Source organism: Balaenoptera acutorostrata, chromosome 11 (assembly GCF_949987535.1).
Source record: "Balaenoptera acutorostrata chromosome 11, mBalAcu1.1, whole genome shotgun sequence".
In the NCBI taxonomy this organism is placed as follows: Eukaryota; Metazoa; Chordata; class Mammalia; order Artiodactyla; family Balaenopteridae; genus Balaenoptera; species Balaenoptera acutorostrata.
In genome coordinates this window covers 7345002-7625855 of record NC_080074.1, presented here as the reverse complement: position 1 = coordinate 7625855, position 280854 = coordinate 7345002, and the positions used below count along the sequence as shown (strand labels likewise).

General features: G+C 48.5%; 13 protein-coding genes, 1 long non-coding RNA gene and 1 pseudogene across 21 annotated transcripts in view; 9 read left to right on the top strand and 6 right to left on the bottom strand.

Annotated features, from left to right (window-relative positions):
- Positions 1-19039, bottom strand: part of DESI1 (desumoylating isopeptidase 1) — a 23476-nt gene extending 4437 nt beyond the window's left edge. Inside the window, exons 1-5 of the mRNA XM_057557375.1 lie at positions 18720-19039; positions 5008-5029; positions 3809-3878; positions 701-810; positions 1-31 (exon numbers count right to left, since the gene is read on the bottom strand). The exon at positions 1-31 is cut by the window's left edge and continues 92 nt beyond it. Coding sequence (XP_057413358.1) covers positions 1-31; positions 701-810; positions 3809-3878; positions 5008-5029; positions 18720-18807 — 321 coding nt within the window. The 5' untranslated portion in view covers positions 18808-19039. The remainder of the gene's footprint in view (positions 32-700; positions 811-3808; positions 3879-5007; positions 5030-18719) is intronic.
- Positions 19040-19246: 207 nt separating this feature from the next.
- Positions 19247-48356, top strand: XRCC6 (X-ray repair cross complementing 6). Its single transcript, XM_057557376.1, has 13 exons — positions 19247-19334; positions 20494-20580; positions 22796-22908; positions 27236-27374; positions 27629-27883; positions 28754-28937; positions 33013-33199; positions 34808-34976; positions 35709-35870; positions 38245-38374; positions 39552-39652; positions 43970-44083; positions 47939-48356. Exons 2-13 carry the CDS (start codon positions 20502-20504, stop codon positions 48133-48135), a joined length of 1830 nt encoding a protein of 609 aa, XP_057413359.1. The 5' UTR covers positions 19247-19334; positions 20494-20501; the 3' UTR covers positions 48136-48356.
- Positions 19348-20463, top strand: LOC103002786 (40S ribosomal protein S23-like; annotated as a pseudogene).
- Positions 48357-55294: 6938 nt separating the features above from the next.
- Positions 55295-62499, bottom strand: SNU13 (small nuclear ribonucleoprotein 13). Of its 2 annotated transcripts, none has more exons than XM_007189122.2 (3): positions 62382-62499; positions 57190-57310; positions 55295-56508 (listed from the first exon to the last, which is right to left on the bottom strand). In XM_007189122.2, the coding sequence occupies exons 1-3, from the start codon at positions 62382-62384 to the stop codon at positions 56246-56248; spliced, it is 387 nt and encodes a 128-aa protein (XP_007189184.1). In that variant the 5' UTR covers positions 62385-62499; the 3' UTR covers positions 55295-56245. The 2 variants fall into 2 exon arrangements, with proteins under 2 accessions (XP_007189184.1, XP_007189185.1); XM_007189123.2 differs by lacking the exon at positions 62382-62499 and adding an exon at positions 58995-59084.
- A 4189-nt stretch (positions 62500-66688) lies between these two features.
- LOC103000876 (uncharacterized protein C22orf46) lies at positions 66689-70491 on the top strand. Its single transcript, XM_007189297.1, is given in 3 exon segments — positions 66689-66904; positions 69870-70415; positions 70471-70491. Coding segments are annotated over 3 exon segments (783 nt in total).
- A 116-nt stretch (positions 70492-70607) lies between these two features.
- Positions 70608-72931, top strand: LOC103001154 (uncharacterized). Its single transcript, XM_007189298.2, has 2 exons — positions 70608-72849; positions 72900-72931. The coding sequence occupies exons 1-2, from the start codon at positions 70608-70610 to the stop codon at positions 72929-72931; spliced, it is 2274 nt and encodes a 757-aa protein (XP_007189360.2).
- Position 72932: 1 nt separating this feature from the next.
- LOC103001441 (uncharacterized) lies at positions 72933-77895 on the top strand. The gene is made up of 2 exons (XM_007189299.2): positions 72933-73788; positions 77792-77895. The coding sequence occupies exons 1-2, from the start codon at positions 72933-72935 to the stop codon at positions 77893-77895; spliced, it is 960 nt and encodes a 319-aa protein (XP_007189361.2).
- A 12-nt stretch (positions 77896-77907) lies between these two features.
- On the top strand, positions 77908-146194 carry MEI1 (meiotic double-stranded break formation protein 1). Its single transcript, XM_007189124.3, has 31 exons — positions 77908-78111; positions 81238-81361; positions 82200-82250; positions 84308-84381; positions 85664-85769; positions 86294-86497; positions 87704-87834; positions 88675-88789; positions 89611-89727; positions 90715-90814; positions 90942-91076; positions 95192-95306; positions 96504-96595; positions 97397-97538; positions 99129-99240; positions 102780-102840; positions 104159-104256; positions 106824-106992; positions 112846-112993; positions 118936-119211; positions 123482-123647; positions 124768-124872; positions 133606-133716; positions 133987-134147; positions 136787-136868; positions 137056-137231; positions 143032-143113; positions 143714-143820; positions 144765-144896; positions 145087-145199; positions 145987-146194. The coding sequence occupies exons 1-31, from the start codon at positions 77941-77943 to the stop codon at positions 146030-146032; spliced, it is 3822 nt and encodes a 1273-aa protein (XP_007189186.2). The 5' UTR covers positions 77908-77940; the 3' UTR covers positions 146033-146194.
- Positions 143812-147315, bottom strand: LOC103003810 (uncharacterized). 2 transcript variants are annotated; one of them, XR_009009705.1, is made up of 3 exons: positions 146962-147315; positions 146189-146348; positions 143812-144890 (listed from the first exon to the last, which is right to left on the bottom strand). It is a non-coding gene; the product is annotated as an uncharacterized LOC103003810 (long non-coding RNA). The 2 variants fall into 2 exon arrangements; XR_451654.3 differs by having other exon boundaries at positions 147048-147315.
- A 40-nt stretch (positions 147316-147355) lies between these two features.
- On the top strand, positions 147356-164229 carry CCDC134 (coiled-coil domain containing 134). Of its 5 annotated transcripts, none has more exons than XM_057556457.1 (8): positions 147366-147551; positions 147993-148030; positions 149190-149308; positions 150010-150131; positions 150716-150800; positions 152619-152800; positions 153080-153151; positions 161729-164229. In XM_057556457.1, exons 3-8 carry the CDS (start codon positions 149206-149208, stop codon positions 161852-161854), a joined length of 690 nt encoding a protein of 229 aa, XP_057412440.1. In that variant the 5' UTR covers positions 147366-147551; positions 147993-148030; positions 149190-149205; the 3' UTR covers positions 161855-164229. The 5 variants fall into 5 exon arrangements, with proteins under 5 accessions (XP_057412442.1, XP_057412441.1, XP_057412440.1 ...); XM_007189126.2 differs by having other exon boundaries at positions 147943-148030; XM_007189125.2 differs by lacking the exon at positions 147993-148030 and having other exon boundaries at positions 147369-147551.
- A 1233-nt stretch (positions 164230-165462) lies between these two features.
- SREBF2 (sterol regulatory element binding transcription factor 2) lies at positions 165463-226244 on the top strand. The gene is made up of 19 exons (XM_057556342.1): positions 165463-165707; positions 188810-189241; positions 190258-190439; positions 191478-191624; positions 193035-193256; positions 194263-194377; positions 194586-194767; positions 201246-201438; positions 202046-202227; positions 204432-204708; positions 207284-207453; positions 213312-213480; positions 214994-215111; positions 215948-216057; positions 217215-217347; positions 219812-219980; positions 222151-222336; positions 223825-223936; positions 224446-226244. The coding sequence occupies exons 1-19, from the start codon at positions 165620-165622 to the stop codon at positions 224664-224666; spliced, it is 3408 nt and encodes a 1135-aa protein (XP_057412325.1). The 5' UTR covers positions 165463-165619; the 3' UTR covers positions 224667-226244.
- Positions 226245-229010: 2766 nt separating this feature from the next.
- Positions 229011-234733, bottom strand: SHISA8 (shisa family member 8). 2 transcript variants are annotated; one of them, XM_057555910.1, is made up of 5 exons: positions 233776-234733; positions 231610-231657; positions 231005-231138; positions 230083-230229; positions 229011-229712 (listed from the first exon to the last, which is right to left on the bottom strand). In XM_057555910.1, exons 1-5 carry the CDS (start codon positions 234297-234299, stop codon positions 229318-229320), a joined length of 1248 nt encoding a protein of 415 aa, XP_057411893.1. In that variant the 5' UTR covers positions 234300-234733; the 3' UTR covers positions 229011-229317. The 2 variants fall into 2 exon arrangements, with proteins under 2 accessions (XP_057411893.1, XP_057411894.1); XM_057555911.1 differs by lacking the exon at positions 231610-231657.
- Positions 234734-243816: 9083 nt separating this feature from the next.
- TNFRSF13C (TNF receptor superfamily member 13C) lies at positions 243817-245697 on the bottom strand. Its single transcript, XM_057557598.1, has 3 exons — positions 245558-245697; positions 244963-245205; positions 243817-244422 (listed from the first exon to the last, which is right to left on the bottom strand). Exons 1-3 carry the CDS (start codon positions 245691-245693, stop codon positions 244235-244237), a joined length of 567 nt encoding a protein of 188 aa, XP_057413581.1. The 5' UTR covers positions 245694-245697; the 3' UTR covers positions 243817-244234.
- An 8552-nt stretch (positions 245698-254249) lies between these two features.
- CENPM (centromere protein M) lies at positions 254250-266480 on the bottom strand. The gene is made up of 6 exons (XM_007189127.2): positions 266349-266480; positions 265754-265833; positions 262817-262909; positions 260964-261043; positions 259747-259838; positions 254250-255014 (listed from the first exon to the last, which is right to left on the bottom strand). Exons 1-6 carry the CDS (start codon positions 266403-266405, stop codon positions 254874-254876), a joined length of 543 nt encoding a protein of 180 aa, XP_007189189.1. The 5' UTR covers positions 266406-266480; the 3' UTR covers positions 254250-254873.
- Positions 266481-272098: 5618 nt separating this feature from the next.
- On the top strand, positions 272099-276155 carry SMIM45 (small integral membrane protein 45). Its single transcript, XM_057556972.1, has 2 exons — positions 272099-272363; positions 274933-276155. Exon 2 carries the CDS (start codon positions 274947-274949, stop codon positions 275151-275153), a length of 207 nt encoding a protein of 68 aa, XP_057412955.1. The 5' UTR covers positions 272099-272363; positions 274933-274946; the 3' UTR covers positions 275154-276155.
- The last annotated feature ends 4699 nt before the right edge of the window (positions 276156-280854 follow it).

Genomic DNA, 280854 nt, shown 5'->3' with positions numbered 1-280854 from the left:
GTTGTGTTCAAAGAGGTTGTAGGCTTCACCTCTGTACATCGTGAGAAAGGTTTGGGAAACAGATATGAAAGTCAGCAGCCATGTACGGGAAACCATTCAAACCAGGTAACAGAATGGTGAGCACAGCTGAATTTGGGGACGGTGATTTCCCCTCTCTTACACTCCAAAAGGAGTGCTTGATTTGCCACTCTGGGCATTTTAAGGGAAGGATGAAATAAAGACATTTGGCTCCTCCACAGTTTCAGGAGAATCTTTATATTCACAAAAGCAGAGCTACAGGGTTAGAGTTTAACACTTCAAATTGACTAACGCTTCTTTAAGAGAAAATATGCTCAAGTTTGTATTTTATCCCAACCTCTCTACAAACCCCGTTTTTGCTTTTCAGGATAAAATACTGCTGTGGAGAGCAGCATGTGCTGAAATAGCAGCAGCTGACTTTAATCAGAAGGAATAAACAGCCCTTCCTTTCCTCAAAAGTTTCAGCAGTACATATGCTGGGATGGAACAGTGGCCTTGGAGGCAATGCTGAGCTCTTTTTGTGTCATGATTAACTGCTTTCCCTTCATATTTATTCAGCAAATACCGGGTCAGACCTTGCGCTGAGTGTTCTGGGGGAAATGACCTGATGGCTGCCCTCTGGCGGTCAATCATCTAGTGGGGGAGACAGACACAACTAACCACTACCCCTGTCTCCACTCACCGGAACAGAGACTCCCCCAGGGAGGACAGGTACTCCAGGAAGATTTCTTCTGTGACTTCTGTGCTCCCCACATCAACCACAGAATCTGGGGGCCCAAGCAACGTCCCTCCCTAAAAAAGCCAACCCAAAGAAAGTCAGTAAATCACTCTCTCCACTGAATTTTTTCATGTGGCTTCCCATGGAAGACCACAAATGCTCTGTTCCAACAACTTTTAACTCTCAGAGCACCCAGGGCAGATGAAGAGTTATTATTATTTTTTAAATTTATTTACTTTTTAAATTTATTTTTGGCTGCATTGGGTCTTCGTTGCTGCGCTCCGGCTTTTCTCTAGTTGCGGTGAGCCGGGGCTACTCTTCATTGCGATGGGCGGGCTTCTCATTGCGGTGGCTTCTCTTGTTGCGGACCACAGGCTCTAGGTGCGCGGGCTTCAGTAGTCGTGGCACGCAGGCTCAGTAGTTGTGGCTCGCGGGCTCTAGAGCGCAAGCGCAGTAGTTATGGTGCATGGGCTTAGTAGCTCCGTGGCATGTGGGATCTTCCTAGACCAGGGCTCGAACCCGTGTCCCCTGCATTGGCAGGCGGATTCTTAACCACTGAGCCACAGGGAAGCCCAAGAGTTAGTTCCTATTTGTGTCAAGGTTATAATGGCTTAGAGCTCCCTGGAGACTTTCCATCGCCATGTGCTAGCAACATGGCTAAGAAGTCAGGTGTCCTGTTTCTGGCGGGGCCCTGGGAAGCTTAGTCTCCTGCAGGTCAGACTCCTGACACTGTCCATTCATTCAGTTGATAAAAGGATAGAAACCCGAAATCTGAAGTCTCCCTTTGGCCCCAACATGCCTACTCACGAGGGCAGAACAGGACGACTAGAAATGGCTCACACTTGACAGGCCATCTTTCCAGGCCTATATTCATAATGTATGCAGCCAGTTTTTTTTTGTGACACACTTGATATCCCTTGTAACACTGGGAAAATGTGAAGAACTGTGAGGAAGCTGGCAGGCTGGCAAATATTTCCACAATTCAGTTCCTTTTTTATCTGTGAGGCTAATTTAATGAGGTGATAGGGTTCCCCTGGCAAGGGAGTTAATGGTCCCCGAAAGGCCTACAGAAAAGTCTCAGCCATGGGTTAACAGACTGCCATAGCAGACTCAAGGAGAGACCGAGGTCCTGGGGGAAACCAGCCAAGGGGAAAGCAACAGGGTCACTGAAGAGGAGAGAGCTGGGAATGGGCTGAGGAGTAAGGGAGAGTACTCCAGAGCAGAGCTCCCTGAAAAGATCATAAATTCACACAATAGCAGCTATTGAGCACCTACTATGTGCCTGACATTGTTCTAGGCACTGGGGAAAACATGGTGAGCAGGATAATTATTGTAGTCAGAGTTGCAAGAAACTAAAAGGTCATTATTCAACCCCCTATTATTCACTCATATGACAAATATGTATTGAGAACTTACTATGTGCCAGGCCTTAATGCTAGGCATTGGACAAAACAAATGAGATTCTTGCCCTCATGGAGCTTACAGTCTACCAGGGAAGGCAAACAAAAAAATCCCATAAACCATGTATAATTACGAGCTGCGATAGGGTCTTGTTGGAAAAAGTACTGCCGTCAGTACTTAAGACAGGGGACCTTCCTAGTCCGAAGGGTCAGAGAAGACTTGGCTGAGAAAGTGACGTTGAGTTCATCTGGAGAATGGAGAGGCATAACCACATGAAGGATGAGGGAGGTAGACTGAAGTCAGAGGACAGGTTTAAATGTCCAAGGTGTGTTCAAGGAATGAGAAGAGGGGGGTGGGGAAGGGCACAACCTGCAAAGAGGCCACCCAGAGAGAGAGACCGAGACCAGATCAGATGGGGCCTTGTAGGCTACGCTGAGCTTTTTTGTTTTTATTCCAAGAGCAACGGGCAGAGTACTGACTTAAGCAGGGGAATGCCATGATCAGATTTTCATTCTGAAACAATCACTTTGCCACCTGTATGGAGAACTGACTGAGAAGGAAGAGTAGATGAATTGCTGTGGTCCAGGCTAGAAATGAGGGTGGCCTGGATTAAGGTGAAAGCTCTGGAAAAATGAGACGAGATGAAGAGAATTAGACTGGTTTAAGATACACTTACATGGTAGAACAGACTTGGGCTTAATGAAGGACTTGTTATAGGAGGTGGTGGGGGCAGTGGGAGGAAGAGATAAAAAAAATGACTTCTCATTTATAAGTATCAAAATGCATGGTTTGGACTTCCCTGGTGGCACAGTGGTTAAGAATCCGCCTGCCAATGCAGGGGACACGGGTTCGAGCCCCAGTCCAGGAAGATCCCACATGCTGCAGAGCAACTAAGCCCGTGCACCACAACTACGGAGCCTGCGCTCTAGAGCCCACATGCCACAACTACTGAAGCCCGCGTGCCTAGAGTCCGTGCTCCGCAACAAGAGAAGCCACCGCAATGAGAAGTTCACGCACCTCAACAAAGAGTAGCCCCTACTTGCTGCAACTAGAGAAAGCCTGCACGCAGCAACGAAGACCCAACGCAGCCAAATAAATAAATTTAAAAAAAAAAAGAATGGTTTTTGGTCTTTGCTTGAGTACCTCCTGTGATGACCCTTAGACAGCTCCGACAGAAATTTTCTGGAAAAGGGCATGGGCTTTGGAGTCAGAGAGACCTGAGTGTTAGTACTGGTGCAGTAATTGGCCATGTAACTTTGGGCAATTCACTTTACCTCTCAGAGCCCTCATAGTTCACAATGACTGAGCTTCACATTGACTGAGTTCATACCATGCACAAGGCACTGAGCTGGTGATGGTGATCGAAGAATGAGACAGTCTCAGCTTACAAGGAGCTTACACAGGGCTCCCCCTGGAGACTCAGGAACAGCCCATTTCACCACAACATGCTCAGTGTGACACAGAGGGACCACAAGTACCATGGGAGCAGAGAGGAGGGTAGCTAGCTGGAAGATCTGGGAAGGGTATTCTTGAGCTGAGTCTTAAGGTCACCATGAGGAACTATGCCACAGGCCTGTATACACTGGGCTAGAAGCCAGAACTATAGAGGAGAACAAAGTTCCTGGTCTGTGGGAACCCGAGACTGCAGACAGGGTGGGGGAAGACACTCACCGGTGGACAGCTGGAGATACCGCCACTGCCGAAGAAGAACTCATCCTTGTGTACAACTATGGAGGTGTGCCTGCAACGCAGAGAAGAGGCAGAATAAGCCAGAAAGCTTAAAACTGGTCCGAGAAAAAGCAAACACCACACTGCAATGAGAGTGATTTCTGCCTAAGGATATGACTTATAAGGTCAACATCTTTATAAAACTAACCAAACAAAGGTAAGATAAATACCACAGGCCAGAGTTTCTCAACTTTGGCACTACTGACATTTGGGGCTGGCTAATCCTTTGTTGTGGGGACTGTCCTGTGCATTCTAGAATGTTCAGCAGATCCTGGCCTTCACCCACTAGATGGCACTAGCATTACCTGCCTCCGCTGTGACGACAAACATGTCTCCAGACATCGCCAAAGGTCTCCTGGGGGCAGAACTGTCCCTTGTTGAGAACCACCGCTGTAGATCGTGTAAGCAGAGAGGAGTCCTTACAGATTCACCCCAGTATTAACAAATCAATTACTGAAATAAATCTCTGCAGACCAAGGTGTGTTCCCAGACTTTTTAAACTAACAGGAGCAGTTAACCTGGACCATGTTGAGAGAAAGACCAGATGATAAGTGTGAAACTATTTCAGGTGAAGGTGCTCATATTACTTCTTGGTTTGAGTCAAACAAAGCAAAGGGTCATTCTGGTCAACCAACATGTCAGCAGGCTCTAGGATCCAGACAGAACGCTGACCTAAGGTTTTCTCAGAAATAGAACTGAGCCCAGCCACCACCTTGTGTCTGACAGGGATGGGTCTGAGAGACCAAAGTAGAATGTGTTCTAAGACAGACATGTGGGATACTCGTGACTTCCATAGTTAGAAAGCTTGGTCAGGGGTGTGCATGACATCATTCCGCCTTTCCTTAGGACAGGCTTTCTCAACCTCTGCACCACTGACATTTCTGGTTGGAAAATTCTTCATTGTGGAGGGGTGTCCTGTACATTGTAGGATGTTTATAGCAGTATCCCTAGCCTTCACCCATCCACCCCAAAAGTCTCGAGACACTGATAACTCCTGGCTGGGAACCACTGCTTTAGAACTTGAAGATTTGTGACTTGAGAGAGCTAGGTTTCAAACTGGAAGCCACAGATTGGAACCTGAAATGCATGGGTGCTATTTGGTTTCATAAGCCAGCCAATGTAAGGAGTCCCACCCAACTTACCAGATGCCTTCCAGTTGTTTCCCTGTGGAGAAAAAAAGAAGAGATTTAACCACTTGGGATTAGACTAACTGGCCCCCCAGCCGGAGTAAATTCAGAACATCAGTCAAACCCAGAGTAACCCATTATAAACCTCCTGGGGGACTTTCTTGGAATGCAATTCTCCTCCAGTAAGGTCCTTAGGTCGTGACATGGTATGTTGTGTTAAATAAGCTGAAAAAATAATCAGAATCCTTAAGCAGAATGCAAGATGGAACACTGGTATAGAGGTACCCAATTTTATGTCTGCTTTTCTTTCCCCTTTAGGGTCAACTCAACTCTGCCTTTTTAATTTCTTTGTCTCATCTACAGAGATAAAGCAAAACGATAGTATAGAGGACTTCCCTGGTGGTCCAGTGGTTAAGACTTCGCCTTCCAATGCAGGGGATGTGGGTTCAATCCCTAGTTGGGGAGCTAAGATCCCACATGCCTCATGGCCAAAAAACCAAAACATAAAAAAACAGAAGCAATATTGTAACAAATTCAATAAAGACTTTAAAAATGGTCCACAGCAAAAAAAAAGAAAAAAGAAAAAAAAATCTTAAAAATAGTATAGAAAAACTATTGTCCACTTCTTCATGGAGCATATGTGAGGTGAAATCCTTTAGAAAATGAAAGAGCAAAATGCAGATGCCATCCATTTGAAGAGTCAATGCACATGTATTCTACACCTCTACATGCCAGAAATGATGTGAGGTATGGAAATGCAAATATGAACAGATTACTGTCCTGCCTTCAAGGAGCCCAAAGTCAAATGGAAAGAGAGAGACACACATAACTAAGACACAATGTTGATAGGCTCCATAATAGTGGTAAACATAATAAAGAATTACCTTCTCGAGCTGCAATTCAACCGTGAACAAACGGGGGAGGGATGGACATTTGTGCCAGCGGGAATAGTATGTGCAAATGCACAGTTGTGAAAAAGACTAAGGTCTTGCAGGGTAGAGCAGAGGGTGCAGTGATGGTGGTAACAGGACGAGTGGCAGGCAAGGGTGTGAGCAAAGTAGAGCAAACCTGGACTGAAGGCTACCCTACACTGTGGGGCATTGAAGGTTTTTAGGCAGTAGAGTGCCCTGATCAGATCCATGTTTTTAAATAACTGTATCTTCTAAGAGATAACTATAGGAATAGAAGATGAATTGGAGGGCAGAGAGTAGAGAGAGCAGACGAGAGTTAGGAGGCCTTTGCAGTAGTCCACGGGAGACTCAACAGTGCTAAGGATGAAGAGGAAGGGCAGTGAAAGACATGAGAACATTATCAAACGTCACTCATTCACCCTTGGTAATAATTTCATGGTAACTGTTTATTGATTGCTGAATTGAATACTTTCAATGCTTCAGTGTTTGCCCTGTGACTTTCTAAAGGATGAAACTCTAGGCACTGTGTGGAAGGAGAGGTGATATGATTACACTTCTCCCTTTGCATAAGTTGCACTATTTTGCCACTGTAAGAAAGCTTTTAAAATAAGATAACAGTAGCCTAATTTTCTTTTTTTTGGAAGAGACAGAAGAAACCATGGGTCCTGCATGACAACCTATTGATGGCTCAGCATAGTGTCATCAGAGGCAGTTAAGAATATGGCATAGGGGGCTTCCCTGGTGGCGCAGTGGTTGAGAATCTGCCTGCTAATGCAGGGGACACGGGTTCGAGCCCTGGTCTGGGAAGATCCCACGTGCCGCGGAGCAGCTGGGCCCGTGGGCCACAATTGCTGAGCCTGCGCGTCTGGAGCCTGTGCCCCGCGACGGGAGGGGCCGCGATAGAGAGAGGCCCGCGCACCGCGATGAAGAGCGGTCCCTGCACCGCGATGAAGAGTGGCCCCCGCTTGCCGCAACTGGAGAAAGCCCTCGCACGAACCGAAGACCCAACACAGCCAAAAATAAATAAATAAATAAATAAGAAAATCCTTAAAAAAAAAAAAAAAAAAAAAAAAGAATATGGCATAGGTTCAGAGCTGAGCTTTTTCCCTTTGCTAGCGGTGGATCTTGGGCAAGTTTACTCAACTTGATCCACAGTTCCTTCAATACAAAGTTGTTGTAACCAGTAATGATAATCTGTATAAAGCATCACAGTGTGTGGTACACAGAAGTTTGATAAATGGAGATATTACATATGATAGCCTCCTTAGGGAAAAAGGTAAAGATTTTCAAAAGATAAAGGAAGGGGCTTCCCTGGTGGTGCAGTGGTTAAGAATCTGCCTGCCAGTGCAGGGGACATGGGTTCGAGCCCTGGTCCGGGAATATCCCACATGCTGCGGAGCAACTAAGTCCGTGCACCACAACTACTGAGCCTGCGCTCTAGAGCCCGTGAGCCACAACTACTGAAGCCCACACGCCTAGAGCCTGTGCTCTGCGACAAGAGGAGCCACCGCAATGAGAAGCCTGCGCACCGCAACGAAGAGTAACCCCCGCTCGCCGCAACAAGAGAAAGCCTGCGTGCAGCAACGAAGACCCAACGCAGCCAAAAATAAATAAATAAAATGCAACGTTAGGGACTTCCCTGGCAGGCGGGTTCTTAACCACTGCGCCACCAGGGAAGCCCTAACATTGCATTTTAAATAGAGCTGATGTGCTCTTCTGGACTGCCACTTATAAAACAGCTTGCTGTCTAAATGGCAGCAATTTGTTGTTCATTTCCTTGGAGACATGCAATGATGCATGAAACTAGACATATAAGCGATATTGCTTTCTCTTGACTGTTCCTGCTCTCATTTACTTTGGGAAAAACACTATACTTGTATGAGAAGAAGTACAGTGTAGTGAACAAGAACACAGGTTCTAGTGTGGAACTGAATCCAGTCTGAGGCCAGGTCTGAATCCAATCAGTTCAGTCAGTGAACTAATGCTTATGAAGTGACTATTATACTTCAGGCAATATTCTTGTTTACATCAGTAAACACAGGAGATGAAAAAAAACTCCTTCATTGTATTTACAGGGTGGGGAGATAGGACAGTCAATACATACTAATAATAAACATAATAAATCATAGTAGGTTAACAATAATGAGTGATAAAAATAAGAGCAGGGTAAAAGACACTGGGAGTTTCAGGGATGCCCAGGGTGGGCCTCTTTGAGAAAGTGTCATTTGAGCAAAGGCCTGAGGGAGGCAAGGGAGGGAGCCATGCAGAGGCAGGACATGCTAGGTGTAGCTGAGGGACCTTAAGGAGGCCAGTGTGGCTAGACTGGGTGAGTGGCTAGACTGGGTGAGAAAAGTAGGAGATGAGCAGAGGTAATCGAGGCCCAGATCATATAGATGAACTTGTAGAAGTTGCGAAATTTTCTAAGCCTGAGCTGTCCAGTATGGTAGTCACTGACCACGTGTGGCTATTAAAATTAAAAGAACAAATTCAGTTCTTCAGTTGACTACTGCATTTCAAGCACTCAGTAGCCACATGTGGCTAGCAGTTAAAGATGGGACAGTGCAGATCTAGAACATTTCCATCATTGCAGGAAGTTTTTCTGGATGGCATTGTTTAAACCTTAGTTTCCTATTCTGTCAGAAAAAAAAAAAAAAAAGCATAGTAATAGTGTCTACCTCATAACATTTCCAAGGTTAAAAGAGATGACACACAAAATAGGCCCAGCACAGTGCCCGGCACATAATATATGCCCCCCACAAACTAATTCTTCTGGGGCTTCCCTGGTGGTCCAGTGGTTAAGAATCCGCCTTCCAATGCAGGGGACTTGGGTTCGATCCCTGTTCGGGGAACTAAAATCCCACATGCCGCAGGGCAACTAAGCCTGCGGGCTCTAGAGCCCCCGTGCCACAGCTACTGAGCCTGCGCGCCATAACTAGAAGGAAGCCCACGTGCTGCAACAGAAGATCCCACGTGCTGCAACGAAGATCCTGCAACTAAGACCCGATGCAGCCAAATAAAAACAAACAAACAAAAACTAACTCTTCTTTTAGGCTTCATGATTTGAAAGTGTTAAGGCTGCTTTCATAGTACCTTGGTATAGAAACTACCTATTTACATGTCTTTTTCCCTCATTAGACTATAATTGTCTCAAGGACAAGGGCAGTTTCTTACGCATCTTTGCAATTCTAGCGCCTAGCAAAGAACCTGGAACAGAGATGCTACATGCACAGTTGTTGTGGTTGACACACAGTGCTAATGAGGCCAAAGTTCTTAACCCCAATCTTGGCTGCCCTGGCTTGTTACTCAAATGACTTTGCAACCCTGGCATATTGCACCCTGAGTCTGCTACTGCCTTCTCAGATGCCCATGTTCAATGACCCAGGTGTACAGGTGGCAGGTACAGATGCACCGGTTCAAACCCAGCCCTACTAAAATAATGGGTGTTTGGAGAGAGCCCTCAGAGACCATCCTGCCACTTATTTTACACCTGAAAAACAATTCAAAAGTTGTGGGATACAAACCCTACTTTATTCTGCTTGATATTCTCTGTATTGATCACTAAATTTTTCTGTAAGCTGGACATTATACTTCCTCCTTATTCAACTACATCAAGGTATGCTTAAGATCTCATCCATCCATAGAATGGTGATAGAAACTATAGAAAAAAGATCCTCTTATTTATTCATTCTTTCATTTATTAATCCATCTACCAAACACTTGGAGCCAACAACATTTAAAATGGATTGAGTGGATTTACATCCTTTCTTAATTTAAAATGCTTCATAGTTATCCTTATTCTCACAACATCTTTACATGATAGAGTGGAACAAATATTTATTAACATCATTTCAAACAGGTAAATAAAGATGCATGGTTTGTCCAGTGTAAAGACCAGAAAAAAAAAGGATATAACCATGTACTTGTTGGAGCAGCTCAGGTAGAAACTTAAGGTTGGCTGCCCCGTGGCCTGTTCTCATGAGGACAGAGCGAGGGTCATGGCCTCCTCTGGGGGTGACAGGCATTGTAAAGTGGGACTGAATTGATTTAAAAAATTTTTTCAGCCAGACTGAGGTACAGTAGGTGAGTAGATGGTGGGGGTTTGAGATTGAATTGGGGCACAAGGCCATTTTGGGATGTGAATTAGGCTCAGTGGATATTAGCACACTATAGAAGCAGATTGTTTTCCCACTAGGATTTCCTCAGCAAGCTGAAGAGCGGGTGGGTCAGATGGCTGCATGTCTCTAAGCTTGCTGGCACGTCCGTTGCGTTGATTTTGAAGCCTATGAGGTATGCACATGAAAATAAATGGAAGGGCTTCCCTGGTGGCACAGTGGTTAAGAATCTGCCTGCCAATGCAGGGGACACGGGTTTGAGCCCTGGTCCGGGAAGATCCCACATGCTGCGAAGCAACTAAGCCCGTGTGCCACAACTACTGAGCCTGTGCTCTAGAGCCTGCAAGCCACAACTACTGAGCCTGCATGCTGCAACTACTGAAGCCCACGTGCCTAGAGCCCGTGCTCTGCAACAAGAGAAACCACTGCAATGTGAAGCCCGCGCACTGCAACGAAGAGTAGCCCCTGCTCGCCGCAACCAGAGAAAGCCCGCGTGCAGCAACAAAGACCCAACGCAGCCAAAAAGAAAAAAGAAAACAAAAAAGAAAACAAATGGAAGACATGGATATTAGCCCTGTTTTTCATCATGAACAACAACGAATGTAGAGTGAGGTCCACACTAGTCAGCCGTCCACTGATTGTAAGAGTAAAGTCAGTACATAAAAGCCAAGGAGAAAATACTCCATCTACCTCCCCATCAATTAAGGTAATGGAGCTTGTGCATATAGACATTCCTGCTGGTTATGGGTTGTGCTCAAGATCAGCACCTGCTATACTGGTGCTGGTGCTAAATAAATGTCTATTAATAAGCATAAAGTGGGTGATGTTGCTGGGACTCCAGGGGCAGGCAGTATTAGCTCATTAGTATAAATCAAAAGTAGCCCTAGCTCACCTCCTAGATTTTACCCCACGGTGACAAAGTGTTCTTTTTATTTATTTATTTATCTGGCTGTGTTGGGTCTCTGTTGCTGTGCGCAGGCTTTCTCTAGTTGCAGAGAGCGGGGGCTACTCGTCGTTGCGGCACGAGGGCTTCTCACTGCGGTGGCTTCTCTTGTTGCGGAGCACAGGCTCTAGGCATGCAGGCTTCAGTAGTTGTGGCATGTGGGCTTCAGCAGTTGTGGCTCGCAGGCTCTAGAGTGCAGGCTCAGTAGTTGTGGCGCATGGGCCACAACTCTGCGGCATGTGGGATCTTCCCGGACCAGGGCTCGAACCTCTGTCCCCTGCACTGGCAGGTGAATTCTTAACCACTGCGCCACCAGGGAAGTCCCTGACAAAGTGTTCTTAATTGGTAGTGTTTTAATCTGACTTGCCAGATTACCAGCAATGTGAAGGGGTTAACTCAAAAAGTCAGCTTATTCTTCTCTGGAACTACTAGGTAAATGTCGAATCTATGTGGGAAAAGGTAAAAGGATACATTTCTATAACATAAGTGGACCTCTGTGCATATAGGCTAAAAAAAATGCCTATTGGCAGTTGCCCCTCCTTTAGGTAGAGAGGTTATCACAAAATCAAATACAAAACATTGCTAAAAACTAAGAGGGTATTTTAATCCTCAAAAAAGGGTAGATTTAAAACTACTTAATACTCTAGCACTAGGATTTCTTGGAGCCAGTACAGGATTCTTTCTCAGAACAAAAATAACTAATTTGTGAAAATTGATTTGTATATTCTTTGCCTCTGAGTCCTTGTGGGATTTTTTTTTTTGAATTCAAACAAAGTCACAAAAATTATAATCATCCTCATCAGTTCACTCAGTCCCATGTAATTAATTTTTTTTTTCATCTATACAAATCAATTTTCACTGCAAAGTAAAGGAGCTGTTACAGTGGAGGATTACTGGACTGAATGTCAATATTATGACATAGTATGAGTGTGTTTCATGTTTGGTAATTGCAATCATTGTTGCTTTTGTTGTGGTCATCCATTTACAATGCTTGGTATCAGTCTATTTATCTCTTGTAAAAATAAAATACAGTGTGTGTGTGTGAAAAAAAAAGAATAAAAAAAAAGACTTAAAGAGAGAAACAAATACAGTATGCTAACACATATATATGGTATCTAAGGAAAAAAAAAAAAGGTCATGAAGAACCTAGTGGCAAGACGGGAATAAAGACACAGACCTACTAGAGAATGGACTTGAGGATATGGGGAGGGGGAGGGGTGAGATATGACAGGGTAAGAGAGTGTCATGGACATATATACACTACCAAATGTAAAATAGATAGCTAGTGGGAAGCAGCCGCATAGCATAGGGAGATCAGCTCGGTGCTTTGTGACCACCTAGAAGGGGGGTGGGATAGGGAGGGTAGGAGGGAGACGCAAGAGGGCGGAGATATGGGGATATATGTATATGTGTAGCTGATTCACTTTGTTATAAAGCAGAAACTAACACACCATTGTAAAGCAATTATACTCCAATAAAGATGTTTAAAAAAAAAAAAGACGAAAAAAAATAACTAATTTGTGAGTTCTTTATTTCAGTACTCAGAAGGTTCCCTCTTAATCACTGCTTGTTGTTATTAGTCAGGCCTTGTAGCAATGCTTTGAGGTAGGTCTGCAACATCTTGTCACTTACTCAGTTTGCATTTACTGAATGCCAGTAACTGTGCTAAACTCGGGATACACTCAAGAGTTCTTGCCCCCATTGGAGCTTAGAGTCTAGTTGGGGCTGGGGGAGTGAACACAGATGAGAAGACATGCAATTTAAAAATAGAATGATAAATGCTATTAAAGGAGATTACAGGATGTTATCAGCACATTATAGAGACACATGACCAAGATTTGGGAGGTGGGGGACAGGGAAAGTTTCCTGTAGGAAGTAACATTTCAGTTGAAACCTCAAGGATAAGCAGAAGTTATTCAGGCTAAGAGATGGGGAGAGAAAGTATTCCCGGCAGAGGGCACAGCCTTTGAAAAGTCTAGAGGTAAAAAAGAACTGAACGGGTTCAGTCCTGTTACCATGTGAAACAGTCCTTCTCCACTGTGGTTCTGCAAGAGAATTAAGCCATTATGCCCTGAGGAATCTATTGGGAGAATGAGAAAATAGCCACTCAGATCATTTTTCCTAGTGCTTAATTCTCTTGTGGAACCCAGCTGAGAAAGGCTCATGTAGAGTGTGTTCAGTATGTGGAGACAGGTGAGGGTGGAGAGAAAAGCAGGAGAAGGATCACGAAGGGCTTGGTGTTTTTTCATTTTGCCAGAAAGAAACTGCATGATTACTAAACTAATTCACTGGACGGATGTAAAACAGTGCACACAATGAACAAAAAAAATCTAAAACAAAGCACAATAGATGGCATTAAAACGTTAAAAAAAATCCTCAGATTCAAATAAATTCTACTTAATCTTTAAGCTTGAGTTCAAGTCTCAGTCATTCCTATATTCAATATTTACTGACCACTAGCTCTGAAAGGCCACCGGGGACACACAGGGGAGTCAGAGTTCCTGCCCTCCAGGAGCTCAAGGTTCTTGCTTAAGTCTTTCTGACACATCCAGCCCACCATGGCCTGTCCCATCTTTCAAGGCCTAAAATAATTGTTTCACCACTCACCCCTTTTTGGCATCTAATCATAATTTCTCTCTTTTTTTTAATTCACTTTTTATTTTTTTAAAATTTACTTTATTTATTTATTTATTTGGCCGCGTTGGGTCTTTGCTGCTGCATGTGGGGTTTCTCTAGCTGCGGCGAGCAGGGGCTACTCTTTGTTGCAGTGCACGGGCTTCGCATTGCGGTGGCTTCTGTTGTTGCAGAGCATGGGCTCTAGAGCACAGGCTCAGTAGTTGTGGCACAGGGGCTCAGTTACTCTGTGGCGTGTGGGATCTTCCCGGACCAGGGCTTGAACCCATGTCCCCTGCATTGGCAGGTGGATTCTTAACCACTGCATCACTAGGGAAGTACTAATCATAATCTCTTTTGTGCTGTTATCTAATGTTGCATACGCACAACATTACTTTTAACTAATTAAACTCCTCGAGGACAGAGTCCATGTCTTTTATTTCATTACTATTTGTACTACAGAATTAAGCAAGGAAGTGAGCAGTGTAAAATCTCAAATATTCATTTGATTGCATTCTGCCAAGAAATGCATACACACACACACACACACACACACACACACACACACACACACACACATTCCATATGCCTAAGTCTTTAAACCTGACAACAATTTTGAGATAGGCTTGTAAAGAAAAATAAATGTGATCTTGGAACACGTACATGCACACAAACTTCAGATCGGAAAACAATCAACAAATAGAAAGTATCCCTTACCACGATTAAACAAATAAACAAACCTCCACCATAATCTTTATGTACTTTAGCACAGAAAGAGGTCAAGAAATTTAAAGAGCAGCCAAAATTATTAAAAGGACAACCTGAAGGACAATTATAATAGCTAATTATCTTAGGCAAATAGTAACTATGAAAAAAAAAGCACAATCAGGCTGTCTGCTCGATTAGAGCGATAAGGGTAATTCCAGGACTGTCTTCATTATGAGCGAAAGACTGTGGAGCAGGAATACCTTCATGGGAAGCAATTCTAGAAGACTGAAAACTGGACAGGGTAAAACTGTGGAGTCTACATTGTTTCAGGGGAGAAAGGAATTACATTGGGCTTTATCTAGTCTAATCAGGACTGTAATGATGACATGCATCATGGTCTTACAGTGAGGAGGTCTTACAATGAGGAGCTGTCATAATAAGAGGTTACTATAACTAGCTAAAGAGCCAGGCCACTCCACCCATGAAGTTCCCCCTTTAAAAAAAAAAAAAAGAATAAGATGGCACTGCTGATGAGGTCACACTAGTTCAGGACAATGAAGGCTAGGAGGGATGATCATAAAACTATGATTATGAATGGCACATACACATTGAATCCAGCTATTTTCCTCATCCAAATTTGAAACACTTGGCCAGAGATGCCTTTATAAACTTGAACTAGGTACCTACTTTACATCAATTATAAAGGAACACATTACACAGGAAAGGTGGTATAGCAAAATACCTGAGAACATGAGCTCTGGAAGTCAGACTGCCTGTATTCATAACCCAGCTCTGCCACTTACCAGCTGTATGACCTGGGGGGCAAATTTCTTAATGTCCTATATCTTGGGTTCCTCAAATGAAAAATGGAGATAATAACAGGACCTATCTCACAAATTTGTGGTGAAGAATATAACACATGAACATACTCAGGAAAAAAAGGGTCTGGCACATGGTAAGCACTCAGTAAATCTAGCTATTAATATGCTTCTAGAATTCATTGCAAAAATCAGGAAGCAAATTGATTTTTTAAAGGTTCAAATATATTTAGGAATGGGAAATTAATAGATGGCTCCTAACAGAACTGGGACATACCCAACTTTAAGGTTAGTGATGTCTGGATAGGATGAACCTGTAAGGCAATGCCCATTTTCCATAAGTTTTTAACTCTAGAAAGTAATGATTACCAGCTTTGATAACCCTTCATTCATTAGTTTTGAAAAAGGCATAAAAGCAATATGAGAAAATGGGATAGAGAAGAGAGAATCAGATTTGCAGGCAAGGTGATGTTCTCTGAAATACCACTGGAATCAGATGTGGCAAACTGATGACGTTGGCTGAGGTCTTCTAGGATTTCACATCTATTAAAAAAGGTTTGGGGGGCGGGAGGGAGTCCCAGTACTCCACCTTCAGTTATGGCACCTTCCTCTTCAGCCACTAACCTCCACAAAGGCCAGGCCACTTCTAGACCAGGCCAGGCTCTGTTTTGCCTGAGGGCCTTGGCAGGTTAATCCCCCTTCTGCTTGGAACATTATAACTCCCTCACCACCCACCTTGTGACTACTTCTTCCTCATCCTTTAATTCCCAACTTAAAAGTCACTACTTCTGATCCCCTTATTTAAAGTAGGTCTCTCTTCTTTTTTTTTTTTTTTTTAAATTTTTATTTTATTTTATTTTTATTTTGGGCTGCGTTGGGTCTTCGTTTCTGTGCGAGGGCTTTCTCTAGTTGCGGCAAGCGGGGGCCACTCTTCATCGCGGTGCGCGGGCCTCTCACTATCGTGGCCTCTCTTGTTGCGGAGCACAGGCTCCAGACACGCAGGCTCAGTAGTTGTGGCTCCCGGGCCTAGTTGCTCCGCGGCACGTGGGATCTTCCCAGACCAGGGCTCGAACCCGTGTCCCCTGCATCGGCAGGCAGATTCTCAACCACTGCGCCACCAGGGAAGCCCCAGGTTTCTCTTCTTATTTTCTGTCTCAGCACCTAGTTGGCTTCCTGCACAACCTAGTACTTATCACGATTTGTAATTACTTCATTTGCTTATTTATTTTTAATGTCTTCCCCACTAAACAGCTCCATGATGACAGAGAACATCTTTATTTATCACATCATTTTCAGTTAAGCTTAACACTGGGACTAGCACGTAGTAGACAATGTTTGCTGAATGAATCATGAACCAATGACCCTAAGGCCCCCTTTAGCTAAAATCAATAACTAGTATATAATAGAACAAAAAAATATCCAGTGTAAAGGTGGAGGCTTTTATTTATGGGTCTAGGAAATACCTAAGTAACTCCTCACTATGACCAAGCTAACTAAATGGCTCCATTCCAAGAAGTTTAGTCAGAACTTGACTGATGTAATGTACTAGTGACTAGCACCTTCCTCAAACAGTGACTCTGTTAGTTTGCTTTCAGATTTGCCTTATTCATTTTAACAATTGGAGATCTAGGCCCAAGCTTCTAATAATGGATTGGCTACATAAGAATTACCCGAGGAGCTTATTAACAATACAGATTTCTGGATCAAAACTCCAAAAGATTCTTATTAAGTACTTGTGTAATAAGACTCTAGAATCTATATGTATAAAACTTTGCAGGAATTCCCTGGAGGTCCAGTGGTTAGGACTCCACACTTTCACTGCCAAGGGTGAGGGTTCAATCCCTAGTTGGGGAACTAAGATCCCGCAAGCTGCGCGGCGTGGCCAAAAAAACTTTGCTTATTTTGAATAGAATATATATGTATGTCCCCAGTGTCAAGTTCTTCTTTTCTTTTCTTTTTCTTTCACTGTGCAGCATGTAGTTTCCCCGACCAGGGATCGAACCTGTGCCCCCTGCAGTGGAAGCATGGAGTCCTAACCACTGGACCGCCAGGGAATTCCCTAAGTTCCTCTTTTCATAAGCTACCACTGTCAGCAATTTTCTTATGTATCTTCCAGATAATTATTTGCCTAAACAACCATGTATCCTTTGCTTTAAACACACAACTGCATATTTAAAGAACTGTTCCAACTTCATTTTTTCTATTCCCATTTAACAATATATGTTGGGGGCTTCCCTGGTGGCACACTGGCTAAGAATCTGCCTGCCAATGCAGGGGACACGGGTTCGAGCCCTGGTCCGGGATTCGAGCTCTGGTCCGGGAAGATCCCACATGCCGTGCTCCACAACAAGAGAAGCCACCACAATGAGAAGCCCGCGCACCGCAACGAAGAGTAGCCCCTGCTCACCGCAACTGGAGAAAAGTCCGTGCACAGCAACAAAGACCCAACACAGCCAAAAATAAAATAAATAAATTTTAAAAAAATAAACAAAAAACGATATATGTTGGAAATGAAGGTATCTGTATTTTTAACAAGCACCCTAGGTGATTCTGAAGCCAAATATAGGAATCACTCATTGCCCCAGGGTGAAGAGATTAAGTTCAACCCTCTAAGACACATTAGAAACTCAAGGACACTGAAACTCAAAAGCAGCCTTGCTTACTTGATCTCTGCCCTCCTGTCTCACAGACATGACATGAACTAAAACATTCTCTAATGTCTCCATAGAAGCCAGGAAATACTAGCCATTCAAATGGATGTTGCCAAAGCTGTTCAATTTTCAATTCCCAGAATCCTTTCCTGCCCAACATCATCTGAAATCACAAACCTGACAATTCCTGTTACACAAGACATTTTGGTATTTGGGTTATAAAGAGGTTTGATCTATGCTGAGCTAGGGCTGATTTTCTCTCCTGGCAGTTAAGTAGTTTAATGGAGCACAACCGAAATACTTCCCTTACTAATCCTTACTGACACAACAGCATCCAATCCTCCCCCAGAATTGCTTTCTTACCACCTGGGCAAAAGCAATTAACTTAGAAGCTGTTGAGAAGAGCGCACTGTCAGGCGGAACTTGGTGAATTCTTGAGTTCGGGCTCCAGTAGACCTGACTTTACTTCTACCTGGGGGCAACGGCTGGGCCCCTGTGCAGCTCTAGCTTTCTCTCCCCACCTACCCCAGAGACTGCACAAAGAGTTTCATTTTGGCACGGAGGGAAGGCTCTCCTCCGCAGTGTCCCTTTCACCACGAGGGGCACCGCGCGGCAGGCATCTTCACCTCCCCTCCACAGCGCCGAGGTAGGAGTGTAGGGGGCTCCCCAAGCGAGTCAGGAAACCCACGGGGACCCAGCGCCGGCTTCCTCCACCTCCCAGCTGAAGTGGCTCTGAAAGTCTAGGGGAGAGCGTGACTCCTTTATCCCCTCTCCCTGGATTCAAACGTGATGAGGGCCAAGAGGGGCTTCGGGGGCCCAAACCTCAGACCCACACCTTCTCTACTGGGGCTCTTCTCCATCCTCTGGGCCTTCCCCTGAGCCATGGCCCAGGCCTCCCCACCTCGGCCGGCCGTCTCGGCACCCTCCGGCCCGGCTCCCGCCCTCCTTCCCGCCCGCCCCCAGCCCCTCACCCAGCATGATGGGGCTGAGCCGCCGGGCCAGGCCCTTGGACAGGTCGTACACGTAGAGCTTCACGGGATAGAGATTCGGCGGCTCCATCGGGACCCGTGGCGGCTGCAGCCCCTAAGTCCCTCAGGCACCCGGCAGCTGCTTGGCCCTTCCCGTACCCAACGAGGGAGGGGAGCGGAGGGAGCGGGGAGACCGAGCCCAGGCCCGGCCTGAGGGGCGGGGGAGAGGCCGTCCTGCGCTGCTCGCGCCCCCTCACCCGCCACCGGCAACGACTACTGTGAAGTGACAGAGCGGGGACCGGCCGGGTTCGCGCGGAAGACTGGGCGGGGGCGGGGGCGGGGACGCGGGCGGGGACGCATTCTCGCGCATGTACGTACCGTCCTGACGGGCGGCGAGGGGCGGGGTTTCCCAGGAGGGGGCGGGGCTTCGAGGACGGGGTGGTGTTAGTTCGGGACGGGTGTGGGAAGCGCCTTGCGGGAGTGGGCGTGTCAGCTGGACGCGAAAGGTGCGCGCTATGCGTGATGACGTAAGGGGAGTTGATTGGGAGCGGGAACCGGAGCTAGCGCGTGTGCGGCGCCCCGCCTTCTGCCCAAATTGATCTCTTCATTTCGCTCAAGGTAGGTAGGAAGGGGGCTGAGTTTTGTGTTTGTTGCTCTCTGCCAGGGCTGGCTTCATTTTACTTTGCCCACTCAGTCTTGCGCGTCCCCGTAGCCTCATCGTGGGGCAGCGTCAGGCAGAAGAGTGCGGACCCGAGGGGTGGAGACAGCCTCTGATCCCCGTTCCTTCCTCCGAGGGGAGGCGCACCCGGCCTTGGAGGCCCGCCTGCGTTTGAGACCCCACTGGGCATAGCTGGCTGAGGAGTTGGGGGAGATTTGGGGGCGGGATGAGGACAAGTGGGTCTGCTAAAGGACGCAGTACACTGGGCCGGGAATCTCTCAAGTCCAGATGATGCCGGAGCTCTTTCGCTCAGTCAGGCCCGTGACGCAGGCAGGATGGGCAAGTGTCGCGGTCTTCGTACTGCCAGGAAGCTCCGTAGCCGCCGACGAGACCAGAAGTGACATGATAAACAGTACAAAAAAGCCCATTTGGGCACAGCCCTGAAGGCCAACCCTTTTGGAGGTGCTTCTCATGCCAAGGGAATTGTGCTTGAAAAAGTAGGGGCCAAACAGCCAAATTCTGCCATCAGGAAGTGTGTCAGGGTTCAGCTAATCAAGAATGGCAAAAAAATCACAGCCTTTGTACCCAATGATGGTTGTTTGAATTTTATTGAGGAAAATGATGAAGTTCTGGTTTCTGGATTTGGTCGCAAAGGTCATGCTGTTGGTGACGTTCCTGGAGTCTGCTTTAAGGTTGTCAGAGTAGCCAGTGTCTCTCTTTTGGCCTTATACAGAGGCAAGAAGGAAAGACCAAGATCATGAGTTTTGGTGATGAAAGCACGATAGTAATAAATTTTCATATGCCAGATGATGCCGGAGGCGGGACTGGACCTCCAGGTCAGGCTGCCCCAGCACACCCGTCAGAGAGGTCATTCCGGGCCACCGGCCCTGAATTGTCCTTAAGGAATAGCTAAGGTGAGGCTATTTCAGGAATGATCCCCATGCCCCTTTACCTTGCATCTCAATTACCAAGCTCTCCAGGCAGCAGGATCCAGCATCCACGTTCCTCAGGAGTAACATGTAGCTTTTAGGACAGAACTCAAAGAAGCCTAGGGGTCGATAACTTTTAGATTTAAATTTGGTTGTTACTGATCTCCACTTTCTTTCATCTTGTGAGCAGTAACCAACATGTCAGGGTGGGAGTCTTATTACAAAAATCAGGGTGATGAGGAAGAAGAAGATCAAGAGGAGGGCCTTGAAGCAGGTGGTAAGTGACTTTCATTAACATGTACCCTTGTGTGTGTGGAAGAAAGACTTTCCCTACCTATCTCTGCTGGATGATCTTTGCTGTCTTGTGGCCCACGCTTCTCTCCCCAGAGAATCTCCAATACTTTTCTCCCTTTGAACTTTGCAGAGCTACCCTAGGCTCTTTTATTCAGGTCCTACTCTAGTCTATGGAACATTCCTAGCCTTAAACTTTTGCTGGGCACTGGTAGATTGATCTCCAATAAATGACCCTGAACATTGGTATCCTTTGTCACCTTAGGTGGCTCAGGTAAGACCCTTCCTCACCCAGGAAAGTAGTTTTCCTCATTCTCGGGCCTCAGTGTAAAAATGCTTTCACCCTTCAATAACTGCAGCAACCAAAGAGTATACATTAGCAACACAGTTACAAGAGTCATTCCCTCACCTAGCCTGCAGGTTTGGGAGTATATGTTCAGACAACACAGTAACACATAGGACAAAGGAAGAGAAATAAGGGGTGCCTGTACTCTACATACTGGTTAATTTAAGTTCTGGGTAGAAATTTTTAAAGTGTTTTTATTTATTAGAAGTGAGAAATACAGGAAATATAAAAAATAAAGCAGAATTCTGTAATCTATGTAATCTACCACCCTAACACAACCACTACTAGCATTTTGGCATTTTGCATATTTCCTTCATATATCTTTCATTCTTTATATTTCGTAACTATATATAGTTTGTTTTTGTTTGTATCTGATTTTTTATATGGTTGTAATCATAGTGCATATATTTTTTCCATTTTAATTTACATTTTCAAAATTTACATCTTCTTCAAAAAGAATTTTAAACATATATACATAGTTTTGTGTTCTGCCTTTTTTCCTTATTGTATTATAGATATATCTTTCCATGTAACTGCAAATATAGCCTCTATAAATCATTTTAAATATGCTATAATTTGTTCAGTCTACCTTCTGTTGGACATTTTAGTTTTCAGTTTCTTACTTTAATAAACAACATTGTGGAAATTTTTGCATAGGGTTTTTCCATATTTTATTTTCTTAAGATAGATTCCTAAGAAGTAGAATTCACTGGCTCAAGGTAGAATTTTTGTTTAAGGCTCTTGACACGTACTGCTGTATTGCTTCAGAAAAGATGGGTAATTAAATTTATTGCATTAGGAAGCAGCATCGTCAAAAAGGGAGACAACCAGACATTATATGCCTTTTTATGAAAAACTCAACATCACCTATAATGTAATCATGCCAGGAAAAAAAAAACAAACCGAAATCCAATGAAGCCTCTCTAGGTCCTTAGTAGAAAAGACAGAGGACTATGTTAATCTACACCAAAAGAATGCAGTCAGCAAAATCCAGAAGGTGGAAAATTTATGAGACAAAAGACAGAGGGTGTATCTACAGATTATAAGAGGCTTTAAAACTTTTTTTTTTTTAAAGTCAAAGCCAGTGTTTAGGAATGTTGGCTTGGATGATTATAAAGAAAAAAATGAAGTGATTACCAAAAGTCAGGATGGTGGTTACTCTTGGGAGGAAGGTGGGTGTTAAAATTGGGAGGCGACCTGGAGAGGGCTTCTGGGGTGACTGGCAAGATTCAATTGCCTGATGTGCATGGTGGTTTTAAGGGTGTTCACTTTTTTTCTTTTTTTTTTTTGGCTGCACTGCGCAGCTTGTGGCTTGCGGGATCTTAGTTCCCTGACCAGTGATTGAACCCGTGCCCTTGGCAGTGAAAGCGTGGAGTCCTAACCACTGGCCCACCAAGGATTTCCCTAAGGGTGTTCACCTTAGGGAATTCCTCAGATTATAATTTTGCTTAATGGGCTTTTCTCTATTTGTTTTATTTTATTTGTTTTATTTTATTTTATTTTAATTCTATTTCTTAGAAGTTTTGGGGGTTTTTTTGATATGTTTATGACAGAAGATTTATTAAATTTAATTAATTAATTAATTAATTTTGGTTGTCCCGGGTCTTAGTTGCAGCAGGCAGACTCCTTAGTTGCGGTTCACCAGCTCCTTAGTTGTGGCATGTGAACTCTTGGTTGCGGCATGCATGTGGGATCTGGTTCCCTGACCAGAGGTCAAACCCTAGCCCCCTGCATTGGGAGTGCGAGTCTTAACCACTGCACCACCAGGGAAGTCCCTCTGTTTGTTTTATATGAATAATAAACATGATAAATATGAAACAAGGGCAAACATTTCCTTCTGTTTTTTTCCCCATAGGAGATTATAAATATTCAGGAAGAGATAGTTTGATTTTTTTGATTGATGCTTCTGAGGCCATGTTTGAAACTCAGGATGAAGATGAGTTGACTCCTTTTGACATGAGCATCCAGGTAAGACTACCTTTCATTTAATTAAACAAACAAACAAACAACAAAAAGCATCAACACCACTTTAAAAAATATGGGGATTTCCTTGGTGGCGCAGTGGTTAAGAATCCACCTGCCAATGCAGGGGACACGGGTTCAATCCCTGGTCCAGGAAGATCCCACATGCCACGGAGCAACTAGGCCCGTGCGCCACAGCTACTGAGCCTGTGCTTCAGAGCCCACGAGCCGCAGCTGCTGAGCCCACGTGCCACAACTACTGAAGCCTGTGTGCCTAGAGCCCGTGCTCTGCAACAAGAGAAGCCACTGCAATGAGAAGCCCGTGCACCGCAAAGAAGAGTAGCCCCCGCTTGCTGCAATTAGAGAAAGCTCACACGCAGCAACAAAGACCCAACATAGCCATAAATAAACAAACAAACAAACAAACAAACAAACTTTAAAAAAAAAAAAAGAGTAGCAGTGTTGGAGAACAGGCCCATTTTATTTTGGGTTTGAACTTCCGACCCTGGGACTACGTTGCTCCCACCTTCTGTGTTAGCCTTGGTAGCAGAAGTGGGCTCCTCTTTCTATAGGGTTGTCAGTATAAAGGAAGGAAAGAAGTTCCAGCTATTATGGTGTGGAGATGAGTCCTTTTGTAAGTGATTATTTGGAAGTTGAGTATTACCTGTGGTTGAAAAAGATTATTACAACAAAAAGACAACCCAATTTAAAAATGGGCACAAGACTTGAATATACATTTCTCTAAAGATGTACAAATGGCCAAAAGCACATGAAAAGCTGCTCAATATCTTTAGGTATTAGAGAAATGCAAATCAGAACCACAATGAGGTATCATACCCACCCACTAGGACTGCTGTAATTTAAAAAAAAAAAAAAAGGGGACAATAAGAAGGGTTGGTAAGGATGTAGAGAAATTGGAACCCTCATACATTGTCGGTGGGAATGTGAAATGGATCAGCTGCTGTGGAAAACAGTTTGGCAGTTCCTCAAACAGTTAAACATAGACTTATTATATGAGCCAGCAGTTCCCCTCCTAGGTGTTTACCCAATTAAATAAAAAACAGCTACTCAAATCTTGATTCTGCCACTTACAAACTGTATGATATTGGAAAAGTTGCTGAAGCTCTTGATATGTTTTCTCATCTGTAAAATGGAGATAATAATAGTACCACTTTGGGCTTCCCTTGTGGCACAGTGGTTAAGAATCCACCTGCCAATGCAGGGGACACAGTTTCGAGCCCTGGTCCGGGAAGATCCCACATGCCGCGGAGCAACTAAGCCCGTGTGCCACAACTACTGAGCCTGCATTCTAGAGCCCACGAGCCACAACTACTGAAGCCTGTATGCCACAACTACTGACGCTCGCGCACCTAGAGCCCGTGCTGCGCAACAGGAGAAGCCACCGCAGTGAGAAGCCTGTACACCGCAACGAAGAGTAGCCCCGGCTTGCTGCAACTAGAGAAAGCCCGCATGCAGCAATGAAGACCCAGTGCAGCCAAAAATAAATAAATGAATAAATAAATTTATTAAAAATAAAAAATAAAATAATAGTACCTACTTTGTCAAATTGTTATGAGGATTAAATATTTTTATTTTTTAAATTGGGGTGTAATTCACATAACATAAAATTAACTATTTTAAAGTATACAGTTTTAAGATATTTAGTCATTCACGTCATGCAATAATCACCACCCCATCTCATTCTAAAACTTTTTGAGTAGGTATACAAAATGTTTATATATACAGTAGAATATTAGTCATAAAAAGGAATGAAGTAGTGATACGTGCTACAAGGTGAACCTTGAAAACATTACATTAAGTGAAAGAAGCCAGGCAAAAGGTCACATGCTGTATGATTACATTTATATGAAGTATAGAATAGATAATCCATAGAGAATGCAGATTGGTGGTTACCAGGGGCTGCAGGGGAGGGAGCACCTGCTTAGTTGGTATGAGGTTTGCTTTTGGGATGATAAAAATGTTTGGGAACTAGATAGAAGAGGTGGTTGCACAACATTGTGAGTGTACTAAATTCAACACTGAATTGTTCACTTTAAATGGTTAATTTTGTTAATTGAATTTCACCTCAATTAAAAAGATTACTATTTCTTCATAGAGAAGAATTTTTGTTTTTGTTTTTTAAAATTATTTATTTATGATTTTTATTTTTAGCTGTGTTGGGTCTTAGTTTCTGTGCGAGGGCTTTCTCCAGTTGCGGCAAGTGGGGGCCACTCTTCATCGCGGCACGCGGGCCTCTCACTATCGCGGCCTCTCTTGTTGCGGAGCAGAGGCTTCAGACGCTCAGGCTCAGTAGTTGTGGCTCATGGGCCCAGTTGCTCCGCGGCATGTGGGATCTTCCCAGACCAGGGCTCGAACCCATGTCCCCTGCGTTGGCAGGCAGATTCTCAACCACTGCGCCACCAGGGAAGCCTAGAGAAGAATTTTTAAGGATTTATTGTACATCTCATTTCTCATATTTTTGGAGTTTGGAACCAAACAGAAGCTTCTCATGTCCTAATTTGTACACAAACAGTTCTTGCAATTGACAAGTCAGAATATCTTGCATCTAAAAAAAGAATTAATAAAACAATTCTTAACTTTAAAGCAGTGGTTTGCAAACTTTAACCTACATCAGAATCACCTGCAGGGCTGTTGACACAGATTGCAGGGCCTTACCCTGCAGTCAGAATTTCTGATTCTATAGGTCTAGAGGAGGGACCAAGAATTTGCATTTCCAATAGAGCTCCCAGGTGACGCTGATGTTGTTTGGAGATCACTCTTTGAGGAGCACTGCTTTAACCTTTTTTGGATCATGGACCTCTTTGAAGATGTGATGAAGGCTACGTACCCTCTCCCCAAAAAAGATACAGTTCTGCATGTAATTTGAAAGGGTTCATGAAATGCTAACGCCTAGAGAACCCAGAAGCAACTGTAGTATTTATTATGTAGTGAATAAGTGAAACATTCACTGATGAACATAATGTATTTGATAAGGAGCAATGAAAAAACATTTTCTAAAATTCTATTTTACTTTGTGTGTGTGTGGGGGGGGTGGGGGGCGGTTAATAGTAGAACCTAAAGAAGCCCTCACTGGGACTTCCCTGGCAGTCCAGTGGTTAAGACTTCCACTGCAGGGGGCACGGGTTTGATCCCTGGTCAGGGAACTAGATCCTCCATGCTACAACTAAGATCTCACATGCCGCAACTAAAGATCCCGCCAGGCGTAGCCAAATGAATAAATAAATATGAAAAATAAATACATAAATAAAAAGAAATGATTACTTGCCATGAAGATGACTGTCAATGACTAGACATACCACAAGTTCTGCATTTAAGGAGAGAATTGCTATGGAGGAAGGCCAGGTGGAGTCTCAAGCAGGATATGGAGGGGGGGTCACCATGGTTGGTTTATTCCTCAGCTTTGCAGAATCAGAAACTTAATTTTGTCAGTACCCCCAGAATTATAGGCCACCAGGACTGACCACTTATGAGACACTGATTTACTGGATATGGCTTTAGTTTATATTTCCTGGAATACTGATGTCTTTAATTGTGTAATTAGGCAAATTTTATTTCAAAAGTTGCTTTTAGTAGGTATAGATTTATTTTCCATTATTTATTAATGTCACATATACTAACATTCACTTAAACCTTTTATATATGTAATTATTTTATATATGTAAATTTTGTTTCTTGGGATCAGACTACTTGAGGAAAAGAGACTTCCCTGGCGGTCCAGTGGTTAAGACTTTGCCTTCCAATGCAGGGGGAGCGGGTTTGATCCCTGGTCAGAGAGCTAAGATCTCACATGCTTTGGGGCCAAAAAACCAAAACATAAACAGAAGTAATGTTGTAAAAAATTCAACAAAGACTTTAAAAATGGTCCACATTAAAAAAAAAAAAAAAAGCTACTTGAGGAATGATCAAATGGCCTGTTCAAACTCAGCCAATTAAGTAAGTGACATCATTGGGACTCAAATCCAAGTTTTCCGATTCTAGTGCTGGGCTTTTATTTATTTTTATTTCCCTATAGCAGAGTTTCCTTCCTGAGTATATACATGTTTTGAATTCTCTGATTTCTTATGGTAGGGACTGCTTATATGTCTGTTGTATACTTAACCACACTTTGCTTTGTGTTATACATAATATAAATGACCATCACCCTCACTGGATTATGAGTTTCCTGAAGGTAGGGGTCACACCTTACTCTAATGCCATGTACAAATTCAGGAAATATATATTGAGTGCCCTACTATGTGTCAGGCACCTGTGGAGCTTAAGTTTAGTGGTACGTAGTTAAATATTAATTGAAATTTTATGTTTATTTTTTCAGTGTATCCGGAGTGTATACACCAGTAAGATCATAAGCAGTGATCGAGATCTCTTGGCAGTGGTGTTCTATGGTACCAAGAAGGACAAAAATTCAGTGAATTTCAAAAATATTTACGTCTTGCAGGAATTGGATAATCCAGGTCAGTAGTATTCTAAGATCAGCTTTTCCCTTACATGAGGAGGTCACTAACGTGCACAAAGAGGGATGTGGAGAAGGAAGCAGATAACATCTTGACTAGGAGTATGCTTTCCTGCACAAGGGGGTTCTTACTGGGGTGTAGACTTTTGTTATGTGGGTTAAACAGATCTGGGTGAGAAAGAGCTTCTGTTAGTCTTGTAAAACAGTGACGCTGTTCCGACTTTTCTGCCCATTTGACTCCCTGTCTCTGATCAGGTGCTAAACGAGTGCTAGAGCTTGACCACTTTAAGGGACAGGAGGGGAAGAAACATTTCCAAGACCTAATTGGCCATGGATCTGACTACTCCCTAAGTGAAGTACTGTGGGTCTGTGCCAACCTCTTTAGCGATGTCCAGTTCAAGATGAGCCATAAGAGGATCATGCTTTTCACCAATGAAGATGACCCCCACGGCAATGACAGTGCCAAAGCCAGCAGGGCCAGGACCAAAGCTGGGGATCTCCGTGACACAGGTCGGCATTCCCCTGTTCTTTTATTTTATTTCTTTGCCCGCATTGTGCGGCTTGTGGGATCTTAGTTCCCCGACCAGGGGTTGGACCCGTGCCCCCTGCAATGGAATCGAGGAGTCTTAACCACTGGACCTCCAGGGAAGTACCCCCCTGTTCTTTTTTATAAATTTATTTATTTATTTATTTATTTTATGGCTGTGTTGGGTCTTTGTTGCTGTGCACGGGCTTCTCATTGTCGTGGCTTCTCTTGTTGCAGAGCATGGGCTTCAGGCGCGCAGGCTTCAGTAGTTGTGGCACGTGGGCTCAGTAGTTGTAGCTTGTGGGCTGTAGAGCGCAGGCTCAGTAGTTGTGGCACACGGGCTTAGTTGCTCCGTGGCATGTGGGTTCTTCCCGGGCCAGGGCTTGAACCCGTGTCCCCTGCATTGGCAGGCGGATTCTTAACCACTGCACCACCAGGGAAGCCAGCCCCGCCCTTGTTCTTTTAACTTGGCACTTAATTTTTTTTGCTTCTTTATAGCTGATGTCAAATAGTTGCTTTTCACCCTTCAGAGTAAAATGAAACAATAAAGTGAAGCTGGGGGAGACCCCTATGTAATATTCCCAGTGAAAATGACCAGGCCATTAGTTGTCTGAAGGGCTCTACCAGAGGGAGCTTTTCTTGACTTTAACACCACCACAAATGGTGGTTATTTGACTAAGTTGTCTGAAGTCATTAGAGCAGCCGATCCCCTTAACCACTTTCTCTAAGTCCTGAAAATATTTATAATCAATCTAGTTCTTTGGGAGCTTTTAACAGCATATTTAAACTTAACTGAAAAAAATTCTCCCTTGCTGGAAATTGTTTCCCCTCACTTTTGTCTATCCTCGCTCCAGGTATCTTCCTTGACTTGTTGCACCTAAAGAAACGTGGGGGCTTTGACATATCCTTGTTCTACAGAGATATTATCAGCATAGCAGAGGATGAGGACATAGGGGTTCACTTTGAGGAGTCGAGCAAGCTCAAAGACCTGTTGAGGAAGGTTCGCGCCAAGGAGACCAGGAAGCGCGTGCTCCACAGGTAGGCACTAAGCCTGGGTCAGCTGCCCACAAGGCCCCTAACTGATCATAAGCCGTGCATGGCTTTGACCTCCCTGGCTCCTTAACTCTGGGCTGTACCACTGCCTCACTGTTCATCTAAAAAACTTGCTTTATTTCAGGATAGCACAAGCTATTTGCTTCTCTTTCTCTAGAAAGAGCTGGTATGCTGTTTCTCCAAAATAAAACAGCTCTCCACTCCTTTGGGGTAAACAGTTGTGGCCTAACGGTATCCTCAGTTGCACTCACTAGGACATTGTTTTCTTCTCCTCTGTAAATTGGGGATAATGACAGTACCTGGTATAGAGCAAAAACTCAATAAATATTAGTTATTATCATTGTTGTTAAAATTGTGTTATTCTAATTTCTTATAAACTTGAGACCAATAAGAACCAGGTGGTTGGATTATCTTCCTTTAGAGACCTTTGACATTAGAATCCTAAGGCCGCCTCAGTGTTTCTTCCTAAAGAGCATCAGACTTTCATTTTAGGCTAGTTTCCTCAGTATAGAGGAATAAGACCATTGGTAGTTTTTGAGCTGTTTTCAAGAGATTACTGACAATTCTACTGGAAAACCCATGAAATTAAATATTTTAAGGAAACCATGAAGCAGCTCATTGCTACAGTTATAGTTTTGTCATTGTTCTCCTTTTCCTCCCAGGAACTATTTCTCTTTCCTCAAACAATCACCCTGTCACCTTTTGTCCTTCCTGAAATAGTGGAATATTGTTACTACTACAACTTGGAAATCTACACATATTGGTGGGAGTGGCAGGGGGGATAAAATGGTGGTTAAAAGTAGGTTCTAGAGTCAGATTGGCTTGGATTCTAGTCCTCTGCTGTGTGACCTGGGGTAAATCATGTAACTTCTCTGAGCCTCAGTAAAATGGGAGCAAAAATGGTCCCTCATTATAGGGCTGCTGTGATGATTAAATGGAATAACATAGTAATTGTAAGCGTTAGCTATTCTTACTATTTTGTGAAAGAGTCATTATAGGATACTTGGTAGTAATAATAATAAATTGGAGCTGTTTGAGAATTAATTGCCTAAGGCTTAGAAAATTATTACACTTATTCTTGCTATAATAAAATAATAGAATTATTTTACTGCATAATTATTGTGTGCCAGGCACTGTCCTAAGTTCTTTTTTTCTTTTTCTTTTGAATTTTAGAATTTTATTTATTTTTTATACTGCAGGTTCTTATTAGTTATCCATTTTATACATATTAGTGTATATATGTCAATCCCAATCTCCCAATTCATCACACCACCACTCCCACCCCTGCCACTTTCCCCCCTTGGTGTCCATACGTTTGTTCTCTACACCTGTGTCTCTCTTTCTTTCTTTCTTTTTTTTTTTTTATAAATTTATTTATTTATTTTTGGCTGCGTTGGATCTTTCTTGCTGCGCGCGGGGCGTTGCGGTGCGTGGGCTTCTCGTTGAGGTGGCTTCTCTTGTTGCAGAGCACGGGCTCTAGGGTGGGCAGGCTTCAGTAGTTGCAGCACGTGGGCCCAGTAGTTGTGGCTCGCAGGTTCTAGAGCGCAGGCCCAGTAGCTGTGGCGCACGGGCTTAGTTGCTCCGCGGCATGTGGGATCTTCCCGGACCAGGGCTTGAACCCGTGTCCCCTGCACTGGCAGGCGGATTCTTAACCACTGTGCCACCAGGGAAGCCCTGTGTCTCTATTTCTGCCCTGCAAACTGGTTCATCTGTATGTCCTAAGTTCTTTGTTAACATAATTACCTCATTTAATCTGTAAAAACAGTGCTTTGAGTTGGGTTGAAACCTACCCATTAGTAACATTTATTAACCTTAAATCATTTCAGATGAAGTTAAACATAAGCAGCTTGTTTTGTGCTGTGGGCTTTCACATTTTCCTTTCCTTGGTATGACATAAACCACATGATGTTATACTATAACTCTGTTTTAACTTAGAGTTATGACATTTTCAAGGTCGAAAGGTACCTTAGTTTATAAATGTGAACATTTAATATGGGATGGGGGGACTAACTGATTTGCTCTTTTGGTTCAGAAATAGAACCAAGGTCTCTTGAAGCCTGAGGCCAGAGTAGACCACATTGACCAGTGCTTTTTCCCAGGATACTAAAATTTAGAGGGCACAACAATTTTTAAAAATTACTTTTGCAGATTGTGCAGTTTTTAAATTGGTTACATTTATTGTCAGCTCTCTTTCAGCAGCCTTTAGACAACTTTGTTTAACACCTAGTAAGCCAGAATAATTTAAAGTAGGAAGCCATCAAATGGGTGGTGTTATTACTAATGCCCATCTGTTACTAATACTCATCTCTGGGGCACATCATACATTACCAGATTGTACCATACCTACCAGGTGCTTGCTCCAGGAACCTAAAATTTCTAGTCAGGGCTCTGTCCCAAACCAATGTTCTTTCTACTGTGTGAACCAATATACCTTTGAACTAGCTATAACTTGTTTAAACATGTTCTCTTCTTTAAAGTAAATACTGCTAAACATTCCACAACAGTGAAGATTGGGTTATTAATTTAAGACTTTTCTTCTTTTGGGATAAAGGTGTTTAAAGCTATAAATTTCCCTCTGAGCACTGATTTAGCTGCATCCTATACCTTTTGATATGTTCTGTTTTCACTTTCATTCAGTTCAAAATCATTTTAAATTTCCCTTGTGATTTCTCCTTTGACCTCCTGGGTTATTTAGAATTGTATTGTTTACTTTCCAAATATTTGAGGTTTTCCCAGATTTCTCTCTGTTGTGGATCTCTAACTTAGTTCCATTTTGGGTAAAGAACATATTTTGTATGATAGAAAAACTTTTTTTCTTTTTTTCTTTTTGGCTGTGCTGCACAGCATGTGAGATCTTAGTTCCCTGACCAGGGATTGACCTGTGTCCCCTGCAGTGGAAGCGCAGAGTCCTAACCACTGGACCACCAGGGAATTTCCAATTTCAGTTTTTTTAGATGCATTTAGACTTGTCTTGTGTCTCAGTATATGGTCTGTCCTAGAGAATGTTCCGTGTGTGCTTGAAGAGAATGTGTAGCACAGGTTATTTTTCTGTTCTGCCTTTTTTCCCCACAGTATTGTATTGTAAATATTTTTGCATGTTGTCTTTATTATAGAACACATTTTCAAGAGGTCCTATTGCTGCTTAAGATGTTGATATAAATATTCTGGAACAATATGTTATAATGGAAAAGTACCTGAGCTTTGAATCAGACATACGTGAATTTGAATACCAGTTTTCATTAGTTGTATGTCTTTGGGCAAGTTAGATAACATCCCTGAGCCTCAGTGTTTACATCTGTAAAAATGACAACAACAAGGTTATTGGGTAGCAAGTAACAGAAACTGACCCTTGACTAATTTCAGCATATTAAAACAAAATCCTGAACAGGGTGGGTAGTATAGGAACCAGGGTGGCACCAGGAATCTAGAAAATAAGAATTATTGACAGTGTCTTTGGGGTACCACTGTCAGCAAGCATCCCCTCCAACCGTGTCCTTTCTTGGTCACTGTTTAAGACCCAGACTCTCAGGAGAATAAGTCTGATGGCTTGAGCTTGGGCCAGATGTGCCCATCTCTTGGTCAGGGTAAAGCACAGCACCTGGATGAACATTTTCCCAAAACTGCAGTGGGGGAAGGGTGGTTCCCTAAGAAAAATTGGGGTTTCATTGTTAAAATAAGAGGGAAGGTATGCTAGACAAGCAGAAGCAGCAGATAATATAGTACTTATAGGATTATTATAATGATTAAATGAGAGAATAACTGTAAAGTGATTTGATAAATTGCTAGGCTCAATTTAAAAAATCATTATTTTTTTACGGTACATCCTTAATCATTATTTTAAGGAGTTAACAATACATTCTGAGACTAATTTTTTGCAATGTAGACCCTGAGATGTATTACAGCAAACTTCATTGTATTATTAAAAAGCTTTATATTTGTATTCGAAAAGCTTAGGTTATTGGAGAGAATAAAACAAATCAGGGCTTGGGTGCCATGAATGAATTTTAGATAGGAAAATATACTCTTTCTGTCCAAATTAAAAAATTTTTCTCTCCTTCAGGTTGAAGCTTAAGCTCGACAAAGATGTAGCGCTCACTGTTGGCATTTATAATATGGTCCAGAAGGCTCTCAAACCTTCTCCAGTGAGGCTTTATCGGGAAACAAATGAACCAGTGAAAACCAAGACCCGGACATTTAATGTAAATACAGGCAGTTTGCTTTTGCCTAGCGACACCAAGAGGTCCCAGGTAGGTCTCTGCCTTCTTACTGAATTTTGTCCTGTTGAAGAGTTAACAGGGAGGGGGAGACATGATCAGCCTAACTAGTTAAATAACTTTCATGTACGCATCTTTCTAGCCAAGCTGTTGTCATTACCCTTTGGAATATGGCATCTGGATCAGTAATACCTTGGGAGCTAGAAAGTTAGAGCCAGTATTTGGAAGAGGTGTCAGTGAAAACTTCAGCCCTCGATCAGCCAGCACATGCTACTCTGAGTCTTAACAGTCTAATTCCAGTACAATGGCAGAAATTGTTTTATAGTTAACTAGGGAGATGAGCCAGGGAAAGAAAGTGCGTTAGGTGTGAAGTGCCCTCGTTTTAGGGAGAGAGTTTTTTTTTTTTCTTGCCAAACTAACCAGTTTTTCCTGTGCCTTGAAATGATACCCTCATGCCTTTCTTAATCTGAAAGACTGACTAAGGATGCAGAACATTATCTCTCCTCATCCTCTCACCTTTGTTCAATCTATAGAAGGATTTTTTTTAATTGAAGTACAGTTGATTTACAAAGTTCTGTTAATTTCTGCTGTACAGCAAAGTGATTCTGTTATACATATATATACATTTTAAAATATTCTTTTCCATATGGTTTATCTCAGGATATTGAATCTAGTTCCCTATAGAAGGATTTGATATCTGAAATTAAAATCAAGTGAGTCATCCTTCCTTTTTAGTTATGCAAAACGTGGGAGAGCGATTTTGCCTAAGTTCAGGACCTAGAAGGATCAACTAAGTGACTAAAATTAAATATTATTTTGATTCAACCCTTGAGATGTCTTTTGGAGCACAAATTTCAGGCCAGAGTGTCTTGCCCTACTTTTCAGGAGGAGAAGACGACAAGAAATTTCTCCTTCCATTTTGGAAGTAGCTAGTTTTCCATGTTGGTTTATTCATAGGCAGTAGCTCTTCCGGTTACTAAGTTTCTTTCTTGATTAACTGTGCCTACAAAAAGTCTTAAGGGCTCTGTTTTTGTTTATAAAACCCAAATTTGACCTTTACTAAGTTCTGTTACTAATCACATATTTAGGATCAAAATGCAAATGTTAAAGTTTAGAAGTAGTATGTGTGTATGTGTGTGTGTGTGTGTGTGAGCCTCCTACACTGAGACCTAGCACAATACCTGACGTAGGTCCTCTCAATAAGTAGGTAAGGTTTGAGCATCCTTTGTGTGTCAGGGATGATGCTGAGGGTTTAGTACACATTAAATGAGGGAAGGAACAAACGCCTGAAGAGCATGGCCTTTAGCACCAGATAGATGTGGTACAGTTCAAAGCCCAATTCGGTTGTATACTCTGGAGCAAGTTACTAACTATAGAGCCTCAGTTCACTCATCTGTAAAACAGAGTTTTTAACATTTACCACCTAGGATCGTTACAGATGATAAACTGGGTGGCAAAAGTAAAGTGCCTGGCTGGCACTCAATAAATGTCAATTGCTGTTGATAGGAGGAAGATGCCTCTGATGAGCCCTCTTCCTGCTCCTTAGAAGAAAGCTGATTTTAACTTGCTAGTGTCATATGGCAACTGTTTCGCATCTCTGTGTAGCCTCGCTATGTGGCCCTCGTTGTTCCCCTTCTATAGACCTATGGGAGTCGTCAGATTGTATTAGAGAAAGAGGAAACAGAAGAGCTTAAACGGTTTGATGAACCAGGTTTGATTCTCATCGGTTTCAAGCCCTTGATAATGCTGAAGAAGCACCATTACCTGAGGCCCTCCCTGTTCGTGTACCCCGACGAGTCCCTGATAAATGGTAAGGGGCCTAAACCAAGGATAAACAAATAAGTAACGCAGAAGGCAATTTACTGAGCAGCATTCCTAAATGGCTGCTGCTGGAAACTATATAGGATGTGTTAATAATGGGTATTTTGAAAGTGTCTCATGCTCAAATAAATTTTGGAAACGTGGGACTAAACAAAGTTAAAGAGATTTCTTTAGGAACTATAATATACTGATAGCATTGTGAATATCCAGGAGGGGATATGGAATTAGCATATTTAAAACTTAGTTGCTATGAAATTCTTTCTTTGAGGCATTAGATAGAGAGTTCGGGAAAAACAAAAAACAAACCTGGCTTCTTCCCTAGTGTTGCAATTAAAGATGATATGAACTTGGCCACTGGGTTTATTTGTGCTGTCCAGACCTATATTCCTCTGTGCTATAGCTAATGAACCTCCCGGATCTGACATGACTGGTTTTCATTAGCAACTAGGGCTTATGTCATTAGCCTAATGATAGTAAAAGTGAACTGACAGTAATAATTCACACCCCTAAATGGAGTATTTGAGGTGCCCTTTCCTTTCTCTTCCTTTCTATGCCTCTGCTACCCTCACTTTACCCTCACCTCTGGGTCCATCACCCCTGACCTATCGAAGTATCATAAACACTTTTAAGAAAATGGAAGAGAAACTGTAGGTTTATAACATGGGCTAAGAAAGGAGGAGACATCTTTAGGATATAGACCCCTGGGATGTTTGTTTTCCAGGGAGCTCAACCCTATTCAGCGCTCTACTCACCAAGTGTCTGGAGAAGGAGGTCATGGCAGTGTGCAGATACACACCCCGCCAGAATATCCCCCCTTGTTTTGTGGCCTTGATGCCACAGGAAGAGGAGCTGGATGACCAGAAAATTCAGGTGACTCCCCCAGGTATGTGAAAGAGATAATTTCAGTGCTTCTGAACATTGCTTAGGCTTTGGAGTCATTCCTGGGATACCAACTCAGACCTGCTGAACCAGAGTCTCCAGGAGTGGGACCTGGGAAATGTGTATTTATAAGATTGCACAGGTGAATTTGATGAACAGCCAGGTAAGGCTGTCAAATATGGTTGTGCAGTGCACAGCATGTACAACTGTACAAGGGAGCTCTGCAGCCAGGGTTGAGAATTGACTTCATAGGGACTGTTTGCAGGTTACTGGCATAAGTTCATGGGGTCTCACTGCTGACACATTCTTTACTAAAAACCATTGTTTGGTACCCTTGTAATATTTAATGGTTGGTTTATCTCTTGTGTACACCAAAGCAGTGAGGTATCATGGAATGACTGTGGGGTTTTTTGTTTTTGTTTTTTTTAATATTTATTTATTTATTTGGTTGCACCAAGTCTTAGTTGCGGCAGGTGGGCTCCTTTGTTGTGGCTCTAGGGCTCCTTAGTTGCGGCTCCAGGGCTCCTTAGTTGCGGCTTCAGGGCACCTTAGTTGCGCCTCACCTGCTCCTTAGTTGCGGCATGTGAACTCTTAGTTGCGGCATGCATGTGGGATCTAGTTCCCTGGCCAGAGATGGAACCGAGGCCCCCTGCATTGGGAGCACGGAGTCCTATCCACTGCGATTGACGCCAGGGAAGTCCCATGACCATGGGTTTTGAAGTCACACTTGACTTTGTCTTATACTTATGTGTCTGACAGCTCATTTTCTTTTGTTTTAGACCCTTCTCTTCCACCTGTTAGCTGGCCAACTTGGGCAAATAATTTAACCTTTCTGTTTATGTTCCTTATCTGCAAAGATGAGAATTCTGGAACACCTTTCTCTCAAGGTCACTTCACATTTGAAATAAGTTAATAAACATATAAGTGCCTAGCACAAAGCAGCCAATAGATGACTACCATCAGCCAACAGATGACTACTAGTCATCCTTCTTTTTAAAAAATATTTACTTATTTATGCCTGTGTTGGGTGTTTGTTGCTGCACATGGGCTTTCTCTAGTTGCGGTGAGCGGGGGCTACTCTTCGTTGCGGTACATGGGCTTTTCACTGCGGTGGCTTCTCTTGTTGCAGAGCACGGGTCTAGGCACGCGGGCTTCAGTAGTTGTGGCGCGTGGGCTCTAGAGCGCAGGCTCAGTAGTTGTGGTGCACGGGCTTAGTTGCTCCGCGGCATGTGGGATCTTCCCGGACCAGGGCTCGAACCCGTGTCCCCTGCATTGGCGGGCTGATTCTTAACCACTGTGCCACCAGGGAGTCCCATCCTTACTCTTTAGCCATGCTAATAAAAATTATAAAGTAAGTCTTTGAATGTGTTATATTTCCAACCCTGGTCATCTGAATGCTCAGGAACACCTTTTATGTCAGTTCTTAGGCTTTGTCTCTCAGTTCTGTGCTGATGAAGCAGAGGCTCTCCAAGCCCCATTTCTCCTTTGCCAGTGGGCTCTCGGTGAGGCTCTGTCAGTAGTGGGCGCTAGAGGGAGACATTAGGGCCGTGGAGAGCTACGAGACTTCCTCTTGCTCAGTGCTGTTGGCATTGCCAGCCAGGGCTTTTCACCTGGCAGCAGCAGTGGGTTCCAGTCTCTAGATTTTTCAGTCTTTCTAGAACCCGTCAGCAACTGGACAGGGTCAGGCTGGTAACCCTTACCTCTTCCCTTCTAGCACATGGTGGGGGCTGGGGAGCAAAGGGGAGAGGTTGAAGCTCGGAGGAGGGGCCGGCAGAGTTGGATGTAGCCCTCCAGGGAGGGGCACTGTCCACCTGGTTCTGGGTGTATGGAAAAAGCTGGCGGCTGGAAGCTGGCTGGGGCGCCACTGGCAGGAACAGGAATTACCTGAGGAGGAGCACTCCTTTCAGGTCCCCCTCTGGAGACTCCAAAGGGAGTCTGCTAGGCAGATGCTAACGGGAATCAGCTGGTAAAGGAGAAATGGGATTTGCAGGGTCCCAGTTCCAGCAGCACAGCACGCAGAAGGGTGCATTGGAGCTGAGAAAAAAACGACAGCTCAGGAGACTTCCCTGGTGACGCAGTGGTTAAGAATCCGCCTGCCAATGCAGGGGACACCGGTTCGAGCCCTGGTCCGGGAAGATCCCACATCCCGCAGAGCAACTAAGCCTGTGTGCCACAACTACTGAGCCCATGCGCCGCAATGAGAGAGAAGCCCACCACGCTGCAACAAAGATCCCACTTGCCTCAACTAAGACCCAACGCAGCCAAAAGTAAAATTAATTAATTAAAAAAAAAAAAGGAAGAAAAACGATAGCTCAGTGACTGAAACCTTTTGTTGAGTCAAATCTCCGAAAACGTATCTTTCTTTCTTTCTTATTCAGGCTTCCAGCTCATCTTCTTGCCCTATGCTGATGACAAACGGAAGGTGCCCTTTACTGAAAAAGTCATGGCAAACCCAGAGCAGGTAGACAAGATGAAGGCTATTGTTCAGAAGCTCCGCTTCAAGTACAGGTGAGTGATGGGTCATTCACAGGCTTTCTTCTGGAACTGCCTCCTGTGTTGAAGGTCGTACTGGAGATTTGAGTTAAGCATAAACCAAGAGAATGTGATTTTATTCTTTTCCATTAACTGATAGATAATGAGTCTTTAGAAGCTATAGGGAGAGTGGAAGTTCTTTTATTGAAGACTCTGGAATTGTGCTGTTTACAGCTGGTTGACCTGCTGTGTTGTGCTTAGAAAGACAGGTTAGTTAGTTGAACAAGCTCCGCAAAGCAGCAGTAAGGAGAAGATTCTTGGTTGGCCTTCTCCTTGATTGTTTGTTGTCACACGGTGAGTAAAAGCAAGTAAATCCAGTGTAAATTGTCATGGGGTTGAAAAAATGATTATATAATGCACATAGACCATCTCCCAGAACCTGCATAAGGTGACACCAAACATAATTTTTTTCACATTTCATCTTTTGTCTCTGGGCTACTTCCCTAACTCTGCCTACCTGTGGGCAAAATGATCTTCCTTCTCCAAAGGAAACCTCCTGGTGTAGTCCTTTGTTGGGCAAATGGAAGCATTGTTAAGGTTCTACCATGTGCCATGCACTGTTCTAGATACAATTCCAACAGTATCTCATTTATTCTTCATGAGAACCCTGAAAGTTTTGGTGCCCATTTTACAGGTAAAGAAACTGAGGCTTAGAGGAGTGAGGCAGCTTGCCCAGACTCACCCAGCTAGAAGGAACTGGAGCCAGGATTCAAGTCTAGGACTGTATGCCTCTAGATTCTTTCTGTCTTTACTTTCATGTTGCTATCGAGTATGGGAAGAAAGAATACTCAGGTTCGTTATCTCCCCACCTCCCACCATCCCTCTGTTGTGTTTTCTCTGTACTTACCTCCTCTGGCCCTGCCTCCTCTGTTTCTGTCTCTGTCCACAGCTTCCAGTGACAGACAGGTGGGCAGGTATTGTTTTGCTTTAAAATTTGCTTTTGGATCCCTAGCATCGGACAATAAAGTGAAAATTGGAAAGAGAGAAGTTGATTCAAGAGATAAGATTCCCAACTGTTTTACCTGGGGTGTATTTCTCAGCTGACCTTGGGCCTGCACTGCCTCAGTTGGGTTTTTAACTTTATTATTTTATTTTTAAAATGTTGAAATTTTTATTTTTTAATTTATTCATGTCACTGTTAATGTTTTAACAGAAGTGACAGCTTTGAGAACCCAGTGCTGCAGCAGCACTTCAGGAACATGGAGGCCCTGGCTTTGGATTTGATGGAGCCTGAACAAGCCGTGGACCTGACACGTAAGGAGGCCGTGACTGAGTTGAGAACTTCTTTTCATGGGAGGCTTTCGTGTCGATTTTACTCTGGACCAGTAATATGGATGCATTTCCTAGCACCCTCTAAGTACACAAGCTTGTGGTCCAGATCATCTCTGCCTGAGAGATTTCTTAGACCAGCTTAGATTGCCTGGGAACGGGTTTGGCCGATTCTGCAGTAAGAGGAGGAGAAAGTGCCAGGCTTCTGAGACCTGCCTCTGAAGTAGACCATCCATGACTACATGTTGGTAAAAGTTAAAAACAACAATCTGCAACATTTACGGAGTGCTTACTGTGTGCCAGGCCTTGTTGTCCTGTGTGTTGACTCATTTATTCTGCATGACTATGAGGTAGGTTCTGTTACTGTCCCTGGTTTGCAGAGAAGGGAGTGATTTGCCCAAGGCACTAAGTAGTAAGTGGTGGCTGTCAGCGCAGAATCCAGTGAGTCTGGCGCAGAGCCCTTGCTCTGAACCACTATGCTTACCTTACTGCTGCTCCGTCAGACGGCGTGCTCTGCCCTGGGAAAATGGACCTCGTTACCCAGCATGGAGGACATTTGCCTGGCCTCCCAGGCTGAGGTGCTCTGAGCTCCCTTCTGGTCCCTTTCTGGATTGTGGTTCTCTCATGTACTTCATAAGAGGATGCGTGAAGTTTAGCGATGTAAGTGAATACCCCCTGGAAAACAGATTGGATTTAATGAAGACTCTTGACAGAGGTTGAAAAGATCAGAACAGTTAGTTCGGCCTGCTTAGCTTCCCAGTTATTATTGATCTCTTTCATGTAGCGCCAGCATTAAAAGCATAAGAGTTATTGGACGTGTCATGGTGGTGACTGTCAGCTGGGCCTGGCAGAAGAAGAACCCTTGAGTGAGGCAGCCCATCTCTTCCTTTATGGCCTTTAGGCAGATCAGGAAGTAAATTGCCTAGTCTCTAGCAAGATGGCTAGGGACACAGACTTTGGAAACACCCGATGTAGGTAGATTTGAATCCCAACTCTCTGGCACTTATTAAATTGTGTGGCCTTGGAACAATACTTAATCTCACTGAAGCCCAGTTTCCTTATTGGTAAAATGGGGATAATGATCTGTCCTTACAAGGTGTTAACAAAATATAGGCCCTGACACTCGGGAAGGTGCTCAGAACACAGTTGTTCTCCTTTATTCCACAGCCGTGTGCTCTACTTCCTCGCTAGTGCCTCAGCCTCTTGCATTCTCTCTTCTGGGCCTATACTTTTTGGGAGAAAGTCTTGTTTTCTGTTTCTACTTCTATTTTTCAAAAACAATTTTGGCTGCTGTAGTGCTTCCTATAAGCTAAATGTCTCAGGTTCCTGTCTTTAGCCCTTTCTTCTCTCCTTTCTGTTGGTTATGTTATCCACTCCCATAGCCTCAAGTATGACCTCATGTCCACAACCCCCAAACCTGTATCTCCAGCCCTGTCCTTTCCTCTAAGCTCTGGCCAAAGCTTCCAGCTGCCCAGGTGACATCTACTGAAGGCCCTGGGTATCCTAATGCTCAAACATGTGACCCCTTTGACTCTTTGTTCTTTCACATCCCTCGCTCACTTCTTTTTTTTTTAATAAATTTAGTTGTTTATTTATTTATTTTTGGCTGCGTTGGGTCTTTGTTGCTGCATGAGGGCTTCCTCTAGTTGTGGGGAGCATGGGCTACTCTTCGTTGTGGTGCGGTGGCTTCTCTCGTTGTGGAGCACGGGCTCTAGGGCGCACAGGCTTCAGTAGTTGTGGCACACGGGATCAGTAGTTGTGGCTCGCGGGCTCTAGAGTGCAGGCTCAGTAGTTGTGGCGCACGGGTTTAGTTGCTCCACGGCATGTGGGATCTTCCCGGACCAGGTCTCGAACCTGTGTCCCTTGCATTGGCAGGCGGATTCTTAACCACCGCGCTACCAGGGAAGTCCCCCTCGCTCACTTTTGATCAAACGTGTCTGCTTCTCTGTGACACAATGATAAGGCTTTCTTTTAATAAATAACTTATCAAAGACTCAAAATTGTTTTCTTACTTTCTTCTTTTGGCTTTGTCACACCATACTGTTTTTTTCTCCTATGCCTGTGGAGACCCTAAGACTTCTTTGCTGGACCTGCTTCCCTTTTTTCTCCTCTAACATGGAAGTGTGCTGGGTGATCCTGGGTGCCATCTTTCTCTGTCCTCTCACTTCTCCCTGCGTGGCCTCATCAGGCTACATCAGTGGCTCTAAGTGTGGTCCCTGGTCCAGCAGCACTGGCATCTCCTGGGAACTTGTCAGAAATGCACATTTTGAGCCCTACCCCAGGCTGACTGAATCTGAAACTCAGGTCGAGGCCCAGCAATGTGTGTTTTATTTTATTGTATTTGGCCATGCCGCGTGGCATGTGAGATCTTAATTCCCCGACCAGGGGTCGAACCCGTGCCCCCTGTATTGGAAGCTCAGAGTCTTAACCACTGGACCGCCAGAGAAGTCCCCAGCAACATGTGTTTTAACAAGCCTTCCCGGTGATTCTGAGACATGCCACTGCCTCTAGCATATTGGTTCTCAACTTTGGCTATACAGCAGAATCATCTGGGGGACTTAAAAAAAAAAATCTGGCTCTTTAGGCCTCACCCCAGACCAATTAAATCAGAATCTCCTGGGCATCAGTACTCTTTAAAAGTCCCCAGGTTGAGGGGCTTCCCTGGTGGTGCAGTGGTTGAGAGTCTGCCTGCCAGTGCGGGGGACACGGGTTCGGGCCCTGGTCTGGGAGGATCCCGCATGCCGTGGAGCGGCTGGGCTCGTGAGCCACAACTGCTGAGCCTGCACGTCTGGAGCCTGTGCTCCGCAACGGGGGAGGCCGCGATGGTGAGAGGCCCGCGCACCGCAATGAAGAGTGGCCCCCACTTGCCACAGCTGGAGAGAGCCCTCGCACAGAAGCGAAGACCCAACACAGCCAAATAAATAAATAAATAAATAAATAAATACATAAAATTAAAAAAAAAAAAAAAAAGTCCCCAGGTTGAGAACCAAAGCTCTAGTAGAGATTCCTGTAACCTGGAACATGGGGCTTCTGACACGGCGGGAGCGCAGTTTGACGGTGACGTTCTGCCGTCTTGTAGGTGCATACACCACAGGGCAGGAGCTCCCCTGTGTACTTTGCAAACGTGGTCACATGAGATGAGACATTCATCTCATCACCCTTGCCCTTGATATGACCCAGCTCTCAGCAAAAGCTCTACAAGCTATATAGTTGTAAGAAAGGAAATAAAAATATTATCTTTCCCCCAGAGCTTCCTTTGCCTATTGCATTTGCCTTGGGGAATGCTCCTGCCATCCCAACCACTCACCTCCTCCCCCGCCCACCCCCACACCTCTTATTCCATCAGTAAGACCTGCCAGTGCTGTCACTTCTCAAGATACAGTCCCATTGCCACCCCCCAGCCCCCCGCCGCCCCACTCACACACACTGCTTCAGCCTTCTGTCTCACCTTCCGTCAATTCATACTCTACACAGCTGGCAGGCAGGGTGATCTAAGACGTCCATCTGATCACGTCGCTCCCCTGCTCATAGACCTTCAACGTTTCCCTGCTGCTTTTAGGATAAGGCCTAATTCCTGGGCAGGTATTCGAGGCTTCCATGACCTCGCCATGCTTGTCTTTCTAGCCTCCTTGCTGGTCCTGCCCATCTCACGCCCTGCCTGCAAGCTGTGTGTCACTGGCTGTCTCTCACCCCTGTGCCTTCTGCTTAGACTAGTATCTGCCTGAGGAGGGACACTCGGCTTGCGAGACTGCGCTGCGCAGAGTCCTTCCTGACCCCTCCTGGGTTCCAGCGTGCCCTGTACGGTCCCTTTCTTCATGGCACTGTGCAGCTCTATTGCATTGGTGTTTTTACCACCTCCTTATGCCGCGTGGACTGTAAGCCCTGAGGGTACAGACTCTTGTTTGAATCCACAGGGTCTAGCCCGGTTCTCAACTCTACCGCTTCCCAGCTGTTTGACTTCAGGAAAGTCATATAACGTCTCTGATTTCCACCTCTGTAAAACGGGAAGGCAGGTTTACCTACCCCAGAGATTGTTAGGAGGATTAAATAAAAATAATAAGTTTAAAGCATTTAGGAGAGTGCCTGGTTGTCAAAAGTGCTCATTAAGTACAATTGTTAAAAACGACTTGGTAAATGTTAGACTTTTAGCAAATGTATTCATGGCCAGCTCAGCTGCCTTGTGGACCCTCCCCCATCTCAGCAATTAAGTATTTTCTCCTCCGGTCCCAGTAGAGTTGGACTGGATAGGAAGGCAGGGCTTGTGACTTGACAGGCCACTCTTCTTGTGTTTTTATTTTCTAGTGCCCAAGATCGAAGTAATGGACAAAAGACTGGGTTCCCTGGTGGATGAGTTTAAGGAGCTTGTCTACCCACCAGATTACAATCCTGAGGAAAAAGTTCCCAAGCGAAAACAAGGTAAGGAGCTCGGTGTGGACGTTCAGTGGGTTTTGGGGGGGTTTTTTTGGTTTTGTTTTGCTTTGTTGTTTTTTTTGGCCACGCATGCGGCTTGCAGGATCTTAGTTCACTGACCAGGGATTGAACCCGGGCCCTCAGCAGTGAACTCGTGGAGTCCTAACCACTGGACCGCCAGGGAATTCCCAGTGGGTTATTTTTTGGACCACCAGGGAATTCCCAGTGGGTTATTTTTTAAAGTTGCCTTTATAGTCCTATCACAGAGGATAATGTCCTTTCAGAAATTGCTATACAAACCTACATATTTACAAATACAACATATTTCAGCACAAATGAAACAATATTCACATTATTTTCTAGTTTATTTTGTTACTCAGCTATATATGTTGGACAGGTATTTATATCTACACTCACATATCTACCTAATTAAAAAAACATAAGGCTACAGAGTACTTCATTGGATAGATATACACAATTTATCCAACCAGACCTTTACTGATGGATAGATATACTGCAGTGAACAGGAACCACCATTGCATACTGGTGTGAGCAGTTACACAGCTTAAATTCTTAGCAGTGGAATTGCTGGGTCAAGGTGTAGACATTTAAATTCTGATAAGAATTGCCAGTTTGCCTCAGAAAAAGTGATGCAATTTATACCCTATCCAAGAAGGGATGGGTTTGTTTCCCTACACTCTCACCAATTGTAGACTTTATATACTTTAAAAATTATATATTCACAAAAAAATAATAGAGGGAAAATGTATCCTGTTTTGATTTGCAGTTCTTCAGTTATGAGTAAGATGTAGTTTTACTGGACTGTTTTTTTTTCCTGTGAACTCCCCAGTTTGGGGCTTTAACCATTTTTCCTACTAGACTGTCCTTTTTCTTACTGCTGGACCCAAAATATCTTTACCGCGACTCTCACATTTTTCAGGACAGCACGTTGTGAATTCGTCAGCATTCAGGAATAATTCTGTCTTAGGTTGTAATCCTTTTGGCTATCTTTGCTCAAGTAAAGCCAAATTTGGGCCTTGCTTGCCCCCGAGACCCATGAGGAAGTGGAGCTATGAGAGGTTAGGTTTCTCGTCATCGCGCTTTCTCCCTTTTGCATCAGAAGTGATTCCTCCAGTGCCCTGTGTGCTGTCATAACTTTTCACACCTGCGTGAGTGTGATTTATGTATTTGTTTATCTCACTCAGCCTGCATGTTCTTATCACCTAGCATGGTGCCTTGGTACTGACAAGGTGCCCTGTAAATGCTTTTTGTTTTGTTTTGTTTCCAGTTTTATTGATATATAGTTGACATACACCATTGTATAAGTTTAAGGTGTACAACATAATGGTTTTCTTAAAAATAAATTTATTTATTTATTTTTTAAATTTTTGGCTGCATTGGGTCTTCGTTGCTGTGCAGGCTTTCTCTAGTTGCGGCAAGCAGGGGCTAGTCTTCATTGCTGTGCACGGGCTTCTCATTGCGGTGGCTTCTCTTGTTGCGGAGCATGGACTCTAGGCGCGTGGGCTTCAGTAGTTGTGGCATGTGGGCTCAATAGTTGTGGCGCATGGGCTTAGTTGCTCCGCGGCATGTGGGATCTTCCTGGACCAGGGATCGAACCCATGTCCCCTGCATTGGCAGGCGGATTCTTAACCACTGCACCACCAGGGAAGTCCCTACAACATAATGATTTGACTCACATATATCATGAAAAGATGACCACAGTAGGTTTAGTGAACATCCAGCATCTCATGTAGATATAACATTAAAGAAATAGAAAAAAAATTTTTTTTTCCTTGTGATGAGAACTCTTAGGATTTACTCTCCTAACAATTTTCATATGTAACATACAGCAGTTTTCATTATCTTTATCACGTTGTACATTCCATCCCTAGTACTTCTTTATTCTATAAGTGGAAGTTTGTACCTTTTGACTGCCTTCATCCAGTTCCCCTTGCCCCTACTCCCCACTTCTGGTAACCACAAATCTGATCTCTTTTTCTATGAGTTTGTTTGTTTGTTTGTGAAGTATTATTGACCTCCAACACAATGTTAGTTTCTGGTACATAGCATAGTGATTCAATATTGCTATACATTTCAAAATGATCACTACAATAAGTCTAGCTGTCATGTGTCACCATACAAAGATGTTACATAATTATTAACTATATTCCCCACAGTTTACATTTCATTCCTGTGACTCATTTATTTTGTAACCGAAAAAAGCTTATACTTCTTAATCTCCCTCACCTATTTCTCTCCTCCCCCCAGCCCGCCCTGGCACCCACCTGTTTGTTCTCTGTATCTATGACTCTGTTTCTGTTTGGTTATGTTTTTTCATTTGTTTTGTTTTGTGGATTCCACATATAAGTGAAATCATATAGTTTTTGCCATTCTCTGTCTGACTTATTTCACTTAGTATAATGCACTCTAGGTCCATCCGTGTTGTCACAAATAGCGAGATTTCATTCTTTCTTATGGTTAATATTCCATTGCATATATGTGTACCACATTTTCTTTATCCATTCATCTATTTATGGGCACTTAGGTTGCATCCATATCTTGGCTGTTGTAAATAATGCTTCAGTGAACATAGGGGTGCATGTATCATTTTAATTAGTGTTTTGTATTTCTTCAAATAAATATCCAGAAGTGGAATTGCTGGCTTGTATGATAGTTTTGTTTTTAATTTTTGAGGAATCTCCATACTATTTTCCATTAACCAATTTACATTACCACCAATGGTACATGAGGGTTCCCTTTTCTCCACTCTTGTTATTTGTTGTCTTTTTGATAATAGCCATCCTGACAGGTGTAAGGATATCTCACTGTGGTTTTGATTTGCATTTCCCTGATGATTAGGGATGTTGAGCATCTTTTCATGTGCCTGTTGGCCATCTGTATTGTCTTCTTTGGAAAAATAGCCTTTCAGGTCCTCTGCCTATTTTCAATTGGGTTGTTTGTTTTTTTGATGTTGAGTTGTATGAGTTCTTTGCATGTTTCAGATATTAACGTCTTGTCTGGTATATCATTTGCAAATATCTTCTTCCATTCAGTAGGCAACCTTTTTGTTTTGTTGATAGTTTCCTTTGCTGTGTGAAAGCATTTTAGTTTGATATAGTCCCATTTGTTTATTTTTGCTTTTGTTTCCCTTGCCTGAGGAGACATATCCAAAAAAATATTGCTAAGACTAGTGTCAAAGTGCATACTGCCTGTGTTTTCGTCTAGAAGTTTTATGGTTTCAGGTCTCACATTTAATCTTTAATCTATTTTTTAATCTTTAAAAAAATCTTTAATCTATTTTGAGTTTTTTTAAAAATATGGTCTGATAAAGTTTGATTCTTTTGCACGTAGCCGTCCAGTTTTCCCAACACCATTTATTGAAGAGGCTGTCTTTTCCCCATTGTATATTCTTGCTTCCTTTGTCATAGATCTATTACCCATATAAGTGTGGGTTCATTTCTGGGCTCTCCATCTGTTTCATTGACCTATGTGTCTTGTTTTGGGGCCAATATCATACTATTTTGATCACTGTAGCTTTGTAGTATAGTTTGAAAGTATAAATGCTTTTCCAATGAAGAAAGGAAGGAAGAAATGACTTGCTCACCCAGAGTGATCAGCAGTTTTGGGTAAACTGATAGGACTCACTACTTTTAACTCCCTCCTAGACGTGATACATTTTTTTGTGTTTAACTGAAGCTGCCTTATCAAGACACCTGTCTTCCCCATGGTGTTCTAGGTCGGCATCACAGCTTTATGGAAGATGGTTAACTGCGGCCCAGATCATATGAGGGCCCCCGTGCAGTATAGCTGGGATCCCACTGGTAGCATTTCCAATCACTCCCACCTGACCTGTTTCCCCAGGTGATGAAAATTCTGGAAGCAAAAGACCCAAGGTGGAGTTATCTGAAGAGGAGCTGAAGGCCCACGTCAGCAGGGGCACACTGGGTAAGCTCACTGTGCCCACACTGAAGGAAGCCTGCAGGGTGTACGGGCTGAAGAGTGGGACGAAGAAGCAGGAGCTGCTGGATGCGCTTACCAAGCGCTTCCAGAAGGCCTGACCAGAGACCATACAGCCAGTTACCCTTCCACATTGCAGCCAGGCTGCCTGGTTTTGTTTTTATCAAGTTAAAACATGTTTCTCCTGAGCCAGGAAGAGTCTGCCTGACAGAAGCCAAGGACTTTGTTTATGAGACTTTCTCTTGTCATGGAGATAGCGTTGCCATCTCACTTTGCTGTGCCTTACTCTACTGTCTGAATAAAGAGCCCTAACTTTGTACTATATATTGTTCTGTAGTATAAAAGAGAAAGATGTGTCTGCCTTGCATCAAAAGATGCCATTGACTGTTAGCTTAATTTTCTCTCTCGCTGGGAACGCATTTCATCACAATGGAAACAAAATAAATATCAATGAGGGTAGGGAAGAGTGTGACAATTAAGGACAGGTGAACATAGTTTAGGAATGACAAGCCCTAGTAAGGTTATATTCTCCTGATGCTCTGTCCTCCCACCTGTTTTCCTTTAAATGTGTCATATGAAGATCTAAAGATCAGATTTCAGAATAACGAGGCAACATTTCTAATTCTGGTACCACTTGCTTCATGAGTAAATAGCAACCCCCCCTCATGTTGTATTTTCTTAATGTGACATTCAAGTATATGAAGAAGAGATACACATTTTCTGTTGCTCTGAGAGTTTGGGTTGCAGTGTAAGTGAAATGAGTTATTCCTGTTATTTTCAGGGGTGCTGTAGGAAGTTCAAGAAGATACGGAGAGGTTCGATGGGAGAAGGGAAAAAGGAAGGGTCCTAATGTCAGGAAAGGGGGAAGAGGAGGGCAGTGTCTCTCTTTGTTTTCTTCCCCTTCCCATCCCTCTATCCTCCCTGCCCCTTTCCTGCTCTTTCTGCAGCTATTGCTTTTGAAGAATAAGCCTGAGAGAAGGAAGGAGATGGAAGGGTTTTTATCCTCTGAGGATGGCTTGTAGGTCCTGTGTCTTTCAAAACTAGAATGAGCATCTCATGAGGTGAGTGTTGGAGGGGTCAGATTACTCTTGGAAGAGATTTTTCAGTTTTGGATTCTTCGCTCTGATTTTTTTCTTTTTACTTCTTTTTGCTTGTTTTTGTTTGGAAAGGAGATGTTATATTCTTGTTTGGATTTCTTTCCTTATCTGGGGGAGAGGGAAAATAATTCTCCAATTAGAAGAGATGCCTTTGAGGATACAGCAAAATAATGCAAAACCATTTAATATAGTACGTATTCATTCTTGTTGAGAAATAAGACCATCCCCGTTAAGTGAAGCATGCTTGGAAACTCTGGGTTCTAGAGAGGGTTACTAATACCACAAAGGTAGATTAGAATCAGGCTAGTCACCATAAGTAGGAGGGTAAGAATGAGTAACCACTGCTGGGCCTTTGTTTCAAGCCTGGATTTCTTGGCTAGTGAGGAGGAAACCTAGTGAGTCCCAGGCTTTTCTGTGCACTCCTGCAGGACCTTACCCAAGTCTAGGCTCCTTCTCCTCTGTTCTCCTATTTACAAAATGGAGAGAAGAAAAGAGTTCAAGGGTCCAACAAAACACCAGTAATGTGAATGATGTTAGAAAAATAACCACCGAGGTCTGTGATAAAGAGCAACTGTGTGATCTCAGTTTCTCTGTAAATTAATGATGCTTGCCTTCTCTGCTCTTGAGCTCCCCAGGAGAGAAACATCATGTCCAGACATAATCTGGTTGGGCTTTTGTAAGCTCACAAGTCAGATTTAGTAAATTTGCATCTTGGCTCCATCACATACGTACAAGTGACCACCGGCAATTTACCTGGCATTTTCAAGCCTCAGTTTCATCATATTTATAATAAGAATAATAACGTGGAATGGGGAAAATAAATGAGAAAACATGTAAATGGGCACGGTGCTCAATACGCACTAACTCTTTTTTTTTTATTTTTTATTTTTTATTTTTTATTTTTATTTTTTTATTTTTTTAAACATCTTTATTGAAGTATAATTGCCTTACAATAGTGTGTTAGCTTCTGCTTTATAACAAAGTGAATCAGTTATACATATACAATATGTTCCCATTTCTCTTCCCTCTTGCATCTCCCTCCCTCCCACCCTCCCCATCCCACCCCTCTAGGTGGTCACAAAGCACCGAGCTGATCTCCCTGTGCTGTGCGGCTGCTTCCCACTAGTTATCTATTTTACATTTGGTAGTGTATATATGTCCATGACACTCTCTTACCCTGTCACATCTCACCCCACCCCCTCCCCATATCCTCAAGTCCATTCTCTAGTAGGTCTGTGTCTTTATTCCCGTCTTGCCACTAGGTTCTTCATGGCCTTTTTTTTTTTTCCCTTAGATTCCGTATATATGTGTTAGCATACTGTATTTGTTTTTCTCTTTCTGACTTACTTCACTCTGTATGACAGACTCTAACTCCATCCACCTCATTACAAATACCTCCATTTCATTTCTTTTTATGGCTGAGTAATATTCCATTGTATATATGTGCCACATCTTCTTCATCCATTCATCTGTCGATGGACATTTAGGTTGCTTCCATGTCCTGGCTATTGTAAATAGAGCTGCAATGAACATTTTGGTACATGACTCTTTTTGACCTATGGTTTTCTCAGGGTATATGCCCAGTAGTGGGATTGCTGGGTCATATGGTAGTTCTATTTGTACAGCCACTATGGAGTACGCACTAAGTCTTAACTTCTCCGGCTGCGAACACGCTTCGCTCCTGCAGGTGCTGGTGACGCGCGGCCAATGATTGGACGAAACGGCCTGCGCATGCGCGCCGCAGACCTGGCGGCTAGGAGCGGCGCGGGTAGGGAAGGACAGGGAGGTGCATCCGCCTCCGAGCGGCCGGGCCGGGGGGGAGCGGGGTTGGGGGGGAGCGGGGGGGTGGGGGCCGGGGTGGGGGGGCAAGAGCTGGAGAGCACGGACGGATGTTTGGCCAAAACTGCACCAAACAAGCATATGTGCATAGGTGCATATGCCTCCGGTCTGAATGCAGAGGGAACATCTCCTGTAATTTTTTTTTTTAATATTTATTTGGTTGCGCTGGGTCTTAGTTGCAGCTTGGGGGCTCCTTAGTTGCAGCTCACCGGCTCCTTAGTTGTGGCATGCGAACTCTTAGTTGCGGCATGCATGTGGGATCTAGTTCCCTGACCAGGGATCGAACCCCAGTCCCCTGCACTGGGAGCACGGAGTCTTAACCACTGTGCCACCAGGGGTGTCCCTGTAATGTTTAGTTGTTTTTTTAATTTTTATTTTTTGGCTGCATTGGGTCTTCCTTACTGCACGCAGGCTTTCTCTAGTTGCAGCAAGCAGGGTCTACTCTTCACTGTGGTGTGCAGGCTTCTCATTGCAGTGGCTTCTCGTTGTGGAGGACGGGCTCTGGGCACGCGGGCTTCAATAGTTGCGGCACGCAGGCTCAGTAGTTGTGGCACTCAGTAGTTGTGGCTCGTGGGCTCAGTAGTTGTGGTTTGCGGGCTCTAGAGCACAGGCTCAGTAGTTGTGGCGCACGGGCTTCGTTGCTCTGCAGCATGTGGGATCTTCCCGGACCAGGGCTTGAACCCATGTCCCCTGCATTGGCAGGCGGATTCTTAACCACTGTGCCACCAGGGAAGTCCTGTAATGTTTAGATTTAATGTCTTATTAAAAAATTAGAAGAAAAGTAAAGCAGGACCATGAAATCTGGGAGAGATTAGTCATCCACTTCCTGTCCCTCCCCCTCAAACAGAAATTCCAACCTCAAATGCGTTTTGGAGGGAAAGCACACACCTGTTATTCTCGACCAGGAGCTATGATGACTACCAGCCTTTCTGGTTTGAGCCCAAACTATCCCTGAATGTGTAATCTTCATTGTAACTAACTGCCTCATATATGAAAGCCAGTCCTCCCCAGAGTTTACTTCTGGGCACTCAAGCAGCTGGGACCCTCTCACCTGTGGGCCCTGCTAGCACTTCCGGCATTCTCTGTCACCAGAGCAATTTTGACATGGTCATATTTATTGCTGCTGTTTTGACAAGACCTCCTCACCTTTTCATCATCTGCCTCCCAACCTTAGTTGTCTATTGCTGTGTAACAAATTACCCCCAAAACTGTTGGCTTGAAAACAACAGTGACCACATATTATCTCTCACCATTTTTGTAGATAAGGAATTTGGGAAAGAAGAGGCTGGGTGGTTCTGACTTGAAGTCAATCATGAGGCTACATTGAAGATGTTGCCCAGGGCTGCTGTCATCTGAAAGCTTGACTGAGGCTGGAGGATCCACTTGCAGGGAGGCTGTATTAAACACGTTTTTAATTTTCTGTATCTTATGTTTTGACATAAGCTGGGGGGCCTTACAAACGGATGGAGAGACTGCTCCTCCCAGGGCTAGCTAGTTACTAAAGACAGTTAACAACTTACTTGGGAGCATACCTCTCACGCAAGCCAAGCACCTCCTTTATCTACGTCACACACCAAGCCAGTATTGCCCTTGCCTTAAATTATCAGGGCAGGGTACCAGGCAACTAGAGACCACCCTTATAGCCCGAAGCCCACCAGAATTGTTCAAACTAGCCAATCCTAAGCTGTTTACTCTGCCCTGCCTTGCCTTTGCCAAAGAAACCCCAGTACAGGCTGTGGCCTAGGCTTTCCCCTTGCTCCTGCTTCTGCTGCCTGACCAAAAGCTGGTGTTTCCCCTGTGGTCCTGCGTGGCACGCCAGCACCCTTCTCTTGGGAAAAGTAAGAAATTCTTCTTTCAGTAGTACCAGCTTCTCCATGTCATCACTCAGTCACCTCTACAAATTAAAATCCCTCAAGTACAAATGAGATAGACTCACTTCCTACAGCTGGCAGTTGGTGCTGACTTTTGGCTAGAGGCCTCAAGGCACTTTCCACAGGCTGCTTAGGAGTCTTTATAACATGGCATGATTTCTGTCATAGTCAGTGATCCAAAGACATGAAGGCAGAAGCTGCAATGTCTTTTATAGAAACTTGAAAGTCACATGTCGTTCCATAATACTTGGTCCTGCAGCTAGACCAGCTCTGAGTTGGTGTAGGCTGGTCTCAGAGCATTCACACAGAAGGGCATGAATTCTGCAGGGTGGCTGTGTGTGTCACTGGGGACCATTTTGGAGGCTGGCTGCCACAGGGTATCATGGAAAATACTGACTTGCTACTTAAAAATTTTTTTCCTTCAGGAAACAAGCAATTATACCCCCCCCTCCCTCAACAGATATATCTGCTAAAGCACATTCTTGACTTTTCAAAATGTAACTTAGCTGATACTGAGAAGAGGGACCCAGGGATACTAAGTGCCTAGAACAAGCTCCTCTCCCTCCCTTCCTCATCACATCAGTTTGGGATTAAAGATAATGGAAATGCATTGTTTAGTACTTAAGAATACCACGAATGAATAATCTCTTTAACACGACCATTACTGTTAATGTAAAAATATTCCTTAATCATAGGTCCTCTTGAGAAAACGGTTTCAGGAAACTTATTCTAAAACAGAAATTCCTAACCAGTGTTTGAGGTCAGAGGACCCTTTGAGGCCTAATGGATTCTCTCTCCAAAATAAAATGTTTACACACAAAAATTTGCAACCTACTTCATAGGTGGCTGAATGGAAATTACTAGATTTCCTTCTTGCTTGCATGTCTAGGCTTTAGGAATTATTCATTCTACACTTTTGGAACATCAGTGTTAGGGCACTGCTGCAGGTGCTAGGGGATCACAGTCACACAAGTTCCTAACGAGGGCAATAATCAGAAAACAACCTCAGATATTAGCTAAGGACAAGTTAAAAAACAATGTTACAGTGCTAGGGGTAAAGGAAACATGAGACGAGGTAGCTAGGAAAGGCCCTTAAAAAGTGGTACTTGAATTACGACTAGCATGAGGAGAAAGCCACTAGTGCAGTAAAGGAATACCAAGTACAAAGAATCTGAGAAACAGATTTGAAGTGTTCAAGAAACCAAATATGAAACACTGAGCAAAGATAGAACATGGCAGAGAGGCAGACACAAGACACGTAGCAGAGCCGTTAGGAACAGGGAAAAGAGCCATAGTTTTTTCGGGTGATCACAAATCGATGCCCTGTCCTTTGAAGGCTTACGATGAAGCTGTGGCAACTAAGTTAACACTCCAGATGGACCCTAGAGATGAAGAGCCCAAGAGCCCTGCCCCACCCCATTTCTCAGGGTTCTGGTGGGTATGCCCTAGTTTCCATCTAAGTGGAGGTTGGATTACCTTCTTTATTTTCTTCTGGCCATGCCCCATGGCTTGTGGGATCCTAGTTCCCTGACCAGGGATCGAACCTGGGCCCTTGGCAGTGAAAGCTCAGAGTCCTAACCACTGGACCACGAGGGAATTCCTGAGGTTGGATTACTTGATCTCTCTCCACCCCCAAATTACTTCAGTCTTTTAGAGTATGATTGTAAAGATACATATACAACAAAAGAAAGTAAGTACTACCTCAGACTCCACCATCCACAGATAGAAAACTGCTTGGGGTGGGAGTTGGGGGGGTATATAAACACTGGAGTGAGCTGGGGGAAATGACCAGCTCAGTAGGCACAGAACAGGCCTTAGCATGACAGGGTGATTTTAGGTTCCCTAGGAACCCACTGCTGGAGTGGTCACACTGGCCCAAGCTGGCCAACAGTAAACTAAATGTAATCCATTCTCATTAATATGACCATTATGGTATCCAGCTGTTTGTACTTTGGAAGAAAATTTCTCAAGGTGGAGGAGGTATCAGGCTCTCGTGGTACTTTAAGATAGAAAGTAATGAGGCAGGTGAGGTGGCAGCAGCTTCAGTCAGCAATACCAATCTCCCCCACCCTCTAGCATGTGTGGAGGACTACTAGGAGCCCTAGTCCTGCAACAATGATTCTCAACCAGGGGTGACTTTGCCACCAGGGAACATTTGGCAATGTCTGGGTAGAGGGGGAAGGTTGCTAGTGACATCTAGTGGGTAAAGGCCAGGGAGGCTGTTAAACACTACAACATACAGGGCAGCTGAGGTTGAGAAATACTGCTCTAGAGTGACAGCAACACCGCAATGACTGAACAAGACATTTTGAACTACCAGAAACCATCTGGTGGAGGTAATGGCTTTTCCACACCTTCTTGGTGAAAAGTTCAAGAAACTAGTAACCATTCTAATGCTTCATTCAAGTATTAGCTGGACTCCTAACAAGAATCACACTTTCTTTAAACTGGAGTACGAATATATGTGTTCTTTATTAGGATGCTCACAAGGATGACACATTAGCACTGTCCTTCTGCTGTGACAGAGAATACATACATCTGACCCACATCATGGCAGGAAACAGGCAGGGGTAAGGGCTCTCAGAGCTGGTACCAAGTGTCTACTGAAGAAATCTCCATTCACCAAAGCAAGGATGTTCCCTTGAATTCCATCATCTCTGCTGTAGCTCCCAGTTCTCCATGACTGGCCCAGAATCCTCCATTCCAGAACCTCTTGCCACACCTTCAAGACCTAGGTCAACTGTCCCATGTCTCACTCACCAAGGCGCCTCTGGAATTTTGCAGCATATCTCTTTGGTATGTTGCTGCCCTGCCACCCTCAGAGGCATAGGTGGGAGTTGGGGGGAAATATATTACCAAAAGCAAACAGCAGGGGTACATCAGAAACTGACTCTTGGGACATACACCCAACAACCTCACAGAATACATGCTTCCTCCCCAAATGATACATAATGCCCTAGAGAGCAAAGGAAACCCCTTGATTATTCAAACACAATCCTGTATGCTGGGCACAAGGGATACAAAGTGGACAGTGTTTACTTCCATCATGCCCCGCACAGTAGGAAGTTGGCACCTGAAAGCTGGAACCAAATCTCTACCTTGGCTCTTCCCTGCCTTTGAATGGTGTCAACCACCCTGCTTCCACCTGTTCTGGACATGCATTTTCCAAAAGGGAGGATAAGATGGCAGAGAGAGAGTGGAAGTGGAGATTACAGGAGAGGCTGGGGAGGAGATGACAACCTAAAAACAAGACAAAAACAATACAAAAATACAAAAACCAAATTAAGCACTACAATATTTTATAACAATAGAAGGTAGCTGGAAATACTATATGCTAACAGACAAACGATACATAACCCCTGGGGTAGGAGTTAGCAGCAGAGAGTGTGGCAGAGGCCACCTGTTTAGACTAAGAGCCTTTCAATGGACTGTTGGATGGATTGGATCTGCTGCTTCAGTTGTGAGCCTTCTTTGATGGTGACAGAACAGGCGATGACAGGCCTGGAGACCCCACAGGCTCGCCCCAGGGCCTGCTTGGAGCGCACAAACACGTAGGGCACATTCTTGTCCTCACACAGCAGTGGGAGGTGCAGGATGATCTCCAGGGGCTCGGCGTCTGCAGCCATCACAATGAACTCAGAGATGCCTCTGTTGAGGGTTTTGGTGGCTGTAGAGGGAAGAACATGAGGCCAATAGGTGATGTGGGGTTGGGGCAGGGAAGCAACAACAAAGCAATTTCCAAGGAAAAGAAACAGGTGCAAGAAAACTGGGCAAAACTTCCAGGACTAAGCAATTCTGTGCCCCACAGTGGCCTTGGGAAGTGATAGGGAGCCAAGCACCAATTACTTATCCCCAATGCCTTTCTCAAACCCTACATCAAACCCATCAATTCTGTCCAAACACATCCTAAATCAGAGCCCTTCTTTCCTGTCCTCTGCTACCACACTCATCCAAGTCACCACCCCCTTGCCTGGTTGACTTGAAAAGCTTTCACACAACCTCCACCAGCACGAAGCAGTGCAATGCAGCACTTCTCAAACTCTGTGATCAAGGATCAGGGTCTTACCATCCCAATCTGCCACGATCTATACTTCTGGAAAGCTCATACCACATGCAACTCACCGAGCAAGTTCAATGCACCACAGCATTGTTCAAATGCTTATTCCTGATTGCTTATCTCTGTGACCCAGTGCTAGCCCACGGACCACACTCTGCTGCTCTTAGGTCCTCATGTTGGGCCTAATCAAGAGCACCCAGCCCTCTTTCCATACTGGAAATCTAGTCCAGAGACCCCACACAGGGACAGTGCCTTTAGCACTCTTCCTGGAGCACTCTCTGGTTGCCTTACCCTCATTGGCTCCTTTTCGAAGCTGCTTGTAGTTACATGACTGCTGAACGAGGTCCAATAGTTTCTTGGTGAGGTGGGCATCTGCAAGAGGGTAGGCCTTCGGATTTACATCAGCCTCAGTCTATGGGGGGGGAATCAAAGCATGAGTCAAACTGAACTAGAAGTTGTTCCAGACAAGTCACAAAATACTTCAATCAACAATTGAGAGAGACAATGGTCAGCTTCCCTGCTCCGCTCTCCCCCAAACACACACATTTAATAATCGACCCTGGCCTGCCCACTCTCAACTTAGAAAAATGAAAATATTAGGCTCAAGAAAAAAAAAATAGTAATTACATAATCCAATAATATATACTAAAGCTTATGTATTTTTGCCTCTTTAGCCTAATGCTTGCTAATATTATTGCAAATGGATTATTGCAGGCTTCCATGGCTCAGTACCCATTTCAGTCACATGGGGTACTCTCTAAATTTGGATTTCAATATTCCACCCTGAATTTACTCAATCTAAACTAAGGTATAATTTATAGAAACCTAGCACAAAGTTCCCTCTATTCCCTTCAATATTTGAATCTTCTTCTGTTTTCAGTAAGAATCCCGGTTTCTAAAACATCAGAATATTTTTTCATTTATTCTACCCTACAATACATATAAAATTGTTTCAGAATTGCTATACCAATACTACCTCCACCAACTATAAACCCACCAAGGTCAACATTTCTTTTTATTCTTAGAATATATCTGACTAAAGCCGTCCAGAGTATTATATTCAAAAGTTACTCAAATTATTTTTTTCCTGTGGTTATCAATTTGATATACAATTAGGGTTCCTTCGTATTTAGTTTGCTTTTTAAAAAAATTCTTCAAAATATATAAAACATCTACATGGTTCCACAGTCAGTTTTGAAAACTGGTAAAGGTAAACTGTGGAGCATTTATCCTGCCTTTCCTATACAGACTGTGTTACTAGGTAACCAAATAGCAGAGGATAAGTTTCTCCTGTATTCCACCTAATAAAGAATGATACAATTAAATAGCACCAACTTGCAACCCATACTAATTTAATCCAAATTAATGGATACAGACATTGATTTTAATAGCTACCAACATCACAAAAAATACCATGTGACCACTGCCCCTCTTAACAAAACATCTGTGATCAAGCCGTCCTGGGGTGGGGGGGCATGGGTGGAGAGCTAAGAAAAAATCTGATCCGGCCTTTGATTCTTTTTTTTGGCCGCACCGCAGGGCATTTGGGATCTTAGTTCCCCGACCAGGGATCGAACCCACGCCCCCTGCAGTGGAAGCTGTGGAGTCTTAACCACTGGATCACCAGGGAAGTCCCAGCCTTTGATTCTAATACTAGATATTTGATATTAAAGAATTATTAAATTTTGGGGTATTGTAGTGGCATTGCAGTTGTTGAAAATCCTTATTTTATAGTCACATACTGAAATACCTATGGATAAAATGCTACCTCAATGGATCCGTTTCAAAATAACACACGTAGGGAACAAATTGGGTGGTGCCTGCCCTATTCCATTCCTTCTACCCCATCTTCACCTCTCGACTTTAACCATTTTTATTAATTTCTCATTTGTTTTCCCTGTGATTCTTTTTACAAGCATATATTTTATTATAGACACAACCCGGGTGCAGCCCACGTTACCATTCCTGAGCACCGAGCAGTTCGCCCGCAGCGGTGCCGTCTAACCCTGGGTTTGGAGGCTGGACCGCGGCACGTAGCCGCGGCACCGCGGTTCTAGGTGGTGACCCATGGGTGATGGCCCAGTGGGAACACTCACCATTGAGTCCGCCTCGGCGGTCTCCTGCCTGATGCCGCAAGGACAAAGAAATGACCCACCCCCAGAAGAGCAGGAAGTGACGTCAGGGGAAGTGGCGTCAATAACCTGATTGCACGAAGATGCCTGTCCCCTGATACCAACACATCGCACTGGGTGAATCTGTCATGGTCCCAGGGTGGTGAGGAATTAGGCAAGGGCTGGAGGAGACCTCTAATTATTTGCTCTCTTCATACATTCTAGAATCAGCTTTTTCAAGGTGTACAAAAAAAGCCTGCTGGGACTGATTTGTAGATTTGAAGTAATCCCGATTAGGGTAAGACACCTTTAGGATACAGAATCTGTCAACCCATTTAAACATATATATCTACCTTTAGTGCTTTTAAATAAAGCTTTGTAATTTCTCCAAAAGTTTTAATATCTTTTAGACTTACTCTTAAGATATTTCAGCTTAAGAAAATTCACTCTATTCCGTAGTATACTAAGAATTTCTTCTGTTATAAATAAGTTGATGTTGAATTCTGTCATGTTTTTTGTACTGAGTTGGATGAATTAGACTTTTCTCCTTTATTTTTAAAGTTTTTCTAATGGTAAACCACTTTTACACTCCTGAGATAAAACCAATTTTAAGATTTTCTTATGATGGTTGCACAATTCTGTAAATATAAGAAAACCCACTGAGTTATACACTTTTTTTCTACTACCACCTTGTTTTGGTTTTGTTTTTTAAAATTAATGTATAATTGACCACAATATTGTGTTAGTTCCAGGTGCAAAACACAACACCATTGTTTGATATTTCTATACATTATAAAAATGATCACCATTGAGTTATACACTTTTAGAGTGGAACTTTATGGTATGCAAATTATCTCAATAAAGCTATTTTTAAAAGTAGGTGTAAAGTTTTTCATGTCAAACTTTAGTTTTTCTTGAGTTATAATTAACATACAGTATATTAACTTAGTTTCTTTACTATTATTCAGCCGTCCTATTTCTACTTGAATTGGTTTTGATTCTATTTTTTCAGGTATTTGTTCATTTCATCTAAATTTCTATATAGATATCACATTGTTCATAATATCCTTTCTTTTCAATGTTTGCAAATTATGTCTCCTGCAAGTTTGTTACTCCTTATTTATAACTTTTTGCTATTTTCTTGATTAATCTCACCAGAAGGGACTTTTCATGTTATTTCTCCCTCACCCAGCATTTTAGGTTCCAGTACTTCATTTGTACCCTACATACTCTCATATTTGGTATTTTCATTATTGTTCAGTTGTTTTCAAATTTCCCTTATATATTTTCAATTTGACCCACGAGTTCTTTGTATCTTCTTTCCAAACACTTTGTTTCTAAGTCATTTGTATTTTGGTTGGGAGACCATAGTCTATATTATTATCAGTCTTTTAAGATTTGTTTAACTTGCTTTATGACCCAGTAGGTGGCCAATTTTCATAAATGTTCTCTGCTTGAGAAGTGTCTTCTATAATTGATGGGTAAAGTATTCACTGGTTTCACTACGACCACTAGATCAAGTTTATTCATAGTGCTGTTCAAATCTTCTATTTCTGCACTGATGTTTTGGCTTCACGATCAATTAAATGCTATATAATTGCATATTTGTCTATTTCTTCTTGTAATTATGTCATTTTCACTTTACTTGTACCGTATTTTTTAGACACTATCTTACTGATTTTTTTTCCCATTCTTTTTACTTCAACCTGTCTTTTAACTGAAGCATTTAGTCCCTTCCTATATTTATTTATGTATTGATATATTAGGTCCAAATCTCCCTTCTTTTGTGCCTTCTATTTGTCCCACCTGTTCGGTTTCCTTTTCCCTCTTTCCTTCCTTTTAGTTTTTTCTCCCCACTATTTTCCCCTCTAGTGATTTGGAGTTATTTATCTGTATTCTTTTGGTGGCTATCTGAGAAATCACAACCTATGTCTGTCAAAATCTAATGCTCATCAATAATTTCACCCTCCTCTTAAACAATAAATGTTCCAGCAACACTTTTATTCCTATCACGCCTCATAAATATACTTTTTAAAATGCCAGATATTTTTATTGCAGTTTCCAATAGCCCATCTCTGGAAATTAGGATTCTCAACTCTTAATAAACATAAAATGCACAAAAGGGGAGACTTCAGGAGATCCAACACGATCAAAGAAGAGTCACTTTATTGGTTTAATAAAAGTCAACAACAAAAATTCCACTCAACTTTAAAACCAAACCACCTTATAAATAGCAACTGAAATTTGCTTAGTGTGTATTTATTCACCTTTTATTTTTTCCAAGGGCTAATTGAATGAATGAATGAATGAAATCTTACTGCTAGGCAACTGTAACCCGTAGCTTGATGCGTTTGATTTCCCCATACACCAGACAGCCAAAACCTGCAAGGTTTTGATTTAACAACAAATAATGCATGCTCACTCTCTCCATACCAAGCGTTAGGTCTATTAAATGCATTTAAACTGATACCAACCGATTCCAAAACTTTCCACGGCACTGCAAAAGATGAGCACTGGTTTAGAAGATTGAAATTCTAGGCTCAGCCACGTACTAGCTTCAAAATGGGGGCGGGGCGGGCAGTCGGGGAGATAACCCGCTGGGATCCAAAATCCGTTAAAAGGATTAAACCTCATTACGGAAATCAGTGTTTTGTAAACTCTTCCCTCCTTACTAAGTGCCAACCAAAACTAGCTACCAGGCCACAAGATCTGACTAAAAAGTTGGAGACCACCAAGAAGAGTTTTAGAGGAGCCGCACGTGCTGCTACCAGCACTTCTGATTTCAGAGGCTACCGCCTCGCAGGAAGAGTCTTTCCTGCATTCCAGGCTGGGGTTCACGCCACGTTCCGCACAGCCCCCAAACGCCAAAGGCCACTTTAATCCCTGGCACGTGTAACTCGCGGCAGGCACTAGGCGCGCAGACCCATGGAGAGCTCCCTCTCCTGAACATCAGCAATGGGGAAAGCGGGGTAGGGGAGGGCTGATCCAAATCCAGGGCTCCACCCCATACTCTAGCGATCCCCCCAAAAGAAAAAGAAAACCGATGGAGCCAAGTTTCCCCATCCATCCAGCTTTCGACTCTCTCCTACGTGGGTTTGTCTCTTTCTCCCAGGTTGGGCCATGCCCCCTCTGCTCACGGGAGGCTTTCGGCCAGGAGCACAAAATGCGGAAAGAAGCCCCAGCACAGCACCTGAGACCCTGAGGCCTCTAGACTTCTAACCTCGGGCCGGGAGAGAAGACAGTGCTTGGCGCTACGCGGCCGCCCGAGCCGGGCGGACGAGACGGCGCACGTTCTAAGCCCCCGACAAGCTAGTGAGAGAACGGAACCCCGTCTCCCACTTCCCAGCCCTTCAGCCAGGAGCACGCACTCACCATGGCTCCGGTTCCGTGGTATCGTCACTCTTCAAGGAGCACAGGCGACGTCAGAGCTGCAGCCCGCACCGATGAGGCAAGTCGCAGGGTAGAAGTGGAAATGGCAGCGTGAGGCAGGAAGCGGAAGTGGCGTCACCAGAGGGGCCACGCCCCTTAAAGGCACCAGCGGGGAATGACGCCAGTTTTGGGCGAGGGACCGTATTTTGCTGTTTTTGCTGTTATACTACCATAAATTATTGGCCGAAACAGTGAGTTAAACATTCAAAAACTAACACACCAAAACAAAGATTTTCAAGGGTGTCTTCATTCCATTGCTAGTTTATCTTTTAGCACATTTTTGTGCTTTTAAAATCATCTTTTTGACTCTACACTGGTAAAGGAATGGTATGGAGATAATGATAGGTAATCCTAAATGTTTTCCTTCATATTCAGATGTCTTTGTTAAATTTTCTGGTGCGGGTGGAGTCCACCAGAAATGGAATCCATTGAGTAGGGAATTCACGAAGAACAGCAGGTTTGAGGATGGAGGTTGAGTTTGTCAGGTTGAGTTTGGAGATGTCTAGGACACCCAATTTCTTCTGGCTTAGCATGGTGCTTTTTTCCCTATGCTGCTCCAAATCTCCATTTTTTAAGGCTAGGCTCATGCCTCACCACTTCCAAGAGGTCCTCCTGGATTCTTATGGCCCTTACTCATCTCTCTTCGCATGATGCCAGGCATATCTTGGGACCATTTTGTTGTTGTTGCTGTTGTTGTTTTGGCCACGCCGCTCGGCTTACAGGATCTTAGTTCCCCAACCAGGGATTGCCTCGGCAGTGAAACTGCAGAGTCCTAAGCACTGTACTGCCTGGGAATTCCCTCTTGGGACCATTTGGATCTAGCTAAAACTAGACCATAGTGGGCCAGTTCCAGTTATTTCCTTTGGAAACCTAGAAGTAGAGACCTAGCAGGACCCTTAGGAATCACGCAGTGCAACCCCTTCATTTTACAGATACTGAGGCCCAGAGAGGGGAAGCTGCTTGTCCACAGTCACAGAATGAGGCAGTGGCAGAGCCAGAACTGGACCCTGGGATTTTTGGCTATCAGCTTGGGTTACTTCCACCACATCTGGTTGCTCTGCTTGAAAACCCAGCCAGATAGGTTTGAAGTGGCTCCAGGACTGAACATTTATTACATGAAAAATTCCCCCATCAAACTTCATCCATGCATATCTATAACTTGTCAAAAAATAAATTTTGTCTCCAAATTAAGAAATTCCCACTGATGGCTCCTGTTTAAGAGTAGAACCTGTGGGGACTTCCCTGGTGGTCCAGTGGCTAAGACTCCACACTCCCAATGCAGGGGGCCCAGGTTCGATCCCTAGTCAGGGAACTAGATCCCACCTGCTGCAATTAAGAGTTGGCATGCCACAACTGAAAAAAGATCCCACATCCCGCCTGCAGCAACTAAGCTGCAACTACAGTCCTGCATGCCACAACGAAGATCCTGCATGCCGCAACTAAGACCTGGCACAGCCAAATACATAAATAAATAGATATTTTAGAAAAAGAGTAGAACCCTGCTCCTCATCTTTCTCAGATCCTGTTTCATATTTCCATATTAATTGGACCTATCAGCTACCACTGTGGGAGAATGAAACCTTATTATTCCAGTTTACAGTCATAGATGTGTCATTATCATTTGCTTTTTTGATATCCTTTATAATAATGTCTGGTTGTTATTTGGCCTACCTGGCATCTTGGACCATTATATCCCAGATCTCCTAGTAATGACTGATAGGGGCTTGATGTTTTTATGACCATGAGTAATGAGACTGTACACTCTACCTAATTAATTGTTTCCCAACTATATAATAACTCAGTTTCCATGTTCTCACAGAACTAGCCCACCCTCTTGTATCTTGCTATTTCCCTTGCTAGTTAGTTGATAAATGTTAACATATGCTCAGAATCAATTTGTCTTAGAAATTTGTCTTTTACCACAGTTCTGTGCTTAAAACGCTAAATCCTTGCCATGACTTACTAGGCCTCTCCCCACCAGTACCCCCCCATCCGCATGTTACAGCCCCACCCACCTTCTTTTTCTACCCTGAGCTCACCCCAATCTCCCCAAGCCCATCCATCACCCTCTTTTGGGAGTGATGTGATGTGCTCCACTGTTCTGCTTAGTGTTCATCACCTCTTCAGTGAAGCCTCCCTGATCATCCAGACCAGGTAATTACCCCTGCTGGATGCACCCACAAGCCCCCTGTACTTGCCCTTTGTAGCCCTCGTCAACTCTGTCTTTATTCAATGTTTGCCTTTCCAACCATACTGAGAGCTTTATGAGAGCAGGGCTGGTAGATGCCTTGGACACTTTGGATATCTATCTTTTGGCACTGTGCCTGATCCAAAGGAAGTTCTTCTTTCACTTAGGGATCTTTGGTGGCAAGCAAGCAAAAAGGAATCTGGGAAAAGACTCTGCAGTGGAGCCTGGAGGTTCAAGGGGAGCTGGTTGTGAGAGCAGGACCAGACATAAAATCTTACGCCACTGTCCTAAATTTAGCTAAAGACCACCAGGAACACACTTCTACAGTGTTATTACTCATTGCAACAAGGGAGAACACATACCATGGGGAACTGTGGCACTTCTCAGTAAGAGGGTGTTTGGATTTACTATAGGATTTGGGCTTGTGTCAAATGATTTCAGGAGGGTTCAAGGAAATGGGGTTTGCTCTGGATTAGACGCTATCAGAAAGTGTGAGTAATTCTATGATTGGGCATCCTAATAAATCTTATCTACAAGGTGGAAGGAATGAAGTGAGGCTAAAGCTATAATTGGTAACAAAATAGATATTAGCCAAGATAGTGAGATGTTTGGTTATTTTTGTGGTTTTGACAATGTTCATGCTTTTGTCTGTGTTCATACATGACTAAAGAGTGGTCTTGTTTTTGTCTTGATTATCACAGTTAGAGTGGTTTTGTCTGATGCTGACACTCTATGAAGTATTTTATGTTCAACAGGAGAACACCAAGGCTCAGCTATGAGTGTCAGGCCAGCTCCTAGCAACATCAGGCCTAACTGATAGAGCTGGGCCAGTTTCTAGCTGCCATGGGCTGCTTTCCTTTTTTTTTTACCAGCTTCCTATCCCTACCTTGATAGAGCCCTGGAAGAGAGAGCCCAATTAGCCAAACTTAGGTCACACCTCCACTCCTTGGCTGTCCTGGGCCTGTGAAAGAGTATCAGGTATAAGCTGGGGTAACATTTAACCAAGATACATTGTGTGGTATATTGGGTTCTTTTTTAAAAAAATTTATTTATTTTATTTATTTATTTTTGGCTGCACTGGGTCTTTGTTGCTGCGCATGGGCTTTCTCTAGTTGCGGTGAGCGGGGGCTACTGTTCGTTGCAGTGGATGTGCTGCTCCCTGTGGTGGTTTCTCTTGTTGCGGAGCACGGGCTCTAGGCACGCGGGCTTCAGTAGTTGTGGCATGCGGGCTCAGTAGTTGTGGCACGCAGGCTTATTTGCTCTGCGGCATGTGGATCTTCCCGGACCAGGGCTCGAACCTGTGTGCCCTGCACTGGCAGTCAGATTCTTAACCACTACGCCACCAGGGAAGTCCCTGGGTTCTTAAAATAGAGAAATACTTCCCAACTGGTTGGTAAATAGGTGATGCCCTTCTACCGGGACCCCAGGGGCCACTTACAACCCAGGTATTAAAGGGTTAAGGTGTGGCCTATTCTGATTGGCTGATGACACTGCCTGCTCTGTAATTCAGTATTTTGAATATAACCTTTGGGTGAAAGTCTCCAGGGTAGCATTTATACTCCTACAAACAGTGATCCTGGGATGGGAAAGTAATCCCCCAACAAAAAATCAGGATATGCTGGGTGGTTAAACAAGAACACACATTCAATACAGTGTTCATTAAATGTTTGATATTGGATAGGCTGATGGACAAATGGATGAAAGTATCGAACAGGAAGAAAGAAATCAAGCAGACTGCAGTTTCCATCCCTCCATCATACACGGGGGAACTTAATCTCTCCATTCCAGAGGTCAGGGTGTTTAAAACAAATTCTTCTTCCTCTTAGTTCCTTTTGGGCAGTTCCCTGATGTTGTCCTCACCTGTACTGAGGGCCTGTTATCCAGCTCTGGTGCCAGGTGCAGCAGCTGGAGCTGAGGCTGCAGCATCGGGAGCCTTTGTGAGGTGGCCTTAGTGACGAGGGTGCTATGAGGCAGGGGCTACCCCGCCCTGAAGTGGCTGGGTCAGCCACACCAGTCCTGCCCTACAACTCCTGAACACCACCTGCCTGACCTAAGCTGTGTCATGTTGCTGGCCCTCCTGGGCGCCTGTGCCGTGGTGGGGCCGTTCCAGGGCCCTGAGTGGGAGCCAGTGCGGGGCCTGCTCTCCGAGGATCGCAGCTGCAGGGACCCTTGGTACTGCGGCAACCTGCTTGTCCTCTGCCTCTTTCTGATCCGGCAGGTCCAGCACTAGTGGCACCAGGTCACCAGGACCCACTCCAGCATGAGGAAGGTCATCAAGGTGAGGGGATCCCACACACCTCCTTCCCTCAACACCATGATTGTCTCAGTTATTTGTTATAAGGACCCTGTTCTATGCCCTGTGTATCAGAGATGAACTCAGACTGGTCAGGAAGAGCATTATCTTGCCCCAAACCCAGCGGTCACCCTGGACTTCTCTCTCCCTCACTCCTCATGATCAATCCACCTGCAAGTCCTATGGGCTCTACTTGCAACCCATATCTCGAATCTGATCACTTCTTAAAACTTCACCTCAGGGCTTCCCTGGTGGCGCAGTGGTTAAGAATCCGCCTGCTAATGCAGGGGACACGGGTTCAAGCCCTGCTCTGGGAAGATCCCACATGCCGCGGAGCAACGAAGCCCGTGCGCCACAACTACTGAGCCTGTGCTGTAGAGCCCGTGAGCCACAACTACTGAGCCCACGTGCCACAACTACTGAAGCCCACGCGCCTAGAGCCCATGCTCCACAAAAAGAGAAGCCACCGCAATGAGAAGCCCGCGCAACACAACAAAGAGTAGCCCCCGCTCGCCGCAACTAGAGAAAGCCAGCGCGCAGCAACAAAAGACCCAACTCAGCCAAAAATAAATAAGTAAATAGATAAATAAATAAAATTAAAAAAAAAAAAAAAAAAACTTCACCTCACCCTCCTGGGCAAAGCCACCCTCAGGGCTCACCTGGACTGTAGGTACTGCCTTCTGCCTGGTTCCTGCCTTCTCTCTCACCCAACCATCATCAGTGCTCCACGCAGCCAACAGAATGAACTTCTTCCTTCTCTTTTTAAAAATGTTAATCCAGACTTCCCTGGTGGCACAGTCGTTAAGAATCTGCCTGCCAATGCAGGGGACACGGGTTCGAGCCCTGGTCCGGGAAGCTCCCACATGCCGTGGAGCAACTAAGCCTATGCACCACAACTACTGAGCCTGTACTCTAGAGCCCGCGAGCCACAACTACTGAGCCCGCGTGCTGCAACCACTGAAGCCTGTGCGCCTAGAACCCATGCTCCGCAACAAGAGAAGCCACGACAATGAGAAGCCCACGCACTGCAACAAAGAGTAGCCCCCACTCGATGCAACTAGAGAAAGCCTGCATGAAGCAACGAAGACCCAACACAGCCAAAAATAAATAAATAAATAAATTTATATTTAAAAAAATGTTAATCCAAGGGAATATACATACACAGATTATAAGTGTATAGATCAATGAATTTTTGCAAACTGAACACATCCAGGTGCAGCACTTGATTAAGAAACAGACCACTGGACTTCCCTGGTGGCGCAGTGGTTAAGAATCTGCCTGCCAGGGCTTCCCTGGTGGCGCAGTGGTTGAGAATCTGCCTGCTAATGCAGGGGACACGGGTTCGAGCCCTGGTCTGGGAAGATCCCACATGCCGTGGAGCAACTAAGCCCGTGAGCCACAACTACTGAGCCTGCGCGTCTGGAGCCTGTGCTCCGCAATGCGAGAGGCCGCGACAGTGAGAGGCCCGTGCACCGCGATGAAGAGTGGCCCCCGCTCGCCGCAACTGGAGAAAACCCTCGCACAGAAACGAAGACCCAACACAGACAAAAATAAATAAATAAATAAATAAATTTATAAAAAAAAAAAAAAAGAATCTTTCTGCCAAGGCAGGGGACACGGGTTCAAGCCCTGGTCCGGGAAGATCCCACATGCCACGGAGCAATGAAGCCTGTGCGCCACAACTACTGAGCCTGCGCTCTAGAGCCTGCGAGCCACAACTACTGAGCCCACATGCCACAACTACTGAAGCCCGCACGCCTAGATCCTGTGCTCCACGACGAGAAGCCACTGCAATGAAGAGTAGCCCCCGCTCGCCGCAACTAGAGAAAGACTGCATGCAGCAACAAAGACCCAACACAGCCAAAAATAAATAAATAACAATAAAAATTTTTAAAAAATAAGAAAATCTTTAAAAAAAAAAGAAACAGACCACTACCAGCAGCCCAGAAGCTTGCAGGCACAACTGTGCTGATTTCTAATAGCATAGACTAGTTTTGTCTGTATGGAATCATACAGTAAGTTTTTTTTTGCACCTGGCTTAAGCCTAACATTATGCTCATGAGGAAGAACAAACTTTTAAAAAAAAACAGATCACAGGACTTTGCCACTCAAGACTCTGCAATGGCTCTGATGGATACACTTCCAGTCAAACTCAGAATAAAATCCAACTCCTAACCACAACTCCGAGGCTCAGAATAATCTGCCCTGCATTCCTCTCTGACCTCATCTCCTAGCTCTCTCTTCATCACTCACTCATTCCATTCTGGCCACACAGGCCTCCTAGCTGTTCTTATACAAATGACCCAGTTCCATCCTCAGGGCCTTTGCACTTATGTCTCCTCTGCCTACAATGCTCTTTCCTCAGATGTCGCTTGGTTTGTCCCTTGCTTCATTCAGGTCTCCATTCAAATGTCACCTCCTCTGAGAGGCCTCCTCTGACCAATATGTCTAAAGGAGCTAACCCCATTCCCACTCTGCTTTTATTTCCATTAGAACACTTTTCAAGGGCACTTCCCTGACAGTCCAGTGATTAAGACTCCACACTTCCACTGCAGGGGGCATGGGTCTGATCCCTGGTCGGGGAACTAAGATCCCTCATGTCATGCAGCATGGCCAAAAACAAAAAACAAAAAAACCCCAGAAAAACACTTTTCAACACCTAACATTATGTTGTATACTTAGTTATTGTGTCTTCCATGTCTAAAAGACAGCTCCCAACAAAGACTTTGTCTGTTTTGTTCATACTGTTCCAGCACCTAGAACAGTGCCTGGCCTGGAGTAAACTCTTTATCTTTCTTTCTTGAATGAATACTGTTTTCCCTAAGAGAACTGACTCCCCATTCCTGAGCCCCAGCATCCTCATCTGGATAATGGGGATTACAATCCTGATCTGAGGATTAGATGAGATAATGTGAATGCAAAGATTTTGCTTCTCTGTTCTCACCTACAGGTGCCACCGCAGGAGTGGGCAGTGCCCTCCATGAGACATGACACTTGTTTCAGGCTGACCCCTGAATTCTTCTTCAGTCCTGGCAAGTTCAGGGGCCTGGATGCCCAACAACGGGCCCAAAATAAGAGAGGGGAACACTGGAGGAGCCTCCAGGATTCATGGACCCAGTCTCTGCTTTCTTGTCAGCACCCAGGTCAAGGTTTACCTTGGGATACCTCCACACCTTTGGAACACCTCTTTTGCACCACCTCCTTTTCAAGCACCTGTATGCTACCTCAGGACAGTTCTTGGGAAGCGTGGCAGGTACCCTGGTGTCGTAGTGATGACCATACTCACCTGATTTGCAAGCCACTGCCCCCTGCCCTGGACATGTGCCAAAGGATGGAGCAGCTGTTGGTCCACTCCCCGGAAGAACTGGTACCACTGGAGCATATTGTCGGCATGAGATGCCACCCCACCTCCATGGCCCCTCTCCCAAACCTCCCATCAGCCCAGAGGTTGCAGTTCTGTTCCAGAGAGTTCCTACCTGTTCCTTCCAACCAACAAGTGGGAATGCCCATCTGGAAGTCCTGGCGCTGCCCAAGAGAGGCCTGGGCACCAGGGAGGGAAAACCGGACACTAGGCAGAGAGGATAGTAGAGAGACCCAGGCTCCAGGGTGGGTGAACCAGAGAGAGAGCAGAGGAGAGGATGCTTGGGAAATTCAGGCATCTGGAAGGCAACTCCCAATAAACTTTGGGATGGAGGACAAGGCAGAGCCTAAGGTCCTGGAGTGGGGAAGACAGAGACTAGTAATAAGTAAAGCTGTTGGAGAGATCTTGACACCATGGTGGGAGAATCAAGACCAGGTGGGAGTTGAGAATAGAGCTGAAAGTCAGAAACTACAGAAGAGAAATCAGAGGGATGCTGGAGGTGAGAATCTTCCTGAAACCCAGGCACGAAGAGGAGAGAAACAGGAACAGTTAAGATGTAAAATTGATGCAGAGACCCAAACGCCAATGTGGGAGACCCAGGATAGGAGTAGGAATAAGGATGCTATAGAGACCCAGTCTTTTGAGAAGAATAAGAAAGAAGCCAGAGGAGAGGATGAAGGAGAGACCCAGGCCCAAGGGTTGAGGAAGCAGGGCCAGACTGGAACTGAGAATGGTGGGGACACCCAGCTGCCAGGGTGGGGAAAACAAGACCAGATTAAAGGTGATACTAGCATAGAAATTCAGGCAGAAGAGAGGAGAAGAAAGGGCCAGGTTGGAGGTGAGAATGCTGTGCAAATCCAGATATCTGGGAGGGAGAACTTGGGGGAAGTGAAAAAAGAGGATGGCCTAGAGACCCAAGCCCTGGGGTGGGGAAAACAGGAATGCGTTCAAAGTGAGAATGTTACAGAGATCCAGACACCAGGGTGGGAGATGCAGGATCAAAACGGAAGTGAGAAAGCTGGGAAGGTCCAAGTATTTAGGGTAGAGATCCAGAAACAACTAAGACATGAACTTCAAGTGGGGTGGGGAAATCAAGGCCTGAAAACAGGTGAGGATGCTGGGGAAAGCCAGATATCTAGAAGGAAGAACCTCAGGGAGATAAGAGAGGAGGATTGGGTGGTGATCCAGGCACGATTTTGGGGAGACCAGAAACCAGTAGTAAGTACAATTGGCAGAGAATTCAAGATACCATGTTGGGGGAATCAGGACCAGATTGGAGGTGAACACAGAGCAGAAATTCAGGCACTGGAGAAGAGAGACCAGAGAAAGAACGGAGATGAAGACGGTACAAATATCCTGGCACCCAAGGCAGAGAACCAGAGACACTTAAGAGGTGTAACTCATGTAGAGACCCATCTACCAGGAAGGAGGAACCAGGAGCAGTTTGTTGGTGAGAATAGTACAGACATCCAGGCAACAGGGAAGAGAAACCTGAGAGGCGTTAAAGGTGAACATGGTAAAGAGACTCAGGAACTTGTGGAAGAAAACCAGCATCAGTTAAATAGTGAAATTAATGGAAGGATTCACATACCAAAGTGGAAAAATCAGGAACACATTAGAGGCAAGGATGGTGCAAATACCCAGGCATCTGAGGCAGAGAATTGGGGAGAATTAGCTATTAAAATTGATGTAGAAACTCATTCAGCAGAATGGAAGAAAGAGGAGCAGATGGGAGGTGAGAATGGTGCAGAAATTCCAGCTCCAGAGAAGAGAAACCAGAGAGAAGCTGGAGCTGAGAATGGTACAGAGACCTGGGCACCTGGGGAAGAAAACCAGAGTCAGTTAAGAGGTGACACTGATGAAAAGACTCATTTGTCAGATGGGAAGAACCAGAAGCAGATGGGAGGTGAGAATGAAACAGAAATTCAGGCACCAGAGAAGAGACTCCAGAGAGAAGTTGGAGGTGAGGATGGTACAGAGACCCAGAGACCTGAGAGACAGAATGAGGGACAGTTAGATGGTGAAACTGGAGAGAGCCACTCACCAGGGAGAAGGAACTGGGAGCAGACTAGAGGAATGAATGATGCAGAAAATCCAACACTGGAGAAGAAAAGCCAGAGAGAGTTTGGAAGCGAGGATGGTAGAAAGATCCAGAGACTTAGGGGTGGGAAGCAAAGACTGTTAAAAAGTAAGATTAATGGAAATGTCTGTACATCAGAGTGGAAGAACCAGGAACAGATTGGAGGTGAGAATGGCACAGAATTTCAAATCCAAGAGAAGAGAAACCTGAGAGGGACCACAGGTGATGATGATAAAGAGACCCAGGCTCCTGGGGGAGATTTTCAGGGAGAGTTAAGGAGTGAAATCGATGGAGAGATCCAGATACAAGGGCAAGGAAGCCAGAATAAGGGTGAAGATGAGGATGCTGCAGAAATCCAGGATGTAGGGAGCCAGAGAAAGTGCAGAGCTGAGGATGCTGGAAGTCTTCGAGTACTAAGGGGAAGAAACAAGGACCAAGTCAGAGGAAAGGATGCTGCTAAAGGCAATCTCCGAGTTGACTGTTCTGGGGGTGAGGGGCCCCCAGCCCTCACTGGCTCTGGATATGGGGCCATGGACCAGGAACAGGCTGTGGCCTCTGCTCCCTGTCCTGAGATGAAGCCTCTCCCCCACCAGAATGAACTCTTCCTGCTTGCCAGTGGGGAGGGAGAGGATTTGGCCAGCCAGAGCACGGCCACTGCCAGGAAGCACAGTGTCATTCCAGCCTCCTGGCAGGCCCAACCTAAACTCCAGAGAAGCCGACAAAGGGACAAAGGAGTGGTTCCAGGGAAGACCTCTGGCCTGACTCGACAGCTCAGGAACCCACAGTCTTTGGCTGCTCCCCTGGGCCTGCCCTATGCCTGCCCCTCTGTCTCATGTGGCCAAGCCCCGCAAGCTGCCACAGCTCTGGTGGATTTTCCCACTGCCCTCACCATCCTGCCGAAGTGGCCAGTCCTCGAGAAGAGCCAGCTGCTGCTCCTGGAGTCCCTTATGCAGCGGAAGATTGCACACCTGAAGTGGGGCCTCCCCCAGCAGATCCTAGAGTCCTACTTGCGCTTCAACTTCTTAGCACCATGCCCACTGCCCCTTGCGGGGGTGAGGCTCCCTGGGTTACACAAGGCCTGTGAGCTGCAGGGGCAGCAGGAAAGGCATTGTGGGGCCCAGGACCCCAGTCCAGGCCTTAAGTCCCCAGAGAGGTCCCAGAGCATTCGGCCCCTAGAAAGGAAAAGCTCAAAACCTCCTACGCAGGCCAGAGCTCTGGAGAAGCGTAGACCACACCAGACAGAGCCAATGGGCATTTCTATCCATCCTGAAAAGCCTAAGAGTGTCAGACCACCAGGGGGCCTCAGAGAACGACAGGATGTCCAGAAAGAGTCTCCTCCTAGGGCCAAGCTCACTGCTCCCAGGAACTCCAGGCCTGCAGCAGAATCTAGTAACTGGTGTGGCCAAGAAAGGGTCCAAGAACTCTCCAGTGAGAACAGCGGGGGCAGGCAAATGGTCAGGCCAGGGGTCTCCCAGATGGCAGAGAGGGCTCCTGGCATAGTGAGGATCTCATACTCTGGGGCAGACCACTGGAGGAAGGAGCACGCATCTCAGGAGCCCCCCAGATTCAAATGTCAGCCGCCCACACACAGGAGAAGAGGAAGCCTGGAGCCGGAGGAAGGCAGAGGGGCCGGGCAGCAGCCTTCCTCCTGTTCCACAGACACCTTCAGCTCCAATAGGAGTCTGCACTCTGCTGCAGCAAGGCTGAGCATGAGCTTTTTGAACAGGATTTCCTGGTGCCCACACTCGGCCAAGCCCCAGCACTTAGCCCCCAACCTGAGTGTGAGGGATCCTGAGCCTATCCTGCTTCCCAGAGTGGGTGACCCACATGCAAGGGAGGACAGCATCAGAGTCCACGCTTCTTTGAAGAGGGACCTTCAGCCACCAGGTCACTGCGGTGCTGGGGTTGCTCTTCCCAAAACAGAAGAACTTGAGGAAATTGAGAACCCACATGGGGCCCCAAGGAATCCACCAGCCCCCAAAAAGTTCGGTCTTACGAAGCATTTGAGCGGTTTCCTGCTCCAGCATGGCTCTAGGAAGTAGGCGGTGGGTCCAGAATCCTCAAAACACGTCAGAGAAGGCAGGAGAGTGGTCTGCTCACTCCCAAAGGGGATGATAAAATAACCTCTAATAAAATTGGTTATTTGGGCCCTGTGGGGTTCTGATTTCTTTGGTACATGTTTTATGAGTGCCCCACTTTTGGGGTTTGGGATACTTTGTGGGTGGGATAGAAGCTACTTCTACTCTATGGTTTTGAAGGTTCAGGGAATGTGGGTCAGCCCAATGCCATCTCCTAACACCTCCCCTCTCCAGTTCCTCAGAGGAGGGTTTACTGAAGTTTCTATCATAGTTCAGTCCTGTCCTATTCCAAGCTAATTCTGATTGAGGTAGGATGCTCAAATAGCCTCAGCTGCTTGTGGGAGGGGTGGTGCTCTGCACCGGACACTATTATTCAGGTGCTTTTGGTCACAAGGAAGGGAGCTGATCACTGAGTATCTGCCCTGCTGGGATTCTGCTGCCCGTGAACAGATTTCACGGAAAAACCATTTCTACCTCTTCAATTCTCAAGCACTGGCAACCCTAAATCCTTGTTGTTTTCCCTCACCTCACCCTCCAGGACATCCTGGAGCTAATTGTTTTTTTCAATAAAGTCTGAAACTTCTTAGCTAAAAGGCATTATGTCTTGTGATACTTCTGTAGACAGCTTCAGCAGGTTGAAGCAGATTCACAGAACTCAAATTTAATTCAGAAAATTCAGTTCAGGTTTTCTCCTCCTCTCTCCTTTATCCTCCCTCACTTCTTTCCTTTCTTCCCTTTCATTTAGCTTTCCTATTTTTAAATTCATTGTCAAACCCATACATGCTCATTAAAGAAAGTTTAGAAAATTCAAAAAAGGGAAAAAAATCCATAATCCTATCACCCAGTTAATGTTTTGATGTTTTTCTTCCTATGTGTTGCCTACCACTACTACGGCACTTATACTGGGGTTGGCAGGCTCTAAGAAGGCTCCCAATGCTCCCTACCTTCTGGTATTCATGCCCTGTGTATTCTCCTCTCCTCGAGTGTGGATTGGATCCAGTGACTCACTTCCAACGAATAGGATACAGCAGAAATGATGGAATGTCACTTCTGAGAACAGGTTACAAAGGCTGTAGCTTCCATCTTGGGCACCTTCTCTCAATTCTCTTGCTTGTTCCCTGAGGGAAGCTGTCCTCCATTTTGTGCACTGCCTTATGGAAAGGCACATGTGGCAAGGAACTGAGGCGGCCAATGGATAACAGCCCTCAAGAAAGTGAGGCCCTCAGTCCGGCAGCCTTTGAGGAAATGAATCCTGCCACCAATCATTTGAGTGAACTTGGAAGCAGATCCTTTGGCCTTAGTGAGCCTTGAGATGAGTACAACCTCATGAGAGACTTTGAGCCAGGGTCACCTTGCTAAGCCGTGCCTGGATTCCTGATCCACAGAAACTATGAGATAATAAATGTTTGTTGTTTTAAGCTGCTAAATATTGGGGTGTGTTAGTTTTCTATGGCTACTGTAACAAATTACCACAAACTTGGTGGCTTAAAACAACTGAAATTTATTCTCTCTGTTCTGGAGGCCAGAAGTCTGAATGAAATCAAGATGTCAGCAGGTCTACACTGCTACCAAAGGCTCTAGAGGGCAATCCGTTCCTTGTCTCTTCCAGCTTCTGGTGGCTGCAGGCATTTGTTGGCTTGCGGCACCATCACTCCAAACTCTGCCTCCGTGGTTACAGTGCCTCCTCCTTTACTCTGTGTGTCTCTTCTCAAGACAGTTATCATTGGATTTAGGGCCCACTGGATACTCTGGATGATATCTTCATTTCAAGATCCTTAATTACAGCTGCAAAGATCCTTTGGAAAAAAGGTAATTTACAGGTTGTGGGGATTTTGGACGTTACATTAGTTTGCTCCAGCTGCTATAACAAAATAATACAGCATGGGTGGCTTAAACAACAGAAATTTACTTTCTCACAGTTCTATAGGCTAGAAGTTCAAGATCAAGGTTTTGGCTAATTTGGTTTCTGGTGAGAGCTCTCTTCCTGGCTTAGAGATGGTCACCTTTTCACTATGTCCTCACATGGCCTTTCCTCAATGCCTGTACATAAAGAGAGAGATAGATCTTTCTCTCTTCCTCTTTTTATAAGGCCTCCAATCCTATTGGATTAGGGCGTCACCCTTATGACTTCATTTAAACTTAATTACCCCCTTAAAGGCCCTATCTCCAAATACAGTCACATTAGGGGTTAGGATTCAACATCTGAATCTGGGGGACGCAATTCAGTCCACAGCAGACATGGAGATGTCTTTTTGAGGGTCACCATTCAATCCATTACATGGATTGTTATGCAGCAACAGATAACTAATACAAATGTACCCTATTGTAATAATTTGCTTCTCTTTCTCCTTGACTAGTTCTAGTTCCTTGAGGACAGGGACTGTCTCTTGCTCACTTTTGAATCCTCTAGATCCTAGCAGAGTTCCTGGCTCCAAATTTTGTCGAAAAGAATACATAACTTGTTGACATTAAAAAAATAAACATAGAATAATGTTTAATTATATGGAAGATGTACATGATATATTTTTTCTGAGAAAAGTTTACACACCTTTGTATGTTGCTGTTGTAAAAAGGTGTAGAAAAAGACTAGAAGAAAATATATCAAAATATTTTTTCTTCTATTTTCTTCACTGAACATATATTACTGCTATAATATAATAATGGTGTTGAATAAATGTTTGCTTATTTTACATACTTATGTATATAATTCTGCATCTTTTGTACACAGCATTTTAAGGAGGATTTTTCCGTGTTAATATCTACTTTTCTCAAGAATCAGTTCATAATACTCCATTAAAAATAAACCAGTTTTCCAAATTATTTTGCCATGGAAAGCACTTTTTCTACTCCGTCACACTGCTTCTGAATGTAGAAAACATCTCTTGAATTTATCTCCTTTAATACTAACCGGTTGCTGGGCACTTTGGCGCTAATTAAATCCTTGTAGATTGACGGGTTTTGTTAATATACTTAACAACAAACTATTTTTTTTCTTCAGTATTCCTTCTGCGCTCACAAAATCGCAAGTACTGTGCAGCCCTCTGTGAGACGATATTTTAAGGGGACCATCTTAGAATCTCTGAAAGAAAGGTGTCACCTTAGATTGTTTGAGAGAAAGGTGCCACGTAAATTTAAAATAATAGTGCTGATAGTTTTTCGATAAGAATCCCTGAGATCGTTTACTTTTTTAATACCACAAATAGATTGTTTCCTTTTTCAAGGCTAATAACAGCGTCTTTATAAATGCTTTTCAACCTTCGGCGTGGTAAAGACGAATTCCTGCAGGCTCCAAGAGCAGCTTGGGGCTTAGAGGCACGCTCTTCCGCCTCCTGCGGCGCGTCACCCGCCCGCAGGGGCCGCTGCTCTCCTGAGACTGGCTGGTATTCGGTTCGCGCAGGCGCATTACCCGTCTCCCCACGCGCCCGCGTCGAGCTCTGCCAAGTGCGCTTGCGCATAAACTACGCGGGAAAAGGTGCTGCCGTGGTAGAACGCAAGCGGAGAGATGGCTGTGAGGGAGTCGGCGGCAGGCCTTCCCGGGCCCGGGAGGGACGAAGAGGCGGCACTGCTCTTCGAGAGGGCCCATTACCGGCACGACCCGCGGTGGCTGCTGCCCATGTCCCCACGCCTCTGCCTGGCCTGCGCGCTGGAGCTGCTGCCGGAGCCTAGCGTATCGGTGCGAGCTGGCATTTCCCTCACCAACCGGGCGGGAGCAACTCCCTTCAACCGGACGCACCTTCCCCGAAACTAAGCCGGGCCCACCCGCCTCGTTAAATCTAGCCCCTAAGCAGGCCCACCCCCTTACCGGCCACGGCGGCCTACCCCGCAGACCGCTCAGAATCCCCTTTACAAAGGAGGCCCAGACCCTGGCTCTGCGCCTCAAGTGGGCCTACCCTGTCCGCACTAAACCCGGGGCTCCCAGGGCCCCCAGCCTAGACTCACTGGCACGCGTTCCCACCTTCCCGTAAACCCTTCTCTCAGCTGCCCTGCCCTTTGCTGACCCTCTCTCCACTTCTCCAGGGTTTAGCCTTCGCTCAGGCTCCCTCCCATTTGAGTCCCCGCTTAGCCTGAGGGCAAGGCGCGCGCACCCTGGGGGCTTATTCCTTCGCTTTCTGATTGTGCGAATGGGAGGAGGGGGCTCCTTGGGCTCCGTGGCGGCAGGACGAGTGGAAGTTACAGCCGAGCAGGAGTGGGGTGAGGGGAAGAGCTTTCTGAGAGGCATAGCTGGCTGAAGCGTGGGCTGCGTGTTCCTTCAATGCCTACCCACCTTCGCAGTGAGTTTTTTGTCCGTGGAGACCTCCAAACAGAGTTTGGGAGATGACTGTTCTCTCAGAGTCACAGGGCTGGAATTGTTGCCGTGGGTGGGTGGGGGATGAGCTAGATCAGCGGTTCTCAAATTTTTGCTCTAGGGATGGCTTTACACTTTTTTTAAAAAAAATTATTTATTTTTGGCTGTGTTGGGTCTTCGTTGCTACCGGGCTTTCTGTAGTTCTGGCCAGTGGGGGCTACTCTTCGTTGCAGTGTGCGGGCTTCTCATTGCGGTGGTTTCTCTTGTTGGGAGCACGGGCTCTAGGCGAGCGGGCTTCAGTAGTTGTGGCACTCGGGCTCAGTAGTTGTGGCTTGCGGGCTCTAGAGTGCAGGCTCAGTAGTTGTGGCACGCGGGCTCAGTTGTTGTGGCACACGGGCTTAGTTGCTCCACGGCATGTGGGATCTTCCCCGACCAGGGATCAAACCCGTGTCCCCTGCATTGGCAGGCAGACTCTCAACCATTGTGCCACCAGGGAAGTCTGGCTTTACATTTTTTAAAAGAGTTGAGGACCCCCAAAGAGCTTTTGTTTATTTACTGTATTAAAAATAACAAAAATTTAAAGTATTCATTTAAAAATAATAGTAGGGCTTCCCTGGTGGTGCAGTGGTTGAGAATCCACCTGCCAATGCAGGGAATACGGGTTCGATCCCTGGTCCGGGAAGGTCCCACATGCCGTGAAGTAACTAAGCCCGTGCGCCACAACTAGTGAGCCCGCGTGTCACAACTACTGAAGCCCGCGTGCCTAGAGCCTGTGCTCCACAACAAGAGAAGCCACCGCAATGAGAAGCCCGTGCACCGCAACGAAGACCCAACACAGCCATAAATAAATAAATAAATTTATAAAAATAATAGTCCATTACATATTAATATAATTCTTTTTATTTTGGCAAAATATAGGTATTGATAACATACAATTTACTATTTTTAGTGTACAGTTCTGTGGCATAAATGATTTAAAAAATAAAAATAACTATTTTCAGAACAAAAAAGAGTGCAAGGAATGTCTTTGTTTTACATTTTTGCAAATCTTTTTAATGTCTGGCTTAATAGAGGACAGCCGGGTTCTCATATATTTCTGCATTTTATCTGTTGTGACATGCCCCCTTTGAAAAATACTGTACCCTTGTAAGAGAATAAGTGGAAAAGGCAAATAGCATCTTAGTATTATACGGAAATAATTTTGATCTTGTGGATCCCCTGAAAGTGTTTTGGGCACCCTCAGGGATCCGAAGACTATACTCTGAGAACCGCTGGGCTAGCTGGTAACGTCTGCAATATCACTGAGGCTAGAGTTCTGAGGCTGCCATTGTTGGACAGTGAGAGATAGAGATGAATAAGACAATGAGGTAGGGAAGAAAATAAGACAACACATTCCTGGGAATTTAGAAGGTGGACATATTTGTGGTCACGTGCTGTGTGGGATAAGGAGTGAAATTAGGAAAGGTTTTTTAGAGGAGAAAGCATTTGAATTACGCTTGAGAAGATGGGTAAGATTTGGGCTAGAGGAAATGGGGGAGCTTTTTCTAGGAGGCAAGGATTAGCAAGGATGAGTTTGGGGAGGTAATCAGAATGTGTTTGAAGGGCAGTTGAGGGAGGTGAGATTGGAGAGCCAGGGTTGAGATCAGTTCCTTTAAGAGTTTGAATCCAAGCTAAGGAGCTTGGATTTAATCTGCCAGGTGAAGGAACGTCATGGAAATTTTTTGAGTAACTCATTTAGATCACTAGCTTAATGCATTATGTGGGAGGAATTGGTGAAGGAGAACAGGAGACTTACACAGTTTAGAGGCAATAAGAGATGCAACTTCTCCACCTTTTTTTGAACACACTTTTCTTAGCTTCAGTTTTCACCAGTTGAAGGGGTGATGTAGTCAGTTGTACCCATGCTCCAGTTCTATCCTCAGTGCACACCCCTGTTTTGACCTAAGTTTTGCTATTGTCTTGAGTACTTTGCACAGCTGCTACCCAGTTCCCTGTATAGGGAGGTGAATTGAGTGTGAAGATTTATATCTACATTGAATGGAAGAATGAATTTTTCTGTACCTACCTCAGTGAGGCTCATGAATGGTCCCCAGTATCACTCTCACAGACTGTGGAAAGAGCGCTGACCTTGGACAACACCTGGTTGGACACTTAGATTTGAGTCCTTGGGAAGGTGTCTGAGCCTCAGTTTTCTCATCTCCAAAATGGCGATAATAATATCTGTTTTTGCTTGCTTTACCAACTCATTAGGCTTAAATGAGCTATTCGACAAAAGAGTGATTTGTGAACAGTAAAGTGCTATGTAAATATACTTTATTAGGAACCTTCGCTCTTGTATAATCCTTTGTTTAAACACGTGGATTCCTGTGTGTAAATGATGCCCTTTTTCATACTCCATAGTTTAGATGATCCTACCAGTATTATCTTGTAATTATATTTGGAAATTACACTTGTTTGGGTTCAGAATGGCTGAGACTTGGTTGCTATTGAATATTTTTCTTCCTCTGCTCCAAGTTGGTGCGCAAGAAGCACGTGCTGTCCGGCTTCCGAGATGCTCTCATGAGGCATGCCTCCCTGGTCATGCAGCTGGTGGCTCAGGATCAGAGAGTCTGTATCCACTTCATAAGCACACTTTTCGGTGAGATTGAAAGGAAAACTTGGCATGAATTTTGCATGTATACCTTGTACATTTTGCTTTTGGGGTCTTGGAGTAATGGTCTTGGAACCACAGTTTAGACTTTTTGCGATGTAACAGTTTAACTTACTAGTAAATTGTTTTGTCATAATAATGAAGAAATTGTCCCCTTTCTAAGATACACGATGCATTGTATGGTAACTGGCTTTACCACAGCTCAGAGGTTAGTAAAAGTGTGAAGATGAATGTAGGAAATGTGTGATCTTTCAAAAAGTCCAGTCTCTGTGGTCTTTGAACAGGATTAGAAGTCAGATCTGGAGTCTGCTGATCTGAGTGTGACCCTGATTGAGTTACTTCTTCTCTTCTGTACCTTAGTTTCTTCATGTGTAAAATGAGATGGATTAAAAAGTCCCTTCTTTTAATACAATTACAATGTCCTATGGAATGAGCCCTTTTAGGGAGGAAGGGAGCTAACTCAAATTGGGTGCTTTTCTCTGCTGGAGGCTTTTCAGGCTTTTAACTGCCAGGACAGTCTTTTAAGGGAGAGAGGATGATCCCCAAGGCTCAGGGAGGTCTTAGCTAACAGCTGGCAGAACTGGAATTTTACCCCAGGTCTGTTAGAGACTCCAGAACACACAGTTTTTGTGCTGTGCCACACTGACTATTTTTATCCTTTTAAAGCCAGAGTGGGTTACTGAAAATCTGAGGTTTGGTGCTGAGGATAGACTTTAGCTGGGACATTGCTTAAAGCTGCTGTTAGTCTTAGAATTCAGTGTGCCTTTCTGGATTTGTTTCTCTTTTATCTGTTAACCATCTCCCTCTTACCTCCTTCTGCTCCAAGGACTGTTATGCAATGTAGAGGATGGGAGTATAACAGACCTCTGTATTGAAGGTAAGATTAAACTGTGTGTACCTAGCATTTGAAGCTGGGGATATTAGCCTGAATTGCAGCTTTGGTTATTTGAGACCTTGATGAAATGTTCCATTTTAGAGACAGATAAAGAAAATTCAATTGTCAATCATTAATTCTGCATTTCTTTCTTGGGCACCTGCTCTGTGCCAAGTACTGTATCAGACACTAGGGTTGTATCTGACATGGTCCCTATCCTCTAAGAGTTTACAATCTGGAAGAGAGATTGTCTGGTAAATAACAAGGGCTGATGAGTGCTGTTAGAGAGACATGTATAAAACTCTGTTTTTATTACATTCATATTGGTTGGTTGGACGTTGTCTGCACATAGGTGGTGGTTAAAGCTGTGGAAGTGCCTGGGTTTACCTATAAAGGACTCAAGAAGAAGGAAGACAAGAGCATTGGAATGAGAGGATTCTTTTCTTTTCTTTTTCCTTTTTTTAATAAACTTATCCATTTCATTTTATGTTATTTTTGGCTGCGTTGGGTCTTCGCCACTGCACGCGGGCTTCTCATTGTGGTGGCCTCTCCCGTTGCAGAGCACAGGCTCCAGGCACGCGGGCCTCAGCAGTTGAGGCATGCGGGATCAGCAGTTGTGGCACGCAGGCTCTAGAACGCAGGCTCAGTAACCGTGGCTTACGGGCTTAGTTGCTCCACAGCATGCGGGATCTTCCTGGACCAGGGCTCAAACCCATGTCGCCTGCATTGGCAGGCGGACTCCCAACCACTGCGCCACTAGGGAGGTCCCTGGGATGAGAGGATTCTTGCCAAAAGAGCAAGAACGGTATCAGGATATAGTCAAGAAACATAAACCACACAAGTTATTTAAACAGAAAAAATCTTTAAAGAATTATTGACTAGGTAACTGAAGGCAAAAGCGAACCGAGTTTCACCGAGGTGGCAATTTTTGAAAACAGCTTCCACCCCTAGGGATAGGGAAACAAAGGGAGAGGTTGGCATTATTAAGACTTACACGTTTGGAGGAAGGACCCCATACGTGAAACACAGACCTCTGAGGAGAGGATGCGGCTTGGCTGCTGCTGGGTCCGTGACTATCCAGACACGCAGTTAGCAGCTGTGACCACTAGCAGCTGTGACAGATAAGTCAATATGACCTGTATGTACTTTTGCCCGTCTCTCAGTCTAGAGAATGTGGACAGAGTACCCCTTGAAGGTCTGACAACTGGCAGGGGTGGGGAGATTTCCCTTCACCATTTTCCTCAAGGCCACTCTTGAGTGGGGCTATAGTTCTAAAGCCATCTGCTCCTGGTTGGTACCAGCATAGCTTGCAGAACCCTCATCAGATCCCAGGAACTTCACTGAGGTGGTGGATACTAGATGGAGATTGCAAAGCTAGAGGGAGAAGGACTTGCTCCTTCCTCACTGTTTCCTGTTTGCTTCCTGCCTTTCTGTTTCTGTGAGTGTTCTAGAATGCTTCTTTACCCTGGAGGTGGCAGAGCCTCTCCTCAGCAGCAGCCAAATCTAGTCTGCAGCTTTCCCCACACTTGTAGAGCCAGCCTCTTCTCTACTCCTCCTCAAAGACACCAGCAGAAGCATCGCAAACAGTTGTATAGAAGGTCAGGTTTGGGGTTGAGCGATAATATTATCGCCGATTATTGGCACAGGAACTAACTCATAATTCTGTTTTTTTCATATATGAAGTAGCAAATTCTGAGGAAGGAAAAAGGTAGAAATAATATAGTAGTTTTCAACCTTGGCTTCACAGTAGACTTACCTGGGAAACTAAAAAAGTATCCAGATGCTTAGACTCTTTATCTAGAGATTCTGATTTAATTGGTCTGGGGTGGGACTTGGGTGCTAGTTGTTTTTTTTTTTTTTTTTCTTTTTTTAAGCTTCCTAGGTGATTCTAATGTATAGCCTAGTTGTCATCCATTGATGAAAAACAGTGAAGAATGGGGGAGATAGAAAAGACTAATGCCGATTAACACAAGCAAATGACTTTGATTAGAAGGGCTATGAAGAGTGAACTCTGGGCCATGGGTTGCCTTCTGATTAGTAATGTTATTGTGTCTGCTCAGTCCTTATCCAGCTTACAACTCAGCTGAAGTTAGAGCAGACCATTCATTGCCTGCTGGATGAGTGTCACAAAGAGGTCAGTAAAGTAGCTGTTGGTTCTTGAGTACCCCTCAGAATCCTCAGATGTCAGAGCTGGGTCAACCCTTCTTTGGATAGATGGGGAGATTGAAATCCGGAGAGGAAAAGGGACTTGCCTGAGGTCACTGAGTCAGTGGCAGAGCCAGAGCTAGGGCCTGGGTCTTCTGCTCCAGTACTCTTTGTAGCTTCTTTCCTTCCCTTTTCAATCTCCCAAATGCTGCCTCCGTGTGCTGAAGTCCATTTTCTGGCATAATCATCCATGGCCATTCTCTATATCCTCCTAAATATAATACAGATTTCCTTGATGAATTTATTAAGGAAATATGTTCACTATGTCTTGGCTTAGTATTTTTGTTTGGTTTATTTTGTACTGAAGGCATTTGGTTTTATCAGCATCTAAGGTAAACACTGAAAAGGTATATTTAACCTGCTTTCTTCAGTGTAGTCACAGATATCAGTTGAACAAGCAGCTTCTGCATTGTGTTTAAGATTTAGGGATAATATCAGAGTCACTTTTTTTTTTTTTTGCAAAAGGAAGACAAATGCTCATTTAACACCATCAAGAGCAACATTTAATTAGAAATAATGTTAAATAATCATGTCATTATAATTACTTGCATGTGGTTAATATATGATTGAATTTATAATTATATATATCAACATTTATCATTATGATTATGCCACTTAACATTTTGAGCACTTTCTGTATGCTAGGCACTATGTTGGTACTTTACATGCACCATCTCATTTAGTCCTCCCAACAACCCTATGAAGTTGGTCCTATTATTAATTCCCACCAGAAGAGTTAAGAATCTTACTTAAGGTACTACAGCTAGTCAGTAGAAAAGGTGAAATATGTACTATTGACTCTGCCTGTAAAGCATCAAGCATAGTACCTGACAAATAGAATGTTCAGTAATAGTAGCTATAATAATGATGATGATAATCAATTTTTTTTGCAATGAACTAGAATTCCATCTTTATGACGTTCCCAAATTTCACCTCCCAGTTTCTGGCTCCATAAGAGGCAAAATATGCTAATTCTAATTTAGTTTAACAAACAGGTACTGAGGACACTGAGAGGAATCTGACTCAGTCCCTTTCCTTTGGGGCTTCCCAGTCCAATAGGGGATATAGACACTTAGCTAAAGAGGCTGATTACTGACTGTGGTGAGAGACACATGCAGTACAGGGTTTGGTGTGGATAGGGCAAGATGAATTTTGGTGGGAGATCTGTCCTGATCCTAATTTATAGAGCAGAGTATGTTCACTCTCTGTAGCTGTGTAACATGCCCTCCATGCGAGGCAGCCTGGCCACCCTGACCCTTCTCGGCAAGTTGGTGGATGCGATCCCTGCTCTGGCAGACAAGCTTGTGATGGAGCACAGTGAGTGACCTCTGGGGAAGAGCTGCCACTACCCTTTCACCTGTTTTGATCACACTTCCATCTGGGTGGTCCATCCACTGTGTACATCTGGGAAGTCATTACTTTCCTTCTCTAGGCTTTAGTTTCCCCGTCTGCAAAATCTGCTCTATGTTGGCCAATTGGAAAAAAAGTGTTTCTCAACTCTGGTCTTGGGCTCCTTCAATTCTTTTTTTTAACACAAAAGAATTAAGTACCTACTATGAGCCTTCCTTTCAGGTGGGAGGAAGAATTAATTCTAGAATAAAGAAGCACTTTTTTTCTATCAGTAAAAGCAAATAAATATCTCACAAAGTATTTATCCAAGGGTAAATCACTTAACTTCTCTAAGCCTTGGTTTTCCCTTTTGATTAAGTTCCCAGAAATCATGTATTGTGGGGGATTGTAGGGGATTACCATCACTATTCCATTCAGGGCAATAGTTTGGAGTGTCATCTAGCAGTTGACATTGTGAGGTTCCCCTGGCCCCTTGGTTGTTTTCTGAATAGGTGACCTGATGGAACATCTGTTGAGAGGTTTAGTATACCCCAGTGAGGGGGTGCAAGCTTCTGTCTGCTACCTTTATGGGAAGCTGTACTCCTCACCAGTTGCAGCCGAGATGCTTTTGGGCCATTTCCGGGAGAAACTGTGTCCTCTCTTCCTTTCCACCATGGATGGTGCCCAGACAAAGGAGCTAAAGATCAACTGCTTGGGTAAGACATGGGACTGGAGAGAAAAGAGAACGCTTTTGAGGTTTTGCTTGAGGATTTGAGATATTGGCTCACTAGTGGTGGGGAGGTTTGCTGCTTTGCAAAGCATGGAAGCTGTGGGTTTGGTAGATAAGAGGCACAGACTGTGAAAGATGCCTAATGTTGGTGTGGTATCCTAAGAATGTCATCTTTGGAAGGAGAAGAGGAAGAAAAGTGGGACAGCAATTTTTTTGCCTCTGGTCTTTATTGCATGCCCTGGTGCATCCTGTACTTGCTGCCAAATTAATCTTCACACTGCATAGCTTGCATCCTGTCAGTCTCCTATTTGGAAAATCATCTATGGCTCCCTCTGGCCTCCAGAGTGAAGTCCAAGTTTCTCTGCTTGTTATTTGAGACTCAGTGTACCCTTTCAGCCTCTCCTGTTACTTCCTTACATAAATAAACGAGATCTATCAAATGCTTTTGAGCAGGGAGCTTTCGTATTTTGGACAGAGCAAATGGGCTCTGTGATTGGTGACTGGGTGAGGACCTGTTTCAGAGCAGGAGCTACAGGGAAAAGCATAGTCTGTGGGTAACAATGATCTCTTTTCACAGTTTGGGCCAAGAGCTCTATGACTAGTTCAGCCACACATAAGAGAGTGTTCATTCTGAGCCAGGCCCTGTTCTGGGCTCTGGGGTCATAAAGATGATCAAACCCAGGCTCTGATCTGTGGGAGTTCATAGCCCAATGTGGAGGACAGATGTGGACAGAGTCCATTGTGGTACGTGCTTTCATGGAGATTGCAAAGAAAAAGGTGGGATTCTATTCAGCATAGTACTTGAAGTCCTAGCCAGAACAATTAGGCAAGAAAAAGAAATAAGAGGCAGAAGTAAAGGAAGGAAGAAGTAAAATTGCCTCTGTTTTCAGATGACATTACCTTATATATAGAAACCCCTAAAAACTACACTAAAAACTGTTTAAACTAATAAATGAATTCAGTAAAATTGTAGGATACAAAATCACTTGTGTTTCTATACACTAGCAACAAACAATATGAAAAAGAAACTAAGAAAACAGTCCCATTTACAATAGCATTAAAAAGAATAAAATACTTAGGAATATCTATGGAGACATGAAGAAGTTTCTAGGGGATGTCGGAGGAGCTGCCTTGGGTGTATTCTGGTGCCTATGCTCCTCTTGCCTCACTTCCCAACCCCTTTGTTTTCTAGGTTTGCTGAGGCAGCTGCTGAAGTATGACCTCTTTGTGTCCATGATCATGAACAAATCTGTGCTGGTGGAAAGTACTGAGAGTGTTGAGGGGCCACCAGGAGAGACCTCACTGCCTTTGGTGCTCAAAAAGGTAGTTGTCTTGTGATTCGTGGTCTCTGGGTTCAATAACAAGAGAACCTGAATGCTTCCTGGGCCTTTTTCCTTATCCACCACTCCTTCTATCCAGGATTTCCTAAGTATTTTCTTACTGGCCAAAACAATATGCTATTAGAAGGCTCAAAGTTGGTTTTCTTTCAGTCATGAAAGGATAAGTTAAAACCTGTGCCCAAGGTTTTAATTGGGAGCTGGCTGGTTATAGAGGCACCCTCTGCCTAGCACATACCAAAATTCTAGATTCCCAGAAAGAAAGTAGGAGTGGGTTCAACATAAACTGCATTGCTTGTGCAAATAGTTTAGTCACAGTGAGCCACTTTTACCAGTTCTTGGAGGGTTGGGAACCCTCCTGAAATTCAACTTCCTAAACCGAGTGAGTGGCCAACCTTGCAGGCAGGACTTTCTAAGGATCACAGTCTCAGGCCTGCAATGTTAACTCTTTTCTGTACATTCTTTGAAGCAAGGCTCATAGTAGAACCTTCCCTTGTTATGTCCCAGGCTTGTTGAAACATCAAAACCAGATGAGGGCTGTGAAAGTACTTTTGTCAGTGAAGGCCTGAGCCCTTCTTGGGGACGATGTTAGTGTTCTTTGAGTGCCATTGTGTTCTTTTGTTCTGTTTCTCTCCTGCTGCTGTTGACAGAGACTCCTTTCCATAATCTATAATTGCTCTCCCTGAGCACCATCCTTATGCCTGGCACCTGTAGTGTGTGAGGGATTCAGAGACAAATCAGGCTCCTGCCCTGAGGCATTCAGGCTGCTTCCCTCTGGTCCTGTTAGTGGTGTGACTGTGACACATTTTGCTGCCTGTTTCTGCAGCTTCTTCTTTCCAGGGATGAGACTCTGCAGGTGGCCAGTGCCCACTGTATAACTGCAGTACTGCTGCACTCACCAGCGAAGCATGCCCCAGCCTTCATCCATGCTGACATCCCAGGTAGGAGGCCCCTTCTAACTTTCTCTTCTGAGGACCCCAGAGTTGTGACTGGAGACCCTTGAGTAGCAGCAGCAGCAGTCTTGTTGGGGATTCTTTGATACGCATACTGGAGGGATGGTTGGTGGCATGTTCATTGTGTATGACAGACTCTAGGAAATAGGCCTCATGAAGTCTGAATCCTCTTGCTACAGATTTCTAATATGACCTTGAGCAGTTTGTTACTGAACTTTGTCACTAATTTGACCATCTAGGAATAAACACCTAGTGTGGGGTGGTGGAAAGATCTGTGGACCCGAGAGGCAAAAGGAACTAATGTGTCTTGAAGGTTTGTTATGAGCCAGGAAATATGCCCTGAGGTGCATTGCAAATGTTGCCACATTTAGGTCCTCATCTTTGCTATTTTATGAATAAGGAAATTGAACAAAGGAAGGGAAATAACTGGTTTAAATCAACAAGACTTGGCATTGGCAGAGAAGGGATACAAAATCAAGGCTGTCTGGCTCTAAAACCTCTTTTCTCTGTATCATGCTGCTGCCCATCCTGAGAATTAGGGGACCTGAGCTCCAGTCCCGCCTCTACCACCAACTGTTTCTCTCTAGGTCTCAGTTTCCCCATCTATTAAAAAGATAAGGTTAGACCATAAGTCTGAGGGCATTTTCCAGGTTTATCTGTGAATGAATGATCATGTCTCATCAAGAGGGTGTGTGAACAGATGAAGTGACAGGTGTGAGATGCTGAATAAATCCAAGGCCCTAGCATTAGTTAAGGGATCATGATTACACAGTTGTCATTGATTGTTTTCTCCCTCTCTCCCTGGCCAGAGTTCCTCTTTGAGCATCTTTCCTCTTCCAGTGAAGTGCTTGTCTGGTCCAGCTACAACTGCTTGATACTTCTGGCAGAAGAGCCACTCTTCTTTTCCAAGTGCCACACGGTGTACGGTTGGTATTGTGGGTCCTGTACTAGCTCTGGCTCAGGTGGACAGCACTTTTAAGTTAGGTGGCAACAGCAGTGACGGGGGGCCGGCCTACACCTTGGAGGGGGGTGCTGGTCTGGTCATTTCCATCAGCCCAAACTCATTACCAGATTCCACATGCAAGCAGTGATATCCAAACAGTTCTGCTCTTCATTGATTGGCAGTATATACGTTTAGCAAGAGAAGGGCCACTGAATGAATTCCTGTTGCACCTTCAGAGCAACTTTACTCAGCCTTGGATTCAGTCTTTTCCTGCGCCCCAGATATCTGTCCATCTAGTTAGTCCCGAAGTTTTGCTGATTTATCCTTTCAAAGTTTTTTGAAACTGTCCCTTCTTCTTTCCTGGTGATACCTTCCTTGTCTGGGACTTTTTATATCACATCTAGATTTTTAGACTGGGCACATTTAGTTATTCATTTTATATTCTGTGTTCTTATTCTATGCCAGGCACCAGGCTGGAACCTAGAGATTTAGAGATACATATAATGTGGTCCCTGTCCTCTGGAAGGGGAGGGAGATAAAAACAAGCTTATTAGGACTGTGCTAGAGGGGAAGTACAAGACGTGTAGGAGCTCAGGGGAGGCCCATAGCTCTGCCTGAGTGGACCAGGGAAGGCTTCCTGGAGGACTGGATGTCCTACCTGATTCTTTGAGGAGAAATAGGAGTGTGTGTAGTAGAGAAGGTGAAGCTCAGCCGGTAGGTATTGACTAAATACCTTGAATGCCAGGGTCGTGCTATGGGTTGTGCTGGGTTTGGGGAGATAGAGATGAATCAGATAAGGGCCTGCCTTCAAAGATCTCACAGTCCTGTCCCATCAGTTCAACTTGTCAGGACTGCTCCATGAGGGCTGCTAGCAAATATGTGCTGTCCAGAGCCTCTCATCTCTCCTGGAAGGCAGTAAAGAAACCAGCAAGCCCTGATCCCTGGCCTCTGCCATGTCATTTTGTGGTAGGGATCGAGTCAGTGGTGAGGAGCCTACAGGGAATCCTGAGGATGAACAACACCGAGCTGCACAAGCAGGGCCTGCTGCTCTTTGCTCAGATCCTGACTCGGTGAGCAAAGTAGTGGAGCGTCAGGCCTGTAGGGGCCAGACTGGAGAAGGAAAGAAGTGAGGTATTTATTCCTGGTGGGGTCAGTGATAGGAGTTCACACACTCATTTCTCATTTACAATTTCTCAGGCAGCCAGAGGAGATCAGGCTGTTCACAAGCTCAGCCATGTGCAGAGATGCTGGCCGTGCCCTCCAAGAGGCAGTGAACAGCCCTGTGCTGGAGGTGGCTGCCGAGGCAGTGAAGGCCATTTCTGCCTTTCTGAGGTGAGAGACCCAGACAGGCTGAACTTTCCACCCCTGCATGTACCCGAGGGCCTGTCAAGGCCAGAGCAGCTTCCAGGGGATACTTGTCCTTTAGGTCAGGGAAATTTCATTGAATTATTTCTTCTGCTGCTCTATTTACTCTGTTCTGTCTTCCTGGGACTGCCATTTGGATGTTGGGCATCCTGGATTGGTCACCTGATTTTCTTTGTTTTGTTTCTTTCTTTTCTTTGTCTGACAGTTTTTTATCTTTTTGTCATTATGTACTAGTTTCCAGGAGATTTTCTTGACTTTATCTTCAGCCCTACTATTGAGTGTTTTATTTCTGCTTTCATATTTTTAATTTGGAAGAGTTCTTTCCAATTCTCTGCATGTTTTTTTAAATAGGATTTTATTCTGTATTTATTTTGTGGATGGAACTTTTTAAAACTCAGTCATTTGTTTTAGTCCAGACCTTGCCCCCACTTCCTTTCTACTAATTTTTCCTTCTGCCTAAAATACTCTTCCCTTAAATCTTTGCATGACTGGCCTCTTCCCATCGTTGAGGTCTCATTCAGAGTGTCCTTCCCTAACTGACCCATTTGGCTATTACAGCACCTACCAGACACTTGACAGTTCTTATTTATTCATTTGTTCTGTGTCTCCTCCACTATATAAGATAATCTCCAAGAGATAAGGGACCATGTCATTTTTTTCACTGCTGTATGCCTCACTCCTAATAGATACTCAGTATATGAATGATGTTAAAATGGATGGTGAGACTAAGCGATCCTAGGGTCATGATGGGAAATCATTCCTTAGTAAGATGCTTGATATCTTGAAAAAACTAATGGAGGAAACACATATTTATTTATATAGAAAATTTTACTTTGTTTCCACATCCTCCCTTTTAAAAATCTAACAAAATAATATATTTAAGCGATAAAAAATAAAATACGCACAAGGTTTATAATGAAAAGGAACAGCCCCCTGTCCCCACTTCCTAAAGGAGACTAATTTTAACTCATTTTGGTTTTAGTTCTGGTGATTTATCTCCCTAAATCTAAACAATATGCTTGTAATGCTATTTCTTTATTGTCAATTTAGAACATTATTCACTGACTTGCCAATAAGAAAAACAAGACTTAGGTCACATTATTTTGTCTTCTCTACACTTCCTTGGCATTTTTGCTAGTTACTACTTTATGTTAATTTATGTTATGTTTTCAAACTTTTAAATAATATACTTAAAACTTGTGTTTCTTGTTCCCTCAACTTGAAGCAGTATCTCTTGACGCCCTACTTGGTTAGCTGAGTATATTAGCACCCCAGCTCTTTCTTTGCCTTCTCCTCCTTACCGTCTACTTCTCAATGTCAGCTGTACCTTTAATTTTATTTATTTATTTATTTTAAAAGGAAGATCTGGGGAGTGAAATGTCCACTGGGGACTTTATTTTATTTTATAAGTTTTTTTAATTTTATAAATTTATTTATTTATTTTTGGCTGCGTTGGGTCTTCGTTGCTGCGCACGGGCTTTCTCTAGTTGCAGTGCGCAGGCTTCTCGTGGCGGTGGTTTCTCTTGTTGCAGAGCATGGGCTTTAGGTGCGTGGGCTTCAGTGGTTGTGGCATGTGGGCTCAGTAGTTGTGGCACATGGACTCAGTAGTTGTGGCTTGCAGGCTCTAGAGCGCAGGCTCAGTAGTTGTGGTGCACGGGCTTAGTTGCTCTGCGGCACGTGGGATCTTCCCGGACCAGGGCTCGAACCCCGTGTCCCCTGCATTGGCAGGTGGATTCTTAACCACTGCGCCACCAGGGAAGTCCCTATACCTTTAACTTTATATTGTAAAGTTTGTTAACATTTATAGTCTCTTCTGTAACTATATTTAAGTCTTTGTCACTTGACTCTAGGTTGCTTCTAAAAATTGAAGAAAAGAATAGCATTTACATTATAATGGCTTCAGTTTGTCTCTTTTCCCCTTTTGTCCTTTCCTGGATTTGAATCTCTAAATCTGGGGCATGAATCCCAACAAGGGTGAGATGAGTAAACCAACAGGGTAACAAAGGCATAGAGTAAGAGCCAGAGTCAGTCAGAAGTTCCCATGCAGAGCTGGAAATCTCCCAGGAGGTCAGTGTTATGGGGGACTGGTAGCCCCTTTAGCACCTTTCAGGCAGGAGGTAGTATTTGAGCTGTGCTCTGAGGGATGAGAGAGATCTAGATTTGTGGAAGGACCAGGGTTGGCCAAAACATGTAGGTAGGACAATTTAGGGATTACTGAGGGTATGGTAGCCAGTCTGGCCAGCAGGTTGTGTGAAGGGGAGTAGTACATGAAGAAGCCAGAAAGCTGGTTGGGTCAGAATTGTGGAGAGCTGTGGGGAGGGGGCTGGTTATTAATCCTTAGATAATTTTACTTTTGACTTTAATTTTTCAGAATTTTTACTGAGGTGGTCCCTCTGAGGTGGAGTGGTTCAGAGGATCTCTGGGAAGCACAACCAGAAGGAGGAATGAAGAGTGAGAACTGTTGAAAGAATTTAAAGATGGCAGAACCAGGGCTTGACAATCAATGTAGGATAGAAAGTTAGAGCTTCCAGAAATGAAGAGGGAAAGGGGAAATCAAGCCTTCACTATATACAATTAACGGAGTGCCTGTTAGAAGGCCCAGCAGATTGCTCTCAGTGTTCACATGTCAATCCCAAATTCCCAATCTATCCCTCCCCCCACCCTTCCCCCTGGTAACCATAAGATTGTTCTCTGTGAGTCTGTTTTTCTGTTTTGTAAATAAGTTCATTTGTATCATTTTTTTTTTAGATTCCACATATAAGCGATATCATATGATATTTGTTTTTCTCTGTCTGACTTACTTCACTTAGTATGATAATCTCAAGGTCTACCCATGCTGCTACAAATGGCATTATTTCATTCTTCTTCTTTTTTTTTTTTTTAATTTTATTATTTATTTATTTATTTATTTATGGCTGTGTTGGGTCTTCGTTTCTGTGCGAGGGCTTTCTCTAGTTGTGGCAAGTGGGGGCCACTCTTCATCGCGGTGCGTTATCGCGGCTTCTCTTGTTGCGGAGCACAGGCTCCAGACGCGCAGGCTCAGTAGTTGTGGCTCACGGGCCCAGTTGCTCCGCGGCATGTGGGATCTTCCCAGACCAGGGCTCGAACCCGTGTCCCCTGCATTGGCAGGCGGATTCTCAACCACTGTGCCACCAGGGAAGCCCCATTCTTCTTTTTTAAAAATTTATTTTATTTATTTTTGGCTTCGTTGGGTCTTTGTTGCTGTGCGTGGGCTTTCTCTAGTTGCGACAAGTGGGGGTTACTCTTAGTTGCAGTGCGCGGGCTTCTCATTGCGGTGGCTTCTCTTGTTGTGGAGCACAGGCTCTAGGAGTGCGGGCTTCAGTAGTTGTGGCTCGCAGGCTCTAGAGCGCAGGCTCACTAGTTGTGGCGCACAGGCTTAGTTGCTCTGCGGCATGTGGGATCTTCCTGGACCAGGGCTCGAACCCGTGTCCCCTGCATTGGCAGGCGAATTCTTAACCACTGTGCCACCAGGGAAGCCCCCTTTATAGAGTTTTGACTCTTAGAAAGTTCTTCCTTATATTCCTTAAATAAGATCTGGGTCCTTGATAACATTTACCTATTGATCCTGATTTTCCTCATCAAGGAAACAGAAAGCAAATTTGATCTCTCGTCCCCAAGATAGCTTATCACTTATTTGAGAACAGTGACCACCTTCTGTTCTAGATAGTACTTTTTTAACTGGGAGGCCCTTCTCAGTGAGAAAACCTTTTGTATCTTTAATAACAATAATAATAGCCTTAGTTGTCATTTATAAGATCTTACTATCTAGCAAACATCGTGCTGAGTGCTTAGCATACATTATCCAATTTGATCCTTAGAATAATTCTATGAGGAGAGTACTATTAACTTTCATTGACTAGATGAGGAAACTGAGGGCTAGAGAGGATGAAGAATGTGCACGAAGTCATGCAGCAGATAAGTGTTGGAGCAAGGGTTTTTATCATATCAGATCCTGGACCCGTGTTCTGATCTACCACCTGTCCCCCATTGCCTGAGAACCTAAGGGTACCTTGGAGTACCCTTACCTCACCATAGGCCTACCTTTGTCTCTCTGGGTGCAGGAAGGACCATCAGAGTGCTCTACCTGTGCTGTACAAGGAGCTACAGGCCTTGCTCAAAGCCATGCTGAGCCGGTGTGCAGATTTTTCCCAGACCCCGCTGAACTGGAGGCCCCTGGTCAGTGCACTGCAGCCTGCTTCTTCTGGAGATCATGCTGTAATGTGTTTTCGGAAGCTAATTAGTACATTGCATTACCTTTATATGCCACTTTATAGGTTTTTCTCATGCACACACACCTACAGTGAGATGTTATTTTTTTTCCTAACTGCGGAACTGTGGGGCTTAATAATTTTTATCCTCATTATGACACTGAAGTCGTAGGGGTTAAATAGTTTTTCTCTTAGGTCCAAAACTAGCAAGGACCTGAGTTTGGATAGTAAATCCCAGGGTGTTTGTACCCAAGCCTCCTACACACTTTGTCTTTTATATCATCCAAGCAGGTATGGTAAACATGCTCACAAAATTATTTAAGGCTGGATTCGCTATAATCTTAGAATCTGACCAATGTGCAGTGTGTCATAATTGTTGGCTTTTAATGGTCCATGGACTTAAAATATCAGAAGAAATACTATTAATGTGAGTGCTGATTATGTCTTTCAGGATTAACTTTGGAAACTAAGCTCTTCATGCCTGATGCGGTGGGGATTTTTGTGTGTTTTGGAGCAATAATATGGGCATTATAGCCAGTTAGGCTATTGTCCACTAGCCTGTGACAGTTTTCTGCAAATAATAGAACAAGAACCAGTCCTGTGCTTCACAGGGAGACAAGTGGTTAAGGTTTCCTCTTCTACCATTTTTTTTTTAATAATTTTTTTAAATTAATTAATTTTATTTTATTATTTTTTTATTTATTTATGGCTGTGTTGGGTCTTCGTCTCTGTGCGAGGGCTTTCTCTAGTTGCGGCAAGTGGGGGCCACTCTTCACCGCGGTGCGCGGGCCTCTCACCATCACGGCCTCTCCCGCTGCAGAGCACAGGCTCCAGACGCGCAGGCTCAGCAATTGCGGCTCACGGACCCAGTTGCTCCGCGGCATGTGGGATCCTCCCAGACCAGGGCACGAACCCGTGTCCCCTGCATTGGCAGGCAGACTCTCAACCACTGCGCCACCGGGGAAGCCCTCTTCTACCATTTTTTAAAGGAGCTATTAGATGGCTGGATTTGTGAGGATGTACCTAACATCCCCTGGAAAGTGTTAGGTGTATGGGAATGCCAGACTCCAGTGTGAGAGGAAGAAGTCTGTAGTCCTCTAAGCAAAGACCAGAACACGGAGTAGGTACTTGACCAATAGGTTACCCTCTTTCCTTCTCACCTCAGGGCCATGCCTCCAGTAGAGATTCAGAGAAGGCCATTCTTCGAAGAGGAAGGTTCCTCCTGAGCACTCTGGAGGGATTTAGAAATGCCTGCAGGTGAGGGGCCCTCTGTGGTCTGATGAAGTAGTAGTATGGAGGGTGGGTGTAGAAAGGAATCGGACAAAGGATGAAGCTCTAGAAGCAACACTTGATTTCTGATGCTTTGCTGTGTAGTGAGAGGACTTTGGCTGGGATGGAGGCTGGGGATGCGTGTGGGGTGTGGAATGGGTATGTGGAGGAGGTTTCTAAAGATTCCCTCCTGGCGAAGTTTTTGTTACTGTGCAATGAGGTTGTATCTCACTCAGCTTTGTTCCTCTTCCCAAGTAACCTAGTGCTATAGGTGTTCACTGAATGCTTGTTGGATTAATTCAGCTCACATTAACAAATATTTGTTGTATCTACTGTGTGCCAGGCCTGGTGCTAGATAGTGGGAGTAGAAAGGTAAGTCAGATTAGCTTCTACCCACAAGGAGCTCAGTCTCTTGGGGAAGAGACAGTTTTGTTTATATGTGTGGCATTCATTACATTGTCACAAATCTGGGGAAGGCATTCCAAGTAGAGAGAGCAGCATATGTAAAGGCAAAGAGATGTGAAACAGCAAACAGCATAGTATGTTCAGGGAAATACATGTAGTAGGGTGGATGAGTCATATGTTATGGGAGAGAGGGTAGGGAGCACGAAGCTGAAGAGGTGACCAAAGACCAGGTTCTCCCTCACTGAGGCCTCTGGAATTTTCTCCAGATCTGCTGGTAGGGATACTTTCCCTGAGCCCTGAGCTCAGGTATCCCTCTAGGAGGATGCTTCTAACCTTTATGTTGCATAGGTAGTTGTAGATATTACCCACACCTTGATTTCTCAGGTTGGCTGTGGAATTCCAGAACGAGCCTTCGGCCCAGGAGAATCCATTCACAGCTCCCAGTGCTGAGAAAGAAGACACCTTGGAGGCCTTCTCAGAATTTCTTCTCAGTGCCTGTGACTCCTTGTGTATCCCCATGGTGATGGTGGGTTTTCTGAGCCTTGGACAGCGTGAAGCTTGGGGAGGAGAAGAATGTGAGAGCAAGCCAGGCTGAGAGGCACAAGACAGTGACTCGACTACTCAACTGGACCTTCTGAGAGTCGTAGCAGTGTTGTTCTTGCAGCCACTTTTCCTTTGGTTTTAAAATCACAGTACAGTGCTTTGTTGTAAATAATAGATTAATAGATGCCTCTTAAAAAGTAGAAAGCAGTAATAATAAAATAATAAATAGGTAATGTTTATGAAGTGATAAATGCCTTATATTCATAATTTAACCCTCCCAGTGACCCTGTGAAATAGGTCCTATCATTTCCCCCAATTTAAAGATGAGGTTGTCATTTTTCTATGGTTGTAAAGCAAGTATATGACAGTGCTGAGGTTTGAACCTATGTGTTTTTCTGCTTAGCAAAGAGTAGCAGTCAGTGTCTGATCTAGGCTTCACTAAGGAGCACATATGTGAGTTCTGTAAAATGACAGGTGAGAGACCTGAAGAGAGCCCTGGGTTTGAGCTGACCTGAGATGGAGATAGTAGGAAGAGCGGGGTGCAGAGCTATTGACTGCGCAGATGATCTTGGGTGAGTCTCGTCCTCTTTGAGGTTTGGACATCCTGTGAGCCTGTGAGGAGCCACTGTTAGTTGGGAAAGGACACCTCCAAAATACCCACTGGGAACAGTAGGTGGCAGCAGGGGAGCATCCCCTGGTTCTGACAGGAGAGAGCCTCTTTTCCTTGAAAAATCCTCTGAAGCAGCATGCCAGGGTCTTCAGGTGGGTAACTCTCAGGAGCCAGGGGTTGCAGCCCTGATTGGCACACACTAACAGTAACCCTTCCTCATCTGCTCTGCCTTCCTCCGAGATTTATGAAGCGTTAGAGCTAGATCTAGAACTAGATCATAGAATTATTGTATTATTCTTGCTTTCTACTTTTCTGTATTTTACACATTTTCTTTAATGCGCTTGTATTACTTTTCTAGTGGAAAAAAACTTGGTTTGAAAACCAAATGAAAAGTATCTGTAAGAACCATGCCCCTGAGGCCCTGCCTATTTACACACAGGGAACTGAAACAGCGAGAGGGGAGGGGGTGACTGACCCAAGGGCACACAGCGACTTCGTACAGAGCTTGAAATAGAACTCAAGTTTCTCTACTCTTAATCCAGAGCTCTGTCTACCATATCAGGCTGCCTCATGATTCTGTTCAATGATCACATGAAAAATAAACGTGAAGGAAGTTTGTAAATTATTATATGTTAGAAGCATGAGCGTCACTCTGCATTACAGTTTAGAAGGTGCCTTTTACACATGAGATATCAGTTGTTTCTGGGAAGTAAGACTTGTTATTTCTGTTTTACTCTTTGGTAGAGGCCCGGAGAGGTAATGAATCTTGAACAATTTATTAAGTGGCAGAAGATGTAAGCCTTGGATGCAGGCTTGTGACTTCAGGTCCCCTAGCGTTTTTTGTGCCCTTGAAATGAAAGAATTTAGTCTCCCATTGCTAGATGATGCAATTTTTGCTGACATTCTTTCTTCTTCAGAGGCTCAGTCCTGGAGGACTGTGCTCTCCCTCTTGGTTCTTTGCAGAGGTACTCGGAACAGGCCACTCATCCAGCCTTGATGGAGGTTTTCCTCTCAGTTCTGCACAGCCTTTTTGTCATCGTCCCCCACATGAAGGAGAAATTCTCCAAGAAGCTTGGTAGGCAGCAGGCAAGTGTGGAAGTTGGGAGGGAGGCAGGCACCTTAGGCAGCTGCTCAGGGTACTTAAAGAGTGCATAACCTGTGGATGGGAGGCTTATGTATTCATTCAGAATCAACATCCACACTCTGCCTAGTGTTGAGTGGAAGGGTATATCATCCATCAATCAAAAGTCCTTAAAGGCAGTTCTCAAATTAATTGATACTTCTCTGAGAATGTGAAGAAGGTTCCAGTTCAGAGCCCACAACAGACCTCCTTCCGCTAATTACTCTCATACTCCACATTCCCTCAGATTCCCGCAGGATTTGAATTCCCCCAGGATTCAAACTCAGGGAGTCTAATCTGGCTCTAGAGCCTGCTTTCTTCATCTTTAGGCTATGCCTGCCCCTTACCATTATCATTTACTGTCTTCTCTTTTATTCCTGTCACGTAGCACGCAGCGGGGAGTCTACCATGGAGAGGTAGCCGGGGTTCAGCCGTGAAGGGCCTTGTTGACCGTGTTGGGAATTTGGACTTTATCTTGGGAGCACTGAGTCTTAAAGAAGGAAAGTGACAGGCTCAGATTGCTGTTTCAGAAAGATCCTTCTTGGAACAGTGTGGACCATGAGTTAGAGGGAGGCAAGATTGGAGGCAAGAAGTTCAGCCTCTTGCATTAAATCAGGTTGGTGTTAGGAAGTAAGGTAGTATGTGTGTGTGTGGGGGGGTGGGCTGTGGTGGAATGATTGGATGTAGGGCATGAGGGAGAGGGAATAGTTTAGGGTAATGCCTTGGCTTCTGGCTGCCGTCTAGGTGGGTGGTGGTGTTTTTTATTGAGTGGAGGCTCCCTAGAGGAGGATCTGGTTTGGGAAGGCAGTAGAGGGTGTGATCAGTTTGGATCAGGGTACCTCTGAGATGCCTGTGAGATGTCCCAGTGGAGCTTTTTGGTAGGTAATTGACTATGTCTGAGGTCATGGGAAACATCTGGTCTTAAATATAGTGTCACTTGAAAGAAAAACGCACAATGTAAGAGTTGTAAGTTAAGTTTTATTTGGGGACCTTGCTGAGGACTATAGCCCGGGAGACAGCCTCTCAGATAGCTCTGAGGAACTGCTCCAAAGAGGTAAGCGAGAAGCCACAATATATATGAACTTTTTTGCTTGGAAAACATGTAGTCAATCATAAAAAGATTACTGCTAGTCACAAAAAACGGACATCTCAAGTTAATGATTTTAGTGCCTTTTTTTGTGTATGGGAAGATGCAAGAATCTGGGGTCATTTGAAACTTTTCCTTAGATAGCCATCTTAACTATCTAGGGGCCAGTATATCCAAAGCACAGAATGTTTCCTGTTTTTCCCCATCCTGACTTCCTCTCAGGGCACACTGTTGGTGGGCTGAGCAACTGCATTGGCTAATGGCTTGATCCTTGTAGAATTGGAATAGCAGGCAGCATTTTTTCTTTACAATAAATATAGAAGTTTTCAGCATCCAGCCTTTCAATCATTCAACAAACATTTATTGGGTACCTACTACATGAAAGGCACTGTCCTAGGGCAGAGGATGTAGCAGTGAGCAAAACAGACCCCTGTCCTTGTGGGGCTGAGTCTCTAGTGGGGAGCAGGTGAGATTCCTCATGGTGAGTGTGTAAAATGAGATGATCAAAGGACCAAGACAAAATAAAGTATAATATTTAGTGGTCAGGAGCAACAGATTACTCCAAAGTCCACTGGTAAGGAATGGTTGGAGAGGTAGGAAGAAACCCAGAAGGGGATGACATTAGGGAAGCCAAGTGAAGAGAGTTTTGTAGATGAGGGAGTGGTCATGAGTGTCAGATGCATCCCAGAGGTCAAGTAAGACAAGGACTGAAAAATGTACATTGGACTTGGCATCATGTAGGCTGTTGGTGACCTTGGCCAGAGCAGTTGCCGTGAGTGGTTGGGGTGTAAGCCAGACTGTAATGAGTTGAAGAGTGAGTGCAAGGTGAGGCAGTAAAGACAAAATAGGCATATCTTTCCGTAAGTTTGGTGTAAGGGGGGAGGTGAGAACTGGGGCTGTAATTGGAAGGGGACATGGAGTTAGGAAGGATTTTACTACCCCCTAAGACTGGAAACACTTATTCTGTTAGCAGCGTATACGAAGGAGCAGTAGAGAGATCCAGGGGTACTCAGCAGAGCAAGGTCCTTGGAAAGGAGAGGGGCCAGGATCCAGGGCTGGGGAGTTGAGGGGCATACCTTTTGCAGTTGTCTGTATATTTGATGTGGGATTTTGAGGGAGTTTCTGATTGATGGTCTGGGTCATCCTGGAGAGGTCCCTTGTCGCTTTTCAGAGGTATCTTTGTTCTCTCTAGGAAAAGAACAGAGTACAGGAAACCCTTAGGAAGCTATTCCATGTAGGAAGTGGGAGGAACTTCTAGGAGAGGGTAGGAGGCTGTGTGGAAGAGGGGAAAAAGTAGGACCTTTGTGATTAGCACATATGGGTTGTGCAATAACCATCCCTTGTTTATTGACATTGGGCAAATTAATTTTCTTATCTGCAATGTCCTCAACTAGAACATGGTGATAATAATGGGAGTGAAATGAGACAACATATGTAGATTTCCTGAATGAGTGTACCTCTTAGTCATTGTGACAACTGACATATACTCCTTTCCTTCCCTTCATCTGCTCTTTCTGCTTGCCATACTTGAAGAGCCAAGAGAATCCAGTCTTGGGGCGCTGAATGGGTGCAGCTTCAGAAGTGTAGATCTCCAGCGGGGCAGTGGTACAGAGCAAGGCATGTAGAGAAAGTGTGATTACAGGGAGATCTATGTAGCCTGAAGCCAGGTAGAACAGGGTCAGGGCCCAAACAGCAAGAGAAAAGAGGGAAGCAGGCACTGCCAGCCAAGAGGGGGCAGAGACCTGAAGTCGGGGGTGGAGAAACTCTGGATCCCTGAGAGTCTGCACCACGAGGAACCCTTCCAGCAGGCAAACTGGGCGTTCCCCTGCTGAGGGAGCCATGGGTTAAACTGCTGTCCTGGAAAGTTGCTATGAAACTCTGAGGGATTAATTCCCTACCAGAAGCCCTGCGATAGAATAAGATTATCCCCAGCCCTGGAGCTGGTGTAGTGGGAGCTCTTGTCAAGAATCCTGCTTTTACAGGGACCAAGGATGGACAGGACAGAGGTCAGTTTTGACAGAGAGCTGCATGGCAGGGCGGGGTGGGAACGGGGAGACTAGGAGAGTCAGGCAGTGCAGGGACCTGGGCCAGGGTCACCGGCTAATGCAGACTGTTCATCAGAAAGGAAGATGGACTTTTATTCAGTACCTACTCTGAGCTAAGTATTTGTTAGATCTTCTATATTCATTTATTTTACTTAGTTTCACAACAACCTTCGAGGTATAGATATCAAAACTGAGTCTCAGAGAAGTTAAATAAGTGTTCCAGAGTCACATTTCTAGATAGAGATGGAGCACATTTCATACCCGGGTCTGTGTGACTCCAGAACTAGTACCACCCAGACTTGGGAGTTTCTGTAACAAGTCTAGTTTAAATTGCTCTCTGCTTTCTTCTCAATTCTCCCAAGCTGCCTCATCCTTCATACAGCTGACCCTGGAACTGAAGGCCAGGTTCTGCAGCGGCCTGAGGTATGTATGGTCCCAAGGGGACAAGTGTCCTTCTTGACTGGACAAGTGGAAATTTCTGATTGGTGTGGTTTAGTCATAGGACCTTGGGGGGGATTGACACAGTGTGGGAATTGCTCAGAAGCTGATGGTACGAGCTGGATGGGCTTCTGTAGCTTTTACTTGTCTGGTTCTGATGAGACTTTCATTCCATGTGATTCTTGGATGGGCACCTGTAACATCAAAACTGGAAGGGCTCTTAGAGATCATTTGTCTAACCCCTCATTTTACAAACAAGGAAACCAAGGCCCTCACAGGGTAATCGATGCTGTGTCCATCAAGAGAGAGTCACGTTCTAGTTGCTGCCAGCCCAGCAATTCCAGAGGAGAGACTCTCTTGTTCAAAGTAGAGAGGTTGCTGCCTCAGTCTGTCTCTTTAGGTTTCTAGGACAGCCTTCCGTGCCTTCCCATTTTTGATTTGCCACCTGTCTCTGCATTTACTCAGCAGATTCCACTTGTTACTGCCTGCAGTCCTCAAGGTGACCTCAGTGCAGTGTCTAGCTCTCCTTCCATATCTCCGAATAGAACACCAACATTCAGGAGGGAATACAGGGATCCACCTGGATTCAAAGTCACAATTTTAGATGTTTGTAGTTCTCCTCAGCTACCCATTTTGGATTCAACAGCTTCCTCTTTTTCTAGTACTCCTCAGCCCTTTCCTGACCCAGGAGGACTTTTTTGTTTATATGTTTTATTTTATTTTATTTTTAAAATAAATTTATTTATTTTATGTTTGGCTGCATTGGGTCTTCGTTGCTGCGCACGGGCTTTCTCTAGTTGCAGCGAGTGGGGGCTACTCTTGTTACGGTGCGCGGGCTTCTCATGCGGTGGCTTCTCTTGTTGCGGAGCATGGGCTCTAGGTGCGTGGGCTTCACTAGTTGTGGCGCGCAGGCTTAGTTGCTCCATGGCATGTGCGATCTTCCTGGACCAGGACTCAAACCTGTGTCCCCTGCATTGGCAGGCGGATTCTTAACCACTGCGCCACCAGGGAAGCCCTATATGTTTTATTAAATTGGAGCTTAGTAGCCCTCCTTGATTTATTTTTTTCAGGAAAGTTTTAGTGAATGCCTATATGGGCCAAGTGCCTAAGTTACATCTGTGGGCAGCAGGTTCCATATTTACTGTTCACAGCTACCTCCAGACCTTCTCTACCAGGGCCATGGTTAGAATTTCATTGCGCTCTGGCACAAAGCAGTGGTGCCCCAGTACACGGCAGGGATAATGCTGTCCCAGCCAAAGTAGCAATGTCCTCTCTTGTTCTATCTTCCTCTTCTCCCACTAAGTCACTCAGCCCTAAACCAGGTGTGTTCCAGTTTCCTCTACTACATGTGCATCAACCTCCTCTCAGCTCCAGAGAAGACAGGACCACCTTCCCAAGAAGGTAAGATGCTGTAGTTTGACCACTCATGAGGTCTGTGGTGGTCTTTTAGAGTCTGGATGCCTTGCTGATTGACTGGGTAGTGAGTCAGTACAGTAATAAGAAACCTTTGCTTGAAGCTACCCAGAGGAACCATGGAATCATGGAATGATGGAACTGTAGGCTGCTTCCTAGGGAGGTGAGATAATAAATCAGAAAACAGTGGAATCCAAGCCTCTGGGACCTTTAGACCTTAAGGGTTGAGAAGGACCCTAAAGCTCAACAAGTCCAGTTCCTCCCCGTGACCAACTTCTCTGCATCGTCCCTCACACCAGGCCTCTTGCTCTCTGCCTGTTATCTCCAGAGACCTTTGCTCAAAATATCTTGAACAGCCTGTTTCATTTCTTCGTTCCTTCATTCAAGAAATATTTCTTGAGCATCTACTATGCCAGACTCTATTCAAGGAGCTGGCAATAGGGATACAAAGTCCTGTTCTAATGGAGTGGGAGAGGCAGACAATAAACACGTAGATATAATGTCAGGGGTGGATGGGTGCTATGAAAAAAAATAAAGCTAGGTGAAGGGATGGGGGTGATGGAAGGAGGAGGTACACGTTAGATAGGGTTTTCATGAGGAGGTGAGGAGGTGGCATGTTGGTGGAGGTCTGAGTGAGGTCAAGGAGTCCCATGCACCATCTAGGCAGGGGGAGCGGCAGATGCAGGGCTGAGAGCTGGAGGTTTTCCCTTTTGCTGAGTATTAGTTGAGCTTCTGCAGCATGTCAGGGGAGGCCTAAGTGCAGCTGCGGATACAGTGATAATTACGGTATGTTCTCTGCCCTAAGGAGTTCCTCTATCCTAGACCTCTCCCTCTTGCTATAACATAAAACAATTTAATCATGGTTTTATTCATTCATTCAACAAATATCGTGCCTTCTTTGTGGGTGACATTTGCTGCTGTCTGTGTTTCCTCTTTTTACATTTATGAAGATATTGTCTTCTCCCTACCGACTTCCCAAACCGCTCTTTTTCCTTTGTCTTTCTCAGAGACTATGCTGAGAGAGACAAAAGCACAGGTGAGCGTTTTCATTCCTTCCAACACGGCTTGGCTCCTAGTTCTCTCACTGTACCAGCCACTCCTGTCTGCTCGGTGTCCAGCTCTCTGCCTCCTTTTCAGGTGTGGTCTGGCCTGCACAGAGAATGACATGATGACTCCTGCCATGGTGGCAGCCGCATCACAACAGCCTCTAGTGTTCACCAGCACCAGCCCCTGCTGCAGGCAGCTCCCTCTCTTGTTGGAATAGGAGGGGCCCCACATGTCTGCCCCCTCAGACCCTGAGATCTTGTCATATCTCAGATCACCAGGAAGAGCAGCCGACCTTACTTACATGCAGACTGCTTCTTTCTTTTATGTATGGATGTGCGAGGCTCAAGGATATTAGTTTTGTTATCATCGCAATGGTCATAGTGTGCTTTGGTGGAAAAAGCCCTAAGCTTAGAATTAGGAAACCTGACCTGACTCTGCTAGCACATCGCAGTGGGACATTCTCCATCTCACCTTCCACTTGGCCGTAGGCCCACTGCACTGGCAGGATGGACCCTTTCATTTGACCTCTAACTTGGCCCCCTGCTTTCAGTCTCTCATCCTCCAACCAGTCTTCACCAACTGCTAGAGGATCTATCTGAAAATCAAGCCTTAACATCTAAACTACCGTGGCCTTCAACCATTGTCTCCAAACATCAGGCTGTGGGGCATAGTCCGACAGTGATGGAGTTTTCTCTGGTCTATGGTGAAATTTGGAAAATAAGGGTAATGTAGTGAATTTTCCATAAAGGTGACTTTATTCAAAATTTAAGCTCTGAGGTCCTTTTCTTTCATATTCTTTTGGTATTCAAATGTTCTTTCTTTTAAGAAACAGAAGTTTCACAAGAAATTTAGGAATCTGCTCTCAGGATAAAATCCAGATTCTCTACTCATCATTCAAGGTCTTTCACAATCTAGCTACAAATTACATCACACAGTTCCACACCCCTAGCACACCACATCTATTCACTGATGGGCCAGTCACACTGAACTCCTTGCTGCCCCTTATACACAACTTCCTCTTATGCCTCCAGGCTGCTGAACTCCTTGCTTCCTGGCTCAAGGAGTCTCTTCCCTCCTTTCTCTGCCTGTTTTCTCTTCACCCTCCACAGTTCCCTCCTCTTTGAGCTTGCCCTCCCCGTTGCAGGTGGCGTGAGTCACTCTCTCTTCCACGCTTGAACATGGCACTGATCACATGTCCTGTAATTATCTGTCTCATTATCTGTTTTTTCCCACCAGCTGCCAGCTACTGGAGGTAGGGCCCATGTCTCACAGCCTGGCCTAGAGTAGCCAATCAGTGGACATTGTCAAGTGAACCAATGTATCCATGTCCTTCCACATGCTACCTTTAGTCTCTCCTGGTAGAGAGGAAGAAGAGACTGATTTCCTTTTATCCGGCGTGTATCCTTGCTACCCTGTGCAGTACTCTGTATGTAGTGGACACTCATGTGCTCATTACCTGCTCTCCTGTGTCCTTTGTGTGATTTTTCTCCTGCTTGTTGCCTCCCCAGAACTATCTGCAGTGTCTGAGCTTCTGCAGCGTGGGCTGCCCCAGATAAGCAGCAGGAGCCCTGAAAGCCTTGCTTTCCTGTCGGATCGCCAGTATGTGGAGGGAGCCACTCGCCAGAGACAGTACTGCATCCTGCTCCTCTTCTACCTGGCCTACGTTCACGAGGACAGGTCAGTGCTCAGAGCTGGTGGCTGACAGTTGGTTCTGGAACCTACATCTTTAGCCAAGTTCAGTTCAATAAATGTTTACAGAGGCATCCTTCTCCAAGCCTGGTGCTGGGCCCTGGGGACACAGAGATAAGTGAGAAATGGCTTATATTCCTCAGGGGCTCACATTTTGGAGAGGGGGTTAAGACAGGTGGGTAGTCTGTCTAGAGACAGAGGCCTAAAATGCTAATGAGAATTCCTTGATATCCCTGAGGGTGTTGTTCGTGCACCAAAAAAAAAATGTCAGTGGCTTACTTTGGTTTTAAGAATTACTATACAATTTATTAAAATTTAAAATCAAAGGACTATTTTCTGTTAAGCTTTTAAAAAAATAATTTATTGAGGTAAAATTTACATAATTAAATTAACCATTTTAAAGTGAACAATTCAGTGGCATTTAATATATTCACAGTGTTGTGCAACCACCATCTCTATCTAGTTCCAAAATATTTCCATCACTCCAAAGTAAAACCTCTTATCCATTAAGCAGTCACTACCCATTCCTTTTTCTCCTCAGCTCCTGGCAACCAACACTCTGTGTTCTGTCTCTATGGATTTATCTATTCTGAACATTTCCTATAGATGTGATCATACAGTATGTGACCTTTTGCACCTGGCTTCTTCCACTTAGCATAGTGTTTTCAAGATTCGTCCAGTGAGCATAATGTTTGTAGCATGCATTGGTACTTTATTCTTTTTTTATGGCTGAATAATATACCGTTGTATATATACATCACAATTTGTTTATTCCTTCATCCATGGCTGGACATTTGGGCTGTTTCCACCTTTGGGCTATTGTGAATAGTAATGCTGTGAATATGTGTATACATGTATTTGTTTGAGTACTTGCTTTTCTCTTCCTTTTCTGTATATACCAGGTGTAGAATTGAGGAGTCATATGGCAGTACAATGTTTAACGTTTTGAGGAACTTCCAAATTGTTTTCCAGAGTAGCTGTAATCCTACCAGCAATATTTGAGGGTTCCAGTTTCTCCATATCCTTGTTAACACTGTTGTCCATCTTTTTGATTATAGCCATCCTAGCGGTTATGAAGTGGTTTTGGCACTGTGGTTTTGATTAGCATTTCCCTAATGACTAATGATTTTGAACATCTTTTCATGTGCTTCTTGGGCATTTTTATGCCTCTTTGGAGAAATTCAGATCTTTGGCCCATTTTTATAACTGAGTTGTAAGAGCTCTTTATATGTTCTAGATACAGGTCCCTTATAAGATACATGATTTGCAATTTTTTTCTCCCATTCTCTTAGTTGTCTTTTAACTTTCTTGATGGTATCCTTTGAAGCACAGAGTTTTAAATTTATATTAAATCTAATTTTAAAAATCTGGGGGGGATGAAATATGTCTGTTTTTTCTGTTGTCATTTATGCTTTTGGTGTTGATTCTAAGAAACCATTTTCTAACCCAAAGTCATGAAGATTTACTCCTTTATTTTCTTCTATAGTTATTTTCTTTCACAATTTTAGCTCTTACATATAGGTTTATGATCCATTTTGAGTTAACTTTTTTTTTTTTTTTTTGAGTTAACTTTTATGATGGTGTGAGGTAGGTGTCCAATTTCTTTTTTTTTGCATGTGGCTTATACAGATGTTCCAGCGCCACTTGTTGAAAACATTATTTTTCCCCCTTTGAATTGTTTTGACACCCTCATTGAACATCACTTGACCCATGTGATAGTTTAAAAGTTTTTCTCTGGACTTCCCTGGTAGCACAGTGGTTAAGAATCTGCCTACCAATGCAGGGGACATGGGTTTGAGCCCTGGTCCGGGAAGATCCCATATGCCGCGGAGCAACTAAACCCATGCGCCACAACTACTGAGTCTGCGCAGCACAACTACTGAAACCCACACACCTAGAGCCCCTGCTCCGCAACAAGAGAAGCCACCACAATGAGAAGCCCACTCACCGCGACGAAGAGTAGTCCCCACTCTCCACGACTAGAGAAAGCCTGCGCACAGTAACGAAGACCCAACACAGCCAAAAATAAATAAATAAATAAATTTATATATATAAAAAAGTTTTTTTCTTATTTTAAAACTCGTGGGCTTCACTGGTGGTGCAGTGGTTGAGAATCTGCCTGCCAATGCAGGGGACACAGGTTTGAGCCCTGGTCTGGGAAGATCCCACATGCCGCGGAGCAACTAGGCCCGTTAGCCACAATTACTGAGCCTGCGTGTCTGGAGCCTGTGCTCTGCAACAAGAGAGGCCACGATAGTGAGAGGCCCGCGCACCGCAATGAAGAGTGGTCCCCGCTTGCCGCAACTAGAGAAAACCCTCGCACAGAAACGAAGACCCAACACAGCCAAAAATAAATAAATAAATAAATAAATAATAAAAATAAAGGAATTCCTTTAAAAAAAAAAAAAAACTTGTGCTTGGGGCTTCCCTGGTGGCGCAGTGGTTGAGAGTCTGCCTGCCAATGCAGGGGACACGGGTTCGAGCCCTGGTCTGGGAGGATCCCACATGCCGCGGAGCGACTGGGCTCGTGAGCCACAACCGCTGAGCCTGCTCGTCTGGAGCCTGTGCTCCGCAGCAGGAGAGGCCGCGATAGTGAGAGGCCTGCACACCGCGGTGAGGGGTGGCCCCCGCTTGCCGCAGCTGGGGAAAGCCCTTGCACAGAGACGAAGACCCAACACAGCCAAAAATAAATAAATAAATAAATAAATTAAAAAACAAAAAAAAACCCTTGTGCTTATTGTAAAAACTCAATAAAAATGATTGGCTATAACGTTAAAATACTTCCCCATACACCTGCCAGAGTTAACTACTATTAGGTACCCTCCATGAACTCTTTTGTGTGTTAACACAAATATAGGGGCTTCCCTGGTGACGCAGTGGTTAAGAATCCACCTGCCAGGGTGGGGGATGCAGGTTCAAGCCCCGGTCCGGGAAGATCCCACGTGCCGCGGAGCAACCAAGCCCGTGTGCCACAGCTACCGAGCCTGCGCTCTAGAGCCCGCGAGCCACAACTACTGAGCCTGCGTGCCACAACTACTGAAGCCCACACGCCTAGAGCCCGTGCTCCGCAACAAGAGAAGCCACTGCAATGAAAAGCCCGCACACGGCAACGAAGCATAGCCCCCGCTCGCCACAGCTAGAGAAAGCAACGAAGACCCAACGCAGCCAAAAATAAAAACAAAACAAAACAAAAAACCACACAAATATACTTTTTTTTTTTAAAAGAAATTCACGTTCTTTTCTTTTTATTTATTTATTTATTTATTTATGACTGTGTTGAGTCTTCGTTTCTGTGCGAGGGCTTTCTCTAGTTGCGGCAAGTGGGGACCACTCTTCATCGCGGTGCGCGGGCCTCTCACCATCGCGGCCTCTCTTGTTGCGGAGCACAGGCTCCAGACACGCAGGCTCAGTAATTGTGGCTCACGAGCCCAGTCGCTCCGCGGCATGTGGGATCTTCCCAGACCAGGGCTCGAACCCGTGTCCCCCTGCATTGGCAGGCAGATTCTCAACCACTGCGCCACCAGGGAAGCCCTTTTTTTTTTTTTTAATATACAGAATGGGATATAATACAAGGTCTTCAACTTGCTTTTTAACTTAACAATGTATCTTGGACATCTTTCCATGCTGCTACATGTATTAATAGGTCTACCTTATTCTTTTGGTAGCATAATATTTATATTGTGGCTATTATCCATTTTCTTTTTAGTTTTTAAATAAACATTTTATTTTGGAGTAATTTTAGATTTACAGAAAAGTTACAGGGAATACAGAGTTCCCTTATACTCTTCACCCATTTTCTCCTAATACATAACTGTGGTACATTTATCAAACTAAGACAGTAACATTGGCACATTACTATTTTTTCCAATTTTTTAAATTGTAAAATACACACACATAAAATTTACCATCTTAACTATTTTTACTGTACAGTTCAGTAGTATTAAATACATTCATAATGTTGTGCTACCATTACCACCATCCATCTCCAGCACTCTTTTCATCTTGCAAAACTGAGACTCTATACCCATTAAACAGTAAGTCCATTCCCCCCTGCCCCCAACCCCTGCAACCACCATTTTACTCTCTGTTCCTATGATTTTGACTATGCTAAGTACTAATTATAGTGGAATCATACGGTATTTGTCTTTTTGTGACTGGCTTATTTCACTTAGCATAATGTAAGGTTCATCCAAGCTGTAGCATATGTCATAATTTCCCTCCTTTTTTGCACCGAGTAATATTCCATTGTGTATGTATATACCACATTTTGCTTATCTATTCATCTGTCGATAGACACTTGGGTTGCTTCCTTTTTTTATCTATTGTCAATAATGCTGCTGTGAACATAGGTATACAAATATCTCCCTGAGTCCCTGCTTTCGATTATTTTGAGTATATACCCAGAAATGGAATTGCTAGATCATCTGGTCGTTCTATTTTTAATCTTTTGAGGAGATGTCATACTGTTTTCCACAGTGGCTATACCATTTTACAGTCCCACCAACAGTGCACAAGGGTTCCAATTTCTCCACATCCTCTCCAATACTTATTTTTGTTTTTGTTTTTGTTTTGATAGTAGCCATCCTAATGGATGTGAGGTTGTTATCTCATAGTTTTGATTCGTGTTTCCCTAATGATAAGTGATGTTGAGCATCTTTTCATGTGCTTATTGGCCATTTGTATATCTTCTTTGGAGAAATGTCTATTCAAATCTTTTGCCCATTTTTTAATCAGATTGTTTGAACTTTTTTGTTATTGAGTTTTAGGAGTTCTCTATGTATTCTGGATATTAATTCCTTATTAGATATATGATTTGCAAATAATTTCTCCCATTCTGTGGGTTGCCTTTTAACTCTGTTGATAGTGTCTTTTGATGCACAAAATTTTAAAACTTTCATAAAGTCCAGTTTGTTTATTTTTTCTTTTATTGCCTATGCCGTTGGTGTCATAGCCAAGAATTCATTGCCAGAGTCAATGTCAAGAAAGTTTTGCCTTATGTTTTTTTTCTAAAAATTTTATAGTTTTAGGTCTTAAGTGTGGATCCATTTGGGGTTAATTTTTTTTAATATCGGTTCGGTAAGAGTCTAACTTCATTCTGTTGCATGTGGAAATCTGGTTTTCCCAGCACCATTTGTTGAAAAGACTGTCCTTTCCCCATTGAATGGTCTTGGCACCCTTGTTGAAAAACATTTGATGATATATGTGAAGGTACAATACTATTAACTAAGCTTTATTCAGATTTTACCCATTTTTCCTCTATTGTCCCTTTTCTGTTCTAGGACACAATCCAGGGTACTGCATTGCATTTAGTATTACCTATTTAAAAATGTTTAATTTGGGGGGGTTTTAATCTGATAGGTGAGACATAGGGTAGAAAATTTAAAAGATATAAAAGGGTATATAGTGAAGTCAGTTTCCTCCTCATCGCCATCTCCCTTGCATGTACAAATATAGACGTCTCCCTCCCCCAGAAAGTAACCCATTGAACACACAAATGTTTAATGATAAATACGAGAAGGGTGGACTGGCTCCCAAAGCAGGGCCTCCTGAACCCCAGAAACAGCATCCTTCTCTTTAACACTGCCGGTCCAGCTGCCTGATGCTTTACCTTCTAGGTGTGAGTGAGGAGTCTCTGGCCTCTAATAGAGCCTTGCACAAAGCATAGAACTATGTGCTATGCATGTGTGACGATGCTTTGTTAAGTATATACAACACACTCTTTGTGCAAGGTGTCATTAGATTGTGGACATGCTGGGACAGAAGGACAGTGGCTGAGGGAGGATGTGGCAGGGCAGGACAGCCATCTCTCCCTTTTTCACTCAGACTCTCCTTGGTTGACAGGTTTGTCTCAGAGGCGGAGTTATTCATGGCTGTGCGAAGCTTCCTCCTGTCTCTGCAGGACCAGGGTGAACGCCCTCCACTGGTGGTCTTCAGAGCTTCCATCTATCTACTTGCAATCTGCCAGGACAAAGACGGTGCGCTAGATGAGGTATGGACCAAAGTGCCTGGGGCTTTTCTTCCTCCTCCTGCACCTCTTTACATCACGTTTCCTTGGGAGACTATGATGATGTATATATAGAGAAGGTGGGTGGCAGAGAGAGAGAGTGTGTGTTGGGGGAGTGGGGGAAGATAGAGTGCTGATATATACATAGTCCTTGTAACTTAGCCAATTCTCTCAACAGTACTGGGAGGCAGAGATTATTATTTCCATTTCATAGATAAGAAAATCAAGACTTAGGTTAAAGTATTGATAACTTTTGCTAGGTCACACAGTTAATTGATGGCGTAAACAGGACTCCAGCTCAGACTTGACCAACTCCCAAGGCTCTTTTCTTAGTACCACCTCTGGTTTATGCAGGAGGAAAGAGGTGTGAGGTGTCTCCAGGTAACAGTTTATCGAGCAAAGTGTGTTGCCGGCACCCAGATCATTGTTAACCAGGCTGGTCTTGGATTGCTTTGAAGGTGGTTATATGGTACAAGTTTTCTCTCTCTAGCTTCTTTATAAACTCTCAGGGGTGGAGGACTATGTCTGATTCATCGCTGGATCTCTCACCTTTTCCACTGAAAATTGCTTTTATTCCTTAGATGTGGACTCTTCAACCTCAAATTAAGGATTCTCTTCCTTCAGTGACTATTAATTTTGCCTTTTTTAAAATTACTATTGGGGCAAATGTGACATGAGCAGACCTGGTTTAATTTGAATGGAATCAGGAAGGTATAGTAGAAGTGCAAGTGTTCTCAAGTAAGACAGATGTAGGTATATAATGTCCCATTGTCTCTCTTTTTGTGGTATTAGCAGACGTTGGTGATCATTCCCTAGATCCTTTAATTCATTAGGGATTGCAAAATATAATATCCTAATTCTGTCATTCTCTCTTTGTTTATTAACTGGACTATTTGTATAAAAAGAAACTTCTCTCACCAACTATTCAGTTACTCTGAATGGTAGATTGTATAGGAAGCATAGGGTGAATGTTTGATTCTTTCCCTTTAATTACCAGTTTTCAAAAAAAATGAGTTGGTTGCCTAGCACTCTCTAAAAGTGACCAAAGAGATTTTTTTAGTATCATGATGAACTCATCGATTTAAAAATATTTGATGGTTTCAATCCACTATATTATCCTTTTGAGGATCAAATCGTCCTATCTTTGGCCAGTGGGAGCCTATTCAAGGTTGCTCCTAAGTCCTTTTGACACAACCTTAGTAATCTTTGACAGAGTTTGAGTTTTCTTTTCTTTTTTTTAAAAATAAATTTATTTATTTATTATTTTTATTGTTGGCTGCTGCACGCGGACCTTCTCTAGTTGCGGCGAGCGGGGGCTACTCTTCCTTGCGGTGCGCGGGCTTCTTGTTGTGGTGTGCGGGCTTCTCGTTGCGGTGCTTCTCTTGTTGCCGAGCATGGCCTCTAGGTGCGCTGGCTTCAGTAGTTGTGGCACGTGGGCTCTGGAGTGCAGGCTCAGTAGTTGTGGTGCACAGGCTTAGTTGCTCCACGGCATGTGGGATCTTCCCAGACCAGGGCTTGAACCCATGTCCCCTGCATTGGCAGGCAGATTCTTAACCACTGCACCACCAGGGAAGCCTGAGTTTGAGTTTTCTAGTATCACAAGATGCTTCAGGCGTTCCTGCTCTCCCATCCTGTCTTGATCCTACCCAGTTAGGCTTTCATTCTTACCATATCCGTGAAAATGCACTTGTCAAAGTCACCAATAACAGATACATGGCTAAAGCCAATAGTCAGTATTTTAGTCATCATCTTACTTGACCTATCAACAACATCTCTTTTCTTTGAAACACTGCTTTTACTTGGCATCTAGAATACTGGGTATTCCTAGTTTTCCTCCTACTTCTCTGGCAGTTATGTCTCAGTGTCTTTTGCTGATTCTCTTTTATCGCCTTGACCTCTAAATGTTGTAGTACCCCAGGGCTCAGCCTGTGACTGCTTTTCTTTTTTCTCTAAACTTACTGCTTTGATGATCTCATACAGTCTCATGGTTTAATTCATGGCTGGATTAAACAAGATCACTCTGGCCACTAGGACAATATAACAGAGGAGTACAAGGGTGAGGGTGCCGAAACCAGTTAGGAGGCTACAGCAATAATGTAGGCAAGCGATAGTGGAGGAGGTGGTGAAGATCGTCAGCTTCTGGATATATTTTGAAGTTGGTGCCATAGGATCTCTTGATGTGCCAGTGTGAAGTATGAGAATAAGAGAAAATATAAGGATGTTTTCAAAGATTTTGGTTCTCATGAGGGTCAAAGAATTGTTGGATTGAAATACTAGAGGGAGTGAGCTGGAAAGATAGGAGGGATGGTCGTAAAATGGGATGCTTGAAATTGGGATTATTTGGGAGGGTGCAGTTCTTCGTAATCACAAGGTCCAGATACATGACCGTGGGAATGAATGGCTGAGGCAGGTAGAGGAGATTAGAAGAAGGAAGTAAGAGAATTTAGAGGCCAAGGTTTTCGAACTAAGGAAGTGGGAGTGAAAATAGCCTCCCTTGAGAGACTGTAGGCAAAACAGGTTTTTGGCAGAGAATCAAAGCAGCAAGGTGAAGGGAATATTCAAAGAGGTACAGGACATAGGGAATTTGCTGATAACTGTGAGTGAGTTCTAGAGGGCACGTGGAAGGGTTGTGGAGCTGTGTAAGAGTGGGAGATGGGATCTGAAGAGGGCATGTCCTGAGCCATATGGGGGTGACCTGAAATTTCTGGGCTTTCTGAGGTGACTGATGTAAACGGGGGAAAAGGACACAATAGGAATAGTCCTGATGGCTTCAAGACTAATAATCGTGGCAAGACTGGTTCTTGGGGGCCATCTCTTCCCATCTACCAGTGGGTGTGGAGACTTAGAAGGTAGTTTATGGAGGAGCTCCAGATTTCCCCTCTTATGTGTGAATCCATAAATGATATATAACATTGTTTTGCATTTTAAAAATTCTTATATAAATATATAAATGGCAATATACAGTCACAACTTGTTTTTTTTAACTTCATTTTTGTTTTTCTATTTTTATTTATTTATCCAGGTTTTTAAAAATTGTGGTAAAATACGCAAACATAAAATTTACTATCTTAACCATTTTTAGTGTACAGTAATGGTATTATGTACATTAATATTGTTGTGCAACTGTCTCACCACCATCTATCTCCAGAAATCTTTTCATCTTGCAAAACTGAAACTATACCCATTAAACAATAACTCCCCTATGTGCATTGACCACTTATCATGTGCCAGGTGCCAGGTGCCATGTGGGTCCCTGTCAGGGTTGAGGTGAATCAAACAAACTCCCTGCCCTCAGGGAGCACCAGCTTGACAAGAGAGACAAAAAGATCTCCTACAAGGCAGGGAACAGCTGCAGTGCTTCCTGGAGCTGGAGGACCATTGAGAGCTATGAAAGCACAAGGAGCAAGAGGTTGTGTCCGATTGTGGCATCAGAGAGGCTTTGTGGAGGAGATGGTGGTAGTGAAGGGAGAACTTTCAGGCTGAGAGTAGAGCAAGATTTAAGATACAGAAGTGGGGAGTTACCCAGTCTATCCATTCAAGGAAGGAAGCCTAGTTTAGTGTGGCTTGGCTAGGTCATGTGGGAGACAGAGTGGAAAGAAGCTGGGAGGTAGACCTAAGTCTTTAACAACATGCTCGAAAAGGAAATTAAGAAAACAATTCCATTTACAATAGCATTAAGAAATTAAATATATAGGAATATATTTAACAAAAGAAGTGCAAGGACTTGATCACTGAAAATCACAAAACATTGAAAGAATTTAAAGAATACATAACTAAATAGAAAGACATCCTGTGTTCATGAATCAGAAGACTTAATAGCCAGTTATAAGATAAATAAGTGCTGGGGATGTAATGTACAGCATGATGACTACAGCTAATAATGTTGTTTTGTATATTTGAAAGTTGCTAAGAAAGTAGATCTTAAAAATTTTCATCACAAGGAAAAAACTTTTGTAATTATGTGAGGTGATGGATGTTGACTAAACTTATTGTGGTAATCATTTCACAATATATACATTTATCAGATCATTATGTTGTACTCCTTAAACTTATACAATGTTATACATCAATTATTTCTCAATAAAATTAGGAAAAAAGAAGACAATAGTGTTCAAATGGCAGTACTCCCCAAATTGATCTATAGATTCAACATAATCTTGATCAAAATCCCTGTTGCCTTCTCTTTTTTTTTTTTTTTAAGATTTAATTTTATTAATTTTTGGCTGCATTGGGTCTTCATTGTTGCGCACAGGATTTCTCTATTTGCAGCAGGCATACTCTTTGTTACGGTGCGCGGGGGCTCTTCTCATTGCAGTGGCTTCTCTTGTTGCGGAGCACGGCCTCTCGGCATGTGGGCTTCAGTAGTTCTGGCACGCAGGCTCAGTAGTTGTGGTGCACAGGCTTAGTTGCTCTGTGGCATGTGGGATCTTCCCGGACCAGGGATTGAACCTGTGTCCCTTGCATTGGCAGGCGGATTCTTATCCACTGCGCCACCAGGGGAGTCCCTGACTTCTCTTTTTTTGTCCAGAAGTGGACAAGTTGATCCTAAAATTTATATGGAAATGCAAGGGACCCAAAATAGCCAAAACAATCTTGAAAAAGAAGCACAAGGGCTTTCCTGGTGGCACAGTGGTTAAGAATCCGCCTGCCAATGCAGGGGACCACGGGTTCGATCCCTGGTCCGGGAAGATCCCACATGCCTCAGAGCAACTAAGCCCTTGCACCACAACTACTGAGCCTGCGCTCTAGAGCCCGTGTACCACAACTGCTGAGCCAGCGTGCCACAACTACTGAAGCCCGCGCACCTAGAGCCCTTGCTCTGGAACAAGAGAAGCCACTGCAGTGAGAAGCCCGCACACCGCAATGAGGAGTAGCTCCTACTCGCCGCAACTAGAGAAAGCCCGCGTGTAGCAACGAAGACCCAACACAGCCAAAAAAATTAATAAATTAAAAAAAAAAGCACAAGGTTGGAGGACTCACACTTCTTAATTTAAACTTACTACAAAAATAGAGTAATCAAGACAGTGTGGTTCTGGTATATGTCTAGGTTAGACAACCAGATCAATGGAATAGAACTAAGAGTCCAAAAATAAACCCATATATTTTTAAAAGGATGCCAAGACAATTCAGTGGGGAAAGAATAGCCTTTTTAATAAATGGTGTTGGGACAGCTGGATAGCCACAAGCAACAGAATGAAGTTAGACCCTTACCTCATACCGTACACAAAAAATAAATCAAAATAGATCAAAGACCCAAATAAAGAGTGAAAACTATAAACTATAAAATTCTTAGAATAACATGTTAAGGAATTTGAGCTTTGTAATATGTGCAATGGGAAGAGATATGTTTTTGAGGGTTAATAAATGATTCCAAACACCTGCCATTTGCTTTCTCTGTGCCAGGCCGTATGCCAAGTGCACAGATTAATCTGCCGCAGTCCCTGCCCTCAAGCGTCTCAAGTCTAGTGTGGGAGGTAGACAAGTACACGCTGACAATTATGATACACTGTGGTATCATTATAGAGCTGGGTTTCTCAGCCATGGCACTATTAACATTGTGCACAGTATAACTCTTTCCTGTGGGAGGCTGTCCTGTGCATTGTAGGATATTTAGTGGGATCCTGCTCTCTCCTACTAGATGCCAGTAGCACTCTCCCAATCAAGACAATCAAAAATGTCTGTAAACATTTTAAAATGTCCTCTGAGGAGCAAAATCACCCCCAGTTGAGGACCACTGTTATAAGGTAAGCGCTGCGAGGTTTTCTTTTCACTAGAGGGTGCTGGTATGAGCCAGTGTAGATATCCAGGAGCACCGAGAAGCCAGTACATTTTTCCCAGTTATGTCTTGGCTGTCTATGTTTGTTGGGGATTGGGGTCTCTTGAGTCTTCTGCAGGGTGTATTTAGCCCCTTTCTTCTTTGCCTCCAGGCTGTGGTTGACGCCATCAGAAAATTACTAGAGGGCATCCTGGACCTGCACCTAGTCTACACCCACCACCCCCTCGTGCTCAGGTTATTCCTGTTGTATCCAGAGCTGATGAGTAGGTTTGGGCACCGTGTCCTGGAACTTTGGTTCTCCTGGGAAGAGAGCATCTGTGAGGAGCTGGATAATGTCGCCTCTGCTGGGCAGCCCACCCTTCCCGCCAGCTTAGCAGCCCTGTTTCATGTGCTCAGAAGCAGCCCCAGCACCCTGCTCATTTTGCTAGTAGGTGACCACTTGCTCATTTCTACATTCAGAGATGGTGGGCCCTCTCTCTCTGGGAGCTGGTTTATTGAGGTCAGGAGGCACCCGCAGCTGCTTCTGCCTGCCTCTGGACTTATCACTGTTTCCATGTGAGTAGGAGGTCCTTTCGGCTGGCAGGTGCCTGGTTTCTGTAAGTCTGTACCCTTTCTTAAGTCTGATGGAGGTCTGCTCACAGAGATATGTGCCTCTCTAATCCCCAGGGGATATACCTATGAAATGCTGACCTCAGTCACCATTCTCTCTCTCCTCCCTGTCTTCTCTTAAGCATATTCTGTTAACAAGGGTTTGATGTCATAGGGGACCCCTGGGGCATGTAGATGAAGATGTCTGATAGCAGAGGGACTCAGCCTCTTTTCTACCATAACTCTCAGGATAATGTTACATGTGCAACACCCTCCCTTAGCCATACCCAGAATTTTTTTGTCATGAGTTTATTGCATATTCCAATGCTTTTTTGATGAAGTAAGACATTCCTATAATTTCTATCAGGTACATCAGTTAGATAAGTAGGCTGCCTGCTGTCTGCAGTTTCTAACACACTAACTTTAATTCCATCTTTTTTTCCTCATTATTATAGAGATGACTGCTATAATTTATATATATTTTTTAAAAAGGAAATTATTTACACATTTGACAGTTTGTATTTAGTGACCAGTTACTAGTTTTAAGTCCCAAACTGAGCACACTAGCATATGAGACACTCTTTTTAGAACCCCTGCCTTCAATGCCAGTTCACTTACTTGGCCCCCCGCCCCTTAGTCCTGGAAGAATGACGTAGCCCTTTTGAGAAGAGGGCGTGTTCCTTTGATATTCTTATCATCAACAAACATGATTCCCTGACTTTATTGGAGTGACTGTGGTGGAAATAACACCTGCATATTATATATCTCACATCCTTAGGTACCTACATCTGTCTGTATTCACGTTCTCATGTACACACTCCCCACTCAGACTTAAATCTTCACCTTCTTCCCTGAGATCTGTCGTCTTGTGAAATCACACACGTGTTGGCTTGATAGGGGCCACATTCATGCTTTGGCTCAAATTCTTCCTTGGAGGAGGAAGAAAAGAGAAGAAGGAACGGGTTAAAAATAAACCATTAGTGCATAGGGAAAGAAGAAAAGATGGGATGCCAGGCAGAGTAGCAATGGACAGAGCTAAGATACTGGATTTTCTTTGCCAGGTAATGTATTCAGAGTCAATTCCTCACACATAACAGGTACTTATAAATCTTTGCTGACCTGTTGAGTTAGGGGTCTGAACAGATCTAAGTCTCCCAAAAAAGAAAAATTCAGATCTTCTGAGAAAGATACTAATCATGGTATCTTATTTTTTTCTTTTTAAACAGATGAAGAAATAGGTTTAGAGAGATTTGTCCAAGGTCACAAGAGCTGAGATTAAAACCCAGATTTTGACTCCCTAATGTTCTTTCCAGTAAACTCAGCTAAATTCAGTGTTTCATCTAATGGGAGAGCTGTTTGTTTGAGCACTAGGGATATAGGGATGAATTTCACCTAGTCCCTGCCCCATGGGCCAGTGAGGGACTCAGACACAACAAACCACTAGCAACTGGAAGATGAAGGCTTCTCTGAGCTTCGATTTCCTCACATGCATAAGGGAGATAACATGGGGATAAATGAAAGAATATATAGGAACACTTGTGATATGCTGTACACGGTAGACTATCATTCACTGATTATTGACTGACTCTGAACCAGATAAAGAATGTTAATCTCACAGAGGCTTATTGAATTGCCAGGGTCATATAGCTAATAAAGATCATGACCATGACTGGAGCCTAAATTAATGAGTTTTTCACTAAATTAGATCCTAGAAACATCAGTGGTAAGAAAAAATAGCAAGGAACAGCTTTGTTGTTTGTTCATGTATATATAATTCCTACCATTTCTCCCCAGCTTCTAGCCGCACAAAATATGTGTTGGTACCAATTTCTGTTTTTGATATGTGTAATTAACAGCTGAAAACAAAGCTGTTAATTGCCACTCTTATCAACGGGTGGTCTTTCATGTAGGTTGTTTATATGTAAAAAACAGAAGCTCTGTTTGTTCCCTGCTTGGCCACATCCCTCTGGTTGGTCCAATCCCAGAGAGTTCTGGACAGCGCTAGACAGGAGAGACTTCGGAGTGGGCCATGCTCTACCCAGAGCCTTCCCACTGACCCATATGGTGGGGTGCACTCCTTCCCCTGGCATTCACCATGGCTGCCAAATGCTAAGTAGCCCCCTTCCTTTTGCACTGTTAGCATTTACTAACTCAGGTTTCTAAGGAACCTGCTCTGGCAGTCAGGCAGCCGTGTGCCAGTGAAGGAGCAGGACTGGGAAACTGGTTTCGCCTTGGGCCCTGTGACCTTGGGCAAATCACACCTCATCTGGGCTTTAGCCTCATACTCTGTAAAGTAAAAAAGGTTGGTGGAAATGAACCTCTAGCCCTCTCATTCTGAGATCCTCTTCTTCCAGAGATGTTTTCTGAGTCCCTACAAGGTAACAAAAATGAAGCCAGTCTCATCTCTGCCCTTCATTAAATCTTTAGTGTGGTAGAATTTACAATGCCACTGCTTTCTTGATAGGCAAACTACTTAATCTGTTCCAGTTTGCTCATTTGAAAAATCGGGGTGCACCTAACTGGAAGAGTTATCATGAAGATACAGATAATGTATAAACAAACATATAACTACAATTTAAACACAGCACAGTACCTGACATTATCAGGCCCTAATTGAGTGATTGCTATTGATAATGTCAACAAAAATTAATCAATAGTCAATCTAAGAAAGAAATGGAAAGTTTTATTTGAGCCAACCTGAGGACTATAACCCAGGAGACAGTCTTTCAGAAAGCTCTGAAGGAAATTCCCTGGCGGTCCAGTGGTTAGGAGTCTGTGCTTCCACTGCAGGGGGAAAGGGTTCGATCCCTAGTTGGGGAACTAAGGTCCTGCAAGCCACGTGCTGTGGCAAAAAAAAAAAAAGGAAAGCTCTGAGGACTGTTCTGCCTGTAAGAGGTCAAAGCACAGTGATATAAGTTTTTGAGACAAATGGTTAAATGATGTGTTATTGACAGTTTACACAATCCAGATCTACATGTACAAAGCAAGTAGTGGGTCACAGGTCACTTGGCTCCTTACAAGATTAAGAAGGAAATTATCCCCTAAGGAGTTGTGTGTTGTGACCCTTGACGAGATTAAGAAAGAATGTTGTCTCCTAAGGAGGTCTGGTTAATGCAGATGCACAGTATACGCCAAAGGGGAGGGAGGAGGCCCAAACGAGTAGAAAAAAATTTTTGTTAATTTTTCTTATCTTGCCATAAAATATGAATTATTTCATCAATATTATAGTTGTTTCTCTGGCAGCTGTGGAGGTTTTTAGAGAGCCAAGCCCAGACACCCCTGTGCTACCCAGTGATCAGCCCATCTGGATTTGTCTGGCCAGTTGCCCTGTAATCATGTCTCTCTGTGTGTCAGAAGCTGTCTTCCCTGGAAAGGGAGTCTGTGTGTAACCTTGGTTTCATGACGCCCAGCCCTAACTGGCCTGTCCAACGGAATTGGCTTGTTTGAGCTGGAAGGTGCCAGGAGCTATCAGTAGGATAGCCTCTGGTGTGGCTTCTGCTGGCTTTGCCTTTAACATATACTCATTAAAATAACTCTGAAAGCAAATAAAAAGCAATGTTCTTTGCCACCGTCTGAAACCAAGGCCTTTACACCTTGGGGCAGAAATAGCCAGATGCCATGGCGGAGGCAGGGCCTGATCTGGTCCTTGCTTCCCTTCCTGTGCCCTGAATCTGTCCTAACCCATCCTCTGCCTGCCCTGTGACATCTCCATCCCCCGCCCCCTTCTCCCTTAAGGCACACTCAGGTCCCCTGTTCTGAAATAACCTCTTCTTGACCCTGTAATTCCATTTACAAGAGAGAGGCATCCCGGAAAGTAGAAAGAGCTTTGGGCTTGGAGTTAGGAGACCCGTATTCAAACCCTAATCGTGCCACTTACTAGTTTACACGAACTTTGGCACATCACATGATCTCTCTGAGCCTCCATTTTCTCCTACTTAGGATAGACTTATTGGCAGGGTGATGCATGGTAGGTGCTGAGTGAGTGCTTCTTTCCCCAGGCTCTGTGACACCATCATTTGGGGCCCTTCCCCAGCTCCTCTCTTTTTCACTGTCCACCTGTCTCTAACCATGATGCCCTCTGAGCTCTGGCTTCCTTCTCTCCTGCTCAGGACCTCATCTATTCCAGTCCAGTGGACACAGCCCGCAAGGTACTGATCGTCCTGAGGACCTTTTTGAGGAGGAATGAGGATGTCCAAGTGGGCGGTCTCATCCGAGGCCACTTCCTGCTGATCCTACAGCATCTGCTGGTGGAACATGGGTCCTCCCCATCAGGAGGTCAGTCTGCAGCTGCTGGGGGCATGTATTGACCTGAAGGTCAGACAGAAGTGGCATCTCTGCCCTGATGAGGTCTGCTCTAGGAGAGAGAATCAGAGTTTTCCATGCAAAAGAAAAGTCAGACTAGTGGGGCATCAAACTAAACTTTATCTCCTTCCTCTCATTGGAGAGTGGGTGCTCAACATATTTGGTTTGTGTGTGTGGTTTGAGTGTGCTTATATTTAATGTCTGCATGGGTGAGAGTATTTGATGTATGCATGCATGTCCCCACCCTGCCCAGCATGTGCTCAGAGCTGTTTGTCACAGAAATGGCAGCCTCCAGTTGGGAAGAAAAAAGGGGTAAATATTGGGGAGGTCAGGGAGGCAGCAGCAGCCAGCAGGGGCTGGGGAGGGGGTGGATCTGTGATGTATTGGAAGCTCCTGGTGAGATCCAAAAGGATGGTTTCTAAATCTGGAATGGGACTCCCTGGAGTCAAGAAAGCTTGATATTTGGTACAGTATGAAGACACTGAAAGACTGGGATTGGTCTGTTTACTCTTAGAAAGTTGAATTTTTAAATTAAATTTCAAAGCAGTTAAGAGGAAGTAGGTAGAGAGCTGTGGCTCACTTGGTCCAGTTCTGATTGAGGATGGCAGTTTGGAGGTATGTTTAAGGGTATCTAGAAGAGCTGAGTCCTTCTTTTTCAGGGAAGGACAAGCCACAACTAACTGATAATACTGTTTGAGAGCCATGAGATTTCTTGGAAACACATAGTGGAATGACTGTGAGCACTGGATTGAGATTTGGGTTCAAGTCCTGGCCCTGGCCCTGAGGCTGTGGGGTCTTGGAGATGTCACTCAGCCTCTCTGGGCCTCAGTTTTCTTAACTGCAAAATAGGAATAACAATCCCTACTTCACATGATTTTTAAGATGATTAAGTGAAATAATGAATTCCTGGTACCCAACCCAGAGCTGGCACTCAGTACATCAGTTGCCCCTCTTCTAAATGAAGAAGGAAAAAGACAGGAAATAGGGGTAAATCCCAACAAACTATTTACTGCTGGTGGGTCGTGGGTGCCTGTCCGACCTTAGGGTGATATGATGGTCAATCCCCCTGACCAGCTCTCCTCATTTCTCACAGCCTCGGGGAACCTGCCTTTGCTGCTGAGCCTCCTCTCCTTAGTGCAGCTGAGGAACGAGTCAGAGCAAGAACTGGACAGCATGGCCATGAAGCTCCTTCACCAAGGTGCTCTGGCTGCTTGGGACAGTGCCTGAGGGCCTGGGGCTGGGCGTGCTGTGGGTGTGCTCTCAGTAGTGCTGGCCTTGTTACTTTCTTCCACCCTTTCATCTTTTTGGAATAAGCTAGTGAGTCAGTCTACTCCTGTGGGCTTCTTTTTTTTTTTTTTTTTGGAGGAGAGAGAGGTTTATTGCAGGGCTGTGCAAGGAGAATGGGGACTCATGCCCCCAAACCCCGAACTCCCCGAAGGGTTTCAGCAAAGCATTTTTAAAGGCAAGGTGAGGGAGGAGGGTTGCAGGGTATGCAGTCAGCTCGTGCACAGTTCCCTGATTGGTTGATCTCCAGTGGGCTTCTTGATAAAGGACCTTCCAGATCTTTCTCTGCTCATTCCCTGGGAATGTTTGGAAAATCAAAAAAAAAAAAAATCATTGTGACAAGCTCCAGAATCAGGAATGCCTGGGTTTGTTCTCAGCTTAGTCACTAATTATGCAACCTTGGGCAGTAACCTAGCCTCTATGAGCCTTTGGTTCCTCATAGGTAAAATAATAGTGCGTACCTGATTTAGGGTTGATACAAAAATAACCGTAGATGTAGAATGCCACAGGATGCTTGGCACAGAGTAGGCCTTCATTGGGTACAATCCATGTATCTTCATTTTTCCTGGCACAAGCTCAGTTTTCCACCTCACCCCACAGCTGACTCAGGATCTGATGATCCAGTCACAGTTCTCTAGGCCTCTTTTCTACCCATACTCCAAACCTCTCAGGACCTTTTATTGCTCATTAATGCGGTCACTAGTTCATAGGCAGTACCCTCAGGAAGATTTGTTGAGGCAAGGTTGAAATTAATAAGAGAAATGGTGTGTCTTCAGTACCTGTGGACTGTCAGGTCCTCTGGCCACAGGTGAGGATGGTTTTTTTTTCCTGCCTGGAGCCCAAGGCTCCTCATGAGAAGATCAGTGTCCAGCTCAAAAAGAGCCTCCAGGCCTGACCTGGAGCTGGTCATCGCCCGCCTATCTTATCAGGTTAAGGGTGATGCTCAGCTGGGAGGGAGGTCTGTGTGTGACAAAAACAGCCATCAAAAGGGCCTCTAGGGAATGGACTTGAGGACATGGGGAGGGGGAAGGGTAAGCTGGGACGAAGTGAGAGAGTGGCATGGACATATATACACTACCAAATGTAAAATAGATAGCTAGTGGGAAGCAGCCACATAGCACAGGGAGATCAGCTTGGTGCTTTGTGACCACCTAGAGGGGAGGGGTAGGGAGGGTGGGAGGAAGACGCAAGAGGGAGGAGATATGGGGATATATGTATATGTATAGCTGATTCACTTTGTTATAAAGCAGAAACTAACACACCATTGTAAAGAATTATACTCCAGTAAAGATGTTAAAAAAAAAAAAGCAGTAATCTTAAAAAAAAAAAAAAGGGCCTTTAGGGAATTCCCTGGTTGTCCAGTGATTACGGCTCCACACTTCCACTGCAGGGGGCATGGGTTTGATCCCTGGTCGGGGAACTAAGATCCCACAAGCCATACGGTGTGGCCAAATAAATAAATAAATAAATAGAAAGGGCCTCTAACAGGGAGAAATAACAGGATGAAACATACACGTGAAATGAATATACATTTACGTATAACCCTTGAGTACTTTTTTTTTAAAATTTATTTATTTATTTTTGGCTGTGTTGGGTCTTCGTTTCTGTGCAAGGGCTTTCTCTAGTTGCGGCGAGCGGTGGCCATTCTTCATCGCGGTGCATGGGCCTTTCACTGTCGCGGCCTCTCTTGTTGCGGAGCACAGGCTCCAGACGCGCAGGCTCAGTAGTTGTGGCTCACGGGACCAGTTGCTCCGCGGCGTGTGGGATCCCCCCAGACCAGGGCTTGAACCTGTGTCCCTTGCATTGGCAGGCAGACTCTCAACCACTGCACCACCAGGGAAGCCCCCTTGAGTACTTTTATTTGAGAGCATTGAGGGTAGAGGACTGTAGTTCACGGGTGAGGGTACGGCTGGGGGGCCTGCTTCTCTGGCTGACCACAAGCCAAGTAAAGTCAAGTGTGCTGTGGCTGCCAAAAAAGTGAATGGTGGGGCAGACAGCAGAAGCAAGAAGAACTACAGTCCTGCAGCCTGTGACTCAAAACCCACATTCACAGAAAGATAGACAAGATGAAAAGGCAAAGGGCTATGTACCAGATGAAGGAACAAGATAAAACACCAGAAAAACAACTAAATGAAGTGGAGATAGGCAACCTTCCAGAAAAAGAATTCAGAATAATGATAGTGAAGATGATCCAGAACCTTGGAAAAAGAATGGAAGCAAAGATCGAGAAGATGCAAGAAATGTTTAACAAAGACCTAGAAGAATTAAAGAACAAACAAACAGAGATGAACAATACAATAACTGAAATGAAAACTACACTAGAAGGAATCAGTAGCAGAATAACTGAGGCAGAAGAACGGATAAGTGACCTGGAAGACAGAATGGTGGAGTTCACTGCCATGGAACAGAATAAAGAAAAAAGAATGAAAAGAAATGAAGACAGCCTAAGAGACCTCTGGGACAACATTAAACGCAACAACATTCACATTATAGGGGTCCCAGAAGGAGAAGAGAGAGAGAAAGGACCCGAGAAAATATTTGAAGAGATTATAGTCGAAAACTTCCCTAACATGGGAAAGGAAATAGCCACCCAAGTCCAGGAAGCACAGAGAGTCCCATACAGGATAAACCCAAGGAGAAACATGCTGAGACACATAGTAATCAAATTGGCAAAAATTAAAGACAAAGAAAAATTATTGAAAGCAGCAAGGGAAAAATGACAAATAGCATACAAGGGAACTCCCATAAGGTTAACAGCTGATTTCTCAGCAGAAACTCTACAAGCCAGAAGGGAGTGGCATGATATACTTAATAAAGTGATGAAAAGGAAGAACCTAAAACCAAGATTACTCTACCCAGCAAGGATCTCATTCAGATTTGATGGAGAAATCAAAAGCTTTACAGACAAGCAAAAGCTAAGAGAATTCAGCACCACCAAACCAGCTCTACAACAAATGCTAAAGGAACTTCTCTAACTGGGAACCACAAGAGAAGAAAAGGACCTACAAAAACAAACCCAAAACAATTAAGAAAATGGTCATAGGAACATACATATCGATAATTACCTTAAACGTGAATGGATTAAATACTCCAACCAAAAGACACAAGCTTGCTGAATGGATACAAAAACAAGACCCATATATATGCTGTCTACAAGAGACCCACTTCAGACCTAGGGACACATACAGACTGAAAGTGAGGGGATGGAAAAAGATATTCCATGCAAATGGAAATCAAAAGAAAGCTGGAGTAGCAATACTCATATCCGATAAAATACACTTTAAAATAAAGAATGTTACAAGAGACAAGGAAGGACACTACATAATGATCCAGGGATCAATCCACGAAGAAGATATAATGATTATATATGCACCCAACATAGGAGCACTTCGATACATAAGGCAACTACTAACAGCTATAAAAGAGGAAATCGACAGTAACACAGTAATAGTGGGGGACTTTAACACCTCACTTACACCAATGGACAGATCATCCAAAATGAAAATAAATAAGGAAACAGAAGCTTTAAATGACACAATAGACCAGATAGATTTAATTGATATTTATAGGACATTCCATCCAAAACCAGCAGATTACACTTTCTTCTCAAGTGCGCACGGAACATTCTCCAGGATAGTTCACATCTTGGGTCACAAATCAAGCCTCAGTAAATTTAAGAAAAGTGAAATCACATCAAGCATCTTTTCTGGCCACAGCGCTATGAGATTAGAAATCAATTACAGGGGAAAAAAAGTAAAAAACACAAACACATGGAGGCTAGACAATACATTACTAAATAACCAAGAGATCACTGAAGAAATCAAAGAGGAAATCAAAAAATACCTAGAGACAAATGACAATGAAAACACAACGATCCAAAACCTATGGGATGCAGCAAAAGCAGTTCTAAGAGGGAAGTTTATAGCTATACAAACCTACCTCAAGAAACAAGAAAAATCTCAAATAAACAATCTAACCTTACACCTAAAGGAACTAGAGAAAGAAGAACAAACAAAACCCAAAGTTAGCAGAAGGAAAGAAATCATAAAGATCAGAGCAGAAATAAATGAAATAGAAACAAAGAAAACAATAGCAAAGATAAACAAAACTAAAAGCTGGTTCTTTGAGAAGATAAACAAAATTGATAAGCCATTAGCCAGACTCATCAAGAAAAAGAGGGAGAGGACTCAAATCAATAAAATCAGAAATGAAAAAGGAGAAGTTACAACAGACACCGCAGAAATACAAGGCATCCTAAGAGACTACTACAAGCAACTTTATGCTAATAAAATGGACAACCTGGAAGAAATGGACAAATTCTTAGAAAGGTATAACCTTCCAAGACTGAACCAGGAAGAAACAGAAAATATGAACAGACCAATCACAAGTAATGAAATTGAAACTGTGATTAAAAATCTTCCAACAAACAAAAGTCCAGGACCAGATGGCTTCACAGGTGAATTCTATCAAACATTTAGAGAAGAGCTAACACCTATCCTTCTCAAACTCTTCCAAAAAATTGCAGAGGAAGGAACACTCCCAAACTCATTCTATGAGGCCACCATCACCCTGATACCTAAACCAGACAAAGACACTACAAGAAAAGAAAATTACAGACCAGTATCACTGATGAATATAGATGCAAAAATCCTCAACAAAATACTAGCAAACAGAATCCAACAACACATTAAAAGGATCATACACCACGATCAAGTGGGATTTATCCCAGGGATGCAAGGATTCTTCAATATATGCAAATCAATCAATGTGATACACCCTATTCACAAATTGAAGAATAAAAACCATATGATCATCTCAATAGATGCAGAAAAAGCTTTTGACAAAATTCAACATCCATTTATGTTAAAAACTCTCCAGAAAGTGGGCATAGAGGGAACCTACCTCAACATAATAAAGGCCATATATGACAAACCCACAGCAAACATCATTCTCAATGGTGAAAAACTGAAAGCATTTCCTCTAAGATCAGGAACGAGACAAGGATGTCCACTCTCACCACTATTATTCAACATAGTTCTGGAAGTCCTAGCCATGGCAATCAGAGAAGAAAAAGAAATAAAAGGAATACAAATTGGAAAAGAAGAAGTAAAACTGTCACTGTTTGCAGATGACATGATACTATACATAGAGAATCCTAAAACTGCCACCAGAAAACTGCTAGAGCTAATTAATGAATATGGTAAAGTTGCAGGATACAAAATTAATGCACAGAAATCTCTTGCATTCCTATACACTAATGATGAAAAATCTGAAAGAGAAATTATGGAAACACTCCCATTTACCATTGGAACAAAAAGAATAAAGTACCTAGGAATAAACCTACCTAGGGAGACAAAAGACCTGTATGCAGAAAACTATAAGACACTGATGAAAGAAATTAAAGATGATACCAACAGATGGAGAGATATACCATGTTCTTGGATTGGAAGAATCAACATTGTGAAAATGACTATACTACCCAAAGCAATCTACAGATTCAATGCAATCCCTATCAAATTACCAATGGCATTTTTTACGGAGCTAGAACAAATCATCTTAAAATTTGTATGGAGACACAAAAGACCCCGAATAGCCAAAGCAGTCTTGAGGGGAAAAAACGGAGCTGGAGGAATCAGACTCCCTGACTTCAGACTATACTACAAAGCTACAGTAATCAAGACAATATGGTACTGGCACAAAAACAGAAACATAGATCAATGGAACAAGATAGAAAGCCCAGAGATAAACCCACACACCTATGGTCAACTAATCTATGACAAAGGAGGCAAAGATATACAATGGAGAAAAGACAGTCTCTTCAATAAGTGGTGCTGGGAAAACTGGACAGCTACATGTAAAAGAATGAAATTAGAATACTCCCTAACACTGTACACAAAAATAAACTCAAAATGGATTAAAGACCTAAATGTAAGACTGGACACTATAAAATTCTTAGAGGAAAACATAGGAAGAACACTCTTTGACATAAATCACAGCAAGATCTTTTTTGATCCACCTCCTAGAGTAATGGAAATAAAAACAAAAATAAACAAATGGGACCTAATGAAACTTCAAAGCTTTTGCACAGCAAAGGAAACCATAAAGAAGACGAAAAGACAACCCTCAGAATGGGAGAAAATATTTGCAAACGAATCAACGGACAAAGGATTAATCTCCAAAATATATAAACAGCTCATGCAGCTCAATATTAAAGAAACAAACACCCCAATCCAAAAATGGGCAGAAGACCTAAATAGACATTTCTCTAAAGAAGACATACATACGGCCACGAAGCACATGAAAAGATGCTCAACATCACTAATTATTAGAGAAATGCAAATCAAAACTACAATGAGGTATCACCTCACACCAGTTAGAATGGGCATCATCAGAAAATCTACAAACAACAAATGCTGGAGAGGGTGTGGAGGAAAGGGAACCCTCTTGCACTGTTGGTGAGAATGTAAATTGATACAGCCACTATGGAGAACAATATGGAGGTTCCTTAAAAAACTAAAAATAGAATTACCATATGACCCAGCAATCCCACTACTGGGCATTTACCCAGAGAAAACCATAATTCAAAAAGACACATGCACCCGAATGTTCATTGCAGCACTATTTACAATAGCCAGGTCATGGAAGCAACCTAAATGCCCATCAACAGACGAATGGATAAAGAAGAGGTGGTACATATATACAATGGAATATTACTCAGCCTTAAAAAGGAACGAAATTGAGTCATTTGTTGAGACGTGGATGGATCTAGAGACTGTCATACAGAGTGAAGTAAGTCAGAAAGAGAAAAACAAATATCGTATATTAACGCATGTATGTGGAACCTAGAAAAATGGTACAGATGAGCCGGTTTGCAGGGCAGAAGTTGAGACACAGATGTAGAGAACGGACATATGGACACCAAGTGGGGAAAACTGCGGTGAGCTGGGGATGGTGGTGTGCTGAATTGGGCGATTGGGATTGACATGTATACACTGATGTGTATAAAATTGATGCCTAATAAGAACATGCAGTATAAAACAAACAAACAAACAAAACAACTAATACTAAACTTTCATTGGGTTATTTGTATGGAAATATGTTAATATAAATGTTTCAGACATTACATGAAATTTCTAAAAATCTTATATGTTCTGGTATAATGTTATAAGTCATAATCCTAGTTATTACTTTAAAATGTATATCTCAGAAATAACTAATTTTCTTGTCAACTGCATTATTATGAACTTTCATCAAATCTTTAACTGTGGTCATTTTTAAGTCTTTTGTCATTTACAGACAGTTCTGGGTGTACTCTGATGCTTTTGCAAATATGTTTCTATAAAAGGGTTTCATCTTCAAGAAATTCATGGAAAAGACTCTGACAAGTACAGGTTTCTGGTAACTGACTGTACTGCTGAACTGAATGAATAAGCATTTTTAGAACTCTAATGAAAAACTGATGAACTCATAAAAGTGCTAACAAAAGATCAAGATGAAAAAAAAAATTAATTACATGGGACTGAGTGAACTGATGATGATGAGTATAATTTTTGTGACTTTCTGTCTGAATTTTAAAAAAAAATCCCACAAGGACTCAGAGGCAAAGAACATACAAATCAATTTTCACTGCAAAGTAAAGGAGCTGTTACAGTGGAGGATTACTGGACTGAATGTCAATATTATGACATAGTATGAGTGTGTTTCATGTTTGGTAATTGCAATCATTGTTGCTTTTGTTGTGGTCATCCATGTACAATGCTTGGTGTCAGTCTATTTATCTCTTGTAAAAATAAAATACAGTGTGTGTGTGTGTAAAAAAAAATGGGACTTTAATTACATGGGACTGAGTGAACTGATGAGGATTTTTATAATTTTTGTGAGTTTCTGTTTGAATTAAAAAAAAAAAGGGAATGGAGACTTAGGTAGGTTTCATATCTAGGATGGTGGGGGGCGGGGGAGCAAGGAGTGGTAATTCCCAAGAGGAAAGGGATGTGCTCTGTAGATGTCTACTCTACAGTGTAGTAACTGCTCTGCTGAGGGCTGGCAGAGCATGAAGAGGCGTTTAATCTTGCCTTGAAAGATTAAGGCTTCATGAGGAAGGTGAACTTTGAGCTGAATCTTGATTGCTGAATAGGAGGAAAGGAGTTAGCCAGATGGAGATGGTGTGAGAGAGAGAATACGGCAAGTTTAGGGAACAGCACGTTGACGGTTACAGAGCTCCCCTGTGAAGGTGGTGAGTGCCCTGTTGCTGGAAGAATTCAGAGACTGGATCTTCTTTCTGCTGGTGGTGGCAGGTTGGCCTATATGACCTCTGCAGACTCTCCAACCTGGAGTCTGTGCTGGCATGAGCGCTGTCATAGGATGCCTTTTGACCACCTACACTTGTGAAGTCTGTTCTGATGTGCAGCTGTGGGCTGCTTGCCTGATGTTTGTTCAGATGGAGGGTGTGAACATATCTTCGGGTTTGTCACTGTTTCTTTCCATTGGCCGTAATATCAGGGGTGCTTAGTTTGTGCTTGGTCCCCAGGACTGACATCTGAAATTAGCCAATTGAGGGCCACTAGCTGTAAGAAGTGTAAGTGCTGGTGTGTGCTAAAGCCATGGAGTTCTGAGCATTGGGGCTCCAGGGCACTCTCATCTCTTGCAGTGAGCAAGCTGTGTGGGAAATGCAGTCCCACTGACACAGACATCCTGCAGCCCTCCTTCAACTTCCTGTATTGGAGCCTTCATCAGACCACGCTGGGCAGTCAGAAAAGAGGTGCTGGGGCCCGGGCTGGCATAGTGAAGAGGAAGGGTGCTGGGCAGTGTCTATGGCCCTTGCTGCCCTGAGTTTTTCCATCTTAAAAAAAATAAAAAAGGGGGTGTGTGGCTGGATCGGATGGGCCTAAGGTCCTTTCTGGTTCCAGTAACATGTGGTTCCGAAATGAAACTTAGAGCCTTAAGCTGATCCTTTTGTTCATTCACCATGTGTGTGAAGCACCCATCGGGTGCTAACTAAACACCACCTGCCCTGCCCAACCCTCTACAGCTGCTGCAGTGCTCCTGAGCAGCACGGCCCTGATAGAGCTTCTAGAGAAGACGCTGGCCCTCACCTGGGCTGAGGAGGGCTCTCCCAGGACCGAGCTCCTCTGCTCCGCCTGGCTGCTCACTGCCTCCTTCTCTGCCCAGCAGCACGATGGCAATCTGCAGGTTAGTTTCTAACCCCTGTAGCTTTGGCGCATGGGTGGCACTCCAAGGACTGACAAGATCTTGAGTTCTGATCCCAGATCTGTGGCTTATTAGTTGTGTAACCTTGGCAAGGTATTTAACTCTCTGAGCTTCAGTTTCCTTGCCTACAAAACAGGGAAAAAACATTCAAGGCTGTTGTCAGGTTGGTTTACATTAATCCATTTAGCACACATGGATCACCTGCATGCCAGGCTGTATTCGAGGCACAGAGGAATAAAAAATGAATACAGTATATACCCCACACTTGGGGAACTTGTGTTGTAATCTTTAAGCAAAGCCCTGAAAGGTAAGCAAGACTGTACCACACAAAAATAGTGGGGGAAGGGCGCTCCAGGCAAAGAGAATGATATGAGCACAGGCCTGAAGCTGCACAAATTTAAGACTTGGTATATATATTTGAAGAGTGGTGAGGTACTGCGTGGCTGGAGTGTAGGGAATGGACTGTCAGACTGGACAAGAAGGCAGAATCCAGCGGGTGACCTTGAAGTTGTGGGTGGCAAGCTGTGAGTGCCATACATGTGTAAGCTGTCATGTGACTGTTTGAGAAGGTGATGCAGGGAACAGGAGAGCCATGGACATATCCACAGAGCACCCCGTTTCCTCTCAGCCCCTCCCTCTTGTACGACCTTGTCATCCTAGTGCCCTGCATGAGCTCCTCTGTGGGCTGCTTCACATTCAGGTGTTTCCTCCCTAAGGCTGGCTGCCCCTAGTGGACAGAAACCATCTCCTAGCCTTTGAGGTGTCCTCGCACTGTGCCCAGCCCTGTGCCAATCTAATGCCAGGCACACACATTTGTGTAGAAGTGAAGTGAGTTTTCAGGTTTGGCCTCTAGGGTTTCAGTAAGCTGTGGCACATCTACGCTATAGCAGATCCTCAGGTAGTTGCCAGTGGGGTTGATTTGGGGCAGGAACCTCTCCTACTTTTCTAGGTGCGGCTATTGGGCCCACCCCTACCCCTGCAGTCACCTGCCTGGATGGAAGCCTGCACCTTGTCGTTGGTTCTGCCCTGGCCCTCAGCTCATAACTAGCCAATACGTAACTACCTCTACTCTTAAGTCCTCCCCTCTGCCCTAGTTCAGGCCTGATCATTCATCCTCACCACTAATATGGCCTGTTCACAATCTTCTGGCCTCCAGCCTCTCCCTTGCTCCACCTCTCCTATCCCTGTGGCCACGGTCTGTCCACACTTCCCCTCTGCTCACTCTCCTTCAGTAGCCTTTTTGTTCTCCTCATGGCTGCTGAGACCCTTCCTACCAGGCCCCTCTGCAGCCTTACTTTCTGCCATTCTACCCTCCTTTCCTGTCTTCTGACCAAGTGTTTGCTCTTCTCCCAGTCAACTGTGCTCTTTCACATCTCAGTACTTCTTTTGTTTGTTTTTGGTTGATTTTTAATAGCTGTTATTTTTAGGACAGTTTTAGATTTACAAAAAAATTGAGCAGATAGCACAGAGTTCCCATATAACCTCCACACACAGCTTCCTCTGTTTACATCTTAGATTAGTATGGCATCTCCATACCTTTATACAAGTTGGTTCTTCTGCCTGGAACCTGCCAATTCCACCAGCTAACAAGCATTTTTTTTTTTTTTTTTTTTTTGGCTGCATTGGGTCTTCGTTGCTGCGCGTGGGCTTTCTCTAGTTGCAGCTAGTGGGGGCTACTCTTCATTGTGGTGTGCAGGCTTCTCATTGAGGTGGCTTCTCTTGTTGCGGAGCACGGGCTCTAGGGCACGCAGGCTTCAGTAGTTGTGGCACGTGGGCTCAGTAGTTGTGGCTCGCGGGCTCTAGGGTGCAGGCTCAGTAGTTGTGGTGCACGGGCTTAGTTGCTCTGTGGCATGTGGGATCTTCCCAGACTAGGGCTCGAACCCGTGTCCCCTGCATTGGTAGGCGGATTCTTAACCACTGCACCACAGGGAAGCCCTAACAAGCATTTTTGAGGAATTGCTTTGTGTCAAGCACTTGTAGATCCAAGTAGAGGAAAAGCTGCCTTCAGGCAGCTTATGTTCTGGGTAAGGAGAGCAGAGCAGACTCACAGCTTTGAACCTGTCAACCAAACTAACCCCTCAGTATGGTCATTGCTTTGACATTAAGGAGCACATTCACGATGCTGATCCTCAGCTGTTCTTCACGATTGCTCTGGAGGGAGTGAAAGCTGGTGGCACTGTTCCCATTTCGTAGGTGAAGGAAGTAAGGCAGGCTGAGAGAGGTGCAGTGCGGTGACTTGCCCACGGCCATACAGCTGGCAAGTGGCAGAGCCAGGATTTGGATTCCGGGCCATCGGACTCCAGATCTGACTTAGGTGGTTGGTGGGCTGAAGAGGAGACTGACCCACAGCTAAGGCTGGGAAAGACTCCCTGGTGCAGGAGCTCTCTGAGGATGGGGGAAATTTGGGAGAAGCAGGGTTCTCCAGGTCTGGGCTTGATTTTCCTCCTCAAGCTCCTGAATCCAGGATCGGTGAGGCTCACAAGACTCTGTGTGGCCTCCTCTGTCCTTCTGGATGTAGCGGGTATGTGTGTGGGGGGGGGTAAAAGAGATATTGTAGCAGGTGGTTTTCTGCCCAAGCTCCCAGAATGTGGGGGTTATCCCTTTACCCTCTGCCCTGCCAGGTTCATCAGACACTGTCTGTGGAACTGGACCAAGTATTGAAGGCCCTCAGCTTTCCGAAGAAAAAGGCTGCACTGCTCTCAGGTGTGGGACCAAGGGCCTCTAGCAGGAGAAGAAAAACCTTTCCCCTAGATTCTGAGATGAGACCACCCCACCCAGACCAGCCCGTGGTCACCCCATTATTATCCCCATTGTCCTCCCCCTGTGACAGAGCTGGTGGGGAGTTGGGGAATGAGGCAAGAACTGGGTGTAAGGAGTTTTCTACTTTCAGCTGCCATCTTACGCTTCCTGCGGACAGCCCTGCAACAAAGCTTTTCCTCTGCCCTGGTTACTCTGCTGCCCTCAGGGGCCCAGCCACCGCCAGCCCCTGAGGACACTGTCCTAGCTCCACTGGGAACATTACAAGTGCTGTCCCTGGTCATCGGACTGCAGAACCTCCTGGTTCAGGTAAGGCCTTTGTGGAGTGGGACCCTGGCAGTGGAGCCTGCTTCTCCCAGGATGACAGCAGGAAGGGGTGGCTGCCTGCCAAGATCCTGGTATTCCCACCAAGGCCTAGAGAGAGGATTGACTGGTTTTAAAGTTACAGTGATAGAAATGAAACTCAAATTGTCTCATAACTGAGAAGTCCAGGGGTCAAAACTGGCTTCAGGCACAGCTGGGATCCCAGAGGCTCAGACAGTATCATCAGAACTGTCTCCATCTCTTGGCTCTGCATTTCTCTGTCAGCTTTATTCTCATGGGATGGTAGGATGACCAGCAGCAGCTCCTGGCATATGTCCTTCCAGCAGAAAGAAAGTTTCTCTTTCCTAGTAGTCCCCAGAATTGAGTCTCATTAGCCTGGCTTGGTAATGTGGCAGTCACTATGCCCAAAACATGGGATGCTCTGATTGACCTGGCTTGGGTGAGTGTCCTCTCCTGGAGGCTGGGGCATATGGTCAGCTCTCCCTAACTCACATGGACTAAACATAAGAGAGGAATGGTTCTGCAAGAGAAAACTGTTCTTAGAAGAAGGAGGAATGGATCCTGGACAAGCAAAAACAGTAGATGTCCACCTCAGAGGGGTTTGTGTTTTACAGCTTAGAGGATTCTTGGAGATCATTGTTTATCCAGCGATCACATACTGTGAAGGGTGGTGGGGGCAAGGAGATCGATCAGATTCGCGCCTTTGAGAAGTTAACAGTTTCAGGGGGCGGTGGACGGTGCCATGTGGATAAGAGCTGCTAACACAGAGTGGGCAGTGCTGGGTTGAAGGGAGGCACTGCACAGTGGGGGCACAGGACGTACATTACAGGCTGGTGTAGGGTGACTGTGAGGGTGGCTGTCAGAGAAGGCTTTCTGGGGGAGGTGCTTGAGCTGGGCTGGAAATAGCAAGTGACTTGTCCTAGGTCCCCGAGGGTAGGGGGCATCAGAGATCGGATTGATCTTGATGGCAGCACAGTTTTGTTCTCTGATATGGACTCATTCCCTGTCCCTGGCCCTCTGGCCCGTTCCCACCCATGATTCCTTGAGACTTTCTTCTCTTTCAAGGAGCTTATTGTCTGTTATTTTCAAATATGAGCTGGTCACTGTAGGGTGACCAAGGCCCCAGGTGTTTATGCTGTTTTAGTTAGACTTGGACTCTCTTTTCCTGCTCCTTAAAGCTTGCCGACGACCGACGGTCACAGATCCACGTGGTCTGGTCTGATGGCAAGGCATCGTGGGCAAGAAGAGGGAGGTGGGGGCAACCAGCAAATGAGTGAGAGGAGTTGCAGAGACTTCCTCGGGGGAGGGGTGGGGCCTTGATTTGAATGGTCTCCACTGGCCGCCCAGATAATGACAGACATATTTGATACGGCTGTTGACTGTGGGAGATTATGTTCAAGGATTGATCCCCACTGGGCCTGTGCACAGGTTGGGGTAAGTGGGGAAATGTGAGGATGTAGAGAATGCTCCAGAAGTGGGCCCTGTGCGGGCTGTGTGGATGCCGAGTCTTGTCCTGCCAGCACATCTATTCAAAGGCTCTGTGCTCTTCATGGATCAAACCTCTATCGCGTATAGCACTTACCTCTCTCTGTTGTGAGTTCCCATTTTCATATCGGTCTTCCCCAGGCTGTGAGCTCCTCAAAGGTAGGGACTGTGTCTGGTTAATCTTTGTGTCTCCTTCCCCTTGTGGGTTCAAATCCAGTTGGGAAATCAGGAATCAAATGAGAACCAAAGCATCAACTTTATTGCTGGTAAACACCATAGTAGAATGTAGCTGGGACTTAAGGTCAGAACAGGCTTTTTTTTAGTCTGAGATTTTTCAAACATACAGCAAAGATGAAAGAATTTTACAATGAACACTCATATACCCACCATGTACATTCTACCATTAACATTTTACTATGCTTGCTTTATCATATCTTATCCAAAAGGATTTTTTAACTACTCTCCTTCCCCTGGGCCAGACCAGGAGCCCATAGGCAGGTAAATTGTGTTTGCATTTCCATAATGTCCATGTTGGACACTTAGCCAGCTGGCCAAGATCTTAAGAGTTTGAGTTCATGGGAGCATGACCTTTAATACCTTAGTCCTGCCCTGATGGCTCAGTAGGTGTTAAGCTAGCATCTCACTTGTTAGATAAATCTCTCGTTGGGTGAGGAGGAGCCAGTTAGAGGTGGGAGGAAGGGCAAATGCTTTCTCTTTAATGTTTCTGAAAGGGCTGAAGTTCCTGATTTAATATTCAGAACATAGAGAGGGGGAAAATGATTCCCTTACACTCACTACCCAGCATAAAGCCTCCCACAGAATTGGCATTCAGTAATGTTTGTTGAATGAGTGAATGAGGACGCAGAAATGAATATGATGCCGTTTCAGCCATTTAAGCACTCACAGATTGTAGGAAACACAAGAAATTATGATTAATGGCAAAATGACCTATTATTTGAATCAAGGAAGGCTCCACAGGAGAGGCTGCATTTGAACTGGCTAATCTTGGGTACCTGGGAAAAGGGTGGAAGTGCCCACTGGTTAAGAGTTAATTTTAGATTGGAGAAGGAGAAAGGGCACAAGGCCTAGGATTTGTTTCTAGACCTGCCACCTACCACCCAGGTGTCCTCAGGTCAAGTATTTTCTCTCTGGGCCTCAGTTTTCTCAGCTTTAAAATGAGGTTAGTGAGTTAGCTCAACCACTTCAAACTGTAGGTCTTAAAGACCTTAGGGATCCTGTGAAGGAGACTTAGGGGTTGTTAAAGAGCGAGAGTGTTTCCCCTATTATACATTTCACTAAAATATTCACCATTTTTAAAAAAAAATATAACAGAATTATTTTATTATAGGATCTTAGTAGAATCTTAAACAGTGGGAAGAATATTTATCCTATGATTTACCTGTATAGTATAAATACATAAATAAACAAGTCATTGCCTGGGATTAATTTCCAACTGATTTTTTTTTTCCTTCAGTATAGTCACCATTTTTTTTAAAATTTTATTTATTTATTATTATCATTATTTTTTTTTTGGCTGTGTTGGGTCTTCGTTTCTGTGCGAGGGCTTTCTCTAGTTGCAGCGAGCAGGGGCCACTCTTCATCGCAGTGCGCGGGCCTCTCACTGTCGCAGCCTCTCTTGTTGCGGAGCACAGGCTCCAGACGCGCAGGCTCAGTAATTGTGGCTCACGGGCCCAGTTGCTCCGCGGCATGTGGGATCTTCCCAGACCAGGGCTCGAACCCGTGTCCCCTGCACTGGCAGGCGGATTCTCAACCACTGCGCCACCAGGGAAGCCCCTAGTCACCATTTTTTGAGTGTTAACTCTGTGCCAACCACTGGTTAAACCCTCTGTATGCATTGCTCATCTTACCCTCTTGGCAGCCCAAGTAATCTTTTTATCCCCACTTAGCAAAATCAAGTAACCTTGGCCAGGATCACACAGATGGTAAGTGACCAAGCAAGGCTTCAAACCCAAGTCTGTCCCATACCTTAACCTCCAGGTCACTGCCTTCCAAAGAATAGCATGAGGAGAGCATAGGATTTTTGTGGTTGTTAGTTTGTTTTTACATTTAAAAAAATCAGTTTTATTGAGATATAACTTACATGCAATAAAATTCACTGATTTTAAGGGTACAACTAGATGAGTTTTGACAAACATATACAGTTTTGTAAACACCACCACAATCCCAGTATAGATTTCCATCACCACAAAAAGTTCCCTTGGACCCCTGTTTAGTCAGTCCCCTCTCCCCATCCCTGACCCTTGGCAAACACTGATCTGCTTTCTGGCACTACAGTTTTACCATTTCTAGAATTCCATATAAATGAAATCATACAGTATGTGGTCTTATGTGTCTGTCTTCTTTCACTTAGCTTAATGCTTTTGAGATTCATTTATATTGTTGTGTGTTATCAGTACTTCATTTCTTTTTATTGGTGAGTAGTAGCCCATTATGTGGCTATTCCACAATTTGTTGATCCACTCACCTACCGATAGATATTTGGGACTTCCAGATTTTTGGCTATCATGAATAAAGACTGAAGTACAAGTCTTTGTGAATATCCATTTTTATTTCTCTTGGATAAATACCTAGGAGTGGGATTGCTGGGTCAAATGACATATTAGTTTTCTATTGCTGTGTAACTACATATCACAAATGTAATGGCTTAACACAACACCCATTTATTATCTGACAATTCTCTACGTCGGAAGTCTGGGTGGGCTCGACCAGGTTCTTTGCTTAGGGTCTCACAAAGCTGAAATCAAGGTATTGGTCAGGCTGGGTGCTTATTTGGGAGAGCTGGGAAAGAATCCACTTCTTCCTCCTGTTGCGGGTGGGTGGCTCTTTCAGCTCTTTAAGGTTGCACACATTTTTTCTCACACAGCCCCTCCATCTTCAAACCAGCAATGCATGTTGAGTCCTTCTCACACTTCCGGACTCTCTGGTTCTTCTTCTGCTACCAGCCAGAGAAAATTCTGCTTTTAAAGGACTGGTGTAATTAGATTGGACCCACCCAAACAATCTCCCTTTTGCCATGTAATGTAACCTAATCACAGGAGTCACATCTGGGAGCAAAGGTCATGGGACCATCTTAAATGCCTACCATATATGGTAAGTGCATGTTTAACTTTATAAGAAACCATCAGACTGGGACTTCCCTGGTGGCACAGTGGTTGGGAATCCTCCTGCCAATGCAGGGGACACGGGTTCGATCCTTGGTCCGGGAAGAACAACATGCCATGGAGAACAGAGCCTGTGCACCACAGCTGCTGAGGCTGAGCTCTAGAGCCTGTGAGCCACAGCTGCTGAGGCTGAGCTCTAGAGCCTGTGAGCCACAACTACTGAGCCCGCGTGCCACAACTACTGAAGCCTGCGTGCCTAGAGCCCGTGCTCTGTAACAAGAGAAGCCTTGGGGCTTCCCTGGTGGTGCAGTGGTTGAGAGTCTGCCTGCCAATTCAGGGGACACGGGTTCGAGCCCTGGTCTGGGAAGATACCACATGCCGCGGAGCAACTAGGCCCATGAGCCACAGCTACTGAGCCTGCGCGTCTGGAGCTTGTGCTCCGCCACAAGAGAGGCTGCGACAGTGAGAGGCCCGCGCACTGCGATGAAGAGTGGCCCCTGCTCGTTGCAACTGGAGAAAGCCCGTGTGCAGCAACAATGACCAAATGTAGCCCAAAAAGTAAATAAATAAATAATTAAAAAAAAACAAAACAAAACAACATCAGACTGTTTTCCAAAGTGGCTGCACCACGTTTCCTTCCCATCAGGAGTGCACGAGAGTTCCAGTTGCTTCACATTCTTGCCAACACTTGGTACTGTCAGTCAGTTTTAGCTGTTGATGAGTGTGTAGTGGTATCTCAAGGTGGTTTTAATTTGCATCTCCCTAACCCTAAGTTCTTTTCTTATGCTTATTAGAGCATAAAATTTTGTTTGATGAAAGGTTCTGCTGCTTTAAAAAAAGATTTACATGCACTGGCTTAGATAAACTGTGTGGCTCTTACAGAATCTGTAATCTGTGACTCTCTTAATGGGGCCCAGGGCCCATCCTTTTCTGAAGAAAACAGTCTCTCAAATGTAGGTAAATCATCAGTATAAGCACTGTGCTTTGTGTGTGGGTGAGAGATGAAACCAACAAACATTTCTTGATTATCTACAGAGCCACAATCCCAAATCTGAAATTCTGAAATCTAAATTGTTTTGAAAACCAAATGTTTTTTTCTTGGTTGGCACCAAAATCCACTGGTAGCAAAACCTGACGTGAACTTCTGTGGGTTTTTTGTTTTTGTTGTTTTCTTGCAGAAGGACCCTCTGTTGTCCCATGCCTGTGTCGGCTGCCTGGAGGCTTTGCTTGACTACCTGCATGCCCGGAGTCCAGACATCGGTAGAAACCCTCCCCATTCTCTGATGTTCCCATGGGGGAGACTGGAGGGGGCCAGCACCTGCCACCCTCCCACCCCAGACTCCCATCCTCTGTTCTGTGATTCACACTCATTTTTTTTGGCGGAGCCACGTGGCTTGCAGGATCTCAGTTCCCCAACCAGGAACTGAACCCAGGCCATGGCAGTGAAAGCCCAGAATCCTAACCATTAGGCCACCAGGGAGCTCCCTGATTCACACTCATTTTGTCTAATTCTTTTAACAATACTGCAGGGTACTGCCATTCCCATCATACAGATGAGGACACTGAGGTTCAGGGAGGTTAAGCAACTTGCCCCAACCAAGGTCACATAGCTCTTAAGTGGCAGAGCTCTTCCTGTTGCCTGCCTCCCACAATAGTGGGATATGTGGTCTCCCTGTGCCAGGCAGCATGGGTGGATAGAAGCCGAGGAGAAAGAAACCCCCTGGGGTCAGCTTGTCCAATGCCCTGCCTTTGCTGAGAAACCCTTTTTTGAGCCAATAGGAGAAAGTTTTCTTTAGCAATGTTCCAAGGCCTTTGGAAAAGCAGCATTAACAACGCACGGTTGACTGGTGTTTCCCATAGCACTCCATGTGGCCTCCCAGCCCTGGAATCGGTTTTTGCTATTTACCCTCCTGGATGCTGGAGAGAATTCCTTCCTCAGAGCTGAGCTCTTGAGGCTCATGACCCTGGTAAGTGCAGAAAGGATGGTCCTGTGGTCTGAAGAATGTCATCCTCCAAGAAGGTAGAGGAGCTGGATGAGCCTTCACCCTACAAGAAGCCTGCCTAGAGAATTCCTCTGAATGCCCACATCTCCTCTGCCCAGACTACCCAGACATTCTTTCTCATTCACTCATGAAACATTGACCAGGCCCTGCCCACCACCTGCCAGATCCTGTGCTAGGTACCAAAGACGTCAGTGAGCCAAATGTTCTGCCTTAAAGGTCCCTCAGTCTAGAGAAGGAGGTAGACAAGGAAATTAATAGTTAAAATATGATGTTATTAATGGAAGAGTAGAAGATAATGCTAAGTGCCTAGAACATGGTAAGTGCCCACTGAATAAAGGCAGCGAGCCTGTGAATGATAGTGAAGTGGATCAATGAATAAATCAATGGTTGGTGTAGGAACCCAGAGAAAAGAGTAATTGCTTCTGCCAGAGCTGGGAGGGAGAAGTGAGTAAGAATATAGTAAGCACCCAGTTAATGCCTGTATTTCTTTAATAAAATGAAAACATTCAGCAGTGAAGGTAACATTTTAGCTGAGGCTTGAAGGATTAATAGGCAAAGAGAAGGAAAAGTATTGCAGGTACAGTATTGAAGTGAGAACAGCAAGTATATGAGCATGTGGTGGTGTGTCTGGGTAACCACACATAGTCTAGTGTGAGGGGCAGGGTGGGAGTGGGGGACTGAAGGGGTCAGCAGACCAAACTCTCAGGGTCTTGCAATCCTCATTACCTCACTCTCCTGTGACACAACCCCACCCCTGCCTACCAACACTGAGCTCTTGAAGGCAGAGTTCTGTGGGCTTCAGATCCATGCCCCCAGCCCAGTGCTGAGCCCGGCAGGGCACAGCAAATATCTGTGAATGAAGGAGATGCCAAATCACTACATGTCTGGGGCTTCTCTCCCTGGGCCAGTTTGTGCGGTTCCGGAGCAGCAGCATCCTCTCTCATGAAGAGGTGGGCCACGTTCTGCAAGGCGCAGCTTTGGCTGACCTCTCTACCCTCTCCAGCACCACACTCCAGGCTCTGCGTGGCTTCTTCCTGCAGGTGGGTGGGAAGGGGATGCTATTTAGCCACTGTGAGGCCAGACCCTCCATACCATCTTCCCTGTGGAGGCGGGGAGCTCTAGCCACAGCAGCCAATGGGAGGTCAGGAGTGCAGGGGGTGGAGGGTAGAGAGGGCTTCTATGGAGTGGGCACTAAGAAAGCCTGTTTTCCCCACCCTCTTCTCCCCCCAGGTCCAGAGCATGGGCCTCCTGGCTGATCATCGCATGGCCCAGACCCTGCAGGCCTCCTTGGAGGGTCTTTCCCCCAGGGCCTCCACTGCCCAGCCGCCCCTACAGGACATGATGTATCCTTTCTTGCATCTGGGAGCTTTGGCCTGGGCAAGGTCACCCAGGCAATGGGAAGCTATAGCGTCATGCTTCAGGATAGAGAGTTGCACTGTCTACAGCCCCGTCTTCTAAGGCAAGCAGGGGTCAGTGAGAATAACAGTGGTAGCAATGACAATGACTTGCTCTGTTTATTAAGTTCCTACCCAGGGCCAGTCATGTTACATGCACTGTATCTAATCCTCACAGTAGCTAGGAGTGTTAACACAGTTGTACGGTAGCTCAGAGAGGTTAAATGACAGGCCCAGAATCACACAGTGATAGCATCAGGATTTGACCCCAGACATGACCATCTCCAAGTCATATCACCAAACTCAGAAGGGAGCTAGTCCTTCCCCAGAGCTTTGGAGAAAGTTGTCCAAGCCCGGTTGGCACAGACGCTGCCCTAAGCACAACATGGTGGGGGAGGGTGCTGGGTGACTGGCACGTCCCTGAGAAAGCCTGGGGCTGTGGGCAGTGCTCACCGGCCTTCTGAGGGGTCGTTGTGGTGCTCCAGAGACACTGTGGTCTGGAGGTGTGTGTGTGGCCTCCCTGGCTCTCCTCCTAACCCTTTCCATGGAACCGTTCCCTGATGTATAGCAACTACGTAGCCCAGGCATTCAGGTCTCAATTTTAGAATCCATCCCACTCTTCTCAGGTGCACCTCTGCTCTTGTCTGACTGTTTTTGCCTTTTTGGGCCCTGGAAGTGTGGTTCTCCCAGGGCTGGCCCCACCTCTCTGCTGTTCTCCTCTCATGTTTGCTGCCAGCTGCCTGGGAGGAGTGGCTGTATCCCTGTCCCACATCAGAGACTGACCCTCAGGACCTGAAGGCCCAGAAACAGAACTGAGACCTGGAGAAGACAAAGTCAGGGCGCGGTGGTTTGGGGGAAATGGATGACAACTGCAGCCGTTCATCTGGAGCCATTTACTCCATTGTTGAAATAGAATCAGGAAATAGTGATATACTCACATGCCTGTGTGGGCTCTCCAAAAACATTTCACTTTGGACTTATCTTGGCTCCCTCCAGCTGGTTCCTCAGGATGGATGGCCTCCTCAGGGAGAGACGGGGAGGGATTTGTTCTGCTAACGCCAGCTGGTTACCTCAGTTGAAAACGTCAGTCAGGCCATCCTTGGGGCAGAAGGGGCAGAGAAAGGCCATGTGTTTGGTGCTGCTGTGGTCCAAGTGCTCTGGGAAGTACTTTGCCTGCTGCTTCACCTCAGGTGAAAGTGGAGAGAGGTACAATTTCCAGGCAAGGAAGGTGAGCAGGTCAAAACCTTCTCAGCCTTCCTAGCTGAGGGAAACTGCCGTAGCTCAGCTCCTCCCTGGCTAGAGTAGGTCCCCTGTGTTCCTTTCTCTCCCGGCCCTCCTCAGAGCGTGTATTTGTGCACACACGTATGCAGTTCTTTCAATGTCTGCCCTCCACAACTGCCCGCGCGTGTTCTGAGCTCAGCTCACCAGGGCCTTTAACTCCCTTCCCGCCTGTCTGCCAGGGCCCCGTGCCTGTAACTGGCTAGCCCTTGGGTCTGGCTGGACTGACCCTACGCAAAACTGGGCTGCACTCCGTCCTAATGATAGGACAGGGAAGGACCCCACCAACTTGGGTTAGAACTTGGTGGATCCGAGGGGCGAGCAGGGTATGCCCCAACTCTGCACTGCACGTTACTTAAAAACAAAAAAGTGTTAGCCACGACCCACTAAACTGATCTTGACAACTGCAGTTTAAAAAACACTCAGCTGGTACCTCCCTAGTGGTCCAGTGTCTAAGACTCCCCACTCCCAATGCAGGGCGCCGGGGTTTGATCCCTGGTCAGGGAAGTAGATTCTCACATGCCGCAACTAAAGATCCCGCATGCAGCAAGGAAGATCCCGTGCGCCGCAGCTAAAACCCGGTGCAGCCAAATAAATATTAAAAAAAAAAAAACACTCAGCTAACGAAACAGTTTCGGGGAGGGCGCTGGGGAGGCCGCCCGGCCGGCAGGGGTTAGGGCCTCATTATTGCTGACGCGTCTTTCACTTTAGACACACACCGCAGGCTGACTATTTCCTCCAACCCGACCTTAACGCGGCAAGTCCGCAAGCCGCCACGCAGGGTGGGCGGGACCGAACTCCCACGGACCTCGGGCAGGGCTAGCGCCGGAGCCTACTGGGCGGGGCCGGAAGTTAGGTCAAAGAGCTGCCGTCGCGGCCCACGATTTTTGGGCGGGCCGGCGCTCGGCAGTTCCTGCGTGGCTGCTCTGGGGCACTGAGGTTCCGCGCCTCTGCCGGTCGTCTGCGGACCCTCGAGGCGAGGTGCACGGTGACTCCTGTCCGCCCGTCCGCCCGCCCGGCCTGGTAGGTGGGGGCGGGGGTGCCGGGCAGGCAGGCTCCCGTTGGGGGGCGGGGGTGGGACCGAGGGCCCAGAACTGGCTGCACAGGGTGGGGGTTGGGATTCGCGGACCCGGACGGCTCTCCTCGTTAGACTTTCTCTTCCCGGAGCTCTAAAGGCTAGGGGCAGCGACCCTGGTCTCCGAGCCCGGTTTGCCGGCTCAGGATTCACCACCAAGCCACCTCTGCAGAATGGCCTCGGAGTCAGTCGCACGCCCAGCCGGGAAGAGCTCTGGGGACTCATGGGGCAGGGAGCGGGATTGAGAGGCGGATAAGTGGGAGTAACAGTAGAGACAGCAGGATCTGCCCCACGCAGTCCGCTTTTTCGGCTTTCTTTTCCCACTTCTTCCTGCTTCAGTCATTACCGGCTGTCTGATTTCCCCTGACCCCAAGTTCTGCCTTAACCAGTGTTTGGTTCCCTTGAGTCTGGAGCGTGACGGTGGAAGGTAAGGGTTCTGGGTGAGCTTGAACTATTTCTTCCTATTCTCTAGGCTTCAGTTGTCTCATCAGCATGGGGTGGGGGCGGTTCTCTGGTTGATCTGTGTGGGGTCTCACTGTCAATAACTGAGCATCTCTAGGACATACCTAGGTGCCCTAGTAGAACAGTGGCCAGCTCTGAGATAGCCTGTGCTCATTAAGACTCTTGGTTTAGCCTGAGAATCCATGAGTGACTTTGGGCAGTCACCTCATTTTTCTGTGCTTTGGTCTCCACGTGGGTACAATTGGGCAGCTATCATCTGAGTAGAGGCTGCCTCTGACTACTGTATTTAATATTGCACTTTGCTGACTCCTCATTTTTCTGTGCTTGTTTTACAACTTTATTGGTTGTCTCTTAATCCTACTAGAGATGAAAGTACCAGTGTGCAGGGAATTTTGTTTGTCACTGCCGTATTCCCGGCTCTAGAACAGTGCTTAGAACATGACAGGTACTCAGTAGGCAATTGGAGAATGTTGCCTAGATAGGAACAGGTGTTGCTTGTGGTGCCTGTGGTTCCTAAGAGAATAACAGCCGTCTTATCCCAAGACTGTCTTGTCTCCCTTCCCACCCTGCACCCCTTCTTCCTTTCTGATGACAGAAGTCAGGAAAGGTGGGAAACCCCAGAAGTTTCACATCTCTGACTGCCTGGGCCTCCTGAGAGGCCAGGATGGGGGAATTGAGAGGCAATGATATTGACCAGGCCCTCCTTCCTCAGGCACAGTGCCTCACCCAGCCTTCTGTCTCTGCAACAGGGAGATGACTTCCTTATCCGCATTTTGCAGTGAGGAAGATGAAGCTCAGAGAGGCTGAGCAATTTGCCCGAGGTGCCGAAGTCAGGCAGAGCCAGAGCTCCAGTGCAGGGTTCCAGGCGTTGATCCCTGTTCTCTAAGCATCCCTGCCTTGCTGACTTTATCTTTCTCCCTCCCTCCTATCATCCCATGTCTTTATTTTGTGTCTGTTGGTCACTGGCCCTGGGCTGGGAACTGGGGCTCCAGGGCTTCCCAAAGCTGGGTTCTTGGTATTTGGAGGCTGTGTCATGTCAGGGGAAGTTGCTGTTCAACTCACTTTCTGTTTCATATAACACCAAGCTCTGGGTCTCACCTTCTTTCTCTGGGTTACTCCCCTAGCTCCAGAGTCTTGGATATGGACCTTCTTCAGTTCCTGGCCTTCCTCTCTGTCCTACTACTGTCTGGGACAGGAGTCACAGACACCCTGAGGACCTCCCTGGACCCGAGCCTGGAGATCTGTATCCTTTGGGGTTGGAGGTGTTTTTGAGGGGTCTATAAATGAGATTTCTCTATACCCACACCCCCTTGGGAGATTCCAGGGATGGAGCAGACCCCCCTAATAGGAACAGGAGAGAAAAAGTAAGGTGCTCTAACCAGACCTTGGTCAAGTCAGTTCTGTTCTGAATCTCAGTTTCCCCATATGTTAAATTGAGAAGGCAAGGCATATATCTCAGAGCCACGAGGACTCTGAGGATTGTACATGTGCCTCGTTCTTTTTGGGTGAGACCCTGGCCGGAGACCAAGCCCTGGCATACTGGGCTGCCTACCCAAGGGCTGGGTCTTGAAAGAATAGAAACTCATAGAGAAGGGTGGGGGGCACCCCAGGCAGAGTGTACAGTGTGAGCAGAGGGGCAGAGGTTCTGGGAGCAGTGCGTGGCTGTGGGAGATTGGGGAAAGACCATGGGGAGGGGAGGGCAGGAGCGAGGTCCTGAGGGTTGTATTCAGATTGTCGGGTGTGGAATCCTCTGAAGTGGATGAGTGATACGTTGCAGGATTCATATGCTTCTCAGAGAGTTTATTCGTTCCCTGGGGAGTCCCAGGCATGCACATCTATGCCCCTGGCAGAGCCTTGCTGGCCAGGGTGGACCCTCTCGATCGGGACCACTGGATTATCCAGGCAGGAGAACTGGTGCCAGTTCCTTAACTTAATGCTGCTCAGACAAGAAGATGTTTGAGGTGAAGCGGCGGGAGCAGCTGTTGGCGCTGAAAAACCTAGCACAGCTGAACGATGTCCACCAGCAGTACAAGATCCTTGATGTCATGCTCAAGGGGCTCTTTAAGGTGCATGCAGGCAGCGGGCAGCTCATGGCAGGCCTGGTCTTTGATCTGGGCACCGATGGATGCGTAGGAGTTCCCCAAGGGGATGGTGTTCAATGAGGCGGAAGCGCATGCACAGAAACATTTTTTTTTTGTAATTAATTTATTTTTATTTTTTATTTATTTATTTTTGGGTATGTTGGGTCTCCGTTGCTATGCGCGGGCTTTCTCTAGTTGCAGTGAGCGGGGGCTACTCTTCATTGCGGTGCGCGGGCTTCTCATCGCGGTGGCTTCTCTTGTTGCGGAGCACGGGCTCTAGGCGCGCGGGCTTCAGTAGTTGTGGCACGAGGGCTCAGTAGCTGTGGCTCGTGGGCTCTAGAGCACAGGCTCAGTAGTTATGGCTCACAGGCTTAGTTGCTCCCTGGCATGTGGGATCTTCCCGGACCAGAGCTCGAACCCGTGTCCCCTGCATTGGCAGGCGGATTCTTAACCACTGCGCCACCAGGGAAGCCCCTCCGAAGATTTGAAGTAGGGTTGAAGTAAATGGGGCTGGGGCCGGTCTGGGAAGACCTTTTCAAAGCCACTCAGCCCAGGTGGGGTTCCCTCAGGTGCTGGAGGACTCCCGGACAGTGCTCACTGCTGCAGATGTGCTCCCAGATGGGCCCTTCCCCCAGGACGAGAAACTGAAGGATGGTATGGTCTTCCCAATCTCGCCCTCTCCTCTTCCCCCCTCCATCCTTGATCTTCTCTAGCTGCTCCTTCCCTCTTGTTCTTGTCACTCTTTTTTCTCTTTCTGGAAGTACCCTCTTGTGGCACCTTCCAAGGAGTCTCTTTGGGTGGTTGGGCACTTAGTATATGATTCTCCGAGTGTTTCTCGGCTCGTTTCAGAGCCAGTTTCTGTGTCCCTGACACAGATATATTCTGTCGTGTGGTTAGGTGTTTGAGACGGGGGAATTAGGGAGGAGCCTTTGCCCACTTCCACTCCAGAAATCCTTGCCTTCACCACCCTGACCCTCCTGGTAGAGATGGCAAGGGTTGTTCCCATTTATAGGAGAAAAAACTGAGGCCTGTTGAAGTGACTGGCCCATGGGAGCAGTTACCATCACTCTTTACTACTGTTCTAAAAGTCTCAACCCCCTTAAATCCTTTTTGAGACAAGGTGAGACCAACATAGATAAATAAAAGAACATTTTGAATTCTTTCATCTCCTCTTCCAAGAATTTCTCTCCAGTGGTAATTTCTCCCCATTAACTGGTTACATTCTAACAGTAGAGTTTGTTAGGTCACACTGTCTGAGACAGGAAGAAGGAGCTTTTACATATTGAATGTTGGGCATGTTACAAATGTCATCTCTGATCTCCACTATAACTGAGGAAGGCACTATTACCTCCAGTTTCCACATGAAAGAGGACAGGTGGTTTGCCTGGCTCTTACCTGTAAACCAAGCGAACTCCTGAGTTCTTTGCGGTTCAAGAGTGTTCTGAAGCCCAGGGGTCCCTGCCCCACTTGTCTCAGACCCAACCTGGCATATCTTTGTAGGAGTCCGCTTATCTCTGTGTGGCCTGGCCAGTGCTGGTGAGGGCTGCCTGGGCCGTATTTATAGGGGTCACTCAAACAGGGGCTACCACCAGGGCTGGGTGTATAGTTACTATTCTTCATGCTAGCCTGGGTCAGGGGACCTGCCACCATAATGGATGCTAAACTCAGTCTAAACTGATTTGTTGACTAGAGGAAAGATATTGGTGGGAAAACTGACCAAATTCAAATTAGGTCTATGGATTGATTAATAGTATTGTATCAATGTTAATTTCCTGGTTTAGATAGTTGTACAATGGTTATATAAGATAACATTAGAGGAAGCCCAGTGAAGGAATTTTGTGGTGTATTATGTAAGTCTAAAATTATTTCAAAATAAGAACTTAAGCATTTAAAATAAAAGAAAATTGGGCATATACTAAAAAGAAAACAAACCCTGATGTGTTCCCTGGCCATCCTAACAGAACTGACCCCTCACAGACACTGTAGTTGTGTTAACACCAGGGCCCAGCTCTGGACATTAGGATACCAAGTTGGGGTGGTTAGGCCCAGCGAAGCCTCATGGGATGCATATGCCTCCTTTTGCAAAATGACACCCACCTCTCTGGTCCCCATGGCAAACGAGTCTTCTGAGCTGTGAGATACAGGGGAAAGAGCATGTCCTTTGGAGTCAGACAGCCCTGGGTTTGCAGCCCAGGTTTGCTACTCACGAGCCGTCAGCTTCAGTTTCCCATGTGAGAAATGGGAATAGCAGACACATCTCCCTCTAAAGGTGGTTTTGATGATTCAGTGACCTGGTAGACATAAAGCCCTTAGCATGCACTGTACATGTGGTCAGCAGCCTGTGGGCCTCAGGCACCATTCCCCTTCTCTGATTAGTGGGCTTGCCTCTGTTCTCTGGAGGGTGCGTAGGGCTGGCCAGGAGGGCTGTAGAAGGGCATCTCCCCTGGCCGCTCATCAGGGTCCTTTCACCAGCTTTCTCCCAAGTGGTGGAGAACACGGCCTTCTTCGGTGATGTGGTGCTGCGCTTCCCAAGAATCGTGCACCACTGCTTTGACCACAACTCCAACTGGAACCTCCTCATCCGCTGGGGCATCAGCTTCTGCAACCAGTCGGGCGTCTTTGACCAGGGCCCCCACTCGCCCATCCTCAGCCTGGTAAGGACTGGGGCGGAGGAGGTCCGGGAGCCCTCTCTCTGGTGGTACACTGTGAGCCACACATCTGCCTTTAGTGAGGCCTGAATGTCAGCCCTTGGTTGTGTTTTCTGTGATAAGCCTTGGACCACCTTGAGGTGCCCTTTCATGGGGTTCTATGCTGACCTGGGTCCCTAGGGGTCACCACCTGGCCCACATCTGTTCAGGCCTCGGAGGGAGTGGCCCTCGGGTGAGCAGGAGGCAGGAGAAGGCAGAGGATGACTAGCTTTTCCTCATCCACAGATGGCCCAGGAGCTGGGAATCAGCGAGAAAGACTCTGACTTCCAGAACCCATTTAAAGTAGACCACACAGAGGTGAGCTGCTGGGACCTGTGGCCATGTCTGCTTGGCCTCTGCTGAGCCCTGGGAGGCCAGGGCCTGCAGGGGCTGGGGCACCTAGAGTGGAGTGTGAAGGCTTTGGACTTGGAGCCAGAAGTGCCTGGGTCTGGGCCTGAGTATCACTCGCTCACTGGTACCTTCGGGCAAGCTGCTGGCCCTGTCTTAGCCTCAGCGCCCTGTCTCTCCGTGTGGTGTGGACCTCAGCTGTGAGGGCCAGTCAGAGGCTATGAACACATCCATCCCAGTGCATGGTAGGCCCTGTACCCATCAGGCGAATGTCAGGGAAGCCATGGGAGGTCAGGCCATGCTTCTCTGCCCTTGAGCCCCTGAGCACCCAGCCAGGCTTCTGTCCCACATTCCTGCACATGTTCTCCTCCTAGGGGTTGAGGTGGGCTCTGAGAGCTGGAGGCTGCAGGGGAAGCACGACAGATAACTGACACACGGTAGAGGGGAGGAAGAGATCAGAGGTGGCAGGGCAGGGCCAGAGCGGCAGGGAGGAGGGGCCGGAGCACTGTACTCTTCAAATCACAAGCTCCCCTCAGGTGTAGGGAGGGACCTCTGAAGGTTTAGGATTTTGCTGCTGTTTCATGGATGCTGACAGGTTAGAGACATCAGAGTTTATTGCAGCAAAAGCAGTTGCTGTTGGCCTGGTCATGTGGGTTTCCCTTATTCCCCAAGTCCCAGGAGGGTGACACAGAGGGGCCCAGGCAAATGCCACGCATGCAGTGGGTTTACATCAAGTCTAGGAGCACCAAGCTTGGGAAATTCACCACCTTTATAATGAACAGAAGCAAACCAAGTCTTTGTTTGCAGGCAGGTATCACCTCATCCTTCATGGTTGCTTTCTGCAAACACAACCTGAGAAATGGCCCAGGTACAGAGTGGTCCGGTGTACCAGCAAGAATGTGCAGGGCGATGGAGATTGCCTCCCCACAGTCCATCCATCAGCCCTGCATGTCTTGGCTTAACTCACATTTCTGCGTGAATGTCCTATTCCATGATTGATCTGATCAGTGGAGACTAGGACCACATTTGTTCAGCTTGTCTCAGACTGCTGTCAGTAGGACTCAGCAGCAGGATGTGGCCACGCGCAGTGTTGATCTCAGCCATGTGCTCCAGGGTCCTGGGCTTAGCCAGCTCTGGTAAGTCCTGGGGGGGCGGGGGCAGTAGGTCTTACATTAGAAACTCAGCGTGCGGTCTAAGACCAATCTATCATCTGTTACCACCCATACAAGGGTTTAGACTGAGCTGCTCATCTTTGATGTCATTGCCAGTGATTACAGGGGCCAATAGATAGACCCGAAGCAACGCTCATCCCCAGTGGAGAGGCATTCTGTGGCCCACTGTCTCCTACATGTGACCACTTGATTTGGGTCACCATTGCATTGTTTGGCTGAGCCCTGGAGGCAGTGTTGCTGCTGAGTTGCAGCCTCAGTTGCCTTACATGGCACAACCGGGCTCGCTCAGGGGTCAGGAGAAGCAGGTGGATGTGTGTGTCAGGTTGAAGCAAGGTTGTACTGGTCTGTGTGTCTGCACGGGGTTACTTTGGGAGCTGCCTTTGATGGTATCAGGCACAGCAGAATAGTTCAGGACTGACTGCGTCGATGGGAATATTCCTGTCACGTGGTTGAGAATGACACACTGGACAGCTGGTCTGACTCTCAACTGCAGCTGCCGCTTGGCTGGGGTGGACCCTAGGATTGTTTTGCCAGGCGGCAGTGCTGGATCTAAAGGACAAAGAGGGTTAATTGTTCCACACACCTCCTGGGATCTAAGGCACTCTCTCCCCAGATTATTGGTATAAAATCAACATGTCACATCCCAGGACCTATAATTTCACTTTTCTCCAATTATTCCCTACTTTCACCTAGACTTTTTGTTCAGAAGGGTCAGATGTGAGTGGGACGAGGGCATTTTTGCAAGATTTCCACAGACACGTATCTCCCATCTTGGCCCACAGGGGGACTTGGCAAGGAGCATACTCAACCAAGTGGTCATTATTCTTTCTTTTTTTTTTTTTTGGCTGTGCCACGCAGCATGCAGGATCTTAGTTCCCCAACCAGGGATCGAACCCGTGCCCCCTGCAGTGGAAGCGTGGAGTCTTAACCACTGGACCGCCAGGGAAAGTCCCCCAAGTGGTCATTATTCTAATGATCTTGGGCCATACTGTTCCAACCAGGGACTCTAAGTAGCTGAACCAGAAATACAGAGTCCTCTGCTTTTTGTCAGTCCATGGTGGTGAGTGTGTTGCCACATTTAGTACATGCATGTAGGTGGCAGTGCCAGTCAACTGGGCTGTGTAGGCTTGATCAGCCTTTTGATTCTGGTTGGTCTCATCAGAGAATTGGCTATGAGCATCTAAGCGAGTGACCCAGACTGTCCCGTTGTCAACCACAGTTTGTTTCCACAGTTCATGGCCCCCAAGAGGGATGGCCACCTTTGATCTGCCAGTATGTAGCCTGCTCATCTGGCAGACCAGATGGCTCAGACACTGACAACAGTCAGTAAGAATACAACATGCCTGGTCATTAGGAATATTGTCTAGGCAAGAGTGACGGCTTTTAATTCAGGTTGGTGTCTTACTAGCCTTTATGGCAGTTGGTCTTCCAGTGTCATCCCTGGGGCTAGATGGCTGCTGCTGCCCATGGTCACCTGTGCCGAGGGTTCCCAAAGCTGCCCCAAGGTTGATGATTCGCTAGGAGGACTCACAGGACTCAGTGTGTAGTTGTACTCGAGGCTATGATTTATTACAGTGAAAGGATCCACAGTAAAATCAGCAAAGGGAAAAATGCTCCTTGGGTGAAGTCTAAGGGAAACCAGACACAAGCTTCCAAGAGTCTCTCCCAGTGAAGTCACACAGGACACAATTTATTCCCCCAGCAACAGGTTATAAAAATATGTGTGAAAAGTTGTCTATCAGGAGAGCCTGTTAAAGACTCAGCGCCCAGAGTTTTTACTGGGAACTGGTCACGTAGGCACCCTCTGCCGAGCACATACCAAAATTCCAGACTCCAGAAGGAAAGTGGGTGTTTAGCATAAACCACATTTTTGCACAGTTTAGGTGCAGTGAGCCACTCTTATCAGTTAGGGTGATGGGAATCTCTCCCAGAAACCAAGTTCCCAGACACCAGCCAAGGACCAGCCTTGGAAGCAGGCCTTCTAAAAGATAGCAGTGAGGCCAGCCATGTTAACTCTTCTGCACAGCACCATTCGCTCTTAATTTAGGTGAACAATCAGAGGACAGGCCTGAGTATTCAGAAGAACCTCTGACTCGAGGGCCCTGTTGAACTAGTGGCTTTGCTTCAGGTGACAGAGTGGGGGATATGGTTTTCCACACTAGCGTAGCTGCCTCCCCTTCATGTAAAACCAAGATGACACATCCTTCAAGGTTGCTTGCTGCAGTCACAACCCTGATAAATGGCCTGGGTAAGAACAGTCAGGGCTGGGTTCTTGGTGTACGCGGCAAGAACATGCAGGATGCTCAAGGCCATGGCAGATTGCCTTTCCCAATGAGGGGGCTCCCATGGAGATGCTTTTTTTGCTGTGTCACTGGCTCTCCTTGCCCTGCAGATCGTGAATGCCTCTCATACATGAGGAGGGTGAGAGCATGGGGCACAGAGAGAATGGGCTCCAGGATAGATGTAATTTAGCTTCATCATAATGTGCTCTGCTTGGGCATACCGCAGAAGCAACATACTTTCCTTTTATTGGCTGGGGACGGTCCCAAGGTTTTACTCACTTTTTGGTATCCCGTGTGGACCTGTCCACCAGCAACAGCCCAGGTTTGCTCCGCTCACCTTGGGCACTCTCTCCATACCAGTGGGTGTTCTGGGAGTCCCCTCCTACAACATACCCATCACTAGAGCCAACTTGTATCAGGCTTCGTGCTGGCCACTGTCTCAGTCCAGAGGGAGCTGGCCCTCTCCTTGCTCTGAAGATGCTCACCGTCTGTTGGGGAAGGTAGCAGAGAAACACAGTCCCAATCTAGCATGATCTCTGTACCAGTGCAAGAGGGAAGGACCCATGCGAGGGAGCCTATGGAAGTAGGGGGCGGAGGCGCTGGGATAAGTAAGAAGTGCCGGGTTGACCAGCTCAGGGAAGACCTTCCCAGGCAGAGGGACCAGCTTGCACAAAGGCTCAGAGGCATAGCACATGCATTTGTTCAACGTTTAGTGAGCATCTACTGAATCCCAGCCACTAGAGAAGTATTCTAGCTCTGCCCTCCTGGGAATGGCATTCTAGTTGGAGAAGATAGACAGTCAATAAAAAATATATGATAGGTGGTGATAAGGGCTACGGAGAAAAAAAGCAGAGGAACGTGGTTAAGGAATTCCAGGGATAACGTGGGAATACAGTTGCTATTTCACGTGACTTGGACACAGAAGATTCTTACTGCAAAGACGTGAAACAGCAAGGGAGCCAGCTGTGTCTCTGGGGGAAGAACATTCCAGGCTGAAGGAGCAGCAAGTGCAAAGGCCCTGAATTGGAAGCATATTTGGAAGGGTGGGGAGTGTGAGAGGGGGTGAGGTCAGAGTTGTAGGCCAGAGCACAGGACCCTTGCATGTCTTCTCAAGGGCTTTGGCTCCAAGACACACAGGAGCAGGGTGAGGGTCTCTGACTTAACCTTTTAAAGGATCAGCCTGGCTGCTGTGTGGAGAATAGTGAGGGGGACCAGGGAGGAGATGGATACTGGTGAGGAGGGTGCTGCGCTTGTCTATTTGGGAGTTAACGGTGGCTTGACCCAGGGTGACAACAGTGGCGCTGGCGAGGAATGGTGAGATTTTGGTTCTGTTCTGAAGGCAGAGCCAATAAAATTCACTAAGGAAGCAGATCTGGAGTGAAAGAGCTGCATTAAGGATGACTCGACGATTTTTTACCTGAGTGTGTGGAAGAATGGGGCTGCCGTTTCTAAAATGGGCAAACTGGTGGAACAAGGCCAAGGGCTGGATCGGGGATCAAGACCTTGTTTCTGGACCTGATGGGCATCTGAATGAAGATGTCAAGGAGGCGACTGGGTGTATGACTGGGTTTCAGGGGAGAGCTTAAAGCTAGAGCTACAAATGTGAGAGTAGCAGAAGGGCAGGGCAGATAGAGCAGTGGGCTGAAGCCTGAGGCCTGAGGTGTGCCTGCACTTAGAGATGGGAGAATGAGGAGGAACTAGCAAAGCGCCCCAAGACGGGTCAGTCAGTGCTAATGTAGCAAACCCAAGAGGGAATCACTTCCCAGAGGCCATGTGAGGAAAGTGACAGGAAGGAGGAAGTGATCTTCCTGTCAGATGCCGCTGGAGGGCCAAGGAAGATGCGGCTGAGAATCAGCCACTGGATTTAGCAGCCTGGAGACGTGCCATCAGAGATCTCAGTAAAAGCTGTTTTGGTTGAGTGGTGGGGACACAAGACTGAGTTTGGAGAAAATGAGAGGAAAGGAAGTGGACGCATCCTATCAAGTACAGGTGACGCTTTTGAAGAGTTTTTCTTTTTTTTTAATGTTTCAGGTGTACAGCATAGTGATGCACTTTTTAAAAAAATTTATTTTATTTATTTTTATTTTTGGCTGTGTTGGGTCTTTGTTGCTGTATGCGGGCTTTCTGTAGTTGCGGCGAGCAGGGGCTACGCTTGGTTGCGGTGCGCAGGCTTCTCACGACGGTAGCTTCTCTTGTTGCAGAGCATGGGCTCTAGGCATGCGGGCTTCAGTAGTTGTGGCACATGGGCTCAGTAGTTGTGGCACGCGGGCTCTAGAGCGCAGGCTCAGTAGTTGGGGCGCACGGGCCTAGTTGTTCCACGGCATGTGGGATCTTCCCGGACCAGGGTTTGAACCTGCGTCCCCTGCATTGTCAGGTGGATTCTTAACCACTGTGCCACCAGGGAAGCCTGTGATTCAGTATTTTTACAGACTATACTCCATTAAAAGTTACTACAAGATGATAGCTATAATTCCCGATGTTGTACAGTATATCCTTGTAGCTTATCATAAAGGTTTTGTTTTCAAGGGGAGCAGATCAACGGGAGACTAGCTGGAAGAGGGTGTGGTTTCCAGGGGAAATTTTAGTGGGATGGGAGAGACTACACGTTTGCATGTTGATGGGACACCCCCCCCCCCAACCCATTAGGGAGGAAGAACCGATGGTGCAGGGGTAGGAGAGTTGCTGGAGCCTCATCCCTGAGGAAGGGAGGGGGGAGAGGAGAGCTGGTGCCCGGGGGGAGGCGTGGCCTAGCCTGGAAGAGCAGTGTGGGCACAGCAACAAGTGGGTTGGTGGGTATGGTGGTGGGAGCTTGCGGAAGTTGTCTTCTGAGTGTTTCCATCCTCTTTGGAACAGGAAGCAAGGTCATGGGCTGCGAGTGAGGAGGGGACGAGTGATGGAGGTTCGAGGACAAGGTGTGTCTAGGAGAGCAGGAGAGTGAGTAGAGCAGGGAAACATTCTGGGTTGTCAGGCAGCACGAAGGGTCCACTCGAGGTTAGCATCAGAATTTAAAGTAGGCATTAGCCAGGCCTAGCGGGGAGGAGATCCAGGAAAGGGATAGGCATTGTTTCTCTTCTGACCCACCTAGCTGGTGGGGCCAGGATCTCTTGACTTGTCCTTCCCCAAGCCAGAGCCAAGAGTGTGGAGTCCTCTGTGGCTTGAGGAGTCTCCCAGCTCCTCCTTCCTCCCAAGAGGATCAGAATTAACTTGTAGGGATAGGAGGCAGAGTGTGATAGGGAAAGCACTGGTCAGGGAAGTGGGAGGCCTGGGGACTAGCCCCAGTTGGGACTAGCTGTGTGACTTGAGCAGATCACTTACCCTCTCTGGGCTGCACTTCTCTGACTTCACCCCATCTTCCAGACTTGTGGTTCAGTCTACCATGGTAGGTGGATTACTCCACAAGGTGGAGCCCCTAATTTGTTTTTAACATCTACCTTGATCAAACATTTATCAGATTTATCGTATGAACAAATAAAATGGGTATATTTCACAACAAAGTTACCTGAATCTTGGGTACTATTGTATCTCATATTCTAACGTGATTCATTCATTCATTTAAAAAATACATGCTAAGTACCATCTATAAGCCCGGCAGGCCCTGCACTGGGGGCTTGTGGCTCAGTGAGCAGCATCCGACACGATCCGCCTGTCCTCGTGGAGAGTGTGGTCCAGTGGGGGCAACAGGCACGAAGCAGGTAGTCACAGAGGCAGGTGGTGGCAGGGGAGAAGCACTGAGAAGGAAGCGGAGGAGGCAGCCCCAGCCGGGAGCCAGGGCAGGTCCCCAAGGACGGTGACAGCTGAGCTGGAGCTAATGTGGCAGAGGGGGTGGGGGCTGGGAAGAGCCACAGCACGTGCAGAGGCCTGGAAGTGGGAGCCAAGGAACCCAGGGACCAGAAGTGAGGGAGGAGGAGAGGGGGGCAGGGTGGACCTGCAGATGCAGCTGTGTGGAACCTTGTCCTGAGAGTAATGGAGAGTTGTGGAAGGGTTTAAGCAGGAGTCAGACTTACATTTTGAAAATAGCTAACTGCAGTGAGGAGAATGGCTTAAGAGGGACCAAATTGGGTGTGGAGAGACCCTGGGAGATGCCCAGATTTATCAGGAGGGTGGTGGGGGAGGTGATGGGGGTAGCAGTAGGATAGGCGAGACAGAGAGAAGTAGACGGGTTTGAGACTTAGGGGGTAAAATGGGCCAGGCCTTGACAATGGACTGTGAGGGGTAGGGGTGGGGGTGGGGGGAATGCTTGGTCTCTGCCCTACTTGCCTCGACTGGGTTGTGGGGCACTGCTGTTCATGAGGACAGAGACTCTGGAAGGGGACTGGGTTTTGGGGAGATGGAGCCATGCTGGGCTTGGGACACGTTTGCACATTAGTGGAGGTGTCAGACAGGCATTTAGATAGGGAGATGCACATTTGAGTGGTAGCTGACCATAGAGGTGGAACGTAAGCCCTGGGTTCAGATGAGCCGGTCTGGAGAGTGGGGGAAGATGAGCAGAGGGCCTGGGGATGACCCCGGCTGAAGTCCTCATCCTCCTCCTACCCAGCTCGCCCTGTGTTTCCATCTCCTCCCTGGATACCACCGTATATCCACTGTGGAAGCCACGAGCCTGGGCACCACTGTCATCTTCTTTCCACCTCTTTCAGGGTCTGCCAGTTTAACCTGGCCCACCTGCTTCCCGTACACTCCCTTGCCTAGATGTTGCAACTCGTTCGCAAGCGGCAGGACCCCTGTTGTCTTACTCTTGCTGGCTGCCATCTCCTCCTCAGGGTTCTGGGGGTCTGCGGTGGTCTTCGGCACTCAGCCCCTTCACCCTGAGTGGAGTCTTTCTGTTGTTTCTCAGATGCACCATGCAGGTTCAGCACCCGTCCCTCTGCCTGGAATGTCCTCTTCCCTCGTCCTGTTTGCTTGGCAAGCTCCTGCTTATCTTCCAAGACCCGCTCAGCAGTTTCCCCAAGCCCATTTAACTATCTCCATGTCTGCAGGCTTCCCGAGGGCAGGGCCTGTGTCTAAGTGACCTTCCTGTCCCCACAGCGGCCTAGCTCAGAGGCAACTCTTTGCTGCCAGCAGACTTAATCAGACCACTCTGCTCTTCCCCTCAGTTCATCACCAGCACTGACCCTTTCCAGAAGGCCCTGAGAGGAGAGGAGAAACGCCGGAAGAAAGAGGAGAAGCGGAAAGAGATCCGAAAAGGCCCTCGGATCTCAAGATCCCAGTCCGAGTTATAGCCCTGGAGCAGCCCAGGGCTCAAGGGGCCAGGAGGAGGCCAGTCGGGAGGAAGAGGAGAATGCACCGGTATGACTGGTGGTGAGAGCTGGCCCCTGTGAGAGGGGAGGCCGAGTTTGCTCAGCCCCCTGGAGCCGGCTCTGAGCCCCAGCTGCAGGGACTGGGCCGCAGAGGGCTGCATTTCTTCCCAGGGACCTCCCTGGAGGGGTGCCAAGGGAGCCTTCAGAGGGCGCTATGCTGCAGACCTAACCCTGTAGAGACGCTGTGGGGAGCAGGAGGGATCCTGGGCTGGACTCTCCCGCTGGGTTAGGACCGCTGGCCAGCTGGCTGCTGCCCTTCCTGGGGAGGCAGCAGAACTGGGCTCTGAGCCGTGTGTGGAGGTGTCATGCCTGCTGCTGCTGGCCCCACTGTGTCACTGTGTTGCCTGGCACAGTTATCCCCTGCAGAGACAATAAAAGCCAGCAAATGCTCTGGGCTAACAGGTTGGTTTGGGCCCCAGGGAGCTGTGAGCCTCTCCATGGGGCAGGTGAGAGGGGCCTGGGTCGGGAGATAGGGGGCCCTCAGATGTAGAGACCACCTTAGAGGATATTCCTCCTCCTCAGAGGAGCCTCAAGTCCTGGCGGGGCAGCAAAGCAGGGGCTTGGCTTTGACCTCCAGTTCCCGTCTCAGCACTGTCATGGACAAGGGATCCGTGTTGAGAAGGGACCAGAAGTATCCTGGGAGGGTGTTTAGCCCAAGACAGCCTTGGAGCAGCATGATCTCTGTCCTCAGATATCCAGGGACAGTCATCGAGCAGGCTCGGGGAAGAATCAACTTGTCCTCCCTGGCAGCTCAGGGAGACCGTAGCCTGCGGGTGGGGGCCCTTGGGGGACAGGCTGCAGCTCTGCAGGAGGCTGTGCTTTGTAATGGTAGGGCTGCTCCGAGCTGGACTGATCAGACAGCAAGCTCCCTGTGTCAGGAGGTGTGTAAGAAAAGCCCAGGGCCATGGAGCAGGGAAGCTGCAGAGGGAGTTAGGCCCTGAGTGGGCAGCCGCCCTTGTCGTATCCCTTCCAGGCAGAGAAGGGAGGGGCTCTGGGGGGAATTCTAGCTCTGTCTCTTTGACTTTGCCAAGCCAGGGGAGAGACACACAACTATCCCCAACCCTCTACCACTAACAGTGCCCAAGGGAGACCCAGAGTCTTAGCCCATCAGACTTGCTGAGTGACCCTGTGCTGTGGCTTCATTGGTGTAATGAATTTGATAATGTCTGAACCCTCTGCCCAGCCCTAAACTGCTTCTCTGAGGTTTGGGCCTGGCTTCTCAGTGACAAGAGCCCTTCTCTGATGGTTCTTCGGTCGTCCCGTGGATTTGCTGAGCACCCACTGTGTGCACAGCCAAAGAGAGGAGCCCAGTCTTAACTTGTGTTCACCTCTGTCCCATTTAGCATCTTTATCCTCCTGGGTTCTTCCTTCTACACCTTCACTTCTCACCATCTTGGTTGATCCCTTCCTCTCCACCCTCCAGTGGGCCCAAGTTTTCCCATCTGACACCTTCAAAGGTACAAACAGAACCACTCTGCTCTCCTCCCTGGGCAGCTCCAGCTGGGAGCTATGGGAACAGCTGCAGGGTGGGAGGCACTGTGCCCATTTACCTGACCTCCTGGTACTCAGGTAGCCCTCTGCAGAGGGTTACTGAGGCTCTGGGACGGGAAGGCATTGGACCAAAGTGAAAGTGAGTCATATGATATGCCAGCAGACAGTCACCCCCCACTGTGGGGAGCCCTGTGAGAGCCACTGAATGGTGGAGTTGCAGGTGGCACTGTCCAGCTCAGTGCCTCGTCCAGAGCAAGGCAGCAGGGTTTGGTTTTCTGTTTCAGGGTGAGACTGGTATAATCTATACCAACACTCCTGCATGTAAACAAAAGAACTTTCTTGTCTTTTTTCCCCCCAAATAAGGTACTTTATTTATTATGTTATACATGTTAATTATAAAAAGTAATTTAAGTAATACTGAAATACCAAGAAGAAAGTAAAATTCACCCTAAATCCCACCATTCCCATAACCATCACTGACACTCAGCTCTCGGGCCTTCCATCCTTTCTGTCCTTCATGTGACACACAGATCACATGTAACTTTTCAGTTACAGTAGCTACCTTGTATGGGCACTGTGTGTCAGGACTTATTCCAAGTGCTGGCTTGCATCAGCTCCTTCTGCCTCGGGGCCTTTGTCCATGTTGTGTGTTCCCCTAGCTATGCCAGATGCAGTTCTCTCCTCATAATTTTAGGTTTTGTCTTAAATATCAATGTCTGTTTTCTTCACCAGACTGGAAGCTCTCAGAGGGCAGGAACTGTCTCTTTGCCTGCCACAGAAATGTTCAATAAATATTGTCAAATGAGTGTGCAGATGATCTCACTTAATCTTCACCACTACAAGGGTGCACTGTTCCCCCCGTTTTAGAGATGAAAAAACTGAGGAAAAAAAACAGTTATTTAACCAGCCCAAAGTCACACGGTTTGTAAGTGAATCCACATGGCTGCTTCCACCCAGTCTTTGAACTCTTTAAGTCTTGACCACAAAGCAACTGCTACCTCTCACAGACTAGCAGGAAACATAGTGTTCCCTTTTAACAATATATCGTGGAAGTCTTTTTCAACAGGTATATTCATCAGGTCCTTATTGGACTTCCCAATTTTTCCCTGTTACAGCGGACTCTGATGAGCTCCTTTGAGGGCGCACTTCTCTGAGCACTCATACGTTTATTCCTTAGTATAAATTCCTAGAAACCTGCACAGTTGTTTACATCGTGACCAGCTGCAACACTGGAAGTCCGGTGGCTGAAGGAGTGGGAATCCGTGGGTGGGTTGCGCCTCAGAATCCCTGCGGAACTTGGTCAAGATGTCGTGCTCGGAACCCACCTCAGAATACTTGTGGTGGTTCCGGGCACTGGCATTATTTTAAAGGACTGCAGGAGATTGAGGTACCCGGGGTGAAACAGCTGGAGTAAGCGCGTGGTCGCGGCAGGTGCAAGGGCGCAGAGTTTGTAAAATACGCTCCGCACTTGGGCAGTTCGCGAGCCTCGGTAGCCGCCTTTTTAAGGGGCTTGGGAGGACCGTTAAGTGAACGATCTCCATACTCCTCCTGGCCCCAGTACTGGGGTCCAGTTTTGATTCTACCCGCCTCCCAAGCGAGCTGGGGGGCGGGGGGGGGCGGGGGCTAGGGTAGGGGAGAGACAGCTGGGACGATGACGTAATGTGCTCAAGACTTACTCTGGGGGCGCCCAGCGGGCGGGGGGTGGGGGTGGGAGGTGTTAACCCTTCATTCCCCAGCGGGTGGATGGAGTAGCTTGTGGAGCCGAACCAACAGAAAAGGGAGCGGTTCCTTTAAACTACGGGAAGGAGGTTGGGCTGAGGACCTGGAGGCTTCTCTCCGCATTCGCTAAGAGGCCGCCAGGGGAGGGGCCTCCATATGCAAATCTGAGCTGCTGATCGTTGACGCGCCATCACCCCACGCGCCGCTTCGCGCGCCGATTGGCCAGGACAAGCCTGGTCCTATTGACAACAAACAAGGGAGCGCGCGCGGCCTGGGGGCGGGGCCACAGAGGGCGCGGGTTGGGGCGGGGCAATCCCGCCCCGCCCCGCCCGCGCGGCGCAAACATGGCGGCGGCTGGCACCGGCCGGTGAGGCGGTACCCGGCGGGGGCTGTTGGGTGTCATGGGCGGTGACGGCGGCACCGCCCCCGCGTCTCCCTGAGCGGGACGGCAGGGGTTCCTCTGCACCGAGCCGGGCGATGGACGGGAACGGAGAGCTGGGCGGTCTGGAGACCATGGAGACGCTCACGGAGCTGGGCGACGAGCTGACCCTGGGGGACATCGACGGTGAGTGGTGGGTGGGTGGGTGGGAGTGCGGGGGCGCGCGGGGAGGAAGGGGTTACGGCGGCGCGCGCGGGTGCGCGTGCGCCCACCCCCCGGCAGCCCCGTCTCGCGCGGGAAGACCCAGCAGGCGCGGTCGACCCGGCTGTCCCCAACCCTTCCGGGCGCTGCGGGTTTGAGCCCCGCCCGGCCGTTCCGCTCGGGCAGGCCGCGGGATCTGCTCCGGGGCGCCTCGTGTCCGGAAGCGCAGCGAGGGTCGTGGGGCCGGGAACGCGGAGCCGGGGGCGTCGCGGGGGCCTGGCGGGAGCAGCCAGAGGAGAGCGCGCGGCCGCTGCCTCCTTCGCGCTCCTACACGCGCGGTGCGAGGTCACGTTTGCCCGCCCAGTGGCTCCGCGTCGCACCTGTCACTCCACTCCCGGCAGCGTGGGCGGCTTTGGGATTCCCCGGGCCGGGACCCCAGGCTCTGCGCCCTCACCCCTGGTCTTCCCGGGGTTGAAACACGGCCGAGTCTCCTGGCGCTTGGGAAAACTTTGGGCGGCGAGCGGCTGCAGAAGCAAGTTGCTGATGAAGCGAGCGGTGGCGGCGGAGTGCGGACGCATCTCTCCGGGATAGAGACCCGGGCGCTTCTGCTGTCGCGCTGCAAAGGGAGTTGAGCAGCAGGAATTTTGAGTTGTGGCCCCTCAGGGACAGGCTGGGGAGCGGGTGGCCTTTGTTCCGGCGACCTTAACAGCGGAGAGGAAGAGCTGGTAGGAGCACAGGGATCATTTTGTGATCACGGAACCCAAAGTTTGGAGAGGGTTAGCGACTTGCCCAAGGTCACCCAGCTGGTTACGGAGCATAGTTCCTGGGCCAGTGTTGGTGTCGCTGCTCCATCAGGCTTTCACCTGCTCCTTGGGGGCGAGGAGTCCAGTGAATAGGTTAGTCATCATCATCATAACTCTGAATAGGTGGGCTCTTCTGATATTCTAGGCCCCAAACGCTTAAATTGTTTCACTTATTCCTTACTACAGTCCCTTGAGATAGATACTCTTTTTGCTCCCATTCTACAGGAGACTGAGGCCAGAAGATGTTAACTTGTTTAAGGTCACTCAGTTTAGATTGTCCAGAACCCATACTCTTAATCAGTAACTCAGGTGCATTGTGCTCTTGAGTTTACAAAGTGCTTTCATGTCCAAGATCTCACTACAGCCTTGCAGGCAGGTATGATGACTACAACCTCATTATACAGATGAGGAAACCGAGGCAGCAGAAGATTCTCTTCCAGGGGAAGAGATAGTGGCAACAGCTAATTGAAAAGAATCCGTTTTCCATTTTGCTTCTGTAACATTTCCCCCCTTGGCCTGACTTTACTTTCTGATTTTGGTCATCCAGGCAGTGTGGTAAGACCCTTAAATGACGCCCCAAGTCTAACTACAGACTTTTCCACTGAGTGCTCAGAAATACAGAAATGTGTTGACAAATGGGGGAGGGAGGTTCTTGGAACTTAAGGGCAGCTAACATGTTTTGAGTACTTATGTGCCAGACACCGTGTTAAGCAGTCATTGCACATTAATGTTCTCAATCCTTAACAATTTCCATCAGGTAGAGACTGCTTGTTATACTACGTTCATCCTTTCTTCATAGATCCTGAAACTGAGGCTCAAGGCAGTTCATTAACTTACCCAAGGTTACACAGCCAGTAAGGAGCATGTCCAAAGCTGCGTACTAGCAACCTCACACAAAGAAATTCATGTGCATTTTGCATTCCCATTCCAAAACTGATTCTTATTTGTCTTAACTTGTAACTTCTTATTTGTCTTAACTTGTTAAAGTACCTGGTGGTTAAGTATTAAACTTATCCCTATAGATTTCTGAGTAATATGTATGTTGTGGAAACTACCACAGTGGTTCCGTGACTTCACAGGGCTCCATATTAGATTTGGGGGAAAATGGCTCCTTGTCTTCACTGGTCAACAAGTATTCAAGTGCCAGCTGTAGTTTCTGAGCTGTAGGGAACATGAAAAGATAGGAAAGATAGAATTTTATGGCTTTGTGGAGCTTGAGATGAATAATAATAAAACTGTAGTGCTGAGTATAGAACAGCTCACTGTTATGCAGAGCAGTTAGTGAAAGTAAGCGTGGAGGGAGCTTGGTAAAGGCTGACTTACGGGGAAGACCACACCAAGGAGATGGCTCTGGACCTGGGTCTTAGAGGAAAGAAGGGTTGGGTGGGCTGAAGGCCAGTGGTCTGCAGGCACAAATATCCCTGAAAACTTACCCATCCATCTCCCTCCAGAACATCAGCCCCATGAGGGCCAGGGCCTTCATTTTGTTTCTTTGACCTAGAATTAAATATTTGTGGAATGCCTGAATGAATCCAGGGACCTTGAGCTAGGCAGGATTCTAAGTTATACTAGACTCAGCCCTTGGTGTTGGGTTAGGTCAGAACTGGCCAGCCCAGATGCTTCTAGGTGCTGGTTGGGTGAGGAAGAAGAGACGCTGTGGGTAGTGGGGGAGAGCGGGTATGTGCCACCTCAAGAGCGCATGCCAGCCTCTAGGAGGCAGCCATGTGGGTGTGAGGTGGTGATCCTAAGAGGGTGATGGGATGGGGATAAGAAGTGGCCATTGTGCAAGGTGCTGGATGTGACAGGACATGGCCTCAGTGAAACTTGGCCCTGAAGGCAGAGCAGAGGTGGAATTCTAAGATCCCATTAAGGCTTTGATCCTGGGCATTGGGAGGGCTCAGGAGCCAGCAGGAAGAGCTGGTTTGGGGAGGTGATGAAAATTTGTCTTAAATGGACTGAAATTAAGGTGCTAGTAGGAAATGGGAGGCAGATAGGAGAAGGTTAAAACTGGGGATGGAGATTGAGGACTAGTCACCCACCCATATTGATGAGTTGAGGATAGAGGTGAGAGGAGAAGATGGAACCGGACGTCAAATCAGGTGAGGGAAGCATAATAACCTAAGCGGAAGTGAACTTTTTGAGGAGCAGTTAGTGGATGATGGAGATGGTGCTGCAGAAGACAGCAAGGATGACAAGGCCATGAAAGGACTCATGGGATTTGGCAGTTAGGAGGTCCACCTTTGACACAGCAGTCAGATGAAGTGGTCCGAGGCTAGGTAGACCAGAACGAAGCCAGGAGTGAGCGGGTGGTGGACCAGTAGAGACAGCTGTTCTCCATGGAGAAGGTTGAAGAAACTTTGCAGTGAGCTAATTTACTTTATGTCCTCATGGATTTGCCTGTTCTGGACATTTCATATAAATGCAGTCATACAATATGTGGCCTTCTTCACTTAGCATAACGTTGAGGTTCATCCGTGTTGCAGCACGGTGTTCCCTTATATGGATACACCATGTTTTGTTTATCCATTCATCAGTTGTTGGACATGTAGGTTGTTTCCGCTTTTTGGCTGTTATAAATGAAGCTGCTGTGAGCATTCGGGTACAGGTTTTTCTGTAGACATATGTTTTCTTTTCTCTTGGGTAGATCCTCTACGGTTTTTGTTGCTGTTTGTTTTTTCCTAGCGCTCATAGTAGCCCCATTTATTCACTTGCTTACTTTCCATGTTCCCGTAACTAATGCAGCCTTAAATCTTGTGACAGAAACTCAATTTGGTGGTCAGTTCCTTTTATCGCCCTTGTTGATGTCTCTCCTGGAGCCTTCCCTCTTTTTGCCCCATCTGATGGTTGTCTAGGTCTGCTGTTTCGCACTTATCCTGGGTCTACCCTTAACCATCACCCAGGGTCAGGGGCGATGTTGAAGCCCTTGTTCCCTAGTTCTTGTTTTTTTTTTACTCCCTTGTTTTGATGGAGCACATTCTCCAGTAGCTTCCTAAGGAAGTGTACTTTAGAGGTAAATTTGGGGGGCTTTACCTCTCTAAAAATATCTTTATTCTGACGTCTCCAATTTGATAGTTTGGGTGGGTTTAGAATTTTAGGTTGAAGGCATTGCCTCATTGTTTTCTAGCTTCCAGTAGTTGAGAAATCTGATACCATTTTGATTCCTGACCCTCTGTGTGTGACATGTTTTCCCTGAAAACTTGTGGGCTCTTGTCTTTGTCCTTGGTGCTCTGAACTCCACGATGGTGTCCACTGATAGGCTGAGCTGTCTGTCACTGCCCCTGCTTGGTGGGCTCTGAAGGGCTCACAAAGTCAGATACCTGCATTCATGCAGCCCTCCTGCTGGTAGCCCATCCTGTACCCTAGGCTGCAGAGTAACTTGCTGTTCCTGAGCCTTTGCGTGGCACTGGCTTGGGCCTCTGCTGGCTTCTCCCAGCAGTCAGTTCCGTCTGGCACTGAAGAGGCGCTCTGTAAAGGTGTGTCTAACGAGGAAAGGAAGGCACTTCAGGTTGAGGTGTTGGGTGGGCCCCTAGTCGAGGTGTGCACATCACTGGGAAGATCGGAGTGGCCAGCCTGGTGTCGGGGAGGGTGTGGCCAGCACACCGCTGGCTGGCGGGGAGGTGAGGAGACGGGTAGAAACTGGCTGCATGTTTCTCCAGTGAGTCGTACTTCGGAAAAACTGCTCAGTGAGGTGAAGCATAGATCTACTTTTTACCCCTTTTTGAAGATGTAAGCTTTCTCTTGACACTAGAATATATATCCCTATCGCTAGTGTTAGGCTGGAAAGAGCTGCTGCTGCTCTTAGCTTATTTATTTTCTGCCAGTTTTTAGCGCCTGGCCTCATCCGGTTCCATGTCGTGGGATACATCTTCTAGGGTTGCTCAGACCGCTGAACCAGGCTCCCAGGGTTTCCCCTTCTTCCTGGCTCTGTTTGGTTTCGCCCTTGACAAACGTTGTTGCATTCACACCCGGGCCTTTGGCCCAATGTTCTTGAGCGCTGCCTGCCTCTCATGTCAGTCTTTTCTGTCATTCTCATAGTCAGCTCAGGTCTTGGCATTTTTTCTTGGCATTTTTTAAAAAGTGTATTTTTGCCCCTATATCGAATAGATCTTTTCTTTCCTCAATTTCATAATTTAAAAAAGAAGTTCTTAAGCAACTTTATTCAAATAGCGCTCCCTGAATATCAACTTGTCTATCCTGCTGGATTCTTGTCTGAACTTCATTAGCGTGCACATGAAATGTTACAGCATTTTCACTTACAGGTTGCTGTATGTTGAAACAGTTGAGGTATAGTTGCCTGTGATCCAGTGTAATTCATCTGAGGGGGCGAATACCTATCCATGTCCCTGTGGAACATTTGTATCATTTGCAGTTTTTCATTAACATAAGTACTGTTGCCCTGAACACAGATGAGCAGATCACTTTGGAGTTAGTTCGTTGGTGCGTGTTTCTCATCAAGGACTCTTCAAGTCAAGAGCTGGGTGACAGCTCTTACACACTGCCAGCTGTAGCCCTTTCATTTTTTAAAAACTTTTCCAGTGTTATAAATTACTGTGGTGATTGGAACTTACCACTTGGAAAATACTTTAATTTTTTCAAAAAGGTGATACATTCATATGGCAAAATAAAAAGTATGAAAGGTACTGTGAAAAGTCTTGCCCCCAGCCCTGTCATCATCTGCTTAGGGCCCACAACCCCAAGTTATTAATTTTTTAGTTTCTTTTACATCCTTCAAAACTTAATGCAAATAGAAGCAAATAACAAGTATGGATTTTCATTTTTGCCCCCCTTTTTATTTTTCGCAAATAATATGCTATAAGCTGTGTTCTTCTGCAGCTTACCCTTTTTTTTTTTCACTTAACAATGTATCTTAGAGATCTTTCCAGTCTTTTTCACTGCTGCATGGTTTTCCATTGTATGGATGCACTGTAATTCATTCATCCAGTCCCTTTTTGATGGACATTTGAGGGTGTTTCCAGTCTCACTATGAAAAACATGCTGTGGCGAATAGCTGTGTAAATTCATCATTTCACACATATGCAGGTGTTGGAGCAGGATAAATGATGAGAAGTGGGTTTGCTGTGTCAGGGTGGGGTGGTGATATCTACACCATAGGTGCTGTAAGAGTCAAATGAGATAAAACATATGAAAGGAAGGGGCAGGAACTAACATTCTCTTCTGGCTCATTTGTGGTTTTGATAGATCCTGTCAAACTGCTCTCCGCACTGGAGGTACCAGTTTACTCCCCCACCAGTGTGGAGGAGAGGGCCTGTCCTTCTCAGCTTCCGGCTAGAGTCTGGAACTCTAGTCCCTTATTCTGCCTGTCTCTTTGCCGCATGTATGCTGGTTTAGGGCTGATGCTTCCCCAGCCCCCCAACAATGCACATGTGTAGACCCCTCTGTCCTGGCCTCCTGGTTCCTCATATTTCTTTTCTATACTTGAGACCACTGGACAATCAGTGGGCAGCCACCAGCTTTCTGAGCAGTCCCTTCCTGTGCCTCTGATGTTGCCTTTGCTTGCCCAGGACCCTAGTGGTTGCGACTGTTTTACTCCTCTGCTGCCTTTGGTTTCTTGGAGTGATCTTTGTCTGGTTTGCTTGCTCTCTATACTTTAAAAATTGCTCCTGAAGGTACAGCAGTTCCTTATGTTCAGCCCTCTGCCTTGGGGGACTTGAAAAATGACTTCTTGCTTTACATTGTTTCAGTGGGACTCTTCTGTCTGGGTTCCTTTTCTTGGTGTCTTGGTGGCAGCCCTTGCTGCCCCAGAATTTCAGTGCATCCTTCATCCTCACATAAAAATTCTTTGAGGCTCTCCATTCCTATAAATAGTGTTCTGGAAGTTGATTCTTTTCATTCTAATTCTCTTCAGACCACCTTTCACCAACATCTGCAGACATTTTAGGAAATGCCCTTTTGTTATGAATAGCCTCACTTCTCACAATACTTTCCTTTGAACTTCTAAAAGTCAATCGTGGTAGTTTTTCTGAGCTAGTTGGGTGGGCTTTCTGTGATTATTTGTTGGGCAGGACTGAAATTGACTTGCGATTGCTGTTTTCCATTGTGTGATTCTTCTTACAGACATACACTGTATTTGATAACGAAAATGGGACCGTTTCATCTTGATCCTACAGGTGTACTATCATTTATCCTGAGGTGCATCATTTCTCTAGGTGAAGGTGACTGTCTTGTTCTTTATTAATTACTGACTGTCTCTGCAGTCACTGCTACTTTTCCATCCTTCATCAGGTTTTGAAATCACACCTGTAGGCAGCACCCGCTATGTGCCCAGCACCGTGTCTGGTTAGACCTGCAGTTAAGACCCTTACAGAGGGCCTGTTTTGTGCTGGGCTCTGGGTACAGCACTAGCAGGGTAAGCAAGGTCCCTCTCCTCACACAGTGTGTATGGCCCTTTACCTACATTGTCTTTTGCTCTTAATTTTTTCTCCAATTACACGGTGTGTTACAGATGAAGAAACTGAGACCCAGATCACAACTAGTAAGTCGTAAAATGGTGACCTCGGTCCACATGAGTCCAACTCCAAAACCCATGTACTTTTCCTCTACTCCATGCCAAATCCCCATCTGGTGTAGCGGGCTTCAGAGTTGTGAACACAAGGTGGAGTGGTGGGCTGAGGCTGGAGAGTCCCAGGATCCTCTGCTCAGGTACACATTCAGACCACATGTGTTTATCAGGAAGGGTCTGCCCTGAGCTGGGCACTTCAAGTGACTTCCCCTGGGTCCTGCAGCACTTCTCTAAGCCTTAGTTTCTGCTGTGGGGTGGGGAGTGGGGATGTCTGCATCACAGGTGTTGTAAGACTTGAGTGAGCTACAGCACATAAAAGGAAGAGGGCAGAAAATAACATTCTCTTTGACTCTATCTGAGAATGAATGAGGAACTACAATTTGCAAGTTGACTCTTAGGACCAAGGGCCGTTTTTTAGAATACAGTTTTGGAATGTTTGTTCCTTTCCTTTTGAAAGGGCTTTCGTGGGGTGGTGGATGGGACACAAAGGAGCAGTCACAGAACAGGGTAAAGTGTTCCACTTCCGGACCACAAGCCTCAAGGGTTAAACTTTGTTGACATGATGGAATATTTTAAAGAGTAGCAGATCCCAGAGCCTGGGCCTCAAAGTAAGGCTCTCTGGGGAACCTCTGTTTAGAAACTAATCCTAAACCATTGAAGGGCTTGGAAACTGGAAAACAGAACTCTTTCTGCATCTCTCAGGCCTTTGGAATTGCTAATGAATACATGTCTAAATGTCCCTTATAATCTGGCTTCTGCATCTGGTCTGTTGGGTTCAGGGTCTAGTTTGGAACAGTGATGAAATTCCTCCGGCTGCTGAACCAGATGTGGAACTGCCTTGTTAAACTGGTGTCGTCTTGGCTCAGGCCCTCACCATCCCATAGCAACAAGTGGAAATAATGCTTCTTCCTAAGTGTGAACATTCCTACGAGGCCTTACACTTTATAGAAGGCCTTCTGATACATTTGTCTTCCTAACAGTGCTATGAGGCGCTTGATTTTTATATCCATTTATATCCATTTTGCAGATGAAGACATAGAGACAGATAAAATGAATTGCCCAAGGTTTACTGGGCTCATGAAGTGGAGTCAGGAGTTGAACTTGGGCCTTCTGACATGGGCTCCTGTACTCTTCCCTGCCCTGTGGGAATGAGGTGGGAGATGCCCTGACTCAGGAAGCCTGTCTAGGAGCCCCTGTTCTGGTCAGAAGTTTGCTTTAAAATTTTTTAACTTAATTAAAAAAATTTTGTTCATTCCAGTTCAGCGGGAATATCCACTACATTCGCAGTACATCACTAGACTCTGGGGTGTTAGAGATGAATGAAACAGTCCCAACTTTCACGGAGCTGACATCTAAGCAGCCAGTCAGAATACAAAGCAAAATGCAGAAGAGGCCAGAACAGAGAAATAAACTCCAAGTTTTTGGAGCACTAAGGAAGGGAAGTAGGAAAATCTTCACAGAGACTTTGGCATTTGAGCTGAGTTGTGAAGGGTGAGTGAACAGCATTTTAGAAAGGAGAATTTGGAAAGGCAAGATGTTCATTTTGACAGAGCTGGACCAAAGTTGGGAATAATTTGGCATGTTCTGGGCATATGTGATTCAGTGTGGCCATAGTACAGTGTAGAACAGAGGGTCTCAAACTTTAATGTGCCTAAGAGCCCCACCAGGGTACAGCCACTTTGAAAGGCTTGGCCACGGTGCTCGGGTGATTTGCAGGCTATACTCTTTTTTTTTTTTTTTTTTTTTTTTTAACAGTGATTTGTTTTGCTATGGATTTTTTTTTTTTTTTTAATGAGGATCTTGAATCAGATGCGTATGTTTTGATTGATTGATTGATTGATTGATTTTGGCTGTGTTGGGTCTTCGTTTCTGTGCGAGGGCTTTCTCCAGTTGTGGCAAGCGGGGGCCACTCTTCATCGCGATGCGCGGGCCTCTCACCGCCGCGGCCTCTCTCGCCGCGGAGCACAGGCTCCAGACGCGCAGGCTCAGCAGTTGTGGCTCACGGGCCCAGCCGCTCCGCGGCATGTGGGATCTTCCCAGGCCAGGGCTCGAACCCGTGTCCCCTGCATTAGCAGGCAGACTCTCAACCACTGCGCCACCAGGGAAGCCCCCAGGCTATACTCTTGATGACTGTTGTTTGTTGTCTTCCTCAAACACAGCTTTGATCAGGTCCCTCTCCTGCTTCATTGTGTCCTGTGTCAGTCAGGAGGCTTAGTGATAAGCAGCAGAAGCTGCCTCTGGCTAGCTCAAACAGAAAAGGAGTTTATTGGAAGGATCAGAATCACGGACTGATCAGAAAACCTGGAGAGTCAGACTTGGAAAATGGGCTGGAGCCAAGGGCGGCTCAGCAGCAGAGTCCAGCTGAGGATAGCCTGGAGCAACCTGTTTAGGGCCGTGCTGCCTCAGTGATCTCTGCCTTGTCTCTGCTTCCTGGGGTCATTCCTGCAAGAGTCTTTTTCCTGGTGGGATCATGCATTCATCAGAGCCGACTGGCAGGAAGCCTTACCACCAAGACCACCCAGTGGGCGTTCTCCAAAAGGAAGATCAGGGTGCTGATGGGAGGGTCGGGCTGAAGGATGACAGACAAAAGAAAAGTTGCAGATGTCCACTATGTTTTCTGTGCTATGCCGTATGGCGCTGCTAAGGCCTTTCACAACTTAAGTGTAAGCAGCTCCACCTCTCCACTCTGTTCCATGTGCTGTCCGCTGCATCTCCTTCCAGGACATTTCCTGGTGCTGTGGTTTTGCTCAGACTGTTTCCTTTGCCTGCAATACACCTCCCTCTCTAACTCATGAAAGTCTCTTCACTCTTCTAGGCTCCGCTTTCACTGCCTGCCAGGATGGGTCGGTCCTCTCTCTGCCCTCTGACAGCCCTTTCTTTGTGAGGCACCTGTCTGTTCTCGCCCTTGTCATAGTGTGTGGAGTTGGTTGGATTTCTCCGTCTTCCCTGTGAGGTTGAGGGGTGGGAAGGGAAACAACACTTCGGAGTCCTTCCTCTATGCTGGGTCCCACTCCCGGCACTGCAGTGCACGGTGTATGCGCGTGCTGGGTGGCTGTTTGTAGCATGATTTAATAACCTGCTTTGCAAGTATTATTTTTGTCCTTAGTCTGAGGGAGATTTGGGGGTGTGGTAATGAATGGAAGGGTACGTTGGTGAGTCGTTGGGGGTCTTTCACTTTTGCCTGAATGCTTTAAGGACTGAAAAAGGTTGAGGTCCCCAGCTCTGGAGACTCTACCCGCAGGAGGACAGTTCAGGTGAAGAAGTGGCTTTTGCCAGACTTTGTGGACACTCGGTCACCTGGCATTGTGCAACGCCAGGCCCTCGAACAGGATTGTGCGGGAGCGTTCCTTGGAGTCTTACTCTCTGTCTGTTGCTCAACTTTTAGTCTCTTGTTCCAGGAGAGTGAAAGGGAGAACAGTGCGATGCGGGTGGGAGCAGACGAAGAGTTGGGAGCTACAGGACACCTGGGAAGACACTCCTTCCCTTCCCCAGCTGGGGGTATTCGTTCTCATTCGAGAACGAGGCTCCTACTGAGCATCTGTCTGATGCCAGGCTCTGTCTGGTGACATCTACGCAATAATAGAAACGAAGCATCTGTCCAGTGTGGTGGCTAAGAGCTTGACCCCGAATCCCAGCTCTGCCACCTGCTGACTGTGTGACATTAGACAAGTTACTTAAGCTCTCTGTGCCTCATCTTCCTTGTGTGTCAAGTGGAGGTGATAATGGCATCCATCTCAAAGTGTTGTGGAGATTAAGTGATGAAATCTGTGTGAAGTGCTTAATGTAATTGCTGACACATGGTAAGAGCTCAGGAAACATGAACAATTACTGTACTATTTTTATTATTACTGCTAGTAATTGGCTTGAGTTTTTTCTTAATTGTTGTTCTCAAAGTCTGTTCTTAATCTCTTTCTAAAAGCAAGCATTTCAAAGTAATAAATGGAATAAGATGGACAGCCTTTCAAACAGGGAGTGTCAACAAATCTGATGCCTTTAATTTGGTGTTGGGTAAGGGCTGGAGGCCTGGGTTCCCGGCCAGGACACAGGGTGGGGCTGTCGCATGGGTGGGGACATTCTAGAGCCCAGTAGCTGTGAGGTGGGGCAGCCCCAGGGGTGGAGGGACTCCTGAGAGGAAGCCCCCCAGTGTGCTTGTTGGGACGACTTCTGGAGCAGGGTGCCTGCGGAAAGAGCACCGGGCCTGGGCGAGGGTGGAGGAGGCTCCTGCCCCAGCCTGCCGCTCGCTGACTCACCTGCCTCGCACCCCCTCTTTGGACTTGGACTTGGACTTGTTTCTTCCTGTGTAACAAGCCCCACCACCATCACCACTTCCAGGCGCTTCTGTGCCAGGCACTGTTCTAAGTGCTGTGCATAGAGTAACTCATTTAAAAGAGTGCTCGAAGCTACCTCACGGGGTGATTTGAATTGTATACCGGGATGTGTGGAACTGCTAGCAAGGTGTTAAAAGCAGAAACAACTGGGGACTTCCCCGGCGGTCCAGTGGTTAAGACTCTGTCCTTCTAGTACATGGGGCTCAGGTTCAATCCCTAGTCAGGGAACTAAGATCCCGCAAGCCACGTGGCACGACTTACAACTGAGTGACACTGCTAATGAAGTTCTTTTCTAGTAAAGAAAAAGAAATCACATTTAAACTTTGTCTATGAATACACCCATACTCACACACAAACATGAGATAAATCTCAGTAAAAATCAACAACAGAAGCTTTTTAAGCAACATACTCCCAACAGGTTCCTCTTGCATCATGCGCCGTTTTTCATCCCATCACTCAGCAGCTGGCCCTGGCAAATGTTTACACAGGGTTTCTTTGCCAGAACATGTGCCTCTTGAAGGTGTTCAGTTTTGTGTCTGGCACGTGGTCGGCTAAGTTAATGTTTGTTGAATGCACGTCTTAAGGGATGTGTCTTTATTGATTTGTTATTTATTTGAAGAAAGAGAGGTGTTCTAGAAAGGAGCATCTTGTCAAGGCAGAAGGTCTCATTTGGAGAATAATTTAATAATTTGGGAGGAAGGTATACTTGCAAAATGCAGTCAGGCAAAAATCTCTCTCCTCTACTCCCCCATGAATCAGTTACATGGGTGTTGCCCTGAGATGAATCTTCTTCCATTAACATTGAACTTAATATTGAGAGCAACGAGATGGATTACATTAAGTGCCCCCCTCCACACACACCCAGATTCCCCGTGCTTTACTGTCACTCCAGGTCTGTCTTGCATCTTTCTCCCAAGTTGTAAAATCCAAGAAATGTTTGTTTTGTAGGGGAAGATAGAGTGCATAGAGGGGAGACTCAGACAAACCTAAATACAGATATAAATTCAGGTCTCAGCTCAGCCACTTTGTAGCTTACATGAGAGGCTTGGGAAAGTAGTTTAACTTCTCTGAACCTTATTTTCCTCACTTGTAAAGTAGAATAATAATACTAGCATCTGGGTCTGTGTAAAGTACTAAGTAGGTATCAGTGATAGCTATTATCATGTTGTTCACATAGAATCAATATGAAATTAATTTTAGTCATAACCACCTTCTGTGCATTTAAATAAAATATGAACTATAAATTTGATTTCTAATTAGAAAATAAGTTTTATTAGCTTTGTCACTGAGTTGTTTTTGCTTTTAAACATCAGTAATGTGACCATTGGCTTTTATTCAGAGGTTAAATTGGAATCTAACCTGGAGATGTCCCTTTTTCAAATGTTACGATAAAAAAGAAACTATGAAAAAGTCAAATACATTTTATTACGTGCTGGACATATTTCTGTATATTAATATGCACCCATTGGAGTTTGGATTATTCCCATATTTATAAGTAAACAAGCAGTCTCAGGGAGAGTAATGAATTTTCCAAAGGCAGCACAACAATTACATTACTAGATTCACAACCCAGTCCTGCTGATTCCACAGCCAGTTCTCTTTGAATTTAAACTTGGGAATCCCCATGTTGTTTGGCCTTCCAGTTAAGTCTTGGTTTACCTTTTTGACCTCCTGCTTTTCTTCTTTAATATGATTCTTTGCCACACTTCCTTCACACAGTCCCTAAGAGATAGGTGGCCTGTTTCCCAGTTTTCATACATAACCAGAACTTTTAATTGATTTTCAGAAGAGTCTCTCCCTCAGTTGATGAAGTTATCCTAGTTTTTGTTTTAGCTACTTTGATATTCTCCTCTCAAGTCAGAATTTAGCCCTAAGTTTTGGCTCAGAATGAGTCTTACTGAGCTCATGATGTCTGGGGACTTTGGGCAGGTCAGCAGCCCCTGTACAAACCAGAGTGAGCAGCTGCTGAGCTGCAGGGCTTCCCTTCCTAGAGCATTGTTGGACAACTCGCTGTGGCCTTTCCTTCTTTAATAAGGAGAAAGACCAAGTTCATTACCATGAGCTGCAGATCCCTTCATGATCTGGTCCTGACTACCTGCCCAGCCTGGTGCACTCCAGCTGCCCGTCATGCAGCTCAGGCCTGCAAGCCTTGGCTTATGGGAGTCCCCGGGCCTGGAATTCACCTTGCATCCTGATCCGCCTTCAGTCCCGCTTCTTCAGGAAGCTGCTCGACCTGCTGGAGTCAGTGATTTTCTCGTATCCCCTCTGTCCTCCTTGTCTGCTGTGACAGTCACCACAGACCAGATTTGTCACTTTCACAAACTCCTTGTGGCCAAGGGGTGTTTTATCATCTCTGTGGGCCAGCACACAGTAGGTGTTCAACACATTTAAAACCTCTTGCATTTACATACCTACTTCACCAAAAGTGGAAGCTTTGCAGAAATTGCATAAATTTGTCCAGATTTTCCAGGGTAATCCAAATTTCAAAAATTTCTTGTCCCATTGTGAGGTGGTGTCCCTTCCAGTTTTGGTTCAGAAAGCATGTTTGCCATTTTTATAGATTGCATGAAGGTTGCATTTGAGGGCATCTCAGTGAATCGATGCCAGTTTTTTTAACTACCAGAGTGCTTAGTGCCTGGAGAGGTACAGGGGAGTGGAAGATTTTGTCTAGGTGCTTGTAGAACACAAGATATAAGAAAAGCATTAAAAGGCTTCCCTGGTGGTGCACTGGTTGAGAATCTGCCTGCCAAGGCAGGGGACATGGGTTCGAGCCCTGCTCCGGGAAGATCCCACATGCCACGGAGCAGCTAAGCCCATGCGCCACAACTACTGAGCCTGCACTCTAGAGCCCACGAGCCATAACTACTGAGCCCGCGTGCCACAATTACTGAAACCTGCTTGCCTAGAGCCCGTGCTCTGCAACAAGAGAAGCCACCGCAATTAGAAGCCCGCGCACCGCAATGAAGAGTAGCCCCCGCTCTTGCAGCTAGAGGAAGCCTGCGTGCAGCAATGAAGACCCAATGCAGCCCAAAATTAATTAATTAATTAATTTTAAAAAAAGAAAAGCATTAAAAAAATACATCTTACTGTATGTAATATGGCAAAATAAAATTTTTTAAGGTTAAAAACATACTCTTATACTAATATATCATCAGCACATACCAAAGATTTATTAGCATTATTGAGAAAACCAGCAGGATGACCAGGCTGGATTCAAGGTGAATGCAAGAAACTGATATTTACATAGTTGGAAAGAAATAAGATTGCAAATTTAGATGCATAACTGGTTAATGTCCTACAGGGCAATAAAAACAAAGCTTTCAAGGTTATCTTTTTTACCAGAGAGAAATCATTTGCAACTTGTTTATGTTCTACATGAGAACATCTAATTTTACAGAATGTGCGCCTAATCAGTAGTAAATAGGAAGTCAGGCAACTTTATGTTTCTGTAGAGCATCAGATGACCTTTAGAGCATTGTCTAAACCAGAGTTTAGACAATGCTCTGGTATGACTTTAAAGAGAACTGTACTTTCTTTGTTTTGGCTGTGTTGGGTCTTAATTGCTGTCCTGGGGCTTCCTCTAGTTGTGGCGAGCGGGGGCTACTCTTGGTTGCGGTGCGCGGGCTTCTCATTGCGGTGGCTTCTCTTGTTGCGGAGCACGGGCTCTAGGCGCGTGGGCTTCAGTAGTTGTGGTGCACGGGCTTAGTTGCTCCGCAGCATGTGGGATCTTCCCGGACCAGGGCTCGAACCCGTGTCCCCTCCATTGGCAGGCGGTTTCTTAACCACTGCGCCAGCAGGGAAGCCCGGAACTGTACTTTTTAAAATTTCCCGTATTTTCAAGTTTTAGACTTTTTTTTTTAACAAATAAATCACAGTTGGGTTCAAGAGCTAAAAGATGGCTGGATCTGAGGTAGAAAAGAGTCCTTGGTGAAAGAAATTGTAAGTCATTTTGAAATGGAATTGTGCAGTTAAAGGAAGAGGGCTGTAACAAGCAGAAAGGGTAAGGCACCCCTCCCCCACCCCCCAAAGACATGTGCCAAAAAGGAAGGGAGTGGGTATTTTTCCAGGCTGGATGATGAGCTAAGGTGAGTGGGAAGTGAAATCCCCTGGAGTAGGAGGGAGCAATTGGTAGGAAGCTATGAAGCTCATGTTCAAGAAGTTTGATTTGCTTTGAAAGACTGTTGGACCAACAAGATACTCAAAGAAGACGATTGTCACTGGGTTGAAGGCTGCGGTTGAAATCAAGGCAGGGTATGGAAGTGGAGCAAAGAGATAACTCTGTGATACTACGGAAGGAGACCTGCCAGGAATTCATAGCGAACTCATGGCAGAGGAAAGAAGAAGAAAGAGCAATTGAAGGTAGTGCCGAAGATCACTCTCTTTTGATTGAAACTCAAGAGCTGGCTCGGGTCTCCTGCTGTGTTGGACCAGAGAAGCCAGGACCAGCCAGCTGAGCTGGGGCCCTCTGGGGCTGCCCCTGATACCCAGGCTGGGCAGGCGGCGAGAGAGCCAGACAGAGCAGACCAGAGGCCGTTTGAGAATGACTTGGCTTCTCTTCGTGTTTTCTTTTTCTCTTAATTTTCAAATGTTTTATTTTATTATGTAATACTTGATATGTGCAAAGGAATATATGACACCTTTGTGTGTGTTGTGGAACACAAGCATTTAAGAACCCCACCTCCTCACCCAGTTTCCCTTTGTGGTTTCTCTGCCAGTAAAAAGAGTTCACTCATCCCTTGCTTAAAATATAGGATGCCCGAGTCACTAGTTTGTCATCCTGTGTCATTCGGCGCCTCCTCCAGACTCTCTTTCCCCAGGATGGTGACCCAGAATTCCCTTGAAGTACACAATTCTGTCCCTGTGCTCTGAGCTTCTTACCAAATGGATGTGCCTCCTGGTGTTTGAGTGGAGCAATTTTTTTTTTTTTAATTTTTATTTATTTATTTATTTATTTATTTTTGGCTGTGCTGGGTCTTTGGTTCGTGCGAGGGCTTTCTCCAGTTGCGGCAAGCGGGGGCCACTCTTCATCGCGGTGCGGGGACCGCCCTTCATCGCGGTGCGCGGGCCTTTCTCTATCGCGGCCCCTCCCGTCGCGGGGCACAGGCTCCAGAAGCGCAGGCTCAGCAGCCGTGGCTCACGGGCCCAGCCGCTCCGCGGCATGTGGGATCCTCCCAGACCAGGGCTCGAACCCGTGTCTCCTGCATTAGCAGGCAGATTCTCAACCACTGCGCCACCAGGGAAGCCCTGAGTGGAGCAATTTTAAGGCAGCAGTTTGCCTGCTGTAACTGTCCCTCTGTTCCTTCTGTTATTGCTTGCATTTCAGGGCTTCTGGGTTGAAGGGTGTGGTTGACAGCCCAGCTCCGTAACTGCCCCTCTGGGTGACTTGAATGGGGATAACTGATGTTTTAGGTCCTGAGAAAGCAGTGGTGATCACAAACAGCAAAATGGTGGAAAAATGAAGAGTTATCTTACCATTGACCCTCAGGCTTGATATGGGTCTACATTTTATTTTATTTTTTTTAATTTTAAGATTCTTTAATTATTAGAAAAAAAACATCCTAGGAGGGGAGACAGGATCGTCAGCTTGAAAGCAGGATACTTGCTGCTCAAGAAGGGTTCTTGCTGGGGATTAGATTTTGTGTTTACCTCCCTCTCCCCCACTGGTTGTGGTCTATCTCACTCCCAACAGCCTTACACACATCACACACCATGCTTCTGTGTTCTTAGGTTTGTTGGGCAGACCTAATGTGAAAGATGAAATGAACAAAAGTAACTGAAGAAAGTTTAGGTCAATATCCTTATGATCTTTGGGAGGAGGAACAGAAACCATGTAATTTTACTACACAGGATTGAAATTGTTCTGCTGTAATGCAACATACACATTCCTAAAAATTACTGCACTATGCAAAATTACACAGTAAAAACCACAGGGCTTATGGGGAAAGTGGGGTTAGGGTCATAACACTCAAAAACTTCATAGGTGACCAGAAAAGATAGAGAAAAAATAAGTAGGCATTCTAAAAAAAAGATAGGGAGGTACAAACTACCATGTATAAAATAAATAAACTACAAGGATATATTTATTGTACAGCACAGGGACTATGGCCAATATTTTATAATAACTTTAAATAGAGTATAACCTATAAAGATTTTGAATCACTGTGTTGTACATCTGAAACTAACATTGTAAATCAACTATAGCCCAATAAAAAAATTAAAATTAAATGGTAAAAATAAATAAAAAATAAGATAGGACCCCCTAAACAGCACGGTTTTACAGATGTTAAGCGGCTAAGAAATGTATAACTACCACAATAAATGTAGCACTCTACCTTGAAAAAGACCTGAGGTTTGCTTGTGGAAGTGGGCGTTGGAAGGTTATAGCTCGCAAGTTATTGTGAAGTGATGGAAGGAAGGCTTTCTGAAGTCTGATGGAAATTTCTGACCCCAGATGTGGAGGGTTCTAGCTCGTAACGCATGCAGGTGATCTGACAGCTGGTGGATGTTTGAGGTGTGTGCATTTTTTGTTTTCCTGTGTGGCTCATTTCAGCTGGGTATGGTTTTTTGCATGTTTTAGTGTTTCTTTCATGCATAAGTAAACACAAAATTTATGTTATGCCCAAATTATTCCCTAATATATCCAATGCATTGGAATAAATCTGAATTTTCCAAAAAAAAAGTCAAAGCAAAACTAACTGTCAGAAACCACTGTGTATAACATGTACTAGCCAATACTAAGTGCCAGGCACTGCGTTGTAGATTCTATGTGAATTATCTCTCAACAACATGACGAATTAGATATAATTGTTAGCCACATTTTATAGGTGAGAAAACTGTGGCTCAGAGAGGTAAAACTTGCCCCAGGTTACAGCGCTAGGACAGGGTAGCTCTCAGTGACTATGCCATTCTCTTTCCTGAGCGAAAAAACAGAACAACAACAACAACAAAAACCCAACAAAGTGGGGCAAATATTTGCAAATATATAAGAACGAGCAAATATCCATAATATATGAAAGTTTTTTAAATCACTTTAAAGAGACAAATAGCCCAGTAGAAAAATGAACAGAGGTCAAGAGCAGGCAATTTACAAAGAAGGAATACAAATGGCCAATAAAATGGGGGGGGGGTGACGTTTGACCTCATTTAATACGCATTCATGTAAATTAGAACAATTAGATGTCGTTTTTTCCCACTATCAAATGGACAGAAATATTGGGCTGGCCAAGAAGTTCGTTCGAGTTTTTCCATAAGACATTACAGAAAAACTCGAAATTTTTGGCCAACCCATTAAATGCGGGGAAACACTGGCAAACGTATAGATTGTTGTAACCTTTCCAAAGTATATATACCTGTCATTTGACCCAGCCATCTAATTTCTAGAAATTTATCCTAAGAAAATAATCAGATAAATGGGAAAAGATGCTTGTTCAAAGATTTTTGTCAGAGTTGTTAATAATGCTGAGAAGATGAAAGCACTCATCCATCATCACTAAGTGGTTAAAGTCTGGTGCATTAATATAATACAATACAATGTATTGCTCCCAAAGGGAGCAGGGACAAAATAGCATCTTCAGCGTGATCCCATTTTTGTAAAACCATCCCACACATGTGCACACTTGTGTTTGCAGGCAAGCCTTGTATAGGAAGAAGTCTGGAAGGATACACATCAAAACATTGGCGGTAGATGTCTCAGGGTGGTGGAATTGCTGGATGATTTTTTTTTTTGGCTGCGTTGGGTTTTCGTTGCTGTGCACGGGCTTTCTCTAGTTGCAGTGAGCAGGAGCTACTCTTCGTTGCAGTGCGCGGGCTTCTCACTGCGGTGGCTTCTCTTGTTGTGGAGCACGGACTCTAGGTGCACGGGCTTCAGTAGTTGTGGCTCACGGGCTCTAGAGCGCAGGCTCAGTAGTTGTGGCGCATGGGCTCAGTTGCTCTGCGGCAGGTGGGATCTTCCCAGACCAGGGCTCGAACCCATGTCCCCTGCGTTGGCAGGCAGATTCTCAACCACTGCACCACCAGGGAAGCCCTGCTGGATGATTTTTATTTTTTATTTTTTCATTTAACTTTTTTCTAAATTTTTTGGTAGCGAATGTTACTTTTATGATTTAAAAAAGAAAATTATTTTAAAACATTGTCTAACACAAGATCCATAATAAATTCAAAATATAAGAATAAATGACTTCTGTAAAAGTAGTTCTTCTAGCACCTAACAGGGCTAGGTAACACGTACCCATTGAAAGAATTTTTGACTGACTGCAGTTTGGAGACAACGTTACCCCATTTGGGGCTTCCGATTCTTTATTCTTGACCAGAATTAATCTGACCAGATTTTGAGTTACCTCATTCTGAGGTAGATGCCGCTAGACTGAGCCAGACACAGTGGCTTATGTTACCTCTAGGTCACGAGCTCTGTAAAGTACAAGTGAACTTGGGGTCTCCTTGGATGAAGCCTGAGACTGTCAAGCACAGGTGACAGACGGAGCCTCTAATTTTGGTTACGTGATCAAAACCCAGATATAGTTTCTTGGGGCCCAGCCTACTTTATCAAGCAACTTAAATCTTAGTTTATGAAGCAGCTAAACACAGGAATGTGGCTTGGTGGGGGAGGGTGACTGACAGGAGCCCCCCCTCGAGGTGGGCTGGGGTTTGCAGACCCCGGGCGGCCGACCCAGCTCCAAGGAGGGCCGTGTCTGGCCTTCCATGTCTAGCCAAACTTCATTTTCAAACCTCCATAAAAACTGCCTTTCCCAGGCCTCCCTTCTCTAGGTTTCATGGCTCTCTGTGGACACGAGAGCCTGTGTGTCTGCAGCACACGAATGATTGAATGATGGGAGCAGGGAAGAGCCAGGAGACGTGGGGAGCTCCCGAGGTGTATCCACCAGGTACAGAGCAGATCTGCGCCTGGGTGGGCCTCGTTCCACTTACCGGGGCCTCCCCTTCTCTGTCACTGCAGACCAGATGGGTCCCCGGGAGGCCCAGCGTGCCTGCTGCAGCAGTGGCTCAAAGAACCTCTTCGTTACTTCTTCCTTCAAATGCTCAGTCTTAACGGCTCCCCTGTGCCCCTCAGCCCTGTGCCCATCTGCCTGACTGGAGATAGCTCCCTGGAGCTCCTCATGTGTGGGTCGAAAAGGATTTTTTTTTAAATTTAAGCAGTCGCATTCCATCTGCCTACACACACTTAACCTGCTTTGTGAACTAAGCTTTGTGACCTCTGTACATTACTTCACCAGCCAGCCCATGTCTCCCCGACAAAAGGTTCTAGAGAGCACTCGACAGGATAAGTGGAGCCAAGTGCCTGTTTAGTGGGGCTTCAGAAGCACCACTGATAGGGACCTTTGTAAGGGTCTGCCCCCACCAAGCACTTTGCATCAATTTTCTTACTAATCCTCACCACAAAGAAGCCAAGTGAGTCTTCTTGTGGCAGCCTCCTGTAAGGAAACGGGGGTGTAGAAAGAAGTGACTTGCCCACGTTCACACAGCTGATTAGATGGGCCCTTTGAGACCCACCTGGTGCCAAAGCCTGTGCCCATCTACTCTCTGGCCTCTTTTGCCTCCTTAGCTTAACATGGATTAGAACAATCAGCCAGGGAGTGATGTTCTCTTGGCTCACGAAGTAGTCCTCTGTGTTGATTCCCCAGAGGCAGGATTTTGTGAGAGTTCTGGAAAGCTCGACGAATTATTAGGTTTCTCTTAATTTCTTAAAGCATTTTATAATATTGTGTTGTGCTTGGAACGTGTCAGCACCAAGTTGTGTTTTGTTTAAATTTTGTGCTGAGTTTGAGGGTATTTCTTAGTTTAATCATGTACAAGGAATTGGAATTTGTTGGTACAGGTTACAATATCTGTGGCATTCTGCCCATTTCTCCCTCCCACAGATGACAGGCTGAGTGGGGACAGAGCAGAGTGTCGAGATGTTGGTAAATAACACCACTGTGTAGTCACTTAATCTTGTGAGATGCTGTTTTGCCAGCAGGTTGAACTGACTGAACACTGAACATGCTGAACTGCTAAGCTCCAGTTATCCTGTGTGGAGGTCACGCTAGAAACCCCTGGTAGCTTTGTGCTTGCCTAACATAAGACTCTTTATAGCCCAGATTCCTCCCCCTCACACACACAGACACACACACACACAGACACACACACACACAGACACACACTGCTAGAAACCTGGGAGGGACTTGCTGGTGGAGGTTTGACGAATGAATGGAGACAGTGTTTGGGGGCTTTTGTTTGTTTGTTTTTCGTTTTTCTTTGTTTTTTCTTTTTGGTGACCAAATCAGAGCATCCTGCAGCCTTGAGGGTTTTGAGGGGAGGGTGCCAGAGTTTAGGAACAAGCAGTAGCTTTTTGGGAATGTGTTGGAGAGGAAAGGGGAGAGAATGTGGACAGGGTAGAGAATTGTAGATCTGAACATACCTGGGTCAAAGTTGAGGCCCCAGACTCCTAATGGGGAGCAGCCCTATGGGGAGGAAGGAGTCATGAGAGACGAGTTGTTAGTCGTGGATTAAGTTCGATTTGGGTAAACCATTGGGAGGATGAAGCAGGGGAAGAGGCCCTCTGGGCTGGGAATTTAGGGGTCCCGGGTACTTGGAGCATGATCTGTCAATAGAAGGCGGCATGGTGTCCAGCAGACACATCCCCTTGGCTCCACAGGCTCCTTGCCCAGAGGAAAGGGGCACAGCCAGAGGGGTCCAGGGCCCGGGCTGTTCTGCCCTGACCTTCTGACAGTGAAGGCACTGGGGTGCAGTCAAAGAAGGCGAGGCTGGGAGGCAGAGAACTGGTTCTAATCCTTGCTGTGCCCTGATGAGCTGTGTGACCTTGGCCGAGTTATTTCCCTGTCCTGGACTTCGTGTATGATCTTCCCATCCATTCCACCTCTAAAGTTCCATGACTTGGGGCCCATCAACTTCATCATCCCTGAGTGTTCCTGAGGGTACCAACAGTGCCCAGGGATATGCCCATCTTGGAGAGAAGGCCCAGAGCCTGCCTGTGGTGAGGAGAGTTGGGGTCTGGGGACTCCCCTGCCATGGGGAGCAGTGCTGAGACTGGAGGTGGCCTCAGAGTGCAAGGCTACTGAGCTCCAAAGACTCAGGACAGCGACTGCCCCAACCGTAAAACGCGACCAGCCATACCCTCCAGGAGGAACATTCACCCAGCACAGAGGTAGCTTCTATTAGGCCTGGTACAGACAATGAGGAAAGTGGGTAGAACAAGCCTGGAGGTGGTGAGGAGGGAGAACATCAACCAAGTGAAGTCCTGTCCCACTCTCCCTTGGTGGGCCATCTTGGCCCAGTTGATTCCCCATATGAGAGAGAGGCAACCCATCTCTGCAGTGTCTTGGGAAAGCTATTGGATTTTCATGCCTCGGTTTTTTAAGCAAATTTGAAAGTTAATAGATATTTTGGTTGGCAGTAAAATTACTCTTTTCCATTTGCTCACAGAGATGCTGCAGTTTGTCAGCAATCAAGTGGGAGAGTTCCCTGACTTGTTCTCAGAGCAGCTGTGCAGCTCCTTCCCTGGCGGCGGTGGAAGTGGCAACAGCGGCAGCAGCAATGGCGGCAGCAGCAGTGGCGGAGCCGGAGCCGGGGACCCCTCGGTGCAGCGGTCCTTCAGCCAGGTCCCGTTACCTTCCTTCTCGCCCTCGGCTACCTCCCCCCAGGCTCCAGCCCTACAAGTCAAGGCTCCCCCCACCGCGGTTCCCCCTCCGCCAAGGGCAACTCCCATTCTTCAGCCCCGCCCCCAGCCCCAGCCCCAGCCTCCAGCTCAGCTGCAGCAGCAGACAGTAATGATCACCCCGACATTCAGCACCGCTCCCCAGACGAGGATCATCCAGCAGCCTTTGATATACCAGAATGCAGCTACCAGCTTTCAAGGTGACTCAGAACTCAGATGTGATAGCGATTGGTTGGTTCAAAAGTTTTTGTGCCAGTTTGCAGACACTTCCGAGGTAGACTGTAAATAGTTCTGTCCTCTCTGGGGATGACACAGCCGATCAACTTGGCCCCGTCTCAATGAGGTTTCGGTAGCTGGCCGTAAGCATAGTGGTGCAGGAACACGTTCGGTCTCTTCAAATACCTTAATGTCTCTTGTGCCTGTTTCAAGGATGCGTGGTCAAAGACTCCAACGGGCACAGTAGCCACAGGGCTGTCCTGGTAACTAGAGGTGGGGGCTTGAATAAAATTAGTCTTAAAACTCACCCAGGCACCAGGAAGATCTCAGCACCTGTAGGTTGAGAACCATTCATCCAGGAGACATCTCCTGAGCATCCACTGCAGAGAAGAGTACGCCTTTTAACATAGGTGCCGTGTCTCCGAGTGGCAGGCCTCACAGTAGGCCCTCGGTGTGTGCTGAGTGACTTTCTGTGTTGTGCTGTGTCCCGGCACCTTTTCATCAGATTGCTCTCTGACCCTGTGGGGACCCCTGGGTGGGATTAGTATTGCTCTACTAATTTCAAAGGATCTGACAGTTCTTCAGTGGGCTTCAAGGGTTTAGGGGCTGGGGGGAGGCCACAAAGCGAAAAGCTGAGACCGTCATCCCAAAGTGCACTTTCCATTCATTTCACGGGAGGAAATGAAGCCCCAGGGAGTTGGTTCTCAACACCTGTTAACTCCCTTGCTGGGTGCAGTCACTTGCTGATTAGCTTCCCTCACCTCCACCCCAGCATCCGGAGTAATGAAATAATTTGTACTCGTTCCCTCAGAAATTGATGCAGCCCTTATGGGATATTCTTGTCATCTAGACCAGCTTGTAAATGGCTGTGCACATCTTCTTCAGCAACAGGTGGGGCGTTGGGATCATTAAGAGGCACTCCAGCCTGGGTTATTGCCACAGCTACGGTGACAGAATGCATTCCTCGTCCACGTGACTTTTTTTCTCCTCTTTTCCCAAGTCCTTCAGCCTCAAGTCCAAAGCCTAGTGACATCCTCCCAGGTGCAGCCGGTCACCATCCAGCAGCAGGTGCAGACGGTGCAGGCCCAGCGGGTGCTGACGCAGACAGCCAATGGCACGCTGCAGACCCTCGCCCCGGCCACGGTGCAGACAGTTGCTGCGCCCCAGGTGCAGCAGGTCCCGGTAGGTGGCTGACAGGAATTCAGGGAGGCCCTGGTTGGGGCTCTTGGCCGGCCTGTGGTTGAAGGTGTGGTCTACATGCTAGGCAGGACCAGCGGAGTGTGAGGGCGTGGCTTGCAGGGCAGGTAGGGGCACCTGGACCTTACGAGGCCCCCGTGAGACCTGGCAGAGAAGACATCTGTAGATGCACACTGGCACCCACCTAAACTCAGTAAATGCTGGTGTATTAACTCATTTACATATGTAATGGGTATAAAACTGAAAAGAAATGTGCCAGAATGTTCTTAAGCCGTGTATCGTAGTGGACTGTATTTCTTTTTTTTTTTTTAAAGAGCACCACCTTCTTTTTATTTATTTATTTATTTATTTATTTATTTATTTATTTATTTATTTATTTATTTATGGCTGTGTTGGGTCTTCGTTTCTGTGCGAGGGCTTTCTCTAGTTGCAGCGAGCGGGGGCCACTCTTCATCACGGTGCGCGGCCTCTCACTGTCGCGGCCTCTCTTGTTGTGGAGCACAGGCTCCAGACGCGCAGGCTCAGTAGTTGTGGCTCACGGGCCTAGTTGCTCCGCAGCATGTGGGATCTTCCCAGACCAGGGCTCGAACCCATGTCCCCTGCATTAGCAGGCAGATTCTCAACCACTGCACCACCAGGGAAGCCCTGTATTTCTAACTAATGAAGTAAGTTAGCTTTAAAAAACAATCCAGGTTTACCATTTTTGCTTCCCAGCCTTTTTCCTCACATTCCGAAGTTTGTCCACAATCAGGTCTCTCTCCCTTCCACGGTCCCCCCGAGCCATGCTTGCTCTGCCCCCGCTAGGCCGCTGGCACTGCTCTCCTCAAAGCCTTTCAGCCTTCCAACCCAGAACCCTCTGTAGATGTACGCCTTCTCTCCAGCAACCCAGTAATCAAGCTACATTCTCAGTTTTATGAAAATTTTATTTTATCATTCTTTTCTGGAGGGTCTATGCAGGAAGAAGTAATGCAAAATAGAAAAATAATGCTACCTTCCTTTTCCTTTTCTTCCTTTTCCATCCAGGTCCTGGTACAGCCTCAGATCATCAAGACAGATTCCCTTGTTTTGACCACACTGAAGACAGATGGCAGCCCTGTGATGGCGGCAGTCCAGAACCCAGCCCTCACTGCCCTCACCACCCCCATCCAGACAGCTGCCCTTCAAGTTCCGGTAAGAGCTGCCCCCCCACCCCCACTTTTGGGGGTTTTAGGCCTCAGAGATGATAACAAAGCCTCCAGATACTGAATAGATGCGGCAGCTCTGTGCAGTGTGTCAGTCAGATTGCAAAATTACCCCATTTTAGTTTTTTTTCCCCTTAAGTACCAGCACCGAGTGTTATGTGGGAGTACTAGGGTTTATGAGGGACAAGAGAGGAACAGCAGAGGAGCCCCAGTTTCTGGGCAACAGCTCCACACAGGACCATCCGCCTCTTAGGTCCTACTGATGGAGGTTTAGCTTCTGAAGGACCCTAGGCCGCCCAGGCAGGGAGGGGCTCCAAGGTGGGGGACATGAAAGGCACCCATACTTCAGTTGTAGGGTCTTGGCCACTGTCTCATCTTGTGGCAAGAGAGTCTGAGAGAAAAAAGTGATCAAAATTCAAAAGCAAGCCTTATTCATAAAAGCCAAGAACTGAAAACAACCCAACTATCCATCCAAAAAGAACGATTGATACATACAACTACGTGGCTAAACCTCAAAAACAGTACACTGAGCAAAAGATGCTTGTCACAGAAGAGTTCACGCTGATGATTCCATTTATACAGAGTTCAAGAAGACGGTGCTAGAAGTCAGAGCAGTGATTACTGCTCTGGGGGAAGGGGCATGAGGGAACTTTCTAAGGGGATAGAAATGGTCTGTATCTTGATCAGGGTTACCTTGGTTACACACATTGTATACATACATCACAATTCCATTAAGCTGTACACTTAAAATGTGTGTCTTTTACTATGTGTGAATTATTTCTTGATGACTAATGAAGTTAAGAAGCTTTTTGTGTGTTCATTGGCCATTTGGATATTGAGGCCATTTGTTGAAGAAAATAAAACTAAAATTAGTGAAAACAGAAACAAAGAGCAGGAAAAGCAGACTTGAGGGGAAAACGAGGAGAAGCCTCTCTAGTTGGTCTGTTTAATAAAATGGCTCTGATTGTCACTTCTGCCCTTGAGCTTTTTGATGGTCAAATCGTATAAGGAAATGCAGTAGGTTAACTTCACCGTCATGTGAGAGGAAAGTACATGTCATGCACCAGGAAAAAGTTTTGTGGTTGGTGCATTGTATGCGAGCTCAGAGGTGGCTAATGGGTTGACAGCAAAGCAGAAATTACATGACATGTTTCTGGCATCCCTACATCAAAGGTTGGTGTTTATCCACATTAATGCTGTTGTGGCACATGACTAATCAACAGTGATTCTGAGGTACCATGGCTCCTAAGGCTTCTAGACTTAATTAACCCAGGAAGGGTGTCAGACTACACAAAGCATTTTCAGGTGATGCCATGTGGCCAGGGCCAGTGGGTTTGTGTTGTGAGGTTGCTTTATTCAGACTAACCAAGTGGTCATTCTGCCCTTGTGTCTGTTCTAGACCCTGGTGGGCAGCAATGGGACCATTCTGACCACAATGCCTGTGATGATGGGACAAGAGAAAGTGCCCATTAAGCAGGTACCTGGGGGAGTCAAGCAGCTCGAGCCCCCCAAGGAAGGAGAAAGGCGGACGACACACAACATCATTGAGAAGCGGTATCGCTCCTCCATCAATGACAAAATCATTGAGTTGAAGGACCTGGTCATGGGGACAGATGCCAAGGTAGGTGCCAAGCAAAATGGTGTTTCATGCCCCATCATCTCCCCTCTATCTGTCTTTGGTGCAGGAATTTAGGGAAGACCCAGGCCCAGGCTGAGTGAATGCAAGAATGGTTAAAGGTGCTTTCTTACTAAAGCATCTTGGTGTTTTGAAATTCCAGGATTATAAGATATTAACTGTTGGGTGTTGGTAAGGCAGTGGCCTGCCTGGACCTTTGAGTCTGCTCTGCAGTGGTGGTGGCCAGCCCGCCCCTCACAACCACCACCGTGTCTCAGACACCTGCTGCTCTCTGATGGCTAGGTACACAACCGTGTGTACGTCTGAGGCCGCTGGTGGCATTTTTGGCATATGTTTAATTGTATTCAGGGATGGCTAACAATATTTTAACCTTTTAGGGAGGAGGAAAAATGGAGATTGGGTCTTTGACAAAGAACAAATAGGGGAAATTGGTTTTTCATAAATTTCTGGTGTTTCAATGAATGTATCTTTTGGCTTTGGCACATAGGAGATTTTTTTTACCTGTTATCTGTTTATCTTTACCTCTATTTTGAAAGAAAATATAATTTTCCTTGTAGCCTACAAATCTGAAAGGTACTAATATACCTTTACTTAAGATAACCAGCCAACAGTGCTCTGGTTTTTTGTTTGTCATTTGTTTTCCTTAAAGCTTGTTTTGATGCTAGGATTATCATAGGAAGTAGGAGTAACAGCTAATATATAGTGTTACTGTGTGCCAGGCCAGAGGCTAAACTCTTTACACATATTAGCTCATTTAACCCTCATGGCAAGCCTATGACTCATATACGATCATTATCCCTATTTCACGGAGGAGGAAAGTGAGGTTCAGAGATGTTGAGTAACTTGTCCTGGGTTGCACAGCTAAGTAGTGGGAGAGTCAGCATCTGAGCCCAGCACCTCCCACTCCAGAGCCTGAGCTCTGGGCCTCTGCTTTCTTCACTGTGCAAGCTGGTCTGATGCCACCGTGTTTTTCACCCGTCTTCCTTCCCAGATGCACAAGTCTGGTGTTCTGAGGAAGGCCATTGACTACATCAAATACTTGCAGCAGGTCAATCATAAACTGCGCCAGGAGAACATGGTGCTGAAACTGGCAAATCAGAAGAACAGTAAGTGTGCTCGTTGAGAAAAGGGTTTCAGACTTTCCAGTTATAGTAGAAGTCCTGTGCTGGGCACTGGGGAGGGTCCACTGATGTGTACAAGGTGCCTTCAGGGGTGAAGCAGGAGCAGGGGCTGTGCATCCCTCACCTAGCCCAGCTCCAGCCGAGGTGGGGTGCTATAAAACGGACCGTTTGCCAGGTAGGGTTTTCTTTACAGAGCTCTTGAAGGGCATTGACCTAGGCAGCCTGGTGGACAATGATGTGGACCTGAAGATCGATGACTTTAATCAGAATGTCCTTCTGATGTCGCCTCCGGCCTCCGACTCAGGGTCCCAGGCAGGCTTCTCCCCCTACTCCATCGACTCTGAGCCAGGAAGCCCTCTATTGGATGATGCAAAGGTAATGAGCTTTTGAAATCCCCTGACCCCTGGAATCTCTCCCATCTCCCCGAAGTTAATAGTGGGGAGGCTGCAGACAGTGGTCCAGGTCAGGTGTTCAGAGGCCCTGGGCTGGAGAGGAACGAGAATTCTGTGAAATTAGCCACGTACTGGAGAATAAAGAAAAAGAAAGCTGACTCTGTATGGGGATACAACCTCCGGTTTTACTGGTCCTTGCTGAAAGGGCCCATCAGAGGGGAATAATGGCCAAATCCAGCATGGGAACACACAGCGGCTGTCGTGCGGAGCTAGGAGTTGCTGGAGGCGCCTCATTGCTTCCCTTGCCCATGATGAGCCTGGCAAGACCACTTTGTGAGGTTGATCAGTTGGGTTAGGATGAGGCTGCCTCTGGGTCCTCTTTGGGAAATGATTACAGTTTGCAGTCTAACAGATAACATTCCTACCAAGGGCCTTTAATTGTGGAAGAAAGCCCCTGGCAATTCTTGTTTAATGGAATTCGTTAAAAGAGGCTGAAGCCTAATGATCTTCCCAGGAACCTGTGGAGACCACTGGGGTTTGTGCTGTATTTTGACATTGGCAGTTTCTGGCTTCAAAAGCACAGAGTTTCCTTCTAGCGTAAGTTGTTTTTTTAAAATTTATTTATTTTATTTGTTTATTTTTGGCTGCGTTGGGTCTTCATTGCTACGCGAGGGCCTTCTCTAGCTGCGGCAAGCGGGGGCCACTCCTCGTCGCGGTGCACGGGCCCCCACCGCGGTGGCTTCTCTTGTTGCGGAGCACAGGCTCTAGAGTGCAGGCTCAGTAGTTGTGGCGCACGGGCCCAGTTGCTCCTCGGCATGTGGGATCTTCCCGGACCAGGGCTCGAACCTGGGTCCCCTGCACTGGCAGGCGGATTCCCAACCACTGTGCCACCAGGGAAGCCCCTAGCATAAGTTTTTGTTCAGGCCGTTTATTGTTTTTTTTTTTTTTTTTTCGTTTATTGTTATCATGTACTTAATTTTATTAAGGAAGCTCTATTTTTGAAATATTTTATAAATGTGATTCTGCTTGGTAACAAAAGGCCACATGACATATACGTTAAATTAGATAGGCGTCTGAATCGTCAGAAGAAATTTTCAAATGGTTTAAAAATACTGAAAAGGAGTTGTGTGGGATGTACACCCTGGGAGTCAGCGGAGATCTGGTTCCAGTCTCCCTCCCTCCTTAGGCTCCCTGGGCAGGCAGGGCCTCTGCCTCCAGTTCTCCCTCTGTAAAACTGGGGAGAAAACAAAACAATGTTGTGGTTTTAGAATAGGCAGGCGTCTGGGAATTCCCTGGCAGGCCAGTGGTTAGGACTCCGCACTTTCACTGCCGAGGGCCCGGGTTCAGTCCCTGGTTGGGGAACTAAGATCCTGTTAGCTGTGTGGTGCGGCTGAAAAAAAAAAAGAATAAGCAAGCTTCTGTAAATAGGTTCATACTAAAGTATGGTCTTTAATCAACTTTGAGGTGTAATTTATATGTGATACAATACACCTATTTTACTGTATGGTGCAGTATAATGAGTTTTAACAAACATACACGCTTATGTAACTCACAGTAATCAAGATATAGAGTAAAAAGCTGAAAGCGTTTCTTCCAAGATCAGGAACAAGGCAAGGATACCCACTCTCACCACTTTTATTCTACATAGAATTGGAAGTCCTAGCCACAGTGATCAGACAAGAAAAAGAAATAAAAGGAATCCAAATTGGAAAGAAAGAAGTAAAACTGTCACCGTTGGGCTTCTCTGCTGGCGTACTGGTTGGGAGTCCGCCTGCCAATGCAGGGGACATGGGTTTGATCCCTGGTCCGGGAAGATCCCACGTGCCGTGGAGCAACTAAGCCCGTGTGCCACAACTACTGAGCCTGCCCTCTAGAGCCTGCAAGCCACAACTGCTGAGCCCGTGTGCCACAACTACTGAAGCCCGCGCACCTAGAGCCCATGCTCCGCAGCAAGAGAAGCCACCGCGATGAGAAGCCCGCGCACCGCAACAAAGAGTAGCCCCCACTTGCTGCAACTAAAGAAAGCCCGCACACAGCAACAAGGACCCAATGCAGCCAAAAATAAATAAATAAACAAACAAACAAAAAACTGTCACTGTTTGCAGATGACATGATACTATATATAGGAAATTCTAAAGACACCTTCAAAAAAACTATTAGAACTAATAAATAAATTCAGTAAGTTTGCAGGATACAAAATTAATATACAGAAATCTGTTACATTTCTGTACACTAACAACAAAGTATCAGAAAGAGAAATGAAGAAAACAATCCCATTTACAATTGCATCGAAAAGAATAAAATACCTAGGAATAAATCTAACCAAGTAGGTAAAAGACCTGTACTGGAGAAACTATAAGACATTGATGAAAGAAATTGATGACAACACAAACAGATGGAAAGGTATATCATGCTCATGGGTTGGAAGAATTAATACTGTTAAAATGACCATATTCCTCCAGGCAACCTACAGATTCAGTGCAATCCCTATCAAAATACCAAAGACATTTTCACAGATCTAGAACAAATAATTCTAAAATTTATGTGGAAACACAGAGGACCCCAAATAGTGAAAACAATCTTGAGAAAGAACAACAGAGCTGGAGGTAGCACATTCCCTGATTTCAAACTACAGTAATCAAAACAATGTGGTACTGGCACAAAAACACACACATAGATCAATGGAACAGAATAGAGAGCCTAGAAACAAACCCATACTTATATGGTCAGTTAATCTATGACAAAGGAGGCAAGAATATACAAAGGGGAAATGACAGCTTCTTCAATAAATGGTGCTGGGAAAACGGGACAGCTACGTGCAGAAGAATCAACTGGACTACTTTCTCACACCATCTACAAAAATAAACTCAAAATGGATCAAAGACTTAAATGTAAGACCTGAAGCCGTAAGACTCCCAGAAGAAAACATAGGCAGTATGCTCTTTGTTATCAGTCTTAGCAATTTTTTTAAATTAATTAATTTCTTTATTTTTATTTATTTATTTTTGGCTGCATTGGGTCATCGTTGTTGCGTGCGCGGGCTTTCTCTAGTTGTGGCGAGCGGGGGCTACTCTTCGTTGCGGTGCGTGGGCTTCTCATCACAGTCGGAATGAGCAATCAGAAGAACAAAGTCCTTTTTTTTTTTTAATTTAATTTAATTAATTTATTTTTGGCTTCATTGCTGCGCGTGGACTTTCTGTAGTTGCGGCGAGGGGGGTTACTCTTCATTGCAGCGCGCAGGCTTCTCATCGTGGTGGCTTCTCTTGTTGCGGAGCACGGGCTCTAGGCGCGTGGGCTTCAATAGTTGCGGCACATGGGCTCAGCAGTTGTGGCTTGCAGGCTCTAGAGTACAGGCTCGGTAGTTGCGGCGCACGGGCTTCATTGCTGTGCAGCATGTGGGATCTTCCCGGACTGGGGCTCGAACCCGTGTCCCCTGCATTGGCAGGCGGATTCTTAACCACTGTGCCACCAGGGAAATCTGGTCTTAGCAAATTTGGGGGGGCTGTGTCTCCTCAGGCAAGGGGAACAAAAGCAAAAATAAACAAATGGGACTACGTCAAATTAAAAAGCTTTTGCATAGGGACTTCCCTGGTGGTCCAGTGGTAAAGAATTGCCTTCCAATGCAGGAGACACGGGTTCGATCCCTGGTCGGACAACTAAGATCCCACATGCCGCTGGGCAACTAAGACTGTGTGCCACAACCACTGAGCCCACGCATCTTAGCTAGAGAGCCTGCATGCCACAAACTACAAAACCCATGCGCTCTGGAGCCCACACGCCACAACTACAGAGCCCAAGCGCTCTGGAAGCTGCACCCCACAACTAGAGAGAGAAAAACCCGCACGCCACAACTAGAGGGGAGCCCACAGGCCACAACTAGAGAGGAGCCCACAGGCTACAACTAGAGAGAAGCCCACACGCCACAGCGGAGAGCCCACGCACCACAACAAAAAGATTCTGCGTGCCACAACTAAGACCCGACGCAGCTAAAAATAAAAATAAATTAAGAAAAAAAAAAGGAGTAGACGGATGTAACCCTAAAAAAAAAAACGAAAGTAAAACCTTTTGCACAGCAAAGGAGACTACTAACAAAACTAAAAGGCTACCTACTGAATGGAAGAAGGTATTTGCAAACAATATATCTAATAAGGGGTTAGTATCCAAAATTTTCAAAGAACTCGTACAACTCAACATCAGAAAAATCCCCAAACAAACAACAATTTTAAAATGGGCAGAAAACATGAATAGACATTTTTGCAGGACATACAAATGGTCAACAGGCACATGAAAAGATGCTCAACATCAGGAATTCCCTGGTGGTCCAGTGGTCAGGACTCCGAGCTTCCATTGTAGGGAGCATGGGTTCGATCCCTTGTCAGGGGACTAGATCCTGCATGCCACAACTAAGATTTCGCATGCCGCAACTAAAAAGATCCCACACGCAGCAATGAAGATCCCGCATGCCACAACTAAGACCCGGCACAGCCAAAGAAATAAATATTTAAAAAAAAAAAAAAAAAAAGATATATGTACCCCTATGTTTGTTGCAGCATTATTTACAATAGCCAAGATAAGGAAGCAACCTGAGTGCCCAGAAATAGATGAATGGATAAAGAAGATGTGGTATATATGCAATGAAATACTAGCCATAAAAAAAGAGTGAAATCTTGCCATTTGTGACAACATGGATCGACCTAGAGGGTATTATGCTAAGTGAAATAAAAGAGACAGAATGATAGGTGTTGGTGAGGATGTGGAGAAAAGGGGACCCTCATGCACTATTGGTGGAAATGAAAATTGATGCAGCCACTATGGAAAACAGTAGGGAGGTTCCTCAAAAAATTTGAAATAGAACTACCATCCAATCCAGCAGTTCCACTTCTGGGTATTTTTCTGAAGAAAACAAAAACACTAATTCAAAAAGTAATGTTCACCCTTATGTTTATTGCAGCATTATTTGCAATAGCCCAAGATATGGAAGCAACCTAAGTGCCCACGGATAGATGAGTAGATAAAGAAGATGTGGTATAGATACACAGTGTAATGTTACTTAGCTGTAAAAAAGAATGAGATCTTGTCACACCATGTATGATCCTAGAGGATATTATGCTAAGTGAAATGAGTCAGACAAAGACAAATACATAGGATTTCACTTATATATGGAATCTAAAAAACAAAACAAATGGACGAACACAACAAAACGAAACAGACTGGTAGATACAGAGAACAAATGGGTGATTGCCAGAGGGGAGGGAGTTGGGAGGGTGAGTGAAATAGGTGAGGGGAGGTTAAGAGATACTACAAACTAAAAAAAAAATTTAAAAAAAGATACTACAAACTTCCAGTTACAAAATAAATGTCACAGGGGTGAAATATACAACATGGGGAATATAGTCAGTAATATCGTAGTGCTTTTGTATGGTGACAGATGGTAACTAGACTTATCATGGAGCTGATGTACTGTATGAAAATATCGAGTCACTCTGTTGTGTACCTGGAACCAACATAGTGTTGTAGGTCAATTATACTTCAATTAAAAAAAAACAATAGGGAATTCCCTGGAGGTCCAGTGGTTGGGACTCCGCTCTTTCACTGCTGAGGACCCGGGTTCGATCCCTGGTCAGGGAACTAAGATCTTATCAGCTGCGTGGTACAGCCAAAAACAAAACAAAAAACAATAAATGGGGCTTCCCTGGTGGCACAGTGGTTAAGAGTCCAGCTGCCAGTGCAGTGGACACAGGTTCGAGCCCTGGTCCGGGATGATCCCACATGCCACGGAGCAACTAAGCCCGTGCATCACAACTACTGAGCCTGTGCTCTAGAGCCCGAGAACCACAGCCACTGAGCCCGCGTGCCGCAACTACTGAAGCTTGCATGCCTAGAGCCCGTGCTCCGCAACAAGAGAAGCCACTGCAATGAGAAGCCCGTGCCCTGCAACAAAGAGTAGCCACCGCTCGCCACAACTAGGGAAAGCCCACGCACAGCAACAAAGACCCAAGGCAGCCAAAAATAAATAAAATAAAAATAAATAAATTTATTAAAAAAAAACAATAAATGAATAAATCTCTTCTAGTTTAAAACAAAATGATATAGAACATTTTTATCTCCCATGAACTTACACCTTTGCAGGAAGTGCACACATGCCTCTCCAGCCTCAGACAACTTATGATCTGCCTTCTGTCACTTTAGATTAGCTTGCCTGTTGTGGAATTACACAGAAACAGAATCCTGCAGAGTGTTCTCTTTTGTGATGGAGCTCTGTTGTAAAAGCAGAGCTCATGTCCCTCTGGTCTTTAGAACATGTTCTTCTCCCAGGTGGCAAGAGGGCAAGTGCTTTCTTCCCATCTGACTTAATGGCCTTGAATTTAAATCTCACAATCTGATTCCGATATATATAAAAGTAAAATGCTATAAAAACCCACGCAGTATTCATTCTAACCTTGCGGCCCCCTGTTTTGAAGGTCAAAGATGAGCCAGACTCTCCTCCTGTAGCCCTTGGCATGGTGGACCGCTCGCGAATCCTGCTGTGTGTCCTCACCTTCCTGTGCCTCTCCTTTAACCCCCTGACCGCCCTGCTGCAATGGGGAGGGGCCCACGACTCGGACCAGCATCCACACTCAGGCTCTGGCCGCAGCATGCTGTCACTCGAGTCAGGTAGGTGGAAGACCCCTCGTGCCACCCGGGCCTGGGTGGGCTGCTGTGGCAGCAGAAGGCCCTGCATGCAGCCACTCGGCTTGTCCGCCAGGTCCCGAAGGGCTTTCTTAGGGGACCCCCCACCTGCTTGCTTCTGATAGGGACAGGCATAAGTTGCATTTCGGAAGTAACAGGCAAACCCAAGTTCAGTCAGAAAAAGCAAAACAAATCAGGACCCTGCGCTGCCGTAACTGGGGGTTTGAGGGTGTGGCTGTTTGAAGGAGGATGTGGTCTTCTTACTGCCTGAGTCATTAAACCAGTGGCCTAACCCTGCCTCGGCTAACAAAGATTTTTGTGGCATCCTGCCCCATAGTGACAAGGGCTACAGGGTTCCTAGTTAGGCTGTAGAATTGTCCCAGATTTGCTACAGTGTGGATTAAGGTGCATGTATTATTCCTCCCCTCTGCACTTCGACATGGTTACTAAATGAAGCAATCGCATTTGTTCCAAAAATGAGGTAGGAGGCTCTTTCCTGTCACAGTGAGGGGTCAGTCAAGTGCCCTGCAGTGTCCCAGGGCTGCTTCGGGAGGCGCTTCCCCACGGGCTCAGCTGCGCCGCTCCTCCTTAGGCTCTGGGGGCTGGCTGGGCTGGATGATGCCGACGCTCCTCCTGTGGCTGGTGAACGGTGTGATTGTCCTGAGCGTCTTCGTGAAGCTGCTGGTCCACGGGGAGCCAGTGGTCCGGCCTCATTCGCGCTCCTCGGTCACCTTCTGGAGGCACCGGAAGCAGGCAGACCTGGACCTGGCCCGGGTGAGTCCTGCCGCCTGCCTTTCCCCTTCCTCCCCCAGGCTCGGCCCATAACCCGGCAACTTATTCCAGCACCCCAGGGTATAAAAATACCCCGGGGGCAAGAGGAGGAGGGGACCCTACCCTCAACAGTTCCAGGGCAGCGGAGGAGAGGGCACCTAGGCAGAAGTGATTCCACAGACACGAGCTGATCTCTAGTCTGTAATATGACGGGAGAGTAAAGTGCTCTGGGAGCCTGGGGTGTGAGCAGAGCAGTCAAGACCAGGAAGGCCCTTCCAAGGGGAGAGGACGGCAGGAATAGGTGGGCTTCTGGGGGACTGGCAAGTAGATGGTATGTCTGGAGTGTAGGATATGTCGGGGGAGACGAGGACTACGGCTGGTAGTGTAGCTAGGGCCCAAGTTGGAGACGTATTTGACTAGTGACTGATTTGAGATTTTTGTCCCAGTTCTCTGGAGAACCAGGAAGGTTTTTGAGCAGGAAAATTCACTGGAAGTCCTCTTTTGAAATCAACAAAGGAGTTTATGGGAAGGATTCTGGGGCAAACTCACGGCACGGAAGGAAGAGTTAAACACCCGTGTCTCGGGAGGAACAAGGACCAGGACAGGCCTCGGCAGCAGGTAGCCGTGGGCCTGCTCTCCCCGCCTGCAAGCTGCAGAACCCACGAGAGAGGATTTGGCCAGCCAGTCCGTCAGTGGACCTGTCAGCCATGTCCAGGGCTGCGGCTACTGGAATGTAGGTGTGGTTGTTGGCACTACCCCTAACGCAGGATGACACGCACCCCTAGATGTTTATCCTAGAGACGGGTTCAGGGCTGTGTTTTACAAACGTCATTCTGGTGGCAGTATGAAGGGTGGGTTGGAGGAGGGAGACACAAGATGCATGGAAGCAAGTGAGGGTGCTCTTAGAAGAGGCTGGGTGAGAGGTGACAAGGACCTGGAAACTGAAAGGAAAGTCATGAATTCAAGAAATACTTGAGATGTGTAATGGAAGGAAAGTGGCAGTGACAGTGACTCAGAGATGGGGGAGGCTGGAAGCTGTGGTGGGCTCCGTCTAACCGTGTTGCTTGGAAGTGCTGTGAGAGGGCCCTGAGGGTGAGAAACTTCCAGACCAGGAGGCATGCCATGGGGCCAAGACGTGGGGGCCAAGACGGGTCGGGACCAGGCTGTGTTGGAAGCTGTGCGTCTGCCAGGGGAGGGCGCTCAAGGGCGAGTTGCATTGGTGAGTTGGAAGAGACAAGAGCCAAAGCCTGAGCCTTGGAAACGGCCAACCTTCCTGGGAAAGACGGGGAAGAGGAGCCAGGAGACACAGAGAAAGGCCCACCTCCTTTGGAATCTGTAAACACAGGTGCTTCTCCTGGCTGGAAGGATGGCAGCACCACCTCAGAGATTGTCATCCTCAGAGCACTGGCATCCACTTTCCCCTTGTAAGGATCCTCTTTTCTGTAATGGTGCAGGAAGGGAAGTACAGGTATCATACCCACTGCATGATGGGAAGGGAGAAGAGCGTTTACTCCAGTTTCTCAAGGCTGTGTCGCCTCCAGTCATGAGAAAAAGGCCTTCAGTACAGGGCAGGAGACTCCCCGCTAGACCCTCTCAGGTTGGCAGAGAGTTGTTCAGATCCTTGGTTAGAGTAGTTCAGCTGTGTATTTGCCTAGAACTGTGGTTCTCAAACGTCAGACATTAGGATCACCCGGAGGCCCCAACCCCAGAGGCTCTGATTCAGTAGGTCGGGGGGAGGGTTAGAGTGAGGCACCAAGAATTCACATTTCTCACAAGATTCCCAGAAACCAGTAGCATCTAACCAGATACTGTTGGTCTCTGGGAACCACACTTTGAGAACCTAAAAGCCTAAAAGATCACATCGTTCATCATCTAAATCCATGTCATCACCTTATGTATGAAAGCTACAGTGGGAAATTCTGAATAGTATTTGCTTGAAGATATAACACAATACCATCCCAATTTAGTAAAACGGCTGGGAGGAAATATATCAAAATGTCAGCAGTCATTCTTTCTGGGGGATAAGATTACAGGTGATTTCTTTTTACTTTTTTTGTAGCTTTCTAAATTTTCCCAGATTTTCTTCAATGAGCATGTATTACTCTGATAATCTGGAGGGGTGAAGAGAAAGTAAGAGTTTTTGTTAAAGCAAAACAAAAAGGCCACATCAAGGCCAGCGAACATTACACCTTCTTGCTTCTTGCTAGGGGGATTTTGCAGCTGCCGCTGCCAACCTGCAAACCTGCCTGTCGGTGTTGGGCCGGGCACTGCCCACCTCCCGCCTGGACCTGGCCTGCAGCCTCTCCTGGAACGTGATCCGCTACAGCCTGCAGAAGCTGCGCCTGGTGCGCTGGCTGCTCAAGAAGGTCTTCCAGCACCGGCGGGCCACCCTGGCCACCGCCGCAGGCTTTGAGGAGGAAGCTAAGACCAGCGCCCGGGATGCAGCCCTGGCCTATCACAGGCTGCACCAGCTGCACATCACAGGTGAGGGCTGCCACCACGGCCCGTCTTGCCTCGAAGTGCCCCCATGCCATTGCTCCACCCTGGCGCAGTTTGCCAGTTTTCTGCCCCAGCTGAATGACGTCCCCTTCACACTACCCATTTAGGATGGTTAGACAAACAGCCATGGCGGTAAAGATTGCAGTTCATCAATTTAAGACACACATTTTTCACATTAATATCGCTACACTTGGCTTTGTCCTCTACACAATGAGTGTCATGGTTGAGTTGGCAGTGTTTTTTCCTTGGTGGTACTTAACAGTGAAACTTAAAATTGATGGCATCTTAGTTTCAGTGGAATATGATCATTTATTTCATTCAAGGCACTCCTGCTCTAATAGAGAAGCAGACAGGTCAGCAAATGAATTACTGTTCTGTGTGGTAGAGGTAGCAGAAGAATTGGATTTCAGTTCAGGGGAAGGGGTACTTGTTGGGGAGGGTTTCAGGAAAGGCTTTCTGGAAAGTCTCGGCTTTGCATGAAAGGATGCGTGGAGTTCACCAGCTCTGCAGAAGGGGAAGTGCCTTCCAGGCAGAGGGATGCATGTTCCCAGGGAGGAACCCCACGTGGGTGGCTCTGGAGGAGAATATTTCAGTGGTCCCCAAGGTGGCTGTGCAAGGGGCAAGGGATGGGAGTCAGCGCAGTAGAGGAAATGACATCATCAGGTCTGTGCTTCTGAGGTCGAGAAGATTCGCTCTGAAGAGAGGATTGAGGCTGCCTTCAGGAAGGACCAGTGGAAGCTAATGCAGGTGCCAAGAGGACAAGACAGAGAGAAAGGAGAAAGTGGGGTTGACAGGCCTTGGGGACTCATTGGACGGGAAGGGTAAGGAAAGGAGCTGGCTAAGATGATTCCCTAGTTTCTTGCTTGAGAGTTTGGGTGAACGCTGTTGCCACCAGCAAAGGTGAGGAAAACAAGAGGAAAAGCAGTTTTCTAGGGAGGAGGTGAGAAGTTCCGCTCGGGGCACTTGCCTGTGAGACACCGAGGGGAAATGATGCAGTGGTGGGGGCCACGCTGGATCTGTAGCCCAAGGAAAGGAGCTGGGTCTTTGGCCTGCAGGTGAGAATGAAAACCATGGGCGCTGATGAGAGGGCTTGTGGTGAAGGGGGGCCCCTCGAGGGCATGTGGAAGGAGACCCGCACGGAAGGGGCAGGCCCGGGACAAGGAGTCGGGCGGAGGTCAGGCAGGAGAGGCCAAGATGCTTGGTGTAGGGGGAGCAAAGTCAGAGGGTTCAAGAAGGGAAGTTGCTGCTGGGCCACCGATAAGATGAGGGCAGAGAGCAGCAGTGGGATGTGGTAACAGGAAGGCAGTAGAAGGCAATAGAAGGCTCCTAGAGGGAGCTTCAGCCCGGGCCCCAGGGGGAATGGAGGTGAGACACTGGGGCCAGCTGTGGGGTGTGAACACCTGGGGCCTTCGTAGAGTTCTAGCAGAGAGCCATTTGCAGACCTACCCTGCTTCTCTGTCCCATCAGTGTGCCTGGGCCCGGGGGGAAGGAACCAGCTCCATCCCAGGTCTCTGATCTGGAGGCTGCATCTGTTCAGGAGAATTCCAGCTGGGATGGTTCACATCACTCATTCTGCCCACATTCACTGAGCACTCTGTGGGCCTGGTCCTGCGCAAGGCACCAAGAGGACAGAGGTGACTAAGAGGTGACATGGTCCCCACACTGCCCTCCGCCTTCCTTCCCTGCAAAGGAGAAAACCCAGTCGGTGGTGCCTCCCGGGGGAGACCAACACCTAACGCCTGTGCAGAATGAAGTCTGGGGGCTGATAAAAGACCAGAGAGGCTGGGTGGGGTCGGGAGGCCTGGCTGGGCCACCCCTGAGGCTCAGCACAGCGAGGCGCCTGCTTGCCTTGGGCACCTCCCTGCGCTATGGTGAGGGCCGAAGCAGGCGGCAGCGTGAAAGCCTCAGAGCCTCGACGGGCCCCGGGGCCTGAGCAAGGGCACTCTGGTCCCTGAGTTCAGGGCCACCGCAGACAAGCTGTACAGCCCTCACGGGACGGTTAGTAAGCCTCTCCTGGCCTTCCACCTCCGCCCCATCATGTGTCCGCTGTCACGGCTCAGTTGTGTGTCACGTCCCCCCCCTCAGAAGCGTGTGCGCTTATATACTGTGGGGTCTTGTTGAATGAAAATAAATTCACATCAGTTTGTTCTTGGGTCTTTGTCTTTAATTTTTATAACCTTTCTCGCAACATTTGGAGACACAGGATTGTGTTAGCAGGACGTGGCCATGCTGTTGATGCCGTTTTGGAAAGCATTGCAGTTCGCGCCTCTGAGTCCCGTTCACCGGCCTGCAGTCACAGCCACTCCCATGACACAGGGCTGGGGCCGTGGGCCAGGCCCGTGACCTGTGTTTTCTCTTGTCCCCAGCAACCTGTGAGGCAGAAAGGAGCACACCACTACTAAGTCACAGAGCCTGGCACCCCATCCAGGACTGTCTGATCACCAAGCTCACAGACTTTCTCCTCTGGTTCTGCTGTTGCTGCGATTGTGCTTGAGAAAGCAGGAAAAAGCTTGGGTTGAGGGAATCTGTCAACAATCGTTGTCCGTTTCTGCCGCCATAGGCAAGCTTCCTGTGGGATCCGCCTGTTCAGATGTACACATGGCTTTGTGCGCTGTGAACCTGGCTGAATGTGCAGAGGAGAAAATCCCCCCGAGCACGCTGGTTGAGATCCATCTCACGGCCGCCATGGGGCTCAAGACCCGGTGTGGAGGCAAGCTGGGCTTCCTGGCGGTGAGTGTCCTTCAGTTCCCTTCTGTGGACCTTCGCTGAGTGCCCTTCCCAGCCAGGAGCCAAGATGTGAACATAGGTGTGGGCCCCCACCCTTGGGGGCCGACCACTTAGAGGGGTAGACATTCATTCAGTGGGTCATTCCACAAATACTTAGGGCAGTGAACACAACAGATGAAATTCCTCCCTTACAAGCATAACAAGGCAGGCATTTTAGTGCCCTGAGGTGAGAAGATTGATTCAGTGATAAGAGCGACCTGTATTCAGGGGTTAATATATGACTCTTCTGCTTGGAATCTTCTGGTTGTGTCTCCTGGTTCTTTTATTCACTCAGAAGTATTCTATTTGGTACCTTGTGTTGATCACAGCACTGTGGGTCCAGAAGTGGAAAACAATGTATGTCTTGTGAGGAGCTCAGGTCAGATTCTGGGTGGGAACTGGGGTTTCAGGCGCCTCCAGTGAGCCTGACACAGGGCCAGCCTCGGGAATTCACAACTGGGTAATTCACAGTCCTTGTTACCAGCTAGTTCCCAGCCTCTGCTGACCTCAGGCTTCCTCTTACTGCAGCAGACATAGGCACGTTTCATTCAATGTCTACTTTGGGTAGGCTGACCAACACATCAGCTGTGTTCAGAAAAGAATGATCACATCCCCCCCATCCATTTCCATATCTCATTAATAGCGCTGATGAGCTGAGAATGAGCAGGAACGTGCCCTGTGGTGACAGTGATACGTTTCTTGAAGTGTGTCACCGTAATCTGGGTGATGAAGGGCATGGGAGAGCCCAGTGTACTTTCTGTGTCTCAACCCTGTTTCCAAGACCCAAATAAGACGTTCATTCAGCAAACGTGACTGAGTCCCTGCTCTAGGCCAGGCACGTCCCAGGGAGGACGTGCAGTGGCCAGCAGGACATTCGCCCTACCTGGGGGAGCACATAGTCTGTCAGGGAAACCAGACCAGGACCAGGCCTTCGGGGCAGTAGAGGAGTGTGAGGGTGGGGCTAACCTGGCTGCCCAGAGAGCACACTGGGCTCCCGACCCCATCTTAGAGGAAGTCAAGGTGGGCGTTCTGGGCAAAGTGAATCTAGGCTGGGCGCAGTCCTAGTGCTCTGGGCCAATGTTGTTACATTTTAACTTCTCTGCCTCCCAGAAGTATTTTGAAGGCATTAATTTTATGGAAATACAACATACATACAGAAAAATGAGCACATTTTAACTTAACAGCTATTTTCACGAAGTGAACTTAACGCATGTAAACAGCCACCCAGATCAAGAAGTGGTACGTTCCCATCACCCGCAAAAGCCTCCTGCAGGCCTTCACTCACGCTGCCCCCCGCAGAGGTGACCATCATTCTGATTTCTGTCACCGTAATTTAACCCACCCGTTGTTTGTTGTTCCTGTAAATCTTTTATTGAAGTACAATATACATGTAGAAAAGTACGCAAATTGTAAATACGCAGGTCAGGGACTTCCCTGGTGGTCCAGTGGCTAGGACTCTGCGCTCCCAATGCAGGGGGGCCCGGGTTTGATTCCTGGTCAGGGAACTAGATCCCACATGCTGCAACTAAAAAGGATCCCACATGCTGCAACTAAAGATCCAGCATGCCACAACTAAAGATCCCGTGTGCCGCAATGAAGATCCCGTGTGCCGCAACTAAGTACTTATTTGGCACAGCCAAATAACTAATAAATAAATAAGAAAATTTTTATTTAAAAATAATATTAATAAATAAGTAAATAAATAAATACACAGGTCAGTGACTTCACAAAATGAACACACTCTTATAACCAGCAGACAGATCAAGAAACAGAACACGACCAAGATCCCGGAAGCCTACCTTGGGCCCCTTGCAGTCAGCAAACTGCCCCTCCCCCCAAGCCCTCTAGCCAAGTGACCACTATCCCCATGAAAGGAGAGTCACACATATGTCCTGTATATGTCTGGCTGTCTTGGCTCAGCATCATGTGTAAGGTTCATTTATGTTGCGTGTACTTACGGATTGCCCATTCTCATTACGTTATAGTAGTCCATTGTATGACTAGACGCTTATAAGTGGACTTCTGGGTTGTTTCCTGTTTTTGGTTATTGTGAATAGTGCTGCTGTGAACATCCCTGTTCATCTTTCAGTGAACATGTGGCTGCGTTTCTGGGATGGCACTGCTAGGTCAGAGGTTATGCATATGTTCAGCTTCAGTAGACACTGCCTGACAGTTTTCCAAAGTGGATGTACCAATTTTCACCTCACCAACAGTGGAAAGAGTTCCAGTTCTGCACCCTCACCAATCACATGACAGTGTTGTTTTTTTAGCCCTGCTGGTGGTATCTCATAGTTTTCATTTGTAATTCCCAGGTGATGAAAGATGTTGAGCACCTTTTCATTGGCCATTTGGATAGTTTGATGGCCATTTGGATAGTCTCTTTTGTGAAAACCCTGTTCAAGTCTTTTACCTGTTTTTTATTTGTGACGTCTTTCTTTTTGTTGGTTTGAAGAGTTCTTTATTCTGGCTACGATCCTTTGTTGGATATGTGCTTTGCATATATCGTTTCCCTCTGTGACTTGCCTGTTCTCTCTCTGAGTGGTGTTGATTGTTGAGCACAAGTTCTTTTTTTTTAATTTTGGCTGTGTTGGGTCTTTGTTGCTGTGCGCGGGCTTTCTCTAGTTGCGGCGAGCAGGGGCTACTCTCTTCGTTGCGGTGAGCAGGCTTCTCATCGCGGTGGCTTCTCGTTGCGGAGCATGGGCTCTAGGTGTGTGGGCTTCAGTAGTTGTGGCATGAGGGCTCAGTAGCTGTGGCTCGTGGGCTCTAGCGCTCAGGCTTAGTAGTTGTGGTGCACAGGCTTAGTTGCTCCGCGGCATGTGGGATCTTCCCAGACGAGGGCTCGAACGCCTGGCCCCTGCATTAGCAGGCAGATTCTTAACCACTGCACCACCAGGGAAGTCCGAGCACAAGTTCTTAATGTTCATGAAATCCAGATTATTCGTCTTTTCCTTAGCAATTAGACATTTTATGTCCTGTTTAATATATCTTCATCCTACCCCAGTGTCATGAAGATACTCTCCTATGGTATCTGCTAGTCTAGTCACTTTATTTTCAAATGTTCACACATAGGTCTGTAATCCACTTGGAACTGATTTTTATATGAGTTGGAGGTAGGGTTGCAAGATCGACTTTTTTTTCATATGTATTATCTCCCAACCCCAGAATCTGTTGTTAAAATGACTGCCCTTTCCACACTGCACCAAGTGGCACCTTTTGCGTAAATTAAATGTCCATGTGTGATGAGTCTCCTTCTGGACGCTCTAGTCAGTTCCATTGCACCAACACCGCACACCCCTAATGGCCAAGCCCTCGAATACGTCTTGATATCTGGAAGTGTCAGTCCTCCGGCTCTAGTGACTAGTGTTTGCTCTTTACCTTGCCATATAAATTTTAGGATCATCCCATCATCCCAGAAATCCCACTGGGGTTTTGATTGTCTTTGTTGCTAAGACGCAGCTGTTCTTTAATGGGCTACTCAGCCCATTTGAGGAAGGCATGTGTGTAACAGCTGAGGATCAGGAAAATGGTTCCCTAATAAGTGTCCCCCCACCCCAAAAATATTGGGTATGCCTAACAATCAGTGAGCAGTTTAATGTGCATGTGCTCAGTTTTCTTCCTGCACGTCAGAACATATATGCATTATAATTTATTTAATGTGATCATACCAGAAACCGTGTTTTGCCACTTGCTTTTTTCAACCAAATTATAAGTCTTGGGCCTCTTTCTCTGTTGCCTCCTATTCCACAGAGGTACTTGCTGCTCCAGCGTGTGTAAACACCGTCCTTGATGGAGCCAGTGTGCCGCTGCTAGATGTTTGGGTTTCCAGCATTTGCAGTTAGAAACAGTGCTGCAGGGAGCACCCTCACCCGCTTGTACAAATACCTCTTCAGGTTAAGTCTAGAGGTAGTGATGCTGGGTCAAAGAGTATCAATATTTGGAAAATCAGTGGTATTGCCAAGTGTGCATTTTCAGTAAGGTGGGAAAAGGAGAGGAACCAGTCTCTAGGAAAGTAGCTGCCCCTCTCATCTGTTGGCTTCTCTTGGAAGGGGAATGAGAGACCCAGATAGTACTTTCTTAAATAGGAAGAAGCTTTGAATTTGGTGGAATGTATTTAGCCAGCAAATGAGTCAGGCATTGGGGGTCACGCAGAGGGCTGGCCTCCGTGAAAATGGTGTAGACCAGAGGTTGCCAAGCTTTCTTGGTTCACGGCACCCTTTGTGCCTCAGTAATTTTTTCATGGTTTCCTTGGGCTAAAGGAAATACCTAACAGTTCTGTTTGTTAATTAGGTGCAAAGATCTTAATAGATATATTTGTCTTAACAACTTAGTGGCCACTTGGAAAAATAATACACAAAACTGAAGGAAGAAATAACGTTTGATTTCTATTCTTAATAACCATAGCTACTTACTAATGGGATGTGTGTGCCTGCTGCATGTGCCTTCTCAGACTTTGAAATCAGGCTGGACGCCACCACCTTCACTTCCTGTCCCACACCAGCTTTCACGCCGCACTTGCTTTTTGTTACAACAGCCTCCAAAAACTCAGCTTCCCAAAGATGACACCACCCAGAGGACGGTCATGCAGTCTCACATTGAGACCAAACTGCCTCCATCTAGCAGTTTACATGGTGTCTGATTCATGTTGAGCATTGCTGTGTTCCCCCCCAAAGTGTGAAATATCCAGCGGCACCCCTGTGAGTTTGCTGTGGTGCTTTGGGGTGCCTTGGCACACAGTTTGAGAACCACCAAGTCGGACTGGCGTGGGAGGACGTAACCTGGAGTTGGAACTGGCCCAGGGGTACAGGGTGGCCCTCAGGATCCAAACAGTTCTGAGTCTCCTGCCACAGCCGCTCAATTCAGCAATTAGCAGATGAGTTATGGTGGTGGGGTTGCTCCTCAGCCCCAGCTTGAGTGAATTCTGGTGGTATCGAGTGGTTTTTATGGGTTGGAAAACATGGGTTTTAGAATAAAGATATCCTTACTCAAAAAATGACACAATCTCTGAAAACATGGATAGACAACATTGTCCGTACAATTCTTATTCCTGGGGCCCTGGCGTGATGTTATCCTGTGGGCAGAAGAGGGGCCTGGGAAACTGGGGCACCGGCTCTTTGAATTGTCCAGCAAAGAGGCTTTCAGATCTTTTCTTCACTAGACCAGTGTTCACATCAAGGGCTCATCCGGGGATGGCAGGGGGTTCTCTTTAGGGGGCTGGACGAGCCTCCGGGCTGCCCTTTCACTCCAGTGCTTTCTAGAGTGACGGTGATGGTAAGTAACAGTCACTGACCGCTTGCCGGGTGCCTCTTCTAACTCTTCACACTCAGGGGTAAAAGAGATGAAAATTAGTCAAAGCAGAATACAGTTTTGCCTAAAAATACTCTGAAAGATATGTAATTAAAATGACAGATGAGAAAAAGTCCCAGGATCCAGGGGGCCACCTGGCTAGGGTGCAGCACCATTGACGGCGCTGAGGGCTGAAGTGCCGCGAGGGGCCTGGGAGAGCCCTCCTCAGCTCTGCTGTTGAATGCCAGCACAGCCCAGAACAAGATTCGAGTCGGGTTAGGCAGACCCAGTAGGACAGGGTGCAGCCAGGCCCCCGTGGGTGCCTTGAGGCCCCACCCCCATCCAGCTGGGGCTTGTACGCGGTCATCAAGCCCGGCAGGCTCCACCGGGGCCATGGCCCTGGTTTCAGTGAGGGCATTTCCTTCCAGGTATGTGAGTGTCCCAGCCCTCCTGCCTCCCTTCCCCAGCCTGCCTCCACCATGGTGGCGCAGCCAGCGTTCTGCCACCCTGCTGTCACCGTGGTCCTTGTCCTTCCACAGAGCTACTTCCTCAGTCGCGCCCAGAGCCTGTGTGGCCCCGAGCGCAGCGCTGTTCCCGACTCGCTGCGCTGGCTCTGCCACCCGCTGGGCCAGAAGTTTTTCATGGAGCGGAGCTGGTCCGTGAAGTCGGCTGCCAAGGAGAGTCTGTACTGCGCCCAGAGGAGCCCAGGTGAGAGCACCTGTGCAGCTATGAGAGCCACCGGTACTGCAGGGTGGCTACACTCCAGACACGTGGGGACACAGGATGCCTCAGCCGTGTTTCTCTTAAACTCAGGGAGGTCATGAGCCTGGTCAGCAGCTAAGCTGAGTTTGCAGCTCGCCTCTCTCTGACATGCAGAGCCTGTGGTCCTGACATCAGTCACACTGCCACACGTTACTAATGGTGATTGAGCACCAGCTGGAATCTTGCCCTTGTTCTGGGCGCTTTGGAGACTCAGAGGATGTGTGGAGTTGCTGTTTGCTGGCCCCAATCTCCCGCTCCCCCTGGAAAGCAGACAGACATAGACGGAGCAGTTAGGGAACAACAGGCGACAGACGGTCATCAAATGCTCAGAGTGGTGGCAGGGACAGGGCTCCAGGCGTCGGGAGGAGATGCTGGCTTGCTGTCCCCAGTGTTTGACAGTGATTGGAGTTGACTCGCCCGGCCTCAGAGCAGGAGAGGCTGGTCGGGTTGGCTCAGACTTGAGCAGCCGTGGCTTTCTGCTTTCTGCGCTTTTCCTCTCTCTGAACTGGGAGTCTGGGGCGAGTCAGACATGTCCTGCAGGTACAGGGGTGTGTGTCAAACATTTTGTGGGGGAGGGAGGTTCCACCGTCATTTCTTTTTAATAACTTTATTGCTCAAAGGAAGAGTGATGTGCAACACCAGAAAGTAAGGATGAAAGCAAAAGCCGTCGTAAATCTCAGCTGCGTCGCCAGGCTGCTTTGTCTGCGCCATGGACTGCCCCTGGCTCTTTCACCTCTGGTGGCTCTGGCTCTAGGCCTTCTCACCCAGAATATGTTCATAAGTGTCCTGCCTCCCCCTTCTTGTCAAATTGAAACCCACACGGCTGTGGCGTGTGAGTGAGGGGAAGGCTGGTGACGCCCTGCTTTGGGCCTGCCAGCTGGCGGGGGGGCCTGTCGGTGACAGTCAGCTGTCACAAGCATTGCAAGGCTTCTTGTTTAATAGGCTCAGCCAGACAATTGCTGGCCACAGGCCCCACGCAAAGGCTGGTGAGCGGGAGCGGGGTTTCTCTAATCCCGCCAGGCAGCAGCCGGCGCCACGTTCCCCTCTGCTGGCTGTCCTCCTGAGCCACAGGAGAAGAGGCAGTCCCTGAGACGTGCACAGGGGTACTGTCCACCTTCCCGTCTCCTGTCTTCTGACGAGGCTTGTGGCTGCCACACGGCTCCCAACCTTGACCGGAAGCGCTGGCCGTCGTGCCAGGAGGCACAGCACTCCTCACACGCCCCCCGGAGCCAGTCCAGGACCCGCGTAGTCTTGGGCTTGCCAACCCTCCCCGCCCCCATCCCCACCTTCTGACTGTTTAACAAGCAGTCTGGGGTCTGTTGAGGACTTTTGCCCCCATTCGGAGGGGATAGCTGCTCCTTGGGTCCCTCTCCCCACCCTCTATTTTCTCTGTAAGGCAAAATAAGCCCATAAGTGAGACCCACTTACCCCTTCTCCTGGCCTTCCTCCTCTTCTTCAGCTGACCCCATCGCCCAGGTGCACCAGGCCTTCTGCAGGAACCTGCTGGAGCGAGCTGTGGAGTCCTTGGTGAAACCTCAGGCCAAGAAGAAAGCTGCAGACCAGGAAGAGGAGAGCAGGTACTGACCCCAGGAGGGGCCCCCTGCCTCGGGCCGTCTGCCCAGGAAGCGCAGAGGTGGCTGTGAGGCCTAGAAGGAAACAAGCCCTAGTGTAGGGTCAAGAGGGAAATCCAGTGATTCCTTCATGTTTATTTCTTGAACCTGGCAGCCCCACGAGAGCCCTCTGTGGGCTCTGACCTGGCCTCTTTGCCTTTTACTGCCAGACCAAGTGTATCACTTTCCCCCCTTTTCTCCTTTTTACCCATCCCTTCACCAAGTGGAGTCAGTTCTTGGAGCAGTCAGGGATTTGATTCTTTTGCTTTGCTCTTTGCCAGGGGAAAGGTGGCCTGTGGAGGGTGTGGAATGGAATGTGGGGAGCTTGGCAGAAGGCAGGTGCTCTGGCCCAGACATCTTGTGGGACCCCGACCTGTATTGAGTGTGTCAGGCAGTGTCTTATTCTTACAGAGTTATTGAGCGCAGTCTTTCCTTCACAGAGTCAGACCTGAGAGGCAGACGGGCCAGGGTCATCTGGTTCACGGCCCAGTCCTGACTGGAGTGCACCTGAGCGGAGAGGGGAGGGCGGTCCTGCCTGGGAGGTCAGAAAACTTCTGGGCGGAGACGACAGTTGAATTGGGTCTTGAAGGGCGAGGGATGCAAGAGAAAGCTGGCTCTCCCGGCAGAGGAGAGAGTGTCAGGACCGGTGTCAGGGTGGCCTGGGGAGAGTGTGAGTGGTGTGAGAGGCAGAGCTCGGGGCGCCTGGCATTGTGGGTCTCAGAGCTGGGGCCTGGCCAGCCAGGCCATGAGCGTGGTCCTTGTGTACATTCTGATGTGTGTGGGACCCTTTCTTTTCCTTCTAGTGAATTCTCCAGTGCTCTGGAGTACCTGAAATTACTTAATTCTTTTGTGGACTCTGTGGGGATTGTGACCGCCCCCTTCTCCAGCAGCTGTGTGCTCAAGTCAGCCCTTGGTAAGCATCTTGTGGGGCAGCTCCGCAGGCCTCAGGTTGCTTGATTCAGCCCTTCACAGCCCTTGTGTCCCAGGGTCCAGGGTTAGTTATGAGTCTGCACTCGAGAATCTTCTCTGGATCTGAGGTGTGTATCTGCGGCCCCATGTAGCCCCCATGCACAGTTCGCCCATGCTGGACAATGTTTTGGGGGCAGGAGATCATGATCCTCCTAGAAGTGTGACCATGAGGGAGTTAGTGCCCTCCCTGGGCCCTGGATGGGAGGGGCAGGTCAGGAGTTCTCCCAAACGCTCAGAACGGGCAGCAAGTGGTCCCGTAACCGGGAGCTGGTGAGGGGCTCACCTTTCCATACACAGTGGTCCCCGGGGCTGCTCTTGGGTCTGACACTCCGCCAAAGAGGCCTTTCATCTGGGCATCTATATTGCTATGGTACCCGTTGCCTTGGGTGGCACAGCACAACCACCGACTGAATTGGCACCAGGACATTCTTTGCTTCTGTCTCTAAACTGCCATCTGGGTGATGGCACACGAGCTGTCACCTCTTGTGCTTCTGAGGCTGCTGGGGGGCAGCGATGTGGAGCTCCCTTCTGGCCGCTCTCCCTAGAGAGAGAAGGATCCCAGAGAAGCAGCCGCCCCGTTGTGACCACTGACCTCGTGGCCTGTCTTTATTTCAGAGTTTAGAAAAGAACACGTTCTTAGGCCTTTCATCGTACAGGTCCACTGAGAAAACTTAGCCTCAGAGAGGAAAACACTAAAGAGATTCTAACCTGAGCCTGTTACTACAAATACTTTGGAAACACCAGTTTTCACAACTGTTGGAAGTCTAGGTTGTTTCCAGCTTTATACTTAAAAATAACACCACAGTGAACATCTTCGTTGAGCTTTTTTTCTCTGTTTAGGCCAATTTCTTTGTGATGGATTGCCAAAAAAATGGGATTACTAGGTTAATAGGAGTGGACATTTTTAAGGCTGTTAATACAGATTGCCAAATGTGTTCTGAGATGGTGCTGGTTGGTCCTCCTACCAGAATCGTGTGAGAGGGCAGCCCACAGGCCCCAGCCCGTCGCCAGGAGGGAGGGGGGCACGAACGAGGGGAACCAGGTGCAGCCAGCAGGCTCTGGTTGCTGTGGGTGCTGGAGCAGCGTTCTGTTCACCTCTAGGCCCAGACGTTGTCTGTCGGTGGTGGACGTCCGCGATCACCATGGCCATCAGCTGGCTCCAGGGAGACGACGCAGCTGTGCGCGCTCACTGTACCGAAGTGGAGCGTGTTCCCAAGGCCCTGGAAGTGACAGAGTGCGTAGCCCCCCTTGACCGCTTGCTTGCTTCTCTCCAGGGGAATCCCCAGCGCCAGCTGTGCCAGTCTCACTGGGTTAGTGGGAGGGAGCAGGTCTGGGTGGCCATCTGGGTGAAGGGTCAGGCAGCCTGGGGACTGCATGACAGATGGAGAGATGAAGTGAGGGGGTGAGGGCACCATGGAGAGACCAAACGTGGCGAGCACGTCTGTCTGTGTGTGTCACCCCAGCAGCGGTCAGCGCTGCTTCTGGGCCTCCTTGCACAGGCTGACGGGCAGGGAGAGCCGGCAGCCCCCAGCATCTTCAGAAGCTCCCGGTGGAGCCGGGCAGGGTGCGGATGGCTCACAGCCAGCACCGGCTTGTGAGGGCCCGAGGGTCCTCTCATGTGCCAGCACTGCATCCAGTATCCTCTCCGCCGCCCTCCACACCCCCACCGGCACTATCACTAAAAAGGCCTTTAGCACAAGGCATCACTGGAGAGCTTTTGACAGTCCTCTTGGGGGACTCATGCCTGCTTCTTGGGGGCATTTGGCCCATAGTGACGAGCAGCCTGCTGATATCCTGGCTGCTTCTGACTGGATCTGAGTGTCCCTGACGTCTTCTGCCATTCGAGAGGAATTGTAAAATGCTCCAAGACAGAAAGGCCTCACTGGGTCTTTCCTCAGAGCCAAGGCTGAGCAGATGCTTCACCAGGAGAGCGGGAGGGAGCTGAGAAAAGCAGGCTGAGGCAGGTTCCCTGAAGTCGGTCTGACACTCCGATTTCATTTAAGTAACCCATTTTTAAGCATCCTGACCAGTGAGCACCCACCCTGTGTGTGTTTTCTCCCAGTCAATGCACCTGAGGAAACTGAGGCTCAACGGGTAAATCATCTAAAGTCACCTCACTTCTAAGAACAGAGCCCCGGCGTGCAGCTAAGACCCCTGGCAGGCGTTCCTTCCCCCGAACTCAGTCACTCCGGGGTCCCTTTGCTCTTTAGGGATAATGATGCTGTGGGACCCCTCCCCCAATCCCAGCCTCCCCACTGTCTCCCTGACCTGCTCTATGAAACGAGGCTAAGTTTCTCCAAAGAGTTGAACACCCGGCTTCTGGGGCAATGGCCGTTAGAGAACAGGTGCAGATAATGGGACCAGTACTGTACGTCACCACAGGTAGCAGCGAGTGGTATTGTGGTTACTTTACAGGTGAGGAAACTGAGGCACAGATTGTTTGAATGACCATCTTAGGCGGCTTCTTAGTGGCAGTCCTGGTGGTTGAGCCTGCGTCTCTGATCCCTTCCTGTCGGCCACGAGCCGCATTCTGGGGTCTCCTATACCCCTTCCATGATTCCGTCATTCCTTCCGCGAATACTTAGCTGAGAGCGTACTTGGTGTCGGCTGTGTTCTAGGCTCTGGGAGGCGGCAGTAAACAGCACAGCAAGTTATAGCCGTAAGCGAATAGACAGTGGCCGTCCTGCTCAGCGCCTTCTCCTGTGGGAGCTGTCGCCTTGGCCTGTGCCAGGCCAGTCTCGGCTCCCGTGAAGCAGCCGGCGCATCGCTGGGAGGGGTTCCGGGCCAGAGGCCGGTCAGCCTCCGGGAGTTCGCACAGCGCCTGGTGAGGGAAGGAGGCGCATAATTGGGGGAGCCAGGGGGCCTGACCCAGGGGGCAGCCAGAGGAGGCTTGTAGGGGGCAGGACAGGAGAAGGCACACGAGAGGGCCGGGCAGGTGGAACAAGTCTCAGGAGACAAGTGGGAAATGGTGAGAAAGGGTATTCCAGGCAAAGGCACCCACGTCAGCAGAGGCAAGGCGTGAGGAAGGGAGAGGAGATGAGCTTCGGGAGCCTGGAGCCTGGAGCAGGGTCAGAGGCAGACGGGAGGCAGGGCCGCGGCCAGGCTGAGAAGGGCCTTGTTTAGAGCTTGCTCTCCCTCTGCTCCCCTCACTTCCTCCTCCAGCCATGCTCGTTCCTGGATATTCTCACATGTGTCAGACACTCAGGGCCTTTGCATATGCTGCTCCTCTGCCTGGAACCCTCCTTCCTAGAAATCCACACTCCTGCTTCCCCGGTTCCTTCAGGAGTTCCCTCAGGTTCCTTCTGCGTGAGTGTCACCTTTCCAGAGAGGACGTCCTTGACTATCCTCTATAAAATGCCACCCCCTTCCTCTGCGTGACTTTCCTTCATGGCACGTGCACCACCTGGCATTACGCAGTCAGCATCTAATGCATTTATTGTCCGGCTCCTTCACTAGGAAATGAACGCCGTCAGCCTTCCTTGAATGAGGAAGGTGCTTAGGGGTGGGAAGCCTCCCTCAGGGCTGTCATTTCCGATCTAGAGCTGGGGATCTGGAACCATTATGGCAGCATTTGGTTTAACAGACAGACCCACGTGTCACAGCAGCGAGGGGGCAGTCGTCTCCGGCTTGGGCTCCCCCTTCATTCTCCGCAGGCGACGTGCACTGACTTCTTGCCTCTCGCCTCTCTCACCGCCCAGGAGCCCCCTGGTGAAGGCCGTCTTCCACACCTGCAGAGCTATGCACGCCTCACTCTCCGGGAAGGCGGACGGGCAGCAGAGTTCCTTCTGCCACTGTGAGAGGGCCAGTGGCCACCTGTGGAGCAGCCTCAACGTCAGTGGGGCCGCCTGCGACCCAGCCCTCAGCAATGTGAGTGGGGGCTGCTCTGGCCCCTCGGGGAGGTGCTCAGCTCTGCTGGGTAAGAGCTCTCTTACCTGCCTTGAGCCCACCCAGCCCATGGGGCTGTGCGAAAGACAGACCAGGCAAGCAGCCCCCTTCCCCAGAGCGTAGCCTGTGGGTCCAGGTGGCTTTCCTTTCAGTACTTGGACGAGCATGTTCCCACCTGAGTCCTGGGTCCTGCGGGCCCTCAGCTTGGTCAGCCCCAGGCGAACCTCAGCTGGCCAGGGCTCTGCATTTGCTCCAGGCAGCTTGCCCGACTCCCCAGGCCCCCGCGGGCCCCCGCCCCCTCGCATGCACATCCTGAGCCAGCTGAGCGTCCTGGGCACCCCCGTGGCTGGCTGCACACCCTCGAGCGGGCAGCTGTGGTGCATTGTAGTTGCATTGCATGTTCTGGCGGTACCCGTGCAATGTTTCCACAGTGCATCACAGAGGCCTGCCCAGCCCTCGAGAGACTTCCAGCCAGGCCTTGTCAGAGGGCTCTGCTCTCACTGCTGGGTCACAAGGCAGGACCATCCGGGAGAGGGGAGGGGAGGCGTGCACGCAGCTGGAGGTGAAGCATCATCTGTTCACAGGGAGGAGCGTGGTTTCACTCCAGAAAGGGAGACAGGAGGTATGTCCTGGAGGGTCAGGCTCTGAGCCCCTCACTAGGGTTTGGGCTGGCACTTCTGGCTAGAGGTCATCAGTGGCCCCGGACCCTGGGGTGAACCCAGGACAGCAGGCAGCGTGCTGACGGGACAGGCAGCGTGCCGACGGGACAGGCAGCGTGCCGACGGGACAGGCAGCATGCCGACAGGGCCCAGGACCAAAGGCTCGAGGGGCAGCCACAGCTCGCTTTGTGCGATTCCTCTGCTGGCGTCCAGTGCTGTCTGTCTTCATGAGAGAACTAGACTGTCTCAGCTTAGTTTGGGGATGAAGAGAGAGGCTGCGGGCACCCTTGGGATTGGGGTTCCTGTGTCGGAGAATGAGCCTAGAAGAAGGGAACTCCACAGAGGTTGGCCTCCCTCAGGGGGCAGAATTCAGCCCCAGGCTGCTACCCCACCTCTTAGAAGTGCCACGTTTGTTTGAGGAGAGAGACCTCATCCGTGTCCCCCCGAAAGCTGTCAGCAGCCAAAAAACACGGTGGCCAAGAGTCAGGCAACGTGCAGGTTCAAGGCAGGGTGCAGGGTCTGGGGCAGCACTGCGACCTCCCCAGGTCCAGCACCCTGGAGAAGGGGAAAGCCAGGGTGGACAAGACGAGGGATGGCCTGGGGGAGCCCGTCAGAGCCTGAGGGCTGCATGTGACCCATCTCGAGAAGCGCTGCTCCCTGGTGCTGAGGGCCCTCTGGAGCGAGGCGGGTGGCCTGGCCTTGTTGGTGCCTGGCGGCATCTGTGCTTAATGGTGCCAGTGTGGGCTGAGGCCAGTGCTTCTGAGGCCGGGCATGGTGCCCACACGCAGTGCTCTCATGTGACGCTCACTGCAGCCCTGAGGTGCCGTTTTGTGGGTGAGGAAACTGAGGCTCAGAGAGGTTTGGTCATATGTCAGGGTAGATCTGGTCAGTGGATCCAAACCCAAGCATTCAGCTGCTCTGCGGCTCTGCCTTCTTGGGCTCCTGTCTCCCCAACCCCAGAGGCCACTTGGGCCGGGCCTTGGTTGCCCTCTGTTGAAGCGAGCCTCTTCTCCCTGGTCCTCCATCTCCAGGCTCTGCTGCCACTTCAGGCTTTTGGATTCCACTGGAAGGAATGGGGCCGAGGCAGCTTTTGAGTATCTCAGCCTGCCGGCCAGCCATGGGAGGGCTCCTGTGAGGTGGGAGGGACCTGTGATTTCCTGTCAGACCCGTGACGGTTTTATTCCTGTCCTCGCCACTTGTGTCCCCTACACGAGCCTGCAGCCTCTCTCTGAGCTTGGCTTCCTCACCCACAAGATGGGAGAACAGATCTACCACCTGGGGCCATGGAAAGGACTAGATGCCGTGAGCTTAAGTTCACTCTCCAGCTGTTCTCTTGCTCCCTGTGGGGTGTCTTCCAGGCTCCCCCGTCTGGGGTTCCGCCCTTCGTCCCGGAGCTGCCGGCTGTCAGGCTGGGGAGGGCCTGGTGGGTGCTGGGATCCTTGCCCCGGGAATCGGCCAGTCACCTGTCTCCTCCCTCGTGGCCCACCCTGCAGGTGGTCCAGCTGCTGACCTGTGACCTGCTCCTGTCGCTGCGGACAGCACTCTGGCAGAAACAAGCAGGAGCCAGCCAGGCCCTGGGTGAGACCTACCACGCGTCGGGCGCTGAGCTGGCTGGCTTCCAGCGGGACCTGGGCAGCCTGCGCAGGCTGGCACATAGCTTCCGCCCGGCCTACCGCAAGGTGAGGCCCGGCCTGCTGCCGGGGGAGGGCAGAACCCAGCACAGCACTGGCCTGGGGTCGTGGAGTCAGCCTCCTGAGGTCAGCTGAGCTGTCAGGCACTGGGCTGGGTGCCATGTATCCCCTTGTTTGGCTCATGTTGGTGGAGTACTTGCTGTGTGCCCAGCCCTGGAGCGTGGTGGTGAGCAGGCCACACGGCTGCAGACAGAGGACAACACAGATTGTGCCTCACCAGTTAAACTTGGGAATGGGGGGCTCTGGGGGCAGTGGGAGCAAGAAGGGGCTCCCAGCCTGAGCGGAGAGGGGCGGGAAGGCCACGAGGAAGCTCTACTCTGGCTTTCATAATTGGTGTCAGAGCAGCAGAATGCCCCTAGACATGCCTTTCATTCTTTTTCTGAGCCACTGGGGGCTTTGGTTCTGCTGCCTAATGCCCCACGTAACATCCCCTTGGCGATGGCTACACGGTCTGAGATAAGCTCTGAGGGCAGGTGTGTAACTGGGCTTACTGGACGCAAATCATTTCACTGTGTGGTTTATTTTTATTGCTAATTAGGGTAATATACTCAGCATGTTCTCGCCGCCTGAATTATTTTCCAGAAATTCAAGCGAGAAGGCCAGAAGTGTGGGGATGGAAGGGTGCGAAAAAGAAGGGCTCAGGGTGAGGCTGCCTCCACCCTAGGGTGCTATGGGGCCCTCGCAGGGTTACGCTGTGGCCCCTGTGTGCAGCGAGCCAGGACAGACACGGCAGATGGAGTACAGTCATGTGAGAGCCACTCCCCTCGCTGTGGAGAAGAGGAAGTGTGCCCCAGGCACTGTGGCCCCCATCAAAGGCCTCCTTAGAAAAGACTGCCACCTGCCGAAGCCCTTCACCACCTCCCCCGGTGCCTTCCAGGGCAGCGCTCCTCACACACTGAGATGTTATGGTGTAAAAGAACCTTGAGATGTTAAGAAATTAGAGACCTAGGCCTGGCCCCCCCCCCCCCATCCCCAGTGACTCGTATTTACAGAAGAGCTGCAGACTTTCACCTGGAAACCTCTGGACTCTGTTCCTTTCTGAAGAAACAGGAGGCAGCAGGACCCTGAACCTCCTTGGTGCCAGCGCAGCCACCCCCTGCCCCCTCCTGTCCCTGCCTCACCTCTGTCCTGTTTTTGCGAAGTGAGGGTCCCCCCAGGCTACTTGTCCTCCAACCCCAGAGGGCACGTTGGCACTCCGGGTCAGCCGTAGAGGAGGCAGCCCTTGGCCTCTTAGCTCGCCGCTGTCTTGCTCCTGCCCCACCAGGTGGCCTGTGCCGTGTTCCCCTTTTCTGCCTGGCTTGTGTCGGGGGTCTGAGTGAGGACGAGAGAGGTTGCTTTCAAGGGGTGAGCTGGGCAGGGTGTTGTGGAGAGGAGAAGGGGTGTCGTCGGGTGGCAGACGAGATGCTGCAGGGAGAGAGACCTACTGGGGCACAGACAGGTGAGGACCCCCGGCTTGTGTCCCCCTGCACCTCCCAGGTGTTCCTGCATGAAGCCACCGTGCGTCTGATGGCGGGGGCCAGCCCCACCCGTACCCACCAGCTGCTGGAGCACAGCCTGCGACGGCGCAACACTCAGAACACCAAGCACGGTGAGCCCACCAGCACCCAGCGCCAAGGCCTGGGCGGGCCCTGCCTGGGGAGGGGCGGGGAAACGGGGGGAGGAGCCCAGCCCTGCCCTGCCCTTGGCATCTGCAGGGTTCTCAGAGGCCGAGGGAGAACCAAGGAAACCCAAGGCTTGATTTGGTGGGTGCCGGGGGAGGGTCCATGAGGTGCTGTGGGGCTGGGAAGGCCTTGGTCGCGTTGTCACGGGTCCAGCCCCGAATGAGGAGGGGACGGCTGCGGGGTCGCCCCACTGCGGGAGCCGGGAGCCGGAGCCCGCTGATGGGCCACACCTCAGCCCCGCCTCGGAGTAATAGCCTGTGGCACCGCAGCGGCCGGGTTCAGCTCATCTCCTCTGTGAACTAAGCAGAGCGCTGGAACCTCCCTCACTTGGGGGGCGTGAGGATTAAATAAACCAGCTCACACCGAGCCCTGGGAACAGCGCCTGCGTCCTGGCAGGCTCTCATCTCAGCGAGTGCGTGTCTCATCATTCCCACAGGAGAGGCGGACGCCTGGCCCGGCCAGCGAGAGCGGGCCACCGCCATCCTGCTGGCCTGCCGCCACCTGCCCCTCTCCTTCCTCTCCTCCCCGGGCCAGCGGGCGGTGCTGCTGGCCGAGGCCGCCCGCACCCTGGAGAAGGTGGGCGACCGGCGCTCATGCAGCGACTGCCAGCAGATGATTGTCAAGCTGGGGGGCGGCACTGCCATTGCCGCCTCCTGACCCCCGGGCTCTGCCCTCCTCGGCCACCACTTCCCTCTGTCTCTCAGTCTCTCTCTCCCTCCTCCCTCTTGTCTGTGTTCCTCCCCCTCCTCCTCTGCCTCCCAGTCTCTCCCTCCTCCCTCTGGGAGCTGTGGGATGAGCCGTGGCTTCTGAGCTGTCACCTGCCAAGGCTTTTGGACCACCTCAGACTAGTGGGCCCCTTGGGCAGAGCCCCTTTAAGCTACTGTGGATAGATGCCCACAGTCCAGGCCCCAGTGGGCCTGAGAGAGGAAAGTCAGGGCGGGCAGGAATTGGGGGCACCCTGACTTGGAAGCGGCAGGGGGAGCTCCGAAGCTGCCCGGCCCCACCTCCAGCCCTCCCAAGACACTCTCTCCTGTGAACATCTCTCCCCGCCATTTCCTGCTTCCTTGTTTTTTATCAGGCTTTCCCTCTGGGGGACTTAGGTCTCTGGGCACCAGAGCGCTTCACCCTTGGCACTGTGCCCAGCACGCCCCCCCCCTTTTTATACGAATGTTTTTATATCAGTGTGCTTGGGGTTGCCGTGATGCAGGGCTAAGTTGCTATGGCATTTTTCTTTCTCTCCCTGGGTCTGCGTCCTCTCCCCTGTGCCTAACAAAGCCAGTCCATTGTTTTCTCTTTACTACACAGGACAGCCAGGGAAGGAGGGAGCCCAGCCCTTGGGAGGTGGGTGGGAGGTAGGGGGCAGACCTGGGGATGGGTGAAATAATGTCGGCATAATTTTTTAATTTTTTAAAAAATAAACGGTATCTTATTTAAGTGTCCTGTTCCTTCCCACTCCCCCGCCCCCTGGGATGTCAGCCCAACCTTGGGTTAGTCCCAGGGGGTTGGGAAAGATGAAGCCACCCATTAAGGACTGGGGACCAGGGGCCTTCAGTATGGGTTCTCAGCTCCCTCTCATCCCAACTCCTACCTCCATAGTCTGTTTTTATCCCTAATTCTTGACCTGAAAATAAGCCAGGGTGGCAGGGACCAGACCCCAACCCCTCCCCAGTGACAAGCCCCTTTTCAGGGTTGGCACTAGGAATGAAGCCCCCTTCCTTGAGGGGGGCCCTGGAAGGAAAAGTGGTCCCACTTTTCTGGATCCCTTGGCTTGGTGCCTACCTGGACGCCATTTCTCCTGGGACCCGAGGGCTGCCTGGTACCCCGGGGCCTGCTGGGAGGCTGAGAGGGGCTGCCCTCCCTCCCTCCCTGTGCTTCTCACCCGCTCAGGCTGGTTGGGGCAGAAATTGGGCTGGGACCCCAGCACAGATGGGGGTACACACAGCAGGGAGGGGCTCCTCTGATGCCAAGTGCAGGCTGGAACAGTCAGCTTGGACCTCACCCACTTTTTCTCTCCTGCCCACCTGCCTCCCCCCCACTGTAATTTATGGCCCCTGCCCACTGGGTGAGCTAGCCTTTGTGTCATGTGTATATACTGTGCCTTTTCTCATTCTTGTTTAGGGGTGGGAGGGGGTGGTTTTTCACTGAACAGGGGGATACACCTATGGCTTCCTTGATGTGGAATCATTCACTGTGTCCTGGATGTAGGTTATTGAATAAACAGATTGGTACCACCCAGCGTGAGGCGTGTGAGGGTCTGTGGCATGACCGCTGTGGTGACTGCATGGCTTGGCCTCCAGTGGGTCAGAGACTGAGGATAGACACTCCCTCTCTGCCTAGAGGCCCCGAGGGGCTTCAATCTGACGGACCTTCCTTGCCTGCCCACGCACCTGGCCCCTTCCTCCCAATGCCGGCTGCCTGGCTCACACTCCAGGGCTGGGACAGACCTGGGATAAAAGGGGTATTGGTGGTATTGCTGGGGTCAGAGGTCACTGTATGCAGGACACAGAGCTGGCTGTTTACGGGACAGCAGAGTGCTTTGGGATTTGGGTTGCTCAGCCCTTCTGTGTTCACTCCTCAGAGAGGAACCTCTCCCCTATTGGGTGGGCCGCACCTTGATTACCCCCTCTCCCGGGAGGCAGTGAGCTTCTGAGGATGTGGCCTGCAAGTCACATCCAAGTCCAGCTCCTGTACTTGTCAGCTGGGTCCCCTTGCGTGGGGTGTGGGGGGCAGGGCGCGCATCACCTCAGCTTCCACTTCAGTGTGTGCAGAATGGGGATGACAGTCCCTGCGTTTGACCAGGTCCCCATAGGCTGTTGGCCAGTTTGAGCGACACAGCACACGTGAAGTGCCAGTTTATGGTGAGGGCATAGTGAGGCTGGTGACGGGCCAGACCACAAGGAGCGCTGGGATGGGGGAGTGCTGGGCCCTGTGGGGAGGCAGTGCCACATCGGGATAAGCCTGGGGGCTGAAGTGCGTGGTCCATGACCTGGACCGGCTGAGAAATGGGCCAGGTCCCTTCAGCTCTGGAAGCCACTCCGTTCTCTAAAGGGCGGTCACGGCAGGCCACACCGTTCCACGGGCCAGAGCAGCCCGGGGTGGGGCTGGCAGCTGTAGCTGGTCCTTGTCTACAGTTATAACAGCAGCGTTTTCAGTGGAGGCCTGGCCCCCTGGGATGTAGATGCAGGGCCCTTGGGACTGAGAATAAGCCAAGAGGTCGTGCCCACCTCCCAGCATAGCCTAGCCAGGGCCTATGTCACCAGGGTGGGTGGCCATGGGTGGCTGATACTTGCCCAGGAACCCAGTCCTTTTGTGAGTCCCTGCAGGATCCATGACTCAGCACCCACCCCCCTCCCCCAGCCGTATCTGTACGGCTGCAGGATAGTCCCGGGGGCAACCCCCCCCATCCTGGGTTGAGGGTGTGAGGGCTGTCTTCCCTGTAAGCCATGGGGTTCCTCACTGCAGGCATGACCGTGGGCTTTGGGCTCTGTTCTGCCCTCGGGCTTCTGGGCCTTGTTTTCCTCAACGGACGTAAGAAACAGCAAGGTGGACCCTCCTACAGGTGAAGAGCTGGTGGGTTTGGGGGCCTCAGGGCAGCCCAGCCAGCAGGAGGAAAGCCTGAGACTGCCTGTACCCTGGGAGCAAGGGCCCCTCTGCCAACACACAACCTTCCCTCCTCCCCCACACCGCCTGCTGCTGCCATCCCACCACCAGATTCACAGTGGTTGCAGAATATGGAAGAGTCCTAAACTGGAGTCAGTTGGGTGACCTTGGCAAGTTACTTAGGTCTCAGGACCTCAGTTTCCTCTTCTGTAAAGCCACACACCGTGGGGCTTTTGTGAGGATTAAATGGAAGAAATAGCAGCAAATGGTGGCCATTGTTATTAAAACAGTATACCTGGGCTTCCCTGGTGGCGCAGTGGTTGAGAATCTGCCTGCTAATGCAGGAGACACGGGTTCGAGCCCTGGTCTGGGAGGATCCCACATGCCGCGGAGCGGCTGGGCCCGTGAGCCACGGCTGCTGAGCCTGCGCTTCTGGAGCCTGTGCCCCGCGACGGGAGGGGCCGCGATAGTGAAAGGCCCGCGCACCGTGATGAAGAGCGGTCCCCGCACCGCGATGAAGAGTGGCCCCCACTTGCCGCAACTGGAGAAAGCCCTCGCACGAACCGAAGACCCAGCACAGCCAAAAATAAAATAAATAAATAAATAAATAAATAAATAAAAATTAAAAAAAAAAAAAAAACAGTATACCTTGCCTAGGATACACACGAGGGAAACTGTTGAAGGTCACACAATGGGGTCACACACATAACCCAGCCCTCAATCTCCCCCCAGTGCCTGGCACAGATGAACTTGATGCACGCAGGCTGTTGGCAATGCCCTGGGCCATGGCCAGGTGCTGGGAGCCTGCCTGGCAAGAAGGGGGAGAGCTGGCAGTGCCAAGCATGAGTGGGGTGAGCACCCTGGTGGGGGCACTGCCAAGGCTCTGGGTCCAGCATCCCCATCCCCGTTTTCCCCCAGAGCAGCCACTGGGAGGAGGCTCCCCCATCCTGAGTACCAGCTGTCTACCCAGCCCATAGCCCACAACCATCAGGGGGGTGGCCCTGGGCCAGGCTGACCAAGTGGCCAACAGCCCAGGGGCCGGCCCAGGGCCAGAAAATGTCAATGAGGATCAGCCAGGCTCAGGCAACTCAAGCTGTAGAGCAGGTGACCGGCTGGAGGGGGCCCACCTCCATTAAGGGGCATGGACCCTCAGGAGCCCACCAGCCCTCTCCCCTGTGCCCAGCCTCAAGATGGCTGGGGCCTAACTGCGCCCTCTCCCGTGGCTCCTACTGGTGTGGACATTAAGCCTGGCATTCAGCCCTGACCACCCTCTCCAGCTACTTCTCCCTGGCTCCCAGAACCCTTGCCCACCAGCTTTCAGGAGCAGTCCTCTGCTCTTGCACATGCTGTGCCCTCTGCCGGCACTGCCGTCTGTCCAGTCAATGACCAGTGCCTCCGCCATCAGCGCCTCGCAGAGCCAAGCTGGGGCTCCTTTATTCTCAGGGATGGGAGTCACAGAAAAGGGTTTATTTACACAAGGAACCCGGGCCCTAAGGCCCCCAGGACAGAACCACTGGCTTTACCCAAGTGGGCCTCTTGGCCCTGCAGGCTCCGAGGCTCCCAGTCCAGTGGGCAGGCAGAAGGGCTGGCCTTCACGGCCAGCACCCCTCCTTCCGGTAGCCTGGGCCCCCGATCAAGCCCATGGCGAGTCCCCCAGGCAGAAGAGGGCTCCTGGCGATGCAATGCCTCAGAACCAGCGGCCCCGTCTTCACACGGTGACCTCGGCTTTGCTGTTGGTGCTCAGGTGCCGGGGTCCGCGGCTGGCGCGGCCATAAAGGCCAGGGGGCTGCGGGCTGAAGGCCTCCGGCAGCTTCCCCACGCTGAACTGGCGCCGGGGTGCGTCGCCGGGCCTCCGGGGCGCTGAGGAGGCATGAGACGCCAGGTGGCCGCGGGGGGCGGGCTGGGCCGGGCGGCCGGCAGTCCAGGCCTTGTAGTGGCCCGATGGGGTGGGGCCGGCGGGGGGCGCGTAGCCCGGCGGGGCCCAGGGGCAGGCGTCGAGCAGTGCAGGCAAGTCCTCGGGGGGCCTCCGGGCTCGCGCCGGGAGGGTCGGCGGGGCAGCTTCAGTCGCGGGAAAACGCTGGTAGAAGTCCCGCGGTGAGGCCTCTGCGGGGACAGATGGGCGTGGGTTGGGGGCGTGGTCAGGCCCGGGGGCGGGGCCTCAGCGCCTCCAGGCTGGGACAGTCCGCTGGGGCCTGGGTCTCAGCCCAACCGGGGAGGGATAGGGCGGGGACAGGCCGCTGCTGGAGACGCGGGCTTCCTACGCCCGGGTCTCCGGATTCGGCGACGGGGTCCCAGACAGGCGGCCTGATCCGGGGTGGGGTACGGCCGAGGCGCGGCAGCCGATTGGCGTAGGCGCGATGCGGAAGCTGGGAACTTTAGAACTCGAACTGGGACCCCGAGCCCTACAATCTAGGAGCTTGGACACCCCGGGTGCGGTGGGCCCGGCGCTCCGGGCACAAACCTGGCCACTCACCTGCGGCCTTGAGCGCGGCTGCCTTGAGTGTGGCGTACTTGGCGTAGTCCGGCTGCCTCGTCAGGCTGCCGCCGCCCTGCAGCCGCGGGGCGCGCGGGGGACCCGCTGTCGCCGAAGCCAGGGGCACGTTGATGGGGCGTTTCTTGTCTGGATGGGGGAGGGAGGAGATGAGACTCGGCCCGCTGACCAGAGGACACCCTGCCCCTGCGCTACCACCTCTTCGCAGCCCACTCCCCAGCTACGATTCAATGAGAGTTTGTGAGGTGACTTATGAACTTACGCCTTCGAGACTGAGAGCAGAACCTGACTCTTGAAGACAGACTCTCCAGTGCCTGGGACAGGGCCTGGCTCAGAATAACGTGAATAACAGCAGCCAGCCCTGAGCGGGTGCTCATCTAACAAAAGACTTGCCAGCACGTTCCATTTGAGCCTGGCACTGAGGCCCAGGACCTGCTTCTCCCAGAGATGAAGAGCATGTTTGAGGATTGGAACCCATACTGGGGGGAGGGGAGGTGCTGTCAAGCCTGCCTCGCCAGCAGGAGTCCAAGAGGGAGGCACCAGCCTGAAGGAAGAGGCCCACAGAAGGCCACAGACGCGGGCCAGTCAGACCCCAGGGCACTGAGCCAGAGCCTAGAACCAGGCAGACCCCAGAGCCTGAGCTGGGGATCCCCGAATCTAGAACCTTCCTCACAGAGTCCCTGAGGCTGGACATTGCAGGACCCGTCGAGGGACCCTGGCCACCAAGAGGAGCTGACTAGCTTGCCCACCACCCACTCACACACCTGCAGAGGCAGGCGGCTCACTTCCATTTGGGAAACAGCTCACAGCCTCAGCACACCCCTTCCCCTGCTCCCAGGCCCTGCTCAGACAAGGGCGGCTCTGTGCTGTAGATCAACAAACGCCTTCCCGCTAGTCTACTCGCCTGTGCTGTTGTGGAGGGCGCCCTGGGGGAGGCCATCGCCCATCTGCACCTGGACACAGCTACCCAGAGGTGGGTCCAGAGGTGGAGGCAGTGGCTCCTGGGGGTCAGCCTGCTTCAGAAGTTCTGTCAGTGTCCTGTGGGGAAAGAGTGGTGACAACCAGCCCTCCACGCCTCCTGCTTCCCCATCAGCCAGGTCTGGTCTATCAAAGGCCAGCCCCAGCCATCGCTTCTCACTGTGTGGCCCTGGGCAGCTCTTTCAACCCCTCTGGCCTCCCTTCTCTCTTGTGATTGACCTCATACATCCAGTTTCCCCTCCCAGGCACGACCTGTAGCCTCCACATGGCCAATTCTCAGAGTAGGTCAGGAAACCAATGGGGTCACGTGTAACCAGGGCCACTTTATTTTCCAAAGGCTCCCCTCCTCCCCTTTCTGGAGTCCACTCCCCAAGACCCTCCATGTTGAGCCTCCTCTCCCAACACAAGCTCTGTGAGTGTATCAGGCCCTTGGACTTTACTATCCTCCATCTCCTCCAGGAAAACTCCTACTCATTCTTCAAACCCCACCAGAAACCTTCCTCTACCAGGAAGCCTTTTCTACCTGCTTACCTAACGCCCCTCCTGCAGCAGGGGCTTCTGCTGCGTTCTGGGACAGAGCTGCCAACACAAGCACGGAGAACAGACAAATGAGGGGAAGGAGGAGCCAGGAGATCCTGCAGTGGCAGCCCCGCACCAAAGGCTGTGTGACCTTGGGCAGCCGCCTCCCTGGCTACCAGGACACCCAGCCCCCACCCAGCTGTGACAGAATCCGACTGAGCCTTCCCCACAGACAGCCAGACCCAGCCTTCAGCCCAGCTGCCTTCAGAGCCCGGAACCCATGATTTTCTCCTAGCTTGGTCTCTCCGTCCTGGAGCTGGGGCCTCAAATGACTGATTCATGAAGAAGCACACTGGAGGTGGGACACCTGGGGTGGGCGCAGTTTGGCTGCAATGTGGCAGGGTCTGAAAGTCTCCTAGTGCCTGCCTGAGTTGACCTTCATGCCCTGCCCACTCCTCAGCTGCCCACCCCTGTGGTCTCATCTCTGAGCAAGCAGTCACCAACCAGCCCTCCCAGACACCTGAGCAGTTTTCATGCCACTGAACCTTTGTAAAAACTTTCTGCAAAGACAGACTCCGACTCCTCACCAAGTCCTCTGAGAAGCCTTCCCTGACCATCAACCTCAACACGGCAGAATTAAGGGTGAGACTTGAGGGGAGGGCAGGGCTTCAGAGCATATCCACACACGAACTCAAGTTAGGATCCAGGTCTCCCCACATAAGAAGCAGGAGTCAGGGCACACAGGACCCTAAAGCCCAGAGAGAGGAAGGCACTGGCCCAGGCCACACAGCACATCAGGGGTGGTCCAGCTCTTCCTGAAGCATTACTAGACCTCTTTCCCGGTCCCCTGAGGATGAAGTGGGTTCCAGTGAATGTGTCACTAGGCTGCCCCAGCCACCCCCTCTATACCATCATGGCCCTCAGTTCCTGCTGCCCCACTCTGGTCAAGGACAGGCCCTGTCCTCTCCCCCTCACCCAGCATGAGGCTCCAAGCTCAGGAAGCCCAGGCCCTGCTTCTGAAGCATCCAGGACCCAGGCTGAGAGCCACCACATTGCACATCACGGATGCAGCACAGTAGCTGGGGCCAGGGTTCCAGGCCCAGCTCTGCCCTACAGCTGTCTTGGAGCTGGTGGACTAAGTGGTCGGGGGAAGAGGGATGCCATGGAGTGCCAAGGAAGCCCTCTTGCCCTTGAGGTCTAGGAGTGGGGAAGCATCCATACCTAGCCCACCCAGGCATGGGGGCCTCTCTCCACTGTCAGTTCTAAATACCAGCCTGTTGTACACCATGTCAGCGGCCCACACATCCAAGGGAGTAGGGACCTGGGTGAGCAAGTGAGGAGGGTGCAAGGCCCAGGACAGGGGGGTGGCTGGGGGCATGTGAGTGTGTCGGGGGCAGGGGGGGCGTGGGTGAGGCTTCCAGGGTCAGGACACAGAATCCCAGAGCCCCTATCCCAGCTGAGGAAGAGAACCTGGGTCCTGTGGCCCCCACTTCACATGAAACTCAGAACTCAGCCAACACCTGTCCAGGCCTCACCAAAAACGAATCTGTACCCCGCCACATACACACTTCAGGTCCGCTTCTACACAGGGGGATACCCTGACCCTGCCTGGGGGCGCTGAGTGGGGTGAGTGGGGAGGCCTTCTAAAAACCCTAGGGAAATAAGGTCAGGCCTGAGTCATAACTATGGGGGGTGGGAGGGGAGGAGGGAGGGAAAAGTGGGGAGAGAAGCAGGAGGGGAGAGAGCCAAGAGAGCTATAGAAAATGTCCCTTCCCTGGGGACCCACGCCTCCACCCTGCGCTAGTGGGGCTCGGGCCCCAGGTCCCCTCCCCTAGGCGCGGATCTTGTGCCCTCGGTCGAGCGACCTGCCTTCCCCGCCCACTCCGGAGGAGGCGGGAGCCGCGGGGGAAGGCGGCCCAGCACCCAGCTCCCGCCGGAAGGTCAAGGGGAGACAGAGCGGTATCAGCTGTCTCCCTCCGTGAAGGGGGGTTGAGGGGAGAAAGAGACCTGGAGACAGAGCAGGGAGGGAAAACCTGGAGGAGGGTGCTGCTGAGAGGACCAGAGTTTCGGAGAGGGGCGGGAAGGATGAAGGATCGCGAGGGGGCGCCCACCTGGCAGGCCACCTGTCCCTGGGCTGGGAGGGGATCCCGGGCCCCGGCCCGGCCGGCGCGCGCTCACCTGGTCACGGTGCGCCGCGCGCGCGGGCTGTGCGCCCTCTCCAGGCCCAGGCGCGCCCCGATGCCGGCCAGCACGAACAGGGCGGCGACGCCGCACACAGCGTAGACGGCCGTGTGGCTGCGTTCGCGGCCCGGGTCCCGGGGCACCGTGGCGTCGCGGGCACGCGCGGGAGGCCGGCCAGTCTGAACCCAGGCTGGCGTGTCGTAGTTGGAGCAGCGGCTCTGGTCAAGGCGCCGCGGCCCGTCGTGGCAGCAGAAGCGGTAGCCGCACGTGCCGCAGCAGAAGTTGTAGGCGCCCGAGCTGCAGTTGAAGGGCGGGTCCCACTGCCCCATCACGTCGTAGTAGCCGCGGCAGCGGTCGCCCCCGGCCGGGGCCGCCGTGCCGGGCGCCGCCGGCTCCTGCGCCTCGGGGCTCCCCGCGCCGCCCGACGGCGGCCGCGCCAGCAGCAGAGCCAGCCCGAGCGCGAGCCCGAGCGCCTGCGGGCCGCGGCCTCCGCGCAGTCCCCGCGCCCAGGCCCGCTCCATCGGGCCCGCGCCTTCGGCTACAGCACCCGGCGCATGGCGGCGCGCCGCGGCTCCCTCCCGCCGCGCTTCGGGCCCGCTCGTCCGCGCCCGCAGGGATCAAGCCCGCCCCGCCGCCCTGGCGCTGGCTCCCGGCGGACACCTCCTCGGTCGTCAGCCTCCTAAGAGGACCCCAGACCCGGGTGGGCTCGCGGGGCCGCGCCTCCGGTGGGCGCGTCCTGCGCCGAGGCTCACCTCGGACCCGAGCCAGCTAGTCCGCGCCCTGGGACTCCTCCCGGGCAGGGCGGCGGGTCCTCGCCTGCGCTCGGTCCCGGCCTCTCCCCGGCCCCGCGGGTGTGTGGGTCTGGGGCCTAGCGGGGGCGGCGGGCCGCCGGACACGGCTGCCTTCCCGCCGCCCGCTCCGCGCTGCCCGCGCTCTGGCTGCGGCTCCGGCTCCGCGCGGCCTCGGGCGGGCGGGGGAGGGAGAGAGCGGGGGGAAGGGGGGCAGGCGGGAGGGAGGCAGAGCCGGGGGAGGAGCGCGGCCGAGGCGACGGGAGGGAGGGGGCGCGGCAGGGCCCGCACCGCCTGGGCGCCCCACCAGGGACCCTCCCCGAAGGCCTCCCCCAAACATTCCTCGGAACTGGCGCTCCAGAGGGTTCAGCTCAAGGCTCTCAGAATTGTTACTTCGGACATTACGCCCGCCGCGGGAGCGCTTCGGTTCACAGGTGCGGGGACTGAAGGGACCCAGCAGCCCCAGGGAGTCGTTGCTGCCCACCCACCTTCCTTCCCGTCCCCTCCATCAGTTCCGATCGAGACAGAGGTGTGACTTGAGGCAGGGAATGTTAGATGGGAAGGAAACTCCCAGCAGAGCCTCAGCAGAGGGCCAAGTATGGGTCCCCTCCGCACCACCTAGGGAGGAGCTTTAACCCCGGAATGCACACCCTGGTCCCAGAACTTCTTGGACGCCGGGCTGGGGTCCTGGGGTGACCCCACGCCTGTGGGCGATGGACCTGGCCTGGTCGGCGCCCTCCTGGGATCTCTCCGCCACCCCAGGTGTGAAAGGGAGGAGATTGGTTTAGCCCCGTGCCTTGGATGAGGACAACAGGGCGTCGCCTGGGGGCAGAGCCATGGGCAGACCCTTTGCCCTGGTCCCCACAGGATGCTCAGGTCCTTTCTCAAGCCCGGGGGCAGAGGGTGAGGGGCAGGTATGGAACCTACTCGGAGCACTACTCGGTTGTGTTTTTGAAGTTGGTTTTAATTGGAGAATATGACCCGAGCCCGGGTGCTTTGCTTTTCTCTGCCTGTTTCTCATTTTAACATCAAAAACTGCCCGTTCTCGATTGGGATTGACATGTATACACTGATGTGTATAAAACTGATGCCTAATAAGAACCTGCAGTATAAAAAAACAAACAAAACAACTAATACTAAACTTTCATTGGGTTATTTGTATGGAAATATGTTAATATAAATGTTTCAGACATTACATGAAGTTTCTAAAAATCTTATATTTGTATTTGTATGGAAATATGTATGGAAATATGTTAATATAAATGTTTCAGACATTACATGAAATTTCTAAAAATCTTATATTTGTATTTGTATGGGAATATGTATGGAAATATGTTAACATAAATGTTTCAGACATTACAGGAAACTTCTAAAAATCTTATATGTTCTGGTATAATGTTATAAGTAATAATCCTAGTTATTACTTTAAAATGTATATCTCAGAAATAACTAATTTTCTTGTCAACTGCATTATTATGAACTTTCATCAAATCTTTAACCATGGTCATTTTTAAGTCTTTTGTCATTTACAGACAGTTCTGGGTGTACTCTGATGATTTTGCAAATATGTTCCTGTAAAAGGGTTTCATCTTCAAGAAATTCATGGAAAAGACTCTGACAAGTACAGGTTTCTGGTAACTGACTGTACTGCTGAACTGAATGAATAAGCATTTTCAGAACTCTAATGAAAAACTGATGAACTCATAAAAGTGCTAACAAAAGATCAAGATGAAAAAAAAAATTAATTACATGGGACTGAGTGAACTGATGAGGATGAGTATAATTTTTGTGACTTTCTGTCTGAATTTAAAAAAAAAAAATCCCACAAGGACTCAGAGGCAAAGAATATACAAATCAATTTTCACTGCAAAGTAAAGGAGCTGTTACAGTGGAGGATTACTGGACTGAATGTCAATATTATGACATAGTATGAGTGTGTTTCATGTTTGGTAATTGCAATCACTGTTGCTTTTGTTGTGGTCATCCATGTACAATGCTTGGTGTCAGTCTATTTATCTCTTGTAAAAATAAAATACAGTGTGTGTGTGTGTAAAAAAAAAAAACAAAAAAAAAAACTGCCCGTTCTGGGGGGCAGGGATCAATACGGGGCCTCCCTCTGTCTAGATGGGAGCATCAGGAGGGCAAGGGCTGCATGGGCCGGTTCCCCGGTGTTTCCACACAGCGCAGGCCTCTGCCATATTTGCTGAATGAATGAAGTGAAGTGCCTCTAGTCTCCAGTTTCAGATAAAGAATTTGGGCTCCTAGGGTCCTTCCTGCTCCCCCTTGCATCCTCTCTTCACTCAGCAACTGGGATCAGCTTATAAAAATGGAGGAGGTGGAGGGAGGAAGAGGGAGAAGGATTTACATTTAAAGGAGGATCAAGTTTTCTTGTTGATGAGATGAGGGGCTGACAGGCTAATTTCAGGGCTAAAACGGGAAGGCGGGTGACCTCCCTATAATGCCCTCCCCCATCAGGGTGATTCCTTGTGCCCTGGCCAAAGACAGCCTGCTCCTCCCTCCTTCACCCACAGACACGCGCAGCCCAGAGGACCCTACCCCATTAAAAGACTTTATTACAATTTTAGAGAAAAAAGAAACTAGATGAGCAAAGGGATAAAATGAAATTGCCTTAATCCCATCACCAGAGACAACTGATGCTTTACATACTGTTTTGTAACTGGTTTTTAGTTTACTTTTTGCTGTCAAACTTTCAGATTATTATTCTGTTTATTTATATATTATAAACTATATTTTCTGGGGCATCCTTTTCTGCTTCCTTAGCTGGTATTCTTAGACATGGAAACCATGGCACAAACTGTCGTTTGTATCAGTGCCCCCGTCACACGCTGCCAAGCAGTCCTCTGTGTTACTGGGTCTTGGAAGGTGACTGCTTCTCCCCTACTTTCCCACCCTATTGCTGGGCACTAGGTTTAAAGAGGCTCGTCGCTGCCCCCTGGGACTGTGGCTTCTTCCCAGGTAGGATCACCCTACTGGGCCCAGAACAAGTCTTCCAATGCTTTCCTCCCTGGGCCCCTCTCTTGCCCCCACTGTCCTGGCATCATTGGTGCTCTGCTCAGCTTCCACCCCAAGTTGACTGCAGTCAGGATATATATTTGTATATATCCATTTATCCAATGAAGGAGCTGGCTTTCAGCTGCCCCCTCCACTGTGCCCCCAAGGGATTGATGTCCAACCTCCAACTCCTCCCCACATCCAACCTCCCCATCTCAGCCTTGTTCAGTGGTCAGCCAGGAACAACAGATGCCCACATCTACCAGGTCTGTGCCAGGCACTCCATGCCCTCTCCATGTGAACACATAGCCTTGCAGTGGGGGAAGCAGGAGAGGGCAAATGCAAAGACAGACCACAGCTAACTGGCTGAGCCCTGGGGTCTGGCCATTCATTCAGCTGACACTGTCCCCCAGGTGCCCAGCCATGTGCTGGGCAAGGGGATCTAGAGAGGGAGCAGTCCAGCTAAGGGGGGATCCCTTTGCCCAGGCTGCCCTCCCTGGACCCTGGGGTCTCTCTCCAAAGCAAGGCACCAGAGCACCAGCCCCTCATCTCCACTGCCTGCCATCCCCAAGCCTGTGTCACCAAAAATCATCCATTGATCCAGGCTTAAAATAACCCCTGGCATCTGCAGCGAGCCCCATGTGGCGGGCAGAGGAGCCGTGTCTCTGTTCATGAAGGGAACCCGCCCCACCCCCAGCTCCAAAAGCTGGCAGCTGGAGTGTGCGGGTGTCTGAGTGTGCTCACGAATGTGAGTGACAGTGTGCATGTCTGATGCTGGCACGGCTATGAGAGCCTTCCCCGCACGTGGACACGTGTGTACATGTGTGTGTCAGTGTGAATATGCCTCTGCATATGTGTTCTTCCCTCACTGTTGAGTCCTCGCCTGGTGTCCAGCTGTGGCTGGGCAGGGCTCAGGGTCCTGAGAGGAGAGGTTATGGACATTAAGGAAAACTGTCCTGGGCCTCAGTGTCCTGATTTTAGGTGGTAGGTCACCAGTCTGCCCAGCCCTCCTAGAGAGAAACCCAAGACCCAGGGAGAAGAAATGACTTGCTGTGACTGGCACACAGCCTGGAAGGGCTGGGGTATGGCCTGGAACCTGCACTGTGAGCCCCAAACCTACCTTCTGGCCAGTTTAGTACAGAGAGAGCAGCTGGAGGACCCCAGCCCAGAGGCCAGGCAAGTGTTCCTATCCCCTGGCAGCACACCCAGTGCCTGACTAACGCCTGACATGACAACTCCTCCATAAGCCCCCGGGCCTTCCAATAGGTTGTTTCTTCCTGGAAGGCCTTTCCAGCCCCTCACACTGAGAGCTCCTATTTATTCTTAATTTTGGAACCAGACTAATGTGGGTTGGAATTCCTGCTCTAGTAAGACCAGTCGACCTTTCTAGGCCACAGTTTTCTCATCTGCAATATGGGCCGCTAGCTCCTCTTTGGAAGGGCTGCTGGGAGAAGCCAATGGGTCTCTGGATGAAAAACATCCAGGAACAAGCAGCCTTTTGGGAGCCCCCGCCACAGCGGTGCTGAGAAGATTGTGATTGCCACTGTGGGTGCCATCCACAAGCCTCAAAGGCCTCATTCCCAAGCCCATCTTGCTTCTGTTTTGTCCATGGTGGAGGGTTACACAAGAAGCAGAGATTCTAGGGGACTATGTACTCCCTGCTAGTGCAGATGCGAAGCCAGTACCGGGAGGGGGGTCTGGAGGGGAGGGCCCGAGGCTCCTTTGTCTCCATGAGAGGCAGCTCGTGACTCAGGCTCTAGCTGCCTGTGGGAGGGAGGGGACCCCCGGGCTCCTGAGGTCGCGAGGGAGCGGGGGTTGGGGGGGGTGCTGGGAACTGGATCTCAGCTTCCCTTCTTAATTCCGCATCACCCAATGAAGGTGCAAATCCGGAGCTGCCCACCCAGACCATAGCGCGGGAACAGGCCCAGAGCGGACGGTGCTCGGCGGAGGCCATACAGCGCCTCCACCCGGGACAGGTGCGCCCTGACCCACCAGCCTGCCCATTCCTGGGACACAGATCCGAGCCCGGAGCCGGAGGGCGGGGGATGGAGTGGGGGAGGCCACCTCTCCCCAGAGTCGGGGCCATGCCCTGCAATTGGACCCCTCCTGGCTCGGACCGCGGTCCTTGGGCCTCGCTTGAGGATGGGGACCCCGCGTGAGCACGGTGGTCCGGAGTTTAGAGAGGCTCCGCTCATCCGTGGCTCCCTTTTTCCCTGCGGGTGGGTCTTGAACCCACCCCTTCTACATGCTCCTGACCCCGCCCCTTTCCTGCTACCTGGAGGCTCGGGGTTCCTCAGCCCCACCTCTCTCTTGACCCCGCCCTCGCCGCGCCTCTAGCCCAGGCCCCACCCTCTCCGTCCCACAGCCCCGCCTTCCGGTGCCTGAAGGCTGGCGGTCAAAGTGCCACTGGTCTCGCTGACCGCAGGAGCCGTCGAGATAGACTTTCACCTGCCCTGGAGTCGCTGGCACTGTCCTAGATCCATGCAGGACGCCCGGGGCTGGTCCTCAGATTCTCTGCAGCTCAGGGGAGTGAGGAGATGCTCAGAGGCCCGCTGGACCCCGGGACCCCTGCAGAGTCCCCGGAAAGAGCATGGGCTGGAACACAGGCATGGGTGTCCTCCTGGCTTCTCCTCGACTCTCCATGTGACCTTGGGCAGTGGTTCCTACCCCCCAACCCCCCTTCCCCACCCCCAGGTCAGGATCAGGCAGCTGGGGAGCTGGCTCAGATTGGAGAGAGGTCAGATTTCCGTTCTGGGTGAGGGAGAATTTGGCCTGAGCCACCAACAATAGAGCAAATGGGAATGAGCTCCCACCCTGTGCCCAGAGAAGGGCCAGAGGGGTCTGGTGGCCTCTCACAGGTGACAGAAAGGGTGAGACCAAATGATGGGGCTGGAGGAGCACCGGGTTCCCTGAGGTGGGTGCCCCTGTGTGCCATGGGGCAGGAATGGCCACAGGGAAGGTTCTGACAGCCTCACCTGGCACTCAGGGGCCACAGTGCCCAAGTCTCCAGCCCCTCCTCCTGCCCCCTCTTCTCTGCACCTTTGCACACAGTTCCTTGGGCCAAGAATGCCCTTTCTCTGCTCTGTTCCAGCAGGAAAACTCCACAGAACTCAGGGCATACCTCCTACTCTCAAAAGCACTCTAAATGCTAAATTAGTCACCCCCCCTCGCCGGGACTTCCCTGGTGGCGCAGTGGTTAAGAATCTCCCTGCAGGGGACACGGGTTCGAGCCCTGGTCCAGGAAAATCCCACATGCTGCAGAGCAACTAAGCCCCTGCGTCACAACTACTGAGCCTGGGCTCTAGAGCCCATGAGCCACAACTACTGAAGCTCGCGTGCCTAGAGCCTGTGCTCCACAACAAGAGAAGCCACCACAATGAGAAGCCCGCGCACCGCAAGGAAGAGTAGCCCCCGCTTGCCACAACTAGAGAAAGCCTGTGCGCAGCAACGAGGACCCAATGCAGCCAAAAATAAATAAATAAATAAATAAATTTAGAAAAAAAAAAAAATTAGTCATCCCCCTGCTTGGGGCATTCCCTGGCTCTGCCCTGCCCTGTCATTGTGTCCCGCTCTATCTCTCCCACTGGAATAGGACCTAATGGCAGGGTCAGAGGCTGACCTCCTGGCACTGACCAGAATGGTCCTGGCACAAAGCAGGCGTGCTGGGATCTGGTGTGATCAACGGTGCAGTAAATAGATGAGCGATGGGAGTAGTAACTCCTGAGACCAGAGCCTTAGGCCAGCTCTGGGAAACTCACTTCCCAGAGGGAATTTCTAAGGGTTGGGGGCCCTGGGCAGAAAGGTATCTGCATTCCAGGGAAGGAAGGAAGTAGAGGCACTTCTGAGGTGGAGACCAGACTTTCCACATGACCTCTTTAATCTTGGACAACTGGTTGGTCCTCAGGCTCCGTTTTGAATATGGGAGACAGGCCCAAAGAGATGCCACAGCTTCTAAAGGCAAGGGCGATGTGGGGCCATCCTTGCCGAGACAGAGGGAGGTTAGGGGTCAGGTCCTTCCTCCCTGGCCTCACCAGCTGGTCCTCCCCACCCCCAGCCTGAGCTGGGAGCTAGGGCTGCCAGGGCAGGAAGTGAGAAGTGCCTGCAGGAAGCCCCAGGAGGAACTGAGACTTCAGCCAACCCCGCCCCCCCCGCCGTGGGGCCCTGGGGACCTTGGGGACACCTGACCCTCCATCAGGAAAAACTGTCCAGAAACAGGCTAGGGGGAGGGGGGCTACTTCCCTCAGTTCCCATCCCAACAAGCAGCTCTCCCAGTCTATCGTGGATCCCTCTTACTGCAGAAAGAGACCAGCTGGGGAGGGAAATCTTTGGGTAGTGATTAAAACAAGGAGTAAAGCCTGGAATCAATGCCTGGAGTCTGCTGCTCTCCAGGAGAGCACCTGGGCCAGGGACCTTCTGGACAGGCAGGCGCCCGGGTGTAGCCCAGCTCCACCGTTGCTTATCATATCTTGGGCCAGATCCCTTCACCTCTCTGGGCCTCTTCTTCCGAATCTGCAAAATGCACCGAATCATCCCTGCTCGTGGACGTGAACTGGTCCAGATTTTCAGGAAAGCAATTTGACCAACAGGGGTCTTAAAAAAGGTCAAGGCCTTTTTAAAGCAATAACTCTCCTTCTGGGAAAGAGACTCAGTTTCCTTATCTGTAAAATGGAGGTGGGGGAGTGAGGACCCTCTACGTGGCCTTCCCAGTCCTCCTCGGAGGGCCACAGGCCACGAGGACAACTTTGCGTCCAACCCCCCACCACCATTTTTCAGAAAAGGAAACTGAGACTGGACTCGGGGTTCAGCGGGGACACGGTGTTGCCAGAGGTTTGTGTGTCTGGAACCCAGGGGTGTTCACCCACTGTTTCGCCTCCAGGGCCCACCCCCTGGCTGTGGTAGAAAAGGTGGGGTGAGAGATAGGGATGGCCGAGAACAGCTCAGACTCCCCCAGCCCTGAGATGGAGGGAAGTGGAAAGCTGGGCCCATTCTGGGCCTGCTCCCCACCCTCCTGCCTATGCCCGCACACTGACCTCACCTCAGCCACCTGGTGCCCGGGGGGCGGGGAGGGGGCATCTTAGATGGGTTTGGGAGGGAGAGGAAGAGACTTAGATGTGTGTAGTCCAGGTTCTGGGGCTCCAAATACTGCTGGCCGCTGACTATCTTCTGAGCTGGGAAAGGGGTGGGCAGGAAAGGCAGGTGCCTGCTGGGCAGCTCTGATGGGCAGGTCAGGGAGAGATGGGCAGAAAGCAACTGATGCATGGAACAGAACATGGTCAAGATGGGAATTCCCTGGCAGTCCAGTGGTTAGGACTCCTAGCTCTCACTGCCGAAGGCCTGGGTTCAATCCCTGGTCAGGGAACTAAGATCTCATAAGCTGGGCAGCATGGCAAAGAAAAAGAAAAAAAAAAAAAGAACATGGTCAAGAACCTACAAGTGGGACAAAATGGTACTCAGAATCCCATCTGCTGACTCCCAGTCCATTGCCCCTTCCCAGGGTGCTGAGCTGTGACAAATTCCAAGGACACTGTCCAGGGTGGAGTCCCGGTCAGGAGGTTCTAAGCCTGTGTCGCTGTGTAGGAGGGTCAGCAGGAGAGTCAGCGGCTGACTGAGTGCACAGGATGATCCAGAACTGGAAGAGGTGGTCTCAGCTCCAGGCCCCAGAGCAAGGGGCGCCACTGTCAGAGGAACAGCTCCACTGGGATGGTGGGTGACCACAGGGGGCTGGCACAGAGTGGCCAAGTGACCCAAGCACTTGGGGAGGACAGGCCACAAAGAGAAGGACGCTCAAGGGACATCAGGTCCAGCTGGTTCAAGGCCAGAGGCCTGCCCTGGCCTCCTAACAAAGGAGCCTCTTGCAGGTCCTGGGCCCTGCCCTGTGTATAGCCCAGTGTGCCCTGGAGGCAGCTGGGATTCCAGGTGGTCTCTGATGGAGATGCCTGTCAGTGTGCCTTCAGTGTGAATCTGCAGTCCAGCTCCAGAGGCTGTAGACTTCCTCCCAAGGGAAGAGAGGGCTTCCTCCCAAGGGAAGGGAGGGCTACAGCCTGGGGCTCTGGAAGCTGCCACCAGGGTGAAAATGGCATCATAGGTCCTAGCAGATTGGGCCAAGCTCAGGGGTGACCCTAGGATACAGATACCAAAGAATCAGCACAATTCAGGCTATTTCTTAAAATCATCTTGTACTAAATCCCAAAGAAAACAGGTCAGTTGGTTACCCATTGCTGCCATTTGTATCAGTTTAAAAGCAGGACAGCTCTGAGAGCAAGTATTAAAGAAATACAACACCCAGCTACAAATTAAGCATCCTCCCACTCGATCATTTTCCTAGATTCATTCGGGTTTATGGTGGCTTCCCCATGCTAAAAAAACCCTCCTACTCAGAGTACCCCAACCACTCGAAAGCACAGAGCTCAGCCATGACCTTTGAGGGCTGCCATAGATGGTATGATTTTAAGCCAAATGCTAACATGCCATACGATGCCATGCAGTCTGAACGCTGTGGTCTGCGGTGCCTGTGGTTCTGCAGGGTTAGCCGGGGAGCAGCATGGCTCCCAGAAGAGGGACGGGTGGGAGCTGGGGTGAAGAACCGAATTCAATCTCCAAGCCCCTGGCTGATGGCCCACAGGGAGGGCAGGGACCACCTCCTGCCCCCTCTGTCGCTACGGTTGCTCCGGGCCGGCCGTCTTAGTGGTCACCAGCTCAGTGGAACCCAGCTCTGTGGCTGGCACAGGGACGCTGTGGGCAGGTGGGGTGGTAGCTGGGTCTTCACTGGGCGGAAGCCAGATGGGAGCTGTGGCATCCAGGGTTCCCGGGGAGAGGATGCTGTCACTGTCCAGGGGCTCTGGGGAGGTGGGAGGGGAATGCAGGGTCAGGATTGGGTCACAGCCTTCCCCCATCCCTGTTCCAGAAGCCTCCCTGGAGGAACAGCCCTCTGACTTATGAGAGAGAAGTCAGTTGATGGAGCCCCACTGGCGGGATTGGCGAGGGGTGGCACATGATCGGCCCTCAGGACAGGAAATGCTGAGAGCGCTGGCAAAATGGGAGAGGGAGAGGAGGGGTGGGAACCAGTCTGGCTGTCCAGAGAGAGGGCAGGACAGACCCCCTCCCTCCACCGGGCTCCCCAGCCTTGTGTCTCTTCCTCACACAAGTCTGGGATGCCAGAGCTGTGTCCCTTGCCTGGACCGGGGTCTGGGGCAGGACTATTTCTCCCTACTCAGCCTGAGACCCTCAGAGCGCACTCTTCGCCCCCTCTGTCTGCATCACCCCCTAGAGCCCTGCCTCCGCTTCAGACCTCCCCCACGCCTTTACTCTGCCCTTGCCCCTCAAGGGCCATGTGTCCCCTCTGACGGCCCCCAGCCCTCTCGGTTCCCCTAGACGCGGAACTTACCATCCTGGTCTCCGTCCGGGGCCTCCAGGGCCTCTGGGGCAGCCGCCGTGCCGGGCCGTCGCCGTCGGCGCCTCCCGCTCACCAGGCCCAGCAGGACCAGGGCCAGCGCCAGGCCCAGCAGCGCGGGGGCGCCGAAGAGCAGCGCCGGGAGCGGCAGCGCGGCCTCGGCCTCGGCGGTGGACCCCGGGCCCACCGACTCCTGCGGCTGCAGCGCCGTCCCGGGCGCCAGGCTGCTCGGGCCGCCTGCTGGAGGGGACGGGCAGGCAGAGCACGGGGCAGAGAGGAGAGAGGAGCGGGGAGGGGGAGGGTCGGAGGGAGGCGAGGCTGGGCCGCGGAGGGGAGGGACAGCCGGGTGGGGCAGGGCAGGGGGGGTGGAGAGAGGGGGCCGTGAGGGCCACGCGGCGATGGCTGGTCCCCATCCAGGCCCCAGCCCACAGGCCCCCCTCCTCGCCCGTTATCGCGATGGCCCCCGACGTCCTGGGACAGGTGGGGGTCATGCCTGCGACTCTGGTAGGGCGGGGGCCTCCTGGCAGAACCCTCCCTCCCCTTTCAGGGCCGCCCTGCGTGCCATCCATCAGCGCGGCTCAACTCTTACCCGGTCTAGGCTCTGTCGTCCGGAGGAGACTGCAGGCCACACATTTGCGAACCAGCGGGTCGAAGCACTGGGTCTGCAGGCACTGCGGGGTGGCCGGCCTGTCTCTGCCCCTCAGGCCCCTCGCCCCTCGCCTCATGCTGCCAAAGCCCATGCCTGTCTGCCTACCCCGCTGGGACTGAGTCTGGCCTCTGCTGCCCTGTGGGGAGGAAACCGGGCGGGGCCACCACCCACCCCGCCCCAACCCGCCCTCCTGCCTGCTGGGGTGAGACCAGGTGGGACCACTCTTAGCCAGGGCCCCGGCACCCCAGACCTTCTATCTGTGGTTTCTCCATTCAACCATCACCCCCAGACAACCACTGGGCGGGCCTTCTGCTGGGCACTGAGATGAGGCTGGGGCTCAAACCAGGGCCTGCTCTTGGGGAGCAGAGGATGGGCCCCTTAATCGGGACACAGACCTCTGGGTGGCCTCCTCTGCCCTGCTCCCCAAGGCCAGCCCAGAGTCCTAGACCATGCTCACCAGCCATCATCTCCCCCCAACCTGCCTCCTCCGGGGAGCCCTCCTGTCCTTCTCAGGCAGAGCTGCTCAGTTCATCAAACACATCCTGAGTGGCCACACTGTACCAGGCCCCAGACGACTCCCACACTGGAGGTGGTGATGGGGGAGACAATGCCTCGCGGCAGCGGCATCAACGAAGATGATCACCACGGAGGGGACAGGAAAGCTTTGTGGAGGAGATGAGGAGAAGGTGTTTGCTAGGTGGAGTGAGGTCTAGGGGAGCGCCCAGTGTGAGCAAGGGCCTAAATATGAAGGCCAGGGAGTACTGGGACCAGAGGCCCTTGACTGAGAGAAGCTGGGACTCCGGCTGGAAAGGCACTGGGGAGCCATGAAGGGCTTTAAGCAAGGCGTGTCATAGTCAGATTTGCCTGACTATGGTTAGCAAGGAACCACTGGCTGGAATAGAGGGCACAGACGGGGTAGGTCCAGGGACAGCTCGGTCTCCAGATCCTAAGCAGGCGGGACACTCAGATCAACAGATGAAGAGACAGACGAACAGACCGACGAACAGACCAACGCCCAGCAGGCAGGAGGCAGCTCACCCACCCGACTCCTTTTTCTCAGGGCTGTGTGTGTCCAGGCTTGCTCGCCTCTGTGTCTCACCGAGGCCCCTCCTGTCTGTCTCTACTCCCTGGTGTTTGGGGCAGACCCACCTGTCTCTCACCTGTGTCTCTCAGACTGAGTCTCAGACACACAAGCCCCCTCGACCTTCCTGGATATATGCTGCCGCCTCCCTGGGGGCAGGGGCTGGCAGAGAGCCTCAGAATGGAGCACGGACTTAGAGCCTCATGGTGGGCCATACCAGACCCCTAAGCACTCAGGGCTGGAGGTGCACAGAGGAAAGAGTAACTGTCCCAGGGGCAGGGAGGGGGCTTAGGGGTAGGAGTAGATCTTTAGCCGTTCAAGGGGGAGGGAAACCTTCCAGGCAGAGAGAGGGGCTTAGGGGTAGGAGTAGATCTTTAGCCGTTCAAGGGGGAGAGAAACCTTCCAGGCAGAGAGAGGGGATGGGCGAGGGCAGAAGCACAGAGAGGGGCAAGGGGAAGCTTGCTCTGGGAACAGGCATGGCCACTGCCTCGGGGGAGGCTGCAGATGGGCAGGGCCAGGCCTCAAGCCACAGGCCGGGGGCAGTGAGGAGCCCCGGGAGGTGTCTGAGTCGGGGAGAGGTTCTCCGAGCTGTGCCTTAGAAGGGACCCTCTCCCCGGCTGCTGTGGAGTTGGGAACTGGACAAAGTGAGCAGAGCTGGCACCATAGCCCAGGGCCAGGGAACGAGCCAGCAGCTGTTTAGGAGGAAAGAGGGATGCCATGGAGTGAGGGGAGCAAGGCTGGCCCCCAGGTTTCTGGCTCCGGGGACCCTAGGACTCACACAGAACCCTGAGCTGGACGGCCTTGAGGAGCCCTGGCCCACTGCCTCTCCGTCCCCTACCCACGGGCCAGCAACTCCGTGGCAGGAAGGTGTAGGCGGTGGGGCAACTGCAAAGGAGAAGTGGGTCTGGGGCGGTGGGTGTGGGTGTGAGAGTGGGTGTGTGGTGAGGGGGTGGGGAGCCCGGAGCTGGAGAGGAGTCAGGGCAGGGAAGGCCCTCCTATGGGGCAGAGGGGCGGCGGCGAGGCTGGAAGACTGTGCCCCAATCCCCGCCCCATCGCCATTGCTACGGATGCTGTTATTACCTGTTACCCTAGGGACTGCAGGGCCCTTACTCGCATCAGGCATCTCTTTTAGCCCCAGTGGAGGGGGATGGGTCTCGGGAGCCTGGAGGGGGAACCTATCCCTGGGTGAGGGTGGAGCCAGGTCTGGGGTCATTTACTTGAGCCATCACTGCAGGGGCTGCCCCGGCCTCTGTCTCATCTCACCGTGGCTGCTCTGACTCTGGGGGAGAGTTGTGGCGCTGCTGGTCGTGGACCCTGGCGCAGGCCACCTTGAGGGAGAAGCGGAGACACTCAAAGGTTTGACACAAAGGTTTCCTGGGTGCCTCCCATGTGCCTGAACAGCCAGGCGCTGAGGACAGAGCAGGCAACAGGACACGTGTCAATGGAGTGTGCGGGCACCTGACCCCGGAAAAAACCTTTTCACTTGCGCCTCCTAAACAGGGAAGCGGGAGGCCTCGAATCTCTGCTTGGACGATTTAGGAGTTAAGAAGAGAAATTTCACCATCAGACCAACGTGGTAAAAAGTTATTCCTCGGGGCTTCCCTGGTGGCGCAGTGGTTGGGAATCTGCCTGCCAATGCAGGGGACACGGGTTCGAGCCCTGGTCTGGGGAGATCCCACATGCCGCGGAGCAACTGGGCCCGTGAGCCACAACTACTGAGCCTGCGCGTCCGCAACAAGAGAGGCCGCGATAGTGAGAGGCCCGTGCACCGCGATGAAGAGTGGCCCCCACTTGCCGCAACTAGAGAAAGCCCTCGCTCGGGGACAAAGACCCAACACACCCAAAAATAAATAAATAAATAAATAAATGTATTTAAAAAAAAAAAAAGTTATTCCTCAACATATTTTTTTTCACATAGCTCTTAAGTCAATTAATTTTTTAAATTTCTCTTCTACGTCACTTTTTAACTATGAGATGTGAGCAAGAGAGAAGAATTAAAGTTTCTAAAATCAATGTGGTTCAAGCAAAGTTCCCTTGTTCTTTCGATAGTTTTTACTTTAAATAATTTGGTATCATCACCTCAATGCATGTTGAAGCAGAAAATGAGGGACTTTGTTGCTGAAAAACCCTTCAAATTGAATCTATCAGTGTTCTCAAATTTTCATTCATTGATGAGTTTTTTTAAAAAGACGATTACTTTGAATGTGTCAGGGAAAAGGGAGTCTCCCTTGATCTGTATCCCTAAAATGCCCCCCAAAACACCGTCCCCATGGTTCTGACACAGGTGCTATCATCATGTACGTTTTTCAGGTGGGGAAATCGGGGCTCTGAGGGGCAAAGGGATGACCCAGCGCGTTCGAGGTGGCCTGGATGGGGTCTGTGTCCAGCCGACTACGAAGTGTGGCCTATGCCTTTCGTGCCTCAAGGACAGGACTGGGGAAGTGAGGAAACTCTGCCTGTTGGGCAAGCTCAGTGACATGGTGGGGGCAGTCCCCAGGGGCTGAGAGACCCAGCCCCCCAGATCTGGATGTGAAAGTGCTCTGAGACCCGGGATGCATGTATTCTGTACTTAAAAATTAGTTTTATTTGTCATTTTGTGAGTAATATCTGAACACAGTCTCATGAAAAAAACCCTCAAACAATACAGAAGTCTATGAGTAAGAAGGGGCATTTCCCTGCCGCCCCCAGAGGGAGTCTGTTTTCTCTTTGGAGTCTTTCATCCCAGTCTTATTTTTATGCCTTTAAATTCTCGTGTACGTGCATAGAGGAAAAACAGGTTTTGTGTTTCATAGAGGGGCCACGAGGTATGGACTGTTCTGTTGGCCTTTCCTATCCCTGGGCCCGTCCTGAGGGCTGTGCTGGCTCTCTTGCTCCATCTTTTGTTTTTTTTTTTTTGGATGAACCAGGGCCCTTGGCGGTGAGAACGCAGGGCCCTTGGCGGTGAGAACGCAGAGCCCTAACCACTGGACCGTCAGGGAAGTCCCTCTCGCTCCATCTTATTTTGTCACAGCGGCTGGAGCCCCCAGAGTAGTGATTCCCTTTGCCTTTCTCACGTATTAGCTCTGACATACAGCACACTGCCAGAAAGTGTCCCTCACCGGGGAGTGGGAAGGATGCGATGTTGGGCCTCTGGACACTGGGAGAGGGTGGGAGAGGCAGGGAGATCAGTACAAAGTCCTGGTGAGGCCAGAGAGCCCCCGGGGCCCCTCTCCCCTGAACCCAAGTTATACAAGGGCAGGTCATGCCTGTCCATGAGGCAGTTAGAAAATCCTTGCCCAGGCTCTTCCAGGCCCTCTCTGCCTAGCCTCAAGCCCCCACTCCCCCTGCACAGTCAAACACACACACGTGTGCAGTCCAGGGGTTCCTGGCCAGAGCAGCCCCAGCAGTTCTCTCAGCCTGGCCCTAGGCTGGGGGACGTGGGCCCTCCATGTGAGGTCAGAAAGGAGACCCGGCCCTTTAGCCTCACGGCCACAGGGAAGAGTCCCCACCTCCTGGGGCCAGGCCTGCAAGTGTGTAAGGTGGACAGAGGCGGTGAGGCTAGGGTGGGGAGGGGGAGGAGCAGGGAACTTCCCCAGCGGTCATCCCTCCCCAGGCGTCATTTAGGGCGCCACACAGGAGGGACAAGTTGGCCGCTGGTTCGGGGCCTCCTGGGGGCTTCTGGCCCTGTGTGAACGCACAGGCCGGCTCCGGTGCAGACACCAGGTACTTACTGAGACCTGCGACGAGTCAGGCACTGTTCTAGGTTCTGGGGAGACAGCAGCGAACCACAGAGACAAAATGCCAACAGTAAAACCATATAGTAGGTGAGGAGGTGAGAAGTGCTGGGGAGAAAACTTCAGGACCAAAGGGTGACAGGGAGGGCCAGAGACTTGGGAAAGGCCTGGCGAGACTTCAGAACGGGGGGACAGAGGTGCGAGTGACCCCGGAAGATGTCTGGGGAGGAGCAGGCAAGGCCCAGGGGCTGGCACAGCACCAGGAAGGTGGCGGCGTGCACGCTTACCACCTGCTTGGCCCTGTGCCCCACGTGTCACCTGAATCCCTTGCCTCAATCCTGTGGGGGTAGGTGGAATCGTGATTCTTACTTTGCAAAGAACAGAGCAAGCTCAGAAGGAAAAGGGATGAGTCCGGCAGCCCCTCGGCCCCTGAGCTCTCCCACCACCGCTCCCACGATACAACATCTGGGGGTCGATGACACTGGGGAGGTGGGGTCAGGTCCGGCACAGAAGAGGACCAAGTGCTGGGCACCCCCTCTGAGCCTGGCCTGGCAGGGCTGTTATGCAGTCAGACCAAGCCTCCACCAAATGCTAGCTCCCAGAACCCCCCAGGGAAGGCTGCCTCCTGCCCAGGTCAGGGGCCCTGGGCATTGCTCATCCCCTCTCCCTCCCAGAGCTGGTCCTCAGGGACCCCCCCATCCATAGGGTCACACTCCAGCAGGACTCACAGATTTGGGATGTGCAGAGCCCACCACACTGTCTCCCTCAGCCTCTCCAAGTGTCTGTGAGAAGTCCTTTCACAATGATTCTCTGCTTGGCCCCAGGGGAGACTGACGGATGGCAGGCGGCGGGGTGGGGGGGGGTGCGGTTTAAGTCAGCAGGCACCTTCTGGAAAGGGTCCCTTTGTGCTGGCCTGGCACCGGGTGTGAGGGGGCCTTGACCTCAAGAACCCCTGCACCCGACCACCCAACCACCCAACCCTCGGGGCGCGTGTAGGGTGTGCATGCGGCAGCTGCGGTGTCAGGCCCTTCAGCTTCTCTGAGCTCACGAGAACCTCAGCAGGCCGTGGGGCTCAGGGATGGGAAGTAAGCCAGCCCAGGTCACACTGCAGGTTGGCCGCAGACCCCAAGTCAATGGGACTCAAAGGCCGGGTCCTTTCCCACTGCATCACTTCCCCTCTGTGGCCAGGCTGCCCCCTGCCTCTGCTCACTGAGGGGTGGAGACACAGGTGCCAAGCTGCGGAGCCCCCTCCCCGCAGGGAGGCCCTGCCTCCTGGCCAGACCTGGGCCTGAATGCCTGGGTCTGGGACGCCTCCTACGGAGAATGTGAGCTCCTTGGGCCTGGGCTCCAGGGCTGCCCACAACCAGGTGGCCTGAGGACACAAAAGAACCTGTGACCCTGAACAAGCCCAGCCCCTCTGACAGCCTGGACGCCTCATCCACACGGCGGGGGCCCAAACGCCCCACTCCTTCCTCTGTGCTCTCAGAGAGCCTGGACCGGGCAGCTCCCAGGCCCAGCAGAAGGGCATCCCTTCCGGGAGCCTTGGGCTGCCCACCCACTCGGACCTGCTGCCCAGGGGTCCGTGCCCACCCTCAATAACTGCCTCAAACGTGACCACCCTGTGACCATGGCCAGCCCCAGAAGTCTTCCATTTGCTTGGAGTTTTATGTTTAAAATAACAGCTTCTCAGTCTCAGTCCTCACAACCGGCTGGAAGAAAGGCATCAATTAGCCTGACCCCATTCTACAGATGAGGAAACTGAGGCACATCGCGGATAAGTGACCTGCCTGAGATGGGGAGATCAGTAAGAAGCCAAGTGCAGCCTCTCCTGTCTCCCTCCACAGCACCAAGCGCCAATTCCGGGCACCACGGGGGCATAAAGACTGGTCTTCCGTCACTTCCCTCCGTCAAACTGTCTCCTGGACGATGTTGCTGGCCCCTACTCCCCGGCTGGGGGCAGTGGGCCTGAGGGTGGCCGGCGGCCGTTTAGGGGTTGGTCAGCTCTGCTGTGAGGCAGAGGCGGCCTCTGGGTTCCAGGGCACCCCGCCAAGCTCGCTGGAGGTGACGGCAGTGACAGCATCGCGCTCCCCCAGCACTTGGAAGGCTCCCAGATCCTCGGCTGGAGAACGTGACGCCACTTCTCTTGTTAAATGGTACCAGGTGGCGAAGAAAACGTGGCACAGGGACCAGAGAGAGAGAGAGAGTGCCTCATGCTGGCTGGCGGTGGGGGCGGGTGTATGGGGAGGACCCCACCTGTCTCCAGGCAAAATGACAAGCCCAGAAGAGGCAGGCAGGCTGTGCCCACACCGCTGCACTCTCCTGCTTGGACACCATGCTCCATCCCCCAAAGGCCTCCTCTTCCCCCACCCCTCCACGGAGCCCTGCAAAGCCCGGCCCTTGGTGGCCCAGGCTCCTGAGGGGCTGAAGACAATGCGGTTTTCTAGGAGCCCAGGGGCCCTCTCTCTCGGAAGGCCGGCCTCCTGGACCTCTGCTGATCCTGCCCTTCCCCGCAGATTCACCGCCCACCTTTACTGCCAGCCTCTTCCTTCAAGCCAGACCCACCCCAACTTCAGCACAGAAGCTGGCTTCCCTTCCCAAATGCTGGGAGTCCTTGGGCGATCCTTGTGACCCAGGCCTGCTGGAGCCCGAGGCTTGCACCACCCTCCTCCTGCGGTGGGCCGGGGCCCCTAGCCTGCTCTCTGCCCTCCCCTCCGTGAAGCCTCCCCCTGTGCTAATGGGAGACTGCCCTTCCAAACGGCTGCTTTCTCTGGCTCAAGGCCTGTGTGTCCACCATTTCTGTATTCTCAGCTCAGGGCCTGCCCAGCAGAGATACCCAAACCTTTGTTCAACGATTAGGTGCCTAAGAGAACAACCAGAGAGAAAAAGCAGAGAATTGGGGCCAGAGGTTGTCTCTGCCTCCGATTAGCTGTGCGACTGTGGATAAGCCTCTGATGACAAATCTCAGTTTCATTAACTGAAATGGGGAAACACTGTCAACCTCACAGGTCTGTGGGGAGGGTGGCAGGAGCGACTGTGTGAGAAGGGCTCTGTAAAGTGTGAAGCTCTGAGAAGGTCAGGTGGGTGACGTCTGGGACCTGAACCGGAATCTCCACAGCTGGCAGCTGAGGCTCTCGGCGGGCTGAGGGGGCTCTGTGGAAGCCAGCCAGGCATCTGCAAACCTTACTGAGCACGCACGAGGGGTGGGGCGCTGGGCCAGGTCTGGAAGGAACCCAAGGAGAGGAGAAAGGCGGGCCCTACCCTTATGACGCCTGCGCCGAGTTTCAGGTTGGCCCATCCTTCAGTGGAGAGCATGAGCTGCGGCTGCCATGGTGACGTCAAAGCAGAGGCCCTGCAGTGCTGGCACCGTCCAAGGCATCAAGCAGGGCCGGTCGGTCCTGAGGCCTGAGGACGGAGGACAGGCCGGGGCACAAGCTGGGTGGGGTTGGGAGGGCGCTGTCACGCTCCAGGGTAGCCGGGACCTGGCTCTCTTCCTGAGGCCTCTCCCACCAGACCTCCTCTTCACCCCCAAGCTCTCACATGCGTGCCCAGCCGGCCATAGCGGAGCAGCAGGAGCCCAGACCTTGCTGCCAGGGTTTCTGGATTCTAATCCCAGCACTTCCACAAATTCTAATGAGACCCAAAGGAGGAGGAAAGCAATGGTCATTGCACAATCTCTTGCTGCCAACCCAGAAACCAGCCCTCGGTCAGATTCTCTCACTGAATTCTCACAACCTTAAGACTTCACAGTGTAATTCCTGGATGTGCACCAGTTTTTGAACTTAGCTCTGTGTGATTTCAAATAATAGTTCAAATAACTGTTCATTAAGTGCTTACCTGGCACTGTGTAAGCATTAACACGTTTATTATGAAATACATCAAGCACTCAAACAAGCGCAAGAGTAATACAACCTCAGGCACTTCACCTCCACCATTTCATACAATCCTCACAATGCAACAGGGTAAGTAGAACAATCTCCATTTCACACCTGGGAAAACTGAGGCCCCAAGAGGCAACAACCAGGTCCTATAAGCATGGCAAGGCCAGGATGCAGAGTCAGACTGGGCTCATAGAGTCCAAGCTCCCCATACCCGACTCCTAATTGTTCTGAGTCAGTTTGCTCATCTGCAGAATCAGAGTGGTGGACGAGACCAGTGATTTTCAAACTTTTTTTAGCCACGGACCCTTTGTTCAGTTGAAGTCTTAAGTGGAGAGAGAACACGTCAGATGGATGAAGACCTGGGGCTCTGCTGGAGTGAGCGTGGGAGGGGGAGGGGGGCTGGAATCCCACCAGTTGGGCTCCCTCCCCACCCTCTGCCCCTGGCACGCCCTGCTGGAGCTCGAGGACTTTGGGCCCTGAGGGAACTGCCCGCTGACCCCGGCCTGTCAAGCGCCAGCAACAGTGACTGTTTACTGAGCCGGGCACCAAGCCATGGGCAGGGGCAGCCCGGGGGCTGGTGGCCCTCACAGGTCCTCCAGGGAGGGGTTCTCAGAGCTCTGCAGCAGGGACAGCAGGTTCAGGGCCGAGACGCTGGGCACGTGGCCGGCGCAGATCTGCAGCATGCGGACCAGGCGCTGCGCCATGGTGGCTCGAAAGTCTCCTATCTGCAGCGGAAGAGCAGAGAACAGCGGTGAGGGGCCTGCTGCCCTGAAGGTGGAGCAGCTCCGCGGGCTGCCCAGGGGAGCGGGGCGCTGGGATGTGGGGACAGCTCAGGGCACCGCTGCCCAGCATGGCCACACCCTTGTCCGCGCCACACCTGGCCGAGCCGTTTCCAACCACCTCAACTTACCGAATCCTTTGAACACCCTCCAGGGATACCAGAGACGATGACCCCTGCTCCAGAAGAAATGAAGGCTCAGCAAGCTGGGCGGGCGAGGTTAGGTCAACTGCCCAGGGGCACACAGTCAGTGACTGCAGAGCTGGGATCTGAACCAGGGCTAGTCCCAACCAACGCTGGGGTAGAGTAGGCCCCAAAGGCTTCCTTCCCTGGGATCTGTCTGAGAGAGACGCTCACAGGGAGAGAAGGGAGGGGTGGGTAGAGAGCGGCCCTTTCCGAGGACAGGGAGGCACCATCAACAGACGGTTCCTGTATCAGGGCCTCTGAAGGGCTGGTGGGCCCAGAGGAGCTGTGGGATTAGGCGGGGCGACAAGACTGTCCTAGGGCCTGGCACCAGATCGTGCGGGCAGATGAGGTGCTCATTATAAATGCTGAAGAATCAACAGTGATGCTCAGATGTTCTCCCCTGACCAACAGGTGCCCTCAGAAGCACCTCCCCCTTCCCCTGTCCCCTCTCTAACTGGGGAAAGGGCGCCACCATCCACCCAGTCACCCAAGCTGGTGACCAGGCAGCCCCACGCCCTCCTGCTCTTTCTCCACCATTTGCCACCCATGACATCCTGGGTTTTAAGTCCAGAGGCGACGTCTCAGTCCTCATCACACTGGCCTCACTCGCACTGAGTCTCCTCTCAGCAGAATCTCACGCAGCTGCTCCCTCTCCTCGACAGGCCTTTTCCACCCGGCTCCCGGGACCCCACCCTCCGCAGCTTCTCCTCTCACCTCGCAGGCCGCTCCCTCCTCTGTGTGACATCTAACTGCTGGGGGTCCCAGGGCTTGGCCTTTGCATCTCTTTCCCCCACACTCGGTCCCCAGGTGACCTCATCCAGCTCCGTGACCTTCAAACCATCTAATTGCTGAGGATGCCCAAACTGCATCTCAAGACCTTTCCTCTGAGTGTTAGACACACGTGTGCCGCTGCCCGCTTGGCTTCTGGGTAGACTCCTAACAGACTCCTGTCTTAGTGTGTCCGAGACGGAGTTCCTGGGAGTCCCCCCAAACGGCAGTCGCCCCCATCTCAGCCGCAGGCAACCCCGTCCTTCCAGTTGCTCAGGCTGAAAACTCCAGAGTCGACCTTGACTCTTCTTCCTCTCCTGTCTCACATCCAGGCCATCAGCACATCTGTCGGCCCTGCCCTGGAAACACCCAGCATCACAGACCATCTCATCTCCCTCTTCCCCAGACACCACTGCGCCCAGGCCATGCTTAACTCTTCCAGACACAGTCCCCAGGCCCATCTCCTTCTTTCTGCCCCTGTCTCCCTTCAGTCCACTCTCCTCCCAACCGCTGCAGGGACCCACTTAAAACCCGAGTCAGGCTGTGTCCCCCACCCCCCCAGCCCCACACTTTCCATTGCTCCAGTCTAACTCAGAGTGAAAGCCACCACCTGTCCTATGACCCACAAAGCCCCACGGTCACTCTGACTCATCTCCCACAGCTCTGCTCCAGCCACCCATGCCTCCCTGTGGACCTTGAACACAGCAGGCAAGTTCCAAACTCAGGGCCTTTGCACTTGCTGTTTCTCCAACCTAGTAGGCCTTTCCACCAGGAGGCTCCACGGCACCTTCCTTCAAGTCTTTACTTAAAGGTCATTTTTTTTAGTGAGCCCCTTCAACCCCTATGTAAATCTTGCCACTTTACCACCACCTGACAGGTCACATCTCCATTCTCTAACATGCCATACATTCTACTTCCTCACTTTGTTTCCTCCACTAGAACAGAATTGGGAGTTTTAAAACTGTTCTGCTCTATGCTGCTTCCCTAGTGCCTAGAACAGTGCTCGGCGCACTGTAGATTATGTAAGAAATACTTGTTTGTTTGTTTTTTAATTAATTAATTTATTTTGGCTGCATTGGGTCTTTGTTGATGCGCGTGGGCTTTCTCTAGTTGTGGCGAGCGGAGGCTATGCTTTGTTGCGGTGTGCAGGCTTCTCATTGCGGTGGCTTCTCTTGTTGCAAAGCATGGGCTCTAGGCATGTGGGCTTCAGTAGTTGTGGCTCGCGGGCTTCAGTAGTTGTGGCATGAGGGCTTTAGTATTGTGGCTCGCGGGCTTCAGTAGTTGTGGCATGAGGGCTTTAGTACTTGTGGCTCGCGGGCTCTAGAGCGCAGGCCCAGTAGTTGTGGCACATGGGCTTAGTTGCTCTGCGGCATGTGGGATCTTCCTGGACCAGGTCTCGAACCCGTGTCCTCTGCATTGGCAGGCGGAGTCTTAACCACTGCGCCACCAGGGAAGTCCAGAAATACTTGTTGAGTAAATCCTCTGAGGTCTGTGGCCTCTGCCTCTGAACTATCCCTCCAAACTGCTGCAGCTCTCACTCGGACTCCACAGTCTGCTTCCCGCAGAGGCCTCGTCCTGAGCCCTCCTGCCTCTGGCCAGGCCTCCTCCCATCCACACATCATACTCCAGAGACGTGGCCCCCAAATCCCACTTCTGACCCTATCATGACTGCCCCGTCACCTACAGGAAGGAATGACTGAATTCCACTGCCAGGCTTCCAAAGCTCTGCAAATCCTTCTGCTGCTGCGTATGTTACATGTCGGTCTATTTTGCTTGATTCTGAGAGGCAGGGCCAACATCTGAGGCATTTGTGTTCTCAGGGACCAGCACAGGGCCCGATCAGCGGAGCTGGGAAATAATTTCACTGGGCAAATCCCACACCTCCCTGGGTGTTTCCTCATATGTAAAACGGGGCTCATAATTCCTGCCACGCAAAGGCCTCAGAATATGGTGAGGCTCCAAGTCGATTAAGCGGAGGAGTGTGCCCCGAACAGGACAGCAGCGGTACGAGGAGTGCTGACTGTGCAAACACTGGGTGCTTTGTGGGAGAGAATGCCAGGTCTAGGTTCTCAGCAGGGCTGCTGCTGGCTGGAAATAGAAAGTCGGCCACAGGCCTTTTCTGAGAGAAGTTCTCAGGCTAGAGGACAACCCAGGACCTGGTACAGCCTGCCACCTCCTGACCACACACAGAACTGCACCACCACGCGCACCTCAACTGTGGAGCAAAGATGGCGATTCCCCCCTTCAGAGCCAAGAGAAGGCAGGCTGTGTGTGTGTGTGTGTGTGTGTTGGGGGTGGGTCGACTTGTTCAAAGCCACACAGTCAGCCCGCTAAGACAGGAAAGAGACAGCTGCACACCAACCTGGCTCTTCCGCTGACTTACTAGCTGTGTGACTGTGAGCACGTCTCGCCTCTCCTGTTGTGAGGAAAGCCTGCAGGGACAGGCCCCTCAGGGGTGCCCTGGGCCTCAGGTCCTACCTGTGAGATCAGAGCGTCGGTCAAGTCGGGGTTCTTAAAATAGTCATCAAATGTGAAACACAAATCTGTACATCTTAACCGATGCACTGAATGAGATCTAGGGCAGGTCTAATGACTTCTGCAGTGTCGGAGTAGTAATGAGATCTGCCCCAATCCCCATGGGACATGGCAATGTCCGCCGCTTCCACTGCTAACAGTCACAGGTTCTGCTAATGTTACTGACATCTCTTGCCTACATTCACAATGATAAATTTCTCTTAGAGGTTAGTGAAAACAAGAAGTAATTTTTTTTCTCGTCCAGGTCTGCAAATCCCCTGAATTCTTCTCCCTTCTGACTAGAGGGGTCCACAGACCCCAGAGTAAGAACCCTTGGTGATGAGGGACCACATACTGACTCAGTTCCCTCTTACGACATCACTTTGCTTTTGGGAACAGGTGCAAGACCCAGAACAGAGCAGAAACACAAATCTTTAAAACGAAATCTCAAAACCAACTGAGCAGGTCTGGTGTGCGGGTGGGGCAGCCCAGGCCCTGGGAGCCCAGAGGCAGCAGCGTCAACTCCTGCTGAGGACCCTTTAGCAAAAAGTCATCAGGTTCCGTACTGCACAAAGAGAGGCTGAAGAGCAAAATTCAACAGCAAAATAGAAATCTGCTATGCTAACCCCACAATGAGCAGTCACCTCGTGAGAAACACCAACAGAAGCAAGTCAGGGCAGAACCAATATCATATGTATCCATCCAACCACCTACCCACCTACCCAGCCTCCCCTTCTGCTGCCTGCTAGACCCCCTGCCCCAGGCTGGGACCAGACAAGGTCTGCAATCCAGGGATGTAAGGGGGACATTGGGCACCTTTACTGCTGGTTCATGAGGCAGACAAGATGCCTGGCCTCAGAGCACTTAACCCCAGCAGGGAAGTGAGATATTAACAGGGACCCACAGGTACACGCACAAGACTTAGTTACGAGTAGAGAGAACGACACAAAAGCAAGAGGTGATGGCGCCTGGTGCACGAGCAGAACTCAAGATGTACATGGAGCATCACCCTATTTTACATGTGCGAACCCAAGGCTTACGGTGACCCACGCCAGGGCAGTGAGCAGGAGAGCCAGGGTTCAAACGAGGATCTCGTCTCCACATCAGGATCCCCTTCACTAGGGGACGCAACGAGCCTCCAAGAAGCATCCCTGCCACGCCCACTGAGCGCCGACTGCTCCGTCCCTCAACCCGCGTGCTGGGGTCCTCACCTCCAGGTCACAGAAGAGCAGGGGGCTCCGGTAGGTGCGGGCCAGCTTCACGACGGTGTTCCGGTGAATGCTGCAGTGGCTCTCCCGCCCAGCTGCAAAGAAGCCACGGCCTGTCATCTCTACCTTCACGGCTGTCATCGAGGAAGCACTGGGCCAAGTAGTTCATTTCCCCTCTCTGGGCCTCAGTTTCTTACTAGTCAGTGCGGTGACAGTCCTGTTCTACCTTCTTTTCAGGGCAGTCAAGATCATCAAATCAGAAAATAGGCTGAAGGGGCTTGGATAGAGTGCTCAATAAAAACATGAATTTCCTCATCTATGAACTGATAGTAACAACCCCTACCCTGCTGAGTTACCACAGAGATCCAATGAATGAATACACAGAAGTGACCTGGTGTTCACTTATCCACCAATGCTTGCTGCGAACAATCCGTGCCAGGCCCTTCCTGCAAGGAGCTCGCAGTGCAGCTGGCGGGGCAGACACACCACCAGTGTAGGTAGAAGGGTTAGGAGTCTCTGACAGAGGCATGTGTGGGATGGATACCCTGAGGGCCCAGACTGCAGGGCTGGTCAGGTCCCCCAGGAGGCAGAAAATAGGGGTTACCGAGATAAAGAAGAGGAAAAAGTATTTGAGAGAAGCCACATGGTATAATCATTAAAGGCATGGGCTCTGGAATATGACTCTCTAGGTGTGAATCTCTGCTCTACAACTGTTCAGCTGCGGGGCCTTGGGAAAGTTACCTAACCTCATGACCACAGTTTCCTCCGCTGCAAAACAGAGAAAATAGTACCTACTTCAGTAGTACCTGTCGTGAAGATTAAGTAATATAGAAACAAAGCACTTAGGACAGTGTCTGGTCTATTGTGAGTGCTCGATATAGGGTAGCTATTATTATTTCCACTGTTAATATTACCAAGTCTCAGAGAAATATAAGCTGAGCCAAAGAAGGGAAGAGTAATAGGAGATAAGACAGGAAGGCAGGGGCCAAACTGCAAAATACTTTGTGCCTTTACAGGAGTTTGGATTTTACTCTGAAAGCCACTAGGCACCTCTAAGCTGTTATCGCAGCGGAATTAACTTGGCAGACTGATCAGCTCAGATTTGCTTTATAAAGACTGACAACATCAGATTCCAAAATGCATGTTTTTTCCATCACCCAGGCTGCCTTTGCAAGGAGTCCCCCACAGGCCCTGGGTTGGCGGGGGAGGGATGCACTTACCGCCTGTGGCGAGGAAGCTCACCTTCCCCAGGAAGAAGGTGGCGTCCACATGGTGCAGGGACTCCTCAACATTCCGGAGGCTGCAGTGGCCAGGGCGAGAGAACATAGCAGAGGACAAACCTCACAACAGAGAAAGCAGAAGCCACCCGCCTCTGATTCCAGAGAGGCCAGAGAATGAGAGGATGGTGACAGGAAACAGCCCTAGAGGAATACTTTGTCCTTTCATATCTTTAAACTACTTTTTTTTTTTTTGAATTTTATTTTATTTATTTTTTTATACAGCAGGTTCTTATTAGTCATCCATTTTATACATATTAGTGTATGTATGTCAATCCCAATCTCCCAGTTCATCCCACCACCACCCCTCCCCCCACCCCCGCCACTTAACCCCCTTGGTGTTCACCGTTACGAAAGATGCTGCATGAATTTTCTTTCCCACAGGTCCTTACACATCCAAGCAAACGTTTCTGTAGGACAGATGCTAGAAGTGGAATGGCTGGGTCATAGTATGTGTCTTTTTTAAGTGTAGATAAGTATTGCTGAATTGCTTTCCAATAAGATTACAGCGATTTTAAGTCATATCTATCATATGAAAACACTCTTTTCCTCTAAGCAAGGGCACCCTGACCTTCTGGGTTGAGGCTTTCATTCACTCGTGTCCAGGGAGTGATGAAGGAACCTGCTGTTTCCTGGCCGAAAAGCCATCTCAAAGGTCAGGCTTCAGCCTGAATGAACACAGCCTGAGGCCAACAGCAACAGTGGCCCTGCCCCTAAGTATGGCTGTGAAGCAGGATCTCTCCAAAGACTTGGGCCAGTGTCCCTTCTGGTGAACAGAGAGATCTCACCCAAAGAGCAACAGATCTGCTGAGCCAGGGCCCTCTGGCAACCATGGCAGATCTCAGCCCTTTCTCAGCCCCACCTGGGCCTAAGTCACCGCTGACTGGTTCCAACTGGTCAGGAAGTGCAGTCTGGACTTGGTCCTGATGCTACGTGTATCTGGTGTCTCTATGCCACTGGATTCCCAGGTGTTTCCACCAGAGCCTTCCCTTGATCCCTACCACAGGCCCAGGTGTCTGCCTTGGTTTCTGTGCTGGACCCTGTGTTCTGCTCTTAGCCGGCTGTCCCCCAGGAGGGAGAGGGCAGACCTTTCTTCGGTACTCCCTATAGGCTGGCTGCAGTCCTGTCCCCAGGGTTGCCAGCACCACAGGGAGACCGGATCAGGCCACCAGCATCAACACTACCCATGCTGCCACTGCCACGGCCCCACGCTAGACTGGGCTCTGACGCCGCACAGGCCTTGACAGTCCTCCGAACACACTACGCTCCTCCTGCCCTTTACATTAACCCTTCACCTGGAACATTCTGCTTACTTTCATCTTTCCCTGGCTAATTTCTCGTCATCTCTCAGGTGTCTATTTAAATGTCACCTCCACCAGGAAGTCTAGCCTGACCTAAGTCCTGAGAGTCAGAGGTCTTGTTTGGGCTCTCACAGCCCCATGCTTCCTTCTTTTTACAGTACACATCGCAGGTACTGTCACTGTCTGTTCAAAAGTCTAGCCTCCTCCCCTAATGGACCTTGAGGACAGGGGTCTGTTTCATTCATATCTGTGCCTGCTGTCAGGGATACACAGTAGGCTTCAGAGAGCCAAATGACAGATGACACTGCTGGCATTTATCAGTGTCTTTTAAACATCGTGCATTGGCCACTGGCTCCCCCCTCCTCACGGTCTAAGTTAACCCCAGGCAGCCTCTCCCTGTCTCCTCTCCTTCCCATCACAAGTGAGGCCACTGTCCCAGCACATCCCTGAGCCAGGTCTACCTGAGCCCGGCAGCCCCCATCCTCTGGCTCTCACCTGTGTTTGCTGTGAAGGTTGACCACGAACACAATCAAGTCAATTCGGGGCCGATTCACATTGGAGGGCAGAGGGAGGGACTTTGCCAAGTGGCTGAAAAACAAGAAATTGCAGGACTAAATACGCACCCACGTCACAATGACTGTTCACATGCCACCCGTCACAGGGAAGAGCTCCTCTCCTGTTCACCTGAAGCAAGACTTTTCAGGTGAGCACAGGGGCAGGGCAGAGTTGGTCCTATCCAGATGACTCCTGCTCTACTCTCCCTGCCAGAAAGTTTAGTAACTGCCTTGGCAACAGGGAGTTTTGGATATAAGATGGCATGAGGCTAGCCATCTACACTGCATGCTGGGAGGGAGACCAGGCTCAGAAGGGGGGGAGGGTGTTGGACTGTGAAGTTTAGGGGTTAAGATTGAAGCTCTTTGGAGTAAGACAGAAGTGGCCCCAAATCCCAAGTCTGCCAATTATCAGTATGTGACCTTGGGCAAGTCACCCTCATCATTCTTGTCTGGACTTAGTCTCAGATTGTCAAATACCCATCTGAAGGGTTTTTTTGAATCCTCTACTTCTGCCCATTTCCACATATGACTATTACTCATCTGCCCCCCCACCCCATAGCTTATAATTTAAGAATACCAAAAAGTATACAAAACACAAAAGTTAAAAAAGAAACACATACTCCTAAAAGTTCAGTTACCTAGAAATAACTATTAACATTAGAACATTTTTCTAAACATCTCTCCACGTACACAATGTATACACATTCAGACACTAGAATACAGTAGATGTAATCGAAAAATAGGAGGGAGTTCCCTGGCAATCCAGTGGTTAGGATGTAGCGCTTTCACTGCCGTGGCCCAGGTTCAATCCCTGGTCGGGGAACTAAGAACCCGCAAGGGGCATGGTGCGGCCAAAAAATAAAAAATAAAAATAGGATAATAGTATTAATTTTATCTGAATTTAGTGGAAGCAAAATAACTAAAGTAGCACTGAAAAAAAAGATGAACTTTGGATAAATTATTTTTTAATCACAAGAAATTATTTCCTCAAAGAACCCAATTAAAAAAAGATTATGGAAAAAATAAGTAAGTTGGTATCATTTTTAACAGTTTTAATTTTACCTATATGGGATTGATTCTCTATTATTAAGAAAAGTGAGAAAATTAGCATTCTTAAAATCTACCTTACCATTTGGACAAAACTTACAAATGTACATTTATATTGCTATTATTAATGGTATTATTATATACGTTTATATTTTGCTCTAACCATAACTTCGGACCTCAGCTAATGAAGTTGCCACTCTAGAACATGAGAGAGACAAAGGGTACTGAGGAAGGTCTCTCACTGGCAATTAAATGCTTCAGCAATAAAGAGACAATCATTTTTGCTCACAACTCATTGGCCAGAACTAGTCACATGGCTCCACATAACTACAAAAGGTCAAAGCTGGTTCCTGCCAAATACTCCAAATGCAGAGAGCCGAAAATACTTGACAACAGAATGAACAGATGACCATATGGGTGATTTGCTTCTCCTGCCTAAAAGTCTGAAGAATTATTTACTTCAGAAGTAAATAATTGTTCATTTTTCCTGGAACAAGATATATGCACCCTTTTTAACGGACAAATTCAACTCTTCACTCATTCCAGGGAAGTCTTCTATTACACTTCAAACACTTTTGCTGTAATTTTTCAAATCTTTCTTCTTTGTAAATAATTAAGTCTTTAACCACATCTACTCTGATCCTTGCTGTTTCTATGTATTTATTAGATAGATCTCATATGGTATTATTTTTCACCTTTTTTGCCCTTAGCTCTGCAACCTCCCTTTTCCTCTCATTCTGTTATTATTTGGTCTTTGAACGCTTCTTTTAAAAATTCATGTTCCTATTAAATTTCTCAATGGCACAAAGCACTCAAAAAGGAGCTTTCTTCCCCTTTTCCCAGAGTGGGTTCTTCATCAGAGTTTTTGCAAGTCATGTGACTCTCTCTTTTTTGCCAGTGGTTTCCATCTCGTTTAATGCAGGCAATTTTGTCCACATTTTCCATTTACTCTGATGCTAATTAATTTTTTTGACTTTTTTTTTTTGGCCTTGCCCCATGGCATTAGGGATCTTAGTTCCTGGACCAGGGATCAAACCCGTGCCCCCTGCAGTGGAAGCGCAAAGTCCCAACCACTGGACCACCAGGGAAGTCCCAAATTAATTTTTTTTTTAATCCTTTCCTATTTCTGAGCTATGGGTTTGAGATTATTGGTTATTGTGTTTGGTGTTCTATAGCCAAAGAGCCTGGCAAGATAGGTAGAGCACAGATGGACATATGAACAATCTTTATTTTGAGGGAAAGATTATGTTGAAGGAGAATGATCCAAATCTAGAGGGTATTTCCTCTGTGGGAATTGGAAATGCCCCATACTAGGTAGAATAAGAGAACATAATCTTTCTACCAGGGAGAATGACACCCACATGTATTCAGTCACTTGACTCCTGCCAGCAGCTGTTTCTACTCCCTCTCAGTTAGAAAAAGGAAAACAAAATATACTTTAGTTACTTTTTCTCCAAGTTTGGGGGGTATCTGAGCATGTACTCTGTGCCAAGTACTGCTCAAGGCACTGGGGATTCACCAGTGAGCAAAAGTCAAAGTCCCTGCCCTCAAGGGGCTGACCTTGGTGTCCCTAGGGGTGGCAGACTGGAAACAAGTAAAGAAACATGGAAACTTCTTATAGTGACAAGTGCTAGAGGAAAATAGAAAAACTGTGTGACAGTGATGGAGGATGCCTTTGGACGGGGACAGATCACGCGTTAAGACGGAGACTCCGAGGGGTTGGTCAACCGGCTCCATCTGTGCCCGCCTCTCTGGCGGCCCCCCTACCGCCAACCCCGCTCTCCCTTGCGCCCAGGCCAGCGATCGGACACCCCAGCATAAGGCTACTTACACCTTCAGCTCCGATGTGCAATCCTCCTTGAGCATCGCATCGGCCAGCTGCTGCAGAAGAGCATCCTCCGTGCCCACCAGCTGCCCAGAGAGAGAAGGCGACAGACTGACACCTGGACACAGCAGTCCCGTTGGAGGGCCCGGACGGCCGCGAACCCAAGACTCCGGCTCCAGCGCGCGAGGCACCCTTTTACCGAGAGGACTCCGGCAGAGGGCCCGAGGTTTGCACCCTGTCCGGTCCTGTCCGAAAAGCACTCACTACCTCCCCGGACCCTTCCTGGAAAGGCCTTGTCTCTCCCGGAGGTCCGACCCCCTCTACGCGGGAAAACCGAGTTTTGGACACCCGGCACCCCGCCCCACGCGCGGTCGCCCCGCCCAGCCGCCCCACCAATCAGAAACTGCGCACTTATTGGTGGGGACGTCCCTCAGCCTCAGAAGGGCAGCTACTCCGACTGGTTCAGAGTGTGGCTCTCCGGCCCACCACACCCCAGCCAGAATAGCCCACGCCAGCACCTCAGAGAGCGCAGGGGACCTGGCGGCTGAGGCACAGCCTGGGAGGAAAGGCGGGCGGAAGAATCTGGGCTGCTGACGCCTACCAAGATGGTGGCCGTGTTCAGGCCAGGCAGTTTGTCCAGCGGCCGCAACACCGACATCCCAGCGACAGGCTGAACCGACGCTCGTACGGTGCGCGCCGGGCTTTCAAACCGCCCTGTGGGCCACCCCGTGTGCGTAATCGCGGGTCATGTGACAGTGCCTGGGCGGGACTTCGTGGGGGGCGGGGCAGGGCCTTCTTAAAGGAACCACTACCGCCTTTTCCGAGGGGAGGTTCCACCGCTGGCTCTAGGCACGTAGGGTGCTGCTGCCTGCGGGACAAGGCTTTTATTTCACGACTGGGAGAAAGAAGATATTCAGTGATTCAGTTATTCATTTTCATTCATTCGTGCTCATTCAAGGTGCTCTTGATTCCTTCCAAACCTGTCCCTCACACATCTTCTCCATCTCAGTTGACTCTGTCCTTGCAGCTGCTCAGAACAAAATCTTGGGTCATTCTTGGCTCCCCTTCCCCGCACCTCACAATCAATCCGTAAGCAAGCCTGTGGGTTCTATTCTTAAAATGCAAGAAGCCGACCATTTCTCACCACCTCCACCCCCCCACCAGGAGAAGCCACTCTCATCTCTCACCAGGTCTACTGTAAGAGACTTCTCACTGGCTCCCTGCTTCCACCCTGGTCTCCAGGGCTACTGGCTATTCTCCACACAGCAATCGGAGTCATCCTTTAAAAAGAGAAATCAGAGCAGGCCACTTCCCTGGCCAAAACCCACCGATAGTTCTCCTCTCACTCAGGTACATTGCAAATGCCTTACAGGGCCTTTGAGGCTCTGTGGGTTCTGGCCCCTGACAGTCTCTCTGGCCTCATCTTCTACCCTTCTCCCTCTAACAACGGCTCTAGGATCCCTGGCCCTGTGGTTCCCTCTGGCTGAAATGCTCTCCTCCCAAATAGTCACATGGCTTGTGTCCTGACTTTATTCATGTTTCTGCTGCAATGTCACCTCATCAGAGGGGGCTTTCTTAACGACCCTATCTAAAATAGCAAGCCCTCCCATAATCCCTCTCTCTCCTTTTCTGCTCAGTTTTCTCAATAGCACTTCACATATTGACTAGAACTGGGCAGCACCTGAGATTTTACAAACTAATAAACTGTTACTGTTTATTACTGTTTAGTAATAGTCTGTTACCTTTTCATGGATGCTGCAGAAGACATGAAACTCCTGGGTAAGGGACAAAGGACATTATTACTCAAGGTAAAAGCAGTAGCTGTGGCTTTACCTTTGTGTTATTTTCCCCATGTCCCGCAAGCCCTGCAAAGGACCCACCCATCATGTTTGCCTGTACACCTTGTGGATGGCATTATAGGAGAGGAACACAGAGGTTAGAAATTCACCACTTTTATAGTGAATGGTAGGCATGCCTGTTCTTTTTCCGGTTGCTTGTTTTTCCTGTTCTTTTTCCAACCCTCAAGGTTGCTTGCTGCAAAAACAAACCCTTAGAAATGGCCTGGGTAAAGAGCTTTCAGAGCCCTGCTTTCTTGGCATATGCCCAGCAAGAACCTGCAGGGACTCAGAGCCCACAGCAGATTGCGTCTCCAGTTATATAATTATCTGCTCATTGTCTTGTCTCTCCAACTAGAGCATAAGATACATGAGGGCAAAGATTTTGTCAGTTTGTATGTCCAGCACTTTAAAAAGTGTCTGGTACATAGTAGTTGCTCAATAAATATTTGTTGAATGAATGAATTGATTTACATCCATTGTTTATTCTCAGCAGTGATTCATTCATTCATTTCCTAGGGCAGACCCAATGCCCCACCCTGGGAACACAGATGAATCAGACATTACTGACCAACTCAGTGTGATGGGGGAGTAGGACCGTGATCTCACAGTGTGTTCATTACTGTGACATCTGGGAGAAAAGAGGCATACATCCTGTCTAACCTAAATCCTTCTCACTGTGAACCAAACTAGTTATACCTTGCTTAGAAAGAGCGGGCAGTACATGGCTTCAGGGAGCCCCTGCCCCAGCACAGATGGTGCTTTGATTCCCCATGGCACGGGGCATGCAGGGGACTCCCTGACAGTCAGGTAGTAGTAAGTACTAGGAAAATAAAGTAAGGTGGGCTAGGGGATAGAACGTGATGGGTAGGAGGAGCTACTTTAGGTCAGGGGAGGCCTCGCTAAGAAGGTGATGTTTGGGGCTTCCCTGGTGGCGCAGTGGTTGAGAATCTGCCTGCCAATGCAGGGGACACGGGTTCGAGCCCTGGTCTGGGAAGATCCCACATGCCGCGGAGCAGCTAGGCCGGTGAGCCACAGCTACTGAGCCTGCGCGTCTGGAGCTTGTGCTCCGCAACAAGAGAGGCCGCGATAGTGAGAGGCCCGCACACCGCGATGAAGAGTGGCCCCCGCTTGCCGCAACTAGAGAAAGCCCTAGCACAGAAACGAAGACCCAACGCAGCCAAAAATAAATAAATAAATAATAAAAATAAAGGAATTCCTTTTTTTAAAAAAAGAAGGTGATGTTTGGGCAGATGTCTGCATGCGGTGAGAGAGGAGCCAATTAAATATAGTGAAGAAGGGAGGGTGGGAGGGAGACGCAAGAGGGTGGGGTTATGGGGATATATGTATACATATAGCTGATTCACTTTGTTATACAGCAGAAACTAACACAGCATTGTAAAGCAAATATACTCCAATAAAGATGTTAAAAAATAATAAAGTGGAAAAAATTAAAAATGCTAAATAAATAAATAAATATAGTGAAGAAGAGGATTCAGGCAGAAGGAGCAGCAAGTGATAAGACCCCAAGTGGGGAGCATTCCTGACACTTCTGAGGAGCAGCAAGGAGGCCAGTGGCTGAAGCAGGTGGCGTGAGGAGTGGAGGAGGTGAAGCTAGAGAGGTGATCGAGGGCCAGGTGACTGAGGCCCTTAGAGAGTCAAGGAAAGACATTGGACCCTGCTCAGCATGTTCCAGGAGGGGCTGAGCTGAGACCCATTCAATCCAACTGTGCTGAGTGCCTGCCTTGGGCCAGGCCTGGTGCTGGATACTGTGACCCAGGCACAGAGGTTTCAGTGGTGGACGGGCAGATAACAACAACCAAAGGCAGCACAGTGGGTGAGAGCCAGCATGGGAAGCAGCTGGAGCCCAGATGAAGGTGCATTAAGGCTCCCTGGGGGGCCCCCGCTATACTTTGCTGGGGAGGTGACTATTGGCTGAGGGGTCAGGTGAGTTGGTGCTTGTCCCATAGGTAGTGCAATAGAAAATAGTTGTGTGTAAGGCCCATACTGTGATGAAGTGTAGAGATTGGCAGGAAGCCCAGACCCAGACCTGGAGGTTCTTGTATCATCAACACCCAGAACTTGCAGGGCCATCAGAGACCTTCTGGGCCAGTGTTTTTCAAACTGACTTCTGTAAAACCCTGGGGAGATGCCTCAGGGGCACCGTGAGGGGCAGGGGAGAAGCTGAGTACGTAGGGCCCAGAAACCCCACTCCACTATTTAACAGAAGCAGCTCTGGCTTCATCCCTATTACATATTGAGCTTCCCATAAACTTTTGTGTGAATAAAGAATCACGTAGCTAAAACAATATCTAAGGGCCGCTGATCAATTTTTAAAATAAATTTATTTATTTATTTTTGGCTGCGTTGGGTCTTTGTTGCTGCGTGCGGCCTTTCTCTAGTTGCAGCGAGTGGTGGCTATTCTTCATTGCGCTGCGCGGGCTTCTCATTGCGGTGGCTTCTCTTGTTGCGGAGCACGGGCTCTAGGCACGCGGGCTTCAGTAGTTGTGGCATGCGGGCCCAGTAGTTGTGGCTCGCAGGCTCTAGAGCGTAGGCTCAGTAGTTGTGGAGCACGGGCTCAGTTGCTCCGCGGCATGTGGGATCTTCCAGGACCAGGGATCGAACCCGTGTCCCCTGCACTGACAGGCAGATTCTTAACCACTGCCCCACCAGGAAAGTCCCCTGTTTATCAGTTTTAAAAACAGATTTATTAAGGTGTAATTGACACATAATAAGCTACACATATTTAAGGTGTACAATTTGGTAAGTTTTGATATAAATATACACCCAGGAAGCCACCACCACAATCAATTTATAATGAACGTATCCATTACCTCCAAAAGTTTCTCTGTGCTCCTTTCGTCCTCCCCCACCTCCTCTCTGCCCTCCCACTCCAAACTGTTCAACGGCACTTTGCCAGCTTTGCTCATCATAGTTCAATACTGGAAATGCCCCAAATGTCCTTCAGTGGTGAACAGATAAGCTGTGGTACATTGGTAAGGCAACATCGTCAGTGCAGAGAAAAGCATTGTGCTGAGCAACAGGAGTCAGACACAGAGGAGCACATACCATAAGATTCCATTCATGTGAAATACAAATACAGGAAAAACTAATCTATGGTGACAGAAATCAGATCAGTGGGTGCCTTTGGGAAGGCGGTATTGACTGGCAAGAAGCAGGAGGGAACTGTCTGGGATGATGAAAATATCCTAGACATGGTCTGGGTGGCAGCTGCAAAGGTGTATACACAGGTAAATGTTCATCACTTAAGGTTTGTATTTTACTGTATGTACCTTAGAACTTAATAAAAATCTCTCTGGAAACTCAAACTCACTCCCCTTGGCCCACATATGCTGGAGAGGACACTCGCAGGACTCCCAGATGGTCCCACAGATGGCAGGGTGTCTGTGAGGTGGGGGACCCAGAGACCCAAAGCCATTTTACCCATAGCCTTTGCCACCTGCCCGTCCTCAGTTTCTGGGAATGGACTCCCCAGGGAGATGGTTCCTCGAAGACTCTTCCCCACCCCGTGGGCCTCTGGGGCTGCTCTCTCCTCCTGAGACGATAACCACTGCTGTTTATGGAATGCTCACTGGGCCTCTGAAACTTTGCAAACACTCTGTCTATAGCATAGGAGGGAGGACCCAGGCTTGGGAGGTGGACCCTCACCTCCAGCCCACCCCTGCACATGCCTTGGCTTTGTCACTGAGAAGCTGAGTGACCTTGAAGAAGAAGAGGGTAAGCAGCTTCACGTCTCTGAGCCGAAGCTGCCTCAACCTCAAAGTGGGCTTCAACAACTAACCAGCTGGAGGACCAGATGAAGTGATGCAGGGCCCAGTCCTGGCCTGGGGGGGAGGGCTCCGTGGCTGGGAGCCACGACTCTCTCAGGCCGTATCCCAGCCAGGGGGCCTCTGGGGCTGGTGAGGCAGAACCAGGAGGGCAGCCCCTGCGAGCGGGCCTGCAGCCCAGGCTAGGGCTCCGACCCTGGCACTGAGACTCTTGCCATGTGACCTTGGATGACCAATAAATGAGTTAACATAAATATGTAAAGTACTGAAAGCAGTGTCTGGCATATGGTAAATTACGCTACAGTGGACCAATGTGTCCAGAATCTCAGTCTTGGTTCTTCCCTCTATAACACATGACCCTCATTGGCTCTACTGGTCACTGCTTCTGTGTCCTACCCACGTGCCAGGGACCCCAATCTCTCCCTACCCTCAAATGACAAGTGTCCAAATCCTCCTAGTTATCTTGGTAGGGGCCACTTCCTCTCTAGGTCTAGTAGCCGTGGGGTCCAGCAGCCTGCTGGGTGGCTCCCATCTGTCCCGAATTTATCCAACCCTGCTCTGCCTGTCATCTCTGTACCATGTGCACAGTGCAAGGGATCCTGAAGAGAAGGCTGGTTGCCAGGGCAACAGAGGATAAAGCCCTTGCTCTGCCAGACTGCTGATTGGCTAAGGCAGGTCCCACCTCCCGCTATCCTGAGGGTGGGGGGCAGAGAGAAGGGTCTCCAATGGGCAGGGAGAGGTACAGGCTGCCGGAGCTAGCCCAGGACTGCCCCCTCCTGGCCCAGTCAGAGCCCCTGGGCCTGAGAAACTCTGTCTCCCGTAGGGGGCGTTGGCCTCGCCCTTTCTCTGCTTCCAGCACCCGGGGCGGCTGCAGATGGCAGCATCTCTGGGGACAGCAGCTGCGACTGAGTCCATGGGCCGACACTGAGCTGCTTAGGCAGAGGCTGTGCGCTCAGCCCGGAGCCCCCGGAACAGGCATCTGCAGGGCTTGAGGTGGGTCTGCGGGCACGGGGGTCGGGGTGGGGGATTGAGTGGTGCTTGGGAGGCAGGGAGAGGGGCTCTGCAACCCTCACACTGTCCTGGATGGGACTTTAGCTGGAATGGGGGCTAGAAAATTCCTTATAGATCATCTGATAGCCCCCGCCCCCACCCCGTCACTGTGCAGGGAACCCTGGAAGTTCAGAGAGGGTGAGGAGGGGCCCAAGGTCACACAGAAGGCCAGTGAATGTTTTGCTTCAGCTAAGCCAGTCCTCTGAGAAGCCAGGAGAAGGTCTGGGGTCCTCAGTTGCCCCAGAATGCCTGGGATTTTGTTCACAGGGCTGGAGAGGTTGGGAGACCCTGAACACTGCTCCACAGGCCCACAGCATTGCAGCTGAAATGGCTTCTGCTCTGCCCAAGTCCCCCATTCTCATGTGTAAGCTCAAAGGAGGCTGGGGTCCTGGGTGTGGCCAGGGGAGGGGGCACGAATCACTTGGCCTCAGTCAGGCTAGTTTGGAGCAGCCTTTCTGCTTGTAGGTCCCCTTCTCCACCTCCCCCTAAACGCAGGCCACACCAAGCAATTCTGAACCCTCTCTTTGGCTCTACAGACGGGCAGATGGTTAGGAGGACACTGCTGTAACCCTGACTTTGGGCCATTAGCACACTCTTCATTTTATTTCTCCATGAGGAGAATAGGGCACCTTGAGACACTGTGTTTCAGAACAGCCAGTGGGGACCCTGGAGGGCAGGGGAGGGGCTCTGGGTGGACGCAGGACTGGGAGGCAGCATCTCTCCCTCCCCTGGGGTCACAGCCCACCTCGTAGACCCACCTGGCAGTAGAGGGACAAGAGGAGCTGGAGCTTGGAGACAGAGGTCTGAAAAGCTGGAGCTTCTCTTCAGCCTGCCCTGGAGGTCATTCCATCCATCCCCTTTCTTCCCTCCCTAGAAGACAAGGTGGGCCTTTGCTCATTTCATTCTGTTCAGGTATTTTCCCCATCAAACCTCAGGACATCGCTGGGGGGTTGGAGTCCAGCTCTGTCACTTCTCAATTGGGTAACTCAGGGCAAGTTAGTGAACCTCTCTGGGCCTCAGTTTCTTCATCTGTAAAATGTGGACAGTAACACCTACCCCATAGGCCTTTTGTAAGGTCTGTGACTGCATTCTGACCATGGTCTCCCTGCCTGACAGGCAGAAGTGGGGCTCCTCACCTTACCCCTTTCTCACACCTCAGGAAGGGGTTGAGGGTGGGTTAAATGGGCCCTGATTTATTCCATTTCTGGAGGAGATAACCTGTGGTGTGGCTTTTAAAGTATGTACAGGAGTTTGCCACATGAAAGTGAATGCAAAGGACATTCTAAGGAAAATGAAAGCATATGCAAAGATGTAGACTGTATAACATGCAGATGCACATAGGTGATTGACAAGCGGTTCCCTGTGATGGCACGTAGTGTGGGAGATGAGGCTGGCAAGGTTGGCAGAGAGCAGATGTGGGCACCTTTGGGCCATTCTAAAGAAGCTGGGTGTATGTAAAACTTGTGAAGCACCTTAAACCTGCTAGCTTCCACTTTCCTGCTTTCCCCACCTCTGGTGCACTGGAAATAACAATAGCTGATATTCACTGAGTGCCGATTCTGCACCAAGCAGCATGTTGCTAAATGCTCCTTAGGCATTGTCTTGTTAAACATTCACAGAGACCCTAAGAAGTGGGTCCTACTTCTATGCCCATTTTCCAGATAAGGAAACTGAGGCCCAGAGAATAAGAACAAACTACTATGTAGCACTTGGTAAGCGCCAGGCACTGGTTCTGAGCATTTTACGCAAATTAACTCTTTTAACAGTCACAACAGCCCTATGACCTAGATACTGTTTTCACTCCCATTTTACGGATGTGGAAACCAATGTCCAAGACTTTTGGGGCTGGCACCTGTGTCCATACTCTTATAATTATGAAATGGGGCATGGGCCTGAATTCGGGAGCCTGTGCAGAGCTTGTTGATATCAACCAGGTCCCCTAGGGATGGGCGGTTGTTCACCATGCTTTCACCAAGCCACACCTAGCCAGGATGCACGGGTGGCTGGGGACCCACTCATCTGTGAGGGGCCTAGCAAGTGGCAGCCTCTGCAAATGCACAGTCAGAGCCGGGAGGGGCGGCTCAGAGGAGGCATGGCCCAAGCTGTCCTTTACTGAGTGCCCTAAGGGGTCAGTCACCTCACTGAATCCCCACAAGGCTCTGTTAGCGTCCCCTTCTGCAGGGGACAATGCTAAGGCCCAGAGAGGTTAAGCAACTTGCCTGAGGGCACACATACTGTTGAGGGACTGAGCCAGGGCCAGCCCTCAGCTATAAGCTTCCTTGTAGAAGGGTGAGTAGGAGCTGAGTGGGCCCCTGTGGTGGGGGCAGCTGTGTGCTTGGTCAGGGGGCCGGGGCTGCTGAGTCACTGCCCTCCACTCTCCAGGGTCTCCGTCTTCCCATCCGTAAGGTGAAGCTCTGACCTCCTGGCTCTGTGAAGCCTGCGGGGCCCCCTCTGGGAGGATGGGTGGGATAAGCAGCCTCTCTGCTGGTTCTCACCGACCGTGTCTCAGCAGCCAAGGCCGCCGCGATGCCGCACTTCCTGGACTGGTTCGTGCCTGTTTACCTGTTCATCTCTGTGCTCATCCTGGTGGGCTTCGGCGCCTGCATCTACTACTTCGAGCCCGGTTTGCAGGAGGCGCATAAGTGGCGCATGCAGCGCCCCCTGGTGGACCGTGACCTCCGCAAGACACTGATGGTTCGCGACAACCTGGCCTTCGGGGGCCCCGAGGTCTGAGTTGACCGGCTCTGTTGGCGGTGGGGAGTGGGCACCGGGTGCCCTCTCCCGTCCCGCCCAGCCTGGAGACCCCGGGGCAGAGGGAGGAGAACCCCTGGTCCTCCAGGCTCTCCCTCGCAGCCTGGCTCCTCCCAGGAGGAGGGGCTCTGGGAGGACCCTGGCTGTGGGGAGATGGGGCACCTGGGTGCCTTGAGATGTCGCTGCTGATGGCCCAGGGCTTGCTCTCCGGGTCAAGCCAGCTCACCCCACACCTGCCCTCCCCAGCTCCGGGGACGCCCCACGGCCCCCCAGTGCCTTTGTGCTGCCCAGCACTCCTGCCCCTCCACCCGGCGTCAGGCATGGCTGCCCCCGCCTGTCCTGAGCCTCCAGATCTCCCACTTCCCTACCAGATCCTCGGAGATGCTCAGCTCCCCACTCCCGCCAGTGGTATCGACCCTACAGCTTCATGGGCCAGGCTTCAAAGCTGACCCAGGAAAGGGCCCCCTTTGGAGGGATGTCAACTTAGTCCAGCCCAGCCCTACCACTCTGGACCCGGGCTTGGCATGGATGAGTGTGTGTGGTGGGGTGTGCAAGGGGCAAGGCCATAGAGGAAGGAGGTGTGTGTGTGTGATAGAGAGAACTTTTGAGGGGAGTGGGCAGGCGTGCGGAGGGGAGGAGAAGCATGTTTGTGTGAGAGGGAGGGGGGGGCCCAGGCAGGATGGGAGGTGGTGGGGATGGGGTGAGCTTTGTGGGCAGTGTGGGGACCACCAGCAGTTCCCACCCGCCTCCCTCGTCTGGACTTCCCTATCCCTTCCTTTTCCCAAGGCTGAGGCCGCTGGCAGGAGCCCCTGCCCTCCCCTTCTGGTCCTGAACTGCACCAGGGGCCCCAAGCCCACCCTGGAGCCCTCCTTCTCTGTGGGGCACCACTGCCTCCTTTTTGGACATAGATTGGCAACCTGCTCACTCCCCTCCTTTGGGGCATCCGTCTTAATTTATCTCAATAATAAAAACTCCATGACTATCTTTGCAGGACTGTCTCCTTTCCTAAAAGTAGGATCATGTCTATCATCTCACTGGGTCCTCATAAAAAACATGATAGTTCAATATCCCCCCATTTGGGGGATGGGAACACTGAATCTCCAAGAGGAAAGAGCAGTTTCTCAGCAGTGGCACTATTGACTTTTGGGACCAGATCATTCTTTGTAAGGGGGCTGTCCTGTGTGAGGTAGGGTGATGAGCATCTCTGGGTTCTACCCACTAGAAACCAGTAGCACTTGTGCCCTCCCCACTAACTAACTGGAATCCCCGGGGTAGAGAACCAGTTAGGATATAAATTCAGGCACAGAGATGCAAAACAGCAGGGCCTTAAACCAAATAGAACGTTTTTCTTTCTCGCAGTACAGTTCGTAGGGAGGTTGTCCAGAGCTGATCTGGTGGACAGTTCCATGCAGTGTTTGGGGACCTGAGTTGCTCCTCTCTCGCTGCAGGGCTCTTGTCCTGGTTGGTGCCACCCGAGGGGGCTCTTCGACATCCAGAGGAGCAGGGTGGAGGGAGGGTGGAAGGGGCTCCTTGCCCCTTTGAGGGACACTCCTGCTGGCTGTACCTCTTACTTCCCTTTACACCTCACCAGTCAATACATAGTCACGTGGCTACTCCTAGCTGCAAGGGAGGCTGGGAAGAGCTGGGTGGCTGTGTGTCCATTTAAAAAGTCCCACTCCTTACATATAGCTGATTCACTTTGTTGTACAGCAGAAACTAACACAACATTGTAAAGCAACTCTACTCCAATAAAGATATTAAAAAAAAAAAAAAGAAAAAAGTCCCCCTCCTTGAAAGGGGGAGAACACATGGAGGCAGCTGCCATTCCATTTTCATAGGGACTTGCCAAGGCAACAGGGCAACAGGCTGAGATTTGAACCAGACCTCCTGACCCCAGACCCGGGCTCGCTCTTGCACACGCCCCATCTTAGGAGTCAGCGAGAGCAAAAGCTGCCTTCTCTCATCTCAAGGGGTGAGGCTGCCCTTCCTCCCTGGGGCAAACCCAGGAATTGCAGGGGGCTATGTTGCAGAGCCAGGTTAGAGCGAGGCAAGAGGGCCACCTTATTCAATTCTCGGCACCTCTCTTGCCTCACCCTAGGCCCAGCCCTGTTGTTTCTGAGTCTCACAGCCCTGACCTCTGACCCAGCAGAGCATTTAGCAGCTCACAGAGATTCCCCCCGCCCCCACCAGGCAGCTTCCCCACCACACTACCACCCAGGACTCTTGCAGGCACAAGAGACCAAACTGAAAACAGCTGCAATAATAGGGTTTGGTTCTGGACTCAGGCTCAGCTGGACCCTGGGGCTCAAGAATGTCACTGGGTCACTCCAGCTCTCCATCCTTCTCTCTCTCCATCTTGTTAAGCCCTGTGGGCTTCCTTCAGGTGGATTTTCTCCACGTGGTACAAAGGTGCCCTGGCAGTCCCAGGCTCACGCAGCCCTTGTGCCTTGATTTCAGGAGAGACACGCATATTGTTCCTGCAAAACCTCAGGGGGTGGGCTCCTGTCAGCCCCCAAGGCTTACGAGCTTAGGGGATGGGGGTGCCTTGATTGCCAGGCAGCTCTGGCACCCACCCCGGGAGCCAGGGGTGGAGTTGGCTCTACTGATCACATGGTCTGAGGGGGTGGGGGTGGGTTGCAGCTGTTACCTTAAGGACGGGAAGGGATGCTGGGCAAAACCCAAGAGGGATGAGGACACTGCTTTACGGAAGAGGAAACAAGCATGGAGAGAAGTGACCCACCCGGGGTGACCCGGGGGTTACTAGCACCTGGGTTTGGGACTGGGAGTCTGGGGTGGGGAGGGTGGATAGGAACCCTCAGAATTTGGTGAGCGTGTGAATCGGTGCTCTGAGTATGGACTTCCAGGGCAGGCAGGGCGTGGCAGAGGTAGGTGAGCAGGTGAGTGGGTTCTGTAAGGACCCATTGGAGGGTAGGGCCCTTCCAGTGCCTTACAGATCACCCCACACAAGAATGGGGGTAACCAGCACCACCCACTGGGTAGCCAGTCCCACACTGCCTCAATTTCTCTGGCAGTGCCAGCCCCAATGTATTCTGAGCTCCCTTCCCTGAGGGGAGGAACTTCTTTCATTATGAGGCTCTGGATTTCACGAGTTCCTTCAGTGCTAATCCAAGTGAGTAGAGGTGTCAGGCATGGGGGAGGGAGCTGGGAGGCCAGGACGAGGGAGCCCGGTGCTGCTCTTGTTCATCAGGAAACTGGAAAGAGCCCAAGCAGGACCATGTGCATGAATTAGGACTGATGACTGTGAAGGACAGAAGCCCCGCCTCCGCTAGCTTGGGTAAGAAGGGGAAGTTATCACAAAGACTCTGGAGGGTTCCGGTCCTGTAGGACAGGAAAGTAGCAGGGACTCAGGACAACTAGAACCAGCCACTCAGACCCCCTTAGAATTCTTTCTCAGACCTTTTGTCTTTTTCTTTTTGACTGCACCAAGTGTCCCGTGAGATCCTAGTTCCCCGACCAGGGATCGAACACGTGCCCCCTGCAGTGGAAGCGTGGAATCTTAACCACTGGACCACCAGGGAAGGCCCCTCAAACCACTTTTTATTCCTGCTTCTGTATACCCACTTCACTAGCCAACCCCGATTCCCCCATCATGGAAAATATAGCAGCCAACTGCTGGCATTTTATGTCTTACAGCTCCAGCCAGTGGAGAGAGAGTTACCCTGTGCCTCTCTCTGGCTGCAAGCACAAATGTCTCAGGGGTGGGATTCATGGCTCATCCTAGGTCAGGCGCCCATTTAAAACTCATCACCCAAGGCTGGGGCAGGGTCCTGTGTGTGGTCCAGCTTGGGTCAGGGCCCATCTGGACCAGTCAACATGACCTGAGCACAGATCATCTCAGAACCTGACTCTGAGTCCTACTGTCAGGTCTCTTGAGATATTATGGAAGGAAGGCAGGGTTCAGAAGAAATGATGAAAACTGCTCCCCCACCCCTAGCTTGAACACACCAGACAGTCCCTATTGGAGATGTATTCAGCTTAACTGGATAAGCCAGGGAAGGCCTCAGACTAGATCTGGCCAGCAGCCAAGTTTGGTTTTTCCAGCACAGTGCTTTGGAAAAATGCAATTTTTTTTTTTTTTCCTGCACCATGCAGCTGGCAGGATCTTAGCTCCCTGACCAGGGATCGAACCCGGGTCCTGGGAGTGAAAGCACTGAGCCCAAACCACTGGACCGCCAGGGGATTCCTGAAAAAATGCAAATTAATTGGCAACATTTATAAGTCAGGAGATTTCACGTAAAAATCTTTTTTCTGACTCCTCTTTAAAAATAAAAATTCTGGCCATACTGGGTCTAAAGTGTGAAGGTGTTCAAGGTTACAAGCTTCACAGCCTCAGCAGGGAGGATGTTGACTGTGACCCTACCTGAGGCCTGGGCAGTGGCCAGTCTTCATCGCAGGAAAGCTGGCTCTGTCCAAAAGCTGCAGCAGGGTCTCCTACCCCGGGCTGCCAAGGAGGAGCCTGAGGCTCAGAGATGGTAAGGGATTCGCCCAAGTCTTCTGCTCTTAAACCTGGATCCTTTCCCTGTGCTCTCCACAGGACTTATTACATAAATGTTTACTTATACATGCTCCTCCCATAAAGGACCCAAGAAGGTTTTAGCTGAAGGAGCCACATACATGGGGGTGGAAAGGAAATATTCTGACTCTGACTCCTACTGTAATACTATTACTTGTCTCTGAGCTTCCTGGCAGCCAGAGGGAAAGGGGAAACACAAAGAGGTCATTTTATTCCTGTTAGGTGATAGAAGGAGAAATTGACTGTTAATGAAAGACAAGTTTTCTGGTTCCAAATACTAAAAAGAAATGTCTCAGTGTTAAGAGCAACACAATAGACTGTGCCCTCAGCATTTTTTACAAGGGGCCAGGTTGACCCAGATGGCAGAGCCTACAGAAACAGGCCAGTGCCCATGGAACCAGATTTTTCCATCTGCAAGGGCATGCCAGAGGACTGTACTGGGAGCAACTTGAGGTCAGGGCCTGGCAATAGTAAATCCTATAAAACTGTCCATTTAAATGGCATATTTGGGGGATTTCCTTGGTGGCACAGTGGTTAAGAATCCGCCTGCCAATGCAGGGGACACGGATTCGAGCCCTGGTCCGGGAAGATCCCACATGCCACAGAGCAACTAAGCCCGTGTGCCACAACTACTGAGCCTGCGCTCTAGAGCCCACAAGCCACAACTACTGAGCCCGCATGCCACAACTACTGAAGCCCGTGTGCCTAGAGCCTGTGCTCCACAAGAGGAGCCACTGCAATGAGAAGCCCGCGCACCACAACAAAGAGTAGCCCCGGCTCTCCGCAACTAGAGAAAGCACGCGCACAGCAACGAAGACCCAACGCAGCCATAAATAAATAAATAAATAAATAAATAAATAAATAAATAAATATTTTTAAAAATTGCATTTTTTGGGACTTCCCTGGTGGTCCAATGGCTAAGACTCCGCGCTCCCAGTGCAGGGGGCCTGGGTTCGATCACTGGTGAGGGAACTAGATCCCACAGGCAACAACTAAAAGATCCCACATGCTGCAACTAAGAGTTCACATGCCACAACTAAAGATCCCACATGCCACAACTAAAAAAAAAAAGGATCCCTCACGCCATAAGGAAGATCCCGCACATGGCCACGAAGATCCTGCATGCCAGCTAAGACCCAGTGCAGCCAA

Coding starts and splice junctions, on each gene's coding strand:
- XRCC6 (XM_057557376.1), top strand. CDS start 20,502: ATGTCAGGGTGGGAGTCTTATTACAAAAATCAGGGTGATGAGGAAGAA. Junction 27,375..27,628: donor GCAGGAATTGGATAATCCAG/GTCAGTAGTATT, acceptor GTCTCTGATCAG/GTGCTAAACGAGTGCTAGAG. Junction 28,938..33,012: donor AGGAAGCGCGTGCTCCACAG/GTAGGCACTAAG, acceptor TCTCTCCTTCAG/GTTGAAGCTTAAGCTCGACA.
- SMIM45 (XM_057556972.1), top strand. CDS start 274,947: ATGCCGCACTTCCTGGACTGGTTCGTGCCTGTTTACCTGTTCATCTCT.
- TNFRSF13C (XM_057557598.1), bottom strand. CDS start 245,693: ATGAGGCGAGGGGCGAGGGGCCTGAGGGGCAGAGACAGGCCGGCCACC. Junction 245,206..245,557: donor GACGACAGAGCCTAGACCGG/GTAAGAGTTGAG, acceptor CCCCTCCAGCAG/GCGGCCCGAGCAGCCTGGCG. Junction 244,423..244,962: donor CCCGGACGGAGACCAGGATG/GTAAGTTCCGCG, acceptor CCCCTCCCACCT/CCCCAGAGCCCCTGGACAGT.
- CENPM (XM_007189127.2), bottom strand. CDS start 266,405: ATGTCGGTGTTGCGGCCGCTGGACAAACTGCCTGGCCTGAACACGGCC. Junction 261,044..262,816: donor AACCTTCACAGCAAACACAG/GTGAGAGCCAGA, acceptor TGGCCACTGCAG/CCTCCGGAATGTTGAGGAGT. Junction 259,839..260,963: donor GAGCTTCCTCGCCACAGGCG/GTAAGTGCATCC, acceptor GCTTCTTTGCAG/CTGGGCGGGAGAGCCACTGC.
- LOC103001441 (XM_007189299.2), top strand. CDS start 72,933: ATGAAGCCTCTCCCCCACCAGAATGAACTCTTCCTGCTTGCCAGTGGG. Junction 73,789..77,791: donor AAGGGTCCAAGAACTCTCCA/GTGAGAACAGCG, acceptor ACCCGCCCGCAG/GGGCCGCTGCTCTCCTGAGA.
- SREBF2 (XM_057556342.1), top strand. CDS start 165,620: ATGGACGGGAACGGAGAGCTGGGCGGTCTGGAGACCATGGAGACGCTC. Junction 165,708..188,809: donor GACCCTGGGGGACATCGACG/GTGAGTGGTGGG, acceptor ATTTGCTCACAG/AGATGCTGCAGTTTGTCAGC. Junction 194,768..201,245: donor CTCTATTGGATGATGCAAAG/GTAATGAGCTTT, acceptor CCTGTTTTGAAG/GTCAAAGATGAGCCAGACTC.
- CCDC134 (XM_057556457.1), top strand. CDS start 149,206: ATGGACCTTCTTCAGTTCCTGGCCTTCCTCTCTGTCCTACTACTGTCT. Junction 149,309..150,009: donor GGACCCGAGCCTGGAGATCT/GTATCCTTTGGG, acceptor AATGCTGCTCAG/ACAAGAAGATGTTTGAGGTG. Junction 153,152..161,728: donor TTAAAGTAGACCACACAGAG/GTGAGCTGCTGG, acceptor TCTTCCCCTCAG/TTCATCACCAGCACTGACCC.
- SHISA8 (XM_057555910.1), bottom strand. CDS start 234,299: ATGGAGCGGGCCTGGGCGCGGGGACTGCGCGGAGGCCGCGGCCCGCAG. Junction 231,139..231,609: donor TGCTGCAGGAGGGGCGTTAG/GTAAGCAGGTAG, acceptor CTTTCCCCACAG/GACACTGACAGAACTTCTGA. Junction 230,230..231,004: donor CGCCCTCCACAACAGCACAG/GCGAGTAGACTA, acceptor TCCCCCATCCAG/ACAAGAAACGCCCCATCAAC.
- MEI1 (XM_007189124.3), top strand. CDS start 77,941: ATGGCTGTGAGGGAGTCGGCGGCAGGCCTTCCCGGGCCCGGGAGGGAC. Junction 89,728..90,714: donor CAAGTGCCACACGGTGTACG/GTTGGTATTGTG, acceptor ATTTTGTGGTAG/GGATCGAGTCAGTGGTGAGG. Junction 90,815..90,941: donor TTTGCTCAGATCCTGACTCG/GTGAGCAAAGTA, acceptor ACAATTTCTCAG/GCAGCCAGAGGAGATCAGGC.
- SNU13 (XM_007189122.2), bottom strand. Junction 56,509..57,189: donor TCGAAAAGGAGCCAATGAGG/GTAAGGCAACCA, acceptor TTCCCTCTACAG/CCACCAAAACCCTCAACAGA.
- LOC103001154 (XM_007189298.2), top strand. CDS start 70,608: ATGGAGGACAAGGCAGAGCCTAAGGTCCTGGAGTGGGGAAGACAGAGA. Junction 72,850..72,899: donor CCGAGTTGACTGTTCTGGGG/GTGAGGGGCCCC, acceptor GCCATGGACCAG/GAACAGGCTGTGGCCTCTGC.